Raw genomic sequence first — 243,793 nt, forward strand, 5'->3', positions numbered from 1 at the left:
ATAACGACTTTGTGAATATATCTGCAACATTTTCATTTGAATCTACTTTAACAATATCAATGAGTCCCTGTAAATAATACTCATTCACAAAATGGTAATGCACTTCTATGTATTTTGAATTCTTTGTAAAATTACCAAACTTTGCTATATTTAATGCTCCTGAATTGTCTTCATATATGACAATAGGTTTTTCAAATTTAACATTAAAAATGTCTAAAATATCATGTACAAGTTTCACCTCGCTTACAGCTTCAGACAATGCTACATATTCTGCGAAAGTTGAAGCCTTTGTAACACTCGCTTGTTTTCTTGACTTCCAAAATACAACATTACCGAATAATCTAATTACATAACCAGAAGTTGACTTTCTATCCACACTATCACATGCCCAATCTGAATCCACAAAACAATCTAATATCTCAGCACTTTCATTCCTACAATAGTTTAATTTCAAATCTTTAGTTAAATATAAATATTTCAAAATTCTCAAAGCATATTTAAAATGAGTACTACTGTAACAACTTTGGAATCTGCTCAAGTAATTCACACTATAGCTAATATCTGGTCTAGTACCCGAACTTACGTACAAGAGTGCACCTATCAAGTTTCTATATCTAACGTCATTACAATCTTCATACGCTGGTTCTAACTTTAAATTTACTTCCATTTGAGTTTTGTACAAGATCGAATCTTCAATTTTATATTTCACAGCTAACGAATCAATATACTTTTCTTGACTCAAACTCATAACTCTTGTTTCACAATCATAATTAATATCGATCCCAAGATATCTTTTTACCTCACCTAAATCTTTCATATTAAATCGTTTTGACAATAAGTTCTTAATCTTAACAATTTTTTCTTTTCTCACACAGCAAATGAGCAAATCGTCGACAAAAATAATCAAATAAATCAAGACATCTCCATCTCGCAATACATAAAGACAATAATCATATTTACTCCTTTTAAAACTTAAACTTCTTAAAAACTCATCAAGACAATTGTACCAAGCTCGTGAGCTTTCTCGCAAACCATACAATGCTTTATACAATTTACAGACTCTATCCGTACCATCATCATATCCTCTTGGCTGCTTTACATAAACTTCAGATAAAACTTTACAATTTAGAAACGCAGTCTCTACGTCCATTTGTTCTATAACCAAGCCTTCTTGACAACAGTATGACAACAAAATCTTTAATGTTTGCATATTGGTTACTGGAGAATAAATATCCTCGACGACTTCTTTTTGTTGAAACCCCCTGACAACTAATCTTGCTTTGTAAACACTTTCTGATTTCTTTGTGAAAACCCACTTTACATCAATGGCTTCTTTATCAACTGGTTTATCTACTAATTCCCATGTTTTGTTTTTGTTCAAACAATCAATTTCCTTATTCATCGCTTTTTCCCAATAATTTGATTCGGCGCTGTTAATCGCCTCCTCAAAGCTTTCCGGACTATTTGCACTGCAAAAGTTTACATAAATAAAGTTGCTGTAAACATAATCATTTAATATTTTTGGTTTTCTTTCTCTAGATGATCTCCTCAACCCAAGTACTTTCTCTGGTTCATGATTATCAGAAAGCTTTTCATTTTTCTCAATTTCCTTCTGTTTTTCTATTAGTTCAGTTTCATTTTCTATACTTTCGTGTTCAGAATCACTAAAATATTCACTTACTGAATCATAATCTTTAAACCCAATACATTTAACACCACTTTCAACAATGTCCACATGTCGAGCAACAACTATCTTATTATTTATTAGCACTCTCTAGCCTACTTCACAATAACCCATCAAAACCCCCAAATCGGCTTTCCTATCCCATTTTGACTTCCTCAGTTGCTCAGGTACTCTTACAAAAACTCTACTCCCATACAATTTCAAATGATTAACATTAGGTCTTTTCCCCAGTAATATCTCATAAGGAGTTTTCTTTTCAATGGTGTTAGCTAAAGTTCTGTTTTTGAGGTACGCTGCTGCACAAACCACTTCAGGCCAAAATCTCTTGTCTACTCGCGCTTCGGCTAGCAGACACTGAGACATGTCCATGATGGATCTGTTATACCTTTCAGCAGTACCATTAAGCTCATGCACATAAGGTGGACAAGCATTCAATACAATTCCTTTTTGTCTCACAAATTCATAGACATTTTCATTTAAATATTCCTTCCCATTGTCACATCTTATCTTTTTAACAGTTTTCCCAGTGAGATTCTCAACTTCATTAATATACTCTACAAAACAATTGTATACTTGATCTTTAGATTTTATGGTGTAAACACGAGCTGCCTTACTGTAATCATCAATGAAAGAAAGAAAGTATCTTTCCCCATGCATTCCAGTAGTTGAGTGAGGCCCATTTAGATCTGTGTGAACAATTTCTAAAATTTCTTTTGCTTTGGTTCTATTATTTTTAAAAGGAACATTATGCATTTTGTTTTCGATACAGATTTTACATTTCATAAATTCTGATTCTAGTTCTGAAGGAACCCCATCTAACAATTGATGTTTACATAAAGTATTTAGATAATTGAAATTAACATGTCCCAAAATGCGATGCCATTTTTCCTTTGTTGTCATATTATTGTCTTTACTCATAACATTAACATTAACTTCTCCTTTATTAATAGTACTACTCATTTTATACAACCCACTCTCTTTCCATGCAATCGCAATCAATCCATTAGCTTTATCAAAAATTTTAGCATTATTCCCTACCGATACAATTTTGTGATTATCTGTAATTTTGGCATAACTGATCAAGTTTTTGTCTATGTCTTTTACAAAGAAAACATCTCGCATATTAATTGGAACCATTTGATCATAGACAGGAAAATTACTAATTACATTACCAACTTTAGTAGCTTGCAAAATTTTTCCATCAGCAATTTTTACATTTATAGGTTGTTTTAAAGTTATACTCTTAGAAAAATATTCCTCATTATTAATAACATGATCAGTACAGCCACTGTCTAATAACCAATTGATTTGAATTTGATTGTTGTTACTTGACTCTACTGTTCTATTTTTACCTATCATAGAATTAACCTCTGTTATAAAACTACTCATACCATGATCACTCTGATGGTAACCTTGCTTGCTGTGATGCCAACCGCTGCTAAAACCATGCTGCTCTCCTCGACCACGTTGCCTGCTGCCATAACCTCCACGCTGCATGTTTCCATTACCTCTGTCGCTACTTTGAAAATGTACTCCACGATGCCATGTGCCTCTGTTACTTGTTCTTCCCTGGTTACAATCACGTTTGAAGTGACCTGCTTTGCCGCATCGATAACATACTTGCTCCTGATTTCTTGAATTCAATTTTCTTTCTGTGTGAAATGCATTTGATTTTACCTCTTCATTTCCAGTTTTTGCATTCAATAATTGAATCTTACTTTTAACGTATTCAACTGTCTGGTCCTCTTCCTTCAAAACGTCCACTAAGTCCCCAATATAGCTCATTGACTCTGGTAACGTTCGAAGCATATAATTTAACTTCTCCTTTTCCGTTACTTTAGCGCCTGCAGATTTCAGCTCATTTACAGTTTTTTCAAATGCACTGAAAAATGTCCCCGTATCACTGTAATCACTTAACCTCAATTTGTCCAACTTGTTTCTGCATAATATTTGAAGGGCTGTAGACTCTTTCGAATATAATTCATCAAATTTCTTCATGATCTCGAAAGCACTTTCTCTGTCACTCACGAATTCTAGTTGCTTATTTGTGATTGCACCATAAATATAGTTGATAGCCTTCAAGTCCTCTTCATCCCACGTTTCGTTGTCTGAGCTCACTTTTGCCCTCGTAATCACTGTATGACATTTCTTCATTTTTAGGTACATGATTATCCGCTGCTTCCAGTTCCCATAGTCCTCGCCATCAAATACAGGAATAGTTATATCAGCCATGTCGAACTTTCTGAATAACACGCGACGGCCACAATATAATATTTAACTTCGACTTTTCTTTTCAATAACCACGCTTTGCTACCATGTTTTGAATCACGTTCACACTTTTACTTATAAAATACTTTATTAAAATATACATAGGTTCATTTCATAAAAGACACACGAAGACTCCCTATTGCGCCTCATCACTCACGCATATATACACAAACATAGCTGTCACCACAATCGATACTTCTCGAACATACTCGATATAACTTATTCTAGAACGATATTCTGAAACTTTCTCATATCCGATATAAATGTATTACATAATTCCAACAGCATCTTTTAATATAAAAACACCATGTTGGGCAAATTAAGTGCCAGAAGCACCACAACTGAGTTATTGATGTAAATAATTTTCCAGTTATGAACTTCAACTTTTCATAATATATAAAGACCAATACATTAAGCATCATGTCAATGGCGCCCAAAACGTGGGGCATGAACCACCGATTTACATAAATTACCAGTTGTGGAGGTACATAAAGCACCACCACAACTGGAGCCCAAAGCGTGCAGCTTGAACCGCTTACATAAATATATCCGAAAAGGTGTGCTAACAGATATATAGCTGTATTTAGTCTTTGGTTAAACTCAGAATCTCAAACTAAACCTTAGATGTAAATGTATATTTCGTGTATATAGAAATTCTAGATGGTATAAAAATAAACTGGTTCATGTACCATTTGCATCAAAATACTACAAGCAACCTATCCATGTGTGAGAAGAGGCTGTAGGAACTGATCCTTGGGCTGTAGCTTTGAGAAAAATACAAATAACCAGAACAATAAACCAAACACTACAAAAGGTAAGAGTGCAGATACAAGTGCTCCTGGCTGATGGACGACAAGGCATAAATAGGCAGGGGGCCAGGCTCTCTGCACAGTGAAAAATTTTAAATTGTTGACACATTTTAGTGAATTTACATTTTCATGTTTTTTGCAGTGAAGTCAAAACGATTCATTTACTAAAAGCAGTGAATGATAGTGTTCAATTTGAGTGTCTGAAATAGATCGTATTGTGCAGTGCATAGTTCATGCGCATTTTTTTTGCCAGATCTAGTGTAAAGTAATTTAAAAAGTGCACAAAGATAACTTCAGAGCATAGATCAGAAGATAATTTTGCAGTGTTTTTGATAATTAACAATTCAGTATAGCTAAAACTTGCACAGCAGTTGCAGAAAGTTCTGTATAGGAGTACTAGCTCAGTTCATTTACAGAGTCGCATTGATTTAATTTGAAAGAATTTTAGTTAATGATGGGCTGAAATGACTAAAAGAAAGTGAATTTCAGTAGAAATTTCTTATTTTTGTGTGTTTTTTTAGTATATTATGACACAATTTCACTTAAGGTATGTGTTGTATTTCTTGTAGTTTTGTGTGTGTCTTGTGTATATTGTCTTTGAATAACCATGGGTAGGCCTCGTAGGGAGAAACATACAGAGTGTGAGGCTATATCTCAGATGGAAATTGACGATAATGTCCACGAGTTCCAAATAATTGACCCATTGGAGAATACCCGTTCACAAATTTTTAAAAAAGGAAACAGAACTGGGAGCAACATCTCACGATTTTACTGCAAATACTTAACAAGCTCAAGCGAGTACACATGTTCATGAGATTAGGCCAGAATCGAAGAATGATGTCACAGCATCAGCTGATGGTGCATCAGTAGCAGCAGTTCCTAGTCCAGATTTTATTGCGATGTTGTTAGCACAATTAGATATCTGAGACAGAGAACGCAAGGAAAGAGACAAGAACGCATAAAATGCGAACAAAGACTCTACGTCAGGTAAGATACATGTTTCACAATCAGAACGTGAGGAAAGGGAAAAGGTACAAGTCAAAGCTCTTGAAAAAAGAGAGAAGGCTGAAGCCCTGGCAAGGAAGAAAAGAGAGAAAGAGCGCGATGCCCTTCTTGTTCAGAAATTAAACGACCTTTTAGAAGAACGAGATAAGGCTATCATCTCACATCTATCGCAAGAGGTGGAATTGATAAAACGACAAGTTTCAGAAGTTGCAGAACAAAAAAAAAAATTTTCCGGAAAAAACCAAAGAACTTGACAACAGAGTAAATAAGCTAGACAATGCCCATGGCCTGCTCAAAGGTCAAATAAAGGTTATCAGCCAGACAGTTGATGACCTCACACAAAACTTAGACCAACACATTGGCAAGAATATCTCTGAGGTGGTGGGCCAGTTAAAATCACATCACATGTTGCCAGAGAGCAACATGTGAATGTAGATACGTTAGAGAAAAAAAAGAGCAATATGGCAACTTTACAGTTAATATACGCCGTGGCGATAAATTTGTCTGCGAGAGACTTTTAAGGGCATTGTTGGTGCCGCACATTCAGGCATACTACCAACCATTGTCCAAGTAAAACATGGGGAATCGTTGATAAAACATAAACGGTTTCAGATATACAATAATGAGAAAAAAGTTGTCCATCCTGTCACGTTTATAAGAAGTTTTAAAAACGTTTTTCCTCTCTCATGGGCAGAGAGGCAAAAGATTCTGTTTGTCACATTCTTTATAACAGGAGACGCAGCGCTGTGGGCACTGGAAACAGCCGAATAGTGTGTATCATTTTCTGATTTTGAAAATAAATTTCTTGCAAGGTACTGGTCCTGGTCTGTACAAAAACGATTAAGAAAACAGATCTACAACCTGAAACTGTTCAACCCCCACCAGGGGAATTTAAGAAAGTATTTTGAGAAATAACTTAATAAGACACGCTATTGGAATGAACCGATATTGGCAAGAGATGTATTGAGAATTCTTAAGGATAAACTACCCATTGCCACTCGGGAAAAACTCGTGCATGTCCCAGACATGGACTTAGAACAATTTATGTCAACACTAGATTCTTTGTTTTTAATCCAAGAAGCTGCACATCAAAACGAATATGGAAATGCGGGGAGCAATCAAAACAAAAATAAATCACGACAGTCGAACAGTAGCAGCCCCAGAAAGAATGGGTTCACAAAGAACAATGGTGAAGCTTACAATAAAAGGCAGGCGGGGCATGACCAGCAACCGAGTAACAGTAATTGGCATCCTAACCTTGCGGAAGGAAACCAATATTCACAATCTACTTACTCACCGAGTAAGAATGGCAGTGAGCAATACAACCATAAAAGGAGAGGTGAAGGTGTGGTTTACCCCAAAGTCTCCAAGATAAACCAGCGCACTGCCAAATACCACTGGCAACGCTCTGGGCTGGCAAACAGGCAGGCACAAAATCAACTGTCAAATAATAATGTACCGATCCATCACATAAACGTTATGCCCATGCCACCACCACTGCCGCATACACCTAATCCTAATGCCCACGGGTATGCACCACCAAATCAGTCTTGCACTCAAAACGAGAGTATAAGTATTGTGGACATCACAGATGAGACGCCTGAGTGGGAGACAGGCCGTCAACCACCAGCTCACCGCTGTAGGCCCCTTCCAGTCGGTCGGCAGTGGAAGTGTGGGGGGCGTGCAGAATGTATACGTGTGTATGCTGTGGTACAATGATGGCCAGCATTTAAAGGACGAACTAATATCTGAACCGTGACAGTGAAGTACGGACGATATGGAATTAATTCAGGCTGCCTTTCAGGCTAAAATTAATGATATTTTAATGATAGTGTGCCAGCACATCCGTGACGGATGAACAATTGTTCTATTGTGTGAACAATATCAGAAAGCTACAGTGGAAAACTGTAGAGTGGTAGGAGCCCTATGAGGGAACTAATTAGTGCAGGCAGAGCTAATACTGGAAATAGAGGGACTTACAAGCTCATTCCTAGTAGTTAGAAATCTCGCCATACTCTGTAACCTGGATTTGGATGCTCTCCTTGAAATGTAGGTGAAAACTGACCTGGCATGGGGCATCTGCACCTTAATATACCACGATAAGCAGATCGAATTGTTGTTAATCAGGACGACTGATGCGTGCACGATCTATTGTCGGCATGTTAGCATAGTGCTCCCTGACAGTCCCACACTATTAGAGGTGAACAATATTTCAGTAGATAGCGAAAATGATACGGAAGATGCCTGGGTGCAGGAGTCACGGAACATTAAGCAAAATACTGTCGAAAAGATAACCGAATCACATATTTGAATGACCAGTAGCAAAGTGAACTAACACAGTTGCTTAACCAACTTGCCGATGTATTTACTGGAAGATCCAGTACAATCACAAATGCAAGTCCAAACACACAATACATTCTGCCGTGCGACCTATTCTATCCCCTGGTCGAAAAAACATTAGGTAGGAAGGGAAATACAGAGGATGTTGAGATAGGGAATCATTGTGACATCCTTGTCGCCTTATAGTATTACATTACTAGCCGTGACTAATAAGCAAGCATACTTTGTACAAATTTAGGTTAGTGTGAATATGTATTTTTGAGATTTATATGCGATTTGTTCATTTTTGTGGACAAATTACCTTCACATTAATTCCATTGTGTTTAGTCTTGAGCGTGACAGTGTCGATGCAGGAATGCTCCTCTGGATACCACATAAATTATTCTTGTCTGCACCGAACCTCTTGCCGGCCGAAGTGGCCGCGCGGTTCTGGCGCTGCAGTCTGGAGCCGCGAGACCGCTACGGTCGCAGGTTCGAATCCTGCCTCGGGCATGGATATTTGTGATGTCCTTAGGTTAGTTAGGTTTAACTAGTTCTAAGTTCTAGGGGACTAATGACCTCAGCAGTTGAGTCCCATAGTGCTCAGAGCCATTTGAACCATTTGAACCGAACCTCTTGATGTAGGATCTCGGCGGCAAGTGAAATGATGAACAGATAGGAGATGATCTTATAACCATGTGACTAAATATTCCTTTTCTGATAGCTTCTTATAATACTTTTAATGAACAGTTAAAATACACATTTTTAACAATGCTGGTACGACTAATCCAAGCATACGTCTGTATGCTACCACTCCCCAAAAACATAAGGGGGGAGATACATGAATTAATAAACTGAAGAGCATATTTCTTACTTTGTTTCATACAGATATTTAACAATGTATCAAAACATTATCCTCGCCACAAAACAAAACGTTAATTTACATTTGATGGTGTCTATAACTCATTCAGTTTACATATAGAGTTTATATCTGTAAGAAAAGAAAAGAATGAAAAAAACAATATGATTCAGTACAATTGCCCCCACTGTGCACTGACGTCATATGGAGGTGCATAATGTCTGAGCTTATTTCCCTTTTGAGGTTTGATAATCCTGGCTGGTATGGGCATAGCCTTTATTTTCGGCCATTGGAGTTATCCTGAATGGTTATCAATTTATAGGGGTACGTCATCTTCTTTTAACACTTATATACAAGTTTTCTCTCCTAACAAAGTGCATGCTGTAACGATATAGTCTCATTATTGTCAATCAGCATCTGCACATCGTTTAGCTTGTGAAGTATGCACATGCAGCCCAATGTTCGTTATCATCACAGTTTGCACTCACATGTTCAGTACAAGGCCAGTGTGTCCGTGTTGTGCATTTACAGTGGCTTTCACTGCACAAATTCGTGAAGCTTGATTTTAGTAGCTTAATCCTTTGTGAAATGTTCGATGCAGTGACAACTGGTTTCCATAACAAAAGCCCGAGGAATTTATTTTACCTCATCCCTCTCACTTATTCAGTGGTGGAGGCCAGCCGTACATCCAACATCCATCGTCAAAGTAAGTTCCTTGCTGCTTTTATGATGTTGTCGTGCACTGAAAATTCATGTTACATGAAGTATTTCCATTTTTAGTTTACCATGCATACACGCATGTATTATTTTAACACATGTACACTTAACACTTTGCAGCCCAGTTTCGTATTTTTTGCGCTTTGTATTTGAGTGTCTTTCATACAATTGCATTATATAAAGTTTCTACAGTGTTCTTTACACATACTGTACACACAATGGAATAAAATACAAATACAGTTACAAAATACATTTATGCTATTCCCTAACTCGCTCCAGGCAAATGCCGGAATGGTTCCTTTGAAAGACCACGGCCGACTTCCTTCCCCATCCTTCCCTAATCCTATGAGATCCATGACCTTGCTGTCTGGTCTCCTCCCCCAAACAACTCAACTTATCCTATTCATTTGCCAACATGCCATTATTGTCGCTCATATACATTACAGTCTGTAACATGTTCCCTCCCCCTTTTTATATATAGGGTCATTACTTGTCATTTGCTTTTAGTACATTTTTCCAGATTCCAATTACGCGAATACACATTTTACTCTCATTTGGTTATACACGCTTCATATAACATTCATATAATAACAGATTTTATTTTCATTTATAGCATAAATTGACATACATTTCACTTTGGTTTACAATGACTTCTTGTCAGATCATATTTATCAATTCAAAAAGGATCAAAGAAGTGAATAATAGTCGCTACAATGGATACTACACGCTGCTCAGATAACTATGCATGGCCTCGAGTCTCTAGCATTCTCCAGGAAGGATCTATGACCTACAGGGTTGTGGAAATTCCTTGGACAGGCATTTATGTGCTCAGTTACGTTTCATTAATAGACTTACCTGTGATCCCAAGAAGAAAATAATTTGTTGTTTCTAAGCACAGCTCAAATCTGACGATACCAATCATATCAAATACTTATTCAGTGCTTAAAAGTGCAGCTCAGTATTTACTTGTTATGTTCATTGTATAAAGAATAACCATTTCATGTGCTGAGCTTTATAGAGTAGTATCATCAATGTGATATTTTACATCCAATGAGCATAAAACAAACGTGCATAAAAATTTCAATGTAATTCAGGTGTTTGATGCTTTCATGGGTTTCGACACTCAGAGTAGTTAGGTTTCGACCCTTTGATTATCTGGTAGTACTCAACCTTAGTTCAGCATCGTGATATGTGACATACTGTAACTGTTTTCTTCCTCACATACTTTCACTCTATCACATTCAGACGTATCATAAACTTACAAAGATGTTTACATTTAGTGCGGTCCTTTCTAATGTTTATATGGTACTTAACACTCTTCAAGGATTTATCTTTCTTCACTTTAGGATGTGTCAATGTATCGTTCCTAGGAAGAAAAAAATTTAATACTAACTTAAAACTAAATCTTCACAGATAAGTGTATAGTGGCTCATGGCTACTAATACTCTCTTCATATATTCAACCTTGTATTCATACAATTCAGTATGCAGTCGCGCTATCACAAAACTTATTTAATGTCATGCGTGCATCTCTACTCACCTCATAAATCTGAAAGATAAAGTGTATTAGAAGCATGGTGCAACCTCATATTCAGTTTGTATTCGCTTGTTTACCTGCAGCAAGAGTTTTCTGGTCCCTCAATTATGATTAGTGCATGTACTTTCAATACTTAAATTTGTAAATATATAGATATAATGTATATAGTAGCGTAATTTCAGCAGCAGGCTGATGTGGCCGAGCGGTTCTAGGCGCTTCAGTCTGGAACCACACTGCTACTATGGTCGCAGGTTCGAATCCTGCCTCAGGCACGGATGTGTGTGATGTTTTTAGCTTAGTTAAGTTTAAGTAGTTCTAAGTCTAGGTGACTGATGACCTCAGGTGTTAAGTCCCATGGCGCTTTGAGCCATTTTTAACTTCGGTAAATATCTCGTAGTTTAGTGTTCCTTTCCTGTGTATATAATCCCTTAGCTTATCTTTGTGTGTGTGCACTGTGTAGATAGTCGGAATTGTAGTGTAAACTCTTCCTTAATTTTCTATGTGTGTTTATTCAATAAGCTTTACAAATGCTAGAGCGGGCTGTAGCTCATCAGGTTTGTTTCTTTTGGGCACTCCAACACTTACAGCTGTGTCTGTCTGGCTGGCTAGCTTGCTCCCCAATTTGCATGCACTGTGTTGCTCTGATTGCACATGCATTGTGGCGAGTTGTGTATTGCATTGCACGCTACTGTTCGTTTCACAAAGTCATTCATTTGTTTACAACTGGGCTACAGGCAAGATGAAGTGTTGTATCATCATATCTAGACACATAAAAGTGAAATTCTTCGTTATTATAACCACTCATCAAATCCTTTACACATCTGACATAAGGAAAAGCACAAACAAAAATTTTCCTTAACAACAATTTTGGAATTTGACTTTCCAGCAGCCTAAATCTGATATTATTACACGTATATATGAGTTAGAAGCTATACAGTTTTTCTTCAATATATAAACGTTTTCAAGTCTTTGTGTGGGTTAAGGCCCTTGTCATTACCTATGCTCCCAGATAGGGGTTTTTAGTAATTATGTATGGTCCAGTCTATAGTAGTTGCTACTTATTGTTCAGTTCTCCAATTATTGTAGATTTGGGGTGTGTTCTAAGTAACACCTTTTGTCCTACATAAAATTCGGTCATAAATTCCTTCCTGTGTATCATCTTTACTTTGATACAGCCCATCTTTCACATCACTGCCTTGATTGTATCTGATGAAACAAGTGTCGATCAAGCTCGTGACCCCACTCTCCTCACAGGTCACAGAATGGGGGCCTACCATGACCAGTTCAAGTTTACTGGCGTCGTGGTGACATCAGTCTCTGGGTCAGGCGTAACTTCTACTATATGGGCAGTTGGTGTTTGATTACGCCAGTTAATATACTATGAGGCTCTCGACTGAAATTCTCTTTGCCTTTCGTGTTATTCGGCATATGTGCGTTACTTTGCTGGTTGAATTCCACTGTCTGTGGATTATTGGGCTGTCTGGTATTGTTTTGTGTTTGCCAAGCGATTGGATGATTATTGCCAGTAGCTTGTGTCTGTATATATTGTACAGGCTGGCTGTACGCTACTTGCTAATTGTAGTTGTTTAATTTTTGCCCATTTCTTTTATATCCGCCCTTGAATTTATGACTTTTGCCATTGCTGTTGTGATTACTGTTACCGTTACTATAGATCTGTGCGGGGTAATGTTGCCATCTGTGTTGTACTACGAATCTGTTGTTCACTTGTTGGTCCGTAAATCTCTCTGGCACTATCTGTGTATTAACAGGCTGGTGTTGTACTGTCCTCTCTTTGGATATGATATCTACTGAATTCAGTACAGATAGAAAGTATTTGGTGTCATGTTCCGGAATGTTAATGAGTTTTTCCCTAACGTGGGCAGGAAGACAGCTCTTTAAAATTTTAAGCACATCTACTTTAGATTCGGAGTTCGTCCAGTATCTGGTTTTATTCAAATACTGTTTTTTTCAAAATAGCCCCTTAAGCTTCCATGTTTGCTGTTGAATGGAGCTGGGTTGAATACTTCACGTCTGAGCCTCTCTTGTACGAAAGATTTATCCAGAAAGGCTCTCTTAAACTCTGCATAGTAGTGCCAACGTTCTCTATGTCCGAAGCCCATAGCAGAATGTCGCCCTGTGTGTATCTAACAACAAATCTAATTTTCTGGGCTTTGGTTCAGGTAGGAGGTAAAACATTTCGAAATGTTCTGATAAAGACCACAGGGTTTGTTCTTCTCCCTCCAGAGGTAAATACCAGAAATTGTCGATGGCTAAGTAATCCTTCTTCTGCAAGTAATGTTGACAAACATGCCGTGCTGTCAGTGACAGGCACGTTTATGTTCGCTTGTGGCATAGTGCATGGCAACTGCGCTTGCTCGACAGGTACAGCTGCCAGCAAGTGTTGTTACATTCTGCAACCTTGGCTATTTTTCTTTGATGGGCTAGCCACATATTGCGGGTAACCAGCGAAAGTATCTAACTTCTCTAAAAGAATGGGTTTGTTTTCTGTCACATGTTGTTTTGGAATGTCAGTAGTTTTTGGCAATACTGCCTCATAACCTTAAAAAAAAAGGTTCAAATGGCTCTGAGCACTATGGAACTCAACATCTGAGGTCATCAGTCCCCTAGAACTTAGAACTACTTAAACCTAACTAACCTAAGGACATCACACACATCCATGCCCGAGGCAGTATTCGAACCTGCGACTGTAGCGGTCGCTCGGTTGCAGACTGAAGCGCCTAGAACCGCTCGGCCACACATGCCGGCCGTAACCTTTCCTCTGCTTCCTTTTAACCTGAGTCTATTGTAGCTAGAAATTGACTTCTTTCTCTTTTAGAGCTTCTTCTACTGTATCTACATAAATCTTGCACTCTGACACTACCTTTTCAGCGAGTGTGCTGCCCTTATCCAGAATCTCGACTTCAGTTTTTTCAGCTATTTCCTTTACATCTGCACGTACCTTATCTCTGTGTTTTTTGGCAAATTTTGACCCTAAATTTAACTGGTCCACTCTTAGGCTTGAGTTTTGTACTTCTGTAAGTAAGTTTTTGCACACATCTTGCATCTCGCTGACTGCATCTGCCACATTTTTTTACTGGCCCATCCACTTGGGATTGCGTCTCCTGAATTAGAGAAAATGCTTCACTACGGTTCTGTACCTCACCTGCAACTTGTTCCTGTTTGTCGTCTACAGGTGATACTCCTACCATTAACATATTTATATTGTGGGATATGTTGGTAATTATTTCCTATTTTAGTTGTTTACCTAGCTCTGTCAACTTCACGGATAATTCATCAGATAATTCAGTGCATATAGTTTTGCTCACCTCACTGAACTGTTGACTAATAGTATTCTTGAAATCGTTAAATGCCTGAATTTGCTGTATAAACTGTTGTCCTATTTTTCCTGAATTTTGTGAACTGCTGTGTCATACTTGTAAGTTGTGTTATTTGTTGCATGAGTTGTGTCAAATTGTGTGTCTCACTAGTTTTTACATTGTTTTACTGTTTCCTGTTCTTGTGTTTGTGACGTCATGAGCAAGTGATCAAAGGAATTTTCGCTATCACACAGTTTTCAGTTTCACTACTTGAAAAATGTTTCACAGTGAGAACTGAGAAATTGTCTCATTGAGTGTCATAAAAGTGACATCATAATTAGTTATATTATCACACACATCATTTATTGATAGTGGGACGCCAATCTCGTTGTTTTAGTTGCCATCAGCCAGTTCACGAGTTGGTACGTTATCTTCAACTGTTGCCAAGCTCGGATTTCCGACATTGCATTTTGTAATGAATTTTCAACAATGGCCGTTTCCTTTGGCTCTATTGTGAATAATTTTTAACAAAATTGTGAGTGAAATTTTTCAATGAAATGATGAACAGGTAGGAGCTGATCTTATAACTGTGCAAATAAGTATTCTTTTTCTGATAGTTTCTTATAATGCTTTTAATGAACAGTTAAAATATACATTTTTAACAACGCTGTTACGACGATCCAAGCATATGTCCGTACGCTACCACTTCCCGAAAACAGAAGGGTGAAGATACACGAATTAATAAATTGAAGAGCATAATTCTTACTTTTTGCAAACTGTGATGTTCCATTGAACTCTGTTCCAGCTGTTGTGTCCAGTAGTGGGCAACTGGGCAGATGTGGACCCAGACTTTTAGGCCTTACAAACTGTGCACATGCATGCACTAAAGGAAAGAGTCTGCAGCACACTAGCAGGGATTGAAAAATGGGTAGTGTGTAAATAGTGAACACTGTATATAGTAAAACTGGGTATGAGGAGACTATGACCATGTAATGCATTACAGCAGGAGTGCGTAACACAAAGATTCAGTCTAAGTGAAAAATAGTAATATTTAATTAACTCTGTGGAACAAGAGATTTCTTTTTTCCTAGCAGAGACGAAATATTTGGAGTAACACCCCTTAGTGATGCAAGACGCAGAACAGTCTTCAGTGTTGGTTCATAGAGCTGGATCTTTTCTGAGTTTTTATCCTCTTCATAATGGAAGACAGTTGTTCACAACAACATTTGGAGCCAAACATAGAAATAATGTTAGCTTCATTTCTGCTTAGCTTTGGAAACTCTTCTGCATGAACATCACAGTAGAATCACAACAAATTGGTTGTGCTGCAATATCTGTCAATGAACAGAGTGAAATTTTGCAAATCAATGAGTTCTAACTGCATTTCGAAGAGCAAAGTATCAGTGCAGCAGAAGATAGGGTGTGTAATAATCTGATATCATTTTCTTGGTAGGCCTTTAAACCTGGTCTGGAAAGACTGATGAAGTTGCACAAAAGTTTGTTAATAAGCCCTTAAACAAGAGTTTGCAGGTAACTGTAGAGACTAAAGGCTTTAGAAAAACGTTATATTTTGTGTAGTGAGCTGACTTTCAAGCAGACATAGTTTGTCCAGGAATGCATTTATTTTGTCCCATATGCTAGGAATAAGCAGATCCTTTTCCTGGAGTGACAAATTTAAGTGATTTAAGTGATGTGTGATATCAGTGAGAACTGCCAAGTGTGAACCCATTTGTCATCACTGAGTGCTGGCTGCGCCTGTCCTTTCATTTCCATAAATAGGGCGATCTTCTTTCGAATAGCAAAAAATATGTTGAGAACTTTACTTCTAGTAAGCCATTGCACCACACAATGATTGCGCACATCACCATTTGCTTCTTCAAGGTCTTGCAAAAATCCCTTGAACTGGTAACTGACACCATGACCCTTTACAACATTCACACATTGTACCACTACCTTCATGACGTCACCATATTTCACATTTTCTGTGTAAACGGCCTCCTGGTGGATAAAACACTTTGTATGATAAGGCTTTCCCAGATGTGGTCTTGATTGTTTCTTTCATACGAGACACAAACCATTGTTGGCTCCCAAGTATCTGCGGAGCTCCATCTGTCGCCACAGAACAAGGCCTATCCCATGGCAAATACATTTCTTCAATGGATTCACATACCACCTTAAATGTATCACGACCTGTGGTTGTTTAATTCGTAGGTATGTTAGACCATAGGGTAGTATCCCCTGGAGGCACTAAAAATTCGCCCAAGTTCTAACTTGGCAGCTCCTGGAAGGCGAACTGTCTGTGTTGATGACCAATAGACTGCCAACTAGGGGGAAGTGCTGAGTGAGTTACGGCAAACACGGAAGCTATCGCAGCATGAGGGAACGACTAAATGGCCAAGTCTGCAGGCCAAGCATAACGACATAACGGAAGCTGAGATACACCATCGCCGGCCGCGGTGGTCTAGCGGTTCTGGCGCTGCAGTCCGGAACCGCGGGACTGCTACGGTCGCAGGTTCGAATCCTGCCTCGGGCATGGGTGTGTGTGATATCCTTAGGTTAGTTAGGTTTAAGTAGTTCTAAGTTCTAGGGGACTTATGACCTCAGCAGTTGAGTCCCATAGTGCTCAGAGCCATTTGAACCATTTTTGAGATACACCATCACACTAGTGATGAAGCAGAGTGTCGTAAGAAAGGCTAGATACAACACAGCAATAAGTACTCAGGTGTAATCGGGTGTAAGCAGCTCTGCTGTCATTGGCTGTTGCATTCACCTTAATGGTGAACGTCACAATTCGAAGGAATACAATGCCTAAATAATTGCACATTAAATTCACTCACAGACATTACGGTGCACACGTTTCACACTCAACAAAAGATACTTAAAATAGCAGGCAGTGGTAGCAGCCCTAAAATTATGAGTGAAAGAAATAGCCATAGGATTGGAAACAACTACACTAATGGAGCTCAACAATGTCTACATCAAGAACAAAATTTCGCTGACTTGACATTTATTTTGAAGAAGAAGCAAATTAAAGATTAGTTTCTTTGAACAAATTCCAGATAGGAAGTTTACAATTTGAATAGTTGTTTTAGTCTTTGACGAGAGCTAAAGCAACTATCCTTACCTGTTACGATGCAGGCAGTGAGGTGCAATGTCATCGGCAGCTTATCGTTGCTGATGGTATGTTGAAGTCAGCTCCATGATGTGTAGTTGCTGCAAATGAATTATCTCATGTGGAATTTTACTTTCCACTCAGCGTCGATTTCATCAGTGGCGTATTATAGGCCACAGGATAGTTGGACTCTCTTACAATTGTTGCGAACTTTCAGGTTTGCATGAGTGATTTGTAATGTCTCTCATGCACAGCGTTGAAGTAACTCAGTTCAGTAGAGGGTTTTTAAAGTTATTTTGATCACGGAATCAATAGTCGCGAATAACGCGACCGCGAACTCGCCTCTGTTGGCGGTAATATGCACACTCATAATAAACAGTTTCTATGTCCTGTGGCACAATTAACGGTTCATGCACTCGGTAGTCAGCGACGGTGCGAATAAGTGCTGAAATTACAAAATATTTAAAATGCACCGGTGCAGTCACAGAGAACAAGTTCTTTCCAGAACACCGTAACTACAAAGTCGCCTGTCCATAGCTATATTGTAGTTGCACGACACAGTTCATTTAGCGGTCCGACTTCTCTGTCCACTTCAAACGTTTTTGCCTTCCATTACAGGAAGGAGCATAAATGTATCTCATTGTTAATCAATTTCCTTAACACCGATTGTTTCACGACACGAGTTAGTCAGCACCTCCTTCCGCCTTCTCGGTACAAACATGAGTGCAATACACGCTTACTCACGTGTGAACCTCACAATCGATATTCTGATCGCTCTCGCTCTGCTTGTACAATATCTCAGTATACACACAGTCTAGCAGACTGTGGTATACATTTAACTTTACAAAGCCATTCCATATTCAGTAGACAAGAAAACTTAATTACTAATGTCCAAAAGGGAAACAATATCATTTGCATATTATTATTTTCGACGAACAGTAACTCATTTCACTATAAAACAAAAGAAACACAATGCTACATCACCAGAAATTTATGTACAATTATGAAAAAAAAAAGAAAGCAAGCAAAAAATAAAACAGAAAAGGACCTCTTATATAGGCCACAACTAGCGATGTCTCCATAGTAGTCTCAACCCATGTGTCAGTTGCAACTATCCAGTGTGAGGGGAGGCTATGGAGGTCCTCCCTCGGCACACCTACCTGTTTTCGATCATGTTTAGCACCACAAGTCCGGCTAGAAGGATGTTGCTGCTGCCAGCTGCAATTCGAACATCAGAGACAACTCATGTGGCACAGAGGCCGCCATCTTCTTACAGGCCTGCTGGAAGCTTGACCTGGACGCTGTCCATCATCTACCTTCGAGGGGGGGGGGGGGGGGCACTGCTGCTGTTCATCCCTTTCTTGTGTCAGACACTGACACTGCCAGTTCCTGTCTCCTAAATTGAGGCTGAGAGCCGACACCCAAGAGCCAGCGAGTAGGCTACTTTAGGTGGACCTGGGGCAAGACTGCTGAGTGCAAATCTTTGACATCAACGAGAACGATTTGGAGATTGATACATAGAACTGGATGCCGCCAGAGTCCACGGCTCAACAACCGCCCTATGATGCAACAGTCACCAACTGACACTTTGCAGCGTTGTCGGTACTGCAGCTCGAGTCCATGTCGGCCTTCTGCTGCTGACGAGGCACTCACCTGTCGGCCAAGCTGACTCGTGGCGCTTTGGAAGACAATCCTGAATTACTGTCTAATAAATGTGTTTGCTTGACACTGTAGAGTCCAACTAGATGCTCACTGCTGCATCCCGCCTGGCTCTCTTCTGGAACTGAACTCCTATAACATTTAAAAATTCCTCGAAAACCTGTAGTTCAGAGTCAACACCACGCAAAAATATTAAAAGCTGTGCACCAATTGTTACATCGGTTATTTCATCAGGTGTTGGTGAATAAGCAGTCTGACCTTTCTCCTGCAGTTAATTTTCCAGATTTGCATTCATGTCTCACATACAATGAGAAACTGTTAACTTGGAGAGGCAAACTCCTTCAAATTTCCTTACCTCTCCCTGTGTTAATTGCTCTGTGACAGTCAGCAAACAGGACTTGAACAGGGGCCCCATTGAAAATGGCATGTCACTTCTTTGAATGATTTTTGCAACTTCATAGCTTGCTTGTAATGCTGAATAAGTTGAGTGCTCCTCCTCATCAGTTGTCTAAAATTAATAGCATAAAACACATAGAAGAAAATGCAGGAAGTCTACATTATGACTTTTCTCCACCTCAGAATTACATGTTGCTGTACTTTGCCCTATAGTGTGGCAACAAGTTACGTTCTTGTGTTGCTGTCAACCTCAACAAACTGCATGACATGAAGGGACACATAGTGAAGCTGGATATTGTACTTCTCCATTGTAGTAAGCATCTTATGGTGTACTAGACACTGAGGCAACCCATCTTTTTCAACAATAAGAACTGTTCGTCTCAGCATAGGGAAAAGCAACAGGCTATTTCCAGATGTCACCACTTTAGCTATACTCACAGTGAAGTGCGGAGCATTAATAAATCCTATGATGCCATTCATCAGGTGTGCACCTAGGAGAGCACAGACTGACTACATATCACATCATGTAATAGGACTGCCCAATGGGTTGCATACCACCTGCACCTGCCCGTGGGTAAGCTAATGGGCTCGTGTGGGCACCCATTCTCGGTGAGCCAGCATTTGAACAGCCTGTACTAAACAGTAAATATGAGACACAAAATATACTACCCTGACCTTGTTTCTCACCGTTTCTCATGGTTCTGAAAAACAAACCTTTATTGAAGCACCTCGGAAAGTCAGTATATTGTCTGCATCAATTACTGAAATCACGATCCATATTCTGTGCCACATCACCTTCTTTAGCGATATGAACACGAAGAAATTCATTTGTTATTCAGCTCGCAAGATCATCAGAAACTGAATCATTATCATCATTCCACTTTATATGCGTCATTTGGGTCCACTTAAATTATTGTTTCTGCACCATTACTATTATTTCTAAACCACACGCTGCACTGTTTCACAACACTGTTCACCACATTGTTACAGTCTGATGTTTCTAGACAAGAGCTAAAGCTGGAACTAGCTGTGTGTTTGATTTGAAAAGAGCTCATCTATTTTTGTATTCTTTCTCACAATTTTCTCTTTCTCTATTGCCATATCTTCAGACGTTTTCCAGTATTGAGAGCCAATTAATCTTCTCGTATGAACAACTTCATATGCAAAGGTAAGGAGAGGTGGGCTACAGAGTAGTGCAGCAATCGTCTTTGTAGGAAAGCTAGATAGGAGCAGAAATGATTAGTGAACAAGATATCACAGTAAACATAAGATTTACTTAACTTGTATTTCTCGAAGCATATGAAAACTCATTACAAACAAGGTAGCAAGAAATAATCTTGCTATCACAATGTCAACACAAATGAGGCTCTCTGAACCAAGCACGAACGACGGTGTTGTGACGAACAGGATCCAAGTGAAAGTGAGATGAGTGGCTGTCACCGGCCATCTTATATCACGGTGGCAGGGGGCACAGCTGCTGCAGGTGTGGTTCAGTGGGTCCGCCAGACCCTGCATGACTGCCATCTCTGTCAGACAGAACCTTGCAATTCTGTTGCCAACTTTGCAATGCCTGTGGTGTGGTATCGGTATGTGATACCATATCTATGACTGTCACTTATTTTAATTAATATTGAAATATAAATCACAATCCAAACACCAAAAAAACTGCACTTTACAGTTTCAAATTAAACTGAACTGCCAGCCCAGCAGCTGTCTGCTAGAATGACTGGCAGTATTTTTTCTTTTTTTAATTTGAAGTGTCATTGTTGAGTGTGGACGCTGGCTACTCCTACAACAGTGGTAGCAGCATTTCTCATCACAAAGCTCAATTGTGAACAGTAAGATTTCCCTTCCTAACATATAGCACATGAGAAGGCATGACTCTGATTCAAAGCGAGTAACGTCACACTGTCATGACATAATGTCATTACTAAAACAAAACCTGTCATTTTCTCATTGCGTGATCATACTCTTCATGAAATTTGAGCTGATTGTTACCACTGCTATTCATATCTATTTCATTGTGAGTTAAGTTTGCATTCTCTTTTCAAGAATTGTGAACAAAATGTTCTAATGAAACAGTGAGATAGCTTAAGGGAGGTGACTTGGAGCAGGAGAGCCACCACAGGACATTTTAATTTATACTGCCTACACTTTTACAAATCAGTTCATAAAGCTTTGTCAGCATGACCAGGAAGGATTCAGGATGCACACTCATAGCAGTGGAAGTTCAAAAATATAACAAAATAATTTTCTTTTTACATGTGAAATTTCATAATTTTTCCACTTATTATTGGCTGCATTTGTTGCTATAGTTAAACTTTTCTTCATAAGTAAGAGACATTTTTCGATGAATTTTGCACAGTATAAAAACCATCCTTACAGATGTATGAAACTCTAGAATTTCTTAATTTATGAAAAAATGAATGAGCTGTTACATTTTAAACTTCATGTTTAGAAAAAAAAATGAATGAGCTGTTACATTTTAAACTTCATGTTTAGAAAAAAACTAAAATTTTATAGTTAATTATCTCAATTTTTACCACAGTTTTTAATAGATTTTGAAAATTCTTGAGTTTCATACATCTGTAAGTATGGGTTATGTGCTGTGTAAAATTCAGTGAATAATCTCTCTTACTTATGAAGAAAAATGCATCTATAGCAACAAATGCAGCCAATAGTAATGAAATAAATGATGAAATTTCACGTGTAAAACGAAATTACTTTGTTATGTTTTTGAACTTTCACAGCTATGAGTGTGAACCTCAAATCCTTCCTTGTCATGCTGACAAAGGTTTATGAATTTATCTGTTAAAGTATAAACAGTTGAAATTAAAGTCCATGGCCTTGCCAGTAGTCCTTATTCTTTCCAACCTATAGTTATTTTTGCAGCATGTATGGCAACAGATATGTTAGATCTCCTGTGGGGAACAGTAATTTTCTTAAAAACTTTCAATAGTGATCTAAAAACTAGTGCATTTTGTCAATTTCTTAAGCCTCCCAAGCAGTTTAGAAATGGTTCCTACAAAATTAATATTCCGTAAGTCTTATGAAAAAGGACAAATGTCTCGAGCTGACTTAACCCATTCCTTGTTATAGATTTAGAGTGTGAAACCTATATGTGGCATTACTGTCATAACTAAATTATTCTATAGCAGTGGAGAAATACTTGTGGCCCACTTATTGACACTACTGGGGTAGCAGGAGTCAGTATGCGTAAAGTAGAACAAAATAATATGTGTTATGGAATTAATACCATATTAAAACTTCTAAAAATATCAGTTTGTTACAAATTTTTCTGTTTCATCTTTTATACACCCAATGCTCTGACATAGCATCAATTTTGCCCGCATACTGCAACTTTACAACACAGTCATTTCTCTTCATTCCTCATCAGTCCCAACTGCCATTTGTCAATATTTTGCAAATAGTTGTTTTTTGTTTGTTTTGAATGCCACATGTACTGTATTTAAGCCTATTGGAGTAGGTATGGCTTACTCATCATCATCATCATCACAACCATCATCATCATCATCATCATTACAACCATCATCATCATCATCATCATCATGAACGCAGTTCTAGGCACTACAGTCTGGAACCGAGCAACCGCTACGGTCGCAGGTTCGAATCCTGCCTCGGGCATGGATGTGTGTGATGTCCCTAGGTTAGTTAGGTTTAATTAGTTCTAAGTTCTAGGCGAGTGATGACCTCAGAAGTTAAGTCGCATAGTGCTCAGAGCCATTTGAACCATTTTTGAACCATCATGAATGTTACATTCCAGTATACACTTTACAATCTCATCAAAAAGTATTTTAACATGGACTTTCCATTGACTTAGACTGCCCATTGCAATACATATTGCCTCTTGAGCCTTTAGAAACACACTCGCAATGACTCTTGAGATGTTTATTGCAATATAGCACCACCAAACACATTGAGGGAGAAGATTGGGTTGGTTACACCAAACAACACCCATATAGTAGTAGTTCATTTATTCACCTAAACACATGCAAGGCTCACAAAGAACTGAACATGGCAGAACAGCCCAAAGACCATGCTCAGAGTCCAAAGATGATGCTCAGAGTCCAGAGACGAACGCATATCGATGCTGCTGTCGACCTCATCAGTGCCACGGAGCCCCCCCCCCCCCCGCCCCAGTACGGAGTACTCTTAAGAGGCTGGGGAGGGGGTGTGACTAAGGCGTCGGCAGGGGTGGTCCATGGGAGCTGGACCACGGTCAGCTCAACAGCGTCATTGGGCAGCTGTGTGGGTGATGTCGTGAAGGAAGGTTCGGCCACCGAACCTGGAAGTCGTTAATGCGAGCCGGGCGTCGTACTGGGCATGCTGGTCGTGTGGCGACAGGTAGGCCAGCGGTTTGCGGGTGGAAAGGAGCGATGATGATGATGTCTCCGGTGGGCGTGGCGAATACAAGAAGCATTTCCAGGCCGACGTCGGGCGGGAGGGGAACACATTTCACCAGGTGGCAGGGAATGGTGGAGGTTGTGTCATGAGCACTGAATGAAGAGAAACACACGACAAACAGTGTATAATCGCACAGTATTATTGAGATGTCATGGATTATGTCCGGGGAGACAGGCACAAACACCTTGAGTGAGGGCACGCTCGAGATGGGGGGGCGTGAGAAACCTCGACAGGGCAAGGCAGGCGATGGTGGAGAGGTCGAAGGGACTGGCGAAGGGCCTGGTAGCGAGGGCATGATCCTAGGTAAGCTCAACGTGGGGAGCATGTGGTCACTCAATGGAGTGCGTGAGACTGGAGTAGAGGGAGAGGTCGGAGGAGAGCTCGACGCTCCGCTACGAGGTGGGCGGATGCACGAACACTGGGGTGGGCTAAATTATGCAGTTCATTGTAGACAGCTCGATGGAGTGTGGTTGGAATGAGGGGGTGTAATGTGCCCGTACTGTCGTCACACCAGATCTCACCCGAAATGCCAGGGAAGGTGGTGGAGACGAAGTGTAGTGAAGAAGTAGAGTCTGAAATCAGGTTCTGTGTTTCCTTGTCGGCGGGTTGGAGATTAGGCAGTTCAGAGAGGTTTAAAATCGAATGGACAGCGTCGACTTGTGAAAGGAAATCAGCAACTATATTGTCAGCAACCTTTATATGTCTGACATCGGTGGTGAACTGAGATATGAAGTCCATGTATCTGAAACGGCGAGGAGGCAGGTCAGCTGGTGGGTTTGTTATGGCCACAGCCAGGGGTTTGTGGTCCGTTAAAACATAGAAAGGGCGTCCACAACGTCAGTATTAAAATGCTTGATTGCTTCGTACACTGTGAGCAACTCCCTGTCAAACATGGAATATTTCCATTGTGCATTGGTGAGCTTGCGCGAGAAGAACTACAAAGGCGAAGTTTGGCCGTCGATTGTCTGGCTAAGGACAGCGCCGATGGCAGTATCGCTCGCGTCTGTGGTGATTAAAAGCTGCACATTGGGATGAGGATGCGCGATAGCGCAGGCCTTGGCAATAAGATTTTTGAGGGCAGTAAAAGAGTCAGTCATAGCAGGGGTCAATGGAACGGACCGAGATCCAGAAGTGTTGGTGCCTGCCAGGCGTCTGTCAGTGGAGCCTGAATCTCTGCAGCCCAAGGTAGATGTCGGCGATAATAATTAACCGTCCCCAGAAAACGCCAGAGCTCTTTGAATAATGAAGGTCTGGGTAGGTTTAGTATTGTTTGTACTTTCTCAGGGGGCGGTGAAATGCCATCGGCAGAGACCCGAAAACCAAGAAAAGTGACAGCGGGTTGATGTAGCTGCAATTTGTCCTGGTCGGTCTCAATGCCTGTTGCCGTGAGAGTGTCCATAACAGTTTGCAGAGGTCGAATGTTGTCCTCAACGGAGGAGCTGAACACAAGAATGTCATCAAGATATGCAAAGCAGAATTTTAGGTCGAACAGCACTTCATTGATGAACCGTTGCCAGGTATGGGTTTCGTTTTTCCGACCGAAGGGCATGAATTGAAACTAAAATAACCCGATTGGGGTGGTGATTGCTGTCTTCTGGATGTCTTTAGGTGCCATGGGGATCTGGTGGTAGGCCCATTTGCAATCAATGACAGAGAACGTGGTCGCACCTGCGAGGAAACTGGTAAAGTCAGCAATGTTGGGTATGGGTAGGTGTCCATAATTGTTCATGCGTTTAGTTGACGGTAGTCTCCACACATGAACCAGGACCCGTCTTTCTTGGGTGTCATATGTATGAGTGTAGACCAGCTACTGGCAGAGGGTTCAATGACGCCGGAGCTTAGTAATTCAGAAATCTGTTTTTTAAGGTCGGAGAGGCACTCAGGACAAAGTCGACATGGTTTACTGGAGATCGGGGGACCTGGTGTGAGGCGAAGCTTGTGAACCATGCCGTTCGTGACGACAGAAATGTTTCCGGCGGCACGGGAGGGCGTTTGTTTACAATGTGTGGTGGGCCAGGCGAGGCATGGTCATGGTGTTCGGAGCCACTCGGCGGATCCAACGGGAGCCAAGGCGGCAAAGTGTCCCAGGAGTCAACGCGAAAAAATGGCCGCCGGCCCAAAGGAGTGGCACTGTGGTCGGGTGAGCTCGGTAGAGCTCGTGAGCCATTAGTGAGTCCATTGTCCGAGGTCGTGATAAAACACTTGGCGCGAGTGCACTGTTTGTGTTGTCAGTGGTGGTCGCATGGTGGCGCACAGGAGCTGAAGTTGCATAGTTTGAGGTGCTGTCCACGAGGGGCAGGGTAGGAGCCATCAGTTCGGGAACATGTGACGCTCGTCATGCATGTGCACTTGTGTCCGGCCAAGTGTCAAATGCTGCTGTGTTAGGAGGGTGTGGCCCTGCGGAACTGTCAGTACATGTTATGGCAGTCTTGATAGCACAATTGTTAGGGGTAGCTGGAGGTAAACATATGGAGGCTCGATTGCTGGGTCTGCAAGCAGATTCGGCGCACTTACTGACCTTGCTTTGTCCTTTCTGTAGTGTCTGTAATTCCTTTGCTGCATTGGAGACTTGTAGCTGTGTTTCGCAGAGCCGGAGGGAGAGCTCGCAGTTTTCCTTGCATAGGCTAGCAACGTGTTCAAGCTCGACAAGGCACTTTGTTGTAATGCCGTCGACAGAAGCAAGCATGTGCGGGTAAGATGAGCCCAGACCGATGTGTAACGGGGGTATTTGCTTGATGGAGCAGAGGGGAAGTGAGTTTTGGACAGATGATGAAACATGGTGTTTTGCATTAGGTCTGGTGAAAATTTGTGGTGTCACAAGAAGTCAATGCCTAGTATATGTTCGTCAATTTCGCACACTAAAAAAGTCCACTCGAGTTTGCAGTTTGCAGAGAGTGAGACGACGTGGGAAGTTGAACCCGAGCTTTGTAGTTTAGTTGAATTCACGGCTTGCAGTGGAGTGTGATGAGGGCGGATGTTCGACAACGCTAAGGACGTAGGGAGCAGTGAAACATCGGCGCCTATGTCCACTAGGAAAATGTATCCCGATGTAATGTCTTTAATGTAAAGTCGTCCGCAATTATCCGATTGTTCCCGGACAGAATGGAGCACTGGAGGGTGCCTGTCATATTGTGCGCAGGAGGCGGCACCCGGACCTACCTGCGATTTGCATTTGGGAAGCAGCAGGGTGGTCTGCAGTTCCGTGCTGCCTCACCAAACCGTGTGTAGAAGTAACAGTACGGGTAGTGTGGTTGCATTTCCTGCGGAAAGTTCATTGCCAGTGGCGATGGCTGAGGTTCGGTGGCCGCAGCAGGTTCAGTTGCAGGAGGTGGTTTGGCAAATCGTTGTCCTGGCGGTAATAGGTTATCCGACGAAGCATTTGCAGAAATCGGCATTGGTCCCACACTGCATGGAGATCCGTGAGAGGTAACTGCACAGTCGATGAGGGAGGGCACATGTGGTGGGAACAAAGGCATTTGATAGCCGGAGTCATATGCACTCCTAACCTCACTTATCGTTGCAGGCTCGAAAACGTCCGGCAAAATCAGCGCAATCATCGAGTGAGAGGCATCGTGTTGCAGTCCTGGCAGGTGTACATCGCCTGCAACACGATGCATGTTGATCACAAAATCCGGCATTAGGCGCTGGGCCGAAGTCATTGTTTGAATGCTGTGTCAATGTAATACACACAAAAATAACTGACGTGATGGTCGTGGACACAGTAAAATGGCGAAAACGGAAGACGTTACAACTCGGGGTCACCAGTGAGGGAGAAGTTCGAGTTGGTTACACCAAACAACACCCATTTAGCAACAGTCCATTTATTCACCTAAACACATGCAAGGCTCACAAAGAACTGAACATGGCGTAACAGCCCAAAGACCATGCTCAGAGTCCAAAGACGATGCTCAGAGTCCAGAGATGAATGCATATTGATGCTGGTGTCGACCTCATCGGTGGCACAACATCAACTACTGATTCACAGACTCTGCTGCTGCTGCTGCCACTGAAGACATGAGTGTTGAGATGAAATGGGCTGTACCTACTCGTCAACTCACCGTCAATATATGCCACACTGTTGTACAGTTCCTCCAACTGTATTCAAACAAGCCTCATTTTTGTACCTCACTCTTGTGTTTTCTACTTCTATACTGGTGTGCAAAATGTAAGTTTTATGCTTGCAAGTTGATATCCATGTACAAAAGGAGAAATGGTTATCATAATAAAATGTGATAGGGAAACTTGCAAAAAGCTAAAATTATTTATGGCTTGCTTGACAGGTTTCATAAAATAATACTGCTTTGTGAAACCATTACAAGTAACATTTACAAATAGAAGGATGGCTTCTAGTTGAGGCTTTGCCAATAGTTCTTATTCTTTGCAGCTGACAGTAATTTTCACAGCACATAAGATAACATAGATATGTTAGATCTCCTGCAGAAACAGAAGTTGTTTTTTTTTTCAAAATGTTCTATAGTGATCAAAATAACAATGGTCAATAGACGTTTGTTAATTTTAAGCCTCTTACTCTAAGGTTATACATCAATGCCTAAATCCATAACATACTTTGCAAAATAACAGAAATTATTAGGTGCATAGTTCTTTTACTGTATATTAAGGTTTTTTGTTTTAAATTTTTATATATAAACTAGGAAGAATTACTGCCTCTGTGTGACCTGATGTTAGTCTTCTATTTTTCATTGTTGTCCCAGCAGGAATGATGTATGAGGGTCTAATTCCATTTCTAAATTTTGCTCTGAAAATCAATTTCTCAACTATTCTAAGTTGGTTGTCATATGTTATAACTTTTTTTTCTTCAGGTGTTGGTCAGTACAAATTTCTCAGCATTTCTGTTACACTTTCCCACCAGCCAAATTATTCATTGCTTTCATTGCCATTTTTGTATATACCCAGTGTTATACATCAGTCTTAATGAACCTCCATCATTTTTCCAGTCTTGTACTTAGATACAAGGTGTACATAAAGTCAAGGAAGAATTTCAATTATTTATTGCACAAGAACTAAACATTGTACAGAAGTCATACATATTGCATTTTGAAAAGAAACTCTAAAAGTTGTTTTTACAAACATTCGATATGCGAACCACGAGTGATCCAGCACACTCTTTATGAATGCCTCTCGTACGCGCTCCACATTCACATCACTCACACTGGGATCTCCACTTCTCTTAACCGGGCACAATGTTTGGTTCTTGTGCAATAAATAATTGAAAGTGTTCCCAGACTTTATGTACACCCTGTATTTTGTATGTTATCAGTGTTCTAGAAGCATAGTATTTTGCTAAATATCATTCCAAAGAAATGAATCATGCACTTTCTGTGAGCTAAAACTGACTCTATGGAATTGTTGCACAATATATCCTTATGAATTACTACACTCAGATGTTTGTGTTAGTTATGTCAAAACAGATAGTCTTAAGTTGTATAACATGTAAAACATTACATTTCTGTACATCCCTTGCACTAATCTGATATGTTGTGATCATCTAACTGGTCATTTGCACCATTCTCTTTTGATGGCTTATGAAATATATCAAAATACTAACCATCATTTTGTCTAAGTAAACTATAACATGAAACATAGTGGCCCTAAAATAAATACCAAGAAACGTTTGTCCATGTGAATATCTGTTCATTCAATATAAAGTGCTGCAGTTATGCTTACCGCGTATACTTCAGTGCAATTATGAATTACCATTTTTACCTCTGATTTCCTCACGTGCTGTGGGTATTGGAACCCTATTCCAGGAACAGTGAGAGAATTTTTGATGTAATTAAAGGTGAGAAACTGTAGTTCTCTTCACACACACACAACAATATTGGGAAGAGAATTGCTGACATGCATCCACAGAGAAATGTTTGTATTATCTATCAGCAGTCTGCTTGCTGCCAAGGGTGAAATGTGACAGGGGTTCAGTGATGATATGACAGCCATATCAGGGTAGTGGTCTACTATGGAGAGAGAAGAGTATGTGATCACTAACCACCTCCGTTGATGCTACTTGAACTTCCAACTATTTCCCATGAAGGGAGGTATAAGATTCCCTTACAAATAATACAGAATCTGTATTTATTCATTCCAAGATGATTGGATGTGTGGGGATCAAGATGTTATGTACGGTAATATCGAACCCAACATTAAGTATTTGCTCATTTATAAGGAATAAACTTTATTTTGATCATGTCAGTACAAACACATCTGCTCGAATACAGAGTTCGGAACACACTGAGATCAATAATTTTTAAAGAAGTTCGTTCTCAAAGATGAGGCGGTCGACTCTTGCAGTCGATAACCACCACAGAGCCCCCTACCAGTAGTGCAGAGCACGGTAAGGATGATGAGAGGAGTGTGTACACCCGGCCGGCTGATGGCGCAGGTGCGCGTGACCGTTCGCGTCGTGGCAGGCGCTAGTGCGAGGTGCGATCAGACCTTTTCTCGATGTCTTGGTAGGCATGACCAGCGGAGGGAAGGAGGCGCGGAAGGCGTCCACAGGTTGACCGTGCCATGCTGCTGATGGCACAGTGGAAGCAAAAGGCGGCGGCGTGTCACTGTGGAGAACATCGTCGTGCCGAAGCCGTGCGGCGCAGCGAGGTTTTGATCCGATCAAAGGCGCGGAGTGCGTCGAAGATGCAATGCGATGTATTGACAAAGTATTTGCCAGCGAGTGTCGTGGTAAGTGCAATGTGTCTGGTAACAGTTTGTTATTGGCTGAATGACATAAAGGAGCAAGCATGCTGTGGCTTAACAGGTTGCGTAAGAGATGCCGGATGAGCAACACTCGCGGTAATGACGGAGTTATAGAGGTGCTTGATGTCGCAGCAGGGGAGAAAACAGCAAGCTGCCCATGACTGACCTTGGCAGCGGATGACTTCGGTGTAGACGGAAGTGTCACCTCAGAGTCCGTGGATGGTGAGTGTGTTACGGCGGTAGATGGCAGGATGTTCCGAACAGAGTTGACAGTGTCGGTGTTTTGATGTGCGAAACAGCTGTGATCAAAGGTTGGGGGGCGTGGCCGTGAGCCATGTGCATGAGGCGTGGCGACGGCAAGAGGTGGTGGAAGGTGGACGCGGTCAGCAAAACCATGGTCAGAGCAGGAAGGCGATGAGACATAATGTGAACATGAAGATGTCGAATCGGCATATGAACTACTGGTCCATGGCGGAGAGGTGACACAGTTCGATGGAACTGGAACTGCATATGTGCTGTCACTGTCGGCGCTGTGGTCGAGTCATAAAGCTGCAAGCTGCTCATGCAAAACTGCTGCACGGTCGTGTGTTGGAGCAGAAAGATGCTCACTCATTGAAGCAGAAATGGCAGATGTGTTGGTCGTACATTGCGGAGGTAGTGAAGAGAGCAGCAAAGCAAGTGGCACTGGAATGCGGCTGGTTATGCCATGGTACAGAAACAAAGTGTCTGGAACTGCAAAGGAAAGGTGGCAGCGGCCTAAATAAGTTGCTTGTATCACATCAGTAACGTAGAATTTCCACTTGAGGTGGAGTGATGATGACAGTTGTGACATAGATCCATGTAGCGAGATCATCAGCGTATTAGTTGTAGCTGGTAGTAATGGCGAAGGATCATCAGCAGTCGGAGGCGGAACAATGACAGGAGCATCTCGTTGCATGTCGTGCTCGGTCGGTGTTGGCTGCAGCATGTGTAACTGATCTTGTACCAACAAGTTGTATGTCGCAATTTGCTCACGTAGCTGTTGCAGTTGTTCAGGCGAAAATGTATGTCGTGAAGCAGTCTGCTGCGTATCACTGAGTAAGATGGGGTCTATCAAAGGGTAACCTGGCATACAAGACAAGGTCAGCAGCACAGTATTGACATAACAGTTCGAGTAGAAGAGATCGTGTGTGCGATTGCGAATGTGAAACTCAGTACTCAGCGACGGCGGAGTGAGAACACGTTCACTGCTGTATGAAGCATTGATACAGCTGAAATCGCCTTCTGGGGTGGCTGAAAAAGTTGCAGGCACGATCGAGTGTATGTTGCGCAGCTGTTTGTTTTGACTGGGTCGATGTCAGTGAGCCAGCAGGCGGCAGCCGTGACATCACTGTCGGTAGCGGTTGAGCAGAGTCGATGCCGCTCAGGTGCTGCATAGATGGAGGCGTGGCACGTCCAGTGTTGCACTGAGAAACAGTCGGCATTGTCGTCAGTGTAATTGGTGCATTGTCATTGATCAGTAGGATGTCCTTGATGAAATTTTTCCTGTGAATTCGACCAGGCATGCAATTTAGCCGTAGTTCGGAGTTTGTGTGAACTGGGATTTGCAACATAGTCCCCGTTTGTTGCAGTCCATTGTTTGGCATGATTGTCTGGTATCGAAGCACTGCACAAAGTTAATTCATTACACAAAAGCAAGTCAAAATAGTCCAAATTAATCGGTGAAAGAGCACTGCACTGTCCGGAGGTGAAATTACCGATGCATTGAGCGGGTTTCGACATACGACGTGTGCACCTCGGTCGCATTGTCGGTGTGTGAGAAGGTGATGAAAGTTACCAAAAAGCACAATTCACACAAGAGTCAGGAATTTACACATTAATTACACTTCCTGTACACTGCATTCAGATGCGGTGCGATGCGAAGTCGATGGACGTAGAAATCTGACAAAGGGTTGCTGCATTGTTTGTCCATGGCAATGTTCCAGTACACATTTCTGGCATCGTTAGCGGCGTTCATGAGCGACGGGGTCACAAGTGTGGGGATCGAGATGTTACGTATGGTAATATCAAATCCAACATTAAGTATTCGCTCATTTATAATGAAGTAAGTTTATTTTGATCATGTTGGTACAAACACATCCACTCGAATACGGAGTTCAGAACACACTGAGATCAACAGTTTTCAAAGAAGTTCGTTCTCAAAGATGAGGTGGTCAACTCTTGCAGTCGATAACTGTCACAGATGCAAGTACTGGGAGCAGCTGGCTGAACCTGGTTGACAGAGTCCAGTTTCTCTGAACTGTTTAGGAGGGAATTGTCTCTCCAGTATATCCAGTGTTCTCACAATCCTCCAAGCCTAAACCTTACCTTACCTTCTCTTTTGTCTCTTCTGTCCACATCACTCCTTCCCTGTCCAGATCATGCACTGCCTTCCGCCCCTTCCTTTTCTTCCTCATTATCTCCACCTTCCTTTCCTTTTTTACTCCTCCTTTTCTACCCATCTCCTTCTTTCCATATCTCTTTTATTCATCTTGTTGTGTGGCCATGGAATCATCTGTCCAAAGACCTGCCTCTTTCCCGTTACTCCTTCTTTGTGGCTGTCTCTGTCCTGTCCCAACCCAAGTCAGCTCAGACAACTGTTTTCAATAATCAAGTATTAACAATCAAGCTTGCTGTGGCAACAGGAGTGTGTATTTAGTTTTTCTCTGTGGCTGTGTGCATGTGAATGTATGTGCTTTTGCTAGAGAAAGAGGAAGACCTCAAAAAAGCTAGCATGAATACTGTTTCCTGTTACAAGTCACTGTGGTCCACGCATTGGGCTGCTATAGGTGAGTGGTTGCTTTTCCCTTATTTTAAAAATAACATTTTCTGATGCTCATTATTCTAGTCATTTTTAACTATTTTCATGTTTTGTAAATCAAAATCTGTGATGTGCATGGCAGAGGATACATTTCATTGTACATGTTGTTAATACATCTTCCTCCATGACATTTACATTTGAAGTGTTGGAACTATGACTGATAAAGTACCTTCTAACACTTTCTTGGATGACAAGAGACAGTGCTGACAGTGCTGTGTTGGGTTACATGACTCACATGTCCCTTCCAGTTGACTCATACATTGTGCGTGCAGCCGATCCTCTTCTTTGGGTCATCAGCTACGTTGCTCTCACCGTTTAATTCTTCTCTGAAGACTGTATCGGGTTAAAGGGAATAGTATTAACCAACTCTCTCTTCTTGAAATAAAATCATGTACTCATAGAATCTTTTCCGTTCAACAACACTATATTTTCAACCCTCATCCCCAAAGTAACAGTTATTCTGTACAAGCTCCAGCAAGCCAACTGGTTCCAAGATAAATGTCGGAATCGACAAAACACCCATACAATTACATGTGTGCTGCCTCATGCAGAGCCAAGACATGAAGTAAGAGTCTCTAAACAATACATGCTTCATCTGTCTCTGTAACAATCCTCATGACACCAAAAACCACAGAACATCAAACAAACAGTATTTAACTTTTTGATATAAATTCCAAGGCACTGCTGGTAACCACTTGTCAGAGCCGCTCGTCTGACGCAGCTCCTGGCTTCTCATGACAGCTGTACCTCCTGCACACAAAGATATATGTGGCACAGTAAAAAAGGCTCTTTCATCCTTGTCATTAAAATATCGGGTGTTTGAGATGGAAGAGAGCCAAGTGTTTCTAGAATTTACGCTGAAATTCTCAAAGCACTACAAACTCTGTGTGCATTGTAGTTAGTCTAACCTTGTACTTGCGGTCCCTACAGAAGTGATACATAGGTGATTGCACTATATTCCTCAACCAGAGTGAAAAATACTCCTATCAGCACAAAAAAGTGAATACGTCCTGGGCAGAGTTAGTGATGTAAAAGGAGAGAACTCTTTTCAACTTATCTGGGAGCTTCAAAGATATCTAAGTCAAAACATCTTGACATACGTGGTGTGTCTAAAAAGTTTGGTGAATGCTATCAGACAAGAAACAAAACAAAAGATACAAACAAATGTTCTTTATTGTCCTTCAAAATAGTCACCACCCGCTGCAACACACTTTTGACAACATTTGTACAGTTTCTGGAAACTATCACCAAAGGCCTCCTGTGGAATCGATCACAGAATGGATGTCACTTGGTGTTTGATGGCATTCACGTCCACACAATGTTCACCTTTCATGGCCACCTTCAAGCAGGGAAACAGGAAGACGTCCGCAGGTGCCAGATCAGGGGATTATGGTGGGTGTTCAAGAAGCAGATGCATAGTCATGGAGCAGCATCCATTTTCCAGTCCTGTGCAACTCTGGCCGAACTTGGCAGATACGCTGTAGCAATCAGTTCAAAATGGAATGGTAAAATGCAGCATTAATGGTTTGACCTGCAGGAACAAATTTCTTGTGGATGATGCCATTGTCATTGAAGAAGGCAATCAACAGTCTTTTCAAATTGTCTTTTTCCAGACAGTTTTTCTTTGGTCATGGGGAAGAAGGTTAACACCATGACATCAATTGCCATTTTGATTCCCGATTGAACTGGTAGTACCAGGTCTCATCTCCCATGACAATGGTGTTCAGAAGCAGTGGATCCTAGTCACACATGGAAATGAAATCACCAGAAGTTTCCATCTGTTTTGTTTTCTGCTCATCTGTGAGCTTGTGCAGCACAAATTGGAAGCAGATCTTCTGCTTACCCAAATCATTGTGGATGATGGTGTACACTGTGTCATTGTTAATGCTCAATTCCTCTGCAATCAAGCTGAGAGTCCATCACTGATCCTGTGCCAGCATTTGTCGCACTTTCTCATATCTGGTGTTCTGCTTGTCAATGGCTGACCTGAACATGGCTCATCCTCAGTTGTTTCCTTTGCTTCAATGAAGCATTTAAACCATTCATAAACTCATTTTCTGCTCACAGCTTCCCTGTACATCTGCACCAACACTTCATGTGTCTCCATTGCAGTCTTCCCCAGTTTGTAGCAGACCTTGATGTTTACATGATGCTCCATTGCACTACAATACTTCCTCATACACTGACTACATTCAACTGGTTGCAGTCTATTGACACAGCCAGTCACATGCAGTGCAAGCCATGTGTCAATTCTCTCTGTCTCTGTAGACCCATATGCATGCCCTCACACATGCACCAAGTTGCCGTTCGGATATGACACCATTCATTGAACTTTTTAGACACACCACGTATTCACACTCTTTTACTTGTTAGTATCAGTATCCACATCACACAATATAATGTATCATCTTAAGTAAAGTAACATGACACATGATGTCAGCCTGCCATTAACAAATCCAACCCCAGAAATTTTATACCCCCAGAAAACACTTTTTTGCTGTTACATGTATGCTCTTTACCCATATGATATTATATAGTGTTTACTATGGGTGCTGAATCTTCTGGATTCTGAGCACAGATCAGGGACTTTAGCCAAAAAATTGGAAGATGCAGGCGGTCAATATCTTGTAGCTAAGAGGGCTCACTGCACTGGGGAGGTAAGATTATTTCATAAAAAAGTGTGGACATGTCAAGACATTCCAATTTAAATGTCTCTGAAGCTGCCAGATAAGTCAATAAGCTAGTTTACTTTTCTTACATCCCTAACTCCATCCAGGACACATTCGCCTTTTTTGTGCTATGATAGACTTTCAGTCTACCGTAATTTTGAGATTAGACTAATATAACTTTTCCCTTGACTCATGTTACAGCTGATCCAAGATAGGTTTTTTTTAATTGTCTTTTGAACCATATTTATTATATCATGGCAATGGATAAGGCTTTCACAAAACAACGGGATCACCATTAATGACAGTTATTTGTCTAACCTCTTACAAAATTTGAGCCAATTCACATAAGTTTGAAACATAGATGTGGGGTGCATAAAAAGCTCACAAAAATGTGTCTTCTGCACCTAAAATTTGAATGGAGCCAAGTTTTTAAAAGTGAGTTTTCAATTTTACAATGAGAATGCATTTTTTATTTATTTGAACCACTTTAAACCATTTCTGCACATTTAGTTCATGTAAGAATAAATTTTATGTGCTACATTTTAGCTCATCTTTTACAGAAAGAATTAATCAACTTGCACAATTTTTCTGGGTGCGAACTCCAGTTTATCATTCAAACCTTGCTTAATATAGTGGAAGATAGTTATAGTAAGACAGGCATTTGAATGGCTATACAAATGGCCACCAGTCCAGACTAAACCAAACACTTTTGAGCCCATGTTCTTAGCTCAAATAGGAACCAAGCATCAAGACACCCCAAACTGTGATTTTGTCTGTGGCTTTATCAAACTGAAACTGTAAGTAAGCTTTCTCGGGATGGTTTGCATCTGTCTACAAGCACCTGCAGTCAAGTTACTTCAGTATATATATGGAACTCACCCATGGATGAATCAAAACTGTGACCATTCATGCTGTCCTTCAACATCGCATCTTAGAACTGTTTAGTACAAGTCTCACACACTTGTTCAGTCTTGTACAGTGGGTCACAGTATTGTTTTGTATGAACTCTCCTTTGCAGACTGCTTGCATTTCCTTAGTATTCTAGCAATGAGTGAAAGTCTGCATTTAGCTGTATCCATGTCTGAGCCCACTAGAGAGCTTCTGTGATGTTTGAAAGGTAGGAGATGAGGTACTGGCAGAAATAAAGCTGTAAGGGTGGGTCATGAGTTATGCTTGGGTAGTCCAGTTGGTAGAGCTCTTGCCCACGAAAGGCAAAGGTTCTGAGTTTGCGTCTCAGTCTGGGACACAATTTAATCTATAAGAATGTCTCCCATCATGAAATGTTATCTTCATGTTATGTTCTGCTATATACATACGTATAAGGTGCATGATCAACTATTCCTTTAAACTTGGACCACAGCTCATCTACATGCTCCTCTCCAGAGGCAAATATTTGAAGTTTCCTACTGAGATGTGGCAATACTGCTTCTTTGCCTACATTGTCTGACAAAAGAAAGGAAGCATGCATAGAGGGAGGAGGAAACAAAATGAAACTTCAAAGTGTTGAGGTTGTGTGTGACATTATTTCAGTGATTACAAACTTGAGTCAAATTTACAAAGAATTTGGCAGTATAAGCTCACTTATGAGTATTATGTCGCACACTCTCTGGACCATTGCATGCATGTTTGGAAGCTGGTCTACAACTGTTGTAGCTGTTCTTGCTATACTGGATACTGGCACTAGGATGGAACTCGTGTCCAAGCTAATCCTGCACGTGTTCTATTGGGGACAGATCTGGTATCTTGTTGGCCATGTGAGTACCTTTATATCAGACAGACAGTTCACAGAGACATGTGTCCTGTTGAAAGATGTCACCACTATACATTCACATGAGAGGTAACACATGAGAATGTGACATGTGTGTTGTATACCATTGTGTCATCAGAGTTCCCTCAGTCACTACCAGCCATGATCTGAAGTTGTACTGATGGTTCCCCAAACTATGATGCCAGATTGTAACACTGCTGTGCTTCCCCAAAATACTGGAAAAATGGTGTGTCTCACCAGCCTGCTACCATTCTCACTAACAATGGTCAGCACCGTGACTTGTAGCTGAATGCAATACAACGCCATTCATTGGCTTTCCATGCTTTCCATGCATGGCACCATTACAAAACAGCTGTTTTTGTTGTAGTGCAATCTAAATGTGACACGGTCAGTCTCAAGTCAGGCTGCTGCTAGTCTCTTACCAATGGAGTGGGATGACACAGAATGTTGCAGGGAGTCCAGTACTTGTTCTTGGATGGCAGACATGTATGTGAAGGGGTTATGATGAGCTGATGGCTTCTGTGGTGGTGGTCAGATATGGTTGACTGGAGCCTTGAGGATGGGTATGTCTTCCCTCATGTTCCCACGCAGTTCAACACTGGACCACTGCCACATTCAAATGCCTAACAAATGTACAGGTGCTGACAGATTGAGTATGGGAGTCCTTTATTTTCAATAAAAGAAAAGGGAATTTTTTTTTAAATGCGTGAACTATGGATGGTAATGGATCTTCACAAAGCCATGCACGGGCCCTGGGTTGGCGACACATCAGATTTTTCCAGTATGTGCCGCTATCCCACGGTTTGTTCACGTGCTCGATGAACAAACAACCTTTCTGCTGATGGAGTGACGCTTAGGGAAGCATCGCTTGCCTAGGCACAGCTCCTACAGCAGCCAATCAGAAAGGTCCAGGAGATCACGTGTGAGCGCCCATCATGCCGAGCTGCGTGGACGAGGCTGGTGGATCGCCCTCTTTTACTGACAGGCCCCCGGCGAGATGAGACACGTTGGCCAGTTGCCTCCATGCACTTTTTGAGCCCTGGCTCAATCTGTTTGTGCCTTACGGCCGCTAAACTCACATAATGTACCCTGGCTAGGTCAATCAGTAAATGTTTTCTCAATAAACGGGAGGCAGTTTGCCGACCGGAGTTGAAAAATTAACACTTGTACTTTTTTAGACCCCACTTCCACCTCAGTCACATCCTGACATGCACAACTGGTGTCAGTGAAGTGGGATCTGACCCACCATGCGGTCTAACAAGTATTGAAATTATGGCTAGATGCCAGGACATTTTCTTTGACCTGGGGTCCATGCAGTAAATTAACTTCTTGTGGTGCTGGAAGCACCGATATGACACTGCATTATTACATGCAGCTGTCCTTGTTGCTGTCACGTCGGCCTTGGTGGCCTGTTTTATTTCAGCATTAATGCACACGATACAGTGACATCGGCGCGCGTTGACCATCACGCTGCCAGCCGAGCTGCAGTCAGCCGGATGCCACTGTATCAGATGCTGATGGGCCACACTTCTCACCGCTGCTGTAGCATTGCTGCACAGCCTGTAGTCAATGCCTGGCTGCCGCTTCGTCTGCCTATGCCGCATTCGCCGCCACCGCCAACGTCGCCGCCTCCAGCATAATGAAGTAGTGTAAGTCGTGAGCAATTGCAGCAGCCTGGCCTGGCTATCTATGTAGCAATTCCTTGAGTTGTTTGTGAAGACATTTTGCAAACATGCCTGACACCTGTTCAAATAAGCAAGCAGGAGCTGCTGCCGAAATTCCTGGTGCAGACCCTGTCACTATGTTAGAAGAACAGATAAGACAGTTTACTGTGCAAAAGATGGAATTGCAAGAGCAGTGCAATGCGCTTGCATCAGAAAGCAATAAAAAAGTTACAATTGAACAAGCAGCTGAAAGCGCTAGTCACGCCTCTGCAGTTAGCACAGTTCCGCCTATGTCCACTCTTGTTGGCAGTTTCCCTGCCGTAAATTTCATCCCGATTTTCGCGGGTAAAACTAACAAAAATGTAACGACACTTTTGCAGTGTGTCAAAGATGTAGGTAGGACTTGTGGCTGGCCTGATAGTTTCCTTTAGAGTGTGATGAAGCTGAAACTAGCAGGAGATGCTCGAACATATGTTGAGTCAGTCGATGCTCTGCGAGATGCTATCACTTTTGAAGCCTTGGCTAAAGGGTTAGCAGAGCGCTATTCTGATAAGAGAGGTGTCAGTTATTATCGGGATGTGCTGTCTACCTTATGACAGAAAACCAATGAAGATTTAGAAGCATTTGCTGATCGAATCTGCACGGTATCATGTCACACTTATGTGCTTAGCAACTGCCAGGCCTGTAATGAAGTTTTAATAGAGGAAGCAGAAGCAAGGGCTATAGATGTGTTCATTCGAGGGATTAACCCGCAAACTGGTACAGAAGTGAAAATGGCTTCCCCTACTACATTGCACGAAGCTTGTCGAATTGCACTGCTACGTGAGGAAGCAGGGAGATTTGTTTCTAACCCATCGCGAAGTAACGAGTCGTGGCACGTGTTTCTTAATGATGCAAAATGTCAGCACTGCAGGAAGTTTAATCATACTGCCGTGCGCTTGCGCGCTCTGCCAGGCACCGTGTTGTGGCAGATACCACAAGATCGGGCATACTAATGCCACATGCCCCAAAACAATGTGACCAGACAAAGGCAGCAAAACGTTCCACAGAGAAACAGGCAACGGGGTAGTTACCAACAGGGAAATGTCGGAGGGGGGGAGGGGGGGGGGGGGCAGGCTCAGCCACCTATCCTCACCCCCAATAAAAGTAATGAAACTGGTGTATAAAAAACAGCAGAAAGATCAGGTGGCAAATGTTTTGCTAGAGGGTAAACTGAGGGGTAGAACAATTAGAGTGTTAGTAGATATGGAGCACAAATTAGCGTGCTGTTTGTCCCCTATCATGATAAGCGGAGGTTGAAACTGCCCCGCTATCACATTGCTGGATTGGGTGAGGGACTGATCATTCCTGCCGGGTCATCTTTCGTTAGTTTTCAGTTAAGTAAAAAAACATATGGTTTTGATATGGAGGTTGTACGGAAATGTAGGAGGGACTTTGATATCATTCTAGGCAATGATTTCCTCAATGAGTACCAAGGGGTAATCGATTATAGGACGCACACTGACCGATTTGGTGAGGAAACTCACTTTTTCGGCGGCGTTCGGACTGAAAGCGCATGAGGAAACTGTGAGGGACGGCCGCTCTCACAGGATCCAACAGAACCGCGTACATGCCCATTAAATCGTTACGCCCAGTTGCCATTGAGAGTGGGACAGGCAAGGTTCTGTGGATTGATATCAAACCTCCATTGCCTACTAGTTCAATCGTTTTTGTGGATCCGCTCCGCTCCATCAAAACCATGTGTTGGACAGGTTACAAGTTCATGTGAAGAGAGGTTTATGTGCTGTAGAGAGAAAAGGGAAGAAGTTTTGTGTACCTGTATTTGTCGATAATTTTGGTTTGAGAAAGATAGAGATTCCACATGGAACAGTTTTAGCAAGTGGTCAGGAAATAGGAGATGATGATTTTTCAGTGATAAATGAAGGTAAAAGTCAAACTAGGAAGCAGTTCCCTATTAGAAGTGTGTGTACCCTGATGCCCTCTTTGCAAAAGCAATTTAATGAAAAGTTAGAGCATTTGAGTATAGCAGAGCAGAGGCGAATATGGCCCATATTGGAAGAATTTGTGTGGTTGTTTGAGGAAAGGCAATATTTGCCTGCTACTGACCTCATACAGCACGAGATTCCCACTGGGGATGCTAGACCTATATCTCAAAAGGCATATAGGATCCCTTATCATTTACAACCAATAGTGGAAGACACAGTTCAACAGCAGCTAGCAGCAGGGATTATTCAACCCTCTGCCAGCCCCTGGTCATCCCCAATTGTTCTGGTTTGTAAGAATTCAATCAATGGCGAGAAGAATTATAGGCTCTGTGTTGATATGAGAGTGGTGAATAAAGTGACAACACCTGATACTTATCCTTTGCCTTGTATTGACAAAACCCCAGATCAATTAGGAAACTGCAAGTATTTCACCACTTTAGATATGCGATCAGGGTATCATCAGATTCCTATAGCTCCCAAGGACAGATCTAAAACCACCTTTATTGTGCCTTTGGGTTTATATGAGTTTTTACGCTTGCCATTTGGTCTCAGGAATGCTCCTGCAACCTTTCAAAGATTTGCTGACTTATTGTTACATGGTTTAAAGCCCACCACATGTTTAGTTTATTTAGACGATATTATTGGATTTTCTGGAACTATTGAAGAACATGCAGAAAGGTTGAGGTGTGTTTTGTTACGTTTGCAGAGTGCCCATTTAAGTCTGAAGATAGAAAAATGTTCATTTGCACAGTCACAAGTCCAGTACGTGGGACATGTCATTAGTGCTGAATGTGTCAAACCAGATCCTCGGTTGGCTGAGGCTGTGATTTTCCCATGCCAACCAATGTAAAAGAGTTACAGTCACTGCTTGGCCTATATAATTACTATCACCGGTTTGTGAAAGATTATGCCACCATAGCTAAGCCATTAACCAAGTTGTTGAAAAAAGGTGCAGTTTTCAAGTGGTCAGAAGGATGTGAAGTAGCTGTAAAGAAGATTAAAGAAGTACTAACAAGCTCACCTCTGTTAGTCTATCCAGATTTTGGAAAACCTTTTATTCCTTCAACCGATGCCTCAGATTTTGCTCTGGGTGCAGTCCTTAGCCAAGAATGTAACAGAAAGGAAAGACCTGTTGGGTATGCCTCCCGCCAGATGAATCAGGCTGAAATAAATTATAGTACTACTGAAAAGGAATTGCTTGCACTTATGTTCGGGGTAAACTATTTTAAATGTTATTTGTATGGTAGAAAGTTCACCGTAATAACAGATCATGCGGCATTAACTTGGATGTTGAATCTGAAAGATCCTAGCAGTCGTTTAACTAGATGGGCTTTAAAACTTGCCGAATATGACTACGAGGCTAAGCATAAACCTGGTATACTGCACTCTAATGCTGACTCCCTGAGTCATAAAGTAAGGGTAGTTGAAACAAATTATGTTTTGATTGAGGAACTGAAAGAGGCACAAAGCCGAGATGTTGAATGTCATAGGTATGTTACCAGTGTAGATTTCATTACTGAAGATGGTATTTTATACCGAAAGACTCTGGGTGGTATAGAGTTGTAATTCCTAAGGAATTGCAGTCCAGAATAATAGCTCAATGTCATGATAGTTTGCAAGCATGCCATAATGGGCGAAGAGCAACAAATGCAAGGATAGCTGCACAGTATTGGTTGAAAAACAGAAAGAAAGATGTTCAAAAGTATATTGAAAATTGTTTACCTTGCGCTCAAAGAGCACCCCCTCCTAGGACCAAAATACCTTTACAAAGCCTTCCAGAGGTGACAAGAACATTTCAGAATATTGCCCTGGATATCGTTGGTCTTTTTCCACAAAGCAATCAAAACAATAAATATATCCTGTCCATTATGGACCACTTTTCTCGATACCTTGTTTTGGTACCTCTCGCTGATATGACAGCAGAGACAGTTGCTAGAGAATTTGTCAATCACTTAGTTTTGCCTTTTGGCAGCCCTGACGCTGTTCTAATAGACCAAGAGACGAACCTTATGTCGGCTTTATCTGTTCAAGTGTGCAAGCTTCTAGGAATCAAAAAGTCGAGAACCACCCCCTTTCATCCAAAGGCAAATCGCCTCCTGGAACAGGTCCACAGGACAGTTAAGAAAATGTTAGGTTACTATGTAAACAGAACGCATTCAGATTGGGACCGTTATATCAATATAGTCGCTTCAGCCCATAATAGCCGTGTCCATGAGTCAACAGGCTATAGTCCTTATGAAATAGTTTTTGGCAAACCTATGAACTCACCTTTTGAATTGGACAAATTGCCCCAGGTGTGGACATAACTGAAGTCAAGAGGTTAGCTATCATGATCCTACATTAACACAAGTTTAAAACTCAATCCTGGGATATTAGATCAGTTATAGCCACTGTTTGTATCCATGTAATTAAATTCTCCAGAGCTTAAGATAACGGATCGATTACAGTGTCCACATTTTCTGCAGTTCCTGTGTATCACACTAGAGGATATCAGACCCAATGCTTGTAATTGCTGGGTCACTCTCATACTAGCTTCATCTGCCTCGTTGTAAATATCACACCACATCTCTCTCTCTGTTTCCCACCCTGAGAGTACAAATCCATGCTTGAACTATGGAGTTTACCCCAGAGTTTAATCTATGTATCAATAAGGTAACAGGGCGAGAATAGTGAGGTTTTGGAATCATTTACTATCGAAAGAAATAATTACACAGTACATACAAACCTAATATTCAGCCTGGAAGGACACAGCAATTTTAATGATATTTCTTTTCACATGTTGCACTGTCCATACACACCTATGCAAAGTACGTATGACTATCAGTAACAAAATACACCTACTAGTGCCACTGTAATGAAAGAGGGCTGGCAGCTGCACCGAAGTTTTAGTGCGTCATATGCCTCCACTGAAATGCTGGAGAGTATGACAAAGAACATTGAAAGGTAAGTGTTCTGTGAAGAGGAGTGTTCTGTGTTATGGTGCCTGGTTATGGGAACTACACTTGTAGTAATTATGCCATTCATCCTCCATACGACAGTACTGGTAACTTCCCTTTTGAATATCACTGCAATAGCTATTAACCACAAATCATTTTGTCTAATGCTCAAATAAAGTACACCTTTTCATAATGATGTCTGCCGACGTACACAACCAAATTGGTATCTTTTAAGAGGAACTTTTAATGATTGCCTAGTAGAAGCTAGTGAAAACTTTTCCCAGGTTACAAACCAAGTGAATATTCAATGTAAATTCTTCAATACTATGTGATGAAAAAGTAACTTATTTAGTCCAAGCTCACATAGAAAGATCATTGTCTATGGTCTGATGTATACTGGCACTACTACGTATTTGGTAGAGGACACAATCACCTCCAATGTAATGCATCTCAGTACGTATAGCGCCCAATTATATTTTTCCGCTATCTTGGAAAACAGGGTTTAAAAGTTTTGTGTTCCACCGTTAAAGAGACTATTGGTATTCGCAGTTGCAAGTTAAAGGAAGTAGTGCCGCTCTTGGGCATCTTCGGGCGTACCCCTTCGCCATACACATTCAGGAATTAGCGGATATACATAACTTAGTGTAGCCGGCCACTACGATGTGCATTTCTGTATCCAACCTGGCTATGTACGGAGGGGAGCTGCACTCAGAATCGTCTGATAGAGAGCACTACTTTAAGAAGAATAGAATCACAATCGTAGTTAGAGTTGAAGTATTGAGTATCGCAACTTCACTAGTCTGGCATGGTCAAACACTAGTGTACTAAAGTCATTCACCCACATAGTGACAAATAACAGGCCACACCATCGCAGACAAAAACAAAACATAACTAAGCGTACGAAGAAGCGCACAGCTGCCTGATAGAGCGTCCTTGCTGGAGGCGCCAGAGCAGAGCATTCTGTTAGATACGCAGCCGCACGCACACCCACACACCAGGACACACTACGTCAAATGAACCACTGCGCCACATTTTGTCATTTGTTACATCATCTAATGAACCACACATGTCCTAGTTGATGAATTACACTACTACATGAAGTATCTTATACCTAACCAAATGCAAATTACATAAAACACACTAGTAAACGAAATTATTCCTACCTTATCTACAGCCTTGCAACTAATTCACACTCTTATGCTGTCTGAAATGCAACCTATGGCACTCAACAAGCATGTATGAGAATTACAGGATACACAACTGCCGTGATACGCCATGAAACAGGTTCTGCACTACTAGTGTAAATACGTCTCACATATACACATTTGCTGTCTTCTACAATGCAGATAATCATTTTCCTAGCTAATGAAGAATAGAACACTATTAGCTTTCATACAAGTGATCATTATAGAAGGCTAACTCAGAGAATTATTCACTGTTTACATATGACTATAAAATTATGTCTTACTGATCGCAACAGCGGCTCACAGAGCAGACGCCACAGGTAAGTCATGGATCGTCGAGATGTCACCGTGGTGCAACAGTACGTGCTCAGGTAAGTCTCCAGGATTATGGAGATACACGATAGAAAGAGGACAGGGCATGACACACACCTACTGACAAAATAGAGGCAGAGCTAATAACAGCTGGTCTGCATAATTACTCATGCAAGTCTATACTTCGAGTCAAGCTCAATAGGGTATGCATACTTTACCATAACAGAGTAAGTGGATTTAAAGAAAGAACCATTTATTAGAGAGTGTGGCAGGGGTTATAGGTGGTACAAAACAAGTGAGAGAATCTCATCATTTCACTGCCACGATTTTATTACAATTTAACACCTCAATGAATTACATTTGACTCACATCACCACAGTCCCACTCGCTCCAATTTGCTATTACCGTCATTTACGCACTTTGTACCGATCACACCACCTTGCATTACAAGTAATGTTTTCACACACCCAGTAATGGATGTCCTTAGTATTTATAGCCATGGATCATGACAGTCTCCTTTCAAGTGACATAATTCGTCTGGAATTAAATGTCTAAATGCCAACTCTGCAGGGAACACGGGGCCATGTCTCAACCCTCCCCCTCCCCTCACTGTATTAAGGGATAGCTACTTACTATTATCTTTCCTTTATGAATCAAATAGCACCTAAGCCATGCCGGTCATTCTGCTACCTTGCATAACAAGGAGCGGCTCCGCAATAAAAACTAATACACCTGTTTGTCTGTGGAAATGTTTCGCTGCCACCGCAGCGATGGAAGACTATCCGACACAGTCACTGACGTGTCAGATTGATAGGTTGGACTCAGTAAATTATGGGAACTACTCAGGAATGGGCCCAAGCGCTACGTAGTAATTGGCGAAGGGTAAAGGAACGCCTGCTGAGTTGACCTGAATCACAACTGGCTAGTTCAGCGAGAGACAGATTCACACTCACAATGGACAACAAGTAATAGGGACAACTATTTTGTTGGCTCGGTTTTTTCACGCTACTGACAACACACGACATGCTGGTATCCATGCTGCCGAATCGGTGGATACCTGCAGTCACCTGTGATTGCAGTTAATTTTTGAAGCCCTCCCCTTTTATTACTTACTCTACTGCCGAGCTCTTGGATCTATCCTGTCTTTCTTCTTTTGTTGATGAGTATGCAGTGGTACTGTAAATTACTCCAACAATACCGGTCCTATCCGTCCTTCCAGCCATTTTTCTCATCAAGGTATCGCCCCTCCCTTGTTGCAGTGTCCATGTTTAAGCTATTCTCCGATGATCTATTGTGAAGTGAGAATTGTGTCTCTGCTATCTAGCTAAGCGAAGAATCAGTGTCCTTCAACAGTAGGCGAAAACCTGCGTTGGAAATTTTTAAAGACGTAACCATGGGCATTACTTGGTTGTTCCTAAGGAGAGCTTTGTCCCTCCCTTAAAGTACATAAATACGATCATTGTGTTCGCATTTTCAATTTTCCTTGCTGCTCGTGACTTTTCATGACACTAAACACAAGTGCAATGTATAATTTGCATCGTAGCAACGATACGATACGTACTTGGAAGAGCCACCACACAGTTCTTAGTGCCAACATAATTTATCTCTCAGCGTAACTCACTAAACTAAGTACGCAAGTACTCGGTCGTGTAAGAGGGAAGTTTTATTCCCCGCGTGTACTACTGTGAAGCAGTGCAGCATGCAACACACGTGTACGTGCGGGCACGAGCTGCCTGATCAGCAGCCACGCGCGTACGTATTGTAACCGGTAAACTTTACTGTTCGGCTACACTTCACCTCTCAGAATCTTTATCCACAGAATGGGCAGAAAGTCACTCAGAGCTTTAAAATGCTATACATTATTACAATGTTGATTCACCTTTTCTTGTATTACAGTCATTACATACTGCATTATTTTGCTACCTTCTTAGAACCCGAGTATTATGCCAGGTGTTGGCACATTTCTTCTCCAAAAGTCACATCAGCGAATCTCGAGTTTTCATAGGAGTAAAGAGCCGAAGTATTGGTCTTGTTAAGTTGCTGTTCCCAATTTGCCTGAAGCAATCGGGGTGTAGTAACCACTTCAGTCATGCTGTTAATTGCTTAATGCCTTAATATCATAACGAGTGTGGTCCTTGGTTGTTACCAATGCTTGCTATTTCATCTTTTTCTGCCATGCTCTGCCTTACTTTTACCTGATGCCGGGAAACATTTTGTTATCCTCATAAATATGCACTGGATTGCTTAATCCACGAATCTCGACCACTCAATAACAGCAGTAGCAAGTCCTTCTTCAAGTTAGTTACTATTCAGCCCATCTGGCAATCGCAACCTTGTACACCAGAATCTCTTTCACGGCTGCTATCATCGGTTTTTACTCTCATTACCTCTGGTGCTTCTATGATGATGAAGTCCCATCTCGCTTTGGAAACCCATAGCGAAGAATAGCCACATATTGTCAGACATAGTGTATGAACTACATGTTATTGCTTCATGAACACCCGCACAACGTTCCTTACACATCCACAGACACCTCATCCACATGATACATTTACACAGTCATACTCACCCCACCCTGAAAGGGAGAGTATAAACTCTACTACAGGAGATGTATTAAAAGGATTCAGCTGCACTTTTTTGTTTGCATTTCTGGCGGTTAAACTCTCTATCTGGTTATCACTTTTGCATTTACTCACTTTATTTGGAGAGAATTATTCGTTAAATACTTCTCACCGGGAAAACCTGTTACAGTTCACGCAGAAAACGCTTTTCAACATAGTGCACAATGTGTTGTCTAGGGTAGCTGCAGCGATCTGAACAGTCACCCCGGAAATAAAAACTCCGTAGATAAAGGGCCTGCGGAATTTTCTGAAAATTGTTATCACTTACAAAATGTAATTACCGCCATTCTCTACCTGTGTGTAACCTCCTCTGTAAAGGAAACAAGCAGTCATGTACTTTATCGCATGGTTAAGTGCTTCCATCAACATGCTTAACCGTTTATCTGCATCTAGCGGCTAAGAAACCTTCCACCTCAACAGATTGACTCTCATTGATATCGCACCAATATTCTGGCTGAAGACCCATATATAAAACAAAAACACACACAAATAACATGTAGGCACTGCTGATCCCCTTTCAGTAACACTTCTTGCATAGCTGCGGGCTTATTCCGCTGACTAATTCACTCAGTCAGATTGTGAAATTGCTGTGTCAGTCTTCTACACGTGATCGCTGACTGTAGGTACTTGTCAGCAATGCTGACAACCCTCTTTTGGCTACTTGCTATTGTATAAAGACACCTGTGACCATTCACTTACTGGCTAGCTCAGTATTAACAGTGAAGTTGCATCCGTCTCATTGGAACATACTACTCTCCGACTCTGTTGCACGGTAAATATTAACCAAACACTATTACCCACTGCTGTGATATATTTTGTCGTCATTACTACATACAGTCACTTAGGGATATTCTCACGCCTTCTCTCTCTTCTGAATGCAGGACACTACTACACTCTATCTTTTCATCAGCCACTTCAGCGGTGTCACTCATAATCTATTGGAGTTGTTGAATAACTACCAGGAGAATATCGACCAGACATTACACATTGTCAGGCATCATGTTTGAACGTTTGAACAACTTGCTATATAACCCCCCCCCCCCCCCCCCCCCAATCGAGCGGTAATACGTGCCGATATACAACTAACCTCCATTAAGGTAGAAGAGCTAGCTTTACAACAACTTATCAATTGCCTATTGCCCTGTGAACCTTTACTCGAACAATCAGGGCAGACTTCCACCTTACACACTCTGTGGGATTTAAAACAAGCACTGCTAAACACTCAAGAACAACTACGAAGCATCTTCAACACTGTGCCCCTAACTCGGGTTAAGAGAGCCTGGTTCAATGCCGGAGGTGTGATACTCAAAACTATCTTTGCTACCCATGACCATGCTGCTAGGACTACAGCATAAGCTTAGCCCTACGTTAATGCCTGCAGAAATGTTCCTGCAAACTCTGGCTAATGTTTCATTTCATCTGGCATCGCCAATGCAAATGCTTTACCCCGTATGGGAATCTTCGCTACCCCATTATTATGCGGCAGCTACAGTACATCTTGTGCGAACTTCTCAAGGACTGTGCGCACAGATTTCTCTACCCATCACATGTGCCAACTGCAAGTTTGAATGCTACCGATTACACAACTTTCCGGTTACTTGGGTTGCCCTTCGAAAGCAAGTGACTTGGCAAACTAATGATATCTTAGCTATTAGCAAAGATCGCCAAAGACATTCTGTCATGCAGCTGACTGACCTCCATCAGTACCTTCACACTAATTACTATATGTGTTCAAACTTATCCATTCATACTGGAACTAAGGACTGTGAGGTGGCCTTGTTTTTAGAGGAAACAGAAAACCCCCCTGTCCTCGTATGTTATCAACTTTGCGTGAGCCTTAGTTTAAACCAGTAGGGGATAGTTTATTATATTTTGTGCCTCAAACATCCACAATTGATTTAATATGTTATGACCAGGTTTTCATGTCTCGGACATATTGTTTCGCACTAGAAAACAGTGGATTACTGTTCAACATGTCCACCTGTGATTTAATAACACCTACTTTCAAACTGTCAGCACACCTAACACAAGTGAAAAATTTGAGCCACGGACCCCTTTTACTTTATTTACCTGAGATACCCATGGTACTACCATCACCCGATAGTGTACCCAGGCTACCCAATGAGTCCGATGCTCGATTACTTTAGTCAATTGTCGAATTACTGGCTCACAAAAAGGGCCAAATCGCCCTGGATCGAGCTGTTGCTCACATAGCTACATGGCGGACTCAGAAACAATTGTATACGGTTACTCTGCCAAGTGCCCTGACTGTTCCAACCCTGATTGTCGCAGGAGCCATTCTCTGGTGCCTGTATAACAAAGGATATTGTAAACACACTAAGTCAACACAACCAACTGTCCCCGAGGCACAGCCCGAGGGTGAATTTCGACAAGAGTAATGTCAGGCATGGTCTACCATAGTGAAATACACTCTTTAACTGAAATAAAGTTTGTATTGTCTAATGTTCATTTACTATTATTGTTATCATGTATCAATGTATCTAATCATGTAAACTTTTGGGTAAAGATACTAGAGATGACCACTGAATGTAGGGAACCTTACTTTATTTGCTACTGAAGCCAACCCCTGCAAACTTTACTGATTCAATCCCTGGGGGGTGTTTCAGTACCTGCCTACACAATAAGCAGCTGCCACTACGTCCCTCCTTCCCGCCGTCCCCACCTGAGGGAACGACAGTGTATCCAACGCTGCGCGGTGCCCTGTGCTGCCTCGTTGTGTTTAACCAACTGCAATCAGTGTCCCTACACAGAAGCAAATGCCTTTTATGTTACATTATGAACATGTTTTAACTTTCTATTATCTGTATATGAAGCAATTTTTTAGGTTCTTAGTGTTTCAATAAGTCTTTAATTATTATTTTGAAGCTATTGACCATAGAAACTACCTCTCAGTTTGAGAATTTCAATGTTTTGTCTAATTATTTACTATCTTCATATTCTGTTTATGTTAACTATGTTTGTCAATTGAATACTTTTATTTTGTGGAATTAACTAATTTGTTACAATTACTACTTTCATATTTTAGTTTATATTCTGAATCTGATTCCACTATGTAGCAATGAGTTTAATGTTTGCCAAACAACACAAACAATTACACATTTCTAGAGGCACCAGTAACCTTCAAAAGATCAGTGCTAATTCAGTTCGGCCAGCATCTACGCTTCTGCTACACCGAGTTTAGCGTTGCAAGTATATATGATTAACAGAATCTACAATACTTTATTCAAACTCACAACAATCTCCCTGTATAATATCGTTTTTTTTTCTTTTTATGTTGTTGTAAAACCACTCCAGTATACATAGATGTTTTTGTAAAACTTAGATTCACCCCACCCCCATTTTTGCAAATATTAGCACACCCTACCAAGGGAGCAAATTGTTTTCTTTTATCAATGAGCAACAACTAATTTTCACCATAAAACCTCGCTCCTGCGGATGGGGAAGGAGATGTACAGGTGCTGACAGATTGAGTATGGGAGTCCTTTATTTTCAATAAAAGAAAAGGGAAATTTTTTTTCAATGCGTGAACTATGGTTGGCAATGGATCTTCACAAAGCCGTGCATGGGCCCTGGGCTGGCAACACATCAGATTTTTCCAGTACGTGCCGCTATCCTACAGTTTGTTCATGTGCTTGATGAACAAACAACCTTTCTGCTAATGGAGTGACGTTTAGGGAAGCATCGCTTGCCTAGGCAGAGCTCCTACAGCAGCCAATCAGAAAGGTCCAGGAGATCACGTGTGAGCGCCCACCATGCCGAGCTGTGCGGACGAGGCGGGTGGATCGCCCTCTTTTACTGACATGCCCCCAACGAGATGAGACGCATTGGTCGGTTGCCTCCGTGCACTTTTCGAGCCCCGGCTCAATCTATTTGCGCCTTAGGGCTGCTAAACTCACATAATGTACCCCAGCTAGGTCAATCAGTAAATGCTTTCTCAATAAACGGGAGGCAGTTTGCTGACTGGAGTTGAAAAATTAACACTTGTTCTTTTTTAGACCCCACTTTCACCTCAGCCACATCCTGACATGCTCACAAATCTGAATATTTCACAGTTCATGTTATTGTTGTTGTTGTTGTGGTCTTCAGTCCAGAGACTGGTTTGATGCAGCTCTCCATGCTACTACATCCCGTGCAAGCTTCTTCATCTCCAAGTAACTACTGCAACCTACATCCCTCTGAATCTGTTTAGTCTTGTGGCGCTGATGAGGTCGACACCAGTATCAATCTCAGCATCATCTTTGAACCAAGCAAAACATTATCTTTGTGTAGTTCCACTTGCCAGTTCTTTGCAAGCCTTACTTGTGTAAAGAGGTGAATAAATGAACTCCTGATTATAAGGTGTTGTTTGGTGTATCTCACTCGAGCATCCACCTCACTGGTGACCCCGAGTTGTAACGTCTTCCATTTTCACCATTTTACTGTGTCCGCGGCCTCCGCATCGGTTATTTTCATGTGTATTACATCAACACAACGTTCAAACAATGGCTTTGGCCCAAAGTCTAACGCCGGATTTTGTGATCAACATGCATCGTGTTCCGGGTGATGTACACCCACCAGGACTGCAACATGACGCCTCTCACTCATCAATTACGCCGATTTCGCTGGTTGTTTTCGTGCCTGCAACAATAAGTGAGGTTAGGAGTGTGCATAACTCCGGCTATCAGACGCCTTTGTTCCTGCCACATGTGCCCTCCCTCATCGATGGTGCAGTTACCTCTTACGGATCTCCCTGCAGTACGGGACCAATGCTGATTTCTGCAAATGCTTTGTTGGGTAACCTACCACCACCAGGACCATGGTTTGCCATGCCGCGATCCGTGCAGTACCAAGTGGATTCCTGCCACATGGCCGGAAATCCTTTGTTAAACAGGTCAACCTCCTCAGCATCCGACCATGCCTGCGCCTGCCTCGGTTCAGCATCAGCACATGCCTTCCTGCTTCAATACCTCAGCCTGCAACAGGAACAATGGCTTGTTATCTGTGCCTGACCTCCATCTCCGTCCTACTACTACGCCTCAGTGTTTTGTGCCACAACATTCACCTTATCCGCACACCGTTTTGAATGAAGTGACTATGAACAGTGAACATTCACACATTCTGCCCACTGTTCGACATCATTTTCCTCACTGTGCTTCTGAACAGCCCGCACCTCCGCAGCCTCCCTGCAACACAGGTGGCTCCGACTCTGATCGCATGACGAGTTTTCCGTGGACTGGCATGCGTTTTAAAACTTTGAACTTTTTCTCACCTGTTGCCCCCACACTGGCTCCAGTCGAGCTTCCACTCCCGTTCTCAGCACATCCTGGTGCCTCATCCGCGTCGGTCTTCCGTGACACGTCAATCCAAACACACCCGCAAAGTGTCGAACTTCCGCAACTGCAACTGACACATCATGGTGTCTCACCTGCGTCGGCCTTCCATGTTGCGACCAATCGTGCTCAACCCTGGAGACACACTGTCCTGGAATACTGCAGCAACAACAGCTCATTTCAGGCAGTGCCCCGACGAATTCAACTCATCCTGTTCTTCCGAACGTTCTACAATGATTACCGATATTGCCGCCGTTCAATCCCGACAGGGCAACAACCTGGTTCAAAATTGTGGACGAAATGTTCGACCATTTCAAACTCGACGAATCGACCAGATTTCTGTGCCTTATCACCCACCTGCATGACCAGGAGGACTTCATTGCTGACCTGGTCGATGCCCCAGACTCAGCTACCCGGTACACTGTAGCCAAAAAGACAGTTCTACGTCAGCTTGTGTGCTCAACTGAGACAGCAATACGGCAAGTGCTCCACGTCAAGCAACCAGGCAACAACAAACCTTCACAACTTCGGAAACAGCTACAGGCCCTAGTCAGCGATGATCTACTCTCTGACACAGCTCTTCTCGCCATCTGGCCAGATAAACTACCTCCCCACATCTGCTTTGCTCTGGCTCAGAGGTCTCCCGAACCAGTCAAGCAATGAATGACAATTGCTGACAAACTACATGATGCATCACTGCTCCATTTCGCCAGCCACTGCCTACCTGGCAAGTCTCAGGTTCAGGCTCCTCGTCCCATGCCCAGACGCGGCCAGGGCCGCACTGTGCCGACTGTTGCGCTTGCTCCGGGACGCAGTATACAAACAGCTGGGGCATCACCGGCTCCACCCTTGGTCATGCCCCCTCCTGCAACCGAACCGGCTGTGGCCCCTGAACCTCAGCTGCCGCCTCTGGCAACGAACTTTCCACAGGAAGTGCAGCCACACTACCCATACTGTTACTTCCACACATGGTTTGGTGAGGTGACATGGAACTGCTGACCACCCTGCTGCTTCCCAAATGCAAATCGCCGGTAGGTCCAGGTGCCGCCTCCTGCGCACATCATGACAGGCACCTCCCAGTGCTCCATGCTGTCCGGGAACAATCAGATAATTATGGACGACTTTATATTAAAGACATTTTGTCAGGATACTTTTTCCTAGTGGACACAGGCGCCGATGATTCGCTGCTGCCGCCCTCATCATACTTCACAACAAGCTGTGAATTCTACTAAACTACAATGCTCGGGTTCAACCTTCCACATCGTCTCACTCTCCGCAAACTGCAAACTCGAGTGGACATTTTTAGTGTGCAATATTGAGGAACCTATACTAGGCATTGACTTCTTGTGACACCACAAACTTTCACTGGACCTAGTGGGAAACACCATGTTTTATCACCCATCCAAAACTCACTTCCCCTGTGCTCCGTCGAGCAAACCCCCCCGTCACACATTGGTCCAGGCTCATCTCATCTGTACATGCTCGGCTCTGTCGATGACGTTACAAGAAACAACGTACAAGTGCCTTATCGAGCTAGAAAATGTCGCTCACCTATGTAAGGAAAACTTCGAGCTCTCCCTCCGGCTCCACGAAACTCAGCTCCAGCTATCCGATGCAGCAAAGGAAACACAGACACTGCAGCAAGGACAAAGCAAGGTCAGTAAGTGTGCCGAATCTGCTTGTAGTCCCAGCAATCGACCCTCTGTGTGCTTACCTCCCACTACCCCTCGCAACTGTGCTACCAAGTCTACCATAACATGTACTGACAGTTCCACAGGACCACACCCCCCCCTGACACAGCTGCATTTGACACGTGGCCGGACACGAGTGCGCATGCGTGATGAGTGTCACGTGTTCCCGTACTGACGGCTCCTACCCTCCCCTCGCAGGCAGCACCTCAAACTATGCAACTTCGGCTCCTACGCGCCGCCGTGGGACCGCCACTGACAACACAAACAGTGAACTCGCGTCTAGCGCTTCGCACGTGACCGTGCTGCCACAGGCCACGCCCTCGGACAATGGACTCACTAAAACTTCACGAGCTCTACTGAGCTCACTCGACCATGGTGCCACTGCTTCGGGCCGGCGGCCATCTTGTCACGCTGACTCCTGGGACACTTCGCTGCCTCGGCTCCCATCGGATCCACCAAGTGGCTCCGAAACCACGACCTCGCTTCGCCTGCCCCACCCGCCACACATTGTACACAAACCGCCTCCCGTGCTGCTGTCTACATTTCTGTCGTCACCAACGACACGGCTCACAAGCTTCACCTCAAGCCTCATGCCTCATGCCTTCGCCTCACGCCTCAGTAAACCACGTCGACTTTGTCCTGAGCGCCTCTCCGACCTTACAAAGCAGATTTCTGAACTTCTAAGCTCTGGCGTCATTGAACCCCTTGCCAGAAGCTGGTCTACACCCATTCATATGACACTCAAGAAGGACGGGTTATGGCACATGTGCGGAGACTATTATTGACTAAACGCACGAACAATTATGGACATGTACCCCATAACCAACATTGCCGACTTTACCGGTCCCCTCGCAGGTGCAACCACGTCCTCTGTCATTGATTGCAAACAGGCCTAACACCGGATCCCCATGGCTCCTGAAGACATCGAGAAGACAGCAATCACCACCCCAATCGGGTTATTTTAGTTTTGATTCATGCCCTTTGGTCTGAAAAATGCAACCCAGACCTGGCAACGCTTCATCAACGAAATGCTATTCGACCTAAAATTTTGCTTTGCTATCTTTATGACATTCTTGTGTTCACCTCCTCCGTCGAGGACAACATTCAACATGTGCAAACAGTTATGGACACACTCACTGCAGCAGGCATCAAGACCAACCAGGACAAATTGCAGCTACATCAACCTGCTGTCACTTTACTTGGTTTTCGGGTCTGTGCCGATGGCATTTCAGCGCCCCCTGACAAAGTACAAACAATACTAAACCTACCCAGCCCTTTGTCATTCAAAGAGCTCCAGTGCTTTCTGGGGACGTTTAATTATTATCGACGACATCTACCTCGGGCTGCAGAGATTCAGGCTCCCCATTCCATTGACCCTTGCTATGACTGACTCTTTTACTGCCTTCAAAAATCTTCTTGTCGAGGCCTGCACTATCGCGCATCCTCATCCCAATGTGCAGCTTTTAATCACCGCAGACGCAGTTCTTCTCACGCAAGCTCACCAATGCACAACGGAAATATTCCGCGTTTGATAGGGAGTTGCTCGCGGTCTACAAGGTGATCGAGCATTTTAAGACTTACATTGAGGGACGCCTTTTCTATGTTTTAACAGACCACAAACCCCTGGCTACGGCCATTTCAAACCCACCAGCTGACCCGCCTCCTCGCTGTTTCAGATACATGGACTTCATATCTCAGTTCACCACCGATGTCAGACACATAAAAGGTGCTGACAATATAGTTGCTGATTTCCTTTCATTGGTCGATGGCGTTCATTTGCTGTTAGACCTCTCTGAATGCCTAACCTCCAACCCACTGATGAGGGCACACAAACCCTGATTTCTGGTGAGATCTGGTGTGACAACAGTACGGGGACGTTACGCCCCCTCTTCCCAACCACGCTCTGTCGAGCTGTCTTCAACGCACTTCATAATTTAGCCCACCCCGGTGTTCGTGCATCCGCACACCTCGTAGCGGGTGCTTTGTGTGGAGAAATGTCAACAAGGCCTGCCAGCAATGGGCACGCTACTGCGTCGCGTGCCAACGATGCAAAGTACACAAGCACATTTAACCCCCGCTCGGCGCCTTTTTGATCCCTCCTGGGCGTTTCCAGCATATTGACATTGACATTGTCGGCTCTCTCCCCCCCTCTAATGGCTTTTGTTATGTTCTCTCGTCTATGGACTGAACAACTCGCTGGGTCGAGGCTCTCCCCCACCCCAGTATCACGGCAGAAACTGTTGCTCGAGCTTTCGTCGAGTCATGGGTATCACGTTTCAGATGTCCAGCTATCATCAGGACTGACCAGGGCAGACAATTTCAGTTGGCCCTGTTCAACGAGATTTGTAACATTTGTGGCATCCGGCGCATCCATACCACAGCATATCACCCGCAAAGTAACGGGCTAGTCGAGCGCTATACAGCCAGAACATTGTTCTCCCTGGCGAACTTGTGAGCCCTTCCACTTCTCGCCCTTAGTCTGACTTACCTTCCTTCATGGACCACGTCAGACGCCACTTCATCAACCTCCACATCCCTCTGCCCGCCAGCCATTCCCGCCCTAAGGTTCACATTCCTAAATCTCTGAACAATTGCGAGTACATCATGCTCCGAGATGACACTGTCCGTGCCTCCCACCCAGCCCCCATATACCGCCCCGTACCAAGTTCTCCGGCTCTCAGCCAACACCTATGACATCCAGATAAAAGATTCAGCTGTTACAGTCTCTCTCAACAGACTTTAGGCTGCTCATGTCGAGCCTGCTTCTACCCCCCTTCAGGCCCCGACCACACCACTCATTGTCGTGGCTCACGATGCTCCGATCTCTCCCTCCACGTCAGACTTACTCACTCAGTCGAGTGACTTCCACCTCCAATAGTCGAGCTCTTCTCCAACCTCACCCTCTACTCCGGTCTCACACACTCCGTCGAGTGATCACATGCTCCCCACGTCGAGCTTACCTACGATCATGTCCTCCCTGCTAGGCCCTTCTCCGGTCCCTTCAACCTCTCCCCCATTGCCAGCCTCACCCTCTCGAGGTTTCTAACAACCCCCCATCTTGAATGTGCCCTCGCTCGAGGTGTTTGTGCCTGTCCCCCTGGACAATGACACTGTTTTTCGTGTGTTTCCCTTCATCCAGTGCTCATGACACAACCTCCACCATTCCCTGCGACCTGGTAAATTGTGTTCCCCTCTTGCCCGACGTCGACCTGGACATGCTTCGTGTGTTCGCCACACCCAGCGGAGACATCGTCATCATCGCTCCGTTCCTCCCACAAACCGCCGGCCTACCTGTCGAGCTGACCATGGTCCGGCTCCTGCGGATCACCCCTGCCGACGCCATAGTCACCCCCCCCCCCCCCCAGCCGGCCTCTCAGGAGTGCTCTTTATTGCGGCGGAGGAGGGGGGGGGGAGGGGCTATGTGGCCCTGATGAAGTCAACACCAGTATCGATCTGAGAATCATCTTTGAACCAAGCAAAAACATTATCTTTGTGTAGTTCTGCCGGCCAGTTCTTTGCAAGCCTTGCTTGTGTAAAGAGGTGAATAAATGAACTTCTGATTATAAGGTGTTGTTTGGTGTATCTCACCCAAGCATCCCCCTCAGTTTATTCATGCCTTAGTCTTCCTCTATGATTTTTACCTTCAGTGCTTCTCTCCAATACTATATTGATGATCCCTTTATGCCTCAGGACATGTCCTACCAATCCCAGCTTCTATTCAGGTTGTGTCACAAGTTCCTCTTTTCCCCAATTCTGTTCTGTACCTCCCCATTAGTTACATGATCTACCAATCTGATCTTCAGCATTCTTCTGCAGCACCATATTTCGAAAGCTTCTATTCTCTTCTTGTTGAAATTACTTATCGTCCAAGTATTACTTCCATACATTGCTACACTCCACACAAATACTTTCAGAAACGACTTCCTGACACTTAAGTCTATACTCAATGTTAACAAATTTCTCTTCTTCAGAAATGCTTTCCTTGCCATTGCCAGTCTACATTTTATATACTCCCTACTTTGGCTATCATCAGTTATTTTGCTACCCAAATAGCAAAACTCATCTACTACTTTAAGTGTCTCGTTTCCTAATCTAATTCCCTCAGCATCACCCAACTTAATTCGACAACATTCCATTATCGTCATTTTGCTTTTGTTGATGTTCATCTTATATCCTCCTTTCAAGACACTGTCCTTTCTGTTCAACTGCTCTTCCAAGTCTTTTGCTGTCTCTGACAGAATTACAATGTTATCGGTGAACCTCAAAGTTTTTACTTCTTCTCCATGAATTTTAATACCTATTCCGAATTTTTCTTTTGTTTCCTTTACTGCTTGCTCAATATAGAGATTGAATAACATCATGGATAGGCTACAACCCTGTCTGACTCCCTTCCCAACCACTGCTTGCCTTTCATACCCCTCGACTCTTATAACTGCCATCTGGTTTCTGCACAAATTGTAAATAGCCTTTTTCTCCCTGTATTTTACCCCTGCCACCTTCAGAATTTCGTATTCCAATCAACATTGTCAAAAGCTTTCTCTAAGCCTACAAATGCTAGAAACGTATGTTTGCCTTTCCTTAATCTATCTTCTAAGATAAGTCGTAGGGTCAGTATTGCCTCACGTGTTCCAATATTTCTACGGAATCCAAATCGATCTTCCCCGAGGTCAGCTTCTACCAGTTATTCCATTCATCTGTAAAGAATTCATTTTAGTATTTTGCAGCCATGACTTATTAAACTGATAGTTCGGTAATTTTCACATCTGTCAACACCTGCTTTCTTTGGGATTGGAATTATTATATGCTTCTTGAAGTCTGAGGGTATTTCGCCTTCCACATACACCTTGCTCACCAGATGGTAGAGTTTCACCATATGGTGGAGTTTTGTCAGGGCTGGCTCTCCCAAGGCTGTCAGTAGTTCTAATGGAGTGTTGTCTACTCCTGGGGCCTTGTTTCGAGTTAGGTCTTTCAGTGCTCTGTCGAACTTTTCACACAGTATCATATCTCACATTTCATCTTCATCTAGATCCTTTTCCATTTCCATAATATTGTTCTCAAGTACACCGCCCTTGTATAGACCCTCTATATTCTCTGACCACCTTTCTGCTTTCCCTTCTTTGCTTAGAACTGGGTTTACTTCTGCGTTCTTGATATTCATACAAGCGGTTCTTTTTTCTCCAAAGGTCTCCTTAATTTTCCTGTAGGCAGTTTCTATCTTACCCCTAGTGAGATATGCCTCTACATCCTTACATTTGTCCTCTAGCCATCCCTGCTTAGCCATTTTGCACTTCTTGTCGATCTCATTTTTGAGATGTTTGTATTCCTTTTTGCCTGCTTCATTTACTGCGTTTTTATATTTTCACCTTTCATCAATTAAATTCAATATTTCTTCTTCAATATTTCTTCTGTTACCCTCGTCTTTTTACCTACTTGATCCTATGCTGTCTTCACTATTTCATCCCTCAAAGCTACCCATTCTTTTTCCATTGTATTTCTTTTCCCCATTCTGTCACTCGTTCCCTAATGCTCTCCCTGAAATTCTCTACAACCTCTAACCTCTGGATCTGTTGGTTTATCCAGGTCCCATCTCCTTAAATTCCCACCTTTTTGCAGTTTCTTCAGTTTTAATCTACAGTTCATAACCAATAGATTGTGGTCAGAGTCCACATCTGCTCCTGGAAATGTCTTGCAATTTAAAACCTGGTTCTTAAATCTCTGTCTTACCATTACATAATCTATCTGAAACCTTCCAGTATCTCCAGGCCTCTTACATGTATACAACCTTCTTTCAGGATTCTTGAACCAAGTGTTAGCTATGATTAAGTTATGCTCTGTGCAAAATTCTACCAGGTGGCTTCCTCTTTCATTTCTTAACCCCATTCCATAGTCACCTACTACATTTCCTTCTCTCCCTTATCCTACTGATGAATTCCAGTCACCCATGACTATTAAATTTTCATCTCCCTTCACTATCTGAATAATTTCTTTTATCTCATCATACATTTCATCAATATCTTCATTGTCTGCAGAGCTAGTTGGCATATAAACTTGTACTACTGTGGTAGGTGTGAGATTCGTGTCTATCTTGGCCACAATAATGCATTCATTATGCTGATTGTAATAGCTTACCCACACTCCTATTTTTTTTATTCAATATTAAACCTACTCCAGACCCTATTTGATTTTGTTTTTATAATCCTCTATTCACCTCACCAGAAGTTTTGTTCCTCGTGCCACAGAACTTCACTAATTCCCACTGTATCTAACTTTAACCGATCTATTTCCCTTTTTAAATTTTTTAACTGACCTGCCTGATTAAGGGATCTGACATTCCACGCTCTGATCTGTAGAATTCCAGTTTTCTTTCTCCTGATAACGATGTCCTCTTGAGTAGTCCCCACCCGGAGATCCAAATGAGGGACTATTTTACCTCCGGAACAGTTCATCCAGCCAGTCAAATGGAGGCCCACAATGAGATGTCTTCCAAATTCTGTCAGATGCTGATAATACTGTCTCACACAAGTATGTGGCATTTCTGTGTCCTTCATGGTGATCATTCAACATCTGATGCTGTTCAACTCCTTATCAGTCGATGCACAAAAGCTTACAGTACCAATCTGTTCCAAAAGCCATGCACAAAAAGGTGATTTTTCAGGCAGATATATCTCAAGTTTTGTTGATTACTATGCCAAAAGTATGCATGTAATATGTGGTCTGAGGAACATACATAGTTTTACTGATATAGTGAACACATGGCAAGTGGTCTGGGGTTATTGCAAAAGTTCTGAGGTCAAGAAACTGTGTTTCTCTTCTTCTTCTACTCCTCATGGCATTACAGCCCTGTGTAGGTCTTAGTCTCTGGAATTCAACCTGTTTCCTCCATTCTGCTCTCTTCAACACAATTCTCGCCATCCTCTGACTCTGAGAGATTTTGTATCTTCTTTCATGTAATCTATCCACCATTTGTGTGGCCTCCCTCTCTGTCTTCTTCTAGCTAACCTCCATTCAAAAACCTTCTTAGTTGTTCTTCCAGTTTCCATCTGAAGAACATGTCCAAGACAGTCATATTCTCCTACTTTTTATTATTCTTACAGTGTCAGCTCCTAGTATGATGAAATCCAGCTCAATTTTCTTTCTATATCTCTAGGAACCATTGTCATCCTGAAATGCCATACAGACCCCGGGGTTCAAATATCGTGAGCTGCTGCTCATCAGTACTCTTTAATGTACACGTTTCACATCTGTGGGCTACAACTGGCCTGATCATTAACTTATACATTTGCAGTGTCATCTGTCTATTTAATAACTTAGAGGCCAACAATTTCTTAAATATGTGGAAGTGTCTAGTTATCCAAGTTACGTTTTTCTTCCTCGTTAAATTCATGTACTTAGTCTCCATTTCATTAGTAGGAAGGCATCTAGGTTGTGCGGCTTCTTTCAGCTCACATATTATTGTTTCTAGTGGAAAGTCTTCTTCTACTAACAATTGCTACATCATCAGGATTTGCATATATCAAGGTTGACTTTGTAATTAAGCAACCAGATATCTGAAGCTTTTGAATGGCTGCTTAAAAAGTCAAATTAAAAAGCATTGTAGAGGCAGCATTACCTTGTACAACTCCTTTACCAATGCTAAACCATTTACTGAATTCTCCATTCACTCACAGTGCAGCATTGGAACCAGCCAATGTTGCTTGAATAAGTGAAACTTACTTAGGTGGTATACCAAGCAGTGGAAAATCAGTCAGCATTTCTGCCATAAGACTATCAAAAGCCTGTTTGAAATCAAAACAGAGGTTATGAAGCACAATATTGTACCCTTACACCTTTTCATGCATTTACTTCAGCACAAATATCTAATCTGTTGTTGACCTATTGGGCCAAAATCCACACAGATATTCTCAAAGGAACTCTTCTGCATTTGTAACTAGTCTGTTGTACATAATACTAGAGACAATCTTATAGGCTACCTTCAGCAGGGTAATTCCTCTGTAGTACAAACAAGTCTTGTCTCCTTTGTTATCTATTGGTTCGATTGCAACCAAGATCCACTCTTCTGGGATTTTTTCCTGTTTCCATATCAACCTGATAAATTTATAGATTCATATATGGAGACCAGTTCCCCCATTTTGCAACAAAATATGTTTTTACTTGCCATTTTTTCACCAACAAAACTGTATGATGTGCTGTCCCGGTAAAAAGGGCACTTCAAGACCATACAGGCTGTCTTGCATTGAAAATTACGCGATGCTGCCACCTGGTAGCATAACCACCTTACAAAAAATAATTTTGTCATACCAAATTCTCTGTAGTTGCATATCAAACACCGCATAGGTGTACCTTAAAAATATTGTGCATTTTTATTTACTGTAGGGCAAAGTGAACTTTCATTGGATGGGTGGCAAATATATGTTAGCATATAAATAAACCATCAAAACTTTAGTGACCTGTATAACTTGTTTTATACAAGCAGCATGTGCTGCTATAACAGAGAAATGAAGGGACTATAACAGAGAAAAGAAGGGAACCGGCTGAAAAATGTTGCTGTAGGAGCACAAAACGGCAAATATGCTCCTCTTTAAAAGACTGCATCAATAATTGACCATGTGGCCACAAATATGGACAGGGAAAAATGTGATGTAGCTGTAAAAGATCTTGGACTATCAGACCATCTCTGTCAAATAACAACAGTAAAATCAGGCATCAAATCATTCCCTAAACTACAAGCCTACAAATGACATCTATCAGAAATCAAAATAAAAGATTTTTCAAAAGAATTAGAAAAACAAAGCTGGGATGAAGGTATAAGGAAACCAATGTGAATATGAAATTCTCTAAATTCTCCACATTGTTTAAATTGAACTCTGAAAAGGCATTTCCAAAAGTATGCATGTCTGTATCAACATCTCACAAAAACAGATGGATAACAGCAGGTATTAAGGAGTCCTCCCAAACACTTAAACATCTCTGTTCACTGAAAAAGATTCGCAATGATCCAGAATTCTTGAATTTCTATCATAGATCAAAAAGATCTATAGGATGGTGCTGATTGTTGCAAAAAAGTCATTTAATGAAAAAATAATATATAATGCAGAGAATAAAAGCAAAGCAGTCTGGTATGTTATACAAAAGGAAATGGAGAGAGGCAAATAAATGCAGAATAACATAATGCTAAGGGAGGGGGATAAGGTAATAAATGATCCACAACACTTATCAAACTATGTAAATGAGCATTTGTCAAGTATTGCAGAGAAGTTACAGCAAAAATTCCCCAAAACAAATATAACACCTGTAAATAATGTTGCACTAAATACAATGATGTCACTTCCAACCTCAGAGAATGAAGTCAATGAAACTGTTCAAAAACTAAAAAATAAAAAGTCAGTAGGCTTAGATGAAGTACCAATGTGTGTACTGAAACAATACATAGGGATTGTACAAGGCCCCTTAACAAATATAATAAATGAATCCTTCACATCAGGGACATTTCCTGAGCAGGCAAGAGTTGTACATTTGATTAAGAAAGGTAATGCATAAGACATAGAAAATTGCCAGCCCATTTCCCTGCTGTTAGCATTCTCAAAAAGAATAGAAGCAATTATGAAAGACAGATTAATGAATCACCTGAATAAATACAATCTTTTAAGAGAATCACAGTTTGGTTTCCGAAGTGGCAAAAATACGGAGTCAGCCATAGTAGAATTCACAAAATTTGTACTTGATGCTCTTGATAAGGATGAGTGTGTCACAGGCATATTTTTGAATCTTTCTAAGGTGTTTAATACAGTCGACCACAAGACTGTACTAAATAAATTAGAAGCATTAGGAATAAGAGGGGTAGCTAATGACTGATTTCAATCATACCTAGCAGATAGGGCACAAAGAGTAGAGATAACACATACGAGGGCCGTTCAGAAAGTAACCTCCGGTTGATTTAAAAAAATACACCAAGTTAAATAAAAATATTTTAATATATACATCTTACAACTACATCTTTGCACTATTTTTCTACATAGTCTCCATAGCGATTGAGGCACTTATCGTATCTCTTCACAAGCTTTGAAATTCCTTCTGCATAAAAATCACCCGCTTGTGCCTGGAGCCAGCCTGTGACCGCATCTTGCTGTCACTATCTCGTACAAGAGAGTCTTAGAAATCTGTGGAAAACCAGTAGACAACTCCGACATTGAGAAACGTCGATTTTCACGAACTTTTGCATCAACTGTCTGAACGAGTTCGTCAGTCACCAATGATGGTCTACCACTCCTCTCTTCATCATGAACGTTTTCTCGTCCACTTTTAAATAAACGTACCCATTCACGGACAACTCCTTCACTCATAACTCTTGGTCCGTACACGGCACAAAGCTCACGATGAATAGCTGCTGCAGAATATCCTTTGGCTGTAAAAAACCTTATGACAGCACGCACTTCACATTTGGCGGGTTTTTCTATTGCAGCACACATTTCAAACTGCCACAAAAACTAAACTAGCGCAGGTACGACGTTCACTCGACCACGGCTTGATGCCGACTGACCTGTTGAGTGCGTGAACGCACAGATGGCGTCGCTACTCCCCCCACAACCCGCACTGTGACCAATCGGAGGTTACTTTCTGAACCGCCCTCATACTTCAAATAGTTCTAAACATTTAGTAAAACAAGAGAACTCCTTGCTGAGAAAGCAAATGAAACTCTCAAGGAAGTTTATGATTGCTCAATAAGCAATAAAGTTACATTGAACATATAAGAAAACTAATGTCATGAATTTCATTTTGAAGAGGAAAAATGACAATGTTAAATTAAATGTAGATGGCACTTCTGTAGACTGTGTAACAAATGCAAAATTTCTAGGAATGAATATTGATTCTTAGTTGAAGTGGTGTGAACACACAAAGGTACTTGCAAACAGAATGTCACCAGCATGTTATGCCCTTAGAATCCTATCATCAATGTGTAACATGCAGTGTCTTTTAGTTACATATTAATCATATGCACACTCAATTCTTAGCTATGGCATTCTTTTCTGGGGAACAAAGGCACAAAATATGAACACAATTTTCAAATGCCAGAAAAGAGCCATAAGAATAATAACCAAAAATACTCATTGTGGAGATCTGTTCAAAACACTGGGGATTTTAACTGCTCCATGTGAATACATTTACCAGTCAGTTGTACACATCAAAAATAACATTGGTAATTACTGCACAAACAGCTCTGTCCATGACCATACAAAAAGAGATAGACTCAACTTACATTTACTAAGAAAAAAGAAACATAAAACTCAAAACAGCATTTTCTACCAAGGAATAAAACTGTACAATAAATTACCAAAAGAGATTAAAGAAACTGCAAAAATACATTTATTTAAAAAGGTAACTAAAAAGTACCTGTTATGCAATACATTTTATACATTGAAGGATTACTTAGATAAAACAGGGTAGGGTTTTGGTAAAAATAAATGTTATACAAATAAATAATAATAATAATAATAATAATAATAATAATAATAATAATAATGATTATAAAACATCCAACATTCCACATAACACCTTCACTTTATGTTTTTTTCCCTTCTTTTTTCGTTTCTAGAAACTCTCTCCCCTCAATATATGCATAGCACAATACTAACACCTCTTCCTCTTTCTGAGCTCAACATCTCACTCATTATGGAGGGATACTGACTCAGTTTTTCAGGATAGCAAATGGGAAGTTGCAGTACAGAAAATGGCCCAGAGATCGCCAGTGTGTGTGTGTGTGTGTGTGTGTAGTGAGTGAAGTGTTATGAAACAGTGTGTGTATAGTGTGTGCAGTAACCGATAGTGAGATTATTTCTAAAAAAAGTATTTTATGCCAGGAGTAAAATCTAATGATGGTCTCTAACTAGAAGTCTGTAAATATGTGTGTATACAATTAGCTTATTTTAAATTGGTCTAAATTTGTAAATACTTTGACATGTCCCATATCCTTGTAAAAAGAGATTTTTGTGCCTTTTGGGCTGAAACAGAGCGGCAGACACACAGTGATGCTGGAAGAAAGAGGAGACGGTGACAGTGGGAGAGAAAGAGAGAGCAGACAGTGATGGTGGGAGAGAGAAAGTAGCTATAAGAGAGAGACAGATAGAGAGAGAGAGAGAGAGAGAGAAAGAGAGAGAGAGGGGGGGGGGGAGGGAGGGCGGGGGGTGGGCAGGAGGTCGAGAGAGATGGATGGAGTTAGTAGCAGTGGGAGCAAAAGAGGGAGAGAACAGTGCTTATGACTCACATAGGGATTTTGAGGACAAGATTAAGTTAATGACAGCACACACAGAGGCATTTAAAGAATAATTCCTCCTGTGATCCACACGTGAATGGAATGGCAAGAAACCCTAATAACTGATACAGTGGGGCACACCCCCTAGCATGCGCTTCACACTGGTTTGCAGAGTATAGATGTAGATGTATGGATAGTGGCAGTGAGAGGGAGATGCTGAATACAAATGCTTCACTACAAAGAGAGATTGGTTAGAATGATTTAGATTGTTGTGTGTTAAAAGAGTGTGAATACGTCTGCATGCTAAAATTTTTGTTGAGGAAAGTGGAATGGGGATCAAGGCAGCCAGTTCCCCATATATTCATCTTTTCTGTGTTCCAACAGGAGCATTGATAGCTGGTGCTTTTGTACCCTACTAGGCTTTGTAACAACACTAAAAATGAGCAACACTATTGCACTCAGTTGGTGGTTCTATCTTTCATAGAGAATTGCAACTCTGATATCATTTACATACCTGCCTACATCTACATTTATACTCCGCAAGCCATCCAATGGTGTGTGATGGAGGGCGCTTTACAGGCCACTGTCATTACCTCCATTTTCTGTTCCAGTCGTGTATGGTTCGCGGGAAGAACGACTGCCAGAAAGCCTCCTTGCACACTCGAATCTCTCTAATTTTATATTCATGATCTCCTCAGGAGGTATAAGTAGGGGGAAGCAATATATTCGATACCTCATCCAGAAACACACCCTCTCAAAACCTGGACAGCAAGCTACACTGCCATGCAGAGTGCCCCTCTTGCAGAGTCCGCCACTTGAGCCTGCCAAACATCTCCGCAATGCTACCACACTTACCAAACAACCCTGTGATGAAACGCTCCACTCTTCTTTGGATCTTCTCTATCTCCTCCGTCAACCCGATCTGGTACGGATCCCACACTGATGAGCAATACTCAAGTATAGGTCGAACGAGTGTTTTGTAAGCCACCTCCTTTGTTGATGGACTACATTTTCTAAGGACTCTCCCAATGAATCTCAACCTGGTATCAGCCTTACCAACAATTAATTTTATATGATCATTCCACTTCAAATCATTCCACACACATACTCCCAGATAATTTACAGAAGTAACTGCTACCAGTGTTTGTTCCGCTAACATACACTCCTGGAAATGGAAAAAAGAACACATTGACACCGGTGTGTCAGACCCACCATACTTGCTCCGGACACTGCGAGAGGGCTGTACAAGCAATGATCACACGCACGGCACAGCGGACACATCAGGAACCGCGGTGTTGGCCGTCAAATGGCGCTAGCTGCGCAGCATTTGTGCACCGCCGCCGTCAGTGTCAGCCAGTTTGCCGTGGCATACGGAGCTCCATCGCAGTCTTTAACACTGGTAGCATGCCGCGACAGCGTGGACGTGAACCGTATGTGCAGTTGACGGACTTTGAGCGAGGGCGTATAGTGGGCATGCGGGAGGCCGGGTGGACGTACCGCCGAATTGCTCAACAAGTGGGGCGTGAGATCTCCACAGTACATTGATGTTGTCGCCAGTGGTCGGCGGAAGGTGTACGTGCCCGTCGACCTGGGACCGGACCGCAGCGACGGACGGATGCACGCCAAGACCGTAGGATCCTACGCAGTGCCGTAGGGGACCGCACCGCCACTTCCCAGCAAATTAGAAACACTGTTGCTCCTGGGGTATCAGCGAGGACCATTCGCAACCGTCTCCATGAAGCTGGGCTACGGTCCCACACACCGTTAGGCCGTCTTCCGCTCACGCCCCAACATCGTGCAGCCCGCCTCCAGTGGTGTCGCGACAGGCGTCAATGGAGGGACGATTGGAGACGTGTCGTCTTCAGCGATGAGAGTCGCTTCTGCCTTGGTGCCAATGATGGTCGTATGCGTGTTTGGCGCCATGCAGGTGAGCGCCACAATCAGGACTGCATACGACCGAGGCACACAGGGCCAACACCCGGCATCATGGTGTGGGGAGCGATCTCCTACACTGGCCGTACACCACTGGTGATCGTCGAGGGGACACTGAATAGTGCACGGTACATCCAAACCGTCATCGAACCCATCGTTCTACCATTCATAGACCGGCAAGGGAACTTGCTGTTCCAACAGGACAATGCACGTCCGCATGTATCCCGTGCCACCGAACGTGCTCTAGAAGGTGTAAGTCAACTACCCTGGCTAGCAAGATCTCCGGATCTGTCCCCCATTGAGCATGTTTGGGACTGGATGAAGCGTCGTCTCACGCGGTCTGCACGTCCAGCACGAACTCTGGTCCAACTGAGGCGCCAGGTGGAAATGGCATGGCAAGCCGTTCCACAGGACTACATCCAGCATCTCTACGATCGTCTCCATGGGAGAATAGCAGCCTGCATTGCTGCGAAAGGTGGATATACACTGTACTAGTGCCGACATTGTGCATGCTCTGTTGCCTGTGTCTATGTGCCTGTGGTTCTGTCAGTGTGATCATGTGATGTATCTGACCCCAGGAATGTGTCAATAAAGTTTCCCCTTCCTGGGACAATGAATTCACGGTGTTCTTATTTCCATTTCCAGGAGTGTATAATCATAAAATAAAAGATCCTTCTTTCTATGTATTTGCAATACATTACATTTGTCTATGTTAAGGGTCAGTTGCCACTCCCTGCACCAAGTGCCTATCTGCTGCAGATCTTCCTGCATTTCGCTACAATTTTCTAATACTGCAACTTCTCTGTATACTACAGCATCATCTGCGAAAAACCACATGGAACTTCCGACACTAGGTCATTTATATATATTGTGAAAAGCAATGGTCCCATAACACTCCCCTGTGGCACACCAGAGGTTACTTTAACATCTGTAGACGTCTCTCCATTGATAACAACATGCTGTGTTCTGTTTGCTAAAAACTCTTCAATCCAACCACACAGCAGGTCTGATATTCCGTGGGCTCTTACTTTGTTTATCAGGCGACAGTGCAGAACTGTATCGAATGCCTTCTGGAAGTCAAGGAAAATAGCATCTACCTGGGAGCCTGTATCTAATATTTTCTGGGTCTCATGAACAAATAAAGTGAGTTGGGTCTCACACGATCGCTGTTTCCGGAATCCACGTTGATTCCTACAGAGTAGATTCTGGGTTTCCAGGGACAACATCATTGTTGTTGTGGTCTTCAGTCCTGAGAGTGGTTTGATGCAGCTCTCCATGCTATTCTATCCTGTGCAAGCTCCTTCATCTCCCAGTACGTACTGCAACCTACATCCTTCTGAAACTGCTTAGTGTATTCATCTCTTGGTCTCCCTCTACGATTTTTACCCTCCACGCTGCCATCCAATGCTAAATTTGTGATCCCTTGATGCCTCAAAACATGTCCTACCAACCGATCCCTTCTTCTAGTCAAGTTGTGCCACAAATTTCTTTCTCTCCAGTCCTATTCAATACCTCCTCATTAGTTACGTGATCTACCCACCTTATCTTCAGCATTCTTCTGTAGCACCACATTTCGAAAGCTTCTATTCTCTTCTTGTCCAAATTAGTTATCGTCCATGTTTCACTTCCATACATGGCTACACTCCACACAAATACTTTCAGAAACGAATTCCTGACACTTAAATCTATACTCGATGTTAACAAATTTCTCTTCTTCAGAAACGATTTCCTTGCCATTGCCAGTCTACATTTTATATCCCCTCTACTTCGACCATCATCAGTTATTTTACTCCCTAAATAGCAAAACTCCTTTACTACTTTAAGTGCCTCATTTACTAATCTAATTCCCTCAGCATCACCCGATTTAATTTGACTACATTCCATTATCCTCGTTTTGCTTTTGTTGATGTTCATCTTATATCCTCCTTTCAAGACACTGTCCTTTCTGTTCAACTGCTCTTCCAAGTCTTTTGCTGTCTCTGACAGAATTACAATGTCATCGGCGAAACTCAAAGTTTTTATTTCTTCTCCATGAATTTTAATACCTACTCCGAATTTTTCTTTTGGTTCCTTTACTGCTTGCTCAATATACAGATTCAATAACATCGGGGAGAGGCTACAACCCTGTCTCACTCCTTTCCCAACCACTGCTTCCCTTTCATGCCCCTTGACTCTTATAACTGCCATCTGGTTTCTGTACAAATTGTAAATAGCCTTTTGCTCCCTGTATTTTACTCCTGCCACCTTCAGAATTAGAAAGAGAGTATTCCAGTTAACATTGTCAAAAGCTTTCTCTAAGTCTACAAATGCTAGAAACGTAGGTTTGCCTTTTCTTAATCTTTCTTCTAAGATAAGTCGTAAGGTTAGAATTGCCTCACATGTTCCAACATTTCTACGGAATCCAAACTGATCTTCCCCGAGGTCCGCTTCTACCAGTTTTTCCATTCGTCTGTAAAGAATTCGCGTTAGTATTTTGCAGCTGTGACTTATTAAACTGACAGTTCGGTAATTTTCACATCTGTCAACACCTGCTTTCTTTGGGATTGGAATTATTATATTCTTCTTGAAGTATGAGGGTATTTCGCCTGTCTCATACATCTTGCTCACCAGATGGTAGAGTTTTGTCATGACTGGCTCTCCCAAGGCCATCAGTAGTTCTAATGGAATGTTGTCTACTCCCGGGGCCTTGTTTCGACTCAGGTCTTTCAGTGCTCTGTCAAACTCTTCACGCAGTATCTTATCTCCCATTTTGTCTTCATCTACATCCTCTTCCATTTCCATAATATTCTCCTCAAGTACATCGCCCTTGTATAAACCCTCTATATACTCCTTCCACCTTTCTGCCTTCCCTTCTTTGCTTAGAACTGGGTTGCCATCTGAGCTCTTGATATTCATACAAGTGGTTCTCTTCTCTCCAAAGGTCTCTTTAATTTTCCTGTAGGCAGTATCTATCTTACCCCTAGTGAGACAAGCCTCTACATCCTTACATTTGTCCTCTAGCCATCCCTGCTTAGCCATTTTGCACTTCCTGTCGATCTCATTTTTGAGACGTTTGTATTCCTTTTTGCCTGCTTCATTTACTGCATTTTTATATTTTCTCCTGCCTTCACTACTTCATCCCTCAGAGCTACCCATTCGTCTTCTACTGTATTTCTTTCCCCCATTCCTGTCAATTGTTCCCTTATGCTCTCCCTGAAACTCTCTACAACCTCTGGTTCTTTCAGTTTATCCAGGTCCGAGCTCCTTAAATTCCCACCTTTTTGCAGTTTCTTCAGTTTTAATCTGCAGTTCATAACCAATAGATTGTGGTCAGAATCCACATCTGCCCATGGAAATGTCTTACAATTTAAAACCTGGTTCCTAAATCTCTGTCTTACCATTATATAATCTATCTGATACCTTTTAGTATCTCCAGGATTCTTCCAGGTATACAACCTTCTTTTATGATTCTTGAACCAAGTGTTAGCTATGATTAAGTTATGCTCTGTGGAAAATTCTACAAGGCAGCTTCCTCTTTCATTTCTTCCCCCCAGTCCATATTCACCTATGTTTCCTTCTCTCCCTTTTCCTACTACCGAATTCCAGTCACCCATGACTATTAAATTTTCGTTTCCCTTCACTACCTGAATAATTTCTTTTATCTCGTCATACATTTCATCTATTTCTTCATCATCTGCAGAGCTAGTTGGCATATAAACTTGTACTTCTGTAGTAGGCATGGGCTTTGTGTCTATCTTGGCCACAATAATGCGTTCACTATGCTGTTTGTAGTAGCTAACCCGGACTCCTATTTTTTTATTCATTATTAAACCTACTCCTGCATTACCCCTATTTGGTTTTGTATTTATAACCCTGTAATCACCTGACCAAAAGTCTTGTTCCTCCTGCCACCGAACTTCACTAATTCCCATTATATCTAACTTTAACCTATCCATTTCGTGAGCTAAAAACATGTTCTAAAATTCTACAACAGATCGACATCAGAGATATAGGTCTATAGTTTTGCGCATCTGCTCAATGACCCTTCTTGAAGACTGGGACTACCTGTGCTCTTTTCCAATCATTTGGACCCTCCCGTTCCTCTAGAGTCTTGCGGTACACGGCTGTTAGAATGGGGGCAAGTTCTTCTGTGTACTCTGTGTAGAATCGAATTGGTATCCCGTAGCAGGTTCAGTGAACTTTCCACTGTTGAGTGATTCCAGTTGCTTTTCTGTTCCTTGGACACTTATTTCAATACCAGCCATTTTTACGTTTGTGCGAGGATTTAGAGAAGGAACTGCAGTGCGGTCTTCCTCTGTGAAACACCTTTTGAAAAAGGTGTTTCATATTTCGGCTTTACGTGTGTCATCCTCTGTTTCAATCCCATCATCATCCCGGAGTGTCTGGATATGCTGTTTCGAGCCACTTACTGATTTAACGTAAGACCAGAACTTCCTAGGATTTTCTGTCAAGTCGGTACATAGAATTTTACTTTCGAATTCGCTGAACGCTTCATGAATGGCCCTCCTTACGCTAACTTTGACATCGTTTAGCTTCTGTTTGTCTGAGAGGTTTTGGCTGCATTTAAACTTGCAGTGAAGCTCTCTTTGCTTTCGCAGCCTAAGGTGTGTGTATGTGTATGAAGGTACATTGACATCCACCCATGTCTTCTGTTACGTTTTTATTTATTTATTTATTTTATCTGGCAGTGTAGTTTTTTGATCATATAAATCTTTCTACTTGTTTTAGTTGCCCATTGTACTTCGGTAATCACTGTTACTGTGAGTGCATTTATGGTCACTGGTACCAGTTTCTATGTGGACATTCTTGATGAGGGCAGGTCTATTTGTTGGCATTAGGTCTAATATATTTCTATCATGAGGGAGCAACTGAACAATCTCTTGTAGATAGTTCTCATGGAAGGCTTATAGTAATGTTTTGCTATATTTCTTGTCACACCTACCTGCTACAAAACTGTTATGTTCTCACTTTATTGTTGACTGTTTTAAGTTTTCTTTGATGATGACAGTACAATTAGGGAGGTTGTGTGCTAATGAACTGAGGTTTTTTCTAAAGTTTATGTTTAAACTCGGAGGTGAGGCTAGTGGTCGATAGAAGGATTAAGTTATAAGTTTATGTCCATCCTTGATTTTGAGCTTTGCCCAAACAGTCTCACACACAGCTTCAATTTCTATCTTGGTGGATCAGAGATATTTTTCTGCTGTGATAAATAAACCTTCTCAGTTGTCCATTAGCCTGTCCTTCCAGTATACACTTTTGTCTCAAACTCTCACAGCTACCAAATTCAGGTTTTAACCAACTTTCTGTACCTAGTATTATGTGATCTCCACTGCTTTTTAGGAGTGCTTCAAACTCTGGCACTTTGCTCAGAATGGTCTGGGAGTTAATCATCAGCTAATGTTTCCAGTTGAATCCAGGGAGCAATATGTAACATAATTTGTCTCACGTGCAGTATATCAGTGCATTCAGACTGCAGCTGCTAGTACCCTGAGATAATGTAACACCACAGAAGCTCTGGCACACAAGCAACTGGACTTTCATTCAAGAGAATGACTGTTCAAATCCCCATCTGGTCATTCAGATTTTTTCCTGTGTTTTTCCTAAATTGCTTAAGACAAATGCTCTTCCTCATGTGCTCCATCTCAACTTCACCACCAACTGGATGTTAAACTCTTGTCTCCTATCTTTTGTTTCAGAACAATTTTATGAAAAGGATAATATTGTTGTTATTGCAACCTGGACTTTCGAGTGTTTGATTTTTCCTTTATTTCATCATTGAAAGCTATGGGATATAAAGAGTTTTAATGTTTTACCTGATGAAGGACCAATTTGAATATGCAACAGGAAATTTAGGCCATTAGGTGTTGTCATCTAAACTTCATGACAGTTAACAGGACAAGCATTCCTTTATTAGCAGATGATAGCATGCTGTTTTGTTGGAGAGGTCTGGTAATATAATGGAGAAATAATTTTCCTCTTGTGCCTTTGTCACTCAGTCGTGCAGGGTCAGCATGGTTATTAACAGATTTGGGAAAGTCAATTTAAGAAGTGGCTGGATGCCCTTCCTGTTGCCACCCTGTTACCCTCTCTGCCCCAACTATCTGTATGCATGTGAAAATGTGCAAAAGTTTTCTAAATGTTTGTGAATCATGTAACCAAAGTGGAACTTAGTTACTACTCTGATATTCACCTAGTGGAGTGTGGGAAACCACCTAAAAACCAAATCCAGGCTGGCTGGCACAATGACCATCATCGTTAATCTGCTACTGGATTTGATCCAGGTCTGATGTACCTCCTCATCCTGGAAGCAGTGATTTACCATGCACACATATTCAGGTGGGTATACTAGAAAAATGATTAAACAACAATTATGTAAAATGTCTGTATTTGTATTAGGTTAGTAAGATGACAATTTCTATTTTATTTTTGTGCTAAATAAATACATTAACAACTTAAGGAAGTTATAAGCAGAATAAATTAGATTAAAATACATAAAAAACAATTAAAGTTAATCTACATCTTCCATAAATTCCACTGATTTCCCCACGTGCACATCTGATACTTCTCCAGCATTAAATAGACTGTTATCTGATCCAATAGCTACACTGGTGTATTCATCCTCTGTCACCTGAAAAGATGCTTGATTTGTATTTTGTTATATAAATTATTTGTAGCAATAAAAGTTAGATGATTTTCACAGCATTGGGGTAAATTACTAATTTCCATAGATGCCATTTATCACTATTAAACAACCATTGACCTTTCATTCCCACTCATATGAGTTGCACAAATGGCACACTTTGTCAGCTTCTGCAATTTACACAGACTGATACAGAGCTGCATCTACAAGACAGCTACTTGAGTATAAGACAGCTACCTGACTGTCATTTTCTGCTGACAGTTTCACTAGTATTATTTGCAGCAGTAGTATCAATAATGGAATTAAAAACTGATATTAAAACTTCAAAATACAATAATTTTTTGTTGAAAATGATTGTGTTACCTGGCCACGGTTTTGATTTTGATGCTGAATTGAGTTTGAAACAACCTTCAATGACAATAAAGTCTGTTCTGTAGTTTTTCATTATTTGGAAAATGTCATAAAATATGTGAAGATTATAATGGTGTAATCAGGCATAAAATAAATCAACACATAATGGCAAGATTAGTTTAATGAGTGAGACATGCTTGAGAAGAAATGAAAAGTATTCTTTTTATTTGATATTTATAATTTTTAGGCTTTGTATATCCACACTAGAAAAAAAGTCTTCTTAAATATAGCAGTTGAATGGCCATTAAAGAATAATGTTATGAGTCACTCCCAAACTGTTGTCTGTTGAGAGCATAACTGCCAGTGAAAATGGGTGATATGTTGTAATATGTGGTGGGATGTCAACTTATGCCACCACAATCTCACTCACAGAGTTCACATTTGGTGCCACTGGCAGGCTAACGAAATGAGATTGATTGATTGATTGACTGTGAGAAATCCTACTTCACTTGTCAACAGTGCCCATACCAACTGAGTGGGGACGACTGCACACTGGCAGCATGGTCCACTCTCTGTGTTCATGCTCTGTGCAGGTTCTACCTGCCAGTTAGAACTGTTCAGTAATTTTTTATGATGAACTTGTTTGTTACTGGACTTGGCCTTGCTCTGCTCCCACTGCTTTTGTCCACATGTGTGTGTAATCTCTGGTGATCAGTTAGTGCAATTGTATTATTGTATACTTTGTTAACAGCAATAAAAATGTAGGTACTACAGTCTTTGGTGATGGATTCATTTTTTTCCATGTGTGTTCCACAAGCACAAAGGATACAGCATTTGTTCAGTCATTACAACAACAGTTGCAGCAGTTTGAACAGAAACAACACCAGTTAGACGTGCTTCACCAGCTGGTTATGATTTACCAGGGTGGCACTGTCCTTCCATTCCCACCCTTGCACACCCACCTGCATTCCCAGCTTTTCCACCATTCAAAGAAGTGAAGGAAGAGGGATTAAGTGTGCCATTTGCAGAATCATTACACAGTGTCCAGGCAGTGGTTCTGACTCTGTATTAATCCTTTATCCTGTCTTGCATTGCACCCAAAACATTCCATTTGCTTCAGAAACTTGCCCCATTGATGCATCCTGTGGCATTGTAATTTTTTTCAAATGTGTGAATTGCTCAATGATTACTGTCATAAGGAAACCCACGTTGTGACTTCCCGGGTGGATTTTCGCCAGTGACAACAGGAACTGGACCAGTCCTATCTGGCATAGGTAGCTGACCCCTGCAGGTTAAGTCTATAAAATGCTGATTTATATGTAATCATCACCATCATCCTATGCTGACACTCTGATACATGATATCATTCTTTCTGCTCCAGACAGAGGTGAATCCGAAGGCACTGAGCTGGGGGATCACACAGTCAGGAGTAGGGATTTTGCTAGTCACTTAGGAGTTCAAAGTGCCTCAGGCTGTGATGGAACAGTTCAAGGACGTAATGGGTGCAGCAGCAGTGTGTTTGGTCCATAGAAACAGCATTGTTCAGTGACACCCTCATCGTTTTCTTCTTGTTCACACCATTTGCCATCTTCCTGACACAGTTTCTGCTCATGTCCTGATTGTATCTGTGCACACATCCATAGTTGCCATCTACATCAGCACACACAGTATGCAGTTTGCCATATACAAAGCCATGTGGCAGATGTCTGTAGTGGCTGCCCATGTGGCTTGTCTTCAGACATGGATGTGAAGTTCCTGGCAGAACATAGCATCGTACCAGTGCTCAGCTAGGAGCTCAGGATACCCACCAAAATTTATACAAGTATAATGCTGCATTCTTTTCCAGGTTGATATCGGGCCTTCTGTTTCTCTCATGAATCTTGAAATGTGTCATTGGTTGGATCGCCCTTCTCTTTCCTCCACCAATCATCATTTGGTTACTGCAATCAGCTGATTCCTCTTTAAGGCCAGTTCTTGAACAAAGTTGAGTATCAATATGTCACCAAGGTGGTCACATTTTTGGCCATCGAATGTGTGACATTCAACAACATTTCTGGCATTGAGGCATCATGGTTCTTGGTTTTTCAAATTCTCATTTCTGATTCTATCCCATTGCTTCCATTGCAGGTCTTGGACAACCTATGACAAGAGTTCAGGTCATTGTTGTCACTCTTTTTGCTTGGATTGGGTGCTGTAAAAGACTGCCAAGGGCCACCCCCCTCCCCCCGTCCAAACTGACGGTCAACCCCAAATTTTGTTGTGCTTGACCTTCGCTGTTTGCTCTGCAGCCAACAGTTAAGGAAGAACTGAACATCTCGTACAGCCTAGGTATCACTAAACTCATTCCTTCCAGCCCATGGGCTATGCCTCTGGTGTTACCCAAAAATCTTTGTTTGTGCAACGAGTTCAAGTCCACCACTAGTGCCAAATGTGTAGTAGATAGCTGCCCCATTCCCCACCCAGAAGAAATACACAACTGATGGGTGATGAATGTCTTTCTAAAATTGACTTGGCAAAATTGTACCTGCAGCTTCTCTGCCTCTCAACAGATAATGTTCATCAAGTCCTCCAGGTTGTACCATTATACACATCTGCTCTTTGGCATTGTGAGTGTGCCAGCTATTTTCCAGAGATTTTTAGAACTGTTAACAGAAAGTGCTCTGTGCTGTGCGAACTATCTTCGTGTCATCATCATCATAATGGGTTTCTCATGGCAGAGACATCTCACTAACCTTTGGATTCTGTTTACTAAATTACAAGGGGTGAGCTTCAAATGCAATCTGCAAAAATCAAAGTTTTTTACATGGAAATCAAATATTTGGCTCACGTTCTTTTTAAGGACAGTATCAAACCTATGAAGCACCAGGTAGTGGGAATTGGTAACCTCCCTAAATCAGGGAACCGGAAGGAACTCCAGTCATTTCTGTACAAAGTCAGTTATTATCTGAAATTTTTCCCTAACACATTGGACATAAAACAGCCATTGAATGAGTTGCAATAGAAGGTGTTCCTTTCATGTGGTCAGTAGCCTGAGACAGAGTGTTCAGTCAAAGAAAGATGCTGCTAAGGGAACTCTGTGCCTTGTTACCTTTAACCCTGGGCAAACAACTCATCCTGGCAATAAATGCTTCCAATACAGGGTTAGAGCAATATTTACTCACAGAAATGCTGATGGGACTGAACAATATCTTCCATGTGCCTCCAAAATGTTGGTAGCTGCTCAACACAGTTATTCTAAATAGAAAAGGATGCTTGGGTCACTGTTCAGTCCCCATTTGTAACTTCCCAACAGGATGCCACAAAGATTCTCAATTTGGGCTCTGTTTTTGGGCATGTATCACAATAAGATTTATTACAGATTCATGGCACAGCATGCTAATGCTGATGCACTGTTGTGCTTGTCCATGGGTCCTGACCTGGCTTTAGATAAAACTGCTGTTGCCTGTTACCAAAGCAGTGTTCACTTACAGCATGTTGTGGACAGACTTCTGGTGTCAGCTCATCACATTGTGCAGGTCATATGGCAAGATCCCTTCTCTGACAGATGTTCAATTTTGTGTGAAATTGTTGGCAATAGTGTTCCATAGTAAAAAAAAATGACTCTGGGCACTATGGGAGTTAACTGCTGAGGTCATCAGTTCCCCTAGAACTTAGAGCTACTTAAACCTAACTAACCTAAGGACATCACACACATCCATGCCAGAGGCAGGATTTGAACCTGCGACCATAGCGGTCATGCGGTTCCAGACTGTAGCGCCTAGAACCACTCCGTTCCATAGTCGATGGCGCTCTACTCCTTAGCACGTACTCAAATGACACTCAGGTTGTTGTCCTTCCAGTTTTGTGGGCTCGTATCCTTGGTCTCTTACACTGTAGCCACTGGGGTATGATACACATGAAGGTACTCGTTCCGCATATTTCTACTTGCCTGATACTGACTCAGTGATTGAGATGTTCATCCATGAGCGCAAACAGTGTGCCAAATGACAAGCGGCACTGTCAAGAACTTTTGCTCCAAGGCACATGACACGTCAGCTGTGGAACCATGTTCACATCAATTTTTAGGGTATTTTCTGTTATTCTATGTGGTTGGTGGTGGTCAATGTGCTGTCTAATGACCCATATGTCCAACACATTCACTGTGCATGTGCTCCATGGAAGCTACAGTGCAGGTTCTCAATCAGGTTCTTGCAATGAAGCGTTGCCCCTGACAATCATCTCTGATAATGGCCTGCAATTCCTACTGGAATTGTTTCAAGATTTCTGCACCTGCAGTGGTATTATCAACTTCATGTCCACATCTTTCCAACAATAGTCAAATGGAGAGGTGCAGCTTATAGTATACACCTTTGAAATGTAGTTGGAAAATGCCAGCACCTCTGTTTGTGACGAAGTAAGCTGGGATAATTTTAATTCCACTCTTGTTCTGTCATCTGCCTCCTTAAAATTCATTTTGACTTAATTAACATTAACATACGTCAATATGATCTGCATTTCCATAAAAAAGAAAGATAGAGGTTGAGGATACCACTTCAGTTGTAAATTACTTTATTTTCACATGACTGGTTTCAGACTGTTATAAGCCCATCCTCAGGTGACGTACTGGAAATAGCAAAAGATGGGAGATAATTTTCACACGCCACAATGCACATAAAAACAAAAAAACAATTTTTTTCTAAATAAATTTAAAAAAACATTTCAAAACTGCTGGTCGGGCTAGGTGCTGCGAAACCTATGTCAAAGCACAAGGGGCACCATACAGTACTATGGACAACTGCCTGGATAGGGAATATATACAAATGATATCACGACGCTTACGCTGTGCTGTGGTCTTCGAGCTCCACGTGTTCCAGGTGCAGTGTGCTGCCTATGACCACAGAACAGGGAGTAGCGGATGCAAACGAGGAGGCAAATTGGTAAACCAGAGTGGCAAAACTGCTGCCATCTATTGACGGAGAGAACAACATGGGGCCACTAGCCTGGCCATTCACAATTTGGATTTAGTGGTTTACATTTAAAATGAATAAGAAACAAAAAAAATACATAAAAAATACAGAATGTAAGTTAAAAGTGCATTGTACGTAGTAAAGGAGTGTATTGAACAGTTCAGGCCAGAACTGTAGTAAAACTGAGGGGAAGGTGCGATATAAAATTATTATATAAACCATAAAGCGCAATGAAACTTTCCTTTTACATGAGTGGCAAACAAGTTTTAAATTTAGTGGGGATAAGTGGCAACATCGAACAACATGCCACAGTCATCAGTTAAAAGAACATGCACATGTGCCACTCCTATTTACAAGCTCTTGTTACTGATCAACAAAGAAAGTAGTGTAACCTTACAGTCTGTACTGTCAGAAAGTGATATGCCAATCTTATCTAATGTAAGCCTTGATTAGTTGTCATCTGTTGGTTAGCAGTTTTAAATTGGACCCTACTTTTAATGTGTCCTTTTAATGCTATTGCTGTCAGCTATTAATTGGCATATCACCTTCTGACAGTATAGACTGTAACATTTCGCTACTTTCCTTGTTGATCAGTAACGAGAGTTTGTAAATAGGGTTGACACATGTGCATGTTCTTTTAACTGATGACTGTGGCATGTTGTTTCATGTTGCCACTTATATATCCCCAATAATTTTAAAACTTGTTTGCCACTCATGTAAAAGGAAAGATTCATTGCGCTTTATGGTTTATATAATAATTTTATATCGCACCTTCCACTCAGTTTTATTACAGTTCTGGACTGAAATGTACAGTATGGTCCTTTACTATGCACAATGCACTTTTAACTTATATTGTGTATTTTTTGTGTAATCTTTTTGTTTCTTATTCATTTTAAATGTAAACCACTAAATTCAAATTCTGAACGGCCGGGCTAGTGGCCCCGTGTTGTTCTCTCCGTCAATAGATGGCAGCACTTTTGCCAATCTGGTTTACCAATTTGCCTCCTCGTTCACATCCACTAGTCCCTGTTCAGTGGTCATAGGCAACACACCGCGCCTGGTACATGCGGCGCTCGGGGACCACGGCACAGTGTAAGCATCATGATATAATTTGTATATATTCCCTATCCAGGCAGTTTTACCGTAGTACTGTATGGTGCCCCTTGTGCATTGACATAGGTTTCACAGCACCTAGCCTGACCAGCAGTTTTGAAATGTTTTTTAAAAGTTTTTAAAATTTTTTAGAAAAAAATTGTTTTTTGGTTTTTTATGTGCATTGTGGCGTGTGAAAATTATCTCCCATCTTTTGCTATTTCCAGTACGTCACCGGAGGATGGGCTTATAACAGTCTGAAACCAGTCATGTGAAAATAAAGTAATTCACAACTGAAGTGGTATTCTCAACCTCTAAAAAAATTCTATTGTTGACATATAAACAAGTATAAATTCTGTAATAATTGTAAATATTTGGAAGACAAAGTAATAGCAATCTTTAAGTATCTATTTGGCTCTAGTCAGAAATGTTAGCTGAGCCAGCCCTTCATTAATTCCAAAGTAATTAACAGTTTTGTCAAAAGCATTGTTTACATAACTATATTTGTTAATTTCACAATTTAAACAGATAATTTGGCATAATCCTCATAGTAAAAGAAACTGCTAAAAAGAACCAATTTTTCAATGTATTCAGTTAATTTAATGAGTTAAGTTTTAATGCAATTTCTGTAAATTAAACTATGAGTTTCAGTACCGATTATTGTGATGATACGTAAGGGCCAGATTTTTGGTCATGAGACAGTCAGTCCACGGCCAAGTTTCAGACGAGTAGCTTGTGCTGGTTAGAACAACAACAATGCTTCAGTTTAACAATGTAATAAGTGTTAAACAAGTAGGCCATGTGCTAAAACAGTGACAGTGTCTACTCCATACATACCTGATTATTCTTCAAGAATTGTGAACTTCGTGGTTAGGTTTTACTTCTTGTAGATGTTCAACAAGAAACTATTGTAGCAGCATTTAGAGTTTCACCTGCTAACTATTAATGAAGCTTATCGAATGTTAAACAATTGTGCACTGGCCATATAACTGTGTGTTATTAGGGGATTGTGAACAGTGAAATTAAAGTACTGCAAAAAGTAATTGTGCATCTGTCGCCTATATCATTTAAAGTAGTAAGTGTCAGAACCCACAAATCCCATTTTTCAGCCAGTGTAGCCTCACAATAAGTCAACACCAAGGACAATCAACAAACGAAGAATTAAATAAAGCAGGTGGAACTGCCACATGTTCCTTGGCACATGCAGGACCACATCACCACATGGTAGAAGCCTGATAAATATCCTTGACGGCTGACAGATCCGGACTCTGCTGCATCTGGTCTCTTATTCACTGTGGCCTGAAGTGCACTTGTGCCCTTGTGATATAGTCTGAATGCCCCTGTCTGGGCATGTGCTTTCAGCTGGCTGCCTGGATGGGCATTGGCTACAGAATGAACCAGGCATGGTCAGTGTATCTCCACTGTGGATGCTGGCAATGTGTCACTGTCCCACCCTCATTACCAGTTGCACTCTTGGTAGAATGCCAACTCACTTTGCCCACAGCCACAGCAGACCTCGGTGGGGAGCTAGCTTACCAACTTTGCGCCATTCCAGGGGTTGGGTCCCAAGGGGGTGCCTTCCTTTGATGAGCTGTTGGGCTCTGAGCCCTCAATCAACGTTTGATGGTGGCTGCCTGGATGCCACCCTACTACAGGAACACCCACCGGCCCTCCCCCATTTGTTGCTGCACTCATCTCTCACCAGTGACAGGAATCTTTCCTTGCCACTGGCACATGCAGTGTTGTCCCAATGCCTGACCCACCAGTGTCCAGGCACTTCTGGCTGCATACCCTCCCAGGCTGGAGACAGCTAATGGCCTAGCACTGTGATGGTATGCCCCATTGGATGCTGACAAACTGATGGAAGTGAACATTGCAGCTGCAGTCACACCACCACCAGTGTTGTGGAGTCATCTGGGTGGGCCTCGTGGCCTTCTTGGCCTCACCTGTCCATCTCCAGTCGCAGTCTCACTCACATGGCCTCCTGCCTTCTTCCACCGATACCTGTGACACTTGCTCACGGATTTGGGGAAGGGGGAGGGGGAGGGGGAGGGGAGGGGGATATGGCATGTTGTGTCCACTTTAAAGCTACCACCCTCCACCCATCTAGTTCACATTTGGTGCTACCAGTGAGCAAACGAAGTGGTAGCACCTGCTTCACTTGCTGCCAGCCTCATAGCTGGCCAAATGGTGATGGTCACATACCAGCAGCCTGACCCTCTCTCTCTTGCACAGTTCTCACTCCATGAAGGTTGTACTTGCTGATTAGGATTGTTCTGTGATTTGTTATGCTGAACCTGCTTGCTACCAGACTTGGCCTGTACAACTTTTCCCACTGTCTGTGTTCATGTATGTGTGAAGTCTCTGGTGCTCAATAAGTGGAACAGTATTACTGTGTACTTTTTATTCGCAATAAAACTGTAGATTATATATTATATATTTATGGTATAGAATAGGGATTTAAAAAACAATGATTATGTGTGCGATTCTGTTACAATCAAAAAGCAGTTATTAATAATTTTGTATTTACATTTTTTAATTGCAATATAGACTAAAAACATTTGAGAATAATAATTTCATTTTACAAAATAAATTTTCATAATTTCAAGTTGTTGTAACAAGTACACAAAAATTTTAAAAAGAAAAACTATTATTTTATGTCAGCTCAAATAAGTCCTTGTACTGAATTTTCTTTGTATTTAACAGTATAACTTAGACTTTCTTTGTATTGATACAGGGTGTTTATGACCCGGGAGATCTGGGAAAGACCCAGGAATTTTTTCATCCAGGAGAAAACCAGGAAATACCTGGGAATTTTTTAGAATTCTGGGAATTTTTCATTGTTTTAGTTTTCAGTTAATTTTTTGTAATTTTGACTGGTAAGAATCGATACTCCAACAATGTCTATTTCTGCATCCCAGTGCTGCAGATTAATACTGCAGCAACAAAATGAACAAGAGAATAAAACTTAAATTGCAAAGGAAGTGCGCCACATAAATACACACAGAGCTCATACAAGCGTCTGCCAACAGCAGTGTGTGTGAATGGCTTTAGGAAGACTATGCAGTGCTCTGTAACAAAAAATTACCTCCGATGAGTGTGACATCATAAGTGTTTACGTTAGATTCAGTTAAGCAGTTACAAGTGGGCTTGTGCTCATGCACAGTTGAGTCGCGTATGAGTAGTACCTTCTCCTGCTTCTGGCTACAGAGATGTTGCTGTTGGCTGTGTAAGCAGCAAACCAGGGTATCCGAACCGGGCAGAAATTTCTGGGAATGGGAAGGGGGGGGGGGTGTGGCAAATTCATATTCTTGAGGAAAAAACCTTGTTTCACAAAGCGCCTAGCATCTAGCGCACGTTGGTCTATCGATTATTTAGATGATTTCGAAATGCATCCTTATTGGTTTTTGAACACATTCCAAGTTGATTTCTGAATGAATATTTGAATATGTGCATAGTGTATGTGATGTCCCTGCCAGGGGAATCCATCTAGAAATAAACTTTCCTGCAGACAAAAGGGGACAGGGCTATACAAGCTGAGCGGAATAAAGCCGAACGAGTGAATGTCAACTGCTGTTTGTTTATGTGATTGATTGGGTATGCAAATGATCAGTGTTGTTATAATTACTAGTGAAGTCCATAGATTCAGACTACCAGAGTGGAAATAAACGACTAACAGGAATAACAGGTAAGAAATATTACGTATTATCTTCTCGGTGTATGCAAGAAAAAGAAATTTTGACAGAAAATTTTTTGGCCAGATCGCTACCTAGAAAGAGCAAGTTGTACAGTCCCCAGCTAGCAGCCACTTAAGTTCTATTCTGGGAGTACTGTGGAAAATGCGTTGTACAAACTTGTAATAATGCCCAACTGGAGAATAATCGCTGGATAACTAAATCGGTGATTCTGTCAGGGTTAGTAGAGTTAACCGGAGAATGAGTTTTGTCAGTGGTAGGAATAGTTACAGAATTAGTGATGAGAAGATTGTTAGAATGAGGAACGAGAAGAAATGGGGCATCACACAAATTATGGAAGAATATGACGATTCCAAGTTTATACGAAAATTTCATACTACTACTTTTCGATCTCATGCTTGAGAAACTGGGGCATATGAATGAAATGCGAAACTATTTCCTAACATAAACCTTTTTGCTTGCAGTAGGCTAAATAAGCATTTCATATTGGTACTTCACGAATTATATTCTGTCGTATTATAAAAGTGACAATTATTACCAAAACAGTCTCACTTATGTGGTGTGTGTTAAATTACTGCAATATTAGAAATGCCTATTTTCTTTTATATAGTAGACAGTGACAAAATAGACATAATTAGATTGAGAAACCACATCAGTCCTGGGTACTATTTGTATTAACAGCTTTTTCAGTATTAGATGATATTTCGATTTTTCGTGCAGCAAAACGTTTGACGAATTTTGATGGGGTAATAGATTCTTTCGCAGAAAAGAAAGCACACCATGTAAAGCTGTAGCAAGATTAGACAGAAAAATTCTAGGAGCTAAGGACTGAATAAATGTGTACTGTTTTGCTTTTCTCTTGTCTATACTAGTTTTATGTATATCTAAAAAAAAAGATGATGTAACTTACCAAACGAAAGCGTTGGTATGTTGATAGAGACACTAACAAACACAAACACACACACACAAAATTCAAGCTTTCGCAACCCAAGGTTGCTTCATCAGGAAAGAGGGAAGGAGAGGGAAAGATGAAAGGATGTGGGTTTTAAGGGAAAGGGTAAGGAGTCATTCCAATCCCGGGAGCAGAAAGACTTACCTTACGGGGAAAAAGGGACAGGTATACGCTCGCACACACACACATATCCATCTGCACATATACAGACACAAGCAGACATATGTAAAGGCAGAGAGTTTGGGCACTAGTTTTATGTATCCTATATTTAATTTTATGACAAACAGAACAGCAATTTATTAGCTAATAGGCAATAAAGAGTCCAAATTTTCTGAAGAGATCTCTTCTTTTTTCTTAAAAAAAAGAAAAGAAAAGAAAAAAAGAGGGGCAGGATGTCAAACTGGCTGACTGGGAGCAAGAGATGCACTACAGGACATTTTAATTTCTGCCATCCTGAATATAGTTTGATAGCATCCATTACAAAATATACACATTTGAGTTGCACAGTGCGAAATACAGTGACGCGCCATAGAAGAATGCTGAGTGAAGAGGTGTGGCACTGCACTTTGGCACACTTAAGACCAAATAACACTTCTTACATTTCCTCAAAGTTATATGTTTTATGCATCAGACTCTTCAGAAAGATGTGCACTACAAAATGAACATATTTTTGAAAAGTATTTTTGTTTTTTAATTTTTGACGTCCTATCTCAAACACTCTAGGGAGGCGGGTGGAGGGGGGGTCGCCACCATGTAGTATTGCCCTGGTTCGAAATATCGTAGATCCGGGTCTGTTGCACAGAGCAGTCCTAGTTATAGCAGGAAGGAAAGGGGGGGGGGGGGTAAGGGGTAGTCAGTCTCCACGTGATCCGTGTTTACACTTAGTGATCTTGCTGTTTCCTCTTCATTTACTGCTCTTACATCAAATGAAAAAAAAAGTGATTTCTGTGGCTGGAAGCTATCAAGTGAATACACATACATTCACATAATTACAGAGGGCTAAAATATGTTATTAGTTTCAGATTTTATTTTATTTCCATCTTTCTGACAGTCAAGCATTAATCGCCCTGCAGAACAATGAAGTTATTTTTGTCGCTTTGCTAAAGAAATCCAACTTTTATTTATCTTTTCCACTGAGGCAGCCAATTTATTTGAAGCAAAGTGTTTAATTCTGCACTATTGGCTAATTTCAACTGTTCTCTGCATTTCAAGTGCACGTTTTCATCTTTCAGCATGTATGGCTTTATGCGATAATAAAGAACCAAACATGAGATAATACAGTACTGGGACTCCAAGAAAATTTACATCCCGAAAACTCCACTGAAAAGCTTAATATCAGGTCGTGGCCGACATCATTGGGAGTCTGGATATAAGAATGTGCACTTTAAGGCGAATTATTCATTTCAGTATGGTTCACGAAATTGTGACACTCTTGGAGTATCCTCTGATGTTTTGTTTCTTTTATGACATAATTTTAGATCTTTTAATGTTTTAAACATAGGAACGTATGGGCTTCCTATGTCATCGTAGCTGCGCAAGTGCGGTGATGCCTCTTATCTCGTGCTCTCTGGCAACTGCTGAAACAAATCTGTTTCTAATAGATCACAGGAAAATATTGCAAATTGTAGTTTGAAAAGCTTTATTTTCGAAGTAAATTTCCTTTTACACAAGATGAACTATTTGCGAGACTGTATGATGAATTTCTTAAAACACAGAGCTTTTAACTCTCGTTTAAAATTCAACTCTTTGATGGCAAGCCATTTAGAAGAATTTCGAGCCCAGAAGATCATAGATTTATGTCGGTATTAAACATTTTACTGGCACATTTGTGTGATGTATCTTAAAGTGTAAAACACGCAAAAAAAGATCAACATTATATGTTAAACCTTAGCTTCTCTTGTAGGTTATTAATCTTAGAGACAAATATTATTTATGAAAGCTTTGCTTTTATTGTAGCAACACTATGTACATTAATTTAAACCATTAGCTTTTCCTGTTCATGTGTTTGCGCTACTTAACAGTGATGTTGCTGTTGACTGACTACATCACATGCCCTATGCTCTGAATATCTGCTGTTATCAGCTGGCAAGATCATGTGATATGAGCTATGACTGGCTTACAAAAGTGCATCGCAATCTCAATTTCAGTGCTTCGGAAAGTAACATGCGGTGTTCGGTGGAATGCGAATTTATACTTTCGTAATACAAAAATATGCAGCATACATATTGCTGCACATCAAAGAACATTCCAAAAAATGTTTTTTCCCCTGTGTTTCATTTTATAAAGTACCATGAAATTATAACCATTCAAATGACTGACAAATTTTAGTTCCGAGGGAAAGTATACGGTCACTTAACATGGAAAAAGTGTATTTTCACCCAGCAGAAAGTGTAGTTTTAACCGGGAGATCTGGGAATTCTTTTTCCTTGTCCACGTATACATCTTGTGATAATTTGGCATGATATACCATTATAACATGGTCACATGATGGCAGGCAATGTGTACAGCTGTAGTATGGCTACCAGTAGGTGAAGCTGTAGCTGACTGAGCGGAGTGGAAAGATGTGTTCCTAATGTTATGTGTGCAAGAAAATATGATGAGATGAAAGAATTGCTGAATATAGGTGTTGAAATTTATTCAGAAACTACCAGTTCTACACAGTTTACATAAAATGGGAAAAATCCAGACCAATGATGAAATGACTACAATAAACAGTAGTGAAGAGTATTAATTCAAAAGAATATGTTTCATTTTCTGCTCTTGAGTAATTTTGATTACATTGCAACAAACAGATTATTTTGGAGGAAAGTGTAAATTCTGTCTTAATTCAATATTTGTAAACAATGAGAGTAGGAGTGTTACAATGACCAGTTGGAATCATAATTAGGAATAAGATCAGTTCTGAAAGTATCACAAGTCATGTTGAAATAGTTTTGTAATATGTGGCCTTTTTTCCCTCCAAAAAAGGATTCAGCAGTTCTTCATTCCAGGTTTCACGGATTTCGGAATGTTATTACAGATGATACAAATTTCCCCCATCACTACTGATGTTTAACTAGATTCTCAAGTTATATAACATGAAAGCAATAAATGAAAAATAAAAACTATTCAAAAATAATTAAATGGAAGTTATGATAAGCTGTTAGACTGTAATGTCTACTACATTTCAGAAATTAAAAGAAATAATTTTGAGCACTAATACTAAGAAGAATAACTTTCCCATCTTTCTTTATTTTTATGGACTTTGACAGTATTATCACATTATTAACTCAGAGAATTATGAACGTCGAGGTGATTTGTGAGTCTGAGAACAAAAATCCTAGGAATGTAGGGACTGGAGTGAAAATGACAAGGAAATAATTAGGAAAAAAATAATTTTGGTTATTACCTGTCTACATTTCAAAAGTTCCAAAGCTGTAGCATTATGGTAGCAGAAGACCTTTCTAACAATCAACTCAAATACTGATAGTGAAAATATTTGGATAGTAAGAGCAGAAGTCACCAGACTGTGTGCCAATATTCTGAACTAAATAACAAAGTTTTCTGATTTTTTTTTTTTTGTGATGAGAATATATTAAACCTGGGTAGAGACAGAGAGAGGCAGGAGGCAGGAAGAATGGTTTAGGCCAGTTTGCTGGCTAGGAATGCGAGAGGGAGAGGTGGTAGGTGCACAGAACAGGCATGTGAGGCACAAGTGTTGGAACTATTAGGGAGTGGTCTACACTGAAGATGATCTGTGGATGTGGAGGTGATGGTAGGATGGAGGGAAGGGAAAACTGTTGGATGCAGAGTGTTTGGACAGTGGGTTACCAGAGATCGAGGCCAGGACAGTTACAGAAGTGAAGGATATGTTGCAAGGATAACTCCCATCTGCATAGTTCAGAAAAGTAGGTGGTGAAGGGAAGGATCCAGATGGCCCAGGTTGTGAAGCAACCATTGAAACTGAGCATGTTATGCTGGGATGCATGTTGTGCCAGATATGTTCTCAGCAACCATTTGGCAGTGGCCAACCATTCTCGTGGACAGCTGGTTGGTTGTCACACTGATATAAAAAGATTGTGTTATGATTGCAGCACAGCTGGTTTATGACATTGCTGCACTTACAGGTGGCATGGCCTCTGATGGAGTAGGCTAAGCCAGTGACAGAACTGGACTGGAAGTGCTGGGTGGATGGATTGAACAGGTCTTGCACTTGGGTCTTCCACAGGGTCCCTGTGGTAAGGGGTTGGGGAGTAGGATTAGCATAGAGATGGATTAGAATGTTGTGTAGGTTACTTGGGTGATGTAAAACCCCTTTAGGAGCAGTGGGAAGGATCTTGGGCATGATGGTAGATAATAAAAGCTTAGATGAAGGATATGCTTCAAATAAAATGGCACAAATTCAGAAACTTTACTAGTCTCAGACAGATGTGATTTTATGTATATAGACTGAAGCAGAGAGTGAAAATTTGTACCAAAGCTGGGAATCATACCTGGGTGTCCTGCTTACTAGGCACGTGCTTTAGCCACTAAGCCAAATTAGCATAGCAGTTCGAACAACTGCACAGGTTACCCTAGCACACCTCCATCCTTGATCCAAATTCTTACTGCTGCCCTAGTCTAAATTCCCCCTTACACACAAACAGATATGGTTCAGCTGTTCCAACCCAGAGTAATACTGGGTGACATGGGGGCACTCCACTGTACCTGATTCTTGGTTGGTGGTGGAAGGATAGGGGGTGTGTGAGCACTTGGCATGGGAAATCTGCTTGTGAACTGGGTTTGGGGGTACTGCCTGTCTTTGAAGGCCTTTGTGAGACCTTCAGCACACTGGGCAAGGGAATTCTCATTACTGGAGACATGTTCGCCACAGGTGTCCAGGCAGTATGGGAGAAAAGTTTTAGTGTAGAAGGGATGGCACCTGCCAAAACAAAGGTAATGTTGGTGATTAGTGGGTTTAATGTCAACAGAGGTGTGTATAGTGTCAGTAGAGAGGTGGAGGTCAACACCCAGGAAGCTGGCACATTGGGTGGAGGAGGAACATGCAAAGCAGATGGCAGAGTAGATGTTGAGGTTGTGTAGGAATGAGGGCAGCGTGTCTTGAGTCCAAATTGTGAAGATATCATCAATGAATCTGAAGCAGACTAATGGCTGGGGTTTTGGGAGGACAGGGAGATGCCAGGTGGCCCACAAACAGGTTGGTGTAGAAGGGTGGTAATGCAGTAATAGGTGCAATAATGAATAAGAAATAGAAATGTATGTCAATATGAAAAGCATAGTGAATGCATTATCATAGCCAAACTAGACATGAAGCCAACATCCACCACAGTAGGACAAGTTTATGTGCCTACTAACTCCACAGATGATGAAGAGAGAGAAACAATGTATGAGGTTCTCTGGTCCAGCTCTGCTTGAGTGTTCATAATGGCTAAATGAATGACACTTCTATTGAATCTTTGAAACTTTATTAGAAATGCACACCTGACATCTCTCTTATACACCAATTGGACAGAAATGCAATAATTCAGAACTCTAATCCTTGACATAAATAGAAGTTGATTACAGGTTACAGTTTGGTAACATTATGCAACAGAACATTGGCAAGGAGTGTACATTACCAACAAATTCACAAAAAACAAAGAATAAACAGAATGGACAGAAAACATATAAAAGCATAAAAAACACAGTGCTCCTGGCAGCTGGATACAGAACTGCTCAGACAGCCATGTTTCACTTGCTAAGAACACTGCACTGCACTGTACACTACATATCATTGAACTTCATTTTAATGCATGATGGCTGACATATGGGCCACTATACAAATTCCCAGGCAGAAGCAGAGCATCAGGATTGAGGAATCACACTGGGAAGTGCACCCAGCTGCCAGAGCGACTTGTCTGTGTTGGAGGAGGAACTGTTTCAGGAATTGGATTCTGCAATGGTGGCACTTGCGATGATAGTAGCATCTCAATCTGAGGTGGGTGGATGCCTCCATTGAACCACTGTCTGTGGTGCATCAGTTTGAAGGTGAGGTTTCCTCACCTTTGTAGACTGAAAGGACGCATTATATCACGAAACTATGTCTTTAGCCCACTGCACTGGTTTAACGTGGTTTAATGAAGACAGTTGTAGCCTTGCCAATCACCAGATTGTCCATTATTTATGTATGTCATTGGAGAACTTTATATGGGCCAGAATATTTGGCTTGTAGTGGTGGTCTAATGCCTTGCGTGTGGAGCATAACATGTTTACAATGCTTGAGATATTGGTGCATGAAGGAGGGCAATGGGCCATGCCATGAAGCTTTTGAGTTATGGATCCTGGAAATGAGTTGTTTCAAGTGATGCAAAACATTTGACTGATCACGTGCAGATATCTCTATTGTGTCTGTGTCAAAAAAATCACCAGGCATTTGCAGTGTTTCACCATAAATTAATTCTGCTGCTGACAAACCAATGTTGGACCTTAATGTTGTTCACAAGCTGAGTAGTACCACTGGTAGTGCCGACAATCAGGCCTCTACATGGCAGATTAGTGGTGGCTTCAAACAATGGTGCCAGTCTTTGATCATCCTGTTTCTTGCCAGGTGGTAGCTAATGGTCATATGGTGGGTGAATTCACCAACTATGTCGAAGTACAGGCAGAAACTATTATTGACTGGTATTGCTTCAGGCAAATGGGTATAATGGTCAATCATGTTAATAAGTACCTCTGTCCATTTAATGCAGGAAGCAGTCCTACAGTGTCCAAATGTACATGGGTGGAGTGAGTAGTGGTATCTGAGAAGTTGCCAATTGGGGCTTGGACATAATGAGTAAACTTGCAGCATTGACACTGGAGACAGTATTTGCCCATTCCCAACAGTCTTTCTGCATTGCCCACCACACAAAATGCTGAGACACTAAATGAAAGGTTGGACACACCCCTGGATGGAACAACTCATGGACAGTGTTAAAAGCTTGCCAACTGAATACCGGTGGCAGAAAGGGGAGAGTTCAGCCATGAGAGATGTCATACTGCAGATGTGTTCCTTCCCCTGGAATATCAGTGAGCTCTAGCTTCAATGCTGATGTGGCATCATTCACATACAGAATGAGTTCATTGTCTTATTGATGCACTTGTGTAAGAGTGGAAAATTCTATTGAACTGGAAACACTGTTGACCCATGGTATATAACCCATGACAACATTGTTGGTCCCAGATGTGTGCTTAATGTCCATTATGAATTGCGTTAGGGATTCTAAGTGGTTAAATTGTCTGGGTGAGCTTTTGGCACTATTCTGTCTGAATGCCAACATCAGTAGCTTCAGCTCTGTATAAATTGTTAACACTCACACTTCGACTTGAGGATGAAAGTACTTTACCACCTGGTACACAGCCAGGAGCTCACGATCAAATGTGCATGATGTTCTTTGTGAAGGTGACAGTTTGTGTGAATGGTATGCCAGTGGTTGCCAGGCTTTGCCTGCCTTGCATGCACAACTATAGCTAGTGGTGTGTTGAGCTGCAGGTATGCCAGAAGTGCTGCATCAGCCAATCTCTTCTTTGCTACCTCACAATGGAGCACATATCATGTCTCCACTTCACCAGAGACTTACCATTAACTTTCGGGCCTGATAACGCTGCCTTAAAATTTTCCTGTAACTCTGCAACACAAGGAAGGTGCCATTTACGAAGTTAAGCACACCCAAGAAACATCATAACTCTTTGACTGTAGTTGGCCAGGATAGTTGTGGTACCATGTCCACCTTCTCAGGCAGAGGAAGGGAGCCCACAGCAGAGATCTTATGACTGAGGAAAGTCACCTCTGGCTGCCCATAGACACACTTGTTCATGTTCAGGATAAGTCCGCATCGTTCCGATTGTCTGGACACCTCCCACAGATATTGTCGATGTTGTTCTGGGTTCGCGGAGAACACTAGGACAACATCGAGGCAGGTGAAGCACTATGATAGCCCTTGGAGAATGAAGTCCATAAATCTTCGCCAAGTTTGAGCACTGTTACTTAACCTGGAAGTCATGAACATGCTTTCAAATAACCCAAAAGGTGTTATTATGGCAGTCTTGGGTATGTCTTCGATGGCTACCAGTATCTGAGTACAAACCTTCACACAGCCCAGAACAGCAAATATGGAGGCACCATGTAGCACATAATTATAATCCCTCAAAAGCAGTACAGGGTATCTGCTGGGCATTGTTCATGAGTTAAGTACATAATAGTCATCACATGGGTGCTCTGCTCCACCTTTCATTGGTACCAACTGTAATGCTGAGGACATGGGCTTTTAGGTGCCTGCATTATGCCTCAAATTCAGCCTCTGCTATTGCTAAACAGTTCAAAGCCAAACGTCTTGGCCAACATGCTACAGTGGGTTCATCTGTCATCCTTATGTGGTGCACTGTGTCATGTGGTATGTGCTTAGGAGTACTGAGGGGGGGGGGGGGGGGCTGGCCAAGTTCGGGTAGCTGCTCAAAAACATTGCATATTCACTCCCAGAAGTCTGCATCAACCTGGTGCTGTGAACTGGTGAACTGCGCTGTGGTGGAAACTGGTGACTGCTGCTCAGCAATGTCTGGAAGTAGTCTGTAGTGTACCAGGAGGTCTGCTCCAATGAGTGCCTCAGTGACATCCATGATGGTGAAGTTCCATGTGTGTGGCTGGCACAGTCTAATGGTACCACCACATCTGTCCATCCACCACCTTGCAGTGTTATGATACCAACAGAAGATCTACTCCTTGAATGACATTGTTATCAACCTCTGCCATTGCTGGCATTGTTGTGCAACAACAGCATGTGACCTTTGCTGCGTGTGAGTCATGGTTAGAACATGCTAATGTTGCTGCAGTGGTTGCACTGTTGTCCTGTGCTGTGACTGCACAGACCTGTGTGGGTGTGACTGCATCTTGTATTCAATTGGCCAGCTGTGCCATGGCATCTGGCAGCATGTCAGCTGTGAGGAAACTATGGCTTTTATATGCAGTGGCAAATGACTGCTCCATGGTGTGCACAACATATCTGGTACAGTGGTTGTGTCAACCTTACTGCAAACGTGTCACAGGTACTGGGGTGGCTTTCTAGTGCCTTCGTGAATTTCTAATGCCCATCATCTCTTGAGTAAGGACTTGCGATATGTGATCCTGTTGTAAAACAGCCACAAGTCATATCAATTCTGACTTGAGCTTGTGTATGAATTTGTTTGTGGTATCACCCTAATTATATCTTGCACTTCAGCAGTGAACTGATGGTCAAGTTGGCTTTCTATGAAAGTGAACTTAGTCACACTGGCTGTTATCTCTCTGCCACAAGAAACTTGCTTCTGCCTGCATTAACCAAAGGATAGAATTATCCAGCAGAACAGTGGCAGGTGAACTGCTATTCTTGATACTGTTAGTTCTTTGGCCAACACACAGTTCAAATGAGATTCTGCCAATTATAATGGGGTCACCACTTGTCAAGTCCAGCTCAACTTTTGGCTAATCAACTTTCACTTGATGAGTTCATAAAAACTAAGTGAATGACACTTGCACTGGTTCTTTAGAACTTTGTGAGGAATGCATGACTGATGTCTCTCTTAAAATGGGCAGGACAGAAATTCCAGAATTTGGAACTATAATTCTTGACATAAAAAGGAGTTGAGTACAGGCTACAACTTTGTAACATCAGGTAACAGAACATTGGCATGGAGCACATATTACCAACAAATTCAGAAAAACACATTGTCTTTGGTGGCTGGGCACTTAAATGCTCAAAGACCCAAGATTCACATGCTAAGAATGCTGCACTGCACTGATACACAGCACTGATCTTTGCATTAACACATGGTGGCTGATGTTTAGGCCACTACAAGGTAAAAGAAATTATTCAGATAGTTAAGGAAGAGGAAAATTGAATTGTGGCTAGGGACTGTGATTACATAGGAGGGGAAGGATGAAAAGAAAAAGTTGTAGGAGACTGTGAACTTGAAAAAAGGAATGAAGAGGAAAGCTGGTTAACAGAATATTGCAAATGGCATAATTTAAGCATTGCAAACATTTGGTTTAAAACCCATGAAAGAGTCCTGGGGATAGTGGAGAGCTTCAGATTGATGGTAAGATAGAGACTTTGAAATCAGATTTTAAACTGTACATTTCCACAGACAGACGTGGGATACGACCATAAGTTTTTGGTTACCAACTGCAGATTCCAAGTGAAGAGATTGCAGAGAGGTAGGATATTAAAGAAATGTGAACTGGTTAAATTAACAGAACCAGGGAGTGTTGATTCAAAGGGATCATTAGGTAAAATTTGACTGAAATAGGGGAAAGGAAATTTGTTTTGGTATGTAGTCATTAGATGGCAAAATAAAAGTGTGACTACAGATTAAAACAAATAATTTTTCTGTTTATGTTAGTCACTGTTTGAGCCAACAGTATGTCAGGAATGTGTAACACAGTAGATGATGAGTAGCTGAGAGAAGAAACAGTGATGGTAGCAGAGAATAAAATAAAGAAAAAACAATACATAATAGAAATCTTTGTACAACTCATGAGTTATCAAATTTAATTGACAATAGGAGAAAACATAAAAATGCAGAAATGAATCAGACAAAAAAAATACAGATTGCTAAAAATGAGACTGACAGAAAGTGCAAAATGGCTAATCAGGAATTCCTAGAGCACTAAAGCTCAGATGGTGACCCAGCAGTAAGCAAAGATGGGAAGGCTGAATGAAATATAGAAGGATTTATAAAAGTTCTATACAAGGAAAACAAACTGCAAGACAATATTATAGAAAAAGGACAGGCTGTAGATAAAAAATGAGATGAGAGATATGATAGTACAAGAAGAATTTGGCAGAGCACTGGAAGACCTGTCAAAACAAGGCTACTAGAGCAAACAATGTTTCCTCAGAAATATTGAGATTTTTGGGAGAGTCAGTCATGATGAAACTGTTCTATCTGGTAATCAAGAAGATAAACAAAAACCTGCAGATGTCAAGAAAATTTATTTGTTTTGTGAACATACTGCTATAGCTTTTTCAGTTTTATTTCCCCTTAAAATAAATAAGGGCAAAGTCCACAATGAGCAAGGATTATGGATGCATAACTCCTTGAATTAAAGTGGTTTGGGCTGAGAAGAGAGAACTCTACCTAATTCAAAGTGTAAATGTGCCAAGCTATTACTTTGCTCCACAAGTATTGAGGATGTTCACCTTCAAATATAGTCTTTACATAATTAATAGGTTTGTTCAAAGTAAATGAAGACTTAATATCATAATGCAGACAAGCAGTCTGGTCTGAGCAGCCAGAGACAGTGGTCATGTGTGTGTGCAAGGTGTGCTGTCTTGCTTGAATGTGTGTATGTTTTTTTTTTTCCTTTTCTGGTGTAAACTTTGGCCAAAAGCTTGATGTGTAGCAGTCTATTCATTGTGCCTGTCTGCAACTCAGTGTGTCATCTTTACAGCAAGTAGAAATCTATCCTTTTCATAATTGTTGTTATTCCATCCCAGAATTTCCATTGTTTGATTTTAACTATGTAATGAAACTGAGGAGGAGAAGATTTTTTCAGAGTAGTGTCTTTTCTGCTAATTCACAATGTTACATTTATTTGAAGTATGTACAAATAGTATTAAGCAGTATAGTGACAGTGTATTGTTAAGTTACAGATTAATTTTCTAAGTGTTGCTTGACCTTTGTTACTGGACACATTGACTTGTTCCACATCCCTGAAGATTCACATCCCTGAAGATTCGTCTTCTTAATGAGTTTTATGCAAAGTGATGGTTGAATGAATTGTTTGTACTACCTATATTTGTGGAGCGTTGCTTCCAGCATAGTTTGTTAGTCATTCAAATTGTTATAACTTCTTAATGAAGATTGCAAGAAAACAGAACAATATTACATATACACATTGTAGACACTATGCTGGTTCTGTTTTCACATTTGAACTGTGAAATCAATGATCTACTGTGAAACACAAACCTTGTCTTCTGGTAGCCTCTCCGACAGTGAAAGCCATCGGTACTTGGCTTCAGTAGAAATAGCCTTTCGCTCTATCTCAGCTGATATTTTCTTTTCGTATTCGTCCAATAGTGTGTACATTTCTAACCATTCTTTTATTTTCTCCTCTTCCTTTGATATATGTTCCACTGCAGCCTGTTTTACAGAGTGATAAGAAATATGTAATTTTTGGAATTTTCCAATGAAAGGAGGAATATTAATTTTTTAAAAGTATGACAGTATTTTGTGGATTATAAAATATATTATCATCTACTTTAACAGTTCATAATACAGCTAAACAGCTCTTATTACACCAGTTAGAACATTTAGTGTAACCTCATGTGACAAAGTATAGCTGTAAATATTGGTATAAGCTTTGAATATAATAGAGGGAAACATTCCACACAGGAAAAATATATCTAAAAACAAAGATGATGTGACTTACCATACGAAAGCGCTGGCAAGTCGATAGACACACAAACAAACACAATCATACACACAAAATTCTAGCTTTCACAACCAACAGTTGCTTTGTCAGGAAAGAGGGAAGGAGAGGGAAAGACGAAAGGATGTGGGTTTTAAGGGAGAGGGTAAGAAGTCATTCCAGGGAGCGGAAAGACTTTCCGCTCCCGGGATTGGAATGACTCCTTACCCTCTCCCTTAAAACCCACATCCTTTCGTCTTTCCCTCTCCTTCCCTCTTTCCTGACAAAGCAACCGTTGGTTGCGAAAGCTAGAATTTTGTGTGTATGATTGTGTTTGTTTGTGTGTCTATCGACCTGCCAGCGCTTTCATATGGTAAGTCACATCATCTTTGTTTTTGGTATAAGCTTTGTTTTTTAAATGCAACACTGTGTTCTAATAGGTCAACATAAAATTTGTAAAGATAATGGTTGTGGCAGCAGCAGACTGTCCTGTTTATGAGCTGAAACTGAAACAAATGGTCCAGGTTTGAGAGAGATACAAATGAAACTGTCATCCCTGCCTCCTTTTTGTTTATTTATTTACAATTTTTAGTTCACCCATTACACTGATGACTTCTGGAACCATCATTCGTAAATGTAAAAGGACCTTACAGTAATTAATTGACCCATCTATGTTATTTTAGTTTGTATTGTGCACATCAGTGGTTCTGTGTCTTGTGGAGCCCAAAGAGGTTTATCTGTTATTGTTCAGAAGTTATGAATAAAGCCATATTTGTGTGACTTGGATTGACTTTGTGTATTATTTGGTTCCTACACTATTGGCAACGAGTTTGGAATTGTTTCTCTGTGCACAGTTTTTAGGTGCAGTTTCATCAGTTCTATTCATTGAGCAGCTTTCTTCAGCTGTGACCACTTTGTCAGCTTCCATTAACAGACAGGATACCATTCTACTGGTCCATCCACCCTCTTTTCCTCCATATGACAATTCAGCTGGGGATTGGGAAGCTTACTAAAAATGACTCTGACGCCATTTTTTTACTATCAGTAAGACACACTCAAAGTTCTGCAAAGCCTTTGTCAGCTTACCCCTTTTAAGAACTGGTAGCTCTTATTTTTGATCACATATGAAGTTTATTGACCAACAATTGTCATAAACAAATGTATGTCATAGTGGTGTGAGCTGCACTCTGCCAATGCCACATGAAACCAAATCAGTCTTACAGGGCCTGACAGCTGAACTCCACAGCTGTAAGTATCACTTCATTACTGATGCCCATAATGACTCTTATGTAGACTCTATAGTGTTCAACACAATTATCTATTTAGCTCCAGACAAGGAAGTGCACCAGAAGGCTTTACTCTGTGAAAACTTGCAGTTGGTAGAAGTTTTTCAAATAGCACAATCTTTTGAAGTTTGTCAGGCAGCACCTGACAAAACTGAAGCATGGGGTGATGTGGCAGTAGTGTCAAAAATGTGCTCCCTAGAATGACAGATAGCTTTCACGAGGAAGTGACAGTGGTGGCGGTAAACATGTGGGCCCAGTGCTGAACAGACCAAATAATAATAATAATAATAATAATGGTTTATTTGTCCATAATAACATTTACAGTCGGTACCAGGAGCCATGACCACCACAGCACCAGCATCAGCATCAGCATCAGCATTCTCTGTTTCTGTCTTGTCCAGCATGAACATTCAGTGGGTCCTAAGCACTGGGCTACATGTAATGCTTGCCAGAAGGCTACATGGTCTCTGTGTGTTATTCGCTGAAAGTTGCTCAGGATATGGACATGGAGGTACCCTGTGTGACTCCAATGCTTGTGACTTCTCCCAAGTTGCTTACTGAGTTAAGTGCTTTTCATAATTGCTCTGGCTACAGGTCGACATAGGTGCTGCAGTGAGATTATTGAATTCTCAAACGTATTTGAGTGTAGGCTCACCACCATTGAGAACAGTTTTGCAGAATGAACAGAACAAGGTGCTGTTGGAACAATTTACAACATCTGCCTCTTACAAGTCACTGATTCATTCCATTACATTTTTGGTGGTTAGGCCTACTGATGCCAGTGTTGAGAACTTGTTCGGGAAGGAAGCATTTCAGGCATTTGAGTTTTCTATCCCCAATGCAGTTCATATTGTGTCCAATCAGGTATCATACTCTCAATTGGAAACACTGTGTGAGGAGGTTTTGGAATTGTTTTTGGAAGGTGTAGATTGTGCTATGAATTTTTCCACTCATATTTCCTTGAAATCCATGGCTAACCCACATTTTTCTCTTGTGCATCCTGAAAGGTCAAGTGAATGCAGAATTGTACAGACTCAAATCTATAGAGGTGGTGCAAAATGTTGTGGCTATTGAATGGTTGTCTCTGCGGTTGTAGTTTGGAAACTGTAGGAGAAACTTCGCCTCTGTGATGACTTCAGTACCACTGTCAACGTGCGTTCGATTGTGGATACATATCCTCTCCCACACCACGAGGAACTGTTCGTAAAAATATCAAATGGCCAGTACTTCCCTAAAATTGATTTGTCTGAAGCGTATCTACAGGTTCCTGTGGACGAAGAGTCTTGGCGAGTTCTGGTTTTGAATACTTTCACACTTTGTTTTCTGTCCCATAGTCCACAGGCTTACAGTGTAACCCTGCAAAATCTCAATTTTTTTCAACCTTCTATTACTTATTTCGGGTTTGAGGTCTCATGGGATGGGATTTGCCACCTGACAGACCACATTTCTGCGTTACGCATATGCTTCATCCCATGTCCATAAATGAACTTCAGGTCTTCTTAGGGAAGATAGCCTACCATCATAAATACCATAAATTCCTGCTGGAGGTCACCACATTGGCCCACTAGTTGCATTCCTTGTTACACAAGAATGTGCATTTTTGCTGGAGCCCAGACTGCGAACATGCTTTTCAAATGTTTGAATTCGAACTACTCTCAGGCCTCTTGTTTAGCTACATTCTCTCTGGACCAGCACATAGTTGTGGAGACTGATGCCTCACAGTATGGCCTTGGCATGATCCTAGTCTACAAATATGCTGATGATTCTGAACGACCTGTTGCTTTCACCTCTACACCTCTCAATTCGAGCTCAGTAGCATTACTCTCATGTGGAGAAAGAAACTCTTGCCATAGTCTGTACTCTCCAGAAATTCCATGTTTTCTTGTATGGCTAAAAGTTTCACATTATTACTGACCACAAACACTGGGTTTCCTTGTTTAACCCACACACTTCCTTACCTGACAGTGCAGCACACAGCGTACAAGCTGGACATTGCTCTTGTCTCACTACAATTATGAAATCCATTTTTGATGTACGTCCAAACAACCCAATGTGGACACCTTGTCCCACCTTCCTGTGGGTCCTGATCCTGACTTTGATTATGAAGAATCGCTTTGTTTTCATCTTGACACTGAGACACGGGCCACAGTTGTGGGTTCTACAGTTACGAGTTCATGCATAGCAGCTGCCATTCTTAGCAACCCGGTTCTCCATCAGGTGGTTTGATTTGTTCAACAGGACTGACCAGATAAAGTGCTGAGTTGGCCTTCAGACCCCCTGTGCAACTATTTTCCCTTATGGTACCACCTCTGATTTTGATTGTGTTTTGCTGTTACCCATGGAAGACCTCTCTCCTAGAGTAGTCATTCTCACCACATTACAGCATGCAGTTCTACACCTTCTCCAGCAGTGCCATTGGTGAATTTTGCATGCTAATTTCTTAGGAGACATATTTTTTTGCCCAGTGATTGATGGCAAAATTGTCCATTTTGTCATGTGTCGTGAGCAGTGTGCCCAACAACAGGCAGCTCCCAGGGTGTCTCTGTCTCCCTGTCCTGCTCCACACCAGCCATGCAAATGCATTCATGTAGGCTTTGTGGGCCGCTTCCTGAATTCCTACTGGCTCGTGGTTGTGGATGCATTTTCCTGGTTTCCTTACATTCTCAGGTAGGCATTGACATCGACTGAGCTCACAGTTCATACCCTTTCAAGAGGTTTTGTAATGAGGGATTGCCTTGTGACGTGTTGCAAAAGCTATCAGGCGCCTATGCCACACTGCAACACACTGCCGTCGGCTTGATTGGCAGCTCAGCCCTTGTAACCATATGATGTTGTCAACCTGCTATTTGCCTCATGACCTGCAGAGGGCCTTCACATACACCAGAACAAACCACAGAGGGCATGTAAATCAGCAAAAGAGATTGCTTGTGCCATGAATCTTTTGCAGCATCCCCTATGTCACATAAGCCAATCAGAAGGAAGTGTACCTGTGCTATGTGGGTATTTAGGATTGCGCCTGCACCAATCATGGCAGATACAATGCAGCCAGTGCTGCCTAAACTGCAAGCTGTGTTCACTGCCAAGGGACCTCAGCAACATTCCTGTGGGTCTGTTGATATTCTGTCAGATTCATTTGGCAAGACAGTAGAGACTGTGAACTTGTACAGATTGTAACTTATGTGTTAGTCTGTTCCAATGTGCTCCACTCAAGGAAAACAAGGACTTATTATGTTGTTTTTACAACCAAGACTTGTAGGCCAAGTACTTGCATTTATTCATGAACATATTTTCCTGTTAGTAACTAGTTACGAAGTTTGTTACTTGTTTGTGACAGCCAACGAAGACCATTTGTGTTGAATTCATTGTGTTAATAAAAGTAGAGGATGAAGTACATCCTCGTGTGTTTCTTGCAGAAGTGTCCCAAGTCCCAGATACTTCACCTTGTACCTTACTTTCTGATAATGAGCCCCAGTTTGTTTTCACATCTTTCAATTGTTTTGTTCCTGTCATGGCATTCATCATGTTATGGCTTCACCATTCCACCCTCAATCAAATAGTGATGGGGAATGACTAGTGTGTACGCTGAAGTCTGAAATGAAAAAGTCTTTGTGAATTCTGCACCAGATGATGCCCTTCTCCATTCTCTGGGCACCTATCACTTCATGCCTGTGGGGGGGGGGGGGGGGGGGACAAGCCTGGCTGAGTTGCTTCACAGCCAACAGCCACGCATGCTCCTCCACCTTCTGCAGCCTGTGCTGCACCTGCAGTGATCAGTTTTGTCTGGCTGCTTCACGCCAGGATCACCAGTATGGGCACAGTGGTTTGGTTGCCAGCTCAAGTGGATACCAGCCATTGTTGCCCACCATTGGGGATGCTGTCCTTGTGATGTCCATACCGCTTCTCTGTAGAAATTAGTTCAATCACAGATGATTTCTGTCCTATATGAAGAACTGTGGAGGATTTCTAGCATGTTTTTAACTAACATGACATGTCAATGATGCCCAGTGTCAAGCAACCACATGCTATAATTTCTCTATACACTTGCTAAATAGTTTCTGTGAATGCAATTTGAGCAGGCTTAGATCAAAGTATGCCAGTGTGAATCTGTCATCAACCGGCTTCCCCTATAGACAAGTTTTAACATGTATGTAACTGAGAGCCATACTCTCACCAAAACCATATACAAATATGATTGATTGATGTACCTTATCTTTCTCCTGCTCACTTTCTCTTTCACTCATAGGCAGAGTCCAGATAGCTCGCATACACTTGCCAAGTCCAAAGGAAGCAGTTGCCCTCAAGGGAATTGGCAGTATGTCTGGAAGGTGCACAGGACCTTCTGAAGGTGGAAGCACTGTCTCACATGGTGACCAGAATCCGTTGCAATCAAGCATTGCTGGTTGTGAGAATACCAAGCCTTTTGGCAGGTTGTGTGTACCTGTGTGAATATTACGATAAACAACCAGGAAACTCACCAGCAACTAAAACATCCAGTCATGAAAGTCTTCATTGTACATAATTCAGTTTGACAGTAAATGGTATAATAAAGCTAAGCACAAAATCATGTAATGCACAAAAGAGATGTTTAATTGTTTAGATGCTATGGTTCAAAACCTAAAATTTACAATAGATTAAGGCATACAAGAATGAAATTAAACAGACTAGAAGAGCTTATTTGTGTTAACTATTTTTTAACTTCGGTTGACACTTGAGAGGCATCTCATCCTGTCATCAACTGGAAGGGTTCAGGAGCCATGCTGATTCATTATTACTCAACATCTGTGCAGAACTTGAGGAGACTCTTCAGAGTAGTGTCCAAGTAATAACTGTGTTCGGGAAGAAATAATTGTAAACATTTCTGATATGATGTTTTGAATTAATTTAAGAGGGTAAGTCAATTGTTATCTGTAAGTAGTTATAAAATTTTATTGTAATCAAATGTGAAATTTAGAAGAACATTATTTTTCCACATAGTCTCCTTGCGTTTCAATGCTCTTGGTCCATTGTTGTACAAGCTTCCTGATGCCCTCATAAAAGAAGGTTCTTGGCTGAGATGCGAGCCAGGAATGCACCGCTTCCTCCACTGCTTCGTCTGACGCATATCGATGGCCCCTTAATGATGGTTTGGGTGGACCAAACAAATGATAGTCAGAAGGGGCAAGATTGGGACTATATGGAGGGTGATCCAGTACTTCAAATTTGAGTTTTTGGAGCGTTGCAGCAGTGTGGGCAGCTGTATGTGGACGCACATTATTGTGCAACAACACAACACCTCTGGACAACAATCCTCGGCATTTGCTTCGAATTGCAGGCTTTAACTTGGCAGCAAGCATCTTGCTGTAATGTACATTGTTTATTGTTGTGCCCCTTTCACCATAATGTTCCAGTACTGGACCTTGTGCATCCCAAAAAGCCATAAGCATCAGTTTTCCTGCAGACGGTTGGGTCTTGAACTTTGTCTTGCACGGCAAATTTGAGATTTCCATTTCATACTCTGCCATTTACTCTCCAGCTCATAATGATGGATCCATGTTTCGTCACCAGTAATGATCCTGTCCAAGAAGTTGTCCTCTTCATTACTATAGCAATCCAGATATTTTTTGCAGATGTCCAAGTGCATTTGTTTATGCAACTGTGTTAGTTTTTTGGGTCCCATCTTGCACAAACTTCATGAAACCCAAGTCTGTTTTGGATGATTTCGTAGGCAGAATCATGACTTATTTGCAGACAATGTGTCACTTTGTCAATAGCTAATTGTTTGTCTAAGAGAATCATTTCACATGAACGCTCAGTGGTTTCTGCATTTGCGGTGGTAAACAGTCATCAGGCTCCTTCATCATGTGTAACATTTGTGCGACCATTTCGGAATTTTTCAGTCCATTTGATGATTCTCTATTGTGGCAAAACACTGTTCCCATACTGTACCGAAAGTTTTCAATGAATTTCGGCCCCTGATATGCCTTCCGACCACAAAAAACGGATCACTGAATGTTGCTCTACTTTGATGCAAATAGACAGTAGAGCAGCCATGATTAACAGCATGGCAGCGGTAACAAAATTAACCTAGCAGCTTGAAAATTGCAAAGATATAACAACAAATAAATAAAGCATGTGTCATCAATGTAAAATGACAGTACTACCAAAATAAACAAAAATATAACTAAATTGTGGATAATAATTGACTTAACCTCATACTATCCCACTAATTCAAACTGATCTTAAAACAGTGAAAATTGCTAATTATTTTTACTTGGTCAGAATTGAAATAATGAATAAGAATATGGAGTGGATAACTGAAACTGGTTACCTTATACAAATAAATCACATTGGGAAGTGTTGCAAGATCAGTGTTAATAATCAGTTGCTCCTATTCTTAGAAAACTATATAAAATTATTGGTTCCATCAATTGCTTTTCAAGCTACCACATACTCATTACGGAAAGATAGATAATGACAAAAATTATTTTGTAGATTAAGTGAAGATATTTAGTGGAGTTGTGGCAACACTTTAAGCTGGAGCAGTTACTGAGAAATGCTGTTGTGACAACCATCTTCACAGGGTCAAGACTCAGTATCTTAAAGGGCACAACTCCCATGACTAGCTGCACTTGATGTGCAAAATAAAGGCATTCATTACACTTGTAGATATCAGAAAATGATGAGACTATAGTTTCTCAAAAGCCAGCTGACAAAAAAATCAACTGAAAACAACATAATATGATTAGTTGCAGTATCTCTTAAAAGCATCTCATAGAATTTCAGAAATGTAAAAATCCTTGATGTTAGCAACATTGGCCATGGATTACATCTTAACAGCCTAGGGAAAAATTGCTCATAAAAATACCAATGATAACATCAACAACAGGTATGAAATACCCAAAAGCGAAATCATCTTAAAATGGCACTCTCAAAAAGCACCTCATCTAACATGTACGAGGAAAGAACCTCAACATTTTTTATGGTGAGTCACACAAGGGAGGTGCAGCGTAAGTCATTTGATGCATTTCACCTAGGGCAGCCAGATGACAATAGTCAAAAATTTTGTTTGTCCAACCAGCCAGACAACAGTGCAAAAAGTGTATTTTTCTTGCATATTAACATACAGTCACTAAAGAATAAACTCACAGAAATGGAACAATGGTTGGAAGAATCAAATTGTGATGTTTTGCTAGTAAATGACCACTGGTTAATTCATAGTGAACTTGAATTAAGTGTTTGTAACGAATTGCAGAGGAGACTGAAACAGTGGCAAAATTACAACAAAAATAATCACTGAAAGATTTATTTGATAAAACAGAGAATTTGAAAAGTTTATTGTTATACTTCTGTTCCAATGACATCAAGAACATGTAATCATGGGGGTGTCTTTGTTACTCATCACTCTGGCCTCCACCACTCAAAGAAAACTTTTGGACAAATACATATGTTTACTGCTAGAACAGTTTCTAAACATTACAATTTAGTCATTAGTTCTGCAGTGAAATATAAAGTTTAGTTCATTGCTTACACATATCTTAATTTGGTGTAACTCAGAGTAATCTGCTTTCTGCCGCTGCTGTGGAATTCATCGTCGTGATCCATTTCATCTGCAAACTGGACCTAGTTACGTGTATTCCATGAAATAATCCAGGTACCAAGTTGTTTTATAGTGGTTTATTAATGATAAGCTGCACAACTTCTTGTTGGTGGTAGCCCACTCCACATAACAGGCTACATAGCTACAAAACCACTTAGTACAACAATATTATTATACTGGGATGCAACACAGTGATCACATCTGTGGACTGTCTCCAACTGTGTCTCCTCTGAGCCTTCTGCTCCCCCTATTTATATGTTCTTAACAATCAAGTTAACAAAATTATAGTGCAAATTTATAAAATTAACAATTAAAATTTCAAAGTTATTATGAATGACTATACACAAAACCTTTTGTATTTTATGCCCAATATGAGGTATACAATATAAAAGATTTTTAAATAAGATATATATCACATTATACTAAATAGAGAAAAACAACAATGCCAACCTAATTTTTCTTAATTATGACTTAATTAGTGAATGCAAAATAATGCTAGCATATATTGGATGACATGACATATAAGTAAACAAATGAAATAATAAATTTTATGAAATTTAATGTATTATACAAAATCACTTGTGTGCAAGTGCACTAGATACAGTTGGAATTATGAAACTTTCAGTAAATTGTCTCTTCAGAGAGTATTTCATTAGGGCAGCAAAAAAGGAATGTAAAACAAGGGGTTGTTTTATTTCCTGTACCTTATTGATACCAATTAGCAACATGTTAGTGTAGAACAAATTTGAAACGCGGTAGTATTTCAATTCTTATAAAAGAAAAAAATTAGAATATGAAGCAATAGATGTAAGTTTTCTCTATATAGAACCAGATTTTGAAGTCTCAGCAATAATGATACCAAGTCAAGGACTAATAGTTATATCAGTGTACCAATCTCCTAGTAATAACACAGAATTATTCACAGAAAATCTCAAGAAATTGATAATAATGCTTTTAAAATATAAAAATGCAGAGTTCCGATATTAACACAGATACTAGGTATAAGACCTAACATGTGAAGCACCTATTAGACATATTAAGATCATTAAACCTGTTGTTGTTGTTGTTGTTGTTGTTGTCTTTGATGCAGCTCTCCATGCTACTATATCCTGTGCAAGCTCTTCTTTACCTCCCCATTAGTTACATGATCTACCAATCTGATCTTCAGCATTCTTCTGTAGCACCACATTTCAAAATCTTCTATTCTCTTCTTGTCTAAACTATTTATTGTCCATGTTTCACTTCCATACATGGCTACACTCCATACATATACTTTCAGAAAAGACTTCCTGACACTTAAATCTATACTCAATGTTAACAAATTTCTCTTCTTCAGAAACACTTTCCTTCACATTGCCAATCTACATTTTATATCCTCTCTACTTCAACCATCATCAGTTACTTTGCTCCCCAAACAGCAAACCTCATCTACTACTTTAAGTGTCTCATTTCCTAATCTAATTCCCTGATTTAATTCGACCACATTCCATTATCCTCATTTTGCTTTTGTTGATGTTCATCTTATATCTTCATTTCAAGATACTGTCCATTCTGTTCAACTGTCCTTCCAGGACTTTGCTGTCTCTGGCAGAATTACAATGTCGTTGGCAAACCTCACAATTTTTATTTTTTCTACATGGATTTTAATTCCTATTCCAAATTTTTCTTTTGTTTCCTTTACTGCTTGCTCAATATACAGATTGAACAACACTGGGGACAGGCTGTAACCTTGTTCCACTCCCTTCTCAAACACTGCTTCCCTTTCGTGCCCCTCGACTCTTATAACTGTCATCTGGTTTCTGTACAAATTGTAAACAACCTTTTTCTCCCTGTATTTGACCCCTGCCACCTTCAGAATTTTAAAAATAGTATTCCAGTCTATAAATGCTGTAAATGTAAGTTTGCCTTTCCTTAATCTATCTTCTAAGATAAGTCCTAGGGTCAGTATAGCCTCACGTGCTCCAACATTTCTACAGAATCCAATTTGATCTTCCCCGAGGTTGGCTTATACCATTTTTTCCATTCGTCTGTAAAGAATTCATGCTAGTATTTTGCAGGTGTGACTTATTAAATGGATAGTTTGGTAATTTTCACACTTGTCAACACTAGCTTTCTTTGAGATTGGAGTTATTGTATTCTTCTTGAAGTCTGAGGGTATTTCACCTGCCTCAATCATCTTGCTCACCAGATGGTGAGCAAGATGTTAGGGCTGGCTCTCCCAAGCCTATTGGTAGTTCTAACGCATATTGTCTACTCCCGGGGCCTTGTTTGAACTTAGGTCTTTCAGTGCTCTGTCAAACTCTTCATACAGTATCATGTCTCCCATTTCATCTTCACCTACGTCCTTTCCCATTTCTAATATTGCCTTCATGTACATCATCCTTGCATAGACCCTCTATATACTCCTTCCATATTCCATTCTTTGCTTAGAACTGGTTTTCCATCTGAGCTCTTGGTATTCATACAGGTGGTTCTCATTTCTCCAAAGGTCTCTTTAGTTTTCCTGTAGGCAGTATCTATCTTACCCCTAGTGATATATGCCTCTACACCCTTACATTTGTCCTCTAGCGATTTTGCACTTCCTGTCGATCTCATTTTTTAGACGTTTGTATTCCTTTTTGTTTGCTTCGATTACTGCATTTTTATATTTTCTCCTTTCAATTAAATTCAGTATCTCTTCTGTTATCCAAGGATTTCTACTAGCCTTCATCTTTTTACCTACTTGATCCTCTGCTGCCTTCACTGATTCATCGCTCAAAGCTGGCCATTCACCTCCTTCTGTATTTATTTTCCCTGTTCTTGTCAATTGTTCCCTAGTGCTTTCTCTGAAACTCTCTGCGACCTCTGATTCTTTCAGTTTATCCAGGTCCTATCTCCATAAATTCCCACCTTCTTGCAGTTTCTTCAGTTTTAATCTACAGTTCATAACCAATAGATTGTGGTCAGAGTCCACATCTGTCCCTGGAAATGTCTTACAATTTAAAACCTGGTTCCTAAATCTCTGTCTTACCACTATATAATCTATCTGAAACCTTCCGGTGTCTCGAGGCCTCTTCCACATATACAGCCTTCTTTCATGATTCTTAAACCACATGTTAGTTATGATTAAGTTATGCTCTGTGCAGAATTTTACTAAATGGCTTCCTCTTTCATTCTGTAATCCGATTTCATTCCTTAACCTCATTCCATATTCACCTACTCCTTTTTCCTTCTCTTCCTTTTCCTGCTATCAAATTCCAGTCCCCCACGACTTAAATATTTGTCTCCCTTCCCTTTCTGAATAATTTCTTTTATCTCGTCCATCATTTCTTCAATCTTTTCATCTGCAGAGCTAATTGGCATATAAACTTGTTACACTGTGGTAGGCATGGTTTCGTGTATATCGTTGCACAATAATGCGTTCACTATGCTGTTCATAGTAGCTTGCCCATGCTTCCATTTTTTTATTCATTATTAAACCTACTCCTACATTAGCCCTATTTGATTTTGTCTTTATAAACCCGTATTCACCTAACCAGAAGTCTTGTTCCTCCTGCCACCAAACTTCACTAATTCCCACTATATCTAACTTTAACCTATCTATTCCCCTATTTAAATTTTCTAACGTACCTGTCCGATTTAAGGGATCTGACATTCCACGTTCCGATGCGTAGAACGCCAGTTTTCTTTCTCCTGATAATGACGTCCTCCTGAGTAGTCCCCACCCAGAGATGCAAATGGTGGACTATTTTACCTCCAGAATATTTTACCCAAGAGGACGTCATCATCGCTTAACCATGCAGTTAAACTGCATGTCCTCAGGAAAAATTATGGCTGAATTTTTCCTTGCTTTCAGCCATTCACAGTACCAGCACAGCAAGGCTGTTTTGGTTAATGTTACACATCCAGATCAGTCAATCATCCAGACTGTTGCCCCTGGAACAACTTAAAAGTCTTCTGCCCCTCTCCAGGAACCACACATTTGTCTGGCCTCTCAAGAGATACCCCTCTGTTGTTGCTGCACCTATGGCATGGCCATCTGTATCACTGAGGACTTCCACTGTCTAAATGACAAACCCACCAGGGTCAGTGCTTGCTTAGATAACATAATATGCAACTTTCAGCCAAATAAAACTGAATTTGCTACCGTAAACCTCAGGATATGAGATCATACAGGTTTATGGCTTAGGCACCCTATAAGCAACAAAACAGACAGTTCTTCAACTGAACCAGGAAGAGTAATCAGGCCAATTAATGGACATAAATTGAATCAGTTAAAAACCAATCTTAATCACATAAACTGGGATACAGTACTTACTAATGATATGTTTGCCAATGATTAAACACAGAAATTTTTAGAATTATTAGTAGAATATCTTGACTCATGTCATCCCAAATATCACAGAAAATCTCCAAAGCAGAACTGGAGTAATAAACTGCAAGAACTGAGAAAGTGGTACACGCCACAAATGTGCAAATGTAGGTAAGAAATGATGGTGCCCTATGACAGATTGCAACAGAATCAGGCTGAAAAGGAAGCATACATAGCAGCAAGAAGGGTGTATAGATCAGAAATTGGAGCAGTCAAGAGGAAAGCCAATGACAGTTACATACTCAGTTTGACAAATAAGTGTAAAGCAGCATGGAAAGTTGTCAAAACAGAGATAAGTTCCAAAATAAACACAACAACAGTCCAGTTCAACCAAACACCTTCAATGCACACTTTACCAGTTCTGGCTCAAATAAAAATCTCAGTGAAGATGCAAACAAAGCGGTAGTTATGCTTCCATATCTAGACAGTAAGCAACAAGACAAGTTCTGCTAGACTCAAGTATCCTACAGATAGGTTAGTGAAGCAACTGCCAAACTTAGTAACTCAAAAGCAGAGGACTTCTATGGACTTTCAAATCATCTAATAAAAAATATAAAGAAAGAAATTCTACTGCTACTAACCAAAATCATCAAGCAAATGCTACATGAAGGAATCTTCCCAGATTGCCTACAATTACTATAGTATCCCCTACCCTCAAGAAAGGTGATGAAGCATCTCTTGATAACTATCATCCCATCTCACTCATACCAGTCACATAAAAATTATAGAATACTGTACGCACATACAGATGAACCAGCACTTTGAGCAAAATAATCTACTTAGCTCATCACAATATGCGTTCAGATTTCATTTCTCCACTGTAAAAGCAGTTGAGACTATCATCACAAAAATACGTGATTATTTTGAGACTAAGAAACAACCTGTGCAACTCTTCTAGATTTGAGGAAAGCTTTTGACACTGTCTCCCATAGTATACTTATAAAAAAGCTCCAATACTATGGAGCTGGAGAGGAAGCTCTTCACCTCATTGAGTCATACCTAAGTAACAGAAAGCAGGTGGCAACTATAAACAGCCAGAAGTTACCTATTACAAAGGGTGTTCCAAAGGGCTCAGTACTGGGTCCATTCCTGTTAATTATGTGTGTGTGTGTGTGTGTGTGTGTGCGTGTGTCTAACTTACCTTCATTTTTGCCTGGCCAGGCAGTACTGTATGCAGATAATACACCTCAAATCACACAAGTTGATGATACAGAGGAGTTGCGACATAATGTAAGCACAGCTATGGACCGATGCACTAACTGGTTCCATGCAAATTATTTACAGATTAATAACAATAAAACTGAGGATATTGTTTTCAATTTAAGTGTCTCCAATGAACATCAAAAAATAATCAAACTCTTGGGTTTCCACATAGATTGGAAACTAAGCTGGGCAAGTCATACAGAAAACTTATGCTCAAAACATTCTCAAGTAATTTATCTGTTGAACAAAGTGAGGAATAATGTAAATAAAATCCTATCAGTACATGCAAATTATGAATTTCTTCACTTCCACTTTACCCATGGAAACCTTTTATGCCATAATTGCCCCAGCTCAAAAACTGTATTCAAGTTGCAAAAAAAGGCTTCAGATGTACATCAGCACTGATTCCAAGAGAACCCTGTAAAGACCACTTCAAAGAGCTCAACATTATGTCAGTCCCAAGCCTCTATATGTAATGTTGCCTTCTCAGTGTTACAAAGAATTTAAATAATTTTAACCTTAAGATATCTGTACATCATCACAACACATGAACTGGACAATCAATTGACATACCCTACAATAGGTAGCAAAGGTTCACAACTGCTGCAAGTATCTAGGCCCCAATTTTTCAATAGATTACCAAAAGCTCCCCATTCTGTTCACTATAATACATCCAAGAATGTTCTAGCAGAATGGTTTAAGAAGGAAGCATATTACTCCATGAAAGAATATGAGCAATTAGAGTTATGTGACAGAAGGTTCTGACTACTGTCACACTAAGTGGTAATAAATTACTAGTTAAAAGTTTTCTACATACATAATTCTCCCATTATATGTAATATGTATCACTTATGTAAATATCTTGAAATTTTTATGTTCTTTGTGTACCTTTGTTTTATATGTAAATAATTAAGCCAATAACATGTAAAATGTTTGATAGTGGATAAATTCAAATAAATTCAGTGGAACGAAGGTAAGGTGATGAAGGAGGCCAAGCAAATAACCATGCTAGTACAAATATAGTATTGCATTCTCTTATTCAGTACACCATTTTCCAACATGTTTATGCATGTGGAGAGGCACTGTGTCTCTGTAAACTTGCCTGTCATGGCAGATGTATCAAGAGTCCCATTTCCGTCATGTTTCTCATGTAAGGAAACTGTCCTAGTGACAAGGAAAATCCAGTACCTAACGGATTTCAATCAAGACAATATATGAGGGGAAATCATAAAGTTTTAATTATCAATATTATGAAAAGGAAAGTTGCTGAGTCGCAGATAGGCACAACAAAAAGACTCTCACAATTATAGCTTACACACACACACACACACACACACACACACACACACACACACACACACACACCTGCAGTCTCAGGAAACTGAAACCACACTGCGTGAGCAGCAGCACAGGTGTATGATGGGAGTGGTTGGGGTAAGAAGGAGACTGGGGGGGAGGGGGAGGGATTGATTGATTGATTGATTTCTTTATTAATCCATGTAACAATTTACATTGTGTGGATTTTGTCAGCAAAATCGTATACAATACAATATACCTACAATTATACACATAAAATTAGTATTTACACACATTTTTGAGGTATCTTAAATTAGTTTTATATCCTTATGTAATTTTTAATTTTCTTATAGTACTGTACAATTCTGAATTTCATATTATAATAATTTCCTCATGTATTACAATGCAGGCTACTTTAATTACACTACATGTTTTAATTCAGATAGTCTATTACTGTGTAATAACTTTTATTTAATAAAAAATTTTTTAGTTTTGTTTTGAACTGTCCGATTGTGTCAATATCTTTTATTGTTTGGGGTAATTTATTATATAATTTAATGGCATTGTACAACAAGCTCTGCTGAGTTTTAACTTTATTTTTCCTCTCTAGATGCAGATTGTATTGGTTTCTAGTTTCATAGCTGTGGGGTGGCAGACAGTGAAGTGCTGCAGATTAGACAGAGGACAGGGGAGCAGTGGGGTGGGGCGGGGGTGGGGGGTGGGGGGAAGTAGCGGAAAGGGAGAGAAATAAAAAGACTGGGTGTGGCGGTGGAATGATGGCTGTGTAGTACTGGAATGGGAACAGGGTAGGGGCTGGATGGTTGAGGACAGTGACTAACGAAGGTTGAGACCAGGAGGGTTACGGGAACATAGGACGTATTGCAGGGAAAGTTCCCATCTGTGCAATTCAGAAAAGCTGTTGTTGTTGGGAAGAATCCATATGGCACAGGCTGTGGAGCCATCACTGAAATGAAGGATGTCATATTTGGCAGCATGTTCAGCAACAGGGTGATCAATTTGTTCCTTGTCCACAGTTTGTCAGTGGCCATTCATGTGGACAGACAGCTTGTTGGTTGTCATGCCTACATATAATGCAGCACAGTGGTAGCAGCTTAGCTTGTAAATCACATAACAGATTCCACATGTTTCATGTGATGGTGCATGTGGGAACTTTCCCTGCAATACATCCTACGTTTGTGACGAAGCAAGCTGGGATATTTTTTACTTCCCTTCTTGTTTTGTCATCTGCCTCCTTAAAATTCATTCTTACAATTTTAACTAATCACCATTAACATACGAAAGTATAATCTGCATTTTCATAAAAGAGAAAGGTTGGCCCTCAATTTTAAAGAATATAACACCAGACCTAATTTTGTGCTTAGTTTTATGTATGTAATTGATTCTGTAATTTATTTCGACTATTCCTAGTTAGTATTTTTTGTTATAGGGTGAAATCAATAATTGTTTCATAGCATAAATTCTATTGTTGACATATAAACAAATATAAATTCTGTAATAACTGGAAACATTTGGAAGACGAAATACTAGTAATCTTAAAGTATTTATGTGGCTCTCTTTGAAAACATGTTAGCAAAGCCAGCCCTTAATTAATTCCAAGGTAGTTAACAGTTTTGTCAAAAGTATTGTTTGCATAACAAAATCAGTTAATTTCATCATTTAAACAACTAATTCAGCGTAATGCTTGTAGTAGAAGAAACTGTTAAAAAGAACGAATTTTTCAATGTATTCAGTTAGTTTAATGAGTTAAGTTTTAATTGTAATTTCTGTAAATTTAACTTTGAACAATGTTTTGTTTCAGTACCTATTGTTGTGATGATATATAAGGGCCCGATTTTTGGTTACGAGACAGTCAGTCCACACACAAGTTTCACACGAAGAACCTGTGTTGGTTAGAATGACAACACTGAATCAACTTAACAGTGAAATAAGTGTTACACCAATAGGTCATGTGTTAAACCAGTGTCTGTTCCATATGTACCTGATTATTCCGAAAAAAACTGTGAATTATATGTGGTTATGTTTTTACTGCTCGTAGACGTTCAACAGGAAACTATTGTAGCAGTAGGTGGATGTTCATCTGCAAACTATTAATGAGGCTTATGGGAAGTTACAACAATTGTGCACTGCCCATATATAACTGTGTATTATTGGGGGGTTGTGAAAAGTGAAAGTAAAAGACTGTGAAATGCAACTGTGCATCTGTCGGCTACATTATTTACAGTAGACAGTACTGGACATCCATCCCCTCTTTTTCCAGCCAGTACGTCGACACCGAGGACAACAAATGAATAAATAAAACAAAGTAGGTGAATTGCTACACATTCCCATGACCCTCCTTACCTCAACCTTCATTAGCCACTGTGCTCACCCACCCAGCCCCTTTCCTGTTCCCATTCCAGCACTACACAGCCGTCATTCCACCACTCCACCCAGTCTTTTTATTTCTCTCCTTTTCTCCCACTCCCCCTCCCCACCCCCCTCCCCACCTCTCCCCAGCCCTCTGCCTAATCTGCATCACTTCACTGTCCGCCACCCCCACCATACGATCCCTCCCCATCCCCGCCCCAGTCTCCTCCTTACTCCCACCCAGTCATCACTCCCATCATGCACTGGTGCTGCTGCTCACAGTGTGGTTTCAGTTGCCATATGGTGAGTAGTGACTTGCCTTCTCATAATAGTGTTACATCCCATCCTGGATTTTCCATTGTTTCGGTTTTAATTATCATATTAAAAAAAAGAGCAGAAAACTAGCCAATGGTGTTATTTACTTATTTATCTATCACAATCTGTGAGATCACTGGTCCAAGTTTGTTGGTACCCTTTCGGGTCTATTGTTTTTTACCTTTGCCCAGTTCCCATTATCTTTTTCCCCCTTCAACCTATCTAGTTAAAATGACACATGTTCTGATTCACTTGAAAGGCACAAATCTTTGCCTCCTGTTCACTGATTTTCTTGTCTCTTTTGCAGGGTCTACAGTTCCATGGAGAGCCTCACTGCATTCCCAATACAGTCACCCAATTCAGTTCCCCCATACAGGCACCCAAGTGAAGCTCTAGTCCACAATCTACACATACTACTACTTGTCTGATTATCCTACAGTAACACCCACACATATCACACCTTCCAACACAGACTAGACACTTAAAAATAGAATTTTATAGCATAAGAATGGTGCTGTGGTGTGGGGATACTACTGTGTACCAAGGTAGCAAAATGTACCTGAAAACATGCACAAAACTATTACCTAACATTATTTTTGGAGCAGATAATTAAAACTTTATAACTACCAACTGCATCTTTTGCCATGTGCTAAAGATTGTTGTTGAGGGGACCATTAATTGTATGATGTGGATGACTGCTTTAGAATACACTCATGCATCGAACTCAGTGTTTGCTAACATGACCTTGACTAGTCAGCTTGCATGACATTCTTTGAGAATCCAAAAGTAATATATCTACATTAAGGGTAATCTTAGTGCCTAGTGATATAAAGTTAGAAAGGATACTTATGTGAGGTTTGTTGGGAGTTACAAATTTTGCTTCCTTCTATATGCTATTGTACAAATTATGCTAGCCAAAAACAATACATGTGTCTGTTTACATAACAGCTGGTATACTATGTGTGTCATTTCATAGGACATTCTCCCTCTGATAATATATGTTTTTCAATTTCAGGGCTAGCACAGGTGGCAGTTGGAGGGTTCATAGGACAAGCCTTACAGTAGGGACAGTCACAGGGGTAGGAGCCATAGAGTAGGGAAATGGGTGAAGAAGGAGCATAGAATGTGCTCAGGATTTTGAGGAGACTGGGTAAGTGTGGGGTAAGTGCAATGAAAAACTATTCTATGTGTGGTGGGAAAAATGTCAGACAGAAAGGACCTCCTTTCAGGGCATGGTTTTAAGAAGTCATAGACTTGTCAAAGTACCTGATTAACACATTCAATAATAGGATACTTCTGAGTGACAGGAGGAGGCATTTGAGGCAAATGTTTTTGTGCAGATGCAAACTCTTCACAGCATTCTCATCTCAGCCTTCATTGGGTGTAATTACTCCACTAGCTTAATTCAAAAGCAGATTCTGGGAACATTACATCCAATTCCACTACTGCTGATCCCTCCAAAAAAACTTAGGAGTATACCTCTTGTCACTCAGTAGCATCCTGGTCTTGAATGTACTAATCATCTACTTCAAGAATACTGTGACTTCGCTTGCTCCCCAAGTCTCTACAGTATCCTAGTCAGACTTCATGCTCCTACTGACCCTTTTCCTTACCTTATGGCTCCTACCCTTGTGACCATTGCTGCTGTAAGACTTGCACGATGCTCCCTCCTAGCACCACCTATTCCAGCCCTGTAACTGGCAAAACATATACTATAAAAGGAAGGCCACCTGTGAAACAACATATCATGTACCGGCTATTATGTAAGCACTGTTTGGCCTTCTAAATTGGTGTGACTACCTCAAAGTTATCAGTTAGGGTGAATGGGCCCAGACAGGGGGTGTATACTGGCAACACACAATATCCTGTTGCAGAGAGCATGATCTACAACATGACAGTTGTGGTCTTGGTGTCTGTTTCATCACAAGCGCCATTTGGATTCTTCTCCCTGACACTAGTTTCTCAGAGCTCCACAGGAGGGAACTGGTGTTACAACATTTCCTCTGTTCTCAGCATGCAACTGGCCTTAATTTACATCAGTTTCTTCAGTTTCAGCATTTCTTCTCAATAACTATTCATTTCTTTGATCTCTTTCAGTTTTCTACACCTTTTGTTTTCTGAACTGTCATTTTCCCCTGCCCTCCCACCTCTACCACAAATAATGCACTTAGCTTTATACACTAATTAACACTTGCACAGTGTTTTCTCAGCAACTGCTGTCTTGCTTATTATTCTTATCTTCCATCTCCAAGCTATCAGGTTTCCAAATCTTGTTTGATGCAGTTCTTAACAATTAATCTTTCCTTCTCATCCTGTCCAGTAAGTTTACCCTGAACCAGGGTTCTGGGTGACTTTTCCATAGGTCTCCCCATTTCTTAAACCTTGCCAGTCCTTTTCATTTGTCCATCTTCCTTTGCCCTCAGTCCTTCTGCTGGAAGACGCAGCCACTGGCTTCAAAAGCTTTTACGTTTTCTTAACTTTTATATGTGTTTTCCACTGCTGCCAATTGCTGACAAGATTTTTTTTATCCATCCAATTATAAAATAGTGATTGTAAATCATAGGTTAAATATTTCCCATTACTTAAAAGAAGTACTGCACAGCAAACAGACATATGACATGTTCCTTTACAAGGCAACAAAAAGAAATTAAACCAGCATAACAATCAAACCTTGTGTTCTTTATGAGAAAGCACATGCATGCACACATACAATGCAGCCCCCTCCCTTCCTGGCTCCTCTGTTCTCCCTTAACACAAAGCTGATAGCTGAGCTACAGTATTCAAATCCTTCTTCATGTTCCTATATGCTGCTAACTCCATTTTCTATCGCAGGGATTTCAAAATTTTTTCTCTTATGGAACACTCCAGACTTTGAGAATCCTGATACTTTGACAGAACACTGAGAACTCTGTTAGTTTGATCGAAAACCTTGCTTATTTTGAAGGTTAACAAAATAGGAAGAATTTGTTCTACTCAGTGATTACTTCAATTTTAAATGAGATAAACTGTCAAAAAATCATGTCATTAGTAGTTTTTCCCTGAGCACTTATTCAATTTCTGCAGAACACTGTTATTTCATGGAGCATAGTTGGAAAAACAGTGCCTTATGGTCAATCCTTATGTCAAGCATATGTACTTTTCATTATAGCTACTGTTGAAATAAAAGTCATCACTCACCATCAGAAAAGATACCAAGAGATATAATTTCCTCTGGAGGAAATCCAAAATCAGCAAGCCACAGATGTACAACATTCATTATCGCTCTAATTGCAGCCAGAGACAGATGATGGTGTGCCTTTGACTTCTTATTGTTGTTCTGTGAATGAATGTATTTACATATCAATGAATTGCACCAACACTGTCATAAGTCAGTGAACATTTTTAGTTGTTTACTTAATATACAGTCAAGGTAAAAATTATAACTGAAGTAAATGTAACAAACACCACATATTTAGTTGAGAAGATTAAAATCATCACTATGCTTTCAGACAATGTCCCATAGAGGTAACAAACTGTAAACACACCCACACACACACACACACATACACACACATGACTGCATGATGGGGAGGGTTGAAGAGGAGCTGCCTTGGCACAAGCAGGGGAAGCTGTGTGTAGCACAATTAGTACACTGTGAAGTGGAGGAGTAGAGTGGAGAAGGAGTGGTTTAGTTGTAAAATAAAGGTGGCAGAGGGGGACTGCAGAGAGAGAAGTGTGGATTTTGATAAATAAATATACAGATGGGTAAAGCAAGAGCGTTGTCGGTGGAGGGGGCTGGGAGAGTGGGGAGTAGATGTGGATGTGGGACAATTTATTTATTTTCTGTCCATATAACAAAAAGTTTTTGGACATTGTCAGGAAAATTTAGCTTACATTACACATATACAGAAAAATATTTACAGTCTTTCATAGCGTCATATGGATCAGACACATGTCTGTACACACTATTTTTTAAAAGGGCACTAAAACTAGGTTCCTCTAGAGTGTAACACAATTTAGCTTATATTTATAATAGTACAGTACACATAATACAGTGTATAATTACATTCTTTCATACCACTGATAGATCAGAGACATTGTCTATATACACTGTTTTCCAAGATGGCACTACAACTTAAAGTCCTCTATAGAGTAACAACACTCATCTATTAATAATTGCTTGAGTCTACTGTTAAGCATATTTAGATTTGCTTTCTTGAGTTCATAGGGTAGTGCATTGTAGAAAATTGCTCCCATTCTATGTGGGCTGTGGTCCGTTGCCTTTTTATTGGTCACGATTCTATGAAAATTTTCCCTTCTCTATGTATCATAGTTGTGTACATTACTGTTTGTCGTATTAAATTCAGGATTTTGTTTCACAAACATGACTGTCTGCAGTATATACATGGAGTACACCATAAGAATTTTATATTTCCTAAAGATGTCTCTACAAGGCTCTCTCTTCTTTACCTTGGCTACCATTCTTACTGCCTTTTTTTGTAATCTAAAAAGTCTATCTATATGAACTGCTTATGCCCCTCCCCATATCTCAATACCATACTGAAGGTGCAGATGAATCAACCCAAAATATATTTGCCTTAAAGTATCATGGTCCAAGAAGGCTGAGACCTGTTTCAGTAGACACATATTTCTACTGATTTTCTTGCAAGTATTATCTACATGTTCTTTCCATGATAAGTATTCATCAACAACGATGTCCAAAAGTTTTTGTGAATTTGCATATGCAAGACCCAATGGGGATGTAAATACAGTACCAGTTATGGCAGCATTATAACTGAGGATGGACTTCATTATTACCATTTTGTCTTTATTTACAAGAAGCTTGTTTGCTGTAAGGTATGCGGACAGAGTATTGAAACTGATCTCGTTACTGTTAGCTGCAGACTGCATATCACTGCTACAGCTGATGAAGGAGATGTCATCGGCATAGCTTACAACCATGCAATTTTGGGGTTCAAATAAGTTATTTACATATACGAGGAACAGAAAAGGCCCTAGTACGCTTCCTTGAGGCACGCCACATTGAAGTGTCCTGAAGGTTGACTTGATTGTTAGGAGCTGCTCATTATTTTTATAAGTTAGCTTTACACACTGTTTCCTGTCTTTCAAATAATAGGTAAGTGGTTTCAAGGCTAGTCCTTTCAACCCACACTCTTCTAGCTTATACAGAAGAAAGGTATGATTCACAGTATCAAAGGCTTTACTCATATCTAGGAAAGTGCCTATTACCTTGTCACTTTTGTCCAGCTTATTTAATATTTCATGTATAAAAGATGCTACTGCTGTTGTAGTAAATCTCCCTTTTCTACATCCATGTTGTAGGTTGTTTAACAGATTGTGTTTGGTGAAATATGATTCAACTTGATTTAGTATTACTCTCTCTAACAATTTTCCTAGTTCTGAGGTTAATGATATTGGCCTGTAGTTTTTAGTGTCAGTTTTTAATCCCTTTTTATGCACTGGTATAATTTCAGTAATTTTCAAAAGGTCAGGGAATACACTATTATTTATCAAGTGAGTCTGGGGTTTCACTAATTCATCCCTGCATTCCTTTAGAAGTTTAGGTGAAATGTCATCCCAGCCACAAGACATTTTTGGTTGAAGTGCTGATATGATTGCTTGGACGTCCCTCTCAGTAATGCCGTGGGTATAAAAGGACTGGCTAGATTTTCCAAGACTAAAAATTTGTGGCTTGACATGAACTTCATTTGTATCAACTGTACTGAACTTTTGTATAAATTTCTCACACACTTCTTTTGGGCCATTTATTTCTTCACCATTTTCCTTTAATGTTATGTTGCTGTGTTCACTGGAATTCTGTTTCCCACTTTTCTTTATGCATTACTTTCCAGGCAGTTTTACTGATACAGCTAGAGTTCCTTATTTCAGAGGTATATTTCTGTGCTCTTAGGTTAGTCAAGGACTCTCTGTATGTTTTTCTGAGCAGTTTGTATTTTGTTGAGAAATATTGTAGTTTAGTATCTCTAAAAAGTATATAGCAATCTTTCATTTTCTCCCTCAGTTCAATAATTTCAGAAGGGAGTTTCTTGGCTTTATGGTTTACAGCTTTATATACTTTTTTAAACTAAAGGACATGTTTCATTTAAAGTGTTGCTGAATAAATTATAGAAATACTCCCATTTTTCATTCGCTTGAGTTGCATTGTAGACTGGTTCCCATTTTTCATTCCCTAGTGCCATCTTAAGTTTAGAATAATTAAATTTTCTTTTATATATAACTGTATCACTTTCAGTTACATCTATGTTCCCTACATCAATTTCCATAGTAAGGGCTCTGTGATCACAAATGTAGTTTTCTAAGGTGTTTACATTTACTTTCTCTTTTCCTACATTAGTGAGAACATGGTCAATACATGTCTTCATATTTGCAGTGACTCTTGTAGGTTCTGAGTTCATTTGTTTAAAGTTATAACACTGCAATACATCCATATAGTGCAAATAATTAACACTATTATTTATTGAGTCTGTGTTGATGTCTCCAACAAGCAACAAGTGTTTTTTATACACTGCTGTCCCCTCCAGCAAGTCCTCTAGGCAATTTAGAAACTCTTCTGTGTTACTTCCAGGTGACCTATACAGTGCTGCTATAATAAGGCTGTTGTTTCCATACTTTAGGTTTACTGCTGCAACCTCAAATACCATTTCAGTACTCAGATCATCTATCCATTTCACTTTTTCACATTTTACATCATTTCTACTATAAATGCCCACCCCACCACTTTTGTGTATCTTTCTGCAGCACAAGTTTATAAGTTTGTAATTTTTTAGCCCATAACCATATGATTCCTCTTCCTTGGATCCCAATTCACTCACTAGGAAGAGGTGTGGCTTAGTTTCATTTAGGTAAACACTCAGCTGCTCTGCTTTATTAGTTACATACTGGACATTTTGATATGCAAGGGTTAATTTATTATGCTTTCCTCTAACAAACATCACTGTTTACTTTGTGACTGAGAATTCTGTTTAATTCATCTTTTTCTTTGATAATTTCCCATATTTTGTCACACAAGAATTTTTTTGCCTTCAAAATCTAGGTGCATACCATGTCTGGTATGTAGGCTTCTGTTCAGTTTGCCTATATCTAATATTTTACATTTGCCAAAAAGAGCACACATTTGTTTCATTTTAATGTTTGTTTTTCGAATCAACTTATTTACACATGAATTGTACATGAGATCATACCTGTGAGGCAGCATTGTAATTATGGTGTTTCGTGATTTATTTGCTTATAGGAAGTTCTCCAGGCTTGCTAGGTAATTTCACTCTTCATTTCTTGCGATGTCATTGGCACCAGCTATACACACTACATATTCATTCTCTTCTTTCTTGTTTCCCTCCAGGTCAACATCAGTAACAGATTTCGTACTTGCACCTGGTTTCACTATGCCTATTGCTTGGATACCTTTGTAATTGTCCTGTAAAACACTTACCCAATTTCTGCCATGGCTGTCTGTTAATAAGAGAACATTGTACCTTTTTTAGGACGGTTTGATGATCGTATTTTTTACCGTTTTTTGGTTTGTTTCTCCACTGCATAGTTTACGAAATTCGTTTTCGCCACATTTCACACTTTCACTATTGGTTTCTGGTAAGAGCTGAGGGACTTTAGGATATTAAGGCCACAAGGATTTTGGGATCAAAGGATGTATTGGAAGGATGATTCCAGTCTACATAAATCAAATAAGGACTCCACAGATTGTAACTCATATGTGTCAATAAATTAACTTAATGGTATGACTTAGGTTGAGGCGTGACCACTGTGCAGCCATCTATGTGCTTGCAGTGTAAGGGTACTGTATCAACTGTGATGCCAAATTCTTTTGGGGGCTGACATTATTTGAGTAGTAAGGATCAGGTTAAATTAATGGTACACATAAGCAGAGTGTTGGAACTAGCTGAATTAAAAATGGAAGCAACATACCAGGAGAATGAAACCAAAATTATGGTAATGCAGATAAGCTCTCCTGACACCACACAAAGCAAGGCTCAAGAAGATAGAATATGTACAAAAAGAGAGACTTAAACCAACAAATACAGGTGTTGTGGCATGTGATCCAGAAGTGGAATTTATAAAAACATTCTGTTTAACAATTTCAGCCTGAATGGTTGGTTACACCCAGTTGTATTTTTATGAAGCTTCAAAGGTACTATGAGCTGTGTGTGGCCTGAAGCATAAAAGAGTTGCTTCACCATCAGATTGCTAGAAGAGGAAGCGGTGAACTGAAGAGTGTGACTAGAAAAGAAGTTCATGTACAAAAAACGTGAAAACATTTTTCGCATAAAGTACGGGTCACACAGCCAACAGGAAGGAACAATAGAAATAGTTACTTACTAAACACACAACAGAAAAGAAGATTGTAATTTTATGAATTTTTTGGACAAGGATCTGGAATAGATCAATTATTTAGAAAGCACCTTTGAGGAAACCGTGGTCATACAGTAGATAATAAGAAAACTGTCATCTATCTGCAGAACCAATTATTATGTATGACTGCTGAATCAGTATCAGGCACATAGAATATAATCATAAACTGAGATAGGAGAATTTGGACACCAAGTATGAAATGACGAGAGCCTTGAGAATTGGAGGCAGGAAGAATCGAATTGATACAGAAAATGGCCAAAAATTTAACAAGTGGGAGAAGAGAGGGAGACAAAATAGTGGACCTCCTAATTACTGGTGCTCATGATGTGGAGGTTTGAAACACACTGAGCAGTGACAATTCATACATAGAGAAGAACTCTACAGAAAAGAACTAAAAAACAATAGATAGTTACATGAAAACCTAGAAAACATAGTTTAATTATAGCACTATCCTACCTGAAATGAAAGCAAAAGTGAGTGAGGCTTCTCTCCCAGTAGTGACAGAACTGAGTGACATGGTGTTGAACAATGACAGGTATGCAGCAAGGATTTCTCACCAGTGCACAGAGTGACGCACCAGATGCACATTTGAATGATTCAGTACACTTGGCCAGCTGCAGGCAACTACTACAAGATTGAGTGTGTGGCTACCTGGCCATCAGCAGCCAAAAGGAACATTCCAACACTTGAGAATAAGTACACTTTAATTACAAAATAACCATTGGTAGTACAGCGTAATAGCTCTTGTGTCACTGATAACTACAACAAGAGTCAAAAAACAAACACTCTGTACAAACTTCTACAGCTCCATGGTCAATGCTATCCTCTCAACTGGTGCTAGTCACCACAGAGCCCCTCCCTGAACCCCCAGGTGAACGGCCAGGTGCTCTGCACAATGATGGGCGACGTCAATGCTAAACATCGCATCTGGTGCTTGCAGTGGAGTAGAGGTCACATGCTGCCCCAGTGAGCTGCCGCCAATTGGAGGTGTGGTGGTAGTTTGGTTGTAATGGATGAAGTTTGAACTGGGGAGGTGGTCATATTGAGGAGTGGAGTGGAATCACACAATTCTTAAAGAGCTTCACATGACACTGACTGTGTAAGAGGTATAGCTGCCACACATTCATCGTTTAACATCCATGCGTGCTTGACCATATGCATTGAAACAGTCTGGCTTTTATTGTTCAATATGATGTTCACTGTGATGTTGGAATTAGTCAGGACATGGCGTGGACCCAAGTAAGGTAGTTGCAGAACTGCCTGTACCATGTTGTTTCAGAGAATAATGAATTTGCAATTAAGTTCACAGTGGATAAATGTTCAGGAGTTGAATGAGGTAGGGATGGAGGCATGCAGAGTTTGGTGGTGTGGCACTTAATCTTTTCAATCAATGCCAGTAACTCACTTGAAGGTGTGACTGATGAGTGTTCAACAAACTTGGCTGGCAGGGCAAGTTGTTCCCCGTAAATTACTTGTGCCAGTGAAGCCCTGAGATCGTCTTTATGTGCTAGTCATACTCAGGGTAATGCTTGAGTCCATGCTTCCTTGTGGCAGGTGAGTACTGTTCTGAACATACGGTGCCCTCGTTCTATGGGGGTATTGTTCTGTGGGTGGTGAGCGATGGTATGGAATTTAGCTGTACCACATATATGGAGCACAGTTGGGTCTCAAACTTCTGACCCTGATCAGTTGTGACTGAAATCTCATGATCCACATGCTAGTAAAAGTGGTAGCTACATAACTGACAGTAATATCTTGAACAGGCATGGCCTCTACCCATCACATATTTCTATCAATGGCTGACAGTATGTATCTGTAGCCTTTGGATGGTGGTAGAGGGCCAACAGTGTCAAGAACAACCTAACTTAAGTGTCCTTTTAAAACATTAAATTTTCCTAATGCTGACTGATTATGACACCAACCCTACTTTTTTCGCATGAGGTGCATGTGTGTAACCATGCCTGGCAGTCTCTCTTAGTGTGCAGCCAGACAAAATGTTCTGTAATCAAATGTGTTGTTGCTCTAATACCAGAGTGTGCCCGATCATGTACCAATGAGAAGATTCCTCTTCTCATAGCAACTGGGGTTATAGGGCATAGACTGCCTGTAGTGATGTCACAAATTATAGGACTGTCAGCCCCAGGAAGCTATTGTGAAACTATAGTAAGATTTGTGGAGATGTCATGTAACAAATCCTGCATCTCCCTATCTTCTTGCTGAAAGTGAGCAACTCTTCAAAACTAAGTTGAGAAGTATTTGCCGGAACACAGAATAATCAATCTGCTTCCACACTGTCTAGTCCTTTAATGTATCTGACATCTTCAGTGTACTGACAAATGAGATCCATCTGCCAAAAACAGCAGGGTGACAGATCTGCTGCTGGGTTGCAGATCAAATGGTGTGACCGGTACATATGGTGACTTCTCTGTCTTCAATGTCATCCAGAAATACTTCATAGACTCATGTACTGTGAATTGCTCCCAGTCAAATGCAGACTACTTACGTTGCAAACTGGATAGTTTCTTGGAAAAGAATCATAAAGGTTGATTGGTTGGAACCACCCAATTGTTGAAGTAAAACTGCAGTGATCACAGAATCTCTCACATCTATGGTGATATAAATGCACGCATCCAGGAAGGGGTGCATGAGTGTAACAGTATTTACTAATGGGACCCAGAGTGCTTTGAAGACTTAAATCACATTGTCTGTCCATCGAACCCAGCGTGAGCCAGATATTTGTTTATCTCCCAAGGCATCTGTTAACGGAGTCTCAATTAATGTGGCTTTGGGTAGGAGTGATGCAATTCTTTGAACGTTGTGGGTCTAGGTAGGAAACACATAATATCAGTCTGACTGGATGGTGGTCGGGAGCCATCAGTATTTATGTTGCAGGAATATCACTGAATCTCCATGTAATTGAGACATTAGTCTTAAAAGCTTCTAAGATTTGCTGGAGATGGGACTGCTGATCCTCAACAGATGCGGAAAAGATTAAAATATCATCCAGATATGCACAGCAAAATGGCATCTTGTACCAGATCATTTCAATAAACAGTTGCCATGTTTGGGTCACATTCTATAGCTGAGTCATCTACTTCAGCCACATGGAAGGTCCAAGGAAAGTATACATCTGGCAGCAACTGAATCTGGAGTTCAGCTGCACTATGATCTTATATCCATCTTGCTAACTGCATGTAAGGATAGTTTCACTAGCTGTGTAGGCCAGCGACATAGGACATCACACTCCATGTTGATTAAATATGAAAGATTTGTTGAGATGTTCTGAATGAACAAGTGACCTTATTTTCTGCAGAATTGATAGAATGGAGCATAGCTTGCCCACAGATCCAAGTCATCTGGGATTGTGGCGCCTAATATGACCCATGTGATGCATTTGGGAATGCACATGGAGTTTGCAGTTCCACACTGCATCGCTGAATGTGCTGTAAAACCAGTAGAGGTGGTAAACTGTGTGAGGTGGGTGACTACTGCCAGTTGTACCATCTTTATTTGCTTGCTGGAAGGTCATTGGGTGTATAGCTGTAGACTTGTCTGAAGTCGGGCCAATTCAGCTGGTGAGTAGTGGGAGCTGTGGATGCCTCCCTCCTGGCCACTGAACATCATGCGTGCCTACGACGCTTGTCCTGTCTGTCTCTGCAGGCCGCAAATTAAACTGCTGTCCCAGTGCTGCCACCTGGACTGCTTCCCAGCGTATTAGATGCTGGAATGAGATGGCAGTGCCTTATCACTTGGAACATTTGGTCAGCCAGGCAAATTTTGACATCCAGTGGATCCGTCATATGGGACAAAAGTTGTAATCATCGCTCTTGAGGCAATTTCACTAACCATAATGTGTACAGCTCAGTGTTTGGCATGTGTTCTGGAGTAATCATAAACACTGCTACAACTGTGATAGGGATTTATTCTTTAGATGCTCTTTGTTGATTATATTTTGAATGGCATCTGCCAGACAAGAAGGGCAGACAATAATAATAGCTTTAGCTGTGTCATATTTGTGGGATGATACCAGTTTCAATAGCAAGTATCTGATTATATCAGTGTTATAGTGAAGATGACTCAGAGGCATATAAAACAAACATCATCATTGCTGACACTGTGGACATCGAACAGACTATCCATTAACATGAACCACATTCTTAGGTAGTCTCTTTGTTTTGGAGGCAGCTTAGGGTATCAATCCGTAGGGTTATGTTGAATAGTGACTGGTTGAACTGTTGTGTGCAAGGCAGATTCATGTGTAGCTTGATGAAATCTCTTAAGGTAGAGGCCGAGCAGTCTTGCACCACGCGTAGCCTGAGATCATCGTGGCCTAAGAAAGATGCTGTCCATGCGTACTACACAATGCAGAAGTTGTGAATGTTTGGGTGTCCCATGTGGCAGCAATGATGGGTGTCATCAGAAAACAGAACACATGTTGTCAAACAGCATGGCAGTTGAGCATGCAAGATTGTGTGGAACTGCATGAAAAGTCAGGTTGGATTTGTGAGAATTGGCCCGTGAGTGGAGACTGAGGTACACTCATTGACTGTGAAAAGTGTTTTTCAGATATTGTATGGCAGACATCACTAATTCCTGTGGTAGGCAATGTTCTCTAGTGTGGGTGCTGAAACATATTTGGATGAGGTGTGTCACAATTTTCATGTATAAATGGGACATTGTAGGTTATGACTGCTTCTCTTGTAAAACTGTCATCTGGACAAGACATATCATATCACTTGTGAGAGTTGTAGCAAGCATTGCTTGCTGCTGTGCTTCTTGGTCAAGATGTCCAGCAGTAACATAAAACTTGTAGTCTGTTGTGTGGTTGGCCATGCAATCCACTGTGCCTGTTCTTGTGCCAACTGCACCCTTTAGACAACCCACATGAGGAACACACAAAACAGGGTCATCACTGTAGATATATCCAGGTTCCTGTCTGTCAGCAGCCGAGAAGAAATATTCCAACACAACAAATACACTTTAATTATAAAATAAAACTGGTAGTATAGCACAACAGGTCCCACATCAATGGAAACTACAACAAGAATCCAAAAACAAACAGTCCCAAAGAACTTCTACACTCCCTGGTCAATACTCTCCTCTCGACTAGTGCTAGTTGCCACACATTCTCACAATTAAAATAATTGGACCCACAATGAGATGTTTGCAACAGTATGATAGAAAAACCAACTATGAGAACAGCAGACCAAGGAAAAGTGGTTGTGTTGACTATGAGTTTGACCACCACACACAACATTGCATTGCCCATTGTTAGAACACCCACTACACTACAGTGTGTAAACTTTTAGATGGCAGACCTCTACCTAGTCCTGAATCGGTAGAAGTCGGTAAACGACGGTAGGCTTCGGTAGGCACGCAGTTTCGACTGTTGCCAACATTACGTAGCTGACTGTGTTGTACAAGGTAGCCATTGTCGCCTGCTTCGTTATTGTTTAGCGCTGTACTGTACTGCGTGTTTTTATTGTGTTGTTATCAAAAAGAGTGAAGAGGCAGTTGCTGGCCCATCTCGGGAGTCGCCAACAACCCCTACCGGTAGGCCTACGGTTAGAAGGAAACCAGTAATACGTAGTGATGCTCACAAAATTATATTGCGTGTGATTGAATGCTGTGAAAGGGAAAGGGAGCAGAAAAAATTGCTTTACCCCATTTACAAATACTTTTTTTTAACACGTTTGCGAAATGTGCTGCGAATAGTGTTAGTAGTGAAGAAATAATAGAACAAAACGTCATGCCTGACGCGGCACTTTTTCACGCATCTCGATGTTTACCACGTCATATCTCCTGAATTATATGTCGCAAAGAGACATAAATTTGCCGGCCCATTTACCGATATATGTGGATATTGTATGCGAAATATGTTGCGATTAGAGTTAATAGTAACGAAATAATACATTAAAACGTCATGCCTACTGCGGCAGATTTACGGTCTGTACTGAGAAAATTTAGTAAGCGACAACCTTTTTTCCCTTTCATTATTTCGTGGGGGTTTCATTATTTTGTGGGGGGAGTCAGCGAAAAACTTTTTTTTGTAAAGGTTTGAAATTGTATGTAACGTTTGTTGCTAGTCACTAAGTGCTCTCATTCTCAAATAGTGGATGCATAAATCTGGATATTTTCCCATGGTGGCATCTCATTGTTTATGACATCATATCTCTCCAAGAATGTGTCTTATTTCTTTTTCTTTCGGCTAGGAACACACACACACACACACACATATATATATATATATATATATATATATATATATATATATATATATATATATATAAACAAAGATGATGTGACTTACCAAATGAAAGTGCTGGCACGTCGACAGACACACAAACGAACACAAACATACACACAAAATTCAAGCTTTCGCAACAAACTGTTGCGAAAGCTTGAATTTTGTGTGTATGTTTGTGTTCGTTTGTGTGTCTGTCGACCTGCCAGCACTTTCATTTGGTAAGTCACATCATCTTTGTTTTTAGATATATTTTTCCTACGTGGAATGTTTCCCTCTATTATAACCATATCAAATATATATATATATATATATATATATATATATATATATATATATATATATATATATAACAGAGGGAAACATTCCACGTGGAAAAATATATCTAAAAAGAAAGATGATGAGACTTACCAAACAAAAGCGCTGGCAGGTCGATAGACACAAAAACAAACACAAATATACACACAAAATTCAAGCTTTCGCAACAAACTGTTGCCTCATCAGGAAAGAGGGGAAGGAGAGGGAAAGACGAAAGGATGTGGGTTTTAAGGGAGAGGATAAGGAGTCATTCCAATCCCGGGAGCGGAAAGACTTACGTTAGGGGGAAAAAAGGACAGGTATACACTCGCACACACACCCATATCCATCCACTCCGGTCTTTAAATATGTCTGCTTGTGTCTGTATGTGTAGATGGATATGGGTGTGTGTGCGAGTGTATACCTGTCCTTTTTTCCCCCTAAGGTAAGTCTTTCCACTCCCGGGATTGGAATGACTCCTTATCCTCTCCCTTAAAACCCACATCCTTTCGTCTTTCCCTCTCCTTCCCCTCTTTCCTGATGAGGCAACAGTTTGTTGCGAAAGCTTGAATTTTGTGTGTATATTTGTGTTTGTTTGTGTGTCTATCGACCTGCCAGCGCTTTTGTTTGGTAAGTCTCTCTCTCTCTCTCTCTCTCTCTCTCTCTCTCTCTCTCTCTATATATATATATATATATATATATATATATATATATATATATATATATATATATATATATATATATATATATATATAATAGAGGGAAACATTCCACGTGGGAAAAATATATCTCAAAACAAAGATGATGTGACTTACCGAACGAAAGCGCTGGCAGGTCGATAGACACACAAACAAACACAAACACACACACAAAATTCAAGCTTTCGCAACAAACTGTTGCCTCATCAGGAAAGAGGGAAGGAGAGGGAAAGACAAAAGGATGTGGGTTTTAAGGGAGAGGGTAAGGAGTCATTCCAATCCCGGGAGCGGAAAGACTTACCTTAGGGGGAAAAAAGGACGGGTATACACTCGCACACACACACACATATCCATCCACACATATACAGACACAAGCAGACATATTTGAAGACAAAGAGTTTGGGCAGAGATGTCAGTCGAGGCGGAAGTGCAGAGGAAAAGATGTTGTTGAATGACAGGTGAGGTATGAGTGGCGGCAACCTCACCTGTCATTCCACTATTACCTGATGAAAGAATACAATAAACACAAATGTTGTAATTGGGAAAATGGATAACATCTGCCAGTTTTGCAATGTGAAAATTCAGTAGAGAAACACCAGGATTCTATTGCATGAATGGAATGATTCGATTACTACCACTGAAAACACCTCAGCAGGAATTTTTACATTACGTGACTGGGGAAACGTATTCCCTCCAATATCCATTAATATTTCTGCATGGAGAGGAGATGGATATCACTGTAGTATGAAATAAATCCAACCTGAAACAGGTATAGAAACAAACAAAACAGTCACTTCCATGGAGTTCTGTGCCTACTGTTTAATGATCAAAGACAATGAAACATACAATCAGATTCTCAACACTCTGTGTTTATTCCACCAATTCCTTGTAGATATGTAGACAAAAATAGAAGAGGAACAGATACTTTACATAAGACTGAATCAGAAGAAATTACACACAGAAGAATACATCCACTTTCAAAAGGCAATCATAAATGATGGAAACATTGACGACGTTGGAACAATGGTAATCTTACCCGCATGGTACATAGGAAGTCTGAGACACATGCACAAATACACTTAAGATGCCATGACCTACCTAAGAAAATATGGACAGCCTGACCTCTTCATAACATTCACATGCAACTTGTCATGACCAGAAATTGAAGAACAACTAAGATATGGACAAGTCCCCACATATCAACATAGCATAATAGATTGAGTTTTCCAACAAAAACAAATGAGATTTATCGATGTCCTCATAAAATACCACATCTTTGGAACCATTATATGCTGGATGTACAAATCAAATGGCAAAAATGAGGACTGCCTCACACACACCTTCTCATATGGCTACAGGAGAGAATTCATCCCGCACTTATTGACAAAATCATCCAAGCAGAATTTCCCAAAAACATCCAGAACTGAACAAAATAGTAGTGAAAAACATGATTCAAGAACCATATGGGCCATTAAATCCCAATTCACCATGTATCAAGGATAGAAAATGTACAAAAAATACCCAAAACCATACTTGGATGACACATAAACTGGAGTTGATTGCTATCTAAAATACAGAAGACGATCACCCTTAAATGGTGGCTTCACAGCAAAAATATGAATACAAGGCAGCAATGAACTGAAAATAGGTAATCAATGGGTAGTACCACCCCAGATCACGTAAGAAACAGATTGACCGTCCTTAGGGCGGAACAGGCAACCGTAAAAATAGTTTCCCCGTCGGTCAACAGATGTCACAGGTGACGCTACAATGCTAACTGACCTATCCATGTCGCGGAATTGGCAACGCTGTATGTTCGGTGACGTAAATGATGCTGATTTGCGTTCGGCTAGAGCGCTGTGCGCGAAATGCATTCGTCACACTGCTGACTGTAGCTCATGATCGGCCGTGGTTTTTCCCGAGTTTTCAATCTAAGAATGTAGATTAGCTCCTGTAATTCTACAAACCAAGTATTATTTCTCACAATCATATGCGAAATGAAATAAATGAAAAGTAACACACAAACATTTCTCGCGAGTTACTGTTTAAATGTAGACTGTATTGCAGTCGCAAGGGTTTTACACTCGCCTTCCATGCCGTCTTTTTCTCTTTGCTATACAGCTCTTCTGATATGGATTATGGTGGTAAAAAAGATCTCCACGTGCAGGTTAACACTAGAAAGTTTTCAAAATCCGCACTCGGTTATGATGCGAATTAAGGCTGGACATATTTCAGTGACAGTCATTTCAAATTTAAATTCTTTTACTTTGCATGTAACTTAGCGTAAATGATATAAGAGTGGCACAAAACGATGAATTTTGGATTGTTGTTGAAAGGGCGCTGCAAACGCGGTAATATACAAGCGAAAGCGTGTTTTTCAAGCATATTCTGGCGGTGTCAACTTTGAAGAGCCACAGACGGCAAACCATAATTACATTAAAAATTTACTTTGTACAGTTTAAAGATAACCCGCAAATATTCGCAACAGACATACGCTTTTATCTGCAACACAGTTATTACTGGGGATATCCGCACTCGAGCAGACCTGTTACTATAAATAGTGTTGTTTTCAAGTGAAAGCTGTGAGAGGATTATTAGCGCACAGATAAAAAAAATTAAAATAGGCAGCGTCTATAGTTTGCATGCTATGCTCGTTCTCTTCTATTCTCTTCCCTTCATTCCAGTATAAAAGCTCGTTCACACGTATAAACGAATGGCAGTGAACATTGACGAATTATCTATGAATACTTGTTTGCAGCAGTGTAAACGAGGTTTTACACTCGTTCACTTCGTTCGCTCTAGTATATACCAGGATTTAGAGGGACCGATGATCTAGCAATTAGATGACGGCTATTATTCATTTATTTCACTGTTGCGATTTCAGCTCTAGAGCCATTTTCAAGTACCAAGGGAAAGGTCTTGTAAGGTAATGCTTCTTAAATTGTTTACCAAATGTTACCACACTATGCTTTGCATTTTGTTATCCATATGTTATATTGGTTTCAGTTTTCACATTGCACACAAAAATGCCTCTACACCCAAAATTACGATAGTGAAGTGAATAAACAGTTTTAAAAAGTCCAAATCGCAGCAAAGATTTCATTTAAAAATTATATGATATGATTCTTGTACAGGAAGGGCTGCCACGTTATATCGAATATAACATCGACAAAATTTAAATAGGATCGAATGCTTATGGCTCTTTATTAATTCTTACTCGTAACTAATTTATTGATTTACCTGAATTTAGAATCTACTCGCGTAATCTTTCTTTATCTTTGATGGGAAATCTGAACATTTTTAGTTCAGGATATGTTCGTCTACTCCCTCCACAGTTGATATACTCGTAGGTCCTCGGTATGACGACTTGATCCACTACCAACGGTATGTCAGAAACAGCTGTACTTCACAGACGCTAAATAGTGGAAAGCTGCACGCGTTCGGCCGATGTTGCCACATATTTCACAGAACAAAGTGCCATCTAGTGGTTGATTCCAGAAGTAAGGGTGTGACGCTGTTGCTGCCTGGTGGTCGTTCCCTGATAAGGGTTGCCTACTAGACCAAGCGATCGGACAATCTGTTTCTTACTTGATCTGGGGTACCACACAACATACTACTTTCCAAAATGTTCCAAGCACACATAAACATAGAATACTGTAATCCAACAAAATCCATCAGATATATCTGTAACAATATTATGAGAAGGGAAGTCACCTGTGTGCGACTCAGCAACTCTGCTATATGGTGAGTAGCAACTTGCCTTCTCATAATATTGTTACATTCCATCCTGGATTTTCCATTGTTTGAAATATGTCTGTAAGTATGTGAACAAAGGATATTTCAAATCGCTAAAAACAGTGAACAACAAAACAGAAACAATGAGATCCTCTTGTACCAAATGGGAAGATACAAAAGTCACTGCTAGAAAAATTGCAAGTGAACCACCTCAGGACACAACATCAACAGGTTTTTACCAACTGTGCCAAATGGATCCATTCGCAAAAACATTACTATATGTCAATGTCCTTACCTAATACATGTGGGGGGGGGGGGGGGGGGAATTTCAATGACCAAAAACGAGGAATACCAGTAGGTGATCTGGCACACTAGGCTGAGTATATATACTATGTGATCAAAAGTATCCGGACACCTGGCTGAAAATGACTTACAAGTTCGTGGCGGCGTTGGCCCACCCTTAGCCTTCCACTCTCACAGGAATACGTTCAATCAGGCGCTGTAAGGTTTCTTGGGGAATGGTAGCCCTTTCTTCATGGAGTGCTGCACTGAGGAGAGGTTGGTCGGTGAGGCCTGGCACGAAGTCAGCATTCCAGAACATCCCAAAGGTGTTCTATAGGATTCAGGTCAGGACTCTGTGCAGGCCAGTCCATTACAGGGACATTATTATCATGTAACCACTCTGCCATAGGCCGTGAATGATGAACAGGTGCTTGATCATGTTGAAAGATGCAGTCACCATCCCCGAATCGCTCTTCGACAGTGGGAAGGAAGAAGGTGCTTAAAACATCAATGTAGGTCTGTGCTGTGATAGTGCCACGCAAAACAACAAGTGGTGCAGGCCCCCTACATGAAAAACACAACCACACCATAACACCACTGCCTCCAAGTTTTACTGTTGGCACTACACATTCTGGCAGATGACACTCACCGGCTTTGGCCATACCCACACCCTGCCATCAGATCCCCACATTGTGTACCATGATTCATCACCACACAATGTTTTCCCACTGTTCAATCATCCAATGTTTACGCTCCTTACACCAAGTGAGGCATCATTTGGCATTTACCAGCGTGATGTGTGTCTTATGAGCAGCCGCTCGACCATGAAATCCAAGTTTTCTCATCTTCGCCTGACTGTCACAGTACTTGCAGTGGAACCTGATGCAGTTTGGAATTCCTGTGTGATGGTTTGGATAGATGTCTGCCTATTACACATTACGACCCTCTTCAACTGTTGGTGGTCTCTGTAAGCCAACAGACGAGGTCAGCCTGTATGCTTTTGTGCTGTAGTGACCCTTCACATTTCCACTTCAGCATCTCATCGAAAACAGTGGACCTAGGGATGTTTAAGAGTGTGGAAATCTTGTGTACAGATGTATGACACAAGTGACACCTAATCACCTGACCACATTCGAAGTCCATGAGTTCCGCAGAGAGCCCCATTCTGCTCTCTCACAATATCTAATGAGTACTGAGGTCGCTGATATGGATTACGTGGCAGTAGGTGGCAGCACAATGCACCTAATATGAAAAAAGTATGTTTTTGGGGGTGTCCAGATACTTTTGATCACATAGTGTACCGTAAATTTGAACAACACCGAATATTTTTATTTCTAATGTTGCTACATGAAACACGGGGACCATCAAGTTTCACAGATCACAAGACTGTTGACAGTTACCTATGGCAGACATACAGAGAAGCATTCCAACACTTAACACCACTGGAAAATGGCAACCACTGGGAATTAACACTGTAAGAAACCTCATTCACAGCCTCAGCTGAACAAACCAGAGACTAATTTGCCATAATTCTAACATTGTAACTCTTCGAATGCAAAACAGCTATGGGTCTCTTTCAAAGAGAGTATGAGTGATTACATACTGTACCAAATATGACAAGCTCATCTTGAGCTGAGCACTGAATTCAATGACAACATCTCCAATGAAACACTCACTCAGCTAGAAGCTAAATGTTTAGCAATAAACAACCAGACCTTAGTACAACCTGGGATGCAAGCATCACAAAAAGATGCTATTAGTGTGTTAAACTTTGAAATTACAAAGGAAAAAAGCTACAATATCAAAGAAACTCTATTAATACATTGCTCACAACAAATCACTCCTCAGTGACAATTGAAAGGAAATTTACAATGTTGTCATGGACTTGAATGACAACAACATTAGCAGAATTATTTAGTTGGATGCACCAGGTGGCACCGGTAAAATGTCTCCAATAAATCTATTGCTGGCAGAAATACATGCTAAACAACAAATTGCACCTGCACTCGCATTGTCTGGCATTGCAGCCACACTTATGGAAGGAGGATGTACTGCCCATTCTGCCCTACAACTACCACTGAATATAGCTGAAGAACAATTTGCAGTATGTAAAATCTCAAGAGCATTTGGCTGGGGTGAACTTCAAAACCAAGCTAAAATTATCTCCTGGAATGAATGCTCAATGACACATAAAAAATCACTTGACGCCATGGACAGAACATTATACAAGACTTGCAAGGAAACTCTTAAGTGATGGGTGGAGCTCTATTCATACTCTCAGGAGATTTTGTTTTGTCTTTTGATAGTTCAAATTTCACATTTTTTGTTAGTCACAGTATTCGTATGTGGGCCAGAGATGTGATTTTTTAAAGCATGCACTGATCTCATCTGCTGGTGTTGACTTGGAGATAACTGGAAAGTTATCCCCAAGTCCACAACAGCAGATGAGATCAATGCATACTTAAAAAAGTCACATCTCTGGCCACACATAAAAACACTGTGACTAACAAAAAATATGAGAGATGGACTATCAAAAGACAAAACAACAGCACATTTTGCTCAATAACTCTTATAAATACATGAAGTCATATATCCTACTGACCAGATGACTGGCCTCATTAAACTCAACAGTAATTTCTGCAACATAGCCACTGGTGAAAACAAACCCATCAACCAAATTTTTCCAAACATTGTTCACAACTATACCAATCGGGACTGACAATTTGAAAGGCCCACTAAAAATAATACTGTCAATGATATCAGCTTTAATATTCAAAAGAAAATTCCCAGTGAAAAGAGAATATATAAATTGATTGACATGATGGTAAATGTTGTAGAAAGTGTAAACTTTCCTACAGAATTTCTAAACTCTTTGCAAGTACCAGGAATGCCAGTACACTTCCCCAACTTAAATTGTATCTCCAGTGATACCCCTCAGAAATCTCAACTCACCAAAACTATGTAATGGAACAAGGATGATTATCAAACAGCTATCGAACAACATCATTGAAGCCAAACTTATGACTCAAAAGGACAAAGAACACACGCTATTTATCCCCAGAATACCACCGACCTCTACTGAACTGCCATTTCGATTTATAAGACTGCAAATTCCAAGCAAATTAGCCTACAGTTTTACAATTAACTAAGTGAAAGCACAAACTTTAAATATTGTGACATCAACCTCAAAGACTCCCAATTTTCTCATTGTCAGCTATTCATAGGTTGCTCTCAAGTAGGGAATTCAAAAAATTTGTGCATATATACCACACATAAGAAAATGAAAAATCTTGTTCACAAACGAGTATTGTAATTAGTTATTTCAATAAAAGTCTTTTGCCTCTTATACTTCAAGTATTGCAAATAGTTAGAATATGTTTTCAATGTTTTTTTACCTCTTATACTTTAAAGATTATCCTTTTATTCCAACTACCACACAACCTCATATCAACTCCCTGAGTGAAGCTGGGTACCATAGGTAGGTTATGATAAATGCAGATAATGTACAGGGCTATACCTATTTAACAGAAAACTAGATGTAACACAATATATCAGTTAGGAAATCTGCTACAGTAACTAAATCACAAACGGTTATTTAACACAAACTGCTCGTAGATTATGCAATGGACATTGGTACCTTCTGGAAATTCTCAAAAACGCATGTTTATTTGTGCTGATGTATAATGAAATACCTGCATAATGTATTCTTTGGCTGAATTCTCAGCTCCGTGAGTCACATGGCCACTACTGTAGTCAAAATTCCATCTGCATCCAACCACATTTGGTCATACACAGTCATTTATATTTAATAAATCATATTCATTAAAATTATTCATAACCAACTTTTCATTCAAAACATACAGTCAAATCATTTATGGATTAAAGCAGAACTGTTTCATAGTAGATGAGTTGTCTTGGCATTTTTTTATACATTTTTCTCTCTCCCTAGAAAATTATTGAGGAAATTTCTAGCACATGGTGCCACAGCTGTGATATGTATTATTGTGTGACACTGCACCCTGTTATCTTACATCTGCAAATACCAGAGATTCACTTATGAAGTGTACAAGACTAAAGTCTTCAAGACTGTGCCCAATACCAGTCTTCACACACTTTTATCTCAATTCATGAATGAAGGCTTCACTAGCACCATAACCCATCATTTTCAGCACCTCTTGTTAAATGTGTACTCTTCTTCCTTATAAATAAATACTTGGTTTTAGTTTAGTGTGTCGATTGTTTTACAAAATGTAGGTGCTGTCACTTTACAGAAGTTTATGGAGGCCCACAAAAGCCAAAATTAATTTACCTGGAGCAGGTGAATTTTGATTTTTACCAATGTGAAAGCTTATTACCATTTTTGTCTTACCTGTCCCTGTCTATAAACCATATACTACATATGTAATTATATTTCTTTTTTGCACTATATACTAGTTCTTAGAGTTACAGCACCGTGATAGGTGGTATTTAACCTGGTCTGGCACTACAGTCAGTTGCTGTATCTCCGGCACACATCTCAATAGCCTTATCTCTGCATGCCACTTTCCCTGGGGCAGTGAAGAATGTGGTATTTTTCTCAGAGCACGCCGTGCCGGTTCCAACCAGGCCACACCAACTTTTGCCCCTGAGGCATCCACCATGTGTGCCACTCCTGGCCACCCCCAGACAGAAGGCTGCAGGGACCACCTGGTAGAGGACACCTGGGGCAACAGTTCCGGATCTGATGTCACTGCCACTATTGACCGAGGGTTCAGCCTGTAGAAGATACACAAATGACCACTCCCATGGTATAGTCAATATGCGTTTTGAATCATTTCATTAATGCTGTGTCACTGTGTACCAATTTACAAGTTTATCAATGTAAAAAAGTAACTTTTTTAAATAACTGAGAAAAAATTCTAATGTAGGTTTGTTGTTAGATAAAATTGCGTAACGTGTAGGTCATATAACCGATTTGGGGATTACATTTTTTGAACTAATGGCTGCTGAAGCACCTGTATTTGCTTGTCTTACAGCAAGTACAATGTTTGCCATCACTATGCAGAAATTATCATTCAAATTGGAGGCCAGTAATTGGAAAGCGTTACCATTTCTGCTACATTTGTTATTTGAAAACTCAATTTCATTTATCTGGTAATTTTTTCTCCTCCAAATTGTTACTACTATATCCTTCTAGTGCTTTATTTCCCGCACTTACTGAATTTGTTTTCTGATTAAGGATTGGAAGATTTTGTGATATCATACTAAACAATTTTTAATTCTTGCTTACTGTCTGTTCTTTAAATTAGATATAACATTTCTCTTCCTGGCAAAGGAATGCAGGATAGTCAATTTGAAATTCATCATCTTTTCATATTTTTAAAAAGATTTTTTTTTCTGATTGATATCCAAGTTTATGAAATTTGCCTTGTCTTCATAGGTAGTCATGTGTGCATCTGATGTTATTACACTTAAAAAGAATTCATTGAACAATTTCACTTTCCAACGGGATTAAGTATAATATCATTTTCAAATGTAATTTTCAAAAACTCTTGACTTTATGCTTTGGCTCCTAATTCTGATCAAACAACAGACCAAACTGCTTTTGTCTTCTTTCTACGCTGCAGAGTAATTATTTTATTTGCGAGTTTCAAGCTGCCAATACAACTTCCCTGCATATAATTTTATAGACTTTAATACACACTAATAAAATCAGGATTTCTGTTACATTTCACCTCACTGTGGAGTTGTCTCTTCCTAGCAATAGAGATTAACATAGTCAGGAAAGTTGTGGTGGAATGTAAATAATTTAGGAGTAAAGGTGAACACTCACTAAATAGTAGAAATGTTGAGTCATCAACAAGCACACAAAAAAGAATGAAACCTTGTTAGCTCTTCGATGAAACATAAATCATCTTTTAACAATCCACATGCGCATGCGCGCGCGCACACACACACACACACACACACACACACACACACACACACACACACACACACACACACACACATGCACACGCACACGCACACACACACACACACACCTACAGAGCTACTTTGTGCCAACTGAACAATCAACTGCACTTGCGGGCATATGTATGTGTTCTATAGCACATTAAAGTAAAGGATCTGTCTGAGAGCTGACAAGTTTTCATTCTTTTTTATGTCCCTGTCAATGACTCAAAGATTTTACTGTTTGGTGAGTAGTCTCCTCAGCAGTAGAGATTCTCATTTCTGCTGTAATCCACTTTGCTTTACTGTTTACTTTCTTTTGTCAAGCCTTGGGAGGACAGTTTCACTGAAGGTATTTTTAAAAAAATTTAGACCTTATCATAGTGTCTGGTGCTTGAGCTGTAATTGTCTATGGGCCAGCTTAAAATACTAAGTTCATTGCAGAGAAAACAAAACAATTGTTTTCTGAAATATAGGTTTTCTGTTCTATACTTTACTTTATTCGTTTTTCGACCCACAATAGTAAGAGCTGAATGATCAGAAATATTGCATTTTGATTGATAATTTTTAATAATGTTATCAACATATGTCACTGACCTGTAGCATGAAATCAGATTTAAAAATTAATTCATGAAATTTTGCAGTATCACTGCTCTGCATTAACACATTTAAGTTAAAGTGCTGTCATCACAATACATTTTTTTTCCTTTTGAAAGTTTCTAGAAGACATTGGAATTTAGCTAAGAATAGTTTTGTAACACTTATTTCAGAAGGTAATTGTTTTTAAATCACTTAACATTTTTCACACCTTTTTATGAAAAACCACCAAAAGTTTTGACTTTTCATCACATCCGGCAGACTGCTATGTTAAGTAGGTCAAACGTTCATATTAGTTTCTGCCTTTTATCAAAGCCATGGAACACAATTTTAAGAAGATTTTATAGATTACACCTGAGCAGACAAGAAGTTCCGTACTGGCACACCAGCGGGTTAAATTAAATTTTTGTGTAATCCACTGAAGCAGGTTTTTAAATGAGAAACAATAGGAACAGAAAGTAATCCCACTTTAAGCTCCAGTCATCTGCCACAGATAACAAAAAAATTGAAACTACTATAAAGTTTTACAGCAGTTTTTGGTGGTATGGTATATATGAAAAGGTCAGATTGTTTAGCTCTGCAGAGCAACTCTCAAACATGCTTCCTTTATTTAAATAATTGAGGCATCAACAAGAACACAGGTGCCAACAGTAGTTCCACTTCTTTCAAAAACTGCTATTTACCTTAAAATTATTCACCGTCATTAGTTGGTTAACTCACTGCTAGTGTTGTGACCTCATGTCTTCACTCATTTCTTAAGTAATTGAATCTTTGATTAGACATCTACATCAACAGCAATCTTCAGCTCTTCTTAATATAACATGAAAAGGTAGACTGCACTTGATCCAATCATCTACTTGCTGCTCTTCCTCAGACCTTCTGCCTTTGATTTTCATTTAATGCTATTTAAAACTTTTATGTAACCTTCTGTTAACCAGTGCTCATTTTCAGGAGATAATTTTCATATTTACACATTCTGAAAGAACAATTCTAAGCTTGTTGATTTGAGAGTTATTATGGTTTCTAAGTTCTATAGTTAAATCAATGTTATAACTTGCTTTTATATTTTTTCTTTTGGATTTTTCATTCCTACAAACATTTTAAGGAATGGTAATGAAATTGCCTAGTAAATCCTGTAAATAGTGAGCTGACTGTAGCAAAAGAAATTGTGATTCCTCTATAAATAACTACAAGGACAGCTCAAAACAAACCTGAAGAACACAAACATAAATCTTAATACTTGAAATGCTCTGGAAGATGATTAAAATATTTAGGACTTTAAAATGTTTTTATGCTTCTGGGAACAGTCTTGGATACTTAGCTTTCATATCAGCTTATCAGTGAATGGGTTGTGTAGCTCTTCAGAAATAAACTTATCTAACATTTTGAAACATGCCCCGTATGAACACATACCATTATCAAGACAGTTTTTGTGGTACACTGATTATTAAGTGACATATCTGACACATTAGAATTTATCTTTCACCTATTTATTTCTACAAAGACATATATAAATCTATTGTGACAAAATCTCATTCAGGATTGATGTAAGCCTGATCTAAGGGTGTTGCAAGACTAACTGAGCAGCTGTGGCTACCAGTGCTGCTGCTAATATAACATGCAACAATTACAAAACCTTTCTATGTGTTTTTTGAACTGTACATAATTAAGCTTAAAAATTAAAACCAAAACTTCATGAGACTGACTACAAAGTCTAGTTCAAAAAATATTGGCAAGAAGTTTGATGTAATTAGTATTGTGAAATAAATCAGTTTTCATATCAAAATAGCATGAAATATTCGCTGTTAATGGTTGATCAACTACATCCTTTAATTACTTTATAATTATACAATGACTTTTAACACTAACATGATTTTGGTGTCTTTATATTGAGTTCTATCATTATTACTATGGTTTTCATACCCTTTTCTTACAAATAATATTCTCAGTGTGTATTTACATTTGGTCTAACGTATTTTGAGTTTACAGAACAATGTTACTATAAGGCAAATGGATTTTATATTATGCACATAATTTCGTCATAAGTTAATGAATTTTCATAGATATGGTTAAGCATAATACAACACAACTGGAAGTTCTGCATGTATGTAACAACACATACATATCATGTAATAGCATCAAAGTCTTCAAAATGCTTGGTATCAGTCAGTATGTTATATATTTTCCCATTCTGCTACATTACAACTTGACTATCTCAACTGCAGTCGGTTACTGTGAACATGATTGCATGATACAGGAGGAGGGAAGTCAGCAAAGGAGAAACTGACAATAAATACAACCATATTCACCACCTACAGTTAGGTGCAGCAACTGTGGACACATGTTTTATGTACTTATTCGTTTCTAAAGCCACCTATGGCAGAAAAGGAGAAGAGCAGAGAGGAAACAGACTGGTGGGTGCATTGGCAGAGAGCAAGCACAATGAGAGTGAAGGGACGTGAATTTGGAGGAGTTTATGGGACAGAGAAGGCAGGTGTGGGGCCAGTATGTTATCATAGGCTCAGATAATTTTTGAGAGTGAAAATTGTGTTGCAAGAATAACTCCCATGTGTCCTGATGAAGGATGTGGTTCAGTTGTTCTAGTTCAGGGTGTTATTGAGTGATAAAGAGGGCGCTCCTTTGCAGTTGGTTTTTGGAGGTGGTGGCAGGATTTAGTGTGTGTGTGTGTGGATATAGTATGGGAGATCTGCTTGTGGACTAGGTGTAGGGGATAGTGCCTACTTGTGAAGGCCTTCGCAAGACATTCAGCATACTGGGTGAGGGATTTTTTGTCACTGTAGATACACCATCCATGGTACCACGCATGTTCCTTGTGCAGCCATCTCTTGGCTCACACTTTCACCAAAACCTCAGGTGACACTTCACTCAGCACACCATTACTGCACTACTGATTTGTTCTGGGCACTTCTGACACATTGCTGCAACAGCCAGTCACTCCACCCTGCCCTGCTCTACACTGGGTCCCCTCACAATATAACATCAGACATCTCCCCAAGCCATGTCAGTTTCTTAAAAACAATCCAAAAACATGGTTCATGTTGGTCAGCAATATCCTGGACGTACATGACATCCACAAAAATGATGTCAGATTCATGTACCTAATAATCCACCTACATGATCACACAAACTTGATGAGTGACTTGATTTTGACCCCCCATCCCCTCCAAAATATGCCAAGGCATGTGTAATTATCACTGAATGCTTGTCTTGCTCCCCTGAGAATGCCACAAGATACATCTACCATGACAAATACATAGCAGACAAATCCCCTTCACAGCTCTAGTAGAGATTAACATGCTCTTGTGGATCTGCATGTGATGCCTGATGTTGCTCTATAAACATTAGGGATCATCAAACTGCCTCATGAAATCCAGCTGCAGCTACTATCACATGCCACGGAGCTATTAGATGCTCGACTCTGGCTCACTGATCATGCTTATCACATCATTCACCACTGTCAACTCCTGCCTGCAACAAATCACTCTCAGACAGGCAAGGTTTGTGGCAGTGCCCCAACCACCACTCTCCTCCATGCTCATATGTCAAAGGTCATGCAAGGTCTTGTGCAATGCCACACAGCATCTTGCTGTCATCTGGAGGCCAGCCCTTGGCACTACCGGCCCCATCTACTCCAGTTGATGACACACACTCTGCTATTGCTAGTCACCAGCATGATGTGACAGATGATGTGGGTGACACCCACCTTGCCCCACAAACTGTCTACCCACTATGCTGGTTTCACATGACATTCAGCAATGCTGCAAGAAACTGTCAACTTCTGTGCATGTGGAACCCAAACTCACCATGCAGGCCAGTTGTGGCACCTCATCCCATGTTGCTACAATAGGACACTATCTCCAGAGTCAAGTCATCATCCTCAGTGCCTCTTTCCACCAACAGACTTTATGTGCTTGATTGAGCAAATAATATAGTGTTCCTCACTGATGTGGGTGCAGATTTGAGTGTCATCTCTCTATCCTTCACTCCTCTGAGCTTTCTCCCAGTGTCAATAGTTCTCTGAGTGGCTAACACCCCTGATATCTCCATCCATGGTGCCACCAATCTTTGGCTTCAGCTAATGCTGGATCTTCATTTCTCTTGGACCTTCCACATCACCGGTGTGGAGGGCCCTCTCCTTAGGATAATTTTTTGTAAACAGTTTGGTCTCTCCCCCAACCTATGTTCTGCTGTCTTACTCCTCCATGCATTGGGCACATACATCCCAGCTCCCTCACCCCTTGCCTTCCCGCATCTGTGGTTCAGTGTGACCCCCTTGTTTGCACTAGCTCCCACTTCTCCCACCTGACAGCTAATCTCATCAACTCACTGACAGAGCTCATGACTAAGTGCCAAGACATTGACACTTCTGGTATCAACAACAACAACCTCTATCAGTTGATTCTCGATGTGTCAGCCAATCTGGCACATGCTTTCTGCACAGTGTATGGCCATCTCCTGTCGAGGGTTCCAATTGTGTGTCTGCTGCGAACACATCACAGTCTTTACTGTAGATACTTCAGGTCAGTGACTCACAAACTATCAATGTTTCGTATGAAGCTATATGTACAATGCTCCCAAGTACTACAAAGACCCTCACTGGTATGATATCTGGCGGTACCTGCCACAGATTACCCATGACGGCAGGTCCTCCTGTCTATTATAAAGCTAGGCATCTTAAAGCAAAAAAATTTTGTCACGTGAAGGCTGCCATGCAAGAACTCTTAGGTGCAGGTATTGTGCACCCATCTGACAGGAGTTGGTCATTACTCATCCACCTGGTTCCTAAGAAAGACAGTACCTTTAGGTTCTGCAGAGACTATTGCAAGCTCAATGCATGTAATGTTATGGACAAGTGTCCAGTCCTTCACATTTAGAACTTTATGCAGCAGCTCCATGACACAGAGTTCATTAGTGTTATTGATTGCCAGAAAGCTTTGGTTTACCAAAGCTGTACTGTTTTCCTTACTTTTTTGCTACATTTACCTAAATGATATCCTCATCCTCTTTGCCTCCACTGAAGAGCATGAGTGGCACTTACCTCGGACAATGGTGTAGAGATCAACCATGAAAAGTCACAATTTTGACATTATCACTGCACTACTGATGTGTTCTGGGCACTTCCAACACATTGCTGCAACGGCCAGTCCCTCCACCCTGCCCTGCTCTACACTGGGTCCCCTCACAATACAACATCAGACATTTCCCCAAGCTATGTCAGTTACTTAAAAACAATCCAAAAACATGGTTCATGTTGGTCAGCAATATCCTGGATGTACATGGCATCCACAACAATGATGCCAGATTCATGTACCTAATAATCCACCTACATGATCACACAGACTTGATGAGTGACTTGATTTTGACCCCTCCAAAATATGCTAAGGCATGTGTAATTATCACTGAATGCTTGTCTTGTTCCCCTGAGAATGCCACATGAAACATCTAACATGACAAATACATAGCAGACAAATCCCCCTCACAGCCATAGTGTATCTGCCTCGGCCTGACTGTCAGTTCCATAGGTGTCTGATGTCCAACTACTTAGCTCTCATTAATGAACTGTCTCTACCTGAAACTTACCATGACCTCAGGTGGTTTCTTCACATGGTTAACTTTTTACAGTGTCATATTCCTAATGCTCTTGCTCTCCAGGCCTCTCTGACAGATGTCCTGGGAGGTAAAAACACTTCTGGTGTGCAAGGTGCAATGGTCTGAAGGTATGAGGTGTGTGTTTAGTGACCCCAAGATAGCTCATACAAACACTGTCACCCTTGTGCACCCAATTTACAGTGGTTGCATCTCCATCACAACATGAGTGATTTTTTGATTGGCACTGTTTTGCAACAACATGTTGGTGACACCTCACAGCCAGCACACTTCTTCTTTTCTCAAAAAAACTTTCCTCCTTGCAATGCAACTCGTCAGCCTTTGATAGAGAAGTGTTAATGATTTATGAGGCCATCTATTGCTTACTTAAGGACATAGGAGAGGGAGAAGTAATGATATTCACCAATCTCTGACCAATGGCAGATGTGTTCCATAACACTGCAGCTGGCTTCCCACCACACTGTTTCCAGCACATGAACCTTATCTGCTGACACACCACAGAAATCCACTACATTAAAGGAGTCAACAATGTCACGACTGACTATAGGTCGTGTATTCATGCTATTTCTTCCCCACTTGATTTAAATGAACTAGTTTACCTGCAATCACAAGACCCTGACATCCAAAACTTGTTACATGATACCTCTCCCTCATTGATTGTGTCTAGGCGCTCAGTCCGGAACCGCGCGACTGCTATGGTCACAGGTTCGAATCCTGCCTCGGGCATGGATGTGTGTGATGTCCTTAGGTTAGTTAGGTTTAAGTAGTTCTAAGTTCTAGGGGACTGATGACCACAGATGTTACGTCCCACAGTGCTCAGAGCCATTTGAACCATTTTTTTGATTGTGCAACCATTTTACCTTCCCCTACAGGAGCTAGCACATCCTGGTATCAGGCTACGAAGCTCCTTGTGACCCAACATTTTGTCTCACTGAGAATCAAAAATGATGACTGTCACACTAGGGCTTGGGTTTGTTTATCCCACCAATGCAGCAAAGTTGGTTGACACACCCAACCTCCTCTAGAACATTTTGAGATTCCTAAAAAGGTCAGTTTCATCTTGGCCTCATAGGCCCACTCTCCTCATCTGATGGTTTAGGTACATTCTTTCCATGATCAACTGCACTAGCAGATGGGTGTAAGCAGTGCACCTGACCAACATTTCGGCCAACTCAATCCTGTGAGCTTTCATCAGTATGTGATTCACCCACTTCAGCTGACCCTCTTCCATCATGACTGACCAGGAAAGGAATCTGGGTCACTACTTTTTTCCATTCTATGTGCATTGTACAGTGCCAAAAAATTCCACACAACCACATCTCATGTTCAGAGCAACAGGCTGGTCAAGCATTGGTACTGCATTTTGAAAGCAGCTGTAATGTGTCACAGCAGATCCTGGCCCAGAGGGCTACCTTGGATGTTACTCAGTGTATATACCACTTTCAGTGATGCATCCCCCAACCATGCACTCATTCTACACCCTGTGTGTTCATCCACAAGGAACTTGACTGGTGTGAGTTTATTATGAGCTGTGATGACTCAGTTCAGGCAGTTTTTCAGCCCTCATAGTCATGATCACACAGAGAACTTCATCATACAGCCAAATGGTGGACATTTACCCGAATGGCAAGTGCCAAACTATAGCACTCAGCAGAGTCAAACTGGTATCGGACTCAACTCTGATCTGGATGGCCTTATCCCTAGTGCCTCCTCCTCTGAGTATCTTAGCCTGGAGCCACACATACATGACTCACAAGTGTGCAAGTAGCCCTCAGATTCGATTGTTGTGTGTGACATGCCCCCCCCCCCACCTGCCCCCCCACCCCCACCCCCCGTAGTGGTCTTTCTTCAGAATGCTGCAAACTACAGGTTCCTCTGACCCTCTATGACATGCAATCAAGTGATTCCACTTTCCCATGTGGGCCGTCCTCCGCCTCCACCACACTGGCTGCAGGACTGTGCCATCTTGGCTGCACTCCATGAGAGATGGTTCAGTCATGTCTCTCTCCAGGGCCAACCATGACATGGCTGGTAATGCAGACATTCAGAACACTGACTGGTCGCTATCTCTGCCTGCCGCCCATTGCACTGACACTTCTTGTCCTCTCCTATGTCCCATACTGCTGGGGGAGGGAGGGTGGTAGCCTCTATGGTGACTATCAATAGTTACACCACCGACAGTGTTTGGAGCTTTAGCTGAAGCTCTTTGAATGGATGCTAATCAGATGCATCTTTTGCTTGTTTGTACTGTTTATGTCTCTTGCATCAGTGTATAATGTAATAAAACTTCAATCTTATAATCAAGTGGTGGATCATTCTATTCTCCAGTAAATATAGGATCTGATTTACCACAGCTTTAATTGGGGTTGGAGGTTATGTTGGACTTCTGAGATAGGATCACTCTGGCTCCCCAAAATTCACAAACCCCACAATCCTGCACACCCCCAATACTCCAACCACTCTCAGGAACCTGCTACAAAGGAGTGCCCCCTTTGTCATCCAGTAGCACCCCAGACTGGAACAACTGAACCACATCTTTCATCAGGGCTTTGATTATCTATAATTATGCCCTGAAATGAGGGACATCCTACTGACGATCCTTCCTACTCTCATAAAGTGGTGTACCATCACCCACCCAACTTCCACAAAATCCTAGTGAATCTCTATGCCACTGCCAATTCCATCCTTTCACAACAAGAATCATATACCTGCAGAAGATCCAGGTGTAAGACCTGCCCAATTCACCCACCCAGCACTTCCTATTCCAGTCCTGCCACAGGCTTATCCTACCCCACCAGAGTCTGCATCACCTATGAAAGCAGCCATGTCATATACCAGCTCTGCCACAATCATTGCAAAGATTTTTATAATGACATGATTACAAACCAGCTGCCTACCACGATTAATGGCCAACACAAAACTCTGGCCAAGACCAAACTGGACCACCCTATGGCACAACACACATCTGAATGTAACATGATTTTACGGTTACACATTGTAGGTATTCTCAGTAATCTGAGCTAATGATGAACCAGTACCATTTGGGTTTTGAATGGGCTGAGCTTTAACTCTATATCCTACACATATTTTGATAGTGCACACAGATCAGTATTGAGATTCTCAACAGCTGTCTTCAAGTTTATTGATTTTGCACTTAGACACAACAGAAGGTCAACAGCATACCTGTGATACACGTAGTAGGACAAAATTGATGACACATCATTGATATACAATGAAAAGAATATAGGAGTGATGTGAACAAAACAAAGTGATGAATTCCACAAATAGGGCTGTTTACATGCTGCTGAAGGGACACATGGGTCAGGCCAGACAGTGAGACTACTGCGCATTACCAGCAGCAATCATAGATCCAAGATTAGCATGTGCCTCTCACCATCAGCACAGTGTTCCCCAGAGGAACTTAGTGCCTTAGCACCAGGTTTTGTCTGACCCTTGTGAGAGGCCAGTGGGTCAAATACCATGCACAGTGGTCTCCAGCTGCAGCTGCTGTGAACGTGTGCAGGGCTGAGGGACCTATCCAAGTGTCATCACCAATGGAGAAGTAGCATGCCATTTATGTTGCAACTGTGACCTACAGAGGCCACTGGCCATCCACAGGCCTGCTATGAGCAATGCTTGATCCCTACATAGCATTCTCTTGCCAGGGTGGAAGCTGCTGTCTGTACATCAGTTTTTGCCAAGGTCAACAGAGTGAGGTGTCTTTTGCCTTGCTAAGACAAAGCATGAAACAAATTTAAATAAAGCATTCTTTATTGTCACCAATGTTTCCACTGGACTCTCTGGCCCATCACCACCATCATTCACCCCTCTGAGTGCAACTGCTGTCTTCAGAGTGGTGTCAGAGGAGCCAATGCCACTGCAGTCACTAGTGGAGTGTGAGAAAGCTGCTGCATGGTGTCCAAGCCACAGCTTACAATATCATTGTTTAGGGTGAGTAAGATAGTTTTGTTCTTTTGTGGTGACAATAATGGGGCCAAGGATTAGGGGGTATGGTAACAGCAGGGTTACATTTGTAAAATCATAGAAACCAGTGGGCTTATATCACAGTATAAAGGTAATTCTAGAGATGAATAGTTACAACCTGTCAGTTGTACACAGTGCAATTTGCCTGGATGTTCTGCCCCCACATCACTGAAACTTTATTTTTCAATGTAGTCTCCTTGTAGAATAGCGCATTTGGTCTAATGATGTTCCAGTGCCTTGATCCCATCTGAAAAATGAGTTTCCTCCAGGTCTGCAAAATAGTTGTCAACTCCGGCTATCAATTCTTCATTTGAAGTGAATCTTCGTCCACCAACAAAAATTTTCAGTTTTGGGAAGAGATGGGAGTGTGACAGAGCCATATCAGGTGAATAAGGAGGGTGTGGCAACAATTCATACCTTAGTTTGTGAAATTTTGCCATGGCGATGGCATATGTTTTTGATCCAGCATCAAGAGTCGTGGCACCCATCTTGCAGATAATTTTTTTCATTTCTTTCATTTCTAATTCTTCAGTTACAATGTGATATATCCTTTCAGATAACATCTGGCAAATGCGAGCAATTTCATGCACTTTCAATCAGCGATCCTCCATGACGATTTTGTGTACTTTTGCCATGATTTCTGGAGTAGTGACACCACTGCAAATTTAAATTCATTTGTTCACTTGGCAACAGTTGGACATGAAGGAGCAGAGTCCCCCAGTGTATTCTGGAAATCAGCATGAATTTCCTTTGCTTTCAGACCTTTCTTTACGAAGTACTTAATCACTGCTCGAATCTCGATTTTTTCCATCCTTGCAAATCACTACATGGGAACAACAACAGAGCCACGTCATCACCACAGCTCTCTTTCAAGAGGACTGAGATGGCACGTGTTTACAGGCAACAGTCCAATGAATATCACATGAACAACTTTTTGCATTAGTGCTGACCTCTTGTGGTGATTCCAAGAACTTTTCAAACCACCCTCGTAGTTCTGGGCAAATAGTTGCACAGAGCAGAGTGTCCAGCTGGCTCAAGATTAGGCAAAAGAAATATGTTAGGAGTACAAATAGGAATGGAGTGTTCTATCTTGTTTATTGTTAGGTTATTATTTTATACGTTTTTTTGGATTATTAATTTTGAGTCATGAAAATGAGTAATGGCGAGGTAATGGCAAAATAAGAGACACAAGGCGTCACCAGAGAAGGGGCATACAGTCACTGATATAACAGGTAGCTCAATTAAGGGTGGTTTTTTATAAACAACCAGCAGAGAAAAGTGAGATGATACATTTGCTTAAGTCACAGACTCTAGGAGTGGATCTGATTGTTGCTAATCTTATTTTCCACTTTCCTGGCAACTGAAGCCCCACATTTACTGATTATGTTTCAGTTGCTTGTTACAGGCCCTGGTACCATGTTACAAACTGTTTTATTTTTCCCCTCAGAGTGTAGAGACTTTATAAAATCACTTATTGGACTACTTTGCATTAAGGTAACGTTCCTATTCACTTTATTGTCTCATCTTGCCTCCCCAATGCCTTAGTATTTCCTTGCTGGACTTCTGTGGTAAGAGGTAATATATGAAATTTGGTATCCTTGGCATACTCTTGACACTGTGGATCTCGAAATGTTGAAGTCCCTAATGATTTCTGAAATGGGATGTCCCATGCATCTAGTTACAACTACTATTATGCATTCAAATTCTGTTAATTCCTGCTGTGCAGCCATAATTACATCAGAAATTTTTTCACATGAATCACGTGAGTACAAAGACAACTCTGCCAATGCACTACCCTTTTATTGTGTGTGTGTGGTATTACCACGATTTGCATATGTGTATATCACTATCCCATGACTTTTGTCACCTCAGAGTAAGTTTCCTAATTCTATCCACAAAGTCTTCTGCTGCTTCATTATGCCTTTTGGAAACAACACTCATCTGCTCACAGAAAAGCTGTGCACTGTTCTGTTTCCTACATCTTTGCTCTAATCCTGATGTGAGTTGATAAAATTCTCTGACTTGCACAGTGCCGCTATGCACCATACAAATGACTTCACTTCTCCTGTTAAACATAACCTTGCTATCTATAAAAATTACTTATTTGACCAACCCCTTTGCACTGAGATCCTCTGCTAATGCTAATACATCCTCAGATGACCTACCACAAAAGGGAGAATAAGTTCAGCAACAGCCACATCCACTCCTAGACTATGTGACTTTAACCAGTCTATCTTCTCTTTTCTCTGCTAGTTTTTTTTTTTTTAATCCAAAACCACCCTTAATTGAGCTACCTGTTTTACCAGTGACGGTATGCCTCTTCCCTGGTGACACCTTGTGTCTCTTATTTTGCCACTGCCCCAGTATTACTCATTTTCACTATTTAAAATTAGTAATCTGACAGATGCCAACCTTATTTCTCCCTTTTGTGGTAGGTCATCTGAGGATGTGTTAGCATTTGCGGTGGATCTCAGTTCATTGGTTGACTTAAGGGGTTGATCAAATAAGCAATTACTACAGATAACAAGGTCATGTTAAACAGGAGAAGTGAAGTCATTCATACAGTGCATAGTGGCTCTGTGCAAGGCAGAGAGTTTTGATCAACTCACATGGGGATTAGAGCAAATATACAGGAAACAGAACAGTGCACAGTTTTTCTGTGTGCAGCTGAGTGTGGTCTCCAAAAGGCATAATGAAACAGCAGAAAACCTTGTGGATAGAATTAGGAAACTTACACTGAGGTAACAAAAGCCATGGGATAATGATTTGCATATATACAAATGGTGGTAGTACTGCACACACATGGTATTAAAAGGGCAGTGCATTGGCAGAGCTGTCATTTGTACTAAGGTGATTCATGTGAAAAGATTTCTGATGTAATTATGGCTGCAGGACAGGAATTAAAAGTTTTTAATGTGGAGTTATAGTTGGAGCTACACTACTGGCCATTAAAATTGCTACACCACCAAGATGATGTGCTGCAGATGTGAAATTTAACCGACAGGAGGAAGATGCTGTGATTTGCAAATGATTAGCTTTTCAGAGTATTCACAAAAGGTTGGCGCTGGTGGCGACACCTAGAACGTGCAGACATGAGGAAAGTTTCTAACCGATTTCTCATACACAAACAGCAGTTGGCTGGTGTTGCCTGGTGAAATGTTGTTGTGATGCCTCATGTAAGGAGGAAAATGTGTACCATCACATTTCCGACTTTGATAAAGGTCAGATTGTAACCTATCGTGATTGCGGTTTATTGTATAGTGACATTGCTGCTCGCATTGGTCGAGATCCAATGACTGTTAGCAGAACATGGAATTGGTGGGTTCAGGAGGGTAAAACGGAACGCCGTGCTGCATCCCAATGGCCTCATTTCACTAGCAGTCGAGATGACAGGCATCTTATCCACATGGCTGTAACGGATTGTGCAGCCACGTCTTGATCCCTTAGTCAACAGATGGGGACGTTTGCAAGAAACAACCATCTGCATGAACAGTTCAACGACATTTGCAGCAGCATGGACTATCAGCTCGGAGACCATGGCTGCGGTTACCCTTGACGCTGCATCACAGACAGGAGCGCCTGTGATGGTGTACTCAACGACGAACCTGGGTGCACGAATGGCAAAACGTCATTTTTTCGGATGAATCCAGGTTCTGTTTACAGCATCATGATGGTCACATCCATGTTTGGCGACATCGTGGTGAACACACATTGGAAATGTGTATTTGTCATCGCCATACTGGTGTATCACCCAGTGTGATGGTATGGGGTGCCATTGGTTACATGTCTCGGTCACCTCTTGTTCACATTGACGGCACTTTGAACAGTGGATATTACATTTCAGATGTGTTACAACCCGTGGCTCTACCCTTCATTCGATCACTGCGAAACCCTACATTTCTGCAGGATAATGCATGACCGCTTGTTGCAGCTCCTGTACGGGCCTTTCTGGATACAGAAAATGTTCGAATGCTGCCCTGGCCAGCACATTCTCCAGATCTCTCAGCAATTGAAAATGTCTGGTCAATGGTGGCCAAGCAACTGGCTCATCACAATACACCAGTCACTACTCTCAATGAACTGTGGTATCAAGTTGAAGCTGCATGGGCTACCTGTACATGCCATCCAAGCTCTGTTTGACTCAATGCCCAGGCAGATCAAGGCTGTTATTACAGCCAGAGGTGGTTGTTCTGGGTACTGATTTCTTAGGATCTATGCACCCAAATTGCGTGAAAATGTAATCACATGTCAGTTCTAGTATAATATATTTGTCCAATGAATAACTGTTTATCATCTGCATTTGTTGTTGGTGTAGCAATTTTAATGGCCAGTAGTGTAGATGCATGGGACATTCCCTTTCAAAAATGATTAGGGAATTCAACATGCCAAGATCCACAGTGTCACCATAGACAACACAGTGGCTGATGGCCTTCACTTAATGACCAAGGGCAGTGGCATTTGCGTAAAGTTGTCAGTGTGAACAGAAAAGCAAGAATGCATGAAATAACCAAAGAAATCAATGTGGGACATACAATGAATGCATCCATTAGAACAATATGGCAAAATTTGACATTAATGGACTATGGCAGCAGATGACCAATGTGAATGCCTTTGCTAACACCTTGCCATTAACTGCAGCACATCTCCTGGGCTTGTGGCCATATTGGTTGGACCCCAGATTACTAGAAAATCATGGTCTGGTCAGATGAGCCTGATTTTAGCTGGTAAGAATTAATGGTAGGGTTTGAATGTAGCACAGACCTCATGGAGGTATGGTCCCAAGTTATGAACAAGGCACTGAGCAAGTTGGTGGTGGATCCATAATGGTGTGGGCTGTGTTTATGTCGAATGGAGTGGGTCCTCTGGTCTAACTAATCAATCACTGACTGTACACAGTTATATCTGGCTACTTGGAGACAGCCATTCATGGACTTCATGTTCCCAGACAATGATATCATGTCATTGGGGCACAATTGTTCATGACTGGTTTGAATAACATTCCAGACAATTCATGTAAACAATTTGGCCACCAAGAGTGCCTGACATGAACCCCCTCAATTTATGGGATGTAATCGAGAGGTCATTTTATGCACAAATCTGGCACTGGCAACTGTTTTGCAATTATGGATGGCTATAAAGGCAGTATGACTTAATATTTCTGGAGGTGACTTCCAATGACATATTAAGTTCATGCTACATTGATTTGTTGCACTAGGCCAGGCAGAAGGAGGTCTGAAGTGATATTAGGAGGTAGCCCAGGACTTTTGTCACCGCAGTGTAATGTACATGCTTATGAGTTAACATGGAGTGAGGAGGTATATGAAGTGTTGCAAGTGTTGCTTCAGGATAGTCAAGCAATGTGTGGTTGAGGCTTTCCTAAGAGGTTTAAAACCAGATATGTCAAGGAGGGTGCACAATGGGGTGCACAATGATCTCCACGCAGGAGTTAAGTTAGGACTGGAGTATGAGGAAACTGATATGTCAACAGGACACGGTCACATGGACACATGATTGGAGACATATGTCCACCTCAAATGTAAAATGTATTAATTGTGGATGTACAGGGCTTGTCCAGAGACAATGCTATCTACCACAGAGGGGTAAGATGGATGGCATGGGCTCCCAATGATTTTATAGGAGTAATGGTAGGGGTGGTTTGTGGGGTAAGAAGTACCTTTTAAACTTAAGAGAGTACCCCAGAGTCACTGGAAGGGGTTCCCAGTAAAGATAAAATGCAATAAAAACGAATGTGGAGGTGGATTGTGCCATAGTGGGTGTGGTAGGTGGTAGGTCATATAAAGTTTTATTGGTCACAGGGACACATGTGTTGGTGAACTCAGGAGTGTGAGTAGGTAGGAGGCAATAGAACCCACCATGTTACAAGCTGGGTGATGTATGGGATAGTGATATATGGCCATTGTGGTCAGTAATGATAAATTTTTAATTTGAGACAACCAAGTCTAGACAATGTGTGGAAGTGGTGTCTCATGTAAGTGAGGGGTACATCACATTTGTAGGGTCAGATTTTCTGGGTCGACATCATGCCATAACTGACCTTGAAAACATATAGTGAAGCTTAATTGAAAGACATTCTGGCTAGGGAAATGTATTGTCAATGTCAATCTGTCACAAGGAGCATCCAGTATGGAGCAATCCAGCTAAACATCAGACAATGGCAGTAAGGCTTAATTCACATGACTGTGTGTCGAGTGGCACTGTAAGGTCACTATGGATGGATCTGGGACCTGACTTACTGAGACATATGTCATATACTGTGGAACTGCTGTAGGATAGTGAGGTATTGGATGCAGCGTGTTGTTTGAGGATATGTAGTACTGTACACATTCAAGAGAGGGTCGGAGGCCAGGTAGTACCCATCAGTGTGGATAGTTTTAGTGCTGAGGAGGTTCAGTTGTTGAAGAGAACATGGGAACATTGGAGATTCCAGATGAGGAAGATTGCTGTTCCAGTGGTGTAGGTTTCAAGAGGGCACAAGACTCTGCTAGGACTGCACTTTGTGAAAATTAAGCCACTTGAAGGAGACAGAAAGAACATAGGTGGAGGATTACTGCTAGAATTTCAGTACCTCATTCTTCTGGAAGTGCCATTACCTGCTACATCAGTGACATAACACAGGATTCCAATAGGGAATGAAGAATCAGTATACTGGAAATCATACAGAATATCACAATCTCTGCAAACAATTCTGGAGGAATTTATTAATCAACAACCGAGTGATGATATAACAGAAGACAGTAGTAGCCCCTTTGGGGAGGAGAATTGTAATTATACCAAAGAAGTCTACAGACAGTTCAAAGAAATTTTGATTATGTTGTGACTACTGCCATTTAAGTAATAAAATTGTGATAGATGCTCACACAGTTCTGAACATCATAGAAATGATTGATAATTTTGGGCAGTACTTGAGGAGCGGTACCATCAGTTACAAGTGGCTACAGAGAACAGAGTGGAAGCTGCATTTTCAGCACCTTGGGGATATTATCAGTATAGAAGAATTCTGTATGGATTAAAAAATACGCCAGCAGCATTTACTGGATGGTGTACTAACCCTGTCTACTAAAACATTTATATATGCATAAAATAGCATTGGTCCTATCACACTTCCCTGGAGCACTCCTGATGTTACCCCTGTCCTGATGAACACTCGCTGCCAAGGACAACATGCTGGGTTCTATTACTTGAGAAGCCTTTGAGCCTGTCACATATCTGGGAGCCTATTCCATATGCACATATTTTCTTTAACAGTCTGCAATGAGGTACCATGTCAAATGCTTTTTGGAAATCTAGAAATATGAAATCAGCATGTTGCCCTTCACCCATAGTTTGCGTTATATCATATGAGAAAGGGTTTTGCATGAGCAATGTTTTCTAAAGCCATGCTGATTTGAGGACATGAGCTTATTGGTCTCTAGGAAATTTATTATATTTGAAATCAAAATATGCTCTAGAATTCTGCAGCAAACCACTGTTACGGTACAGGAGTCACCTGCACTTTTTTCCAGTTGCTGGCTCTTCGCACTTGTCAAGAGATTCATGATAAATGCAAACTAATTAAGAGGCCAACGACATAAAGTACTCTTTGTAAAACCAAATTGGGATTCCATACAGACCTGGTGACTTATTTGTTCTCAGCTATTTCAGCTGTTTCTCTACACCACGTATGCTTATTCCTATGTCAATCATACAGTATATCGTATGATGGTGAAATGATGGTACATTTGTACAATTCTCCTACATGAATGATTTCTTAAATGTAGAATTTAAAACTATGGCCTTCCTTTTGCTATCTTCTACTGCCAAACCAGACTGGTCAACAAGTGACTGAATGGAAGCCTTAGACCTGATTAGTGATTTTACATAGAGCCAGAATTTTTTCAGGTTCTCTGCCAGATCTTTAGCCAAGCTATGATGGTGGTAGATGTTATACCCTTTGCACATATGTCTTTTCACAGATGCATAAATCTCTACTAATCTTTGCCTGTCATCATTCATGCATCCTCTTTTGAACCAGAGTGCAACAGCCTTTGCTTCCTTGGCATTTTCAAAATTCTGTTATTAAACCATGGTAGGTCTTTTCCATCCTTAATCTAATTACTAGCACATATTTGTCCAGAATGCAATTTACAATCTGTTTAAAATTTGTCTATAATTCCTCTATAGCCATCATTCTGGAACTAAATGATTTCAAGTCAATTATTTACCTTTTGTAAAGCATATGGAATGTGTTACCAGTGGCTAAGTGCGCGAAGTGCAGTACAGCTAGCGTCACTGGAAAACATTCAGAATACTGTGTACACCAACATCAAATCAACAAATACTAATCACTCACTCTACATGACTCCCACACTGCTGCATACAGTTAATATATGTACCACTTGATGATGAATCGCTAGGTGGTTTGAGTCCACTAATGGAATAATAAAAAAATTGAAGAACAAAACAAAAGGCGACTGGTTGCAGTAATTTCAAGAAACCTTTAGATTTCAGGGAATTTGAGCATGAAGTAATCCACAAACCAGAGAAGAAGCATGGAAACTTTGTAAACCCTTGTCATCAGTTTATTTAAGGCATCATCGCTACTGCCATGGAGACAGAGTTGACACTGTCATTACGGTAGGTCAAGTTTGTGAAACAGTTTTTGGTGTAGTACACCACTAAGACAATTTCTCCCTGCCACTATTATACAGCTATGCCCTAGGGTCAGGTAAAGGGTAGAAGAATGAAGGTTCTACAACACTCCAACAAAGTGGTCTTTCCTTCTCTTTCTGTCCAGTCAGTCTTCCCTAATTTAGGGTTCTGGGTGACTTTCCTAAATTGTACCCGTTTCCGTGAACTGATCCAGTCCTTTCCCTTCACCCCCTTCCTTCCCCTTCAACTTTTCTACCAGAAGAAGGAGCCACTGGCTTTGAAAGCTTGTAGAAGTTAAATATTTTGTGTGTGTCCCCCAGCCGCCACTTGATGAGTAAATTTTTTATCTGTCCATTTACATTATATTATCAATAATTGATTATTTTTGTGTTAAATTAGTAACAAAGTCACACAAATGAGTTAAAAGATTTAATTATCTTTGTGTCTTGATGTATAAGAAGTCTGCAACACTACTTGTAATATAACATAAAAAAGGCCCTCAGTGGCTAAGTGCAAATATTGTAGGCAAACTTCACAGTACGTAGCAAATGCAATTTACAACTGTCTGTTCACTTCTAAGAGTTCACTAAATGATTGGATCTGTCTAAGTCAGCCCTTGATGATGATCTATAACCAAGGGGCAAGAGATGCTTTTCTATCTTTTGAGTAGGCTTCTGTCCGTTGTCGTCTGGTCATTGGTGCATTGTACTCAGCTGGCAATTGGCTGAGGTAAAGTCAATATCTTCATCCTCAGTGCCACCCATGGTGCTGGTGGAACTCGCGGAAGTAGCAAGTCGCTATGGCACTGGCACTGGCATCCCTGGCCACGTCTTGTTCAGACAACACAGCAGAAATATCAACAAGCTAAACAGGAAAATAGCAGTAGTACAAGCACTGGGTTAGAAACTCACTGAGTAGTAAACACCACACAGCACTGATGAGGAATATAAACAATATAACAAGCAACAGCAATTTAGCCTGTATGACAGATAATTTTATATAAAGAAAACAAATTATGACCACAAGTGGTTGTGCCAGCAGTGCTGAACCAAGAAGTGGAATGCATGATCTCATCTTATTGGGCCACGGGGAATGAGGGATGACCAACTGAAGAGTGTCAGAAAAGTACTTGTGGAAGGGAAGGAAACATTATGCTCATCAGCACCTCAGAAATTGTGTAGAATGTGCGCAGTGTGTGGATTTGAATCGGAAGCAGGTACTATTGCAGAAGTTGCTAGAAGCAACAGAACAATTTAGTTTCATTTGGGTGGACATGTTAGGACCATTCAACCAAACACCAGCAGGTAATCATTTTTTGCTGACCATAATAGACCATTTTTCTCATAACAGTGAGATGGAGGTGATGCTGTACCAACAGGCAGTCACAGCCAAATAAGCATTAGTTAATAGGTGGGTACTGAAGTTTGGGGTACAAGAGACAACAATAAAGTAACAAGGGATGAACTTCATGACAGACTTGATGAAAGAGTTGTTTCAGTTATTAAATGTAAAAATGTTAGGAACTAATCCACCTCATCCTCAAGCTAACAGAATGCCAGAATGAGTTCATTAGAAAATTGGGAGGATGCTTAGTTATTACATGAATGTACACCATTTGAATTGAGATGCATATTTATCCTATATAGTGATTAGTGCATATAGCTCCAAGTGCACTCTAGCACAGGGTTGTCACCATTCAAGGTGGTGTATGGTGATGCCTTCGCCATTTGGTACGATTAGATAGAAAGGAAGCAGGAATGGGGAGTCAGTCCTGGAATTTGCAAGAATGGTGAGGGAAATGTGGAATAGGGTCCAGCAAGCATATATTAAGTCCTTGGAGAGGTAAGATGAGGCAGTAAAGTAAGTGGGAACATTACCTCAATACAAAGCCCAAGGGTGATTTTGTTAGGTCTCTATACTATGAAGGGGAAAAGAAAAATGTTTGTAACATAATACAAAGGTCCATATCAAGTAATTGAAACATCACCAGTAAATGTCAGTCTTCAGTTGCCAACAAGGTCAATGACTGTACATGTTGGGCATCAACAATCTTTGAAGGGTATGCCTGAAGCAATTCCATGAGAGATATCAATGAAGTTGGGGAAGGAGACAAGAAAAAAGAAGCAGAAATATGATAAATAGGAAGAAGGGGTCCATATAACTCAGGCTCAGTAGACATGTTTTGTGTTTTTGTGATTTTGGGTAGTTTTCCTTTGGTGTGTTGTATAGGATATTGAAGTTATTTCAATTAAGGTTATATGTTTATGTTAAAGTAGGAATAGTCTTTAGTTTGATAAGACATGCTATTCACAGACCCAAGCCTTCTGAGGGGAGGGTGCATCACACAGAGAGCATCCAAGATCTCCCAGGGAGAGCTATAATACCAAGAATTGCTTCTCAGCTTTTCGTTAAGACCAATGTGTAGTTTTTGGGAATCAGGCTTCTTTATTTATGATAATATACAGTCAAACCATCAACAAGTTTTACAGCTTCACAAACACCAGAGCCTTTACTCCACATGTAGATAGCTCCATCTTGGTCCACCTTCCGACATCCAAAAGTCCTCAATACAAAAGGCAACATATGAGCGGCATTTTAGAAGTCCGTGCAAAAATAAAAACTACTTACGTGTTTGGGGCAAACCTTTTTTAGTTTTCGACATAGTCTCCTTTTAGACTTATACACTTTGTCCAACACTGTTCTAATTTGATGATCCCTTCCGAATAATAGGTATTGCCCAAGTCTGCAAAATACCTATTAGTTGCTGCAATCACCTCCTTGTTCGAATAAAATCTTTGTACCGCCAACCATTTCTTCAAATTGGGGAACAAATAGTAGTCCGAGGGAGCCAAGTCTGTAGAATAGGGGGGAAGTGAAACGAGTTGGAATCCTATTTCCGATAATTTTGCCACCACAATTGCTGAGGTGTGTGCTGATGCATTGTCGTGATGGAAAAGGACTTTTTTGCGATCAAATTTCCAGTGTTTTTCTTGCAGCTCAGTTTTCAAATGATCCAGTAACGATGAATAATATGCACCTGTAATAGTTTTACCCTTTTCTAGATAGTCGATGAGGATTATCCCTTGCGAATCCCAAAAATCAGTCACCATAACCTTTCTGGCCGAAGGAATGGTCTTTGCCTTTTTTGGTGTAGATTCTTCCTTGGTAACCCATTGTTTAGATTGTTTTTTGACCTAAGGAGTATAGCAATGTATCTATGTTTGATCCACAGTGACGAAATGATGTTAAAGTCCTGCAGATTCTTCCTGAACAGCTGTAAACCATCCTTGCAAACACTTCACACGATTCCGATTTAGGTCAAGAATGAGCAATCGTGGAACCCATCTTGCGGATAGCTTTCTCGTGTCGAAATGTTTATGCAAAATATTATGTACCCATTCGTTTGAGATGCCCACAGCACTAGCAATCTTACACATCTTAACTCTTCTGTCATCCATCACTATATCATGGATTTTATCAACAATTTCTGGAGTTGTAACCTACACAGGGTGTCCAAAATGTTCAGCATCACTTCAGCCCATATGGCCACTCCAAAAATTTTGAAACCACTTGTAAACTGTTCTAATAGAAGGAGCAGAGTCACTGTAATGTTTATTGAGCTTCTCTTTAGTCTACTGGACGTTTTGCCTTTCATAAAGTAATGTTTAATCACCACACGAAATTCCTTTAGTATATTTTTTGACAATCACTCGACTTCCTTGATTCACGGAATGCCAAACACAAAGAAACAGACCAATACACAAAGAAATAGACCAATATGGCTGAAACTTGGTGTGCATCCTTACCAAAGATGCTACTAACTAAACATGACCTCGATACACACTGGTGGTGCCATCTCTTGGACTTTGCATGGACTTTTCAAATGACCTTTGTATAATAAAAATAAGACATATCAGTATCTTTATTAATAACTTCACCAAAATTAAAGTAACCCTGGGCACCTCTGTGGGTCTGTGATATCATGGAGCCTATGTTTCGTTTATCAGCTAAACGACAGGGGTTACTTTCTTGAATTTAACACAGACATGGCTGTTTTGGCCAGATGAACCTCTAGAGATGTTGTCCGGACAAAACATTACCTCCATAAACTGCCTTTAAATGATGACTCGAAGAATATACTACAATTCCCTATGCATCACTCACATAGGGATTGTGAGGATAAGATTAGAATAATTAATGCGTGCATAGAGGCATTCAAACAATCATTCTTCCTGTGCTGCATACGTGAATGGAATGAGAATAAATCCTAATAACTGGTACAGTGGGACTTACCCTCTGCCACACACATTACAATGGTTTGCAGCATATAGGTGTAGGTGTAGATGTAGATGTAGAAATGAAACTTGGGAACCAAGCATGGACTATTCACTGTCAGATGATAGCCGCACAGGAGAGGCAGATCACTGCAGTATTAGAATGGCCAGTATCAGGTAACCATGACCTTGAGTGTCACAGTTCCTGGCACCATAGTGACTCTCATTTTACTTTGCCTAGTTTTTATGTATCTGAAACAATAGGACATGCAGAAATCCAATCCAGGGGTAACCATGGGCTCTCTGTTGTTCCTTATCTATATAAAAGATTTAGGAGACAATCTGAGCAGCCAACTCAGGTTGTTTGCAGATCATGCTGTGATTTATCTTTTGGTCATCAGGAGATCAAAACAAATTGCAGAACGATTTAGATAAGATATCTGTATGGTGCAAAAATTGGCTATTGACCCTAAATAATGGAAAGTGTGAGTTCATCAACATGAGTGCTAAAAGGAATTCATTAAAATTCAGTTAGATGATGGATCAATCAAATCTAAAGGCCATAAATTCAACTAAATACATATAAATTACAATTACATACAACTTAAACTGGAAAGAACACATAGAAAATGTTGTGGGGAAGGCAAAACAAAGGCTGCATTTTATTGGTAGAACACATGGAATATGCAACATATCTACTAAAGAGAATGCCTACACTAAACTTGTCCATTCTCTTTTGGAGTACTGCTGCACTGTATGGGACCCTTATCAGATAGGATTAACAGAGTACATCAAGAAAGTTCAAAGAAGGGCAGCATGTTTTGTGTTACTGAGAAATAGGGGAGAAAGTGTCACTGATATCCACCAGGATTTGGGGTGGACATCACTAAAACAAAGGCATTTGTCATTGCAACAGTATCTTCTCCTGAAATTTCAGTCACTAGCTTTCTCCTCTGAATGTGAAAATATTTTACTGATGCCAACGTACATAGAGAGAAATGATCATCATAATAAGATAAGAGGAATCAGAGCTCCCACAGAAAGGTATAGGTGTTCATTTTCTCTGCATGCTGTTTTAGAGTGGAACAATAGAGAATTTTTGTGAATATGGTTCAATGATCTCTCTACCAAGCACTTAAGTATGATTTGCAGAGCATCCATGTAGATGTAGAGGTGGATGAATCGGAGCTCCCATACACTGGATTCCTCAAATGAGGGGTGAGGAACGGATTTATGAAGTTGAGGAATAATATAGTAATTGTATAGTAGTTAAGAATAGTCAATTTAGCAGTATGTACATGTTCAACATATTAAGGATGAAGGTAATTCCAATAGAGAATTGGTGGAGGGAGGGGGGGCAGCATAGTCTCACTACCAAACTTTTTAGCAAAAGTAATGAGAAGAGGCGAGAAAGCTTGAATTGAATTGAATTGTATTTTATTTGATCCTGTAAGATTACATTGTGTACAGTAAATGTATGTGTAATATAGGAGATGTCAAAGTATTAACATTCATTATCACTTATTTTTCTACACCTTTAGCTTACATTTTTACATCATTGATAATAAATAACAATATATACAAATTTAATGGGATAAGTATTCTGCAACACTGTAAAACTCTTTTTCAATGAGATAGTCTTTAAGTTTCTTTGGAAAGTCATTGTGAAGTACACTATCTTGCAGGTTTTTAGGCAGAATTCTTAGTAGTCTGATACCAGAGTACTGGGGTCCTTTTTCTAGCATTACCAGTCAGTGGGGTATGCTCCATACTTCATTCTTCCTTCTTGTATTGTGGGTGTGTACACTAGCATTTGTAATCCAGTCCTCACTACCTTTTGTGATGTACATTATTGTTTTGTATATTCAGGGTGTTACAAAAGGGTATGGCCAAACTTTCAGGAAACATTCCTCACACACAAAGAAAGAAAATATGTTGTGTGGACATGTGTCCAGAAATGCTTACTTTCCATGTTAGAGCTCATTTTATTACTTCTCTTCAAATCACATTAATCATGAAATGGAAACACACAGCAACAGAACATACCAGTGTGACTTCAAACACTTTGTTACAGGAAATGTTCAAAATTTCCTCCGTTAGCGAGGATACATGCATCCACCCTCCGTCGCATGGAATCCCTGATGCGCTGATGCAGCCCTGGAGAATGGCGTATTGTATCACAGCCGTCCACAATACGAGCATGAAGAGTCTCTACATTTGGTACCGGGGTTGCATAGACAAGAGCTTTCAAATGCCCCCATAAATGAAAGTCAAGAGGGTTGTGGTCAGAAGAGCGTGGAGGCCATGGAATTGGTCCGCCTCTACCAATCCATTGGTCACCGAATGTGTTGTTGGGAAGCGTACGAACACTTCGACTGAAATGTGCAGGAGCTCCATCGTGCATGAACCACATGTTGTGTCGTACTTGTAAAGGCACATGTTCTAGCAGCACAGTTAGAGTATCCAGTATGAAATCATGATAACGTGCTCCATTGAGCGAAGGTGGACGAAACTAAAATGAGCTCTAACATGGAAATAAAGCGTTTCCAGACACATGTCCACATAACATCTTTTCTTTATTTGTGTGTGAGGAATGTTTCCTGAAAGTTTGGCCATACCTTTTTGTAACACCCTGTATACAATAATGAAAAAGTTAAGATACCTAACTTCTTGAAACAGTTAATGCATGTTTCAGAGGTCTTTCTTCTTAAAATGGTCCTAATTGCTCTTTTTTTGTAATGTGAACACTTGTTTTGTCTCTTGTTTGTTTGAGTTTCCCCACACAGTCACTCCATACTGTAAGTATGGTTCGAAATGTCCATGATACACTGTACACAGAAGGTTCTTGTCTGAATACTGTGATAGCTGCATCATTAAGAATATGACAGAGCTCAGTTTCTTACATACATTATTAACAGGTTTTTTCCATTTCAATTCATTATCCACTAGAATACCCAAGAATCTAGCAGATTCTACTTCTTCCAGCCTTGTTCCATCAACCTCAAAATCCATGTCTACAGCCTGCTCCTTGTTTTTAAACACTGCATACATAATCTTTTTTAGATTTATAACCAGTTCATTTTCCAACAGCCATTGAGCTGTGACATTTGCAGATATGTATGCTCTTCTCTCAAGCTGTTCCATATTTTGGTCACTATTTAGTATTGTCATGCCATCAGCATATAATATTTTCTTTTCTTCCTCCTCAACACCTATATCATTAACAAACACATTAAATAACAATGGCCCCATTGCAGAACCCTGCGGCACTCCATATTTGATAGGTTTGGTTTCTGATAGGTATGAGTTTCCTAATGATACATACTGCTTGTGGATGCACAAGTATGATTTTACCCATTCACCTGGTTGCCCTCGTATGCCATAGTTGCCTAATTTTTGTATCAGCATTTCATTGTCAGTGGTGTCAAATGCTTTTGAAAGATCCAGAAACATTGCAGAGACAACCTTTTTCTCATCTAAGGACTGTAAAATGTACTCTGTTAGACTGGCAATTGCTGATTCTATAGATTTACCCTTTCTGAAACCATGTCGTGAGGGTATGAGAATGTTATTTTTGTCCAAATAATTAACTAATCTGGTATACATAAGCATTTATAGGATTTTTGAGAAACCTGATATCCATGAAACTGGTCTGTAGTTGTTGTGGTCATACTTATACCCTTTCTTGTACACTGGCACCACCTCCGTTATCTTCAGTATTTCTGGAAAAATTGCATCTCTGAAATAACAGTTTGCTATGTTCAGCAGTGGTGTTATTATCTGCTCACTTACCAGCTTTATTACATGATTTGATATTTCATCATCACCAGCTGATTTCTTGGACTTCAGTTTCTGTATAGTTTTCCGCAATTCATCTTCTGTGACTGGTCTTAAGAACATAGTACTGCATGATCTTTTTGGTACCTTAATACCCTTCTGTTTTTGACTATTTCTTTCCAATTTTAAGTTTTCTAGTACACTGATATAGTTATTATTCAGTATGTTCGCTATTTCCATACCATCTGTGACCACTGTGTTGTCTATTTTAATTGACCTAATACCTTCTTCTTTGTTTGACCCATCTTTTTCCTTTCTTTCAGCATTGATTGCATTCCAAGCTGCCTTTGCCTTGTTTTTTGAGTTTGTTATGGTGGTGTCAATTGCTCTTGCTTTGGCTTCTTTTATTGTTTTTCTATACTTCTTTTTTAACATTTTATAGTTTTCAGCTTTGCCCATCCATCTCAGATCCTGATGCTTCCCTCGCTGTTTTTAGTATTTCACTGGTAATACACTGTGTTTGATCTTGCTGCCTTTCTTATCTCTTTACTTTGGGAAATACTACATTAAAATGGTACTTAATTGTTGAAATAAATGCATAATATTTTTCATTTACACTCTGGGCCTGTAGGGTTTCATTCCAGGTTTCCTTACTTAACATTGTACTAAAGATGTTAATATTTTGTTCACTGGTGATCCTAATTTCTTTGGTTGTTTGTTTTGGTTCTGATACTGTGTCATTACGGTACTTCTGCAAAAGCTGATTAGTTGTCCATGATGATCAGATATTTCTGTATGAACTACATGTGACTCATAGTTACACATATTAGTAATTATGTTGTCAATAACTGTCTAACTTTGCGAAGTCACTCTTGTTGGTGCAGTTATTGTTACTTTCATGTTATGCTGTATTAGCAATTCTTCAAAATCCTGTCTTATTTTTGTGTCTTTTCCCATGTCAATGTTGAAGTTTCCACATGTAATAAGATTTCTCTTCATATTCATTCTCAATAAGCTAGCAATTTTTTTCAGAAAGATGCTAATATTGCCACATGGTGACCTGTACACACAAAACACTCTAAAATCCTCTGTCACTATACCAGTAACTTCAAAGTCTTTTTCTCTAGCTATGGACAATGTAGCAGCTTCACTGTTTACATTCTTTAGTAGAGTACCCATTTAATATACACTCCTGGAAATGGAAAAAAGAACACATTGACACCGGTGTGTCAGACCCACCATACTTGCTCCGGACACTGCGAGAGGGCTGTACAAGCAATGATCACACGCACGGCACAGCGGACACACCAGGAACCGCGGTGTTGGCCGTCGAATGGCGCTAGCTGCGCAGCATTTGTGCACCGCCGCCGTCAGTGTCAGCCAGTTTGCCGTGGCATACGGAGCTCCATCGCAGACTTTAACACTGGTGGCATGCCGCGACAGCGTGGACGTGAACCGTATGTGCAGTTGACGGACTTTGAGCGAGGGCGTATAGTGGGCATGCGGGAGGCCGGGTGGACGTACCGCCGAATTGCTCAATACGTGGGGCGTGAGGTCTCCACAGTACATCGATGTTGTCGCCAGTGGTCGGCGGAAGGTGCACGTGCCCGTCGATCTGGGACTGGACCGCAGCGACGCACGGATGCACGCCAAGACCGTAGGATCCTACGCAGTGCCGTAGGGGACCGCACTGCCACTTCCCAGCAAATTAGGGACACTGTTGCTCCTGGGGTATTGACGAGGACCATTCGCAATCGTCTCCATGAAGCTGGGCTACGGTCCCGCACACCGTTAGGCCGTCTTCCGCTCACGCCCCAACATCGTGCAGCCCGCCTCCAGTGGTGTCGCGACAGGCGTGAATGGAGGGACGAATGGAGATGTGTCGTCTTCAGCGATGAGAGTCGCTTCTGCCTTGGTGCCAATGATGGTCGTATGCGTGTTTGGCGCCGTGCAGGTGAGCTCCACAATCAGGACTGCATACGACCGAGGCACACAGGGCCAACACCCGGCATCATGGTGTGGGGAGCGATCTCCTACACTGGCCGTACACCACTGGTGATCGTCGAGGGGACACTGAATAGTGCACGGTACATCCAAACCGTCATCGAACCCATCGTTCTACCATTCCTAGACCAGCAAGGGAACTTGCTGTTCCAACAGGACAATGCACGTCCGCATGTATCCCGTGCCACTCAACGTGCTCTAGAAGGTGTAAGTCAACTACCCTGGCCAGCAAGATCTCCGGATCTGTCCCCCATTGAGCATGTTTGGGACTGGATGAAGCGTCGTCTCACGCGGTCTGCACGTCCAGCACGAACGCTGGTCCAACTGAGGCGCCAGGTGGAAATGGCATGGCAAGCCGTTCCACAGGACTACATCCAGCATCTCTACGATCGTCTCCATGGGAGAATAGCAGCCTGCATTGCTGCGAAAGGTGGATATACACTGTACTAGTGCCGACATTGGGCATGCTCTGTTGCCTGTGTCTATGTGCCTGTGGTTCTGTCAGTGTGATCATGTGATGTATCTGACCCCAGGAATGTGTCAATAAAGTTTCCCCTTCCTGGGACAATGAATTCACGGTGTTCTTATTTCAATTTCCAGGAGTGTATATACAAACGCCACCACCCTTATATTTAGATCTGCAGAAGTAGTTAGCTAGTTTGTAGTCCTTTATTGCAACATTACGTATTTTACTTTCAGTTAGTCCATGTTCACTTATGCATAATATGTCTGGTCTTACTTCTCTCAGGAGTACTTCTGCTTCTAATTTTTTGTTACCAAAGTATTGAATATTTTGATGAAGTACTTTTATATAATTTTTCTTTTGTTGGTTTACATGTTGTGAGCTGTATTCTGAGGCAAATTCTTTAGTATCATCTTTTTTTTTGTATGGTGCCTATATTTTTCTTTTCCAGCTAGAGTGTATGATTTTTCACCCCATTCTGGCCATATTAGCTTCCCTTGCTTCTAATGATTTTGCAGACATCTGCAAACATTCTGCTGAATGTTACAGACCCTAGTCTATTTAAATGCAAGCCATCCTTTGCTAGTAAGTTTTCACATAGGAAGTTGCTTGGGTCTATAAAAATTGCCACAAGACGATCACATTGTTCTTTAAGAGCACAGTTTATTTTGGTGATATATTTTTCACTCACCGACCTTCTGTTTATGATTCCACTAAGTATCAGCTGAGATCCTGCATACACATTTCTTGCAGAACAAATCATGTTTCTTGTTTTGTTTGCCATTTCTTCCTCACTGCTGCTCCTTAACGAATTCGTTCCAACATGTATAAACACCCCTTTATAATTATGTCTGGTTTCAGAATCTGGTTCTGTAGTATCTTGTCTTGCATTTACCATATTTTTAAAATGTTTACCGAGTTGTTGCATTCTAATTACAGGTCATACGCCGATCTTGCGATTGTGGACAGTGATATTCTTCAGCAGCGAATCGCTGATTTTTAAAAAGTCATTTTCCTTTTGTTGCGTATCTGTCGCCTTGTTTTCCCTTTTGCTGTATGTCACCACCTTTCATTTATATTTATCTTCCAGTTTTTGGCTTACTGAGTTTACCGAGACATCAACGAGAACACCTGATATGTTGTTGTTTTTAAAGTCCGATCGGTCACTCGTATTTTTGTGATCTTCTTGCTTTTCCGTTTGATGACTTTTACACACACAGGACTTCTTTCCTTGTATTAATGTATTGTTTTCTTTCTTGATGGTCGAAAGTTCAGTTTTTAATGCCTCAATGTCACTTTGTAGTAACTTTATAATTTCGTTTTTTGTATCAACTGCACTTACAAGATCGGCCGTTTTGTCACGTAAACAACTGTTACATGTCCACAGAAAATCATCGCTGACGAATTTTAGATTTACTTTCGCGCACTTTTCGTGTAACCAGTAGTTGCATTCAATACACAGAATACCCTTTATCACACACTTTTCACATTCTCTACACGAAGAACTGTTCATTTTTTGCCTTTTTCACGAGAGAGAAGCATCACTACCCTTTCCTATTGGCGCCATCACTGCTGCCATGGGGTATTGCATTAGCAGCGGCAGGCTGGTAACTGTAGTGTGGTGACATGTGGGTCAGAATGACACAAAACCATGCAGTATTAATAACCATACAATGTGGGTCAGTGTCACCACACCAGGGTGAGTGCCTTATTGTGGGTGACAAGACTAGGTGCCAGATTTTAGTGAAACAAATTTGCCTTAGGGCAATATATGTGTTAGTTTTGAGGCAGAGCACTTCCTTTTGCCAGAGTGTAGTAGTGTCACCATGACAACTGGGCCATGCCAGACAGTGAGAAGACTAGACATTGCCAGGAGCAGCCATGGTTTCGAGACAGTATTGTGCCTGTTGCCACGGAGAGGTACTGCACCGCTGACATCAAGACCACGGCCCACACACACCACTGCCTGCTGTCAGCAATGCAGGGTACCTACACAGCACCCTCTCATAAGGGCAGAAGCTGCCACCTGTACCTCAGTGCCAGCCTGAGTCAACAGAGTCAGGTGCGTTTTGCCCCACTGGAGCACAACAAAGCATGTACCAAAGCTGAATAAGGCAGTCCTTACAAGCACCAGTGTTCCCACTGGGCTCTCTGTCCCACACCATCATCAGTCCTACCACTGAGTGCAACTGTACTCATCACAGTGATGTTCATTTTGTCAGTTTAAAAATGTTTCTGTACCATGAGTAGTCACAAAGCTCAAAATAAAAGACAGTCTACGTTGCAATATTTATGTACTTTTTGTTTGTTTGCAGGTTCATGCCCGCAGTACTGGTATACAGTGAAATCAGTGTACCACAGTAGTATAGCATGCTGTCTAGAGGAGCCAAATAAATTGGTGAAGTCCACTGATAAAGTGGAGTATTGTCTGGTAATTCATTTTCGGCACCAGCAGAAATGTTGGAGCTCTATCAGACCAGTATAATTTACTTCTTTATTTGGACTGACATGTTGCAAATGCAAAGACTGCCCTGCTGCCAAAAGTGATTTGCCACACAATACTCCACTTTATCAGTGGACTGAACAGATTTATTTGGCTTCTCTATCAGTATGCTAAAGTACTATGGCACACTGATTTCAGTCCATACCAGTACTGCAGGCATATACCTGCAGCAACAAAAATTAATTATGTAAGTTATCCCTCATATATCTCATACCTTCCAGTGATAACTTAGAAATAAAATTCTCACTTGTGTATGGCATTACTTTCACATCCACAATACTCCTCCATTTGAGTACTGTGCATCAACAGTCATTTCTGAAACTGAACTCTAATAATCAACATAAAATTATAACTTCTGATCTGTTTCATATCCATCTTCCTTGTTGAATTTCTTTATTCTTTAATATTCTTTGTTGGTTACAATGAACTGTTATTAAATGATGTACACAACATGGTAGAATTTGTTTTTATTTCTCTTTAATTGAACCTGAATAACTTTTGAAATATTAAGTTTTCATAAAAAGTAAAATGGTTACTAGAATAGGAGAATCAGAGTTTTCAAATAAACTATGTTGCTGCTAAAAGAGATAATGTTTAGTAGTACTAGATTTTGATGTATATATGGCTTGCAGGTATAACAAATTATGAATATTTCTTTAAATAAATTGTTTCTACATGGACTATTTAAACTATTGTAGTCAGCAGATTGTAAATTATAATGTGAGTAATGAATTTTAGTGAAATATTGCATGGATAACAACTTAAGTCATATTATTTAACTACAGAGCATGCAATAATAATGAAAACTGATCAGGAAAAAACAATCAACATCAGGAATGGTATGAAGACAAGTGGGTCCATACCAGCTTGGTCTGTTACATCTGTTACAAAATGTATCACAACTAGTGTGATTTATATTCACATTTACTCCCAGCCAATACTGGGCGTGTAATTAAAACAATGACTTTTGGTATGTCTCTGTGTGATTTATATTTAGTGTTGCTTTACTTCATTACACACACATTGCATACCAATTAATCAAAGATGAAGAAAGAAGAACCTGCAGACATGAGGAATTAGTTATTTAAAACCTTGGTAGAGCAAAACTGCTCCAATATATTACAGCATCTGCCATTACAACTACTCTGTGGAGACAGTATGAACTCACCTCTTTATACAAGGAGTTACATCAATGGCACAAGTTCCATATCTAAGGTTGAAAGGAAATCAGTATTGTGCAGGCAGGCTCTGACTACTACACATGCTGTGGGGCAGACCTTTTAACACTTCACATTGGTGGTCAGTGGCTTCTAGCACTGTTGCTGTTGAGTTGGACGTTAACTGACAATGATTGCATTTGCTAGAGTATGTGAAATTCACAGAACAGTTGATACTGGAACTGTGAACTATTTTATTTGTTCAGAATGAGATTTACACTCTGCAGCAGAATCTCTGCTGATATGAAACTTACTGATAGATTAAAATTGTGTGCTGGACCAAAGGCAGAAGACTGTAGGTAGGAGACAACGTCATGGTGGAAACAAAGCTGTGAGGATGTGTCATGAGGCATTGCTTGGGTAGAGGCATTGCTTGGGTAGCACAGTTGGTAGAGCACTTTCCCACAAAAGGCAAAAGTCCTGTATTTTATTTATTGTTTGCATAAGCACTTGGACATTTATGGTGCATCAGATAGTCAAATTACTCCAGCTAAGGGAGTGAGACAGGGTTGTAGCCTCTCCCCAATGTTATTCAATCTGTATATTGAGCAAGCAGTAAAGGAAACAAAGAAAAATTTGGAGTAGGTATTAAAATCCATGGAGAAGAAATAAAAACTTTAATGTTCGCTGATGACGTTGTAATTCTGTCAGAGACAGCAAAGGACTTGGAAGAGCAGTTGAACGGAATGGAGAGTGTCTTGGAAGGAGGATATAAGATGAACATCAACAAAAGCAAAACGAGGATAATGGAATGTAGTCAAATTAAGTCGTGTGATGCTGAGGGAATTAGATTAGGAAATGAGACACTTAAAGTAGTAAAGGAGTTTTGATATTTGGGGAGCAAAATAACTGATGATGGTTGAAGTAGAGAGGATATAAAATGTAGACTGGCAATGGCAAGGAAAGCATTTCTGAAGAAGAGAAATTTGTCAACATCGAGTATAGATTTAAGTGTCAGGAAGTCGTTTCTGAAAGTATTTGTATGGAGTGTAGCCATGTATGGAAGTGAAACATGGACAATAAATAATTTGGACTAGAAGAGAATAGAAGCTTTCGAAATGTGGTGGTACAGAAGAATGCTGAAGATTAGATGGGTAGATCACACAACTAATGGGGAGGTATTGAATAGGATTGGGGAGAAGAGGAGTTTGTGGCACAACTTGACTAGAAGAAGGGATCGGTTGGTAGGACATGTTCTGAGGCATCAAGGGATCACCAATTTAGTATTGGAGGGTAGTGTGGAGGGTAAAAATTGTAGAGGGAGTCCAAGAGATGAATACACTAAGCAGATTCAGAATGATGTAGGCTGCAGTACATACTGGGAGATGAAGAAGCTTGCACAGTATAGAGTAGTATGGAGAGCTGCATCAAACCAGTCTCAGGACTGAAGACCACAACAACAACAAGGAGCTAAGAAAACAAATACATCAAGTTTTATGTACAATTAGTTATAAAATAGATATAAAACATGCAATAAAACAAGCAGCACAATGTGTGATGCAATAGACTGTTAAACAACCAGCAAACATAAGCTGTGAGAGGAGCCAGTAAGAGGAACAATAAATTGTATATTAAGATGAGCAGTTGAATAAAAGTTAAAGTTAGCTATAAAAAGAACATCAAAATGGACAAAAGAAAAGTAACAGAAAGATAAATGAAATTAATCTGCCAGCAAAAAATCTAGCAGCCAGCCTCTGAATTTCTGTGATGTCTTCCTTTAATCTGACCTTGTGTGGATCCCAAACACTCAAACAGTACTCCAGAATAGGTTGCACTAGCATCCTATATGTGATCTCCTTTACAGATGAACCACACTTTTCTAAAATTCTCTCAAAAAACCCAAGGTAACTATTCATCTTTCCTACCATAATCCTCATATGCTTGTTCCACTTCACATGGCTCTGCAGTTTTGCACCCAGACATTTAAATGGCAAGACTATGTTAAGCAGTACATTACTAATGGTGTATCTTACAATTATGGGCTTCTTTTTCCTACTCATCCTCATTAACTTAATTTACACTTTCCTGCATTTAGAACTTAGGTCCCATTCATCACAGCAACTAGAAATTTTGTCTAAGTCATCTTGTATTGTCCTGTAATCAGTCAGCTTTGACACCTTCCCACACACACCACAGCGCCATCAGGAAACAACCACAGATTGCTGCTTACCATGTCTGTCAGATCATTTGTGTATATAGAAAACATTAGCAGTCCTCTCACACTTCCCTGGGACACTCTTAACAATACCCTTGTCTCTGATGAACACTCACTGTCAAGGACAATGTACTGAGTTTTACTACTTAAGAAGACTTTGGACCACTCAAATATCTGGGAACCTATTTCATATGCTTGTACCTTTTTATTTATTTATTTATTTATTAAAATAAAAATAAATAAATAAATAAATTTCATATGCTTGTACCTTCATTAACAATCTGCAGTGGGGCACTGTGTCAAATGCTTTTCAGAAATCTACATATATGAAATCTGCCTGTTGCTTTCCATCTACAGTTCACAGCATGAGAAAAGGGCAAGTTGAGTTTTGGATGAGTGATGCTTTCTAAAACCATGCTGATTCAAGGACGGAAGCTTTTAAGACTACAGGAAATTTATAACATTTGAACTCAGAATAAGTTCAAGGATTCTGCGGAAAACCAATGTTAAACATACTGGTCTGTAATTTTATGGGCCCATTCTTTTACCCTTCTTATAAACTGAAGTCACTTTTGCTTTCTTCTAGTCACTTGGGATCTTGTGCTGGGTGAGAGATTTGTGGTAAATGCGAGGTAAGTAAGGGGCCACGCCATAGACTACTCTTTGTAAACCCTCTCATTGTAGAAGCATATGCTCCCAACCTCCTGCCACACAATTTATGCAGGATACTGTAGCATATGTTGGATTTAGCTGGCATTGCTTCCAGGTATTTTCAAAGGCAGGGTGTAATCCAGTATGATGCCAAGGTAGATAGGAAACTGATTATGGGGAAGGATTCTGAACTATCATATCATCAAAGAAATGTAGAATTGCACACTTCATAAAAAAGAAAAAAAATAGTATCCTGTGACTAGAATATCAACGAGTCACAGTTGAAACTGGTTAACTCTCACAAATACCTGGGTGTAACATGTTTTATGGATATTAAGTGGAATGATCACATAGCCTCAGTCATGGGTAAAGCAGGTGGTAGACTTCAGTTTATTGGTAGAATACTAGGGACATGCAATTAGTCTACAAAGGAGACTGCTGACAAATGACTGATATGACCCATCCTACAATACTGCTCAAGTGTATGGCACCATACCAAATAGACTTACAAATTTTCAAGAACCAGCTTCAAATAATGACTCTAGGAATATAATATCATAGGGATCATAAGGTAAATATTAAATTAATTACAGAGTGCTCAGAGGCATTTAAACATTCTTCCTTAGATCCATATGTGAATGGAACAGAAAAATGCACTCACAGCTGCTACAATTGGACATACCCTCTACCTTGCACTTAACAGCAGTTTGCAGATTGTAGATGTACATATAGATGCAGACATTTCATAGCATTCACATACATGCATTGGTGGTGTGTGCACTTGCAGTGTCCTGTGTGAAATAACTGTAGTCTCTTTGTTAGTTATTAGTTCCCTGAAATAAAAAAGTCATAAAATATTGTTCATACACTTATCAGAAGTTATTTTGTATTGATGGAAGAAGGTGAGAATAATAATTTGTGTTACACTTATTGTACCTTACACACCATGCAGATCAGGTAGGTGATGTATTTCTTAATTACCGAAAAGCATTTGACTCAGTATCACACCTATGCTTATATCAAAAGTATGATCATATGGTGTAACAAGTGAAATTTGTGACTAGACTGAGGACTTTTTGGTAGAGAGGGCACAGCATGTTATTTTGGATGGAGAGGTATCGTCAGGTTTACAAGTAACTTCAGGTGAGCACCAGGGAAGTGTGTTGAGACCCTGTTCATGTTATATATTAGTGACCTTGCAGACAACATTAATAGTAAAATCTGGCTTTTTGCTGAGGATGCAGTTATTTATAATAAAGTACTATCTGAAAGAAGCTGCATAAATATTCAGTCAGATCTTGATAAGATTTCAAAATGGTGCAGTGGTTGGCAACTTGATCTAAATGTTCAGAAATGTAAAATTTTGTGCTTCACAGAATGGAAAAACATTTTGTCCTATAATATCAAAGAGTCACTGTTGGAATCATCCAACTCATACAAATACCTGGGTGTAACACTGTGTAGGGATACGAAATGGAATAATCACATAGATTCAGTCATGGGCAAAGCAGATGGTAGACTTCAGTTATTGGCAGAATACTGGGGAAGTGCAACAATCTACAAAGGAGATTGCTTACAAATCACTAGTGTGACTGGTTCTAGAATATTGCTCATGTGTGTGGGAGCCGTACCATATAGGACTAACAGGGGATATTGAGTGTATACAAAGAAGGGCAGCACAATTCGTCACTGGTTTGTTTAACCAATGGGAAAGTTTCACAGAGATACTAAAGGAATTGAACTGAAAGACTCTTGAAGGTAGATGTAAACTATTAGATTAGATTCAGTTCTCATTCCACAGACCCAAAAATGAAATGATTCTCATGGTTGTAGAACAAGTCAGAAAGTATAACACAAAAAAAGAAAAATATTTGACTATAATACTCACTACCCTGATCATTTATCAGGAGATTGTCAAAACAGGCGAGTGCATTACAGTAAACTGGAACTGCCAACATTTACAAAATTAATACACTGTCAGAAAGAACATAGTTATGCACTTTTAATAAATTCATCAAACACAAAATACCTAATCTTGACTGTTGTGACAAAGTGCTGTCAAAACTGAAATATAACAGACATTTTTACCCTAAAACAATTAACTGTCCTTGTTAAGATATTCATCATAGAGTAGAAGGAGTTGTCTATGAAAAGGTCTTTCAAGCTCTGTTTAAACTGTACTTTACCTGAAACCAAGTTGTTAATGGTTGCTGGCAATTTATTGAAAATGTGTGTTCCTGAATATTGGACCCCATTTTGGACCAAGGTAAGTGATTTTAGGTCCTTATTTAGACTGTTGTTATTCCTAGTATAATATCAATGTGTGGTGACTATCGACTCTACGAGTGATATATCTCTGTCATAGCAGGCTCTCTGACCCATGCGGACCTATTGTGTGCCACCATATTGCTTTCCATTCTGTTTTGTGTTGCCAACTGTATAAGATGTTGTAAATATTCTCGCATAATAAAGTTGTATTAATGTAAGTTGGTGTGTTATTTAATGATCGCCGCCGCTCCGCGTACCAGGAATAACCACAAATATATTGAGCTATTGGTTAGAAATAGAGATATCTTACTTGCAAAAAAATTTCATTGGGGAACAAATACTCTTATTACACGCTTTTTCACACTAAAATCGTTTGCTCGGTTTGACAGGTTACCCAATAATAAGAGCCTGTATGACATAAGAGAATGAAAGTAAGCAAAGTATGCAAGGTTTTTTTATATTTATGTCTCCTACATCTGAGATCATTCACATTGCAAATACAAACTTGTCAAGGCTTTCAGCAGTTCTGTGGTATGCCCTTCCCAACTGAATTTATTATCAAGTGTAAATCCCAGAAATTTAACATTGTCAACATCTTCAATTTGTATGTCTTCATATGTTATACACATGCTAGAAGGAAATCTCTTACATGTTTTGAACTGCATATAGTGAGTCTTTCCAAAGTGTAATGACAGTGAGTTAGCTTTAAACCATCTATTAATGTCAGTGAAAATTTGATTGGCAGCTATTTCTAAATCTGTACTTGACTTCCTACTTATTGAAATGTTGATATCATCTGCAAACAAAACAAACTTATCATTTGGCACTGTAACAGATGAGAGATCATTAATGTACAAAAGAAAAAGCAACAGACCCAAGAAGGAAGCTGGAGGAACACCACATGTAATTAACTTCCAATCAGATGAGGACTGACTTTTTACTGCACAGGTATCTTGCTATGACACCCTTTGTTTCCTTTTATAACAATGAAAACAATCAATTATTGACAAAATTATTTAATTGGGTAGATAAAAAATCTACACACCAAGCGGCGGCAGAACATGCACATAAAAGGCAGTTTAACTGGCAAGGTTTTGGAGCCAGTGGCTCTTTCTTCAGGCACAGGGGTTTAAGGGTGAAGAAAATAGGCTGGAGAGGTCTAAGAAAAGGGGTAGATTCTGGGAAAGTCACCCAGAACTGTGGGTCAGAGGAGATCTACCGTACAGAATGAGAAGGAAAAACTGATTATTGGGGACTGCATCGCATGAGATTTTTTTTCTCTCTGCATTTCGTCTTATGCAGTCACCAACAATTGGTCTTTCCTTCTTATCCTGCGGTTCTGGGTGACTTTCCTGAAATCTACCCCTTTTCCTAGACCTCTCTATCCCTTTCTAGCCCTTTTCTTCACTCTTCTTCCTGCCCCTTCAACCATTCTGATTGAAGAAGGAGCCCCTGGCTCCAAAACCTTGCCAATTACACCATCTTTTATGTGTGTGTTCTGCAGCCACTTGGTGAGTAGATTGTTTCTTACCTGTTAGATAGATACGACTCATACCATTTCACACACTGCCAATGGCACCATAATATTTTAATTTACTTAAGAGAAATCTATGGTCACACAGTCAAAGGCTTTATACAGGTGACAGAAATTGCCAGCAGCCTCTAATTTATTATCTAATGAATTACATACATTCCACTATATGTGTAAATAGCTTTCTCTATATCTGAACTCGTAAGAAACCCAAACTGTGACTTGGACTATATATTATTTGTGGCCAGATGCTTAACAGGGCACTTGAATACAACCTTTTAAAATACGTTTGAAAAATCTGGGAAAAGTGAAATTGGTCAATAGTTAGATGTATCTCTTTATGCTCCTTCTTGTAATGAGACTTATCTTCAGTATATTTCAGTCAGTCTGGAAATGTTCTGCTGATAAGAGATTGATTACAAAAATAACTTAAGACAGAACTCAACTTGCATGTGCACTCTTTGATTAACTTCATTGATATTTTATCATAACTACTAGAATACTTAGATTTTAAAGATTTTATTATGGATGCTACTTCTTACGGAGACATGAGTGACATATCCATTTTACTGGAGCTATTTGTAAAGAATGGTCTCAGATACTCCATTGCACTGTTTACAAAACCTGTTAACTCCAACCTGTCAGTAACAGAAACACAGTACTTGTTAAGAGATTTGCAGCACTACATACACTATAACAAGAAATTATATTAGCAAAGTTTCAAGAACTGTCTTTAAATGATTACTCTAGGAATATCTACAACCCCTGTGTATTGCCCACATAGGGATCATGAAGATATGGTTAGAATAATTACTGCATGCTCAGAGGCATACAAATAGCCATTCTTACCATGCTCCATATGTGAATGGAACAGGAAGAAACCCTAAAAACTTTTACAATGGGATGGACCCTCTGCAATGCGTCTCACAGTGGTTTGCAGCGTGTAGATGTAGATGTAGATGCCGACGCTCTCAGTGCAACTGGTGGGTACTTTCAGAACTCTAAGACTGACTTTTGGACAAGTTTGCATACGCCAACAAATATAGCAAAGCTTCATAAAAAAAAGAATGCTTCTCAAGATCAACCACTCCAACATATACACACAATCTGGAATAGCTACTTGCAGTTCTGATGCTCACCATCACTATCTGAATCTGAACTAGTCAACCAACACACTGCTGTTTGTTTGCTGAGTTTGTGCAGATGGTGCTGACATGTCATTCTGAAGTGCTAAATGGAACAACAGTTTTCTTGAACGTCTTTCCACAGTTGCTACTAATTTGTCTATTTCAGATACAACCCATACACCACATAAGGAATGGGCCAGAACAAATGTTGTGATCAAAGCATGCCTCACATGTGTTGTTTCCTGCATAGTACAATTTTCTTCAGTTAATTCTGTTGGATCACAATTCTCTCTGTATCTACAAACACATAAAATATTTAAATATATTTGTCATGAAGAAGTTGTGTAGGACACAATATGTCATTCAGAGAATCAGTGTGTCAAGAACTCATGTCATAATGATGCTTACCGATCAGATAGAGCGTCTGCGAGAACAGCTACAGAGAAGCATGCTAGTGATCCTGTAGCCACTACAAATCGACATTCGGAGGGAAGATTGTTTCCTGCTCTGAGTTTTTCTGCCAGCCACAAAGCTGCCTTAGCACACTTGCATAGCTTAAGATTAAATCTAGTGCTGGGATGCCGACCTTCTGTATGCTTCCTGGAAAGACATATTTATGTTATTAATCAGGTTTATAGTGGTCAGTGTTGTGACACATTTTTGTATTTACTATAATGACTCATTAATACAAGGGTCATTCAATAATTAAAGAGACAAATTTGTCTGGGGAAAAGACTGCTAGTAGGGCAAGTATGGTGCTTTTATGGCTTTAAGATGGCATCACTGGGATGAGCCCTGATCAGCTAACATATCAACATTGTTTTGTTTATAACCTCAAAAATACATTTCAAGATGGCAAGTCCACTTGAAACGTCCACATTAGTTGAACAATGTGCTGTTATTCGTTTTTTACTTGCTGAAGGCAAGAAACCATTGAATATATACTGAATAATGTCCAAAGTTTATGATGAAGGTCATATGAATCATGCAAATGTTTACAAGTGGGTAGAGCAGTTCAAAAATGGTCATGACTCAGTGACTGATGAACATCATTCTGGCCAGCCACTTGCAGTTTCAACTCCCTCACTTGAAAGTCGAATTGGTGCCATCATTCATGCCAACCGCCATGTGATTGTGGAAATGATAGTTGATAAGGTACAGTTCATAACATTATCTGTAACAAGCTGAAGTACCTCAAAACATGTGCAAGACTGGTCCCAAAGGAGATGACACAGCTACACAAGGAACCAGATTGAGAGTGTGCACAGAGCTAAACGAACGTTGTGAAAGAGAGGGAGAGCACTTCCTCGACAAAATTTTAACTTGTGATGAAACTTGGGTTCACTATTATGAGCCAGAATCAAAAAGACAAAGCATTTAGTGGAAGCATACCAACTCCCCTGTCAAGAAAAAATTCAAAACCCAAGCATTAGCAGGAAAAGTCATGTTGATGGTGTTTTGGGATGCTGAAGGTCCACTTTTTTGTGATTATCATGAAGAGCAGCATACAATGAACAGCCAATACTACTTGGATTTGCTTTTAAACAAGGTGAAGCCAGCCATGAGAGAGAGAGGTCATAGATCTCAGAGAATAGATGTGATTCTCCAGCAAGACAACGCACTTCTTCATATTGCTCCACCAACTTGTGAAACCATCAACAAAATGGGCTTGGAAGTACTGCCTCATCCCCCTTACAGTCCTGATTTGGCACCTAGTGATTTCCATTTGTTTGGTCCACTGTAGGAGGCATTGCGTGGGAAGAGGTTCCAGGACAAGGAGGATGTGAAAAAGTTTGTGGGAAATTGGTTCAATCATCAAGATAAAGATTTCTTTGCGGCCGGAATAACAAATCTTGTAGCCCACTGGAACAAGTGCATAAATGTTCAAGGGGATTGTGTTGAAAAGTAGAAAAAGTATTGCTTTGTAAAAATGAATGCTTTTTTCTCCAGACCAATTTGTCTCTTTAATTACTGAATGACCCTCATATAACAAAACTAAAAACTCTTTCCTAACAGGCCTCAGAAGCCCGAATGGTAGCAACCAACCACCATGTCATCCTCAGCTGGTAGGCATCACTGGATGTGCAGATATGGAGGAGCGAGGGGTCAGCACACTGCTCTCCCAACCATTGTCAGCTTTCATGGCCGTAGCCACTAATTCTCAATCAAATAGCTCCTCAATTGGCCTCACAAGGGCTGAGTGCACCCTACTTGACAAGAGCACTTGACAGATGCAGACAGTCACCCATCCAAGTGCTAGCCAAGCCCGACAGTGCTTAACATCGATGATCTGATGGGAACCGGTGTCTTCACTGCAGCAAGGACATTGGCATTAATATAATAGATAAATTTAAATTAAATTCACACAACAAAATAAATAATTGGGGAAAACATGTTTTAGATGTAAATTTTGACAATTTTCAAATGCATAAATGCTAATATAATGTGCCTGCAATCAAAAGTATTTCATAACTCATTAAGAGAGCTTCAATCCTCTTTTTTAATGCCATAAAATCTCCAAAAAAAGAGCTCAAGTCATTTCTTGTTGATAAATTTCATTTCCTCATCTTCTTGCATGTGAGCAAGTTTCTTCTTGCTCACTTGTTGCATTGGGGTACATTTCTATTAACAGCAAGACTAACCTCCCTCCTTTCTTACAATCTGAGCCCTGCAATCCAGACATTCAATAATTTGTGATCTTCTCTTAACTTGCTACTCAGTTTCATTCCTTACCGAACATTATTAAAATATTTTTGATGTCATAACCACCTCTTATTTGCAGTCACATACAGTTATTGTGGATGATAGATTTTGTGAACTTTTGAGCCACTGAAAATTGGAGTTCAGTGACATTTAAAACTTTACAAATTAAAATTCGATTCAAAAGAAACTGTAATTCTGATGCATGGCTTGGTGGATGCAGTAACAATGATGTCACACACCACTATAAAAGTAGTTATCTTAGCCAAGGGAGTCTGAGTTTTACTGTGAGCTATGGCAGTTTTAGCAGAGTGAATGGAGATATAAATGAGAATATAGTTTGAAAGCTTTATGTAATACTGTTTATGTTCATTTCTAAGCAACAGTACAGTGACAACTGACTGGGCTCGTATTCAAGTGCAGCAGAGACATCTTTTCATTTTTTGCTGACAGATAATAATAATAATAATAATAATAATAATAATAATAATAGGAGTAGTAGTAGCAATAATAATAACAATAAGCAAAGCTATGCAGTACATCATACTAAAAATTTATCCGCTTTCTAAGCTAAACATTTCACTTGTTTTAGAGGGTTGCTGACTGAGCTTTTTAGGCTAGCAAATGGAAGCTGCTGTCGACAAAATGGAAACCAGACACTGCAGCTAAAGTTCTGACATCAGCTGATAGTGTGTGTACTGTAACATCATGATATGTGTATAGTGTCTATATTTTGTGCAGTGACAGAGAATGAGAATGAATGAAATATGGAGCATTAGCCTCACATTATCAAATAATTTCTTTGCAAAACAGCATTGTACTGTGCAGCCCAATGTGGTGTTAAGGGTAAAAAAAGAGCATTATTTTTGTTTCCAAATTTTGGAATATTTTTCTTGTGACTACCATTGCATCTCACTGGCCTGATGCAAGTTACATAAGCAGCTCTGCAGCACTGGGGATGGATCCCACACTTGATTCTGCTGAGCTAGTGACATTATTCTCAGGCTGCTGAGCAAGTAACACTTTCAGAAGGATGAAAGCCAAACAATGGGAGAGCAGAGATCGGTCATATGCGGTGTGCAGGCTGACCGGTGAGACAGTGACCTCAGCAGCAGATCGCTCTCTTGTCTACCAGCCCTCCTACTCTACAAATGTGTCTGCCCACTCCACTGATAGAGAGTGAAATGCTGTCCATCACTATGTACAGTGGCTGTTGATATACTTTCCGGGATGTGAGGTCGTGGTCCAAGAACTTTTCTGCTCCTTACGTTTCGTCCAGAACTGCGCTGGACTTCCTCAGAGGCGCTGCTCCGCTGAGTCTTGCCGACTGACTGGTCGGGTGTCTGAGAGCGACTTATATATTGTGAGAAAGGGGGGCACGGTTCAGGTGACACGTGATGAGCAGTGATAATCCATAGCAAAGATAAGGTTGACTATCGATTACCACCTTGTCAAAGATAAAAATTGTTAGCAATTTTGTAGAGCCACTGATAATCCATAGCAAAGATAAGGTTGACTATCGATTACCACCTTGTCCAAGATAAAAATGGTTAGCAATTTTGTAGAGTCACTGTCCATGTATCGCTAAGTTTCATAGCCTCCTCTTTCCTATTGAAATTATCGTGATGTTTATAAATTTCGATAGCTTCTCTATATAGCCGTGGATAGTAATTTAACATTGTAGATAAAACTTCAGTATCCGAAAACTTCACTTGGTGGTTGCCTGGCTGAAGAGCATGTTCTGCTACAGCTGACTTTTCTATTTTTCCAAGTCGACAAAGACTTTTATGCTCTTTCAGTCACGTGTTTACGCTTCTTTTGGTAGTACCAATGTAAACTTTACCACAGGTACATGGAATTTTATACACACCACATGTCGACAGGGGAGGGCGTTTATCCTTCACAGATCGTAGTACTTGACTTATTTTCTTTGTTGGTTTAAAGATCGGTTTTATGTCATGTTTTCGTAAAATCTTACCGATCTTTAAACCAACAAAGAAAATAAGTCAAGTACTACGATCTGTGAAGGATAAACGCCCTCCCCTGTCGACATGCGGTGTGTATAAAATTCCATGTACCTGTGGTAAAGTTTACATTGGTACTACCAAAAGAAGCGTAAACACATGACTGAAAGAGCATAAAAGTCTTTGTCGACTTGGAAAAATAGAAAAGTCAGCTGTAGCAGAACATGCTCTTCAACCAGGCAACCACCAAGTGAAGTTTTCGGATACCGAAGTTTTATCTACAATGTTAAATTACTATCCACGGCTATATAGAGAAGCTATCAAAATTTATAAACATCACGATAATTTCAATAGGAAAGAGGAGGCTATGAAACTTAGCGACATATGGACAGTGGTTCTACAAAATTGCTAACCATTTTTATCTTGGACAAGGTGGTAATCGATAGTCAACCTTATCTTTGCTATGGATTATCACTGCTCATCACGTGTCACCTGAACCACGCCCCCCTTTCTCACAATATATAAGTCGCTCTCAGACACCTGACCAGTCAGTCGGCAAGACAGCGGAGCAGTGCCTCTGAGGAAGTCCAGCGCAGTTCTGGACGAAACGTAAGGAGCAGAAAAGTTCTTGGACCACGACCTCACATCCCGGAAAGTATATCAACAGCCATGTCACCCGGTCGTGAAAGCCTTCATTCTACACTATGTACAGTTCCCTCCGTGGTCATAGTAGACAGTAGACCAAATGTACCCCATAGAAAAGGAGCATAAATCACCATTTTTGGCAACTCTATTTTTCATTCCATGTACTAGCATGAACAGGATCAGTCCTGGATACCCACTTATGGTCATTAACCCATCCTGCCACCTAAAAGTGGTGTAATGATGTGGGATCACCTCCATTATGTCCACCCGACCTTCTCCTGTGCACTCACATGAGCTGGTACACACATGTGCCCTGCAGTACCTCATTGCAGATTAACAGTCCTGGATGCCCACTTATGCTCATTAACCCATCCTGCCACCTAAAAGTGGTGTAATGATGTGGGATCACCTCCATTACGTCCACCCGAACTTCTCCTGTGCACTCACATGAGCTGGTACACACATGTGCCCTGCAGTACCACATTGCAGATTACATGTCCACCTGTGTTGGATGTGTGCCTGGTGTCCTTGCACATAAGTTTGCATGCTGAGTGCACCTGCCACAGGAGTCAGTCAGGACAGCTAAGTAACTGCGCCAAGTAAGCTATCAGCAACACCCCCTCACCACCCAAGCAAAGCACAGTCAAGTTGTTGGCATCTCATGGACTGCCACAGTCTGCATCACTTTGATGGATGCACCATGCCATTCCGGGCCATCTCCAGTGCTGTCGCCAGCACTGATGCCAGTGCCGCTGCTGTGTCACTGCTCAGGCCGTTGCCACCGCAGTCATCGCCACTTCCACGTGGCGTAAGTGTCACTGCAAAGCATTCTGCTAGTTAACAACTCCAGAAAACTTCCCCCGAGGGATCTTTTCATCAGCAAGAATAGAGTGAGATATCTTTTTGTGTACATCTGTTCAGTCTCAGTTCCAGTTTTGTAATCATGTCTGATTTAAGTCCTCGCTAAGCAGAGATGAGAAAACCATGTCCACAGATGAGCCTGATCACATTACTTTACTGCAACAGCAGATAAGCAACCTGGCACTTGAAGAAATAGAGCTACAGGAGTGGCTTACCATGAAAACTCATGAACATGAAGCTAGAGCTGCCAAAAATGCAGCAACTCCAGGCCCTTCAAGAGCCCCTACGGTTAAACCTGAAACATTAGTACCAGCTATACCCAGTATGCTTCCAGCCATAACTTTTGTACCTTCTTTTGCTGGAAAAACAGGCAAAAATGTAACACATCAGAGATGTGGGATGTACGTGTATATTGCCAGGCCATTTTTGTTAAATGCTGCCAAGCTGAAGGTTCTCGGTGATGCACAAACTTACGTTGAGTCAGTATATGCACTGCAGGAAGCACCCACTTTTGAATTATTGGCAAAGGCATTAGCAGCAAGCATGGAGTTAGCTATTACCATGATCTGTTGTCCATCCTTAGACAGAAAAGCGGGGAGGACTTTGAAGCATTTGCAGACAGAATTAGGGCAGTATCTTGTCACACATATGGCTGGGCTTCCAGTTGTAAGAAAAGCCATCCCATTGAACATAAAACAGGATTGTTGTCCACAAAATAAGTGGTGGAATTCCCCCACGAGGAATGTGCCAGCAGAAAAAAAAGAAAAAGGGGGGGGGAAGATCAGTCAAACACGAGTACTAATGCATGGGGCAATGAGAACAGGGCAGGTTCTGCCACCCACCCTCTCCCTCAATGAAATATATGAACCCTATTAAAAGAGGCAGTCTATGGATGGGAGCGTGGAATGTCAGATCCCTTAATCGGGCAGGTAGGTTAGAAAATTTAAAAAGGGAAATGGATAGGTTAAAGTTAGATATAGTAGGAATTAGTGAAGTTCAGTGGCAGATGGAATGAGACTTCTGGTCAGGTGAACACCTGGTTATAAATACAGAATCAAGTAGGAGTATAACAGGAGTACATTTAATAATGAATAAAAAGATAGGAGCATGGGTAAGCTACTACAAACAGAACACTGAATGCATTATTGTAGCCACGATAGACAAAAGCCCATGTCTACCACAGTAGTACAAGTTTATATGCCAACTAGCTCTGCAGGTGATGAAGAGATTGAAGAAATGTATTATGCAATTAAAAAAAAAAAAATCAAATAGTGACGAGAGGCCGAAAATTTGATAGTCATGGGGGACTGAAATTTAGTAATAGGAAAAGGAAGAGAAGGAAAAGTAGTAGGTGAATATGGAATGGGTGTAAGGAATGAAAGAGGAAGCCACCTGTTAGAATTTTGCACAGAGCATAACTTAATCATAGCTAACACTTGGTTCAAGAATCATAAAAGAAGCCTGTATACATGGAAGAATCCTGGAGATACAAGAAGGTATCAGATAGATTATATAATGGTAAGACAGAGATTTAGGAACCAGGTTTTAAATTGTAAGACATTTCCAGGGGCAGATGTAGACTCTGACCACAACCTTTTGGTTATGAACTGTAGATTAAAACTGAAGAAACTGCAAAAAGGTGGGAATTTAAGGAGATGGGACCTCGATAAACTGACTAAACCAGAGGTTGTACAGAGTTTCAGGGACAGCATAAGGGAACAATTGACAGGAATGGGGGAAAGAAATACAGTAGAAGAAGAATGGGTAGCTTTGAGAGATGAAATACTGAAGGCAGCAGAGGATCAAGTAGGTAAAAAGACGAGGGCTAGTAGAAATCCTTGGGTAACAGAAGAGATATTGAATTTAATTGATGAAAGGAGAAAACATAAAAATGCTGTAAATGAAGCAGGTAAAAAGGAATACAAACATCTCAAAAATGAGATCGACAGGAAGTCCATAATGGCTAAGCAGGGATGGCTAGAGGACAAATGTAAGGATGTAGAGGCATATATCACTGTGGGTAAGACAGATACTGCCTACAGGAAAATTAAACAGACCTTTGGAGAAAAGTGAAACACCTGTATGAATGTCAAGAGCTCAGATGGAAAACAGTTCTAAGCAAAGAAGGGATGGCAGAAAGGTGGAAGGAGTATATAGATAGTCTATACAAACACAATGTTTTTGAGGGCAATGTTGTGGAAATGGAAGAGGGCGTAGATGAGGATGAAATTGTAGATATGATACTGTGTGAAGAGTTTGACAGAGCACTGAAAGACTTAAATCAAAACAAGGCCCGGGAGTAGACAACATTCCATTAGAACTACTGATAGCTTGATGTATGAGACAGGCGAAATACCCTCAGACTTCAAGAAGAATGTAATAATTCCAATCCCAAAGAAAGCAGGTGTTGACAGGTGTGAAAGTTACTGAACTATCAGTTTAATTAATCACAGCTGCAAAATACTAACAAGAATTCTTTACAGATGAGTGGAAAAATTGTTAGAAGCCAACCTTGGGAAAGATCAGTTTGGATTACATAGAAATGTTGGAACACGTGAGGCCATACTGACCTTACTCCTTATCTTAGAAGATAGATTGAAGAAAGGCAAATCTACATTTCTAGCATTTGTAGACTTACTGAAAATTTTTGACAATGTTGACTGGCAGGGGTAAAATACGGGAGCAAAAGTCTGTTTACAATTTGTACAGAGACCAGATGGCAGTTATAAGAATTGAGGGGCATGAAAGGGAAGCAGTGACTGAATAGGGAGTGAGACAGGGTTGTACCCTATCCCCAATGTTATTCAATCTGTATATTGAGCAAGCAGTAAAGGAAACAAAAGAAAAATTTGGACTAGGAATTAAAATCCATGGAGAAGAAATAAAAACTTTGAGGTTTGCGGATGACATTGTAATTCTGTCAGAGACAGCAAAGGACCTGGAAGAGCAGTTGAACAGACTGGACAGAGGATATAAGATGAACACCAAGAAAATGAGGGTAACGGAATGCAGTCAAATTAAATCAAGTGAAGCTGGGGGTATTAGATTAGGTGATGAGACACTTAAAGTAGTAGATGAGTTTTGCTATTGGGGCAGGAATATAACTGATGATGGTCAAAGTAGAGAGGATATAAAATGTAGACTGGCAATGGGAAGGAAAGCGTTTCTGAAGAAGAGAAATTTGCTAACATTGAGTACAAATTTAAGTGTCAGGAAGTCTTTTCTGAAAGTATTTGTGTGGAGTGTAGCCGTTTATGGAAGTGAATCATGGATGATAAATAGTCTAGACAAGAAGAAAATAGAAGCTTTTGAAATGTGGTGCTACAGAAGACTGCTGAAGATTAGGTAGTAGTTCACATAACTAATGAGGAAGTACTGAATAGAACTGGAGAGAAGAGGAATTTTTGGCACAACCTGACTAAAAGAAGGGATCAGTTGGTAGGACACATTTTGAGGCATCAAGGGATCACCAGTTTAGTACTGGGGGGAAATGCAGAGGGTAAAAATCATAGAGGGAGTCCAAGGCATGAATACACTACACAGATTCAGAAGGACATAGGTTGCAGTAGTTACTCGGAGATGAAGAAGCTTGCACAGGATAGAGTAGCATGGAGAGCTGCATCAAACCAGTCTCTGGACTGAAGACCACAACAAGAACATATATGAGATAACACTGCCGTACGAAGCACTGAAGTTCTTCATTGTAATGCTTTTATCACCCCTGTGCCTACCTACTAGAAACATGTAGAACAACGAGAAGCCTGTCAATGTAAGTTTACTTCCACCAGCTTGGAGACACCAGCATTTCACTCCTTCTCTATAAGGAATATGGCCAAAAATACAAGTAAAAAAGTTCTATTGCCACTATGTGTGACATTGCGAACAGTGCCAGATTGTACGTGACATCGCAAAGCTTTTAGCCAAAAGCTCCACCCTGTGCTTCACATGTCAGTGAGCCACCTGTGTGAGGAAGCACATGTGTGCCTCAAGCTAACTTTTCAGACATCGAAAGATGAATTCTTCTCACTAAGTTTGTAGGTTGCATCGTACTTTAACAATGAAATTTTAAAACAGGAAGTTGAAAATTAAACCCACTCATCAAGTGAATAGTTATGCATTTGCCTAATGGCTTGATAAAACCAATTTTGAAAGATAGAGTACCTATACAGGCAATCTGGTAGAATCCTTGCACAGCAAGCAAATATTTGAGTCCCTTCTGAAGGAACAGCATCGTTGTGACAGGTAATCTGCAAAAACCAGTTCTTAGATGTTGATGAACTGTGTATGGGACTGGAGTTAATCCCTCAGCATCAGTTAAGGCCTGAAGATCATGTGCTGAAGCGCCAAAACAGGTATCCATACAATAGATAACATTGCAACAATGGCTGTAGACATTCCATTTTATTACATAAGTGAACGGGTCTCTCAGACCTCCAGTCAGAAGGATGGATGTACTGAAACAGTATGTTACTGCCGGTTGAGGCCAGGGTAACTTTGGGAGTGGAGAATGTGTTGTAAGGATAACTTCCATCTGGACAAGTCAGAAAAGCTGGTGGCGGAGGGGAGGTCACAAATGGCTTGGGTAGCAAAGTAGCCATTGAAATCAAGCATGTTATGTTGAGCTGTGTGTTATGCTACAGGGTGGTCTACTCTGTGCAGTGGCCTTTCATGCTGGTGCACAGCTGGTTGGTAGTCATACCAATATAAAAAGCTCTGCAGTGATTCAAGAAAAGTTGGTATATGACATGACTGCTTTCACAGTAGGCCTGGCCTCTGATGGTGTTGGTTAAGCCTGTGATAGGACTGGAATAGGAATTGCTGGGTGGCTGGATTGGGCAGGTCTTACACCTGGGTCTTCCACAGGGATATGATCCTTGGTGCAATGGGTTGGGATTGGGAGTGGCATAGGGTAAGTGTCTTTTAGTTGCTCCTGTCTGCAATTTAACATGTCACCTTTAGAGTAAGTGGAAATCTGTCTTTTTCTTACATTGTTTATCTGTAGTTACTTTCTTATCATCTACAACTGTTTTTAAGGAGAAAAGATATTGAGAAGTGAGTTTCATGTTGTGGTTAACACAAATATAATTGAGATGTCTAAGGCACACTGGTTGTTTTTGAGCTTGTAGCATGTATGCGTACTCCTGAGATTTGTTGATATTATGGTGAGACAGCTTTATCTGGGCTGTGCTCCCATACTGTATACAACAAAATTCACAAAACGTTGACTCACTGGATTTTCTGATAAACTCAAACAATGGAAACTCTAGGTAGAAATATCAACAGTGTAAGAAGAGGCGGATGGCTGCTTACCATAAATAGGACATACTGAGTTGCAGACAGGCACAATTAAAAAAGATATTTACACATAAACTTAATCACATTCTCAATATGAGACATAATAAACAAGTCCCAAGGGAAATAGCAGTAAGGTGTAGGGGGGGAGGGGAAGTGTCCAAGCATAAGGCATGTTATTAAGGGGAGGTTTACTATCTTTGGCCCGAAAAAAACATGTTCTTTGAGAATTTTTTTCTCAGGATGTGTTACTGATATCAGTGTAAAATTTGGTCAAAATGTTTATTGATATTTCCTCTACAAACTAGAATTTTTTCGAGCAGAAATGTCGAAGAGCAAAGGTGGAAGTGCCGTCGGAAGGAAACAAAATTTCGATGTAGACCTCCATTCGCAGTATGACACAGTTCGGCTGGCTCGTCTGAAATCAAAATTGAATTGATGTTAGCAAAGTATATAAGATTCTTTAGGAGTTGTACCTCGCTTAAGTTATTTGGACCATAGGAAACAAAATGATGGCCATTTGAAAAAACATAGGGTTTTTTTCATTGATTTTTCGACTTCATCGGCCAAGTAAAAATATTTATAGTTGATGGATCGGAATAAAAGTGGTACAACTCTTAGACAATTTAGTTAGCTTTGTCAGAAACAAAGAATCATGCCAATCGGTTCAGTAGATTTGAAGTTAACACACCATTTGATAAAAAGAAAGTCATTTCGAGAAAAATGCGTTTGAAGTTTTGACTACATATAAATGCAATATTATGCAATTTATGTTCAATCTGCTATTCCAGATCCATAAACTAGTCCTTCCTCTTCCTCACAGAGGGAATTCGGCTCGATCTGGGGCATCCTGCGCAGCTCCAGAGCAGTTCATATGGCTGGTGACAAGCAGTTTTCGGGGGCTTGAATCCAGTGGTCATTCAAATGCTTGGCGAACTGTGTCAAATAGAGTGCCAGGGTGACATCCATCATTGCCATGGTCTTCAGAATTGCTGAATACACTTCACTGAAGCTGCTCACTGCCAGGAAAGTTGCAGTCTCCGCAGTCTTTGCACCAGAATGCAAATGCTTGGGGGCTAACTTACAAACACACGCATTCAAACTTTCATTTGAATTTTGTTTGTTTCCTCCCAATCACCAGTACAGTAACTCATCCTCCAAAAGAAAAAACTGGTGCATGAAAAAGGCCAATTTCAGGCAGGTGCATTTTTTTGTTCAACTGTGACTAGCAAACATTTCCATTCCGTATTGGGAAAAACTGTTTCAGGGGTGGATTCTAAACACTTTTATGGATCCAAAAATGCAACTTTTTGAACCAAAAGATAGTAAACCTTCTCTTAACCTGTTGTACCTCTGTGGTCACTGTGGGTGTGTCAGGCAACTTGTGTGGCTGACCCAGCCCATGGATAGTGGACGGAGGTGAGGAATGGGGATGGTCATGAAGGTGATGTATCACAGAAAGTTCATCCTCAGCCATGTGGAAGTAATAATGAAGAATTCCATTGTCATTCTGGAGTTGAATCTGTGTTTCATGACAGTCCAAGTGGAGTTCTTGGAGGCCCATAATGCAATTGATCTAATCAACACATTGTCACAGGTATTAATTGGTGGCAGATGGTTGAACTGCATGACATGGTCGTAGGTTGATGCTATCATGACACATTGTTATGGTGACAAAATCACAGATTCTCTTGGCAGAACATCTGAATGCAAGTGTGCTAACTCGCCCATGTGCAGTGAGGGAACAAGGTGGAAGGCCCAATAAAAATTGGTGCCAAGAACCAATTTGCTCAAGTCAGCAATAATGAGCACCCAAGTGAATGGCATGGAAAATCCCAGGTTGAGTCGTCGGACTGTGAACAGTAATGACAGAGTCACTGGTGGGCTTCAGCTGAAGCTGCAGGGTGACCATCATTAGTAGGGAAAGTGAAGGTGGCAATGTGTAAACCCTGGGTATTGGTGTCGATGAGAAACTGGAGGCCACTGTTCTGGTGAAGGATATATCTGTATCTATATATCTACATCTACATACATACTCCACAAACCAATGTACAGTGCATGGCAGATGTACTATTGCTAGTCATTTCCATCCTGTTCAACTTGCAATAGAGCAAGGGAAAAATGACTGCCTATATGCCTCCATATGAACCCTAATATTTGTATCTTTTCTTCATGGTCCTTAGGTGAAATGTATGTTGGCAGCAGTAGAATCAATCTGCAATCAGCTTCAAATTCTGGTTCTCTAAATTCTCTTTTAGTGTTCCTCAAAAAGAATGTTGCCTTCCCTACGGAAATTCACATTTGAGTTCCCAAATGATCTCCACAATACTTCCACGTCATTCGAACCTATTGGTTACAAATCTAGATGCCCACCTCCAAACTGTTTTGATGTCTTCCTTTAATCCAACCATGTATTATTCGCAAACACTCAAGCAGTACTCAAGAACAGGTTGCACCATTGTCCTACAAGCAATCTCCTTCACAGATGAACCACAATTCCCCAAAGTTCTGTAAATAAACTGATTTTGACTATTCACTTTCTCTACCACAATCCTCACACATCGTTTTCCAGTCTTATGCCTAGACATTTAAGTGATGTGACCATGTCAAGTAAGACACTACTAATGCTGTATCTGAACATTACAGGTTTGTTTTTCCTACTCATCCACTTTAACTTGCATTTTTCAACATTTAGAGCCACCTGCCATTCATCACACCAACCAGAAATTTTGTCCAAGTCATCTTGTATCCTCCAACAGTCAGTCAATGACAACACATTACCTTACTCCAAAGTATCATCACCAAACAACCGCTGAATGCTGCCCACCCTGTCCACCAAATCATTTATGTATATAGAGAATAGCAGTGGTCCTATCACACTTCCCTGGAGTGCTCCTGACAGTATCCTCATCTCTGATAAACACTGGCCATCAAGGGCAACTTACTGGTTTCTATTACTTAAGCAGTCTTCATGTTACTCGCATTTCTGGGAAAATATTCCATATGCTCATACCTTCATTAACAGTCAGCAGTTGGACCCTGTGCAAATTCTTTTCAGAAATATGGAATCTGTCTGTTGCTCTTCATCCATAGTTCACAGTATATCTTATAAGAAAAGGGCAAGCTGAGTCTCGCATAAGTGAAGCTTTGTAAAACCGTACTGATTCATGCACATAAGCTCCTCAGTTTCAGGGAAATTTATTATATTCAAACTCGAAATATGTTCAAGAATTTTGTGATACAGTACTCTTTATGAAACTGAATTGGGACTCTATTGGAAGCTGGGGATTTATTTGTTTACAACTGTTTCAGCTGTTTCTCAATGCCAGAGATGCCAATTACTATGCCCTCCATATGAGAGTCTGTACAATGGTCAAATAATGATATGTTTGTGTGAGCCCCTGTGTGAGTGCTTTCTTAAATATGAGATTTAAAACTTCAGCCTTTCTTTTTCTGTCTACTATTGCCTCACCAGACTCATCAACAAGTGACTGGATAGAGGCCTGCCACTCACTTTGTGATTTTACATAGTACCAGAACTTTCACAGGTTCTTGGAAAGATATTTTGCTAAGGTATGATGGTGACAGATGAATGCTTCACACACAATACTTCTTACAGATGCATGCATTTCTACTAACTTTTGCCTGTCATCATTTGTGCATTATTTTTTGAACTGAGAGTGTAACCGTCTTGCTTCCTCACCAGTTTCCCAATTTTGATATTAAACCGCAGCAGGTCTTCTCCACCCTTAAGCCATTTACTCAGCGCCTACTTCTCCACGTAGGATTTACAATCCACTTAAACTTTGTCCTCATTTCCTCTATATCCATCATGATGGAACTAAATGATGTCCATTCATTTTCCAAGTGGGATGTCAACAACTACTTATCTGCTCTTTCTATAGAAAATACTCTCCTATCCTTCTTGATGGTTTTATTACATTGGTAACCATAATTGGCATGATGACATCATGATTACTAATCTCTGTCTCTATAATGACACTAGTGATAAGGTTGGGCCTGTTTGACATGACAAAGCCTTGAATATTTTCATTGCATATGGGTTCTTGAGCTAGCTTCTCCAGACATATTTCAGAAAACATTTTCAGAAGTACTTGACTGGCCTAAGTGAACTTAAATTAATCACTATGTTTTTACTGGCCACTCAATTCTGCTGTAACAGTTGTAGAATCATCAAAAAAAGTAAACACTCATTAGTGCAGAAATACCCAGAGTATTCAATATTAGTTGGAGGTTACTTTAACATAACAAGAATAGACTGGAGTGCCTATGGAGTCACTGGATTAGTCAGCGAATGGAAATCATTTAGTTCTAATGTGATGGGAGTAGAAGAATTATGCATGAAGTTTAAACTGATTGTAAACCATTCTATGAAGGATTATGTGCCGAGTACGTGGATGAAAGATGGAAAAGACCTGCCTTGCTTTAATAACAAAATTCAAAAAATGCCAAGGAGGCACAGATTGTTGTACTCTTGGGTCAAAAAAGAATGTGGGAATGTTTACAGGCAAACATTAGTAGAAATCCACATGTCTGCAAAAAGATCAATTTTTGAAGCATACAACAACTTGTAAGGTGACAGGAGATTTTACCACCTTACATGTGATTCTCTATGACATGCCAATTCAACTGGCATGGCACATACCATACTTTGGACATCATGAGCAGTGCAACGAGCAGTGGGCACAAACATTAGAGAGGCATAAAAAACTGACCCTCAGAGCAGTGAGCCAATTTAAGATGACAATGGTCTGGGCCCTTGTCTCTGCATATTTCTAAGGCAGGTAGAAAAAACCCTATTGCAGTTTTAGTAAACACACAGATCATGTGATCCTGTCATGAATAGCACATTGGCTCCTTGTGCAAAGACACCTGGTACAAATTAAATGCAATAACAAAAACTTGGATGCTGATTGAATTGGAGGAAACAAGATGAGCCATTATAGTTAACGTTCCTGTGAGAACTTTGAGGGCAATATTGTGCACATCACCCAGCCTTGGCAAGAGTACAGAGCCATTTTGTCTTAACCTAGGGACACATACAGTCTTCTGCTTCATGGAAACTGAGGGAAGTTTTTAACTGAATTCAGTTAGAGACCAGCATAGTGGTATTAGGTTGACAGATACAAGACACTTCGCACACAGCAGCCTGCCATCACCACCACTGTTGCAGCACATCGGTGAGGCACTAAATGTAACAGCCATTAGTGTGTTTTCATTTAATAACTGCATAAGCTTGGAGTAAGAGCTAGAATTTGTTCATGTCTGTGACAGCCTCATCAAATTCGGGTAAGTCATACAGGTAATAGGAAACATTGCCCAGTTACATCAGCTTAGTTTATATTGTCTGAGTGAATATTTCTGATTGAAATTTCAGTTCAGATTTATACTTACACTTTTGTCATTTTTTTTTCTTATTAAGTTTTGTTAAATTGGATGAATATACTTTTCTTGGCTTATATTTTTGGCACGGAGTCTTCCTAGACTGTATAGGATTTTCCTAAGATTACCATTTTCCCATCCTGATCCCAAATGTGTATGGTAATTTATGCAATGAAAAATTTCTATGAACAGGGAGTAGACTGGTTGTTTGTCCTAAAATAGAGGTCCCCCTTCCTCACTGATGTATTTTAGGTACAGCTGTTCTTCTGTTGTCTAACAGTGGGTGTATTTGGCATCTCCCCACCTGGCAGTGCCTGGGTCCACAGGCTTAATATTTTACTTTTTGGAGTACTCCTTGTGCACTAAGTGGTGGGATAAATTACACAAAAACCAGAGTACTTCATGTGTTAGAAACTTCCACTGTCATATCTTAGTGAAGGATCTTGCCAACAATCCCAAGAAAATTCTGGTTCTACTAGAAATCAGTACATGTGCCAACACATCTATCCACTCACTTGTTGACCAGCCTGGTGTAACAATAGAAGGCAGTAAATGAGAAGCTAAAGTTTTCATTTTTGTATTTAAAAAATCATTTGTGTAGGGGCATCATACAGACAGGTCACCATTTGATCATCACACAGACTCCCATATGGACTACATAGAAATTGCCATCCCTGGCACTGTGAAGCAATTGAAAGAGTTGAAAAAAAATTAGTTTCCAGGTCTGGATGAAATCCCAATTCGGTTTTACAAAGAGTAGTTTACAGCATTGGCCCCTTAATTAGCTTGCAATTATTTGGTGTCTCTCATCCAGTGCAAATTACAGGTGCCTTCTGTGAAAGAATGGACCCACAAAATTACACACATATCCTTAACATCAGTTTGCTGCAGAATTCTTGAACATTTCGTCAGTTTGAATATAATGAAGGTCCCCGATACGAAAAATCTCATGTCCATGAATCAACACTGTTTTAGAAAGAATCACTTGCACAAAACTGTTAATACACATCAATAAAATGAATACTCGACAAGACTAATTTCCCTTGTTTCATTTGTGTGTGGAATAAGAAAGACTAATAGAGGTATGTGGTACCCTCTGCCATACACCATAAGCTGGCCTGTGGAGTACATAGTATGTAGATGTAGATAAAAGTACAAGAAAACATCCTAGCTTTTAGCTTTTGGAACTATTAGTTCCTTCCTCTGGGAGGAAAGAGAGAGATGTTGTGGGAGGTTAGATGGGAGTGGAAGATTAGAAATGAGAGTCACATCATTAAGACTACAGAATGAAAAAGATTTATCTGTTTAAAGATAAAAGAGCAACTTTGATGTTGTCATAAGCTGGGTCACAATCCAGTGAAAGAAAATACCAAGAAAACCCAAGTCTCTTGCAAAATATCCATTAACAGTGATGACACAATCCATACAATGAATAATACCAACATATACTTAAGTTTGTAAGCATCGGCTGGGCTGGGCAAATGAGTAGGAACGAGAGCATATTTGCTCAATGAAGCACTGGTGAGAGAATTACAGATCTTCTTATTCATGAATCATGACCAGTGACACTGTCCTTGACATTTGCGCATACTGTGCTTGGGATAAAACATGGAGCACCACACCACTGGAATTCTCAGCCAAAAGCTGATTATCATATTTTCCATGTTGCTTTCTGGTGGGGATAATAAAAAGAGTTTAATAATTTCAAGAATCTCACCTTGTGTCTGGGAACTGTAATACAATTACAAGACAGGCAGTGAACAAAGCACCCTGTAATGAGTCTAGCACCACTACTGGGCCTAAGTGCCAGTTTTCTTCCATTTCTCTCTCCAGAAGCAATCTTTTGTCTTCATCTTCTTCCCACAGCACTACCTAGAATTTCATGAAACATGCAAGCTCCTAAAATACATTTTATGTTATTAAATGAAACTGTCCCACAGAAATCAAACAATGGAAACTCCAGCTAGGAATACCAACAATGTAGGAAAAAATGGATTGCTACTTACCATAAAGAAGACATGTCAAGTTACAGACAGACACAATTAAGACACTCACTTACAGCTTTTGGCCACAGCCTTTATCAGTAAAGAGCAACACACACACAGAACATTCACATGCACACACAAGCAAGCTCAACTGATGCATACACAACTGCCAACTTCAGCATCTCAGGCCAGAATGCAATGTCATTTGGGATGCAAGCAGCAATCTGGAGGGGGTCGGAAAGGGGATGGTATAGTAGTGTATGGGTGGGGAGAGAGATGAAGACTGCATTCCGGCCTGAGATGCTGGAGTTGGTGGTCACGTGTGCATCTGGTGTGCTTGCTTGTATGTGTGTGTGTGAATGTTGTATGTGTCTCTCTTTACTGATGAAAGCTGTGGCTGAAAGCTATATGTGAGTGTCTTTTAATCATCCCTGTCTGCAACTTGACATGTCTTCTTTACAGTAAGTAGCTGTCTGCCTTTTCCCACGTTGTTGATACAACAGAAATGTTTATATACCATAATATTTTAATAATATGTTTAACAGAATGTCCTTAACTTACCTAACTGTACCAGAATTCACATTTAACACTAATATTTACTCTTTAAAGGATACTTTTCAGAAACTTAGCCATGATAGAAATATACTTATTCAATTTGTTGAGAAAGAAACTTGACATCATTGAGAAGATTCACACAGAGAGACTAGCATACCTCATCAAGGTACAATTGTAACAAAAATAACCACAGAGGTATAAAATACTAGAAAAACAAGGGTGAAAGTCTATACATTCAGTAAACTGCATAAGTTGGTGGTTATATCATACCTGATTTAGGAGCCACAAGCAAGGATGACAAAGAGGACACTGCCTCTTCAAATTAAAATTTAGGATTTCTTAAACTTGTTTAAGACAAATTCCAGGGCGAATCTTTTGCATACAAAATGGCTTTTGATCCATCTCTAACAATCTCATTATCAATGAGACAATATGCAATAAATATAGTGGGAAAGTTCTGGCAGAATGTTAAACTTTAGAAGTAAGGGAGACCACACATTGAATAGTAGAAGTGTTGAAATGTCAACAGGCATGCACAAAAGGAAAAGTCTTTCTTTTTATTTTCTTTCTTTCTCTCTCTTTTGTGTGCTTGTCAAAGACTTAATGCTTCTGCTATTCAATGAGTAGACAATAAACAATAACCTTCCTTCTTACATGCAGTGACTGTGATGTTGGGGGATGGGTCATATGTCTTTGGGAGAATGAGCAACTGGAAGGTAATCTACAGTAATTGGAAGTATATTATTCATCCAAGGAATAACTCCTTCTGCCCACAGAGGGAAAATAAAATCCTTGTAGCTCCCATCCTGATTCACTAATTCCCTCTACTTAGAGGACCAGTCACAATGTGTGCTGTTTGTGCTGTACAATTATCTGTCCATTACATTTTGAGACAATGTAGAAAATTTGCTATGAAGGTGAACCATAAATAGGAGACTTGTCATCTATTTTATGTGATGACAAAAAGTCCCATGTGAATAAGAAATTAATATATTTACACACAATAAAATATCAGATTTTATAAAAATGTAGCAGAAAATAAAACTTGGCACAGTAATTACGCAGTTTTTTATAGACTAGCCAGATTTGGAGTTCTTTACAATTTACATTTGTTGCAGAATTTACTTTACAGTATTTTCATTAATTTACAGTTTATTATTTTTTATTTCTCTCAGTTTGATAGTACAGTAACTTATCTAGATGGCCATGACAATGAGCATCTTTGGCCCAAAGAGCATGAGGGAAATATTGAGAATAGTAATATGAATGTCAAAATGCTGTATTGTGTATTCAAACATTTCTACACAGAAGAATGAGGAATAAATATACTGAACGAGGAATAAATATATTGGTTGACTCTTCTAGGAATGTACAAGGTGCGTTCCATAAGTAATGCGACCAAATTCATAAAAAATCATTTATTGAATATATTCATACAAATAATCAAAAATTTTCAAAATAGCACCATCTTGTGTTGATACACTTCTGGAGGCGGTGTTTCCATGCCTGGAAGGCATCTTGGAGTGCCTTTTCCAGAATGTCCTTTAGAGCTGATGTAACATGCGCCTGGATGCTTTCAATCGTGTCCCAATTTTTTCCTTTAATGACTCCTTTTAACTGAGGAAACAAAAAAAATTCAGCAGGAGCCAGGTCAGGACCGTAGGGAGGCTGGGGAACCAATGGGGTCTTGGTCCTGGCCAAGAAGTCATTGACAATGAAGGCACTGTGACTCGGCACTTTGTTGTAGTGAACTTCCCATGTGTCCTTGACGTTGCTTCAGCAGTGCGAGACCCTCCTTTTCAGTCTTTTGAGCACTTCCAAGTAGAAAGCTGAGTTCACTGTAGTCCCGGTAGGTATGAATTCATGGTGGACAATGCCTCTGATGTCAAAGAAGTCAATGAGCATGGTTTTGATCCTGGACTTGCTCATGCGTGCCTTCATGGGATGGGGTGACGATGGGGTGTGCCACTCTGAACTCTGCCTTTTTGTCTCGGGGTCATATTCAAAAATCCACGACTCATCACCAATGATAACTCAGTTTAAAAAATGAGGATCATTTTCACACATTTCCAACATTTCTCAGCACCGAAGCACTCGCATGTGCTTGTATTCGTTAGCCAACACTTTTGGGACATGTTTGACACACACCTTTCTCATATTCAAATCTTCAGTCACAGTGCGGAAAACGGTTGTTTTTGACATGTTTAGAGTTTGTGCTATCAATTGAAGGCTCAGCCATCTGTCAGAATTCAAACAATCATGCACATGCGTCACATTTTTGCCGACTCGTGCGGTTGATGGCCATCCACTGCAAGGTTCATCAATGATCTCCTCTCGGCCCTCCATGAATGACTTGCGCCATCAGAAAACTTGTGATTTGGACAAGCAATCATTCCCAAAGGCATGCCGAAGTAATGGAAACGTTTCAGTGGCGGACTTCCCAACTTTAATGAAAAACTTGATAGCGTACCGTTGCTCTACAGAATGATCCATTGCACCATGTTACATAAACTCAAAATGGGGTTGATGGAAATGCATGTCCTGACTCTCTGGCAGCTCACAGCTGAATGAGGCAAAGAGCATTTTGAAGCTAACACACCCCTCCACTTAGCCCAGCCAGTTACAACATGCTGTGGTGTACCATTGTGACAGAAAAAAATTGGTCGCATTACTTATGGAACACGCTCTGTACACTCTTAGAACCTCCACACTGTCATATACAGTATGTCCCTGGTAGTTTTTGCCATTGGATTTGTATGAGCACCTGTGTTACACTTTCACACTTACTAAACAAATCTATGATGAAATGTGCTGCTTTATCCTTGATTATTCTCTGTTTACTCTATTAGTCCTGTCTGGTAAGAGTCCCTGACTGAGGAGCAATAATAAAGACCCAGTCAAATGGAAAGTTTGTAAGGTATCTCACTTGTGGTTGAACCATACTTCCTGAGAATTCTTCCAAGTACTCTCAGTATGGCATCTGCCTTTTCTATGATTAGTTTTATATGGGTGTTTCACTTTAAAACATGTGGACAATATTCCTATACAGTTGAACCTCACTTAATGAGCACTTCCCATAGTGCACAATTCGCATAATGAGCAAAACAAATTGTAAAAAGTGACTCACTTAATGAGTGATGTTTCACATAATGAGTGATGATGATTTAGTGTGATGTCACCAGCCATTCTGTGTGGTGGGGGAAATTTTCAACAATGTGAACACCTTTCGTTGTCAGCAGTGGCATATGAACAATGTCTTTAGCACATACTGCAGTCTGGTTTTAGTGCTCTTTCTGCTATGATCTTAGTGCAGCTAGTGGTCACACAGTTTTCTAAACTTGTATTCACACAGTGTTTTTCTGTGTGCAGATATTTTTTTTTTTTGATTGATTGATTTCTTTATTAATCCATGTAACAATTTACATTGTGTGGATTTCGTCAGCAAAATCATATACAATACAATATACCTACAATTATACACATAAAATTTGTATTTACACACATTTTTGAGGTATCTTAAGTTAGTTTTATATCCTTGTGTAATTTGTAATTTTCTTATACAATTTTTGATTTCCTCATGTATTACAATGGAGGCTACTTTAATTACACTACATGTTTTAATTCAGATAGTCCATTACTGCGTAATAACTTTTATTTAAAAAAAAATTTAGTTTTGTTTTGAACTGTCCGATTGTGTCAATATCTTTTATTTTTTGGGGTAATTTATTATATAATTTAACAGCATTGTACAACAAGCTCTGCTGAGTTTTAACTTTATTTTTCCTCTCTGGATGCAGATTGTATTGGTTTCTAGTTTCATAGCTGTGTACTAAAGAATTTTTCATATAGAAGTCAATATTTTTTTTTACATACATAACACTTTGAAAAATGTATTCACAGGGGACAGTTAGGATTTCCAGCTTTTGGAAATGTTCAAGGCAGTGAGCCCTACTGCCACTCTTGGTTATTATACGAATTGCTCTTTTCTGTAATTTGAAAACTATTTGAATATTTTTACTGTTGACTCCCCAAAATATTATTCCATAGGTAATAACAGAGTGGATATAAGAAAAATATACAGATCTGACACATGTAGTATCACAAACTGCAGTCAGAATTCTCAGAGCATAGCATGCTGTAGCGATTCTGTTACTAAGTATTTTAATATGTTCTTCCCATTTTAACTGACTGTCAACATGCATACCAAGAAATTTTGTGTGGTCTACACATTCTATAGTTTCATTGTTTAACTTAAAGTTGTTATAGTGTGGTTTTTTGCAGACATAGAAGTTAACAGCGTTTGTTTTTTTTTTTAAGATTTAGTGTTAGTTTATTATTGGATGCCCACTCACATACACTGTTTAGTGTTTGTTAGGCTTTTTCTTTTAGTGCATCTGGTGATTTGTCACTGATTAGAACATTTGAGTCATCTGCTAACAATATTGTTTGTCCATGCTTGATGCTCTGTGGGAAGTCGTTTATGTAAACGAGGAATAGTACTGGGCCAAGGACACTACCCTGTGGGACACCTATATTTACATAATTTGGGTCTGAAGTATACTTTACAATATAGTTTGAGCAACTTGAAATATGTGAGATTTCAGTTATCTGTCTTCTATTTTTTAGATATGACTGGAACCATTTGTTCATAAGTCCCCTTATTTCAAGTTCATCTAACTTATTTAACAATATGTTGTGGTCTACTGTATCAAACGCTTTAGTTAGATCAAGAAATATACCTGTTGTGTAGTTCCCTTTATCTAATGCGTCTAGAATGTGTTTTGTGAGGTGTGCTGTTGCTGATTCTGTGCTTTTCCCTGATTGAAATCCAAACTGGTCAACAGATAGTAAGTTGTATTTATTTAAATAATTCATTAGCCTATCTTTCATAATAGTTTCTAATATTTTTGCAAAGCATGATAGTAGAGAAATTGGCCTATAATTTTCAATTAGTCCTGCATCACCTTTTTTGAAGAGAGGTAGTAATTTCACATATTTTAAATAGTCTGGAAAGTAGCCCTGCTTGAAAGATTGATTTATAATATCAACTAAAGGTGGAAGTAGGCTCTTGATACAGTCCTTAATTATAAAAATGGGGACTTCATCCAGACCAGCTGAGTTTTTGTTTCTCAGTTTGCTGACTGCTTTATAGACTTCTTCCTATGTTGTAGGGAATAACACCATTGAGTGTGATACACCATTATTTGGCTTTTTGACCAGAGGGGCTGTTAGAAAATTTTCCTGTAATTTTATTCCTATGCTACTAAAATAATCATTTATATAGTTTGCCAAATATATTGGCTCTTTTATTAGAGTCCCCTCCTCTTTGATTTTCAAGTTTGACAGATTTATTTTCCTGGTACCAGTTTCCTGCTTCACAATCTTCCATACTGCCTTATTTTTGTTTTCAGCAGAGTGCACTATTTTGGAGTTATGAGCTCTCTTTGCTGCAAGCAATATTTACCTATATGTTTTCCTATATTTTTTTATAAAAGAGTGAGAAAGCAGGATTAGTTTGGCTGTGTTTAATGGAGCTCAGGTACTTCAGTGTTTCAGATGATTTTTTGATTCCTTTTGTGACCCACTTGCTTTTTCCTGCTGTTGATAATGGACATAATACTTTAGGAAATGTTTCTTCAAAATTTAATTTAAACAATGTCATGAAATTTTTGAATTTTTCATTTGCACCTACTTCTGAGTATACTGAGTCCCATGTTTGTCCTGCTATCTGTTTGGCAAACTCATGTCTATTTTTTTTAGAAAAAATTCGTCTGTAAATATGCATTTTCTTTGTTTCTTCTGGAGCCACTTTTATATTAATGATTTGAGCTGAGTGATCAGATAATCCTAGCTCTGCTACCACCACCTCACAGTTATCTTTGCCTAAATCTGTTAATACCTGATCAACAGCTGTCTTTGAGTATTTTGTTATTCTGGTTGCACTGTTAACCATTGGAACTAAATTGAAACTTTGAGCAAGACTTTGTAATGAGTCCCATGTAGAATCAGGATTCAGTTTATCAACATTTAGGTCTCCACATATGAGAATGTGGTTCTTTGGAGTGGATATCTTGTTAAGAACATGATTAAGTTTGGAGAAAAAGATATTGAAGTCTCCACTAGGAGATCTGTATATACATAAGATAATCAAATTCCTACACCTGTATTGGTCCCTGATTTCAACTGCTGCCAGTTCAAAATGTTGCTCTTCACTGATTACACATAAATCGCTTCTGGTCTTATACTGATAATTTTGTTTTACGTAAATACAACACCCTCCACACTTCATAGAAGTCCTACAGTATGCACATGCTAAATTATAAGACTGCAAGACTAACTGATTAATTTCAGCCTCATTGCACCAATGCTCAGTGAGACAAACAACTGAGCACTCTGTAGACTCCAGCTCCACTTCTAGCTGTTGGGTCTTATTTGCTAGGGAACATATATTTTGGTGAACAACTGTTAAGTAATTTTTGGTGAACAACTGTTAAGTAATTTTTTCCAGCACTATTTGCATTCCCACTTTTTTTCGTTTTAATGTCGTTCTGTTTTGGTTCAACTGCTTCCTTATTATGATTACACTCACATTTTTTGTTTGCATATGGTATTCTTGGATAGTCTTGGATATTACTAACCTTCGTAGAAATAATCCCAAAGATTAAGCCACAAGAAGACAAGGATAAGAGAAAGAGAATAACCTCAGAAATGAAACGTAAATTCATTGAAAAACATTAACATGGAGTGAGCATTGCTGATTTAGCATGCACAAACAATCAAATCTATAATAATTATTTTCACTGTCCTCAAGAACAAGGACAAGATTAAGGAGAAAGATGTTTTGAAGGGAGTGACGAGTATCTAAACAACAGTTTCATATTCTGAACGATGTTGAAAGGTTGCTCCTTATATGGATAAATGAAAAGCAATTGCAAGGCAACATTCTTAATGAGAGCATCATTTGTGAGAAGGCAAAAATGATTTCTTCTGACCTTGTTAAGAAGCCACCAGGATCATTAGTGGCAAAAGAAACATTAAGGGAAGCTGTGGGTGGTTCAAGAAGTTTAGGAGAAGAACCAGCATCCACAGCATTGTGAGGCATGGCATAGCTGCCAGTTCCAACACAAAGGTAGCAGAGAACTTAAAGACGCACGTAGATTCTGAGGGTTATATGCAGCAACAGGTTTTTAATTGTAGAAAGACAGATCTGTTCTGGAAAAAGATACTGAAGTGTACCTTTATAACAGCAGAGGAGAATGCATTGCTTGGTCACAAGCCAGAAGAGCAAGTTAAATGTAATGACGTGGTCCAACAATAAGTTTTGGATGACATGTGATCTTTTTGCGATTGGATCAATGAAGTGTCTGGTCCTTTGGTGAAAAAATATTTGCTTGAGATGAATCTGCCCCGCCATGTCTTGTTTGTTATGCACAATGCCCTGCACCTTCTCCAGACCTACAAGACCATCTCCTTGAAGAATTTCAGTTCATCCAGATCCAATTTCTGCCTCCCAACATCACTCCATTGCACCAGCCAATGAACCAGCAGATTATTGCTCACTTTAAGAAGCTTACACTAAAGCACTCTTTGAGCATGGCTTTAAGTTGACTGAAGCTACCAATCTCTCTCTCAGAGAGTTTTGGAAATATCAGTTCAACGGTAGTCTCCGCACATGCACCGGGACCTGTCTTTCTTGGGTGTCATATGAATGGGTGTAGACCAGCTGTTGGCAGAGGGTTCGATCACGCCGGAGCTGTTCAGAAATCTGCCTTTTTAGGTCGGAGAGGCACTCGAGACAAATTCAACGTGGTTTACTGGAGATTGGGGGGCCTGGCATGAGGTGAAGCTTATGAACCGTGCCGTTGGTGATGACGGAAATGTCGACGGCGGCACGGGAGGTGGTTTGTGTACAATGTGTGGCGGGTGGGGCAGGCGAGGCGAGGTCATGGAGTTCAGAGCCACTCGGCGAATCCGACGGGAGCCGAGGCGGTGAAGTGTCCCACGAGTCAACGTAACAAGATGGCCGCCGGTCCAAAGCAGTGGCACCGTGGTCAGGTGAGCTCGGTAGAGCTCGTGAAGCGTTAGTGAGTCCATTGTCCGAGGGCACAGCCTGTAGCATGGTAGCTGGCGAAGCACTAGGCATGAATGCACTGTTTGCGTTGTCAGTGGCAGTTGCACAGCAGTGTGCAGGAGCCGAAGTTGCATAGTTTGAGGTGCTGTCCATGAGGGGAACGGTAGGAGCTGTCAGTTCAGGAACATGCGACACGCATCTCGCACATGCGCACTCGTGTCCAGCCGAGTGTCAAATGCTGCTGTGCTAGGGAGTGGGGGGGGGGGGGGGGGTTCTGCTCGACGGAGCACAGGGGAAGTGAGTTTTGGATGGGTGATGAAACACGGTGTTTTGCACTAGGTCTGGTGAAAGTTTGTGGTGTCGCAAGAAGTCAATGCCTAGTATAGGTTCCTCAATATTGCACACTAAAAAAGTTTGTGCAGAGTGAGACGACGTGGGAAGTTGAACCCGAGCATTGTAGTTTAGTTGAATTCACAGCTTGCAGTGAAGTATGATGAGGGCGGATGTTCAATGACACTAAGGACGTAGGCAGCAGCGAAATATTGGCGCCTGTGTCCATTAGGAAAAAGTATCCCGACAAAATGTCTTTAATATAAAGTTGTCTGTAATTATCCGATTGTTCCCGGACAGAAAAGAGCACTGGGAGGCGCCTGTCATGTGCACAGGAGGCGGCACCCAGACCAACCTGTGATTGGTATTTGGGAAGCAGCAGGGTGGTCTGCAGTTCCGTGCCGCCTCACCAACCGTGTGTGGAAGTAACAGTATGGGTAGTGCGGTTGCATTTCCTGCGGAAAGTTCGTTGCCAGAGGCGGTGGTTGAGGTTCAGTGGCCACAGCTGGTTTGGTTGGAGGAGGGGGCATGACTGAGGGCAGAGCCGTTGACGTTCCAGCTGCTTGTTTACTGTGTCCCGGGGAAAGCAGAACAGTCGGTAGATTGCAGCCCCAGCTGCGTCCGACCACGGGACGAGGAGCCTGAACATGACACTTGCCAGGTAGGCAGTGGCTGGCGAAATAGAGCAGTGACACATCATGTAGTTTGTCAGCAATTGCCATTTGTTGCTCAACAAGTTCGGGAGACCTCTGAGCCAGAGCAAAGCGGATATGAAGAGGTAGTTTATCTGACCAGATGGTGAGGAGAGCTGTGTCAGAGAGTAGATCATCGCTGACCTGGGGCCGCAGCTGTCTCCAGAGTTGTGAAGGTTTGTCGTTGCTAGTTGCTTGATGTGGAGCACTTGCCGTATTGCTGTCTCAGTTGAGCACGCAAGCCAACGTAGAACTGTCTTTTTGGCTAGTGTGTACCAGGTAGCGGAGTCCGGGGCATCGACCAGGTCAGCAATCAAGTCCTCCTGGTCATGCAGGTGGGTGATAAGGCACAGAAATCTGCTTGATTCATCGAGTTTGAAATGGTTGAACACTTCATCCACAATTTTGAACCAGGTTGTTTCCCTGTCGGGATTGAACGGCGGCAGCATCAGTAAGCATTGTAGAATGTTCGGAAGAACAGGTTGAGTTGAATTCATCGGGCACTGCCTGAGACGAGCTGCTGTTGCTGCAGAAATCCAGGAGAGTGTGTCTCCATGGTATATGGTGATGATGGCTGGTGGGGTGGCAGTGTGAAGGTGACATGTTGTGGTTGAGTGCGATCTGTCGCGACGCGGAAGGCCGATGGGGGTGAGACACCGTAATGTGTCAATTGCGGTTGCGGAAGTTCGACACGTTGTGGATGTGTTCGGATGGATGTGTCGCGGAAGACCGACACAGATGAGGCACCGAGATGTGCTGAGAACGATAGCGGAAGCTCGACTGGAGCCGGCATGGGGGCGACAGGTGAGAAAAAGTTCAAAGTTTGAAAATGTGTGACATTCCACGGAAAACTCAACATACGATCAGAGTTGGAGCCTCCTGAGTTGCAGGGAGGCTGCGGAGGTGTGGGCTGTCCAGAAGCACAGAGAGGAAAATGATGTCGAACGTCGGGCGGAATGTGTGAATGTTCACTGTTCATAGTCACTTCACTCAAAACGGTGTGCGGATAAGGTGAATGTCGTGACACAAAACACTGAGGCATAGCAGTAGGACGGAGATGGAGGTCAGGCACAGATAACAAGCTATTGTTCATGTTGCAGGCCGAGGTAGTGAAGCAGGAAGGCATGTGCTGATGCTGAACTGAGGCAGGCGCAAGCATGGTCGGATGCTGAGGAGGTTGACCTGTGAAGAAAACAGTTCCGGCCACGTGGCAGGAATCTGCGTGGTACTGCACGGATTGCGGCATGGCAAACCATTGTCCTGGTGGTGGTAGGTTATCCAATGAAGCATTTGCAGAAATCGGCATGGATCCCGCACTGCACGGAGATCCGTAAGAGGTAACTGCACCGTCGATGAGGGAGGGCACATGTGGTGGGAACAAAGGTGTCTGATAGCCAGAGTCATGCACACTCCTAACCTCACTTATTGTTGCAGGCACAAAAACGTCCGGCGAAATCGGCGTAATTGTCGAGTGAGAGGCATCGTGTTGCAGTCCTGGCGGGTGTACATCGCCCGCAACACGATGCATGTTGAACACAAAATCGGCATTAGGCGTTGGGCTGAAGCCATTGTTCGAATGTTGTGTTGATGTAATACACATGAAAATAACCAACGCGGAGGCCGTGGAAACAGTAAAATGGCGAAAACGGAAGACGTTACAACTTGGGGTCACCACTGAGGTGGATGCTCAGGTCAGTTACACCAAACAACACCTTATAATCAGGAGTTCACTTATTCACCTCTTTACACAAGTAAGGCTTACAAAGAACTGGATGGCGGAACTGAACAAAGATAATGTTTAGCTTAGTTCGAAGATGATGGTAGGAGAAATTCAAGTAACAGAAATGGAGGAGATGATTTTAATTCTGGATCAAACCATTTAAACTAGATAATACTCCAGTTTTGGCTCACACTAGAGCAGCTACTGATAAAGAGCCATGTGTGTATAAATGTGCTATAATCACAGGTAAGGGTAATGTAAATGATAGTAGTAAGACAAGTGTAAATTCTAATTCTAGTGAGATGTTGTATGATGATGCATGTAGCAATGTTTAGCTTGTAAAAAGAAAGGAGAAGTTACTATAATAGAATTAAGTGATGAAACAGAGTATGTTGCTGTTGCTCAGGATGTCCAAAGTGGCAAAACAGATGGTAAATTTTTAAGAGAACATAAGGAATTCAGGTCTTTTGCTTTGTGGTCTGATTGGTCTAATATTGGGAACAAGGATCAACTAGAATGGGATTTTCACTCTGTGGCAGAGTGTGTGCTGATAACAAACTTCCTGGCAGATTAAAACTGTGTGCTGGACCAAGACTCTAACTCGAGACCTTTGCCTTTTGCAGACAAGTGCCCTACCATCTGAGCTACCCAAGCACGACTCACATCAAGACCCCACAGCTTTATTTCCACCAGTACCTTGTCTCCTACTTTTCCAAACTTCACAGAAGCTCTCCTGTGAACCTTGCAGAACTAGCACTCCTGGAAGAAAGGATATTGTAGAGACATGGCTTAGCCACAGCCTGGGGGATGTTTCCAGAATGAGATTTTCACTCAGCAGCAGAGTGTGTGCTGATATGAAACTTCCTGGAGGATTAAAACTGTGTGTAGAACTGAGACTCAAACTCGGGACCTTTGCCTTTCGTGGACAAGTGCTCTACCATCTGAGCTACCCACACAGTTTTAACCTGCCAGAAAGTTTCATATCAGCGCACACTCTGCTGCAGGGTGAAAATCTCATTCTGGAAACATCCCCAAGGCTGCGGATAAGCCATGTCTCTGCAATATCCTTTCTTCCAGGAGTGCTAGTTCTGCAAAGTTGACAGGAGAGCTTCTGTGAAGTTTGGAAAAGTAGGAGATGAGGTACTTGCAGAAGTAAAGCTGTGAGGATGGGGCATGAGTTGTGCTTGGGTAGGTCAGATGGTAGAGCACTTGCCCATGAAAGGCATAGGTCCTGAGTTCGAGTATCAGTCCGGCACACAGTTTTAATCTGCCCTGAAGTTTCAAGGATCAACTAATTAGCCAAGTATTTGAGGACAATGATAATAACAGTGGATCCTATTCTGACAGTAGTTGTAATGATGATAGCAGTAATCCAGTAATCCAGTAGTGATGAGGATGAGGTATTTGAATTTATAATTGATAAAGATGGCAATGTGTTGAGTACAGAAAGAATAAAGGAGGATAATGTTAGGCCTAATGAAGAGTTAGAATTTAATGAGAGTGGTAATGAGGAAGAGGAACATGGTATCTGTCATTTGACTGTGTCTGATACTTGTTTTGGTAAGCAGGATGATAGTTTTTCCAGGGAAAGGATGAATGAGGATTTATTGTATGAAGCAGATCACATGGTAAGTAAAAAAGAAGTGTGGCACCCTGCAATAACAGCAAGTGTATAAGGTGTACATGTTATGTGTTTACTGGACAGTGGTAGAAATTTAAATGGCATTTCACAGGTATTTTTGGATCTATTAAGAACACAGAGGGTATAGCCATAATGCACGTTTCTGGAATAAAAATTATTAGTGCTACTGGTAAGCTATCAAACAGTGTGAAATGAGAGGTACTATTAACTGTGGAATTGGCAGGACAGCTGATGGAGTGTATTTTCTTGGTGATTCAAAATCTCAGCACTGATGTAATATTTGGGACTAATTTCTTGTGCAAATAGCAAGTAGGGGTTCAACAATCCGTGTTTGATTAATTATGTGCTGATAATGCTTACCCCAGCTGTCTGTCTCATTTTTCGTGTTTCTTGAGGCAATCAAACTCTTCTCCTACCATATCTGTAGTTTATAAGTGAATCAGAGACATTCAATCTTTGACTTTCAAGTGATTTTGTCAGCAGGATATTTTTGTATAGGAATATTTTGAAAAAGTTTCTCCAGTATTATTTATGTGCATTATATTGTGTTAGAAAAGGCAATATAAGAAGATAAGCAGTGGTATTTGGTAGGAAACTATGAGATACTGTGTTTATTCTGGTTTTATGAAAGATGATGAAAGTAACTTCGTATCATGGTTAAAAAATTTCTGTCAAACACAAGAGGTAAGGTAAACAGAAAATAAAAGGTGTTAGGATAGGTGGAGGAGAAGGTGCAGACTATCTGAAAACTATAATTAACATCTGAAGTAATCAGCTCATGTGTGAAATTAGTATAATTTGGTGCAGCAGCGGAGGCAATATGCAGTAAAAACCATCTTCAGTGCTAGGCCTTAATATTAATTGTGGTATAATAGAAGTTTTTGTGTTCAGTGCAATCAGTATATGGAGATAACTATCTACCTATAGAAGTGTGTCATGGTACAGCCTCTTTTAACTTTAAGGAAATACAACCTTAAACATAGTTGACTGGAGTACTGTGTGCGGAAAGAATAAGCGTTTGCGTGAGTGTGTGTGTGCATATGTGGTCTATTGTTGACAAAGGCCATTGGGTGAAAGCTTTAAGCATGAAAAGCTTTCTGTTGTGCCTACCTGTGAATCAGCATGTCTACTATATAGTGAGTAGCAACTTTTTTCCTCTAATATTGTTACATTCCATCCTGGATTTTCCATTGTTTGGAAGAATAAGCAAGATTTGTATGTATATTGCCCATCAGGCTAGAAAATGAAGCAATTTAATGGAATACAGTGACATAATAGATTTTGTAAGCGATAATTTTGACTGATCAGTAATGAGAGTTAAGTTTGCCTAAGCATAAGGATCTGTTGCTATGGAGTGGTTTTCAGTAGAACCAATTTTGCATTTGATAAGCAGAGCAGGTGTTTATTTATTAGATAATGAAGCAATGATGAAATAATAAAATAATGAGTTAAGTGAGGCTATTATTGATTAGGGAGCCTGTCTCTGCAGTAGGGATATTTTTTGCAAATGCACTCCACTAGCTAACGAGGTAGGAAATGTAAGTAATGGAGCTGACAGACAAACAAGTGTGGTGTAACTGCATTGATGATCTAATCTTGAACTAGGCAATATTGGGTACTGTGTATATTGTGCAATTCATGACACTGCAGCTGGGAATGAGAGCTTAACAGAAAGAGTAATATTTAAGTGACGTACAAGTCATATAATGCTGCATTATTAGATCCGTAGGTTATCTGAAAACTTTTTTTTTGGATTCCGAGAAATTATAAGCTTAAAGTGGTAACATGGGAAGGAAGAAAAATAATTTTGCTGATTAACTGATTCGGTTGAGTTGTTTGTCGGTGGAGACCAAATGGCGAGGTCATCGGTCTCATTGGATTAGGGAAGAATGGGGAAGGAAGTCAGCCATGCCTTTTCGAAGGAACCATCCTACCATTTGCCTGGAGTGATTTAGGGAAATCATGGAAAACCTAAATCAGGATGGCTGGAACCATCATCCTCACACCTCACTCGGTGCGATTAACTGTTAACTGTGGTGCTAGAGTGATGTGAATATTCTGACAGGGCAACTATTTGGTAACATTTTGTGATGATTTAATTTTCTGGTTGAATGATAGTAGTACTCAGAGTTGAGTGGAGAAGTAGGGCAATGATTTGGTTCAATTTTTATCCACTTAATTTTGATTCAAGTAGTAATTAAGTTATATGATGGTGACTCTATTCTTTTTTCATAATGTAATGATTAGTAAATCTATGCTACTACAAAATGGCTCTGAGCACTATGGGACTTAACATCTGTGGTTATCAGTCTATGCTACTACACATCTTTAGTTTTTGCTAGAGGTAATGTACATATTTTGGTCATTAAGAGCATGAGTCCATAAATTATGTGAATTTCAAACAAGGATTTCGCATTTCAGTGATTTTGCAAATGGGAAAGAAACACAAATCTTTCAAGTTTAACCAGTTTGAGACAGAGTTATGACCTAGAGTAATGTTTTATACTGTAATGTGTACTTGATTGTAATTTTTACTAGTCCCCACCTTTCATACTATAGTCAATTTTAGTGCTAATTATTGTGATGTTATGAGTACTGTGTATATATTTTTTTATGAAGTAATGACTATTATTTGCCATTAGTGTGAAACTTTTTTATACTTAGCTGAAATTTAAAGTGAGTGTACTAAAGTAGGATATTTTGTCTAATTTTTACAAGTACTGTGGCGGTGGAGAACCATCTCGAAGGGAACTGAGGGCAGTGTGTTTCCTTACTAACTGCCACTTGGACCTGTTGAAGATGTGGACAGCTTGGTGAGAAACTGTGTTAAAGATCATTAAAAGCGTGAAAGTGTGCATGTGAAAAATACTAAACTTTGAGAAATTGAAATTTTCTGTCTATTCCAACCCATGAGGATTCATTATTTGAAGCAAGACATGACTTGTATCAAATAATATGTATCTTTAAATGTAATTTTCGCTTACCGAAAAAGGACATCACTTATGATGAAGATGCCTAATTTTTTGTTAACAGTATAACGTGTGGAAATTTTATGTAAATGTACAATACACTGTATGTAAATATTTTGTAAGGGGATTTTCATGCAGCCAGTTAGTATAAGAAGAATTTGAAAAATATATGTATTGTAGCTTTTGATAGGATTTCTTATTTAATATTTTTTGTGTGTATATTTTAAACCCAATTTCTGGTGTCACTTGTGGTCATTGCATTGCCCACTTAGCCATTTGCAATATCTATCTGGTCAATCCAATGGCGGGGGGGGGGGGGGGGTGATGGGATAAAGCAAGCTGGAATATTTTTTACTTCCCCTCTTGTTTTGCCATCTGCCTCCTTAAAATTCATTTTTTCACTTTTAACTAATTACCATTAACATATGTGAGTATAATGTGCATTTTCATAAAAGAGAAAGGTTGCCCCTTAGTCATAAGAAATATAGCACCAAATCTAATTTTGTGCTTAGTTTTGTGTATGTACTCAATTTTCTAATTTATTTTGACTATTCCTAGTTAATATCTTTTGTTATAGGCTGAAATCAGCAATTGTTTTGTGACTTGGATTCTATTGTTGACTTTTAAACAAATATAAATTCTGTAGGTACTAATTATAAACATTTGGAAGAAGAACTACTAGCATTCTTAAAGTATGTTTGGCGATATTCGAAAACATGTAAGTAAATCCAGCCCTTATTTAATTCCAAAATAATTACCAGATTTGTTGAAAACATTGTTTGCATAACTACATCTGTTAATTTCATTATTTAAGCAAATAACTCGGCCTAACCTCTGTGATACAAGGAACTGTTAAAAAGGAGAAATTTCCCAGTGTATCATGTTAATTGAATGAGTGATGTTTTAATTGTAATTTCTGTAACTTAAATATTGAATAATGTATAGTTACAGCACCTATTATTGCAAGGAAATATAAAGGGCTGATTTCCGGACCTGAGACAGTCCATGGCTGATTTTCAGATGATAAACCTGTATTGGTTGGATCATCAACAAAGCATCAACTTAACTATGAAATAAGTGTAACACAAATAGGCCATGTGTTAAAACAATGACAGTGTCTGTTCAATAGTGTCAAACGTACCGTTTTATTCTGCAAGAACAGTGTGGTTAGGTTTTTACTGCTCATAGATGTTCAATGGTAAAGTATTGTAGCAGTATGCTGATGTTTGCCTGAAAACTATTAATGAGGCTTACCAAAAATAGTGAACTGGCCATATAACTGTATAATATTGTGGGGTCCTGAACAGTGAAAGTGACTGTGAAACCCAACTGTGCAACTGTCAGCTACATCATTTACAATAGTCAGCGTTGAATTTCCACCTCCCATTTTTCAGCCAGTATAACAATGTGTGGTGTTGATAGTTTGTATCAACAACAAAACTTAATATCTGTGAACTCTAAGTGCTCTGTCGAGCCTCCATCTTAACGTTACTTTAGTCAGTTCTTTGTTATACTTCATTCTGTATGGACACAGTGTCAAGTGTAAATATATACTAGCTACGACATATATGGGAATTAAGTTTTCTATATCCCGATTCCCGATCCCATTCCCATAGTGGTGACCCCGCACTTCGTTCGTGTTTTGCATCTTCCGCACTGATGTTTATGCAACAGGTTATATGCACTACACAATGACCATGCCAAACAATGCCTTTTTCAAAGATGTGAAAGCACAACTCCGCACACCAAGTTTCATCATTTCTTCGCCAACAGTGTATTCATCATTTATGCAGAGTGATTCGTGTTCTCAACCAATGCCGTGTGCTAACCTCATTAGTTTTCAATGGTTAACAAGCATGCCATTAGAGCGAACAATGGACTCAGGCTTCGCGTCACCGGATTATGCCCATCTGACAATGAAATGTGAACTGAACAATATTTTGAACTGTGTCTCTTCAAATTGAGTGTTTCAAGAACAAAGTGATCTCCATTCGAACACGTGTTTAACCACCCACCGGCATGCTACATCAGTTACTGTTGGGTTGTGTGCAAAGCCGCCATTACTACAAACCGCGCCGAAACCGTTCCGCGCATGTGGTGTTCCAGTTGTGTCTAATTTACATGCACAATTCAGTGTTTCACGTAACATAGACCTCTTACCTCACCTCAGTGGCCCGCCACATGCACTACAGGCATGTTATACATCAGATAGTTTCCATGCGGGTGGCGTTCTCAACCCTCCCCGCTGCCCTCCTCACTTGCAGGGGTCCCCGTTGCTGGTCACTCAACTGCCTGCCGCTCCCACAGCACTTGCCCTGTTCCGGAAGCGCATCATTTCCATCCAGCACTCACGGTCCAGTTTCCAGGCCCCCCCACATGTGCCGTCCATCCACCCGTTTCCAAGGTACTGTCTGTGCCTGCGAACCCGTGTTTTCGTGACACACAGTCAACTATGCCAGCTGCCACTACTATGGATTCGCTCGCCTGGTTTAAATCCGGGCCTACTGTGCCGGCCTCTGACTTAACCTCAGTTCAGGTGCTAACCCAGGAGACACCAAAGCCACCATCGTTGCCCATCCTGGCTGCCTACCAAAGCTTCCGCCCTTATACGAGGACAACCTGGCATCACGGTTCGCTCTCGTTGAGCATCTGTTCAAGTTACATCATGTGTCTGAAGACAACTCAAAGTTTCTCTGTCTTGTCACACACCTCCATGATCACTCACATTTGATTTGTGATCTGCTCCTTTCGCCGCTGCCTGCACCAAAATATGAGTTTGGAAAGAAGACTATAATGGAACGTCTTGCCTGCTCGCCACAAGAGTTGATAATCAAGATTCTCTACGAGGAGCTCCTGGGGGAATGAACACCATCACGACTCTGGCGCTGCCTTTGATTGCTCATGAACAAGCATACCATGCCTGATGCCACACTATGGGCTGTGTGGTCTTCCAAACTACCTACCGATCTACAGATCCATATGTTACCACACTTGTTCGATTCCATCTGTTCCTGCCTATGCATCGCTGACCAGTTGTATTTGCTGCTGCGGCAACATCATCTGGTTCATTCCACACCGTTCATCGGCACAGCCACCCTTGCATGCCAACCTTTGGCTGGCAGAGGCAGGGCTCGCTCTGCCATCACCTCATCTACTTCTCCTGGCAGCATTGGCTCACTCTCTCCACTGTCCAAGCACTCCAGGATCGCCCACGCACCTTACGAACTGGTTTATTTACTGGAACAAATCAACAAGGAAAAGCCGCTCCCGCTGTCACAGTCTCCACCTCCTCCTCACCCTGTTCACCCTTTCTGCTGGTACCACAAAGAGTTTGGTGATGATGCTAAGAAGTGCAGGTAGCCATGCCAACACCCAAATGCCGACCACAGGAACTAAGAGATGCCGAGTTCTGCGGAGAACCTAACAGGTCTCCTGTTACATTACACTCTGTTCACTTGTCTGCCCGGCCGAGTGGTCATCTCTATGTCACTGACATTGCATCAGGTCTAGCTTTTCTGGTCGACACTGGTGCTGACGTGTCAATCATACCTACTTCGATTGCTCCACCCACTTCTTCACAGACGAAGTCACTTCTACAAGCTGTCAGTGCGTCAACGTTACCTACCTCAGGCTCAGTAAAGATAACGGTGACCCCATCTCCTTCTTTACATTTTCTGTGGATGTTTTACATTGTTGACATTGATGAACCAATCCTTGGTATGGATTTTTGTTTTTTACAAACTATCTCCGAATATCGTACAGGGTTCAGTGCTCCACCATCCTATGAACAGTCACATACCGTGCAACCACACTTATGTCCAACACTCTGTTTCTGTGGCAACATACGATATCATACACAAGTGCTCTGCATTCACGGGCAACATTGTGACCTGCGTTACCGACCTAATGTCAGAATACGACTCAGCAATGCAACTCTGCCAGGACAATAAGAAGCTGAAACAATGCATCGTATCCACTTACAGTGAGCTCGTCATGGCTCACACCTCGCTTCTGACACTGCAGTCCACAGAGTCACCACATAAATAAGATTGCTTGGCCAAGCCTAGCTTGAACTCTCACCAGGTTAGCCCACAAACTTAACTTGTGTGTGACGTTCCAAACCCCCCCTGTCGCGCTCATCTCATCCAGTGCCGTCTGTTTCAAAAAGTGCTGCTAATGACAGTTGTGCGCATGTTGCAACCACGCCCACCTCTTGGACAGCTACCGCACATGTTGATAAACAATCCTCTCTCACTCACCAGCCACATGACCCAATGGCCATTGTGGCCACACGTGCGATGCCAGCACTGCTCTCGTCTGCACTGGTTGTCCAGTGCAAGGTTAACAGCGGACAGTCGCTGCCCATTCCCCTTCGCTGGGTGCTGTGTGCACACCCACCCCCTCCACACAAGCACACGCCACGCTCCCATAAGAGACATGTGACTTTCGTGCTACCTTTCCCCACTCACGCTAACGGTATGCCTCATCACGCCCTACTCGTCCGAAGGCTCAGAGCCAGTACGTTAACGAATCCCATGTGCTGTTCTCAGTTTCTTCCATCGCTGGTGGAACAACATACAAGATAGTCACCACTGCTGGCCCTCCTATTAGGCATACGGTCCGACGCCTCAACCCTATCAAGTTGCGCGCGGCCCGGCAGCAGATTAATGAACTTTTGGTGGCAGGTGTTCTGCAACCTTCAGACAGCAACTGGTCTTCACCAATCCACCTCGTCTCCCAACACAAAGGATCTTTTTGAATGTGCGGCGATTACAGATGCTTAAACGCTCATACCGTCATGGACAATTACCCAGTGTCGAACATCAATGACTTCACTCATATGTCATCGAGCACCATAATTTTCATTTACATTGACTGTAAATGTGCCTACCACTAGATTCCCATAGCGCTGGAAGACATTCCTAAGACGGCTATTATCACGCTGCCTGGTTTATTCCAATAGCACTTCATGCTGTTCGGCCTAAAGAACGTGGCACAAACGTGGCAATGTTTCACTGACTATCTTGTGACAGTTCGAGTTTTGCTTTGCTCACCTGGATGACATTCTCATTTTCAGCAGCTCAGCGGAGGATCATGAAAATCATCTGTCTACAGTGCTCCAGACCTTGAACTCCAATGGTGTTGAGGTCAACAAAGACAAGTTTCAGTTGCGCCAGGCATCAGTCTCCTTACTAGCTAAAGAAGTCTCCAGAGCCTTGAAGGCCTCTAGCATCAGAGCTGATGGAATACAGCCTCCCAAATCTCGTGTGCATGCTATCACATCTCTGCCACCCCCGGCTACTTACAAAGAGCTCTGCCAGTTCCTCGGCACCATCAGATACTATCGTCATCATCTGCCTTCCGCCACTGCTGTTCAGGCACCCCTGATGGATGCGCTATCAGGCAAACAAACTTCCGGTATCAAACCCGACTCTTGGGCCGCTCTGATGCTCGAGACCTTCAAGGCTCTGAAGACTTCTTTAGCTCACACTGTGACACTTGCCCACCCTGACCCCTCAGCCGAATTATTCATCACTACGGACGCCAGCGACATTGCGGTGGGGGGCAGTTTTGCAACAATGAAAGGGCAACACGGTTTCTCCCGTTCATTTCTTCTCCAAGAAACTATCTACAGCTCAGATAAAATATTCTGCATTTGATAGAGAGCTCCTTGCTGTTTATGAGGCAATCTAACATTTCAACCCCAACATCGAGGGATGTTCATTTTTTGTCCACACTGATTACAAACCACTGGCAGCAGCATTCTGCAACCCACCTGAGGACCCACCCCCTCGACGTTACCACCACTTTGACCTGGTTTCAAAATTCACAATGGATGTCCATTACATCAAGGGTGCAGATAATGTCACTGCAGATTTCTTCTTGAGGGTCAGTGCTGTTTTCCGCATTGTTGATCTTTCCGATCTGACCTCCCTCCAAGCTTCTGACGAAGATTCTCAGGCTCTCCTATGAGACCCACAAACATCACTTGTTTTCACAAAGGCTAAATTTCCTGGTGTTTCTGACGAGGTGTGGTGTGATTCTTTGACCAGCACCCTACACCCTTTGCTCCCACCCGGGCTGCACCGACAGGTTTCCGATGCCCTGCATAACCTAGCCCACCCGGGCGTTCGAGCCACCACAGGTCTTGTGTCAGAACGTTTTGTTTGGAGGAATATCAAACAGGACTGCCAAACCTGGGCACGCAGCTGCATCACTTGCCAGTGCAACAAGTTCAGCCACCATGCCTCCCCACCTCTGGGCAAGTTCGACATTCACGCAGGACAATTCTGTCACATACATATTGATCTGATCAGGCCTCTTCCTCCTTCGGAGGCCCATAGATATGTCTTATCAACTATCGACCGTTTGTCCCACTGGGTCAAGGCTGTCCCTCTCCCTGACAGTACTGCTGAGACGGTAGCCAAGGCTTTCATTGGGTCATGGATTGCTTGTTTCGAGTGCCCGACCACTATCACCACCGATCAGGGTCGACAGTTCAAATCCTCCCGTTTCCCATCCTCTGCAATATCTGTGGTATTAAAAAAATATACTCTACCACCTATCACCCACAAAGCAATGGGTTAGTGGAGAGATGGCACTACACCCTCAAGACGGCCCTTCAATGCCACGATTGTCTCTGATCGGAAGCTCTCCCGTGGGTGCTACTTGGTCTACGCTTGACCTATAAACCTGACCTACAGGGGACTATATCTGAATTTGTTTTTGGCGAAAATCTGGTCCTACCTACTTATTGTTCACCAGGTTAGTGAGGATCTTCCCCCTCGCCAGATTCCATTAGCCAGATGTGCATGCATTTTCAACAAATGCTTTTGCATCTGCCCATCAATCACTCACTACCCGAGACTTATGTTCCCACCACACTCTCTGACTGCTCCCACGTCATGCTGTGTGATGATGTGGTTAGGTAGCCTCTTCAACCTCCTTATCTTGGCCCCTACAAGTTCCTGCAGGGAGGGGGGTATACGACTTTTGATATCATGATTAAAGACAGCACACAGACAGTTTCTCTGCATCGCCTAAAACCAGCTTTCGTCGGCCCTGATGGTCTCACACTGCCGCAGTCGGACTCTGCAGATGATCCATCCTTGATCAAGAATGAAGATAAGCTCCCATCAACCTCACCACACACCTCTTCCACCGAAGACTGTTCACTGCCGTTCGCTGGTTTTCCGACCTCACCCCCTGTTTCACCAGGCACAGGTTTCGCGCCCTCACCTCCAACATTGGAGACACACACACTTACTATCAATTTGTCCTGCAGCATGCCACTGCACCGAGTGAACGAGGTTTCTATAGTGACGTTCGACAACCGAGTGCTCATTCTTTTGACAGATACGAGGTCCCGCCATCGGACAGTCCCTTACACATCAACATTGCACAGAACCTCACATTCCCACGTGAGTGTGACTGAGCATCTCAACGTGCTTTCATTTCGACAGACGGCTCGATCCACTTAAGGGCCACACATGCCTCCACCATGCTGTCGACCGCCCCACCCACTTACTCCCAGGCCGGCTACCATCTCATCCGGCCACGGTGGCTGACTGACTATGACGTGGACCTGCCTCCCGCCACTCCGCCTGCACAATCCATCTCATTCAAGATGGAAGTACCTGTGGTGCGCCTGCCTATGCATACAATTTCCACCGACATCAACGCCCGCACACCCTCACTCTTGCACTCTTGGACATCTGTAGTACTCCATACTGTGTGTGTGGGGGGGGGGGGGGGGGGGGGTTGTGTGGCATCGATAGTTCGTATCGACCATGAATCTTAATATCTGTGAACTCTAAGTGCTCTGTCGAGCCTCCATCTTGTTCTTGGAAACAGTGTCAAGTGTAAATATATACTAGCTATGACATACACTCCTGGAAATTGAAATAAGAACACCGTGAATTCATTGCCCCAGGAAGGGGAAACTTTATTGACACATTCCTGGGGTCAGATACATCACATGATCATACTGACAGAACCACAGGCACATAGACACAGGCAACAGAGCATGCACAATGTCGGCACTAGTACAGTGTATATCCACCTTTCACAGCAATGCAGGCTGCTATTCTCCCATGGAGACGATCGTAGAGATGCTGGATGTAGTCCTGTGGAACGGCTTGCCATGCCATTTCCACCTGGCGCCTCAGTTGGACCAGCGTTCGTGCTGGACGTGCAGACCGCGTGAGACGACGCTTCATCCAGTCCCAAACATGCTCAATGGGGGACAGATCCGGAGATCTTGCTGGCCAGGGTAGTTGACTTACACCTTCTAGAGCACGTTGGGTGGCACGGGATACATGCGGACATGCATTGTCCTGTTGGAACAGCAAGTTCCCTTGCCGGTCTAGGAATGGTAGAAAATTGGTTCGATGATGGTTTGGATGTACCGTGCACTATTCAGTGTCCCCTCGACGATCACCAGTGGTGTACGGCCAGTGTAGGAGATCGCTCCCCACACCATGATGCCGGGTGTTGGCCCTGTGTGCCTCGATCGTATGCAGTCCTGATTGTGGCGCTCACCTGCACGGCGCCAAACATGCATACGACCATCATTGGCACCAAGGCAGAAGCGACTCTCATCGCTGAAGATGACACGTCTCCATTCGTCCCTCCATTCACGCCTGTCGCGACAGCACTGGAGGCGGGCTGCACGATGTTGGGGCGTGAGCGGAAGACGGCCTAACGGTGTGCGGGACCGTAGCCCAGCTTCATGGAGACGGTTGCGAATGGTCCTCGCCGATACCCCAGGAGCAACAGTGTCCCTAATTTGCTGGGAAGTGGCGCTGCGGTCCCCTACAGCACTGCGTAGGATCCTACGGTCTTGGCGTGCATCCGTGCATCGCTGCGGTCCGGTCCCAGGTCGACGGGCACGTGCACCTTCCGCCGACCACTGGCGACTACATCGATGTACTGTGGAGACCTCACGCCCCACGTGTTGAGCACTTCGGCGGTACGTCCACCTGGCCTCCCGCATGCCCACTATACGCCCTCGCTCAAAGTCCATCAACTGCACATACGGTTCACGTCCACGCTGTCGCGGCATGCTACCAGTGTTAAAGACTGCGATGGAGCTCCGTATGCCACGGCAAATTGGCTGACACTGACGGCGGCGGTGCACAAATGCTGCGCAGCTAGCGCCATCCGATGGCCAACACCGCGGTTCCTGGTGTGTCCGCTGTGCCGTGCGTGTGATCATTGCTTGTACAGCCCTCTCGCAGTGTCCGGAGCAAGTATGGTGGGTCTGACACACTGGTGTCAATGTGTTCTTTTTTCCATTTCCAGGAGTGTATTAATAACCTGGACAATGTAAATAGTAACCTCAGACTTTTGCAGGTGATCCAGTTATCTGTAAGGCAGTACTTACTGAAAAGAAGTGCATTAATTTCCATCAAATCTTGGTAAGGTTTTGAAGTGGTGCAAAGGTTGGCAACTTGCTTTAAATGTTGAAAAATGTTAAATTGTGCATGATGCAAAATGCAAAGATTATCACTGTAGGACTATAATATCGATGAGTCACAACTGGAATCAGTTAACTTATAGAAGTACCTGGGTGCAACACCTTGTAGGTATATGAATGGAATAAGCACACAGACTCAGTCATGGGTAAAACAGATAACAGATTTCTTAACTGGACAGATAAAAAATCTACTCACCAAGTGGCAGCAGAACACACACATAAAAGATGGTTGTAATTGGCAAACTTTCGGAGCCAGTGGCTCCTTCTTCAGGAAGAACCTTCTGCTGGCTCCAAAAGTTTGCCATTTACAACCATCTTTTATGTGTGCGTTCTGCTGCCACTTGGTGAGCAGATTTTTTATCTATCCAATTAGGTAATTTTTTCAATAACTGGTTGTTTTCATTGTCAGGTAACAGATTTCACTTAAGTGGTAGAGTACTATGGAAACGCAATGTCTCTACAGAGGAGATTGCTCACAAATCACTCATGCTACCCATCATAGAATACTTCTCAAGTTGTGGAACCCATACCAGATGAGACTAACAGGGAATATTGACTGTATATAGAGAAGAGCAGCATGAATTGTCACTGGTTTGTTTGATCTATGGAAGAGTGTCACAGAGATACTGAAAGTACTGAACTGGCAGACTCCTGAAGATGGGTGGATATTATCCCAAGAAAGGCTACTAATAAAGTTAGAGGAACCTGTTATAAATGATGACCCAAAGAAAATAGCACAACCCCCTACATAACATTCCTATAGGGATCGCGAGGACAAGATCAGACTAATTACTGCACACACAGAGCCATTTCAGCAATTATTCTCTCACAATCCAAATTTGAACAGAGGTCCCCTGTGCCATGCACTTCACAGTGGCTTGTAGAGTATCGATGTAGATGTAGTTATTGTAAGTAAAAATTAAATTCAATGGAGTATATTGAAGATCTTTTCCGTTCTAGTCTTGCATTCTGGGTGACATTATTCTGAAAATGTAATACAGTGTTAACACAGATTTATAGCCCCAATGGTAATATTACTATTAATTCTGCATACATGTGAAAAAACTATATTTAAATTTGAGACATGAAATCCCCATCCAGAAAACACCACACAAAATAATAACATATGTGTCTTACCTTCTTCACTATCTTTACTGTGAGGAGCTCAGTGACAAGAATCCCCAATGTCTTTCCTGCAGAAGCTGCACCAACAATGATTGCTGCAGCCTGATTTTCATAAGAAAGACGTTCTTTGTCCCAGAGCTTCTGGGCAACCTTTTCACGCTCATTTTCCTGTGAAATACGATTAAAAATTACCGTCAATATTGCACAGTTAACTATTGATACACACACAAGTCAAAGTTGGAAATAAAGTACAGAGTTTAGTTTTTGAAAATATAATTGGATGGATAAAAAATCTACTCATGAAATGGCAGCAGGAGAAAACACATATAAAGGTTATGGAGACATACAAGCTTTTGGAGCCAGTGGTTCCTTCTTCTAGCAGGAGGAAGAGGAAGAAGGATGAAGGAAAAGACTGGCAAGGCTTAGGAAAATCGAGCGAGGTGGCGCAGTGGTTAGACACTGGACTCGCATTCGGGAGGACGATGGTTCAATCCTGCGTCTCGCCATCCTGATTTAGGTTTTCCGTGATTTCCCTAAATCGCTCCAGGTAAATGCCAGGATGGTTCCTTTCAAAGGGCACGGCCGACTTCCTTCCCCATCCTTCCCTAATCCAATGAGACCGATGACCTCGCTGTCTGGTCTCCTTCCCCACAACAACCAATCAACCAAGGCTTAGGAAATGGTGAGAAGCACTGACAAGAACTCTGGGTCAGAAGAGGCTTACCACATGGGATGAGGAGGAATTACTAATTTTTGGTCTGCACAGGATGAGATTTGAGAACTTTTTGCTGCATGTAAAAGAAAGAGGCAGTAAATTCAACTAGAATGAGGTGTAATTGTATAGTAACTTATTCAGTTAATCAAAATATGAGTTCATAACAACGAAAACAATCAATTTTTGACAAAATAATTTAACTGGATAGATAAAAAAATCTAGTCACCAGCTGCAGCAGAACACATACATAAAAGAGAGGGTTGTAATCAGGTAAGCTTTTGGAGCCATTGGCTCCTTCTTCAGGCAGAATGGTTGAAGGGGAAGGAAGAAAGGTGAAGGGAAAGGACTGGAGAAGTCTAGGAAAAGGGGTAGATTTTGGCAAAGCCACCCATAACAGTGGGTAAGGGGAGACGTACCGCACAGTATGAGAAGGAAAGACTGATGGAGACTGCATCGGATGAGATTTGAAAAGCTAAGATCTTAAAGATGGAAGACAGGGTAATATGAAAAAAAAGATTACTGTTTAAACATCAGGCATGAGTTAATAAGAGTGAAAAGGTAAGTGCATTGTACGTGACAGAGTTGGGAGGGGGGGGGGGGGGGGCAGTGAAAAATAGATCTGTAAGAAAATGAAAGATGTAGAAAACTAAAACAAGAGTGAAGAAAAGACTAGTTATTGTGAAGAAATTCTGAGATGGAAGACCTTAACATAAATTAAGGCCAGGTGGGTGGCGAGAATGAAGGACATGTTGTAGCACTAGTTCCCACCTGCAGTGTTCTGAGAAACTGGTGTCTGGGAGAAGAATTTAGATGGCATGTGTGGGGAAACAGGCCCCAAGGTCACGATTGTCACGTTGTAGAGATTGCTCTGCGACAGGATATTGCATGCTGCCAGTACACACCCTCTGCCAATGCCCATTCATCCTAATTGATAATTTGGTGGTAGTCATGCTGATGCAAAAGGCCAAACAGTTTTTACCTAACAGTTGGTATATGACATGTCATTTTACGGGTGCCTCTTCATTTGATAGTATATGCTTTGCCAGTTATGGGGCTGCTATAGGTGGTGGTAGGAGGGTGCACAGGGCAAGTCCTGCAGTGGGGACAGTTACAGGGGTAGGAGCCATCGGGTGCAAAAGGGGCGTAGTGTCTGGCAAAAACGTTGCAGAGATTGAGAGGGTGATGAAAAGCTATTCTAGGTGTGGTGCACAATATTTCAAACAGAATGGATCCCATTTCAGGCCATGATTTTAGGAAGCCATGGCCCTGTCAAAGTAGCTGATTAATACATACCAGACCAGGATAGTACTGAGTCACCAGTGGTGTGCTCTGAAGTTGTTTTTGGAGGGATCAGCAGTACCAGTATTGGATGTGATGGCCTGGGAAAATTGCTTTTGAACTGGGCTGGTGGGGTAATCATGTGCAGTGAAGGCTGAGGTGAGAATAGTTGTGTATTGCTGTAAAGAATCTGTATCTGAACAAATATGTTTGCCTCAAATGCCAAGGCTGTACGGGAGGGATCTTTGACATGGAAAGGATGGCAACTGTCAAAATATAAGTACTGTTGTTTGTTGGTATGTTTAATGTGGACAGAACTGTGTAGCTGGTCTTCAGTGAGGACGAGATCAACATCAAGGCAAGTGGCATGGAATTTGGATTAGGACTATGTGAAATTTAATGGGGAGAAGGTATTCAGAGGTTCCAGGAATTTTAACAGGTCAGTCTCACCATGAGTCCATATGGTAAAGATGTCATCAATGTATCTAAACCAAACCAGGGGCTGAAGACTTACAGACCCCAGGAAAGTGCTCTCCAAGTAACCCTTGAAAAGGATGGCATAGGAAGGAGCCATCCTGGTTCCCATGACCGTACTCCTGATCTGTTTGTAAGTCTGCCCGTCAAAGGTGAAGTAGATGTTGGTAAGTATAAAGTTGATTAAGGTGAGTAGGAAGGACGTCATAGGTTTGGAATAAGTTGGGTACTGACTTAGGAAATGTTCAGCAGGAGACAAACCATGTACGTTGGGGATGTTGGTATAGAGGGAGGTGGCGTCAGTGGTCACAAGCAAGGTGTGTGGTGGGAGTGGGGTGGGCAGGGATTTCAGATGATCTAGAATATGGTTGCTATCTTTGATATAAGAGGGAAGCCTTTGTACTATGGGTTGCAGGTGTCAATACATGTTTGGTGGGTGCTTTGAAGCCAGCAACTATAGGACAGCCAGGATGATTGGGTTTGTGGATCTTAGGAAGAAGATAAGAGGTGGGGGTGCATGGTTTGGGTGGAGTGAAAAGTTCTATGGATTGAGGTGTTAGTCCTTGTGAGGAGCCTGAAGTTTTAAGGAGGGACAGCACGTCAGTTTGAATCACAGGGATGGAATCTTGATGGCAGATGAGTTTAGTCACAAAAAAGAACACTGAAAAACACTGCAGAAATTTTAAGCATTCAGATAAAGTCCTTCTTCCCAAACAGAAAACACACAGATCACTTTCACACAAACACAGCCTACACACACATCAGCACTGTCTATGGGCCCTGGAGTCTGACTGAATCTGACATGAGAAGCAATCTGCTGTGGTGGTAGGTAGGGGTAAGGAGGAGGCATAGTGAGAGATAGCAGGAAGGAGAAGGGGAAGATGCTGTGCTTCTTGTTGGAGCTTGCAGGGACATGGTGAGGACAGGGTGGGCTGCTACATGCTGCATTGAGAGGCAGGCTGTGTCACTGTGTCAGGGATGAGGTGGGAAGCATGAGGGGTGGAGGGAGGGGTGGGGTGGTGGTGGGGGGGGGAGTGAGCAAAGAAGCAGAGAAGAGAAAAAAACTAGTAGGAGATTGGTGGGAGAGGAGGTGTGTGAAGTGCCAAATTGGGAACAGAGATAGGGGTAGGTGTGTTGTGAACAGATACTAGCAAACGTTTAAGCCAGGGAGGTTACAACAATGGAGGATATGTTGTAGAGAGAGAGTTACTACCTGTGCGATTGAGAAAAACTTGTGTTGGTAGAAGAATTCAGATGGTGCAGTCAATGAAACAGTCATTGAAGTGGAGCACATCATACTGGGCAGCATGTTCACTTGGTTTGTGGCAGTTCCTCCTGCTATTATTTCTTTTGTTTGTTGAGTGTCCTCGGTGTTGTTGTTCTGCATTGCTACACAGGCTGAAAAAGGGGTTTGTGAATTCTGACACTGACTAAATGATGCCGCTGACAGATGGACAGTTACATTTTTCAGTACTTTAATTTCACTGTTCACAACCCCCATATTACATAGTTATATGGCCACTGCACTACTGTTTAACTTGTGATAAGCTTTATTAATAGTTTGCAGGTGAAACTCCACGTACTGCTACAATAGTTTACTGTTGAACATCTACGAGCAGTAAAAACATAACCACAAAGTCCACAGTTCTTGAAAAATAATCAGGTATGTATGGAGCAGTCACTGACATTGGTTTTTACACATGGCCTAATTATTTAACACTTATTTCACAGTTAAACTGAAGCATTGTTGTTGTTCTAACCTGAACAGGTTACTCATCTGAAACTTGGCTGTGGACTGACTGTCCCATGACCAAAAATCATCACAATAATAAGAGCTGAAACTACACATTGTTTAAAGTCAAATTTACAGAAATTACAATTTAAACTTAACTCATTAAATTAACTGAATACATCGAAAAATTCTGTATTTTTAGCAGTTTCTTCTACTGCAAGGGTTTAGGCTGAGTTATTTGTTTAAATCATGAAATTAACAAATATAATTACACAAACTATACTCTTGACAAAACTGCTAATTACTCTGGAGTTAAGGGCTGGTTTGGCTAACATGTTTTTGAATAGAGCTAAAGAGATACTTTAAGATTACTAGTACTTTGTCTTCCAAATGTTTACAGTTATTACAGAATTTATGCTTGATTATATGTCAACAATAGAATTTAAGTTATGAAACAATCACTGACTTCACCCTGTAACAAATGATACTAACTAGAAATAGTCAAAATAATCAATTACATACATAAAACTAATCAAATTAAATCTGGTGTTATATTCTTTGAAACTGAGGGCCAATCTTTCTCTGTTATGAAAATGCAGATTATATTCAGGTATGTTAATGGTAATTAATTAAAAGTAACAAATCGAATTGATAGGAGGCAGATGGTAAAACAAGAGGGGAACAAAAATTATCCCAGCTTGCTTCATCACAGGTTGTTCAGCTGTTTCTTGGGCACAGTTTGGCAGTGGCCATTCATGTGGACTGACAGCTTGTTAGTTGTCATGTCCATGTAGAAGGTGGCACATTGGTTGCAACTTAGTTTGTAGATCATGTGATTGGTTTCACAGTTACCTCTGTTTTTGATGAGGTAGGAGATGTCTATGACAGGAGTGGAGTAGCTGGTAGTGGGAGGATGTATGGGACTCGTTTTGCATCTAGGTCTTTTGCAGGGATATAAGCCATGATACAAAGGGGTGGAATAAGGATAGACAATGATATTGTGCAGGTGGGAAGGATAGTTGGAAGGACATTCCTTGTTTTAGGGCTTAACAAGAGGTAGTTGAAACCCTGTTGGAGAATCTGATACAGTTTCTCTAGTAATGTGTAGTACGAGTCACAAGAGGAGAGCTCTTTTTGACTGGACAGACAAGGCATGGGAGGACAAGGTTGGAAGGGTAATTTCAGTCCATGAAAGTCTCTGTGAGACCCTTGGCATATTTGGAGAGGGACTGCTTGTCACTACATATGCGGCAACTATGGGTGGCTAAGCTGTATAGAAGGGACTTCTTGGTATGGTAAGAGTGACAGATGTCATGAAGAGTTTTCACATAAAAAAATTCAGATGCATTACTTTTCAGCATGCATTCATAATCACATAAGTCCACCAAGAACAGTATTACGTCAGAACACTGTTTCACATATAACAGTTAAATTATACAATAACCACCTAAGAAAATACACTAAGGTGATAAAAATAATGGGGTACCTCCAAATATCATGTCAGATGTCCTTTTGCCCAGTGTAGTGCAGCAACTCAACATAGTACATACTTAAAAAGTCATTGGAAGTCCTCTGTAGAAATACTGAGCTATGCTGCCCTTATAACTGTCCATAATTGCGAAAGTGCTGCAGGTGCAGGATTTTGTACACAAACTGACCTGTCCCATAAATGTTTGGCAGGATTCATGTCAGGTGATCTGGCTGGCCATATCATTCAGTCAAATTGTTCAGAATGTTCTCCAAACCAATTTCCAACAGTTGTGATCCAGGGGCATTGTGCATTGTCATCCACAAAAATTCTATCATTGTTTGAAACATAAGGTCCGTGAATGGCTGAAAATGGTCTACAAGTAGCTGAACATAACCATTCCTAGCCAATGATTAATTCAGTTGGACCAGAGGATCCAGTCCATTGAATTCCCTAACAATTTCTGAAATGGAATGTCTCATGTGTCTAGCTCCAACTACCACACCACACTTAATGTCTGTTAATTCCCGTCATGTGGCCATAATAAAGTCAGAAGACTTTTCACGTGAATCACCTGAGCACAGAGACAGCTCCACCCAATGCACTGCTCTTTTACACCTTGTGTATGTGATATTCCTGTCATCTGTATATGTGCATATCACTATCCTATGACTTCTGTCACCTCATTGTAAAACAACAAAAAATAAACTCTGCCTCAAAAATAAATTTAAACCATTGATTTTGCTCAGTAAATTAATGGTTGAACTATAAAACTTAGTGTTTGTAAATTATGATTTTCAATTGAAATTCAAGATACTTTATTGGAAATTTGTGCTTTTGTAACTGTGCTCATTATTATTTATAATTAATTATTGTTATATGTAAGGACTTCAGAAAGTACTGTAAGTTATGTGTGCCACCACAGATTAAGGCCATTGCATAACAAGAGTGGCACATTGTCAGAAGAGAGGACACACTCCCACTTTCCTGCAGACACATTCTTCTGTGGTACAGGTAACATGTTTATCACACTATCCAACAGAAATGATGCAGCAACTGTAAACAGACTACAAAGTTGAAGTAGGTGGCACAGTGTGATTCTTGTGAGCAATACATCCAAACTGCACAGAAACTCACCATGAAATTCTGGCAGTAGACATACCAAATGCAATGTCATGTCCAGAAGTAGTGAAATGATCCTAACAGCATGACTGAGGCCTCGCAGATGTGGGTGATGCAAATATAGTAGTCCAGATCTTGCAACAATGTGATTTCTATCTTTTTGGCAACTCAAAAGAACATCTTAGTAGAAAGAGATTTTCCAATGGTGAGGACATTTACACAGTAGGTCTTGGGTAGCTACATGACGAAGGAGCAGATTTCTATGATTGAGGAATTGAACAATCGGTAGAACCTTCTGACCATTGTTTGCAGAGATTTGGCGCAACCAACGGTTGCTTCGTCAGGAAAGAGGGAAGGAGAGGGAAAGATGAAAGGATGTGGGTTTTAAGGGAGAGGGTAAGGAGTTATTCCAATCCCGGGAGCGGAAAGACTTACCTTAGGGGGAAAAAAGGACAGGTATACACTCGCACACACACCCATATCCAACATACAGTGTAGCAGGTTCCTAGGTCCACCTGCTACACTGTATGTGCCATTTGGCTTCTCCCACCCAACACCAGTCCCTCTGAACTGCGGACATGGGAACTTGCACTCCAACACATCCTTTCATCCCGCCATCCCCCTGGACTGAACCTACGTTAAACAACCTCACTCCCATTTACTCTTCAGTCTTCTCCTCTTTCCCTTTCCTCTTTAGCCATTCACGCATCTTTTCATCCTACATAGTTGTGTTTATCTTTATACTATATACCTCATTACTTCTGTATGCATCCCCTTTGGTTTGAAGCTGGCACAGTACTTACAGTAGAATATCTTTGGCTTCCCTCTGACAACCATGCCTCCATCCTTGCTACCCTCCCTGTTTTCCTTTCCCTGTTGCTTCATAACCTGGGTTCTGAGTAACTTAATCTACTTTCCCTTCTTCCCTTTCTTTCCCCTCTCTCCTCCCTGATGAAGGAACATTAGTTCCGAAAGCTAGGAACGTAAATTTTTGGTTCTGTTTTTTGTGTAGCTATCGGCTGTACTGAGCTGAGGTAAGTACTGGCCAGCCCCTCTATCTCTTTGTTAGTAAACTGTGCTTTTTGTCAGTTAACCATGTATTTGACTTTCATACACAATAAAACTCTCACTTTCAACATATAACTTCCAGAAAGTCCCTCATACAGTCGAACATGAGAAACAAATTAAATTACAGTTAAAAGAAAGTTGGCTTTGATACCATTACTTTTCTTAACATAAATCAGAAAATAAGTCTTGCCTATAGCAAGGTTATGTCAAGAGTTTCCAAGAGTTCATTTTCAACTGTCTTTGTTTTAATAACACTAGTCAATGACCCAATTAACACAGAGCTGCCAATAAACTCCATGGTTCTTCCTTACACACTCATTAAGACATCTATGGATTGCCAAACAGGTACTTGTCGGTGCCATTCATCCGATGCGTCTACTTTCTTCCCGCGACTGATTTTACACCTGCACATGCAAAAATGTGACATGCAGAAGGTAGGATTCTACCATCTCACACTCATAACCAGAATATCCGTTGGTTGCGAAAGCTAGAATTTTGTGTGTATGTTTGTGTTCGACGTGCCAGTATATATATATATATATATATATATATATATATATATATATATATATATATATATATATATATATATATATATAAAAAAAACAAAGATGATGTGACTTACCGAACGAAAGCGCTATATATATATAAAAAACAAAGATGATGTGACTTACCGAACGAAAGCGCTGGCAGGTCGATAGACACACAAACAAACACAAACACACACACAAAATTCAAGCTTTCGCAACAAACTGTTGCCTCATCAGGAAAGAGGGGAAGGAGAGGGAAAGACGAAAGGATGTGGGTTTTAAGGGAGAGGGTAAGGAGTCATTCCAATCCTGGGAGTGGAATGACTTACCTTAGGGGGAAAAAAGGACAGGTATACACTCACACACACACAGACACACATATCCATCCACACATATACAGACACAAGCAGACATATTTAAAGACAAAGAGTTTGGGCAGAGATGTCAGTCGAGGCGGAAGTGAAGAGGCAAAGATGATGTTGAATGACAGGTGAGGTATGAGTGGCGGCAACTTGAAATTAGTGGAGATTGAGGCCTGGTGGGTAACGGGAAGAGAGGATATATTGAAGAGCAAGTTCCCATCTCCGGAGTTCGGATAGGTTGGTGTTGGTGGGAAGTATCCAGATAACCCGGACGGTGTAACACTGTGCCAAGATGTGCTGGCCGTGCACCAAGGCATGTTTAGCCACAGGGTGATCCTCATTACCAACAAACACTGTCTGCCTGTGTCCATTCATGCGAATGGACAGTTTGTTGCTGGTCATTCCCACATAGAATGCATCACAGTGTAGGCAGGTCAGTTGGTAAATCACGTGGGTGTTTTCACATGTGGCTCTGCCTTTGATCGTGTACACCTTCCGGGTTACAGGACTGGAGTAGGTGGTGGTGGGAGGGTGCATGGGACAGGTTTTACACCTGCTTGTGTCTGTATATGTGTGGATGGATATGTGTGTGTGTGCGAGTGTATACCCGTCCTTTTTTCCCCCTAAGGTAAGTCTTTCCGCTCCCGGGATTGGAATGACTCCTTACCCTCTCCCTTAAAACCCACATCCTTTCGTCTTTCCCTCTCCTTCCCTCTTTCCTGATAAGGCAACAGTTTGTTGCGAAAGCTTGAATTTTGTGTGTGTGTTTGTGTGTCTATCGACCTGCCAGCGCTTTCGTTCGGTAAGTCACATCATCTTTGTTTTTAGATATATTTTTCCCATGTGGAATTTTTCCCTATATATATATATATATATATATATATATATAGAGAGAGAGAGAGAGAGAGAGAGAGAGAGAGAGACATTCCACATGGGAAAAATATATTAAAAACAAAGAATCCATGACTTACCAAATGGGAAAGTGCTGGTAGATAGACGCAATAAAAAAAAAAACACACACACACACACAAAATTTCAAGCTTTCGCAATCAACGGTTGCTTCGTCAGGAAAGAGGGAAGGAGAGGTAAAGACGAAAGGATTTGCACCATTTAAAGAGATGCTAACTCTTTGCTTTATGTTCAAAAAGTAGGATTTAAGCCATTGTAGGACACTGCTGCTAATGCTATACTTTTCAAGTTTGTAAATATGGAATCCATGGTTTACAGAATCAAACGCCTTTGTGAGGTCACAAAAAATTCCTGCCACCTTATTTCTCTTGTCTAATGATGTACTTATTTTCTGAATGAAACTGTTTACTGCATCTATGGTGTTTTTCCCCTGCTGAAAACCAAACTGATTGTTTAGAATAACAGAATATTTTGCAATGAAGTTTTGGATTTGGGCAACAGCTAGTTTTTCAAATACACTCCTGGAAATTGAAATAAGAACACCGTGAATTCATTGTCCCAGGAAGGGGAAACTTTATTGACACATTCCTGGGGTCAGATACATCACATGATCACACTGACAGAACCACAGGCACATAGACACAGGCAACAGAGCATGCACAATGTCGGCACTAGTACAGTGTATATCCACCTTTCGCAGCAATGCAGGCTGCTATTCTCCCATGGAGACGATCATAGAGATGCTGGATGTAGTCCTGTGGAACGGCTTGCCATGCCATTTCCACCTGGCGCCTCAGTTGGACCAGCGTTCGTGCTGGATGTGCAGACCGCGTGAGACGACGCTTCATCCAGTCCCAAACATGCTCAATGGGGGACAGATCCGGAGATCTTGCTGGCCAGGGTAGTTGACTTACACCTTCTAGAGCACGTTGGGTGGCACGGGATACATGCGGACGTGCATTGTCCTGTTGGAACAGCAAGTTCCCTTGCCGGTCTAGGAATGGTAGAACGATGGGTTCGATGACGGTTTGGATGTACCGTGCACTATTCAGTGTCCCCTCGACGATCACCAGTGGTGTACGGCCAGTGTAGGAGATCGCTCCCCACACCATGATGCCGGGTGTTGGCCCTGTGTGCCTCGGTCGTATGCAGTCCTGATTGTGGCGCTCACCTGCACGGCGCCAAACACGCATACGACCATCATTGGCACCAAGGCAGAAGTGACTCTCATCGCTGAAGACGACACGTCTCCATTCGTCCCTCCATTCACGCCTGTCGCGACACCACTGGAGGCGGGCTGCACGATGTTGGGGCGTGAGCGGAAGACGGCCTAACGGTGTGCGGGACCGTAGCCCAGCTTCATGGAGACGGTTGCGAATGGTCCTCGCCGATACCCCAGGAGCAACAGTGTCCCTAATTTGCTGGGAAGTGGCGCTGCGGTCCCCTACGGCACTGCGTAGGATCCTACGGTCTTGGCGTGCATCCGTGCATCGCTGCGGTCCGGTCCCAGGTCGACGGGCACGTGCACCTTCCGCCGACCACTGGCGACAACATCGATGTACTGTGGAGACCTCACGCCCCACGTGTTGAGCAATTCGGCAGTACGTCCACCCGGCCTCCCGCATGCCCACTATACGCCCTCGCTCAAAGTCCGTCAACTGCACATACGGTTCACGTCCACGCTGTCGCGGCATGCTACCAGTGTTAAAGACTGCGATAGAGCTCCGTATGCCACGGCAAACTGGCTGACACTGACGGCGGCGGTGCACAAATGCTGCGCAGCTAGCGCCATTCGACGGCCAACACCGCGGTTCCTGGTGTGTCCGCTGTGCCATGCATGTGATCATTGCTTGTACAGCACTCTCGCAGTGTCCGGAGCAAGTATGGTGGGTCTGACACACCGGTGTCAATGTGTTCTTTTTTCCATTTCCAGGAGTGTATTTTATATATGACTGGGAGAATTGAGATAGGAAAATAATTTCCCATGATCTCTCTTGATCCATTCATGAAGAGTGATTTGATTTCAACATATTTTAGTACCTCTGGGAAAGAGCCCTCTTCAAACCACTTATTTATTACCTGAGCTAATGAGTTTGCAATTTTATTGTGTACCACTTTAATAACAAATTTTATTCCAATATTCAGTTATTCAGAAACTGAAATCTTTACTTGTAACTAATAAAAGTACAACAAGCCACAACAGCTGAATGTAATTTTCATGATTGTAATCTTATAAAAGAGAGAATGTTGGGAGACATTTTAGTCAGTCTGTGGAACGTTATGAACTGAGTTAGATCTATGTCCAAAACTTACTGTAGACAAGTTACCACAAATTACAACTAGTACAATGTGTAGAGTTTTATCTAAATTTTACATGCAGGAGGTCATTCTCTAATTCAGTGACTGTTTTTGTGACTAACTGTGAACTTGCAATTAATCTCATGAACTGTATTAATCTTCAATAATGCATTCTGAAAACTGTGTCAATAATATTGGAATGTGAACTGTGTTATTTCCAGGTTATACTTATTTTGCACATGTTCCTTTTGTTACAACTACCTACTTGTGATTAGGGAATCTGTTAATGATTTGCTTGCCAAACATTAATTATTATGAATCAGTACTTCTATGTTAGACTACTGCACTCAAACTACCTTAGTATAGAACATCTATCATGTGCAGTATGTGGCCAATCATTTACCTGTGCATAAATAATGATATATGAGATATGATCTGACCAGAAACCATAGATTATTTAGTATCAAAATGCAATTAAAGTGTCTGTGGATCACATCATTTAAAGCAGCCCATTCTTGACAATCACTTTTGAGCTAGATTAGACAGAGGTGCAACTACAGATGGCATGTTACCACACGTAAATAGGGACAATTACATTTGTTGCCATTTCCATGTGAGTATTGTTCCACCCACACACAATTCAGACTTATGAAACATTTGGGTGAATAACAGACAGGGACTGTGACAATAAGAAATGAGAGACAGGGGATAAGGACAGTGAAAACATTATCATGTGGCATATCAATTAAGTGAAATTGTGTATGAACAATGAATAGAAGAGTGCAGAAACAATTTTTGAGAACATTGGAATTATCACTGCTTGGATCTGTGAGTAGAAGAATATGCCATTACAGAGAAAAAGTTTGACCAACGAGAAATGCAGTTGTGTGTGACATCATCAACTTTGACTCCATCTTAAACAGCCACAATCAGCAGGTAAATAGGGACATTTTACAACATGGCTGCTTTCACAGGTAACCTTGCATCTGATAAGGTAGGAGATGCCTGCAAGAGGAGTGGAGTGGTTGTGAGTAGGAGGATATAGGGCCACATTTTTCATCTAGGACTATTTCAGGAATATAAGTGATGAGACAGTGGTTGGGAGTAGGGGCAGAGAAGGGATGAACAAGGGTATTGTGTAGGTGGGAATGGTGGGGAGGACAGTTGCAAGAACATTCCTCATTTCATCACACAACAAAAGGTAGTCGAAACTGTGGTGAAGAATGAGGTCCAGTTGTTCCCATCTTGGACGATCACAAGAGGAGTGCTTGTTTTTGGCTGGATGGTGGGTACGTGGGAGGTGTCAGGTGACTGGAGTGACAAGGCATGGGAGACATTTTTCTGCACAACGTTAGGAAGGTAATTTTGGTCTATGAAAGCACCAGTGAGATCCTTGGCATATTTGGTGAGGGACTACTCATCACTGCAAGTGACAACCTTGGGGGGCTAAGCTGCATGGAAAGGACTTTTTGGAATTAAATAGTGGCAGCTGTTGAAGTGGACGTATTGTTGCTATTTGGTAAGTTTGATCTACACAGCAACAAACTGTCTACATCTACAT

The 243,793-nt window shown here is 40.9% G+C and overlaps 1 protein-coding gene across 1 annotated transcript; it reads right to left on the reverse strand.

Moving 5' to 3' along the window:
* Window positions 1–76,360: 76,360 nt before the first annotated feature.
* Window positions 76,361–235,010, reverse strand: LOC126236022 (uncharacterized). Its single transcript, XM_049945044.1, has 9 exons — window positions 233,957–235,010; window positions 230,289–230,444; window positions 203,427–203,581; window positions 185,253–185,444; window positions 142,558–142,840; window positions 121,622–121,760; window positions 105,542–105,774; window positions 99,609–99,782; window positions 76,361–76,620 (listed from the first exon to the last, which is right to left on the reverse strand). Exons 1-9 carry the CDS (start codon window positions 234,242–234,244, stop codon window positions 76,501–76,503), a joined length of 1,740 nt encoding a protein of 579 aa, XP_049801001.1. The 5' UTR covers window positions 234,245–235,010; the 3' UTR covers window positions 76,361–76,500.
* Window positions 235,011–243,793: the final 8,783 nt, after the last annotated feature.

This window comes from Schistocerca nitens, chromosome 2, assembly GCF_023898315.1.
Source record: "Schistocerca nitens isolate TAMUIC-IGC-003100 chromosome 2, iqSchNite1.1, whole genome shotgun sequence".
In the NCBI taxonomy this organism is placed as follows: domain Eukaryota; kingdom Metazoa; phylum Arthropoda; class Insecta; order Orthoptera; family Acrididae; genus Schistocerca; species Schistocerca nitens.

Coding starts and splice junctions, on each gene's coding strand:
- LOC126236022 (XM_049945044.1), bottom strand. CDS start 234,244: ATGGGGGTTGTGAACAGTGAAATTAAAGTACTGAAAAATGTAACTGTC. Junction 121,761..142,557: donor TGACTGTAGTGCCAGACCAG/GTTAAATACCAC, acceptor ATTCATTCACAG/AACAACAATAAGAAGTCAAA. Junction 76,621..99,608: donor AGAGGCTACCAGAAGACAAG/GTTTGTGTTTCA, acceptor GCATCTTTTCAG/GTGACAGAGGATGAATACAC.